Source organism: Plecotus auritus (assembly GCF_963455305.1).
Source record: "Plecotus auritus genome assembly, chromosome: 6".
Classification (NCBI taxonomy): Eukaryota; Metazoa; Chordata; class Mammalia; order Chiroptera; family Vespertilionidae; genus Plecotus; species Plecotus auritus.
In genome coordinates, this window is record NC_137773.1 from 100,556,764 (window position 1) to 100,794,770 (window position 238,007).

The 238,007-nt window shown below is 45.2% G+C and overlaps 4 protein-coding genes and 1 pseudogene across 20 annotated transcripts; 4 read left to right on the plus strand and 1 right to left on the minus strand.

The window, feature by feature from the left end:
* The first annotated feature begins 11,696 nt into the window (after positions 1-11,696).
* Positions 11,697-65,974, plus strand: SLC39A14 (solute carrier family 39 member 14). Of its 8 annotated transcripts, none has more exons than XM_080676560.1 (11): positions 11,699-11,855; positions 12,308-12,355; positions 50,514-50,782; positions 52,864-53,050; positions 53,826-53,995; positions 55,928-56,017; positions 57,963-58,085; positions 58,816-59,004; positions 59,130-59,337; positions 60,202-60,386; positions 62,953-65,974. In XM_080676560.1, the coding sequence occupies exons 3-11, from the start codon at positions 50,528-50,530 to the stop codon at positions 63,097-63,099; spliced, it is 1,554 nt and encodes a 517-aa protein (XP_080532686.1). In that variant the 5' UTR covers positions 11,699-11,855; positions 12,308-12,355; positions 50,514-50,527; the 3' UTR covers positions 63,100-65,974. The 8 variants fall into 8 exon arrangements, with proteins under 8 accessions (XP_080532689.1, XP_080532686.1, XP_080532688.1 ...); XM_080676562.1 differs by having other exon boundaries at positions 55,931-56,017; XM_080676566.1 differs by lacking the exon at positions 55,928-56,017.
* A 9,593-nt stretch (positions 65,975-75,567) lies between these two features.
* Positions 75,568-182,598, plus strand: PPP3CC (protein phosphatase 3 catalytic subunit gamma). 6 transcript variants are annotated; one of them, XM_080675930.1, is made up of 15 exons: positions 76,317-76,685; positions 122,283-122,480; positions 123,037-123,161; positions 130,606-130,717; positions 142,208-142,353; positions 145,398-145,537; positions 149,190-149,267; positions 149,354-149,448; positions 154,619-154,744; positions 155,497-155,568; positions 165,821-165,847; positions 166,744-166,825; positions 167,423-167,520; positions 178,145-178,174; positions 179,610-182,598. In XM_080675930.1, exons 1-15 carry the CDS (start codon positions 76,637-76,639, stop codon positions 179,819-179,821), a joined length of 1,590 nt encoding a protein of 529 aa, XP_080532056.1. In that variant the 5' UTR covers positions 76,317-76,636; the 3' UTR covers positions 179,822-182,598. The 6 variants fall into 6 exon arrangements, with proteins under 6 accessions (XP_080532059.1, XP_080532056.1, XP_080532061.1 ...); XM_080675933.1 differs by lacking the exons at positions 76,317-76,685; positions 165,821-165,847 and adding an exon at positions 75,568-75,658; XM_080675935.1 differs by lacking the exon at positions 165,821-165,847 and having other exon boundaries at positions 76,344-76,600.
* Positions 182,599-184,548: 1,950 nt separating this feature from the next.
* LOC308252037 (calmodulin-alpha-like) lies at positions 184,549-197,523 on the minus strand (annotated as a pseudogene). The gene is made up of 2 exons (XR_013961678.1): positions 197,438-197,523; positions 184,549-186,482 (listed from the first exon to the last, which is right to left on the minus strand). The product of XR_013961678.1 is annotated as a calmodulin-alpha-like (transcript).
* SORBS3 (sorbin and SH3 domain containing 3) lies at positions 193,638-218,163 on the plus strand. Of its 2 annotated transcripts, none has more exons than XM_080675928.1 (21): positions 193,638-193,788; positions 198,512-198,668; positions 198,938-199,055; positions 200,324-200,517; positions 201,486-201,549; positions 203,707-203,745; positions 204,198-204,291; positions 205,975-206,065; positions 206,285-206,371; positions 206,470-206,523; positions 207,205-207,291; positions 207,819-207,865; positions 208,293-208,432; positions 208,623-208,675; positions 208,765-208,811; positions 208,981-209,095; positions 211,655-211,780; positions 213,725-214,036; positions 215,088-215,191; positions 215,740-215,846; positions 217,837-218,163. In XM_080675928.1, the coding sequence occupies exons 1-21, from the start codon at positions 193,682-193,684 to the stop codon at positions 217,896-217,898; spliced, it is 2,205 nt and encodes a 734-aa protein (XP_080532054.1). In that variant the 5' UTR covers positions 193,638-193,681; the 3' UTR covers positions 217,899-218,163. The 2 variants fall into 2 exon arrangements, with proteins under 2 accessions (XP_080532054.1, XP_080532055.1); XM_080675929.1 differs by lacking the exon at positions 193,638-193,788 and adding an exon at positions 195,755-196,181.
* Positions 218,164-221,924: 3,761 nt separating this feature from the next.
* Positions 221,925-235,289, plus strand: PDLIM2 (PDZ and LIM domain 2). Of its 3 annotated transcripts, none has more exons than XM_080672776.1 (10): positions 221,980-222,067; positions 223,504-223,598; positions 224,272-224,423; positions 226,500-226,569; positions 226,781-226,830; positions 226,985-227,063; positions 230,768-230,850; positions 231,067-231,212; positions 232,708-232,825; positions 233,803-234,352. In XM_080672776.1, exons 2-10 carry the CDS (start codon positions 223,506-223,508, stop codon positions 233,978-233,980), a joined length of 969 nt encoding a protein of 322 aa, XP_080528902.1. In that variant the 5' UTR covers positions 221,980-222,067; positions 223,504-223,505; the 3' UTR covers positions 233,981-234,352. The 3 variants fall into 3 exon arrangements, with proteins under 3 accessions (XP_080528903.1, XP_080528902.1, XP_080528904.1); XM_080672778.1 differs by having other exon boundaries at positions 222,052-222,067; positions 226,679-226,830; positions 233,803-234,350; XM_080672777.1 differs by lacking the exon at positions 232,708-232,825 and having other exon boundaries at positions 221,925-222,067; positions 226,679-226,830; positions 233,803-235,289.
* Positions 235,290-238,007: the final 2,718 nt, after the last annotated feature.

The following is a 238,007-nucleotide window of genomic DNA, read 5'->3' on the forward strand; positions in this document are numbered from 1 at the left end:
CATGGAGTGCGGCTCGTAAGGTCAGGGGAAGACCTGGAACTTTGCAACCACTGAATCAAACAAATTGGAGCACTAGCTCTGTCAGTTTTCTGATTCTCTTTAAAAGCATTTTGAGTTTCTCTTCGTAAGTTAGATTTCTTAATACTTATTTTCCCTTATATAATAAAAAAAAACTAGAATATAATACAAAATTTTTTCACTTTTTATTCCTGGTCTTCTTGCTTTATTTTTCGGTCTTAATATGAAATGATTGGATCACCAGGTGGGAAAAGAAAACAAATTTGTGTAAATGTATACAGGCAGTCCTCAGGCTACTTCGGACTTGACGTATGTCGTTTCGTGGTTACGTCGCCATCTCCCATTTATTCATTAAAAAAAAAAAGTTCCATCATTTCGATGCATGTACATATGTGCTTTATGTTTTTTATTATTTATTTACTACAAATAAAGGTCAGGAATTGTTATCTTTCTTTTAAATTTTTTTTACTGTTTTACTTCATTACTGCTGTGTATGTGCTCCATGTGAGTGACGTAGGTGCTTATGTAGGTGGGTTCCCACTCACAACGAAAATCGTGTAATGTCGCGCTGTAGGAACGGATCTCCGAAGTAACCCGAGGACCTACTGTAGTTGTGTTTGAAGTAATGTCAGTATATTCGTATTGTTTTTTTCCTTCAGAGAACCACAACACTTGTTAGAATTGTTAACTTATTACTCGCCATTCAAGGTACAGCTGTAATATTAGTAGCCAGGTAATTTCACTAAGACCTGGGTAGTAAGATTTCTTGGAAGAGACACTAACAGTCTTACTTCTGGGACAAATGAAGCACTTTTGTGTAGGTGTGTGTTTTGTCTTGTCTTGTTGTTAATCCCCACCCAAGGATATTTTTCCACTGATTTTTAGAGAGTGGGAAGGAGGGGGAGAGACAGAGAAAAATCTATGTTAGAGAGACACATCAATTGGCTGCCTCCCTCACAGCCCCTGATTAGTCCAGGGATCAATCCTGCAACCAATGTGCCTGCACTTGACCATAATCGAACATGGGCCAAACTGGCTAGAGTTTGTCTTGTTTTTTGAATCTCTTTTCCCCTCAGACAATTTTTATTAGTCTATGTGAGAGCCAGCTCCCCTCCCCTTTTTCTTTTTTCTTTCTTTTTAACATATTTTTATTGATTTCAGAGAGGAAAGGAGATGGAGAGAGATATAGAAACATCAATGATGAGAGAGAATCATCGATCAGCTGCCTCCTGCACGCCCCACACTCGGGACTGAACCCGCAACCTGGGCATGTGCCCTGACCGGGAATCAAATGGTGACTTCCTGGTCATAGCTAAACACTCAACCACTTAGCCACACTGGCCCAGCCCCTCCCCTTTTTCTAATGCTTGCCCTTTTCTGCATGGTCTTCGCAGTGTTTATAATCCTTAAAAATACCTTCCCAAGCATCCTGGTTGCTTGCTGCATCACTATATCCCTTTCTATTTATTTAGAAATTATGTTTTTAAATGATGCAGTGCTTTTTAAACTAATTCTAGAAAGAACCTAATTTCTATACAGTGCTACAGGCCCTACTTACTTGGGCAGCATTTTGTTGAATGGTGTAAAAAGGAAGACATTTTCTTTTCTTTTTTTATTAATTTAAGAGAGAGTGAGAAACATTGAGTTGTTGTTCCACTTATTCATGCATTCATTAGATGACTCCTGTATGTGCCCTGACCTGGGATTGAACTGACAACCTTGGTGTATCAGGACGATACTCTAACCAACTGAGCTACCTAGCCAGGCAGGGAAGATGTTTTCCAAATGACTAGCTCTTTATATTGAAAACATTAAAATTTGTGCCTGAAAATTTCTTAGTGATTGAGGAAGATGCTACTTTCTCTCTCTCTTTGTGGCTGCATATCTGAGTTTCTTGGTGACTTCCTGTCTGTGCTTAATTCTTTCTTTAAATAATTAGGAAAATCAAGAGAATGAAAAGATAAGCCACAGACTGGGTGAAAATATTTGCAAAAAATATATCTGATAACACTCTTATCCAAAATATAAAAAGAGCTCTTAAAACTCAATAATTCCTGCCTGGAGTTGCTTGTTGGGTGTTGTCCCATGCACTAGGACATTGCTGATTGGGTTTCCAGTCAGGGCACATGCTCAGGTTTTGTGCTTGACTCCAGTGCAGGGCATACAGGGGGTGACAGATTGATGTTTCACTATTATGCTATCACACTGGTGTTTCTCTCTTTCCCTCTCTCTCTAAAAATCAATTTTTAAAAATTAAAAAAAAAACAACCCACAGCCCTAACCGGTTTGGCTCAGTGGATAGAGCATCAGCCTGTGGACTGAAGGGTCCCAGGTTCGATTCCAGTCAAGGGCATGTACCTTAGTTATGGGCACATCCCCAGTAGGAGGTGTGCAGGAGGCAGCTGATCGGTGTTTTTCTCTTATCGATGTTTCTAACTATCCTCCTCCCTTCCTCTCTGTAAAAAATCAATAAAATATATTAAAAAAAAAACCAACCCCACAATAATAAGAGCCCTGGCCAGGGTGGTTCATTTGATTGGAATGTTGTCCTATATACCAAAAGGTTGCGGGTTCAATTCCCAGTCAGGACACATGCCTTGGTTGTGGATTTGATTCCTGGTTGGGGGTGTGTGGTGGAGGCAGCCAATGTTTCATTCTTCCTTCCTCTCTAAAATCAATAGACATTCTCGGATAAGGATTAAAAAACAACTCAGTAATAAGGAAATCTTCTTAAAAACTGGGCAGAGATCAACCAAAGGACTTGTACACATGCATGTAAGCCTAATCAATGGACACAGACAACGGGGATGAGGGCATGAGTGGGAGGGATGGGGGCGGTAATGGGGGAATAAGGACACATATGTAACACCTTAATCAATAAAGAAATTAAAAAATAATAATTAAAAAAAAACTGGGCAAACTACCTCAACAGACAGGTGTTTTTGCCAACTGCCTCTCAGACCAAAGAAGATACACAGTTAGCAAATAAACATATGAAAAGATGGTTGACATCAAATGTCATTAGAGAATTACAAATTAAAACGAGATACCACTACACACATATTAGAATGGCCAAAATCCCAAATACAACATCAAATACTAGTGAGGATGTGGAGCAACAGGAACTCCCTGTTCATTGTTGGTGGGAATGCAAAATGGTACAGCCACTTTGAAAGTTTGGCAGTTTCTAACAAGACTAAACATACTCTTGCCATATAATTCAATAATCACACCCCTTAGAATTTTGCTCAAATGAGTTGAAATTTATGTCCACGCTAAAACCTGCATACAGATGTTTATAGCAGCTTTATAATTGCCAAAACTTGGAAGCAACTAATATGTCCTTGAGTAGGTGAAAGGAAAAATAAACTGTGGTACATCCAAAGAAATATTCAGTGCTAAAAAGAAATGAGCTATCAAGCCATGAAAATACCTGGAGGAAACTTAATCACACATTACTAAATTAGGGAAGCCAACTTGGAAAGACTACTGTATTATTTCAACAATATAACATTCTGGAAAAGGCAAAAACTATGTTGATGGTAAAAAGATGGAGGGGCGGTTAGGAAGAGGGAGAGATGAATAGGCAGGTCACAGGATTTTTAGGGCAAGGAAACTATCCTGTATGACATTATGATGGTGGATACATGCCATACATTTGTCCAAACCCTTAGAATGTGAAACACTAAGCATGAGCCCTTTTGTAAACTATGGACTTTGGGTGGTTATGATCTGTCAATAGAGGTTCATCAGTTGTAACAAATGTACCACTCTGGTGGTTTTGATGTGGGGGGAGGCTGGTTGTATATGAGAAATCTTTACTTTCTGCACAGTTTTGCTGTGAACTCAAAACTGCTTTAAAAAATAAAAAGCATATGTGTATATTTTAAGGTTTTTAAAAATTGATTTTTAGAGAGAGAGAAATATCAATGCAAGAGTGAAACATGGATCATCCACCTCCAGCATGCCCCCCACTGGGACCTAGCCGGAAACCCAGGCCCAGACCAGGAATTGAACTAGCATCCCCTGGATGTATGGGATGATGCCCAACCAACTGAGCCACACTGACGGGGGCAAAAAATATATTTTTTAAATGAGTAAACTAGGGACACTTCTGGCAAGATGGCACACTGAGCTGACCATACTGACAAATGTTGGTCAAAATAGGAAAAAAGTTGGTTTTTGTTAAGTAGCTGAATTGTGGAGAAATGAGACAAGGAAAAGATGGGAGGGAAGGAAAGAGAAAGGAAGGAAAATATCAAAGGATTAAAAAGGACAGCCAGAATGGTAATAGATGATGACAACACGATCTCATGGTTATAGATAAAATGCAGGAGTACTGAGGTGTTTTATTCCAGGTAAGGATAGATGTGGCCTCAGTCCCTATGAGGTGCATGATTGCTGGAGAGAAATCTGGGTAAAGAGAGTGGAGTTGGAAAGGGAGTAGAGTCCCTGGGGCAGCAGCAAGGAAACTCAAAGGTAAAAAGGCATTCACAAAAAATTCCCAAGCCTGGGCCACATACAGGTGTGCGTAGTATTAATTTATATTACTAGCATGTGGAAGAACATCAAGCTGAAAAATTACCATGGCCTGGCCAGTGTTGCTCAATGGTTGAGCTTCAAATTATGAACTAGGAGTTCAGGGTTCGATTCTAGTTAGGGCACATGCCTGTATTGGGGGCTCTATCACCAGTAGGAGACAGCTGATCAATGATTCTCTCATCGATGTTTCTCTCCCTCTTGCTTCCTCCCTGAAGTCAATAAAAATTAAAAAAATTAAAAAATAAAAAAAAAACTACCGTGAAGATTGGTCCAGCCTGACGGGTCTGGCTCAGTTGGTTGAGCATCGTCCAATGCACCAGGAGGTTGTGGTTTAATTCTTAGGGCACATGCTCAGATTTCGGGCTCTATCCCTAGTAGAGGGCATGCAGAAGGCAGCAGATCGATGATGTTTCTATCTCACCCTCTCCCTTCCTCTCTTTGAAATCAATAAAAACATTAATATAAAATAAAAAAAGATTAGCCCAGATTGGTGAGCACCCAGAGCCCTATAGAAACAAATGCTAAGTCAATTGGATTGTAGTACAGAGAGGTATAAATGGGAACAATGGAAGAGGAGAGAATGAGAAGGGCCAACATTTGTCTAATAGGAGTTCCTGCAAGTTAAAATAGAAAGGATGAGCTACACAATATGGAAGACATAAAAACAAAGTTTTCCAGAATTAGAGACAATATGAATCTTCTATCTGAAGAAACTTATTGAGGATAAAGAAAAGCACATTCACTTCTTGGTCTGCTGGAAGGAAACTCTTGAACACCAAAGACAAAGAATCTTAAAAACTAGTTGTTGCCCTAACCGGTTTAGCTCAGTGGATAGAGCGTCAGCCTGTGGACTGAGAGGTCCCAGGTTCGATTCCGGTCAAGGGCACGTGCCTGGGTTGCGGGCACATCCCCAGTAGGAGGTGTGCAGGAGGCAGCTGATCGATGTTTCTCTCTCATTGATGTTTCTAGCTCTCTCTCCCTCTCCCTTCCTCTCTGTAAAAAACCAATAAAATATATTTTAAAAAAACCAAAAAAACTAGTTGTTATCCCTGGCCGGGTGACTCAGTTGGTTGGAGTATCATCCCATACAACAAAAGGTTTTGGGTTTGATTCCTGGTCAGGGTCAGAGCACATACCTAGGTTTCAGGATGGATCCCAGGTTCTGGGGTGTACAGGAAGCAACGAGGCAACTAATAGATGTTTCTCCCTTCCTCTCTCTAAAAATCAATAACATCCATCCTCAGGTGAGGATTTTAAAAATGTAAAAAAGATTGCTTGCAAAGACGTTTTCCAGCACAGACTGTCATCAACCACAAGTTACTTAAGACAAAAAAAATGACTTAATGCAACTGCAACGTCAAGTTGGAATTCTTTTCCCAGCTATTTTGAAGGTGAGAAGAAAAGTATATTTTCTAATGAAGATCAGAGCAGAAATTAATGAAATGGAGAATAGAAATACAATAGAGAAAATCATCAAAAGTTGGTTCTCTGGAAACACTGACAAAATGGGCAAACTTTTAGCTAGATTGGCCAAGAAAAAACAAAAGACTCAAATTACTAAAATCAGGAATGAAAGGGGACTACTGACCTTATGAAAATGAAGAGGATTATAAGGAAACTAGAGGCCCGATGCACAAAATTCGTGCAAGAGTAGGCCTTCCTTTTCCCAGCTGCTGTTAATGGCTTCCCTCCAGCCACTGGCAGGCACCCGGGACCCAGGCTTCCTTCACAGCCCCGGCTTTGTCTGGAAGGTCGTCAGGAAGGACATCCAGTCTAATTAGAATATTATGCTTTTATTATTATAGATACTATGAAAAATTAAATACCAACAATTTAGGTATCTTAGATGAAATGAACGAATTTGTAGAGATAACTTGCTACTGACCAAGTATTACTCTTTCCAATTATCTTTTTCATCTGTTTTAACCATCAGATGATAACAGAAATGACCAAGGCTTCTAAAGTGTTCTAACTCTTTTGAAAGATAGAGTGTTGGCTGTTGGTCCTCTCACATGATTTGGGGTAAACTAGAACCTTCACATTCCTTCTGATCCTCTTAAATTAGTTAAGTCATGTCAAAACTCATTTTTCTCCTTGAAAGTATCATAAAAACCTGGTTGGTCATTGGATTCTCTCTTCAGTCCCTCTCAAACTGTCCTAATAGCTGGGGAGTGGATCTGCCCCATCCTGGTGAAACCAAAATGTAGGTTTTTGAGTCCAAGTTCGTTGTCTTGCAAAATTGAAGAATAAAGTCATAGACAAAAATGGTTAGTGGGACCAAAGTTTATTGAGAGAAGCCAGTTCTGGAAAAGCCAGCTGGGATCCAGGAGCAGGTCAGTGTCCGGAGCTTCCTTTCCATGTTACAGTTGAATGTTAAAGTCTATTAGTCCATGTGCAGAGTCCCACATGGCCATAAGCCACGTGGGCGAGGGGCAATGCATCTCCTGTCATCAATCCAAGAACCTAACATGCAGGGGAGAGAGAAGAGGAAGCACACTTGCTTTTTTGTATATATGCTTGTTAGTTCTGATTGGTCCTTTCAAAGAATTTAGCAACATCCTTACTATCTTATGATTGCTTATCTGCAAGCTGTCTGCCTTAGCAACATTCATGCATTTTAAAGTTCATGCCTCTCGCGCACACCCTTCCTTCCCAGCCTAGTTGAGGTCCCTTAGTATCTCTGCCTAGTTGAGTTTTTGGTTTCATTTCTCTTCCAGTGGTCCTAATTCCTGACTATCTAGCTTCCCTCTGTCTCCTCACTGGGAATCAAGTTGCCTACCTTGTTGACACAGACCACAGAGGTGCTTTAATATTCTTAGTCTCCAGTCCCACCCTATACACACTCAAGGCTGGGGGACTCATTTCTCTGGTTTCTTTCCCAAGGCTGGTTCACTCTCTTCAGCTACAGGAAATCTGTCTGCTTATCCTTTGTCAGGTAGGTGTGGTATCTTGCCAGAGGGAAATAGCAGTCCTGAAAATGTCAGATTTTTGTGCTTAGTTCTTTTAAATATTGTCCAACATTAAACGTAGTGAGCTAGCCTATTCTTTCATCCAACAAATATTTATTGAGAATCTGTTATGTGCAAGATGTTATGTTTAGGGAATGCATGTATATACAGAAATATTTCGTAATCAAGACAGATTAGGCCTAGCTGGTGTGGCTCAGTGGTTGAGTGTTGACCTTTGGGCCAGGAGGTCATGGTTCGGTTCTGGGTCTGGGCACATGCCCGGGTTGCGGGCTTGATCCCCAGTGTGGGGCATGCGTGAGGCAGCCAATCAATGATTCTCTCTCATCATCAATGTTTCTCTCTCTCTTCCCTCTCCCTTCTTCTCTGAAATCAATAAAAAATATATTTTTTTAAAAAGATGACAAATTAAGTTAGGAATAGAAGTTAAAAAATCGAAGGGGAAAATACAAGTACCAAAAGCCATATAAAATGTTTTAATTCTGTGGATCATGACCCAAAATGAGTCATGAAATATATTTAGAGGATTTGTTACCACTGTTTGTTTATTTTTATTTATTTAATTGTCACCAGATTATATGTTTTCTATTGATTTTAAAGAGAGGGGGAGGGAGGAAGGGAGAGAGAGAAAGATTAATGTGAGAAAAATTGAGTGGTTATCTCTTGTACACGCCCCCATGGGAATCAAACCTGAAACCTAGGTATGTGCCCACACTGGAAATCAAATCTGCAACCTTTCTGGTGTACAGGATGACACTCCAACCAACGGAGCCACCCGGACAGGGCTGTTACCACTTAAAAAAATTTTTTTATTCATTTTAGAGAGAGAGGAAGGGAGAGGGAGAGAAACATTGATGTGCAAAACATAAACTGGCTTCTCCCACATGCCCCCTACTGGGGATTGAGCCTGCAACCCAGGCATGTGCCCTGACCAGAAATTGAACTGGTGACCTTTCAGTTCATGGGCTGAAGCTCAACCAACTGAGCCACTCCAGCAGGTTTAAAAAATTGAAATAGAATATAAAATATCAGTACAGTGCTTATACTAAAGAAATTTTAAAAAATATTTGTTTGCTATATTGTTATTTATACTGGAGTTGCCATATAAGTTATTTTTTAATGTGGGTTACACTAAAAAATATTTGAAAGGGCAGATCAAATAATACTTCAGAAAAATCTAGCAGCTTTCTGAAGGGAGGTGGCTTTGAAGAATTAGAATTTTGACAAGTGGAAGTGAGGTAATGAGAGGAAAAAGGGGCATAGCTAATATAGGTAGAGAAAAAGGTAGAATTGGATCCCTAAACCTGGTACTAGGTGTGTAAGACTGAGTACTAATTATTCAGCGACAAGGATGGCCTTATGGTATACTTACAGAAAGTTGTGTGGGGGTGGATATGGAGAGTAAGACCTTTTGATTTCAAGCTATGTTAATAATTAATTGTATTCCCCTAATGGAATACAGATAGCTTATCAGCTTTGGTGGACTTTGGCAGCTCTACCTTTCCTCTGGTTGCAAATAAGTGAGAATGCTGTGATAGGCCCTGTGGTGGGTGTCTTGTCATGCCTCCCCACCCATCTCTCTGACAAGTGCCTTATTCCCCTGTGTGTAGTATTGACACCTGACCGGGAAAAGTGATGGGATTGCTTTTGGACATCATTTTCAGAAGAGATTCACACCCTTTGTAATATATATTTATGGCCTTCATACTTTTCAGGCTCTATGTGTTAGAAACATGCTTGTTTTACTTAATCTTTGGTGAGTTTCTCATTACTCCATCCCTCCCAGAATTGCAAGGACAGGAAGGAGTGGTAAAGAATGGACCATTTCTGACAGCCCCTTTGGAGATGAGATTAAGAATCCCAAATGGGCCCTAACTGGTTTGGCTCAGTGGATAGAGCGTGGGCCTGCGGACTCAAGGGTCCCAGGTTCGATTCCGGTCAAGGGCATGTACCTTGGTTGCGAGCACATACCCAGTAGGGGGTGTGCAGGAGGCAGCTGATCGATGTTTCTCTCTCATCGATGTTTCTAACTCTTCATCCCTCTCCCTTCCTCTCTGTAAAAAAATCAATAAAATATATTAAAAAAAAAAAAAAGAATCCCAAATGGCCCTGGCCAGTGTGGCTCAGTTGGTTGGGCATTGTCCTGTACAGATTGCTGGTTCAATTACCGGGTCTGGGCATATGCCTGGGTTTTGGGCTGGATCCCGGGTAGGGATGTGCAGGAGGCATTCATGGATGTTTCATTCTCACATTGATGTTTCTCTCTCTCCCTCTCCCTTCCTCTCTCTCTAAAAATCACTAAACTGTTCTTTTAAAAAAAATCCCAAATGGATTCCCCTAGCTGGGTAGCTCAGTTGGTTAGAGTGTCATCTGGATATGCTAAAGTTGCAGGTTCAATCCCTAGTCAGGGCACATATGAGAATCAACCAATGAGTGCATAAATAAGTGGAACAACTAATCAATGTTCTCCTCTCAATCAATAAATTTAAAAAAATCCTAAAAATTAAAAAACAGCCCTAACCGGTTTGGCTCAGTGGATAGAGCGTCGGCCTGAGAACTCAAGGGTCCCAGGTTCGATTCCGGTCAAGGGCATGTACCTTGGTTGCGGGCACATACCCAGTAGGGAATGTGCAAGAGGCAGCTGAATCGATGTTTCTCTCTCATCAATGTTTCTAACTCTCTATCCGTCTCCTTCCCTCTCTGTAAAAAATCAATAAAATATATTAAAAACAAAAAACAAACAAAAACACAAATATGACATGTCTGAAAAATACTTCACATTTAACCAAGAAACACAAATATAAAGGGTTATTACAAAGATGACAGGGCTCTGAGGGAAATTCTGCAAGAGATAATATTATTTTGAAATCGCTTGGAAAATGAGAGTAACATTACTCCATCCCTTACCCACTGGAGCTCTGTAATTGCAGGGTGAGGGTAATTGAATTTTAGAAAAACCCAGGGCTTAGCTAGTCTCTTCAAGAGTGGCATAAACAATCTGCCTGTTCTGGCTTTGCTTCATGCATTCTTTCCCCCTCTCTACCCAGTCCTGAGGGACAAGCTGCCATCCAGCCTGATTCTTCCTGTCAGCTGCTCCAGAGATTGTCTGTTTTCCTTCCCATTCGTGCTGCTATCCTGAAGGTCCTCTCTCTAGGACCTGCACAGTGGGATGTGGTACCCGTTCCCTGTGCAAATGCAGACTGGCTGGCACCAGTCACTGAGCTAGAACAGGGATGTGGGTACTCAGTAGCCACAGTTCTGCCAAAAGGCCCCTCTTTTTGGTCGCCTAGACACAGGTGGCAGCTGGTTTAGCAGTAGAGGAAGTAATAGTGATGTCCAGAACAACAGGACAGTGATAGTTTAATGGGTGGCTTATTTTCTCAAGAAATTAGCATTTCCGAGGCCTGATATCCATCTCAATAGGACTATCGCACTACCAAGAGATTCCTAAAACAGTCCTCACACAAAAATCAACATTTTTCCCGGCTTTGGGTTAAGAAATCTGGCTCCTTAGAGAGCCTGATCATTTGGGGGAGTGGTGACACTGAGAAAAGTGAGTGCAATATAGTTTATTTGGCATGTGAACAGGAAATTTTTGTTCTTTTGGCTGGTGGGAAATTGACAGAAGAAACAGTCTGGGTGCGTCCCTTTCTGGGGTATATTTCAGAATTGAGTTGGGGAGGGGAGAGAGAAGCTTTTTATATTAATTAGATGTGTTAAAATACACATATACATGTCAGGTGAGGAGCAGCCTTACTCCTAGAGGATGGAGGGCCGGTTGTGAGAGCTTTCCACGTAAGGGGGTGGGGGTGGCGAGGAAGTCTTAATGGGAGGCTTCCAGAGGAAGGAGGAGCCCGTGCGGCCGCAGGGAAAAGCAGGGAATGAAGCATTAGAAGATGACCCCAATGGAGCTAAGATGTGAGGTAGGATCTGGGCGAGCTAAGGTCTCAGGTTAGGGCCTCGAGGCGCAGCAGGGCGCTGGCTCGCCCGGGGCAAGGCCGATGCGGGCCCCGGTCTAGCCCGCAGCTGGCTGGCAGCTCCAGCACGTAGCCCTCGGGCAGGCGCCGGCCCCACGTGGCAGGCCCCGGGGAGCGCGGGGCGGGGCGGGGCGGGGGCGGGGGCGGGGCCAGACTGACGCGCAGGCTATATAGCGGGCATGCGCGGCGTGGGGGGGACGGACGCAGGCAGGGGGGAGAGGACACGCGGTCTCCTTGCGGGGACTCCGGGGCAGAGCTGCTGTCGCCGCCGCCGCTTCCGCTGCCGCTTCAGGCCGCTGAGGACCCGGCTTGTGAATTTGCACGAACCCGGTGGCGTCCGCCCCAGCTTCAGGTGAGGGGCGGAGGGTGCGCGGGCGGGGCCGTGCGGGCCCGGCGGGATGCGGCAGCACCCCGAGGAGCAGCGCGCCTCTAGGCTTTGGTCACCCGGTGGGGGTGGGGGCCCGGCTGCAGTCCCTGAAGCCTCGGGCTGGACTGGAGAGTCGCTCCGGAGGATCCGCACACGGGCCCGGACGCTGGATGGAGGCGACACCTGGCCGAGGTGCCTCGTGAGGTTACTAGGAGAGGAAAGGGAGATGGCAGGTGCGGTCCGATGGGCTGGAGAGCGCAGGATGTGGGAGTCAGAGAAGGTGCCCAGAATGTGGAGAGCCGCGCTGGAGGCTCAGGAAGGCTTCCTGGAGCTCACCGACGCGAGGACAGAAAAAGTGGGGAGGAGATGGCCAAATCTGGTGGGCAGCTCTTGGGGCGGCCCGGAAGGGTCACTGGTGTCCGTACTTTGCTTTCCAGCAACGGTGGACCCCACCTCACCTCGGCCAGACCGTGTCCCAGCTGAAGGTAAATGACCCAAATCTTCGGGCTGGTCGGTAGCAGGAGATGGAGAATGGCAAAGGAGGGACTAAGCCAACTCCGACCTGGCTTGCCCAGAGGGCATGGCTTTTTAGCTATATTTGGTCGCTACCGACCAACTTAGGTGGTCTGGTTTAGGCTGCCCTCTCTTGGTGGTTTAGGGCAATAAGACAAAATAGCCATCCAAGCATTTTCATCTTGTGATCCTGAGGTCAGTTAAGCCAAGAAAATATCCTCAGCTCTGGACTGTGGTTACAGTTTTGAGGATTTAGTGTCTGCCAGGGCCTGGGTGTTCAAGAGGACTGTGTGCATGATTTGTGAGGGGCCTAAGGAAGTTGGAGGCGGGAGTGGCTTTGACCGGACCCTTCCTTCTGGAGCCACCCTGGGCTTGGGTTTGTCTATAGTCACTCTTCCTTAGGAAACCCAGGCTACGTGGGCAGGCTGCTGGACATGGTAATGATAGTGTGCAGTGGGGACTGGCCTTGCTGACCTGGCCTCTGTCCCAGCTCTGCTCCTAACTTGCCCTGTGTCCATGGGAAAAGGTCAGTGCTGAGGTCTGACTAGATCTGTGGTTTCTTATCCGTCAATCCTTACCTCTTAAAATAAGAACCATAAAAACAGAGGAGCTTGGTGAAGCAAGAGAATGTCCAGAATCATAACTTTTAGCAGTCTGTTGGAGACTCAGAGGTGAGTTTTAATAAATTTGTGGAGACCAGGAGATAGACTGGTGCTGCCCTTTCTGTCATTGGTTTGCAGGTTGACTAGAGGGCACCAAACACAGAATGATTGGCCTTATCATTTGGGCAAGAAGAAGCCCCATGATTCCGAGTGGTCATTCATCCCTCAGTCTGTAAAGAAGTCACAGGGCCTAGTCTGTGGTTGGCTCTGCACTGGCCACCACAGGATGCAAAGAGAGTTGAGGCCCAGCTCCTGCACACTCTTGTAGGGCAGAAAGAACATCCATACATGCATGAAGAATGAGGTAGCAAGACAAGAAGAGGTCCAAATGTTGGGTTCGATTAAGTTCACAGAGAACTTGAGCAATTTGCTAAAAGGTGGTGTCAGGTAGCAGAAGAATGCTGTCTTTTGAGCCAGATGAATCTGTTCAAATCCTGGCCCCCTCACTGTCCAGCAGGGAGAAATACGTAATCTCTGGGCCTGTTCTCATCACCATGCAGCATGTTGTGATTGTGTCTGGAACATAGTAGAGATATTCTCCTCTTTATCATCATCATCATTATTATTATTTCTGTGGGATGGACTTGATTATTTAGGGGTCCCAGAAGCTGTAAGAGTGGGGTGAGCCCAGATTTAAGGTTGGTTCATCTCCACTTTAGGAGTGTGTGCAGTTTCCTGACTCTCTGTGTAGTCCCCTTTTCTGTGGCCAGGGATTGCTCCATGGATTCACTGGGCAAAGGGAAAGAGTTTCTTTTCCCACCGTTAAGTTTTTGGAGCTTCTCTGATTTCTTCAGGTAATGGAAACACCTCTTTGGGACTGATAAAAAAAGGCAGGAAGGCCTGACTGTGCACGCATGCGTGCATGTGTGCAGTATATATCAGTCACTGGACTGGTTCTCTTTTCACACCCTTCCCACCTCCATCTTCCCTTACCTGCTCACACTCCACTCTATTCCAGGAGCAACCTCAATCCATGGCAAGTATTTACAGCATCTTGGAATCTAATGAGTAGTGCTGTGAATAGATTGTATATGTCTGGGAATGGGGACCTTCTCCCCATTCTGCCAAAATAATTCAGTCTGTTCCCATTTATGCCTGAAAAAAATCAAAATGCTCGGACATTTTGCAGAACCACAGACTATAGGATGTTGAACTGGAGGGGCTTTGGGAAGCTTCAAGTGTAGCCCCTTTGTTTTACTACGGAAGAAACTGGATCTGGAGAGGTTAATGGGTGTCCCAAGTCACATTGCTAGCAAGCAGCCAAGAGGCTTGATGGTGAAGACCAAAGAAAAGTTCAATTTTTGTTCCTAAATGTGATGATGAAATTGCTGATAATACTAGTGTTTTCCTTGAAAATGTGAAAAGGAAGGAGCCAGTTGTCTCTGCTCATTTTGGGGCGGGGGGGAGGCGTGAGGGACTTTGCTTGTGTGGCGAGAAGTTTGTCCTGGAGAAGTCCGCTACTTCTTTCTCTTTTTTGACTCCCTGGGGACATGGGCGGGTGGGAAGTGGGTGAGGAAGGGTCATGCTGTGGGGCCCCAGCCAGGACTCATTAGATATCTAGAGAGGACTTCTCTGACCTCCAGGCTGGTGGGCTGGCAGGATGCCAGCAGATAAGAAGTCCAGAGTCTGCTGCCAGCCAGGGGCCTCGTGCTGTCCCAGGGGACAAGCAGGGCAGCCTCACCACAAGGTCTCCAAGCCCGAGCTGCCCCATTCCCACTCTTACTGTAGCTATGGAGACTCCCAGAGGGGATCCTTTGTTGGGCCCCGATGAGATGCAGAGGCAGAGCCCCCACTGGGCCCTCTGGGACTCCCACAGAGGTGGGAGGAAGGGCAGCCACAGAATCAGCTTGAGAGAGCCTGGCATGACTAGCCATGGGAAACCAAATTCCTTGCTTTGGAAACTGGAGATCTGACTGCCTGCTCAGGCCTCCTAACCTTTCTCCATCATCAGGCCCAGGAGAGTCTGGGGTTTGGTGAATGAGATGACTGTCTTGAATTTATTAATAGTGGGTTCTTAAAGGCTCTTGGTCAGTGCACTCAGTATTAGTAGTTAATGAAGAACATCAGCCCTGGCCAGTGTGGCTCAGTTGGTTGGGTGTCATCCCATATACTGAAAGATTGCTGATTTGATTCCGTTAGGGCACATGCCAAGTTGCTGGCTTGATTCCGGGGGCGGGGAAAGGGGCAGGCAGGAAGCAGCAGATCAATGTTCTGTTCTCACATGGATGTTTCTCTTTCTCCCTCTCCCTTCCTCTCTCAAAACCAATTTAAAAATATACATTAAAAAAAAAAGAACAGCCAAAAGTTGGGAATTAAAAAAAAAGAATCCAGGTTTTAAACATTTTATTTTACCTTAAAAACATATGCATTTATTTTTATTTGCCAAAGCTTTGATTTGGGCCAGGGTCTTTTGTTTGGGTCTCTACATCCCCTAATGAGACTTGCAAATTGTTTGTATATCAAAATCACACCACATGTATTACCTGGGATTTCTCTCTCTCTCTCTCTCTTTTTTTTTTTTTTCATGTTTTTCACCAGGTCATATATTCACACTAGTGGCCCGGTGCACGAAATTCGTGCACATTAAAAGGGGATTAATTAGAGGAAATAATTAAATATTGCTATTTGCCCTTTCTCTATAATAGAAGTGTCAGAGATGAAAGAAAATTAGTAAAATGTATATGAAAACCTTCCTCCTGTCAGAGTCTGGGCGCACCACGGGACCCAGAGTCAAGTCCCTGCCCACCCACATGCACCTCAAAATCGCGTGAGACCCAGACCCGGCCAGCTCCCCACATTGGGCTAGATCAGCCATGGGCAAACTACAGCCCATGGGCTGGATCCGGCCCGTTCGGCTGTTCTATCCGGCCCGCGGAGCCAAAAGAGCGGAGGGTTCTCTTGCTCTCCCCTCCGCTCCTTTACTTTGAATTTATATTAGTTCACACAAACACTCCATCCATGCTTTTGTTCCGGCCCTCCGGTCCAGTTTAAGAACCCATTGTGGCCCTCAAGTCAAAAAGTTTGCCCGCCCCTGGGCTAGATCCAGACCCAGCCAGTCCCACCCTTGTCAAGCCCCACCGGGTAGGGGGCGTGGCCTGAGGTCCCCCAGACTGGGGCGGGGGGTGTGTCTTGAGGTCCCCCGTCAAGCCCCACTGGGTGGGGGCCATGGCCTGAGGTCCCCCATTAAGCCCTACCAGGCTGGGGGGCGCAGCCTCAGGTCCCCAAGCCCAGCACCAGGAGGGGGGTGCAGCCTCAGGTCCCCCGTCAAGCCCCGCTGGGCGGGGAGCATGGCCTGAGTTCCCCAGACCCAGCACTGGGGGTGCACCTTGAGGTCCCCTGTCAAGCCCCACTGGGTGAGAGGCACAGCCTGAGGTCCCCTGTCAAGCCCTGCTGGGGGGGGGGTGGCATGGCCTGAGGTCCCCTGTCAAGCCCAGCCGGGTGGGGAGCACGGCCTGAGGTCCCCTGGCCTGGCGCTGGGGCGGGGGAGCAGCCTGAGGTCCCCTAGCCCAGCACCAGGACAGGAAGTGCACCTTGAGGTCCCCTGTCAAGCCCCACTGGGGTTGGGGAGGGCGTAGCCTCAGGTCCCTGCTGATTGCTCGTTAAGGCTCCTTATGGGAACTTGGCCTCAGCTGTGGGTGCAGCATCTTTGTGACAGAGTGATGGTCAATTAGCATATTCCCTCTTTATTAGATAGGATAGCTCAAAAATCAAAAGGCTAGCCCTGGCCAGTTTTGGTTAGTGGTTAGAGCATCAGCCCTCATACTGACTGAGTTCTATTCCGGTCAAGGGCTTGATCCCCAGGGCTGGTCCAGGCACGTGCGGAAGGCATCCTATGTGAGACATCGATGTTTCTCTCTCTGCTAAAAATCAATGGGGGAAAAATATCCTCAGGTGAGGATTAACAACAATAAGAAAATTAAAAGGCTAAAACTAAAAAGACAGTTTTAAAAATCACACATGTGCCCTGGCTGGGTGGGTCCGTTGGTTTGATACCGGTCAGGGCATAAGGGAGGCAGCTGATTGATGTTTCTCTCTCACATTAATGTTTCTCTGTTTCTCGCTCCATTTCTCTCTAAAAATCAATAAACACATCCTCGGATGAGGAATAAAAAAAAAGCAACACAAATTTTAAAAAGTCACACGTGTTCAGTATTCAGTGAAACATCTTACAAATGCTATAAGTTTGCATTTTAGACACATTGTTTAGCATCTTGTTTTTTCATCTACCAACTATATTAGATCTTTCCATATCAGCACATAGAATACTTTTACCATTCTTTTATTGTGACTGCATATTATTCCAGAATATGGGAGTACAGTAAATTTTTAACCAGCGTATGTTCTCCCTCCCATCCCAACTTGGGTTGTTTTCTGTATTTTGTCATTATGTGCAATGCTGCAGTGAAAAATTGTACAAATGGCATTTCCTACATGGTGTAAATGTGACTATAGAACAAATTCTCAGAAGTAGAATTGCTGGGGAAAGGATTTACACATCTGTTAATTAGTTTTCATTTTTTTTTAAAAAGACATTTGCAAACCAGTCCACATACAGAATTCTACTTTTTTAATGCACACACCTAATTTAATTTTTTTTTTCATTTGTAACACATCTTTCTAGGTGAGCAGTTCTTAAACTTTTTGATCCTAGGATTCCTTAATACTGTCTTTTGCTTATTTGGCTATACCTATTGATATTTATCATGCTAAAAATTAAAACAAGTTTAAAAATAGTTATTCATTTAAAATAACAAAAATAGGTCATTACATGTTAACGTAGAAAGCATATTTTTATGAAAAATAACTTTCAAAATTAAGTTTTTATACTTTTACATATCTTTAGGATTTGAAAATAATTATTTGTTAGACTAGAGGCCCAAAGCACGAAATTCGTGCAAGAGTAGGCCTTCCTTCCCTCTCCCCTCCTACCTCCTCCTTTCCCTTCCCTCTCCCCCCTCCCCCCCGCCGACACCGGCTTCCCTCTGGCACCCAGGACCCAGGCTTCCCTCTGGCTGCCAGCAAGCACCCAGGACCTGGGCTTCCCTCGAAGCCCCGGCTTCATCCGGAAGGTCGTCCGGTCTAATTAGCATATTAGCTTTTATTAGTGTAGATAATTAGATAAATTATAAAGGTATGATGTAAGTTTGATGGTAAATACTCAGTTGAACAAAATGAGATAATCTCTAAAAATGTATATATTTATTGATTTTTTTTTAATTGAGAGAAAGAGAAACATCAACATCGATTGTTGTTCCACCTGTTTATGCATTTATTGGTTGCTACTTGTATGTGCTCTGACTGGAGATCGAACCCGCAACCCTGGTGCATTGGGACGACTCCAATCAACTGAGCCACCCAGCCAGGGCTGAAAGCCTATATATCTGTACTCTAAACTTGACCTTAGAAATTTCTAGAAAACTGAAAACTACCTGGCACACATTGATCACACTTTCTGTATCTTCTGAAAAATGAGAATGAGAAAGCTTTTAACGTCTTAATATTATAAGAAAAGTAGTTTTTACCTCACAGACCTCCTGAAATGGTCTCAGTGGCCCAGGTGTCCTCCAAGGCCACAATTTCAGAATTGCTGTTCTAGAACACTTCCTTCACTTCTGTAGAAATCAAAGCTGTTTCTCTCTGCATTTATAGTTCAGTTACTGTTTAACTTAATTACAGTCATAAAAACAAATAGAAGTGGCATAAAGAATTTTGGGAATAGGCACGACAGACTCCTGGTCAGTAAATCCTCAGCTTGTGACCAAGGGGCCTGTGTGCTGCAGGGATGTGCAGGAGGGCTGGAAGGCATTGTCCAAGCCCATGGTACTCAGCTACAAGAGCGCTTCCACTCCGTGAAGACAGACTAACATTGTTGCTCTTCTAAAGATGCTGGTAAGATATGTGTGGAGGTGAGCTGAGTACACATGGGAAGTTACATGCTATCTTGTGGCATTCCTTTTTTGTTTTTAATATATTTTATTGATTTTTTACAGAGAGGGAAGGAGAGGGATAGAGAGTTAGAAACATCGATGAGAGAGAAACATCGATCAGCCGCCTCCTGCACATCCCCCACTGGGGATGCGCCTGCAAGCAAGGCACATGCCCTTGACCGGAATCGAACCTGGGACCTTTCAGTCCGCAGGCTGACACTCTATCCACTGAGCCAAACCGGTTTCGGCTTGTGGCATTCCTTAAGCTCCTCTGAGTGAGGCAGTTAAGAGACACTTAAGGAGGCAGGGTGAGGGTGGCGGGGAGGGTGGGGGATGGGAGCGGTCAGGTGAGGCAATTGGGGCAGTGGTCTGGGAAGGCTTCCTGGAAGTGGAATTAAGGCAAGTTAGGGGAGAGACGGAGGAGAGGATTCCTGGCAAGGAGAGTTGTGTGAATAACGAATGAATGACAACGATGTTTGTTCCTGGAGCAGGGGTGGCCAATATAGGCCAGAGTGGCTGATGGAGGGACAAGTGATGTGGCTAGAAATTTAGTTTGGGTCCAGCAACTTTAAAGGGCTCTGGGGTCTAAGGTACCAATAGTTTCTGTTTCCCTATTAAAGACTGTTGCTCTGTTTTAGCAGCCCTCTGTCTTGGGGTCCATCCTCCTCTTGGCTAGAACAGTTCTTTGGCCTCAAACCAACATCGTTTGCACTAGTCCACTTATTCCAACCTCTGCCTCTGGTTATCAAAAGTAATGCATACTTGTTGTAAAGATGAGCATAAAGATGCATGCGAGAAAAGGTCTGTAATCCTGAGGCAACCTTTGTTAATTTACTTAACCATTTCCTTTTATTTCAACCTTTCTATTTGGGACTAATTTTAGACTTAAAGGAAAGTTGTAAAAAAAATATATGGGCCAAAACCGGTTTGGCTCAGTGGATAGAGCGTCAGCCTGCGGACTGAAAGGTCCCAGGTTCGATTCCGGTCAAGGGCATGTACCTTGGTTGCAGGCACGTCCCCAGTAGGGGGTGTGTAGGAGGCAGCTGATCGATGTTTCTCTCTCATCGATGTTTCTAACTCTCTATCCCTCTCCCTTCCTCTCTGTAAAAAATCAATAAAATATATTAAAAAATATATATATATATATGGCAGAGTGCCTTTTTATCCCTCACCCCATAGGATAGTTACCAAGAACAGGAAATCGACATTGGCACATTAGCCAAGCCACAGGCCTTATTTATTTATTTATTTATTTATTTATTTATTTATTTATTTATTTATTTCACAGGCCTTATTTAAATCTCACCAATATTTTCACGAATATCCTTTTTCTGTTCCAGGATCTGATCTGCAATCCTGCATTGCATTTAGTTATTATTTCCCTTTGGTCTCCTCCAGTCTGTGACAGTTCCTCTCTTTCTTTCTTAGAACGAGGTTGTGCATTGTTGGCAAGAATATCACAGTCATGACGTTGCATCCTTTTCAGAGCATCAGGTCAGGGTGTCAGTGTCATGTTACTGGTGGTGTTTTCCTGAGTCACGTGGTTAAATTGGTGTCTGCTGCACTTCCATACTGGAAGGTACTCTCTCTCACATGTTGAATCCTTCTCATCCTTCAAATCCCCTTTGCCAGGAAGGGCCTGTCCCTTTTAGGGTTCACCTGATCAGTTCTGGCCATTGCAGGATAATTTCCCTATCTTCAGGTCAGCTAAGTTGGTCAGCTAATCCCAGCGGAATCCCTTTTGCCTACATAATATAATACAATAACAGGAGTGATATCATATTTACAGGTCCTGCCCACACACAAGGGTGAGGGTCATTGAGGGTCATCTTGGAATTCTGCCGACCATAGCGAGGGAGCCTGAGATAAAAGGTCTTATAAATTCTGGTACAAGGTATTAGTTTCCTAGGCGTGCCCTAACAAATTGTCACAAACTTGATTTGTGAAATCAAGGTGTCAGCCAGGCCACGTTCCCCCCAAAGTTCTAGGGAGAATCCTTCCAGCTTCTGGTGGCCCCAGGTGTTTTTGTTTCTTGGCTTGTGACAACATCACTCACACATCTCTGCCGTCTTCACGTGGCCTTCTCTCAGTGTCTGTGTCCAAATCTCCTTTCTCATGTAAAGATACCAGTCATTGGTATCTTAATTATATCTGCAAAGACCCTATTTCCCAAAAGGTCACCTTCTGCACTTTTGGGTGGACATAGATTTGGGGGATGTTATTCAACCCACTGCCTTCAGGATGGGAGGAATGTCCTTTGTAAACTCTGGTTCACAGAGCTGCACAGGAAAGAAGATTTATTTTTAAACCTAAGGCAGAAAGCAGGCCTGGCTGATGTTGAGCCGAGGGCCCAGCCTCAGGCTGCCTGCTCCTCTCAGGTTGACACAGATCTGAGAAGCAAATGGGTATAAATTATAAAGCTGGCTTCAGAGGCCCTGCGTTCTTAGGACCCAGACACTCCACAATACCAACAACTTGCCTCTGTGGGAGGAGCTCTCATTGTCAGTTCCCCTGCAGGCTGGGCAGGCTGAGGTCTGGGAGAGGCGGAGTTGACTTTACAGTTCAGATAAATCACAGGATGTCGTAGGTGGTCCGTGTCTAGTCCAGCAGTCCTGAAATGTCAGACCAGTGCCCAAAGGAGCAAGGTTGATCTGTCAGAACTGGATTTGCAGACACTAGACCTCCCCCAGGTAGCTCTGATTCAGAACACTAACCAGCCAGGTTAGTGCTGGAATCCACCTCCAGACTCTAAAAGATCTTACAAAGGGGAGAAGCATGCCTTCCCACATGGTCATCTTTAAGCCTTTCCCCTTTCCTGAAAGTATTCCATAGAAAATAGAGATGGCCCAGCTGGCATGGCTCAGTGGTTGAGCGTCAACCTATGAACCAGGTTCGGTTCCTGGCCCAGGCACATGCCCAGGTTGCGGGCTCAATCCCCAGTGTGGGGCATGCAGCAGGCAGCTGATCAATGACTCTCTCTCATTATTGATGTTTCTACTGCGCTCTCCCTCTCCCTTCCTCTCTGAAATCAATAAAAACATATTTTAAAAAAGAGAGAGAAAATACAGATAAGTAAAAAGATAAGTTACCATTAAACCCACCAGTGGGTTTAACAGTTTGTTATATATATTCAGTCTTTTTCTATGAATGTATACATTTTAAGGAAAGATGTACATAGTTTTGTAAGCCCTCATTTTTCAGTTAATATATGAACGTCTTTCTCTGTCTTCTCCCAAATAACTAGCATTTGTTGAACAACTACTGTACATCAGGCCCTGCATTTATATTTGGTATCTCATTTAATTTTCTTAACTGTTGTGAGGAGGGACTATTGATAGCTTTATTTTTCTAAATTAGGAAAATAAGTCTTCTTGAAGTTGTTACTTGACCCACGCCTTGAAGCTGGTGAATTGGGGATTCAGGATTCACACTGGGGTCTCTCACTCAGAGCCCAAACTCTCAATCTCTGTATTCAAACAGCTTTGCCATATGAGTTACCTTATTTTAGCAACCCCATTCTATTGTACATGTCCCTAATAGGAGCACTGAGACTGCACGCTCCATGGGGTAGGGATTTTTGTCTGTTTTGTTCATTGCCTTTTCCCCTGGCACTCTATAGATATTTGTTATTGTGCCTACATTTCCATCAATTCCTTAAAGCCGAATTCCCCCACTCAGGATAATTCCCCTGGGATGAATTCCCAAAGTGAAGTATTGAGACTTGGTAAGATAATTTTAAAAGTTTTTTTTTTCCCCCCTGCAAGAATAAATGTACAAGGATAGCCAAAAACAATTTTAAAAAGAAAGTAGTGAAGTTGGACTTGCTTTACCAGAAAAAAATAATAATGAAGAAAAAAATTAGTGACATTGTCACAGGGTTAGGTAAATGGAACAGAATAGGAACATCTAAAAAAGACCTCAGTATGTGTAGGAATTCAGCAACCAATAATGGAATTATTTCTTACTAATTGTGTGGTTTTGAGCAAATCTATTTAGCCTTAGTGTCCTCATCTGTAAAATGCTTGCTGAATTTTAAGATGCTTTTTGTTGTTTTAATGTTTCTGAAATAGGGAGTTGTCTTATAGAGGTGCACAGGTAAGCCAGTGTCTTTCTCTGCTCAGAAAAGCTGTCATTGATACTTATCATTGGAGAAGTACTGTGAAATGTGTCTTGTTGAGAAGATTACATGAGATAATGAAAACAAATCGCTTAGCACCGTGGTCGGCAAACTGTGGCTCGCAAGCCACGTGCAGCTCTTTGGCCCCTTGAGTGTGGCTCTTCCACAAAATACCACGGCCTGGGCGAGTCTATTTTGAAGAAGTGGTGTTAGAAGAAGTTTAAGTTTAAAAAATTTGGCTCTCAAAAGAAAATTCAATCGTTGTACTGTTGATATTTGGCTCTGTTGACTAATGAGTTTGCCGACCACTGGCTTAGCACAATGCCTGGCAAGTAACAGTAAATCCTAGCAGTTCTTCTAAAATTAAGGGGGAAAAAAGGATTATGGATGTATTACAAGCGGGTGTTTAGATGCAAATAATATCATCGTTCAGCCAGTGCTGATTGGCAGATAGTAAAGCATCCTGGGAGACCGTGTTCCTGCTCAGTGATGCCTGTAGGAACCCAGGCTCTCTCCAGTTATCTGTCTGCTCTGCCATCCTCAGCACAGTGGACTTTTACCTCATGGTTGTTACTTGCCGGCCTGTGCACTTGAGCAGGAAGGAGGAAGTGAAAGAGAGGGCACCCGCACTGTGCTCTTACATGTCATTAGCTAGACCAGCCACCTGTGGCCTCTCTGTGCAGAGGATATATTGACTTTACCTCAATTTCTAACTTTCTATCGACTCCACGGTTGAGGTTTACAAGGAAAATGGATATTCATTAAACAATATTGAGATAATTGGCTAACTGTTATTTAAAAAGTTAGATTCTCTTTCTCACTCTATGCCAAAATTAAATTCTAGACAAATTAGAAATTTTAATTTTTTAAAGGCAAGAAAATATAGGTGTGTATTCCTATAATTTCAGGGTGGGAAAGGATGTTCCAGACATGCTACTAAAAGCAGAAACCTTAAACAAAAAGTGTGATATATTAACTTTAACCTTTTAAAAAGGTTATGTCCACATAAGAAACATTCAAACCTGTGCAGAATTTTTGTGAGTTTATTTGAGCCAAACTGTTGACAATTGCCGGGAAGCAACATCTTGACAGAATGAGAAAATGCTCCAGAGAATGGCAGTTTTGCACCTTATTTTATACATTACAATCAAAAGAGAAGACTTAAGTGGGTTATATGAAATTCATTGGTGGCAGGTTAGGGAGGTGAGAGAAAGCAAAGTAGGGACCTCTGGGATTGAATAAAAAGAAAAATGATAGACATAGACATCTTTTCCATAGGTGGGTACAGGATAATTAACAGTCAACAATTAACACAGTAAAAATAACTGTGAAGATTTGTAGTCTCCACTCTCGTGCATTGGTGGAGCCCTGAGAGGTCTGGAAAAAGGCAAGTTACCCTGACATTTCAAAGGTATGTGATCCTAGAATTAAAATACAATAGACAGGCTCAGTTAAGGTAAACATTGACATTTGTCAGGGAAGATTCTAGCTTAGGATATGACTGCTTTTTTAATTAAAAAGTTTTAATTTCAGGAGAAACCAAGATGGCGGCATAGGTAAACACCTAAACTGCTGCCTCGCACAACAATTTCAAAACTACAACTAAAAGACAAAACGGACATCATCCAGAACCACAGGAAGGCTGGCTGAGTGGAAATTCTACAACTAGAAGGAAAGAGAAAAAAGCACACTGAGACTCAGAGGAGCTGCAGGAGGCAGAGGTACTGAGACGTGCACGCGGAGAGGACTGGCAACTGAGTGCGCGGCTGGCTTTCTCAAGCAGGAGGGAGACAAAAGCTCCCAACTGCGCTGAACTCTAGTTCCGGGCGAGACTCTGGGGACCCAGACTCATACGGGGTGAAACTGGACTGTCAGGAAAGAGAAAAGCACACTGAGACTCAGAGGAGCTGCAAAAGGCAGCGGTACCGAGGCGCGCGCATGGAGAGGGTGGGCAACTGAGTGCACGGCTGGCTTTCTCAAGCGGGAGGGAGACAAAAGCTCCCGACTGCACTGAACTCCAGTTCCGGGTGAGACTCTGGGGACCCAGACTCATTCGGAAAGAAACTGGACTGTCTGGCAGTGGGCGGAACTCGAGGGCGGCTTTCTCTAAGAGGTGCTTGCAGCGATTACTGAGGGATACTGAGATACAGGGACCTATTAGGGCAGGACTGACGGGAAACCAATGCTGTCTGCTCCATCCAAGCTGAGCACAGAGGATTTTGTAGGTCTTGTCTCATAAGGGTGTCTCCAGCACCGAACTTCTCCTAGCGTAGACACAGCTGATCCTCACAGCCAGTTGGCCTGGAGGTCAATTCCTCCCAGTGATACTAACAACAATCAAGGCTTAACTACAACAAGACTGTGCATACAGCCCACAAAGGAGTGAACCATGAGTGTCCACCTCAGGTAACTGGGGAGGCTGAGCCACTGGGCCATATAGGACACCTAGCATGCAAAGCCACTTTATCAACTCAGGGAAGCCAAAATGCGGAGACAAAGAAACAGATCACAAACGAAAGAAATGGAGGAAAGCAAACGACTGGATATAGAGTTCAAAACCACAGTTATAAGGCTTTTCAAGAATTTTCTAGAAAAGGCCGATAAATTTAGCGAGACCCTCGAGGATATGAAAAAGGACCAACTAGAAATTAAGCATACACTAACTGAAATAAAAAATATTATACAGAGACCCAACAGCAGACTGGAGGAACGCAAGAATCAAGTCAAAGAGTTGAAATACAAAGAAGCAAAAAACACTCAACCAGAAAAGCAAAAAGAAAAAAAGAATCCAAAAATATGAAGATAGTGTAAGGAGCCTCTGGGACAACTTCAAGCTACCAACATCTGAATTATGGGGGTGCCAGAAGAAGAGAGAGAGCAAGATACTGAAAACCTATTTGAGGAAATAATGACTGAAAACTTCCCACACCTGATGAAAGAAATAGACTTACAAGTCCAGGAAGCACACAGAACCCCAAACAAAAGGAATCCAAAGAAGACCACACCAAGACACATCATAATTAAAATGCCAAGAGCAAAAGACAAGGAGAGAATATTAAAAGCAGCAAGAGAAAAACAGTTAGTTACCTACAAGGGAGCACCCATACGACTATCAGCTGATTTCTCAACAGAAACTATGCAGGCCAGACGGGAGTGGCAAGAAATATTCAAAGTGATGAATAGCAAGAACCTACAACCAAGATTACTTTACCTAGCAAAGCTATCATTCAGAATTGAAGGTCAGATAAAGAGCTTCACAGATAAGAAAAAGCTAAAGGAGTTCACCACCAAACCAGTATTATATGAAATGCTGAAAGGTATTCTTTAAGAAGAGGAAGAAGAAGAAAAAGGTAAAGATAAAAATTATGAACAACAAATATCTATCAACAAGTGAATCTAAAAATCAAGTGAATAAAAAATCTGAGGAACAGAATAAACTGGTGAATATAATAGAATCAGGGGCATAGAAAGGGAGTGGACTGACAATTCTCGGGGGGGAAAGGGGTGTGGAGGGTGTGGGAAGAGACTGGACAAAAATCGTACACCTATGGATGAGGACAGTGGGGGATGAGGGGGTAAGGGCAGAGGGTGGGGTGGGAACCGGGTGGAGGGGATCTATGGGGGAAAAAAGAGGAACAATTGTAATAATCTGAGCAATAAAGATTTATTAAATTAAAAAAAAGTTTTAATTTCAGTTTAAAAAAAAAGTTTTTTTTTTTTTTTAAAGTTTTAATTTTAAAATAACCCTTTGTGGTTATTTTAGGTCTCTGAGTTTGCAAAGTTGCCACATAGGCCTTCCCTGTGCTTGTCAGGTTAGCATGTGACCGCCTTTCAGTCCACAATATCAATTAACAAAATTAAAAGGCAGACAATTAGGAAGATATTTGTAATATGTGACAAAAGGTGAATATGTTATTAGTCCATAGAGTGAACTCTTACATACACCAATAAGAAAAAAGATGAATGTATGACAGCAAAAATGGGCAAACGATGGTAACAGGCAATGTGTGAAGAAGAAATATAAATGTTAGTAAACCTGAAAATGTGATGAGCCACACTGGTAATCAAAGAAGTGAAAATGAAGAGATCATAAGAATGATTTTGATCCAATTCGGCAAACATGGAATACTATTTTAATACTCAGCATGGGTGAAAATCTTATACAACAGGTGTCCTTAAGGTGTAGGCGGCGGGAACTGCACCAGGTGTTAGGCTGGTGGGGTCACACTGGACCTTGGGTTCTGGCTAGGAAAGAATTCAGAGCCAAGACCCAAACTATAAGAGAATATTTATTTACAAAATCACAGAGGTAGAAAAAGTAATTCCTACAAGAAATGGGCTTAGGAAACAAGTTATAGAAGTCAAGGAAGGCTCTCGGAGCTTGGGAGTGAGGGAAGTAATGGTCATGCCCTTGGGGGAAGGGGGAGGGGTTGGGAAGGCAGAGATGGGGGTGGGGTGGGGAGTGGTGTTTCTGGGAGGGAGCCAGTGGGTCCTCTGTCCTAAGGGTTTTAAGGGTGGAGATTTCAGCGGAGGTCCCAGGGGGAGATAGTAATTGAATATTCAGCAGCTTTCCAGGTGTGTCTTTTCTGAATCTGGGTCTCTCCTGATTGGTTGCTTGGTTCAGGGCAGGGAATCGTATCTAATAAAGAGGTGATATGCAAATTGACCCTCATGCCCTCGCACAAGATGGCCACCCCCATGTGGTCAAAGATGGCCGCCACGAGATGTGTGGCAGGGGAGGGTAGTTGTGGGCGATCAGGCCGGCAGGGGAAGGCAGTTGGGAGGAAAGGCCAGCAGGGGAGGGCAGTGGGGGGTGACCAGGCCGGCAGGGGAGCAGTTAGGCGTTGATCAGGCTGGCAGGAGAGTGGTTAGGGGGTGATCAGGCTGGCAGGCACGTGAGCAGTTGGGAGCCAGCAGTCTTGGATTGTGAGAGGGATGTCCGACTGCCTGTGGTTTCAGGCTTAAACTGGCAGTCGGACATCCTCTGAGGGGTCCCAGATTGGAGAGGGTGCAGGCTGGGTTGAGGGACAACCCCCTCCAATGCACTAATTTCGTGTATCAGGCCTCTAGTCATTATATAATGCAGGTCATCCATGCAGTCCACTTGTCTGGTTTTGTTGCTTTTCTGGGCTTGGAGCTGAAATACAACTGAGGCCTAGATGTTACCTCTAAGGAGGAAACATCAGGGGTCCAAACCAAATGACCAGCTGTGTGCTAGGGGAGGAAAAGTCACCCTGGGGGCAAGGTCCCACCCTACACCAGCCCTTTGCTAGGCACCGGGGGCTTTCCATCCTGGTGACTTTCTATATCTAGCCCATCGTCCTTGCTCTGCTCACGTCTGACTAACTGCCTACCACACTTATACACAGATAGTAGGATTATTAAATTATTGAATCTTCAGAAGGATAGTTTAGCAAATTGTATAGTAAGTTCTTAGTAAATGTATTTTTTTTAATTTAATAAATCTTTATTGTTCAGATTATTACAATTGTTTCTCCTTTTCCCCCCCATACCTCCCCTCCACCCGGTTCCCACCCCACCCTCTGCCCTTACCTCCCCCCCACTGTCCTCATCCATAGGTGTACGATTTTTGTCCAGTTTCTTCCTGCACCCCCCTGCATACCCCTTTCCCCCTGAGAATTATCAGTTCACTCCCTTTCTATGCCCTGATTCTATTATATTCACCAGTTTATTCTGTTCCTCAGATTTTTAATTCACTTGATTTTTAGATTCACTTGTTGATAGACATGTATTTGTTGTTCATTATTATTTTTTTTTAATATATTTTATTGATATTTTACAGAGAGGAAGGGAGAGGGATAGAGAGCTAGAAACATCGATGAGAGAGAAACATCGATCAGCTGCCTCCTGCACACCTCCCACTGGGGATGTGCCCGCAACCAAGGTACATGCCCTCGACCGGAATCGAACCCGGGACCCTTCAGTCTGCAGGCCGACGCTCTATCCACTGAGCCAAACCGGTTTTGGCATTGTTCATTATTTTTATCTTTACTTTTTTCTTCTTCCTCTTCTTAAAGAATACCTTTCAGCATTTCATATAATACTGATTTGGTGGTGATGAACTCCTTTAGCTTTTTCTTATCTGTGAAGCTCTTTATCTGACCTTCAATTCTGAATGATAACTTTGCTGGATAGAGTAATCTTGGTTGTAGGTTCTTGCTATTTATCACTTTGAATATTTCTTGCCACTCCCGTCTGGCCTGCATAGTTTCTGTTGAGAAATCAGCTGACAGTCGTATGGGTGCTCCCTTGTAGGTAACTAACTGTTTTTCTCTTGCTGCTTTTAATATTCTCCCCTTGTCTTTTGCTCTTGGCATTTTAATTATGATGTGTCTTGGTGTGGTCTTCTTTGGATTCCTTTTGTTTGGGGTTCTGTGTGCTTCCTGGACTTGTAAGTCTATTTCTTTTTTTTTTTTTTTTAAATATATTTTTTATTGATATTTCACAGAGAGGAAGGGAGAGGGATAGAGAGTTAGAAACATCGATGAGAGAGAAACATCGATCAGCTGCCTCCTGCACACCTCCTACTGGGGATGTGCCCGCAACCCAGGTACGTGCCCTTGACCGGAATCGAACCTGGGACCTTTCAGTCCGCAGGCCGACGCTCTATCCACTGAGCCAAACCGGTTTCGGCGTAAGTCTATTTCTTTCATCAGGTGTGGGAAGTTTTCAGCCATTATTTCCTCAAATAGGTTTTCAGTATCTTGCTCTCTCTCTTCTTCTGGCACCCCCATAATTCAGATGTTGGTAGCTTGAAGTTGTCCCAGAGGCTCCTTACACTATCTTCATATTTTTGGATTCTTTTTTTCTTTTTGCTTTTCTGGTTGAGTGTTTTTTGCTTCTTTGTATTTCAACTCTTTGACTTGATTCTTGCGTTCCTCCAGTCTGCTGTTGGGTCTCTGTATAATATTTTTTATTTCAGTTAGTGTATGTTTAATTTCTAGTTGGCCCTTTTTCATATCTTCAAGGGTCTAGCTAAATTTATCAGCCTTTTCTAGGATATTCTTGAAAAGCCTTATAACTGTGGTTTTAAATTCTATATCCATTCGTTTGTTTTCCTCCATTTCTTTCGTTTGTGATCTGTTTCTTTGTCTCCATATTTTCGTTGCTTCCCTGAGTTGGTAGGGTAGCTTTGTGTGCTAGGTTTTCTATATGGCCCAGTGGGTTGGCCTCCCCAGTTAACCTGAGGTGGACACTCTTGGTGCACCCCTTTGTGGACTGTGTGTACAGCCTTATTGTAGTTAAGTCTTGATTGTTGTTGGTATCACTGGGAGGAATTGACCTCCAGGCCAGTTGGCTGTGAGGATCAGCTGTGTCTACGCTAGGAGAAGTTCGGTGCTAGAGACAGCCTTATAGGATCAGACTTGCAAAATTGCAAAAGCTTCTGTGCTCAGCTTGGACGAGGCGGAGTCTCAGGGCGGAGCAGACAGTCTTGGCTTCCCGTCAGCCCTGCCCTTGCGCGTGCGCCTCCAGACCCCTGCCCGCCACGGCTCCCCTGAGTCTCCGAGTCTCTGTGTGCCTTTCTCTCTACCTGACAGTCGAGACTCCCCCTGTATGAGCCTGGGTCCACGGGGTTTCGCCCAGAACTGGGGTTCAGTGCAGTCGGAGCTGGGGTTCAGTGCAGTCAGAACTGGGTTTCAGTGCTTTCGGGGGCTTCCTTCCCACTCCCGCCAGAGAAAGACAGCCAGGCACTCAGCCACCCTTCCTCTCTGCGGGCGTGTCTCCGTACCTCAGCCCTTTGCTGCTCCTGTGATTTTCCATGAGCTTTTCTCTTTCCTTCTAGTTGTAGAATTTCCACTCAGCCAGCTTTCCTGTGGTTCTGGATGATGTCCGCTCTGTCTTTTAGTTGTAGTTTTGAAATTGTTGTGCGAGGCAGCAGTTTAGGTGCTTACCTATGCTGCCATCTTGGTTTCTCCCTTAGTAAATATTTTTGACTGCTGTCTTGGGGGCAGAGACTGTCCGCAGCTAACTTGTCCTGATCTCACTGATTCCTTTTCTTCTGGTAAGATCCCCTTTACCTCTTAGGGCCTTTCCCTGTGCCCTGCTGACTGTAGGGGTAGGAGCGTGGAGGCAGCCAGCTCACCTGAAGGCCTCCACCACCACCACTTCCCACCTAGCACCCCCAGGATTGCTGGGCTGTCCTCCCCAAGGAAGTGGGGGAGGACAGGCCCAAACCACAGTTTTTTCCCTTGTGTCTTTTACTGGAAGCCTGAAAGGTTGGCCTGTGTGGGAAAAGGAGGGTGGTATATGTGTGTGTCCTGTGAGTCAAGAGAGTCCTGTGAATCACAGGGAGCAGGCTGTACTGTCGGCACTCTTTCCTGGAAACCAGAGGGCTCCAGGCCAGCCCCCCGTGGACTCTCATTTTCTGCACACGGTGGAGCCATGTTGGCCTTCAGGAGGCTGGCCCTGCTCTTCCTCCCAGCACATGAGCCAGAGGTGGTCAGCCCTGGCGTCCCTTCCCGTCCCGGTCTTTTCCCCTGCTCACTGATGGTGGGTCCTGTGCTTTGTCATCCCAGGACCAGGTGACACTGATTGGCGTGTATGTATTTCAGTGCTGACCATTTCCCTGATGTTGGAGGCTTTCCATATGAGAGTCCCGGCAAGTTCCCAGGAGTCCAGGTCCCTGGGTAGTTTCCAGGGGCAGCAAGCCACAGGCGTTCTCATCAGCTTTCCCAGAAAGGTGCAACAAGTACAAAGTCACCCTTCCCCCAGGCTCCAGCCACTAGCCAAGTGCCCTCGGTGGTAACCTGACCAGCCCCAGGAACAGAGATTCTGTTCCGCTTCTTGCTCCTCTCTTGTCGGCCACCCCCTGACATCCAGCAGACACTATGCGGGGGTACCTCCCGCGACAGAGGCCTTGACCCTCGGTAAACCATGGCGTGTGCACAGCGCTGTTGCCCAGATTGTGCCTGTGACCTTGGCACTTCTCACACCACTCCCTCCTGGCAGCAGCTCACGAGCCCCTCCCCCAGCGTTTCAGGATGTGTGTAGTTGGCACGTTGAGAGAGGCTGTGTTCAACGGGACCAAGACTCAGAATTTCCATGAGCAGCTGAGAAATTCTAGAAACAGCCTGTACTTGTGGGGTTTCCTTTGCTTTTCTGCCCCTGTTGCAGGGAAGAGTTAATGTGTTATTTTTGGTAGGATTGTCAGATGGCTGCCTGTTCTCCACACACTGGTCTTCAGGGTTGTGGGGAAGGGAGGCTGCCTGCCTGTGCCTGCCTCTCCCACCACCTTCCTTCTGGATCCCCTTAAGTTTTTCTTTAATTTTTCTACCTTATGTTTTGTACTCCAACTTCAGTTCTATTGAAGCTGCGGGAGAAGGGGTGTCCTGCCCCCTAAGGATGCTTGTAGTTCAACTGCGGGTAGAGACCAAAGCACAAAAAAATTCTAAGCTGAGAGGTGGGCAGGGGAATTAACACACTCATTCAGCAGGTATCCTTTGGGCAGCCTCCCTACTAGGCACTCACTCCTTCAGGCTCTGCAGGAGGAAAAATAGGCCAAGTCTCTACCACTGTGGAGGCTAGTAGGAGGATATTAAATATGTAAACAAAAAAAAAAGAGACTATAATAGGTGGTGATAATAGCTAAGAAGATAATAAAACAGGGTGTTGGGGTTCTGAAGGACTGTGAGTGGGCTTCCCCCCACCTCCCCACCCCCTCTTTTTTTTTTTTGACCAGGTGGTCCTCCACTTTAAGGAGGTGACATTTGGATTAAGACATGATATGAAGATCTAAGGGAAGAGCATTTAAGTTAGAGGGAACAGCAAGTGCAAAGTCCCCGAGGTCAGAATGCATTTGATGTGTTAAAGGGAGAGAAAGAGGGCAGGATGGCTGGATCCCAGTGAGAAGAGGGCTTAGTAATAAAGGTCAGTGGAGTCAGCAAGGACTAGATGACACAGTGATTTATAGGCCAGAAATAGGGGTTTAGATTTTATTCCACTTATACTGGGAAGTCATTGGAGGGTTTAAAGCAAAGAAGGTGCTGTGATCAGATTTGTACTTTAAAAGGATGACTCTTGCCGAAACCGGTTTGGCTCAGTGGATAGAGCATCGGCCTGCGGACTGAAGGGTCCCGGGTTCGATTCCGGTCAAGGGCATGTACCTTGGTTGCGGGCACATCCCCAGTGGGAGGTGTGCAGGAGGCAGCTGATCGATGTTTCTCTCTCATCGATGTTTCTAGCTCTCTATCCCTCTCCCTTCCTCTCTGTAAAATATCAATAAAATACATTTAAAAAAAAAAAAAAAGGATGACTCTTTCATTGAGCCTTACACTTAAGATTTGGGTACTTTACATGTGTATCTGTTATACCCAGTGTGGCTCAAAGGTTGAGCATTGACCTATGAACCAGGAGGTCATGGTTCGATTCCCGGTCAGGGCACATGTCCGGGCTGCAGGCTCAATTCTCAGTGGGGCGTGCAGGAGGCAGCCAATCAAGAGAGAGAGAGAAAGAAAGAAAGAACTCTGACAGTATGGAGATAGGTGCCCAGTGGAAGCTCGAAGGCTGGTTAAGAGAGTTTATTTCAACTCAAATTTCAGCATTGCCTCCCTTCTCATGCCCTGTGGTGTGTCGGCTTTACAAGGAAAACTGGAATGGGCTCTTGTCCTCGGGGAGGGTACAGCAGTTCCTTCCAAATCTTCCTGGAGGAAAGGTCACGAAGGATGAGTAGCAATCTGTGACCTCTTCTTGGAGGGGAGAGGTCTCGAAGAATGAGTAGCACTCAGTGTTAACACGCACTCAGTGTTAACAGGCCGTAGTCCGTCCTCTTTGTTGCATATGCTTCTGTTGTGAGGATGGATTTGTTTATTCACCCACTCTCCTGCTTTTGGGCTTTTGGGTTACCTTCAAGGTTTTTGTTATTGTGAAAAGTACTGCCGTAAGAATTCTCATGTCCATCTCTCTCTCTCTCTTTTCTCTGTCTCTCTGTCTCTCTGTCTCTGTCTCTCTCTCTCTCTCTCTCTCTCTCTCTCTCTCTCTCTCTCTCTCTCTCTCTTTCTCTCTCTGAGGTTGAAAGTCACCCAAATAAGAGCATGTCTGAGTTGCAAACGAAAATCAGAAACCCTTCTCAGGTGGCAATACGATTGCCCTTGGGTTTGGGGTTAACCAGAGAGGTAGTAAGCCTTTAAGTCTGGCGAGAATGTTGATCCCTCTTTAATAGACAGCAGTTTGTAGGAGGTAAGGGAGTGGGATTGCCGATGGAAATATGGGCACAAGTTGTTGTGTTGTTCGGGAAGTTGCTTCTTTTGCACCATATTGTCTGAGACTGCCGCTGTGCCCACTCACAGCCCACATGGGGTAGTTTAGCCTGAGGCAGGGTGACTGCCTCTGTGTGTCTTCCTCTGGCCCCATTCTGTATCCAAATGTGACCGGAGCCAGAAACCCGCTGCCTTTGCTCTGCACTCCCTCTGTGAGTGCCCTGGACAGCCTCCGGAGCTGATGCCCTGGTGGCGACGGAAGGACCAGGGGGGCATAGGGTCGGGTCGTCATGCTCTCCTTTGCACCCTGGACAGGAGGAGCTTTGAGAAGCCCCCAGGGCCCTAAATACTGCATCTTCAGTGAAGTCTGTCCCCTCCATTCTGTCATCTGTAGAGAAGGTGAGGGTGTATCCGTTCTATTTATTTTTTATTGATTGATTTGAGAGAGAGAGGAAGGGGAGTAAGAAACATTTGTTATTCCACTTATTGATGTGCCCTAACTGCTTAGCTGGGGTATTAGGACGGCAAACTTGGAGTATTGGGACGAGGCTTTAACCAACTGAGCTGCTCTAACCAGTTGAGCTACTCTTTATGCCTTTGTATTTACATATTCATGTGGCAAGTACTTACTCAGATCCTACCAGCCTCCTAGGATTGTTAGTGAAACAACCAAGGGAGTTAACTGAAAGTTAGAACTGTCTTTCTAAGACAGCATACCATTGAGACAGAGGGGCAGGGTTCAGAGGAAGATGAGAATGTTTCTCAGGGGCTAGGACTTGTGGCAGGGAGGGAGGATTGGATGGTGCTTCTTCCTGTAGTTCATCCTTCCTGTAGTTCATCCTTCTTTTACATCTAGGCCCTTCACACTTGTGGAGGGAGTGCCTGGAAACTTCCACATACATTCAGCTTTCCGACAGATGTTTCTAACAGATGTTAATCAGACTTCTAGTCCTGTGGGTGGGCATGGAGAAGGGAGGGGCCCAGGGTTCCAGGCAGGAGAGTATGGAGGTGAGGGGGAAAGGCGGTAGGAGCCTAGTTGGAGGGACCCTTGGCTGCCTGCCAGGCAGAGGAAGTAATCTTTGTTGTTGGGTGAAGGGGAGTGATATATTTATTTTGTGATGTATGTATTTTACATACATCACAGAGGAGTGAAGGTGTGTATTGGAGCTGGCGAGTGCTTTGATCCAAGTGGGGTGGGATGGGGTGGGTTGGAGGGGATGTGACAAAGTGGGAATGAGTAGCACAAGGCAGCGGGCTCTAGTAGTTTCTCGGGAATCTTAGCTAGAGGGGCGCTGTGGTCACTTACAGAGACCCACAGTGGGAAGGCCTTTCTCCCAATAATCAGATGGTGACTGCCAGGGACCTTGGGGTAGAGAACGAGCCATTTGGGAAGTTTGGGCAGTAGGAGGGAAAATGGAGGAATTATGATTCAGGAATGCCATTGCTCAATTTCCCTCCCTTTCCTGCCCCCTTTCTCACTCCAGTTTGGAAATCGGGGGGGTTTCTTTCTTTTCCCGAGTAACCCTCTTTCTCATGGGAGGAGGGCTCACTCGTTGCTCTGCTGGTAATATTTATGGTCATTGAGAAATCTAAGGTACAGCCTCTGCTTTTCTACGGGAGGGAGAAGGGGGACCTGGCCATGTGCCTGTGAGCAGTAAGTGCACAGAGGCTGAGTGCTGGGTGGGAAGGGGCCACCCCTGGACATCAGTGGCTCTTGCCCTCTTTGGTGAAGAAATCTGGAGATCTAAGGAAAGCTCTAGATCTTCCTGAGAGTAGTGTATATCGTGATCACCTGGAGGGCTTTTTAAGACACAGTTTCTGATTCAACAGGTTTGGGTGGGGCTGAGAATTTGCACTTCCAAGTTCCCAGGTCGTGGTGATGCTGCTGGTCCAGGGACCACACTTTGAGAACCACTTTCCTTAGAGAAATGATTACACGGAATTCAGCATCTCTGCTGTAGAAGCTGGTGTGGTCGGAGTCTTTGAGGAGGAGTGGGGGCTTCAGGGTGGGAGGGTGTAAAGGTGGAGGCAGTGGAGCGCAGGGGCACTGAGGCAGGCAAGGAGGGAGGAACGGAGGGAGGCCGGGTGGGCCTGCCGGAGCAGGCAGAGTCTTTCTTTGCTGCAGGCAGATCAGTGGAACTGCCCTGGGGCCTGTCTCCTACTAGAGAGAGGCTCACTGTTCCAGGGAATCCAAGCATGCCTCTGCCTGCTGTGCTGTCTTATCAAGGCTCATGTCTAGGAAGGGCCTGCCTCACCTCCCAGAGGGAGCCTGGGGCTCGGCTCAGAGTATTCTTCTGACCCGTTTTGGGAAGAAGGGATCATAGAGAGACTTCTTGTGAGAAGCCTTGATGGCAAATTCTGCCCCCAGAGTGTTGCTTCCAAGGTGCTGGAGTTGGCATTTATAAATGACTCTCCTGCTACAGAAGAGACTTGAGCCAGATGAGCCTCAGGTTGATTTAGGAGATGATGGGGGTGGTTGGTCCTCTCACACCCTACCTAATACTTTGGGTGATGAGGACAGTGAAGGGGCTTGTTTCTCTACTCGTGGCCACCAAAGGAGCCTATTCAGTTCCTTAGTGGGAAACTGTGAGGCCAGCAGCCCCAAAGGCAGGGGAGGCCCCAGGCTGGATTGAAGCTGGAGAAAGAAGCCTGGCTCTTTAGACCACGTTGCATGCTGCGTTCTCCCATCTGGACACCAGAGAGCCTGCTACCTGGACTCCGGCTTCTGTTCTCACCCACCTTGAGGCCATTCTACACACTGCAGCCACATGGACATACCAAAACCTCAAATCTGACCATATCTCTACTGAAAATGATCCCACTGCCCTCCAGACGAAGTCCAGCACCTTGCCATGGCCTACAGGCCCTTCCCTGCCCTGGTTCCTTCCGCATCCTCTCGAGTCCACCTGCCACACTGGACTCTTAAGTTCTCAGATGCGTGTGTTCACGGAGTCTTTCCAAATGCAGCTGCGTCTTCCTGGGCCATTGGTTCCACCCTCTTCACCTTCACCGTCACCTGGCCCACTTTTACTACCCTTCAGGTCTCTGCTGAAATAATGTTTCTTTTTGGAGGCGTTCCCTGACCCCTGACACTAGGTTTGCCTGCCCCACTGTGTTCTCTGTAGCTTCCTGCACTCTGCCTCATCGTGATCTGTGGTGGGTGGTGTGGGTGGGCTTGCTCACAGGCACCCCTGTGAAGGAAACCATGTGGCTCACTCCTGTTGTCCTGGCATGTTTATTAACAGTGCCTCCTTTCACTACCAAGTACACTGCTTTGGATAATACATTTTAGTCAGCCTGCCAGAAGTAGAGAATCAAAAACTATGCTTTCCAGACATCCTTGCACTAAAATTCACGTGTGACTCTGCCAGTTGCCTGCACTTGACCCAGTCTTAAGTGTGTGGCCATCTCCTTCCTCCGGATGGGCTCTGGGACATCCATTTTGCTGGTGTGGGTCATGGCAGGGGTGGCATAATTCTGTGCGGGCTGCTTCTTTGTACCATACCTGATGGTGGCAGGGCCCCAGCTCCCTGGCAGCCCGGCTCTGCACTGATTTTTGGGAGTAGCTCCTGGAAGCTCAGTGTAGATTCTGTTTCTCCCGCTTTCCTGATGATTCTCTAAGCCATTTATTACCTCATACAAATTCCCTTCCTGCTCAGATTGCCTAACTGAACCCTGACCAAAACATAACCCATGTCATCATCGTTCTTGCAAGTTACTTGTTGAATTGTTTTTCCCTTATCTGCGAGGGCAGGTACTAGACATCACCAGCAACTAGCATGATTCCTGGTGGGGAACTGGTAGGCAATGAGTATTTGCTAAATGAATAGACTCTTGGACTGAGTTTGTAAAAGTCTGGTAGGTGTAGCTAGCTTTTAGTTCAATGAATATAGGTGAAATCGAAGGAATGGAGGTTATTTAGTCTAGAGCAGTGGTCGCTGGTGGTCCGTGAGGTCCAAAAGGTTGGCGACCGCTGGTCTAGAGAAGAAGAGTAATAAGAGTCATGACAACTGACTTCGGTGTTAAACTTGGTCTGTGGGCCCTGGAGAGTTAGAATCCCAGTGGGAGGAGGTGCTGAGCTGTTCATCAGCCGGGCTTCCCATCTTCCAGCAGAAATTCTCTGCTCTCCCCTCTGTGTCGTGGGGAAGAACAAGGGGAGGGGAGGGCCCTCCTTGCCTTTAAAGAACAGAAGTCTGTAGAGGGGCACTGTGGGAGAGTGGTCAGTAGGAGTCCACAGTAGTTGGAGAAGAGTGTTCAGAGAGGGGGCCAAGAAGGCTTCCTGGGAGAAAAGGTAGTTGAGCTGCCACTGAAATAGTCAGGTTTAGGTGAAGGGATAGGCTTGAGAACTTGGAGGACAGGGGAGAGGAACAGACCTAACGTGTACACTGTACCTTTAAGCTCTCTTTTATCAGAGTCCCCCTGTGAGGTTGGACGTGTAATTGTGCCAGGGTCACATGGTAAGTTAGTGGCAGGCCCCTCATTTGAAACCAGGGCTGCCCAACTTGTCATATGATTTAGCCACTAGACCATATGTTTTACTTATTTACTCAACCCTGAATAACAAGCCAGGGAGTTTGCTTCAAATGGGTGATGTAAGTGGTAGATGTGCATAGTACCATGATTCCTAAGCCACATGCTGGGCCCCGTGGCCTGACAAACAGGAGTGGACTTACAAGGACAATAGGTCAGGATTTTGCAATTGAGTGTCTGGGAAATGTTGATGGATGAATGATGAGAATCGGGGTGATTCTTGCCATGCCTCTGGCAGTGGGGAGGGCTCTGGGTGGGGTGTCTGGCTGGCTGCTGCTCACTGGGCTGCCTGACACAGGCAGTTAGTTTTGGAGGACTTCTTTGCTTTGTCAAGCCCAGGCTCCGGCTGGAACAGTGGAGCCAGGCAAATGCACTCCCTCTGTCCCCTACTGGTCCTCACTTGGGGCTCAGCATGTGGCTAAATCAGCCATCCCTGCTGTCTGTGCTGTCTGCCCTGGGCTGACACGTCTCTGCCCTCCCTCTCACAGGCACTGATACACGCAGTGGGGAGCTCAGTAAATATTGGTCAGTGAGCAGCAGGCTGCTGGTTCTAATTTTGTTCCCTGCTTCTGGGTCACCACTAATTTTTTTTTTTTAATGTTTTCCCATCCTATCCCTCCCAGCAACATGAGGTTTCATGCGGAGAGTAAGTGAGCTGCTGCCTCTAGGCACCCCTGCCCCCTCCCCCTGGCAGCCCTCTTGTGCTGCCCACTGAAATCTCCCAACCTGGGCGGCCATTGACTGGGTCAAAGCTTGAGGCTGAGGTTCTGAGGGTGGGACCTGGAAGAAGAGAACACATCCTTTTAGGGTATGCTCGAGAGCAGTTAGGTGGGAGGCCCAAGGAGACAGGAAAAGAAAGGGCCCATTGAATCCTGGGCTGCTTGGCCTGGCTTTTAAGCTGTAATATTTGCACTGTGCTTGGGAGGGGGTTGTAGCCTGTCTGAGAGGAGAGAGGCCTCTTGACCATGTTCATGAGGGGGCTGTGGAGGTCCACAGTTTTTTTCAAAGCCCTTTGGACTCCAGAGAGCCTGTAGGGCTATCATGATGAGCCCTGAGCTGGAGCTGTGAGACTACTGGATTTTCCTGGGTCAGCTGGGACTTGCACCGATGCCTATATCATTAGTTGACCAGCAATACTGGGAATATACTAATTATTTGTAGAACACTTGGCAATTTTTGTTTTTAACTGTATTAGTTATTGCTTTTCCCATATCTAGGTTTTGCACCATATTTAGAAAATTCTCCCCAACTCCTTGATAATAAAAATAATCAACCATGTTTTTTTATAATGCCGTACCCCCACCACCCATTGGGACACATCAGTGACTTGACATAAAAAAATAATAATAATAACCAAAACACTCCAAAATTTCACTACACAGAAATATCACTAATATTAGGTGGACATTACTGCAGATGATCTTCCAAGCATACTCACAGACAGATATAGAAAGGTCGATACAAAAACCATAGCAAAATTAAAGGAAGTATTAAGCTTTAAAGAAATGTGTTTTTCATAAAAGGTTATTTCCTCAAAGACCCCACTAACGTTAAGAAAGAAAAAAAAAGACCTTGTGCCATGGCCAGCGTGGCTTAGTTGGTTGAGTGTCGTCCTGTTCACTGAAGGGTCACTGGTTTGAATCCTGGTTGGGGTACATGCCCTGATTGCAGGCTCGGTTCCCAGTAGGGGGCATGAAGCAGCTTTTCTGTGTTTCTCTCCCTCTCCTTCCTCTCTCTCTAAAATGAATAAAAATATATTTAAGAAAAGTAAGACCTTGTGAGTCATCGCTATACTTACTTGTTTCCATTTTAAACACTATTGATTGACTCTGCCATGAAAAATGAATACATTCCCATTTTCACATTTTTTTCTCTTTTCCTTTCTTCCCATCTCTTGTTTTTATTATATTATTAAATTGTCCATTTTTATAACATTTAGGTTCTTTCCTATAACCATAGTTGTTTTAAAAAAATTGTTTAAAATACGTTTTTATTGATTCCAGAGAGAGAAGAAGGGAGAGGGAACATGGGTGTGAGAGAGAGTAACTTTCACACACCCTAACTGGGGAGTGAGCCCCCAACCTGGGCATGTTCCGTGGCGGGGAAGCGAACCATCGACCTTTTGGTCCATGGGACTACGCTCAACCAACTGAGCCACACCAGCCTGGGCCCCCATAGGTTTTTTTTTATTATTTCTTATTTAAAGGGTTTATTGCTTACCATCAGTCATCTTACCATGGTTTCTGCATTCCTGGGCTCCTTTTTAAAAATGTATTACTTAGCTGCATTTCATGTTGGTTGAGAATAATATTCGTGGTTCGTATTTCCTTTTCTCTTGAAATTGTGTGAACATTGTTGCATTTCCTTGTGATACCGAACGTTGCTATGAGGAAGACAAGGGCAGCCTACATTTTCTGCCACTTAAAATAAGTTTAGTATGTTTAACAATTTTTGTAATAAAATATTTTGGTGCAAAAAAATGTTTCCCTTGGATGCCTGAAAAGGTCTCTTACACTTCAGTAGGTTAACTGAAAACTGTCTGTCTGTCTGTGTTGAGCATTCTATCTGCATCACATTTTTGTGGAATACAGTGTGTTATTTAAATCTTCAGATTCTGGTGTTTTTTTTTTTTCTTTTCATTTCAGGGAAATCTTGTATTTATCTTGAAATGTACCCTCTATTCCATTCTCAGGTTCTCTATTTCAGGAACACCAATTAACTATTCCTTCGCTGATCATGTTACAGTCATATGCCCCATAACGACATTACGGTCAATGCATGACTGTGTATATGACAACGCTTCTCTAAGATTATAAGCTGAAAAATTCCTATTGTAGCCATCGTGACGTTGTAGTGCAATTGCGTACAGTGTTCAGTATAATAGCATGCTGTACAGTTTGCAGCCTAGGAGCTGTAGGGGAAGGGAATTTGTCACCCCAAAATATGTCTCTTTGGCACAAGGATTATTTTAGGCAGGTTAATTTTAAGGAACAGCACACATGTGAAAAGCTCTGAAAACCAAGTAGAAGTTACCTTTTGTAAAGGACAGTCACACTTGTAAGGGAACCCTTCGTTTGTAAGGGTGTCTCCCTCACTGTACCCAGAAGAGGGGGGTGACCTTATCTCCAGAGACTCTTTCAGCACATAAGGCAATGACCTGTGTCTGCTTAGCCACCTTAACAACCCTACCCTGGTTTACTCTGCTTTGCCTGGCAACTCCCATAACTGAGTCCCTCCACCCCCAACATCTTTTTTATTTTTTATCTATTAGAGAGAGGGAGAGGGAGAGAGAGAGAGAGAGAGAGAGAGAGAAACATCAATTGGTTGTTCCACTTAATTATGCATTCATTGGTTGTTTCTTGTATGTGCCCTGGCTGGGGAGCCAACCTGCAACCTTGGCGTATCGGGATGATGCTCTAACCAACTGAGCTACCCGGCCAGGGCTCCAGCATCTTCTTTTGTCTTCACCTGAAGATGGTATTTAAGGTGGTGGCTTCCGCTCTTTGGGTGAGTTATTCAGTTTTCCTGGTCTCTCCCGTGTATGTAGCAGGTACATGTGTTATTAAACTTGCATTTGTTTTCCTTCTGCTAATCTGTCTTTTATTATAGTTATGTCTCAGCCAAGAACTCAGAAGGCCAAGGAAAAATTATTTTTCCTCCCCTGCAGAGCAATAGCCTATACCAGTGGTCGGCAAACTGCGGCTCGCGAGCCACATGCGGCTCTTTGGCCCCTTGAATGTGGCTCTTCCACAAAATACCACGGCCTGGGCGAGTCTATTTTGAAGAAGTGGCGTTAGAAGAAGTTTAAGTTTAAAAAATTTGGTTCTCAAAAGAAATTTCAATCGTTGTACTGTTGATATTTGGCTCTGTTGACTAATGAGTTTGCCGACCACTGGCCTATACCATATAGGTTTGTGTAAGTACATTCTGTGATGTTCACAACGACGAAATTGCCCAATGACACGTTTCTCAGAATGTATGTCTGTCATTAAGCGGCGCATGAGAACCTTCCTCTGTCAGTATTTTTCTTTTAAATTACTGACAGAATTTTGTAATGTTCATTATAATTTATTTATTCTTCAGTGCTGTTGTTTTGTTTTTAGTAAGCCTGCACCTCCTTTTATCTCTTGTGTGAGTTGTTTATTGCATCACATTCTGATTAAGTTACTCTGCACTGAGGCAGTCATGGGGAGTTACGTCGTACTTTCAGTTGACACCTTTGTCTTTTACATGGTTGGCCTGCTGTTTCTTTTCATGTTCATGCTAGTGCTCTTTGGCTCTTTTGGCTCTAAAATAAGACATGGCTTTCTTCCCAGCACATTGAGGTAGATTTGACTCCATCCCCACCACAGCAGTGCTGAGAGCTGAGTGTTTGTGACCTGTTTTGTAGCCTGGATAAACAAGGACTGTGAGTATGAGGAGGGGAGATGGAGTGTCTTCCGTTCTGGGATTTTGGTAACAGCCCCTGGGGTGTGGCTCAGCTCACTTATTTAGGAGGCGTGTTCCATTTCTCTTGGAGGGGGAGGAATACTCACTTTTCCCTCAATTCATTCAGTATGTGCCTCAGAGCCCTACTTTTCCCTCAAAGAGAGTCAGCCCATTGTTCTTTGAATTTCACCTATTTTGGTGTTTTCCCCAGCAGCTTTCCCCAGTACTCCCTATATTGAGGGGAGGAAGTTGGCAATTTTCCATCTCTTCTCCTCCCTCTCCCCACCCCCAACCCACCCCCAATTTGGGAGAAGTTAGAATTCTCCTGGTCTGCTTTCATCACTGTGGCTTTCAGGCCTGGGCCTGGGCTAGGCGGCTAGGAGATGAGCCATGAGGGATGCCTCCACATTCCTTTCCTTGCCTATGGTTTTGAAATTATTATATCAGAGTTCGCCCATCTCCTTGTTTGGCTGCTCTTGGTGACTTTGTTTTACTTGCTTGCTTTTCATACATTTTTTTTTTTTACTCAAATGTTAATTATCAGGGGAAGGAAAATTTAAAAAAATATATATTTTATTGATTTTTACAGAGAGGAAGGGAGAGGGGATAGAGTTAGAAACATCGATTAAAGAGAAACATCGATCAGCTGCCTCCTGCACACTCCCTACTGGGGATGTGCCCGCAAGCAAGGTACATGTCCTTGACCGGAATTGAACCTGGGACCCTTGAGTCCGCAGGCTGACGCTCTATCCACTGAGCCAAACCTGTTAGGGCAGGGGAAGGAAATTTTTGATGCCATTTCAATTCTCCATCTTAACTAAGAAATCTTTATTTTTATACTAGAGGCCTGATGCACGAAGATTCGTGCAAGAATGGGCCTTCCTTCCCCTGGCTGCTGGCACCGCCTTCACTCTGGCCCAGAGCCGCCTTTCCGCCTTCCCACACTGCCCAGAGGCCCGGAGCGGCTGGGGCGGTGCAGAATGCCTGCGTCGTTGCCATGGCAACGACAAGCATCCTGCTTCTGGCTGCTGGGCACCTGTGTATGCAAATTAACCCGCCATATTTGTTGGGTTAATTTGCATTCTCACTCCTGATTGACTGGTGGGCATCTCGGAGGTAGGGTTACTTTGCATCTTTCTCTTTTATTAGTGTAGATAGTGTTTCAACATTCTTTAACTTCCTTACTACTCATAAAACTGAGTGTTTGTTTTCCTCTTTCCAAAATGTGGAAACAAACCTGATGAGGTCAGTGAGTTGCTTGGAGTTGCTGCAAATTGGACTTTTCACATCAAGTCCATGGTCCTTTGTTGCCAAAGTTGATGCTGCCCTAGTTAGTATCACCCACTGAACCCAGCGAGGTGAATGCAGGATTTTTGATCCCTCAGGACCTCCACCTCCACCCGAGGCCTGGCTGTGTCTGTTGCCTGCAGGTTTCAGGGATTTTTGATGTCTCCCCAGGGAGGCTCAGGAATGTTGCCCCTGGACTCACTCAGAGCCATCTGCCTTTGGGAATGTCCACTGGGGAGATAGTCCTTTTAGGTTGACAATTCCCAGTCTTCTAACGGGGTGGGGTGGGACTGTAGAAAGACCAGTCTACTTGAAGGTCTGCAGAGATGAGCTGTTGGTAGGCGAGAACCCCAGAGGGGTAGGAGCTGCCTTGTAGTAGTTGGTTGTGTCGTTGATGCTCCCAGCCCTGGAGGAATTTGCGGAGGCCACAGGTGTCTCAGAGACATCAGCTGATTGTCCTGAGAGGAAGTAAAAGAACTAGACACCTCTTTAAAAAAAAAATATATATATATATATATATATATGTATGTATGTTCTTATTGATTTCAGAGAGGAAAGGAGAGAGAGAAACATCAATGATGAGAGAATCATTGGTCGGCTGCCTCCTGCTTGCCCCCTACTGGGGATTGAGTCCACAACCCAGGCATGTGCCCTGACCAGGAATCATCCGTGACCTCCTGGTTCATAGGTTGACACTCAACCACTGAGCCACGCCAGCGGGGTAACTAGAGGATTTCAGGTAGGGATGAAGACAGTTAAGGGGAAGCTCAGGATGATTCACTGAGGCCAGTAAGAAGTGGGACCAGCACTCTGGGAACATCATTCATATCACTACAGCGTCCCCTTACTGCCACATGTTCACTACAACCCCTCACCCACCCCTCCAACCCCCTAGAGTCATTATTTGGTGTAGCAGCCAGCCTTTTCTCAATTTTATATAAAGGGCTATGAAAAGACCCAGTTCAGACTGCCCTTGCATGAATTGCCACCCCAGCCGCCTGAGACCGCAGCTGAAGAGCTCTAGCTTTGTAATTTATTGTGCTCCCACCATACTTTGAGGGAGCACCAACTCAACATAATTGGGTAGGATTTCAAACACATGTCTTACCCGTTCTCTCTGGTTTCCCAGTTGGCCTTGGACACAGTTATGCCTTAGCCAAGTTTGTCTCTGGAGCATTAAAAAAAATTTTTTTAAACACGTTTTTATTGATTTCAGAGAGGAAGGGATAGGGAGAGAGAGAAATATCAATGATGAAAGAGATCACCTGCTTCCTGCATGCCCCTTCTGGGGATCAAGCCCACAACCCTGGCATGTGCCCTGACAGGGAATGGAGTCATGACCTCCTGGTTCATAGGTCGATGTTCAACCATTGAACTACACCAGCCGGGCTGTCTCTGGAGCATTTGATCTTACCTTCCATATGTCATTTCTGGCCCTAGAGGAATCTGAGAGTGAGAATAGTGGACTAGCTAGTCAGCTGGTGGTCAGGGAAGGGAGTGGATGTTTTGAGGCCTAGCAGCTCCCCACAGGTCTTGCCTGTTCTACTCACATCAATGTCCACCCTCTGGACCAAGCATCATGGCATGTCACTACTTTGTCACCCCAAAGAGAAGTAAATGTTTGTTCCTCTCTGAGAGGGCAGGTGGGCATAGAAAGAATGCAGCATGGTGAATCCAGCAGTCAGGAATGTCCACAGGACAGAGTGCGGCTTCTAAGATGAGACATTTCTGGACCAAGTGAAGGTGACAGGCAGGTGCAGTTCTGATTTAGGAGCCCCCAAGATGGTAGGACACCTCTGAAGTTCCCCAGAGGGTCCAGCTTCCTCATAGGTCTTTCATTCCCCCCATCCCACCAAGGATTGGGTCTGGCGCCTTGGAGATAGAGCTAAGGCACTAAAATAATTGACTTCTTTGAACCCAAGCAAAGTGAACAAAGGAGTGGAGAGACTGCAGCTTCTCTTTAGTGGGAGAGCCTGGTCTTCTAAGCCAATGGCACCCTCAAGCCTTTGTCTCTCCAACTTCCTTTGATGCCCTGTCCCACATGCTCTTCTTCACTCCTGGAAGGTGTCCTTGAGGGCAGTGGGCTCAGCTCCTTGGGAGGACTGCAGCGGCCCACCTGCCCACCCATTTCCATGGCCTTAGTAGACCCGGCTTCCTCCTGCAGCTGAGGCCACCTGGCGAGGACTTGCCCAGCTGCACCATCCAGCTATACCAAGAGCTGTATGTGTGTTTGGCCTCTCTTCTTTCTTTTTAGAAACTTATTTTCCAAGAATAACTTGTAGGTAAAGGGAAGAAAACCCTGCATTGGAGCAGAAAGCTCCCCTTCTCATGTCTGCCAAATGTCCAGGGTCACTTGGATTTGAAGTGTCTTGAGCAAATCCCAGGTCCCTGGACCAGGACTTCTTACTACCGTCCCGTTGTTATTAGACTCCGGGGGGTGGGCTATGTCAGAGTGTTGGCCAGGCAGGAAGGCTCCACTTGCTGAATCTACCCACCCGCTCCAGGCTGCCATGGCCACTGAGTCAGTGAAGAACCAATACTTAATAAATGGTGACCTTGACATGAATACCAATCCAGGTACAGCTAAAATTCATACTTGAAGAGATTTTTATATTTGTTTTTTTCTGATGTTTTGAAGTTGCTACAGATAAATTTGAGAAATATAGCTGAAGTAGAACAGTTGTTTTTGTTGAAGTGGTTCTATAGAAGGAGCCCTAAAATATAGGCCAGCTGCTGAGGCATATCTGGGGGTTCCTCTACACTGGTGCTTGCTGGGCTGATAGGAACTGGGGCCCATCTGCCCAGAGGATGCAGGATTTTGTGGGTTCATGGGAACCAGGGTGTGTATTTTTGTGTCTCTACCCAGCAGGGACAGTGGTTAGAGTGCCCTGGCTTTAGTGTCATTCAGACCTGGCTTCCTTTCATGAAAAATTTAGTTTCTGGCTTCACTGCTCTATTTGCTGGCCATGGATCACGTTTCCAATCTCTGAACCCGTCTCCTCATTTAGTAGATGGGGTAAGTGTCCCGATTCTCTTACAGGAATCATGAATATCAGTGCAGAGCAAGGTGCACACGGGTGGCACTAGCTGCCTTTCTGCCTCTCCTTTCCTAAGTCCATGCAGCTCTTCATTTTGACAGTTCAACTCGACCCTTAGACAGATGGGTGTGGTCAGGCAGAGAACAGCTTTCTTTGTACAATGGGGTTTAGCCATTTTCGACTAAGAGCCATCCTGCACACCATAATTTAACTTTTGGTTCTTGGTGGAGATTTGAGAGTTGTTAGTCTCAAAGTAACATTTTTACAAAGCATCGTTTTTTGTGATACCTGATCCATTTGTTTGTGTGACTCGAAGTATATTCCATAAAGAGTGATGCTTTGTGCCGTCAAATTCTGTGTATGCCCCATACCGCCTGGAATGTCCCAGATGTGCTGCGGTCAGAGACTTGTGTGATGTGCACGCCACAGGCCTGGAATAAATAAAGTCAGCCAAAGGAATATTTCTGTTAGCAGCTCAGTATCTGGGCTGAGAAGGAGTCAAAGTAGAGGAACTCTGCTAATTATAAGTCTTAAAGTAATAGCCACACTTTATTGACTGCTTTCTAAAGCCCATGCACTCAGTAGACTTATCATAGCTCATTGCAGTAAATTTTCACAGTAATCCAATGAGTGCTACCAAATTTATAGATGAGAAAACCAAAGTGTGGAGAGAAGCCAAAGTCACTTGGCCAAGGTCACTTTGGGTAAGCAGTATTGCGGGAATTCAAGCTAGATCTTTCTCACTGGTCTAGGATGTTGACGCTGGTTAATACCTCACCGGAGATCACACAGCCGGTAAGGGGCAGATCCGGGATGCAAACAGGCCTTCTCTGAGCTGTAGTAGGCGGCCTGAACGGCACTAGGTGTCTGACCAGGGGGTCAGACCAAACTTTGGTTCTGCAACCTTGGTACTTGGGTTCTGGCTAGGAAAGAATTCAGACCCAAGACCCAAACTGTAAGAGAATATTTATTTATAAAATCACAGAGGTAGAAAAAGTAATTCCTAGAAGAAAAGGGCTTAGGAAACAAGTTATAGTGATAAAGGAAGGGCCCTTGGAGCCTGGGAGTGAGGAAGCTTAGGAGTGGGGCAGGGAGGGGGAAGAGGAAGGGAACGGGAGAGTGCGCTGGGTCCTCTGTTAAGGGTTTTTAAGGGTGGAGATTTTAGGGGCAGTCCCAGGGGACGATCTCAATAGCATATTCAGCAGTTTTCCAGGTGTGTCCTTTCAGGGTTGTTGTCTCCACTGATTGATTGGCCCGCACCAGGGCAGGGGGTCATTATCCAGTGCAGCTGGTCCTGAGGACAGCTGTGGCTGGTTCTGTTGCTTATCTGGGCCTGGAGCTGAAATATGACTGAGGTCTAGATGTTATCTCTAGGGAGGAAAGGTCAGGGGGTCCAAACCGCGTGACCAGTGATATGCTAGGGGAAGAAAGGTCACCCTACGGGGCAGGTCCCACCCTACAATTGGTTGTCCCTTGCTAAGCACTTGGGGGGTTTCCACCCTGGTGACCTTCTTTACCTGGCCCATCGTCCTTGCTCTGCTCATATCTAACTGCCCACCACAGCACCACTCTGTCGCAAGCAGAGGCTGGAGGTGGAGTGACCCACAGCGAGGCCTCCTGGTTAGGGAGGTGTGGAAACAACTGCAGTGACCGGGTCCTGGGTCTGGATTAAATCGGAGGCTCCTTTTCCCTGCCTGATATTTATTTCACTAATTAAATTATAACTGTACTAAGGGAAATGACTTAACAAATGAAAAGTCGTTTGTCCTACTGTCTTAAAGCTTTCATTTTTCTTTGTTCCTTCTCAGTTCTTAACTCTGTTACATAATTGTTCTTCTTAACGTTAAATTTCACCCTAACACAGGGGTGGGCAAACTTTTTGACTCGAGGGCCACAATGGGTTCTTAAACTGGACCGGAGGGCCGGAACAAAAGCATGGATGGAGTGTTTGTGTGAACTAATATAAATTCAAAGTAAAGGAGCGGAGGGGAGAGGGGAGAGCAAGAGAACCGGATAGAACAGCCAGATCCGGCCCTCGGGCCGTAGTTTGCCCAAGGCTGCCCTAACACATCTTTTTGCCTGTAGCCTTTTTTGTTTTTGAATTGCTTCTGTGACTGTAAATTCTAGAAGTAGAATTACAGATTCAGAGGATTTAAATACTTCTATTATGATAGCTTTTCAAGAGTCACATTATATATATAGCCACCAGCCACATCTTCTTTGGTTGTTCAGCCTCACTAACATTTGGTTTTATATATTTAAAAAAAAAATCTGTGTTACTATTTTAATAAGTAGCAGTAGCATTATCCATTTTTCCATTTGTACTCTTAACAAACCAGAGAGACTACATATTTTCCATGTTTGTACCCTAATTTAGGTAGGATAGAAATAAACCTTTGTCATGTTTGATGGTGTGTATTTTTCCCAGTCTGTTTTTTTTCCCTATTTTACTTGTAGTATTAATTTTTTAGGTTTTTGTTTTGGAGAATTTCAAACATATACAAAAGTAGACTGAATAGTATAATGAATTGCCATCTACACATCACTCAGGTTCAGCAGTGACCAACTCGTGTCCCATCTTGTCTCATCTGTACTCCCATGCCAGTACTCCTCCTTAATTATTTGGAAGCAAATCCCAGATATTATTTAATCCATGATTATTTCTGTATCTTTAAAGATAAGGACTTTAAAATTGTATTTATGTATTGACTCTAGAGGGGGGTAGGGGAGGGAAGAACAGAGAGAAACATCAGTTTGTTATTCCACTTATTTATGCATTCATTGATTGATTTTTATATGTGCCTTCAACGGGGATCCAACCCACAACCTTGGCATATCTGGATGATGCTCTACCTGAGCTACCTGGCTGGGGCTGCGAGGTAGGTTTTTTAAGCCTCACCCTCATCTGCCTTTTTGCTCTTGCAGGTTTACTTATCACCATGAAGCTGCTACACCCTAGCTGCTTCCTGCTGACCCTCCTCAGCTTATGGACAGCTGCTCCTGAAACTCACGCTGTGTCCACGGGGACGCCAGCCATCAGTGCAGCCTCTTTCCTGCAGGACCTTATGCATCGCTATGGGGAGGGTGACAGCCTCACCCTGCAGCAGCTAAAGGCCCTGCTCAACCACCTGGTGGTGGGAGTGGGCCAGGCCAATGTCACCCAGCCCCTTCAGGGACAGAGGAACCTGTCCACGGTAAGGCTCCCGGCTCTGCTCAGCACTCTGCTCTCGGGGCTCACAGTCCAGTCAGGCACAGGAGCTAAGCTGCTGGAGCAGGGGCTTGGGGTAGGCAAACCTTGATGACACAGCAGAAGCCAGCTCTTCCCAACCCCTTGGGTTAGCAAGTCTGAATCTCCAACTGCACTGCCTTCCCACCTGCATGGGTGTTTTGAAGCCATTACCAAAGAGTAGCGGGAAGTGGGGTTCTCAGCCCTCCAGACTCTGCACTGGGATCACCCGGAACTGCTGGAGCTCCCAAGACAGCCAGCATTTCCAACAGAGTTTGTAGATTACAAAGCCCTTCGTCCTCTCTCCTAGTTGAGCCTCAAGGCACCTCTAGGTGCGGATGGAAAATCTTTATTCTGTGGGACAGAACACTGAGGGTCCCATAGTGAAATCCTGGAGGGACCGGGACTAAGGCCCAGGTCTTTGGCTTCTGGCTCTCTGTTCTTTCTCCCATATAATCTTGGCTAATCTGAATCTAAGGCTGTTTGAGGCAGCCAGGTAGAAGTCAGCCAGCAGTTGCTTTCTATCTATTTTATTTCCTATGCTGAGTGTTGTGAGAAATAGAGAAAAATTGAAACCGGACAACGAATGGGTCCAGACTGCCTGTCACTACTTGAGCCAGTTAAGCAGCCAGCATGGGAGAGCAGTAGGTCATCCACAAAAATCTGCTCTACCCTCCTACCCCATAAGCCAGCTGCTTATTATGGGTAGAAGGACAAGATTACATGGGAAAGTAGGCAAAAGGAATAAGAATGGGTATAACAGTTACAGATCACAGGGAAAGCAGCTGGGGTGGGGGCGGGGGTTTGGGGCTTGCAAAGGGCAGGCACCTCCGGGACTCCATTGTTTCTCTTGGCAGCAGGGTTGTTAATCTTTCCATGATGATAGGCAAGGAGAATGAGTGCAAGGTTAACTCCCAGGTCCAGGGGCATAAAACCTCCAGCCAGGTCAGAATGTGCTTTCTTTAATGAGAACAAACCATGGTTAACAGAACATGATTAATATTTCTTACAACTATAGCTAGTCCCTACTATTCTATCTCTCCCTCCTGCCCCTAACAAAATGAGTCATGTTTAGGGGGTTTATTGTCAAGATGGGGAACTCAGCCAATGAGAACAAAGTTAGCTGATATTGACATGAAGCATTCAATGCTGTGGATTGGACAGTCCTTGTAGGATTAAAAAATGAGACTGGGAGGTGAGTGTTCACCAGAACAGTCCTGGTAGGTTTGAGGTGAGGTGTCCTGGACCTTCGCCTTGAAGGAGAGAACAGGGGCCCCTGTGGCCGGGACACAGAACCGCAGGGCCGTGGTGAGTGTCTGAGTTGGTGGGGAGGCTGCCATAGGGGCTGATGCAGCCTGACCCCAGAGGCTTCCCGGCACAACAGCAGTGTCTTGGGGTCAGTGGAATCCTCGGCTTTGAAGGCCCAGCAACTCCCTTGTCCACGTAAGGCTGATTCTAGAGATAGACCCACGTAAATCCAAACTCAGATAAAGACTGACATGTATGAAGTATAATTAGAAGGAAAACTGCCGTGTTTCATAGGAACAGTGTGTGAGAACAACTCCCCTGCTGCCTCCCAAGGGGTTGGAGAGGACGCTGACTACTGGCCGCCCGCGCCCCCCTCCCCCCTCAATAACTCTGGAGAAGTATCTGGAATCTGCATTGTAATAGGATAGTTCCCTGGGCTATTGTGATGTGCAGCCAGATTTGCTATCTGGTTGAATCTGTGTCTTAAGGTGTGCAAATAGGCTCATGTTTTCTAGAAAGCACATCCTGGTAAGAATGATTGGAATTCAGTTTCTTCCAGAACCTCTGGGCGGCCCTTACAGATGTTGTATGTGGGGCATGTACATGTATAAACCCGATGGCTGATCTCTAAGATAACTTACCTGTTTTTCTAGTTGAAGGACCACCTTGCTCCCACCCCTGTAGATTTAGTCTTACAGAATCAGTGATACTTGGACAGTTCTTTCTTGGAAGGCTGAGTTGGTCATTGCCTAGAGCAAGGTATGACTGTTTCTAAGGCTCTCTGCCCCTCGTCTGTTTCAGTGCTTCAGTTCTGGAGCCCTCTTTGCTGCCCACAACCTCAGCAGCCAGTCGCGGATCGGGCAGAATGAGTTCCAAGACTTCTGCCCCACCATCCTCCAGCAGTTGGACTCCGGGGCCTGCTCCTCGGAGAACCAGAAGAACGAGGAGAACGAGCAGACAGAGGAGGGGAGGCCGAGCACAGTGGAAGGTGAGCTGGGACAGGAAGGCCTGGGCCCATGCTTGTCTTCACGTGGACCTCTGCTAATCAGTAATGCTGCTTGCTCAGTGTGTAACTGGTGAGCAGCTTATCGACATCAGGAGGAGTGAATTAGAGTGATGGTTATACTGGTATCCTTGCATGCTGTCAGATGGGCCATTGTGGCCAGTGCAATGTTTAGTGTTGGGCTCTTTGGACCAGCCCAACTATGGATTGCTTTTTATGGCCACTTTGTCACTTTAGTTTTCATGAAACTACAAGGGGGCCAGCACCTTGGCTTTTCATTTGGCATTTCAGACCTTACAAGGTCTGTCGTCAGCCCATTCCATCCTTCTCCCACCCCTGCCCAGGACCCCTGCTCCGGCCTCAGGGGACTCACCATGGTCTGTGAGTGCACATGACTCCCGCAGGCCCAGATAGCCCTTCTGAAGTGCCGCCATGCTGGTGTGTGCTGCCCACACTGATACCCAGGACGGGCCCCCTGTGTCAGGCCTCATTGTTTCCCACTATCGTTCTTAAACACTTAGTCCTTCATGTTTTCACCTGCCTCCATCTAAAAGGTAAGCTGCTTTTGGACAGCAACTGTGCAGGGTTTGTTTAGGCTTCTCTGCAGCACCCGGCAAGAGACAGACTCGGCAAATCCCTACTGCTGGGTTGGTGCATTTCTGTGTGCCCTGACCACAGCTGGATCCAGGGGGGCCGCCCAGGCAGCAGGAGCACCCACTCTCAGTAATGGAGGCCCTCATCTGTTCTTGTTCCTCCACAGTGTGGGGCTTTGGTTTCCTCAGTGTTTCACTGATTAACCTGGCCTCTCTCCTGGGAGCCCTCGTCCTGCCCTGCATGGAGAAAGCGTTTTTCAGCCGTGTGCTCACTTACTTCATCGCCCTGTCCATTGGAACGCTGTTCTCTAACGCGCTCTTCCAGCTCATCCCAGAGGTGCAGTAGAACAGAACGTGCGCGTCCTCTTTCCCTGGGCATCCGCCGAGCCTGCCCCACCCCACATCCTGCCCCCGCCCTGTGCTCCAAGGCACCTGACAGCTGCCCCCTGACAAATTAACTTCTCCCTCATATCAAGGGACACAAATGAGTCTGACTTTGGATCTCAAGGGCCTTCTCTCATTCCTGGGGCACCCAGGTGTACTCTGACCCCCTCAGGTGATGTCAGGTGCAAGGCTCTTAGCATTTGCCCTCCTATCGGGGGTCTCGGCCTCCAGCCTCAGTGCCTTTCCTAAGCCCAGTTGCAGGGCTCAAAAGGAAAGCTGCAGCCGGTGGTTTCCATCCATGTCCTTGGTGCTCTGTTCTAAGTAGCCCTCACAGTGCTCAGGGGTGGCCACCAAGAGATTATCCATCTGGAATGAGGCAGAAGTAAGAGGTTACCAGCTAATAAGCAGAACTGGCCTAAAAGGTGAGCAATCCTTTTTTTTTTTAAGCAGGCCACAATTTATAGCAGAGAGCCAAACATAGAACAAAGGCTTTCCACCAAAACAAACGAAATGAAAATTACAAGATAAAGGAGAAGGGGCCCTCCATCCTTCCTGCCTTGCATCTTGACTTTCTCCTGATAGGACTGACTTCCTGGTGCCCTTATTTGACTGTTTGGAAATGTTTAATTTTGTTTTTTAATTGTGACCACTGAGGAGCTAAAAGAAATAAGACCCAGGTTGACAGTCTGCCCCCCTTATCAGCTCAGGCAGGGGAGGTGACTATGCGGGGACCTCCTTTGGGGATGGTCTTTCTTAAAGAACCTGTGTCAGGAGCCGCCCAGTCTTTCTCATTCAGAAGACTCTCAGCCAGAAGAGGTACCAAATGCGGTGCCCAGACCTTATCTGTTCCTTCTTAACAATGGGAGGAAAATCTGGTTTAAGTTAAACCATCTCAGTTTTGTCTCAAAATTCCCATGAAGCACTTCACAGGGGAGGCCTCATCGTGGGCTATTTTTTTCAGCTCCGGAAATCAAATTTATTAATTTTTTAATAATTATGTTCATGAAATGCCTGGTTACCTGCTGAATGGAAATAGAGTAATTGTACACACTCCAGCCCTGTGGCTCACAGGGGAGTGCCTCATCCTGGCCCATTTTGTCCACGCTGGAGTGTGTGACGCTGGGAAATGGTAGAGGAAATATTTGCTGTGCAGGGTGATCTTGGAACTCTGTTTTCCACACTGGAGCCCTTTCAAAGCAAAGGAAAACAAACAAACACATCTTGAGAAGTTAAGAATCTGGAATTCACAGGCATTGGGCCTTACTCGTCTCCATTGCTCAGCCCTGCACTGGGTTGTATCTTGTGCCTGGGTGTTGGTGCACGTGCCCATGCAGTATGCGTTGGGTACACAAAGCAATGTGGTGGTAGCACGGCCATCAGATGCTCTTGTTTCCTATTAAAGAGAGCCTTGGGTCCAGTGTCTGCTGTGGCAGCTTCTGGGTAGACCTGCACATACCATGGCTGTATGCTGAGGTGGCAACCCCCTATGCCAGTCACACCAGCTGGCAGGTGCGATGTGGGGACAGGGGCCACAGAGTTCCAAGGCCATCTTGAATTCCTCTTCTTCTGAATTAATTAAAGGAAATTTCATCAGACTTGAATCACTAACAAATTTTCTATTTTTCTCTCCCTCCCTACTTGTCTCTCTGATTTTTCTTTTTGTTGCCTTTGTTAATATCCACCAAAACCGTCCTTGTTGCTGCCCCACTCCCTCCACCTTTTCCCCCTATAAATGGTATTGTCATGCCATGGGGTGCTCGCCCTTCTCACTGTCCTGGGTGGGCCTGGCTCTCCCCCAATGGCAGTGTGGGGGTATGGTCTCCTCTGCGTGACCATCATCTCCCTCTGCTCCCTGCTGGGGGCCATTGTGGTGCCCGTCATGAAGAAGACCTTTTACAAGAGGCTGCTGCTCTACTTCATAGCTCTGGCGATTGGCACCCTCTACTCCAACGCCCTCTTCCAGCTCATCCCTGAGGTATGGCGAGCCAGGGCCCCTCACCCCGGAGCACACTGTCTCCTGGGGACAGTGGGCACCGTGGGGGGACCCTCCAGTTCGATGGAAGGCAGAGAAAGGAGGTGCTTTCCTTCAGGAAGGTGAAGCTAAGACTGGGGCAGAGCCAGGGGAGGCAATGGAGCACAGGTTTAAGAGCTGGGTTCCAATCCAGCTTCACTATTGACAAGTTGTGTGACTTCTGGCAAGTCACTTAACCTCTGTCTTATTCCCTCATTATGTGAAATGGGGGAAATAATGGGCCCGACTTGATGATGTCATGTGACAATATTTGTCAGATGCCTGATGCCTCGGAAGTGCTGTTGGTGAAAAGATGTAGTGTAGTTAGATCACTTACAGCTCCTAATTTATGGCTTTGACACACAACAAACAAATATTCAACAGAATCCATAGGTCACAATAAAAAGATCCGTCCTCCGTAGGGCATTTTGATGCAAAGGTAGTCCAAATAGAAAGTCTGGTGTCATGTGCCTTGAAGGCACCTTTGCCCCTGGGCCCAGGTTAGTGAGAAAACCCTCCACAGAGGAGCAGGGAGCTCAGGCTTGGTGGGTTTCGCAGCGGCCCCGGAGAAGCTTCATCTGGTTGGGAGTCATCGGCAGTAGACCCGCTGATGATGGCAGCACAGGCGTTTCACCCCAGGTGGTCTGACAGGCCTGGGCAGGGCGGGGGAGCACAGAGATGACGCCACATGCTTCTCCTAACGTTTTGTTTTCTGAATTGTGGTTCTGTGTTTTCTCAGTTGATCCTTAGATAAACTCTGGAATATCTAGAGAACAAGTAATGTCTTTCTCGTTTACCAGCTGAGGAATCTGACCCGGACCGAGCCCCTGTCCCAGAAGCCAGGCTCGTGGCTCCTGGAGCCGTGCTCTGTCCTCTGCCAGCGTCCTGGCTTCCGTGGGGAACGTTATCGCCTCTTTTTACTCCACTTTCCCTACGATGATTTAACTGTCCTGGAAAGCTGATCCAAATGTGTTCTTACCACTCTAGAACTTGACCTTTATGTCGCTTATAAAACTAATAACTGGGTAGAGATTGCATTTTGTCCCTTAAAAGCAGAAAGGAAAAACAGCTACCGTTTAGGCAGCCCAGAGTTCTTGGTACTTACGATCACTTTTATCTTGGACCCATTCATGAAAAGGCTGGAGTTTATTCTCCTCTTCATGAGAAGGAGGTAATTTATTCCCTTAAAGGGGCAGTTACCTGTCAGAAAACTGAGGAGCAGGTCACCCGACTCTTTCCCAAGGCCCCACTGTAGGCCAGGGGCATCCTTGAGAAAGGAATTCTCTTGATTTCTACTCCGGTCTACTCCCCAAAGGATTCCATCCCCCCAAATAAGTAGAGTTTCCAGAACTCAAAACAGAACCCCAAAAATTGACATGTGCAGCAACACAGTCTGCTTTCTCAGCCTTGTGGTCTCTGGGAGGTCTGTGGTCGGGAAGCTGCCGCAATCCTTGCTATTTAACTGGGGAGTGGATTTCCCATTTTAGAAACTGTAATTACACCACCTCCCTTTGTGTTTATGGGCAGATCATGCAGGGACATGAGATAGCGGTGAAAGTGAACACGAATGTCTTCTCTTTAAATATGGGATTTACAGGCAGAGTCTAGCAAATGGAGAAATGGGGGTAAGAGCCCTCATTAAAAGCAGAAAACTGTCTCCAGGATGTTCTGCCTGACAGTACTATTCTGAAGATGATCTGTCTTTTGCATCAGAACATAAGCTAGAGAGAACCTAGGAGGCCTGGTGACGGGACAGTCAGGAAACATCAGGAATTAGCTTCCGCTGGAGAGGGATGGATAGATGCCAGCTATCCCAGTGCGCTTGTCTCCCTTCACACAACCAGGGAAGTAGGTAAGAGATGAGCGGGGACCAGTGGAGAGTGCTTATTTTCTTCGTTTGGGTCCACAGGCCTTTGGTTTCGACCCCCTGAAGGATCATTACGTCTCCAAGTCTGCAGTGGTGTTTGGGGGTTTCTATCTTTTCTTTTTCACAGAGAAGATTTTGAAAATGCTTCTTAAGCAGAAAAATGAGGTGAGGCCCAGTTGTTGGTAAAAGAGGTGCTTCCGGGGCAAGCATCTGTCTCCGAAATGCTGTGTGTTGCAGTGGTGGGTCCTCGGCACCACTGCAGTGGCCTGGGGTGGGGAGGGAGGAGCAGAGCCCACAAGTTTCATGAGTGGACACCCCATTTTGCCTCATGAGGATAATAGCAGGTGGCACGGGCAGACCAGAAACCAGATCTGGCCTGTGTGCCTTTTACTAGGCAGTAGTTTATTCCCTCTGCTTTATTCTAAATGATTTCCTTCACATACTTTTATACCTTTAGGAGATGAAGGAGGGGCTGGAAATGGACATGCACTGTGTATGAAGTATGACCCCAAAGAAATAAGGCTGATTATTACAGTATAGATCCAGAAATATGCCTTTAGTGCCTGCTATGTAGTTATTCCCCAAATAGTTGCTGAATTGAATAAAATTAGCCGTTGCAAAGGAGAAGCTCTAAGATTTTGAGCAGTGCTGCCTCTCTGGAATGAGTGGGCCCTGTGGTCACTGCTTTGATATATGTCCTGTGCCAGGCCCTTGCATTCATTCACCTTGGTTCAGCTCTAACATGCTGGGTTTCTGTGGGTGTTGCCTGCTTGTGATTGTTCTGATGGTGGGAATGGGGTCTTCCCAGTGCTCGGAGCATTGACTCAGAGCAGGTCCCAGGAAGCTTTATGGTCTTGGCGAGTGTCGTCCTCACCACTCCTTGTGGTCCTTCCAGCATCATCACGGACATAGCCATTATGCCTCCGAGGCGCTTCCCTCTAAGAAGGACCAGGAGGAGGGGGTGACGGAAAAGCTGCAGAATGGGGACCTGGACCACATGATTCCTCAGCACTGCAGCAGCGAGCTGGACGGCAAGGTGCCCGTGATGGACGAGAAGGTCATTGTGGGCTCGCTATCTGTCCAGGTCAGTGGGTCAACTGTCGCTGGGTGGGGGCCTTTAAGGGATAATGGCCTTGATGACTCAGGCCTACCTTGAAGGTCCACCGTCTGCCCCTGACCTGGGGGCCGTGGGGCCCGGCTTTCTTGTAGGACCTGCAAGCTTCCCAGAGTGCCTGTTACTGGCTGAAAGGCATTCGCTACTCTGATATTGGCACTCTGGCCTGGATGATCACCCTGAGCGATGGCCTCCACAATTTCATCGATGGCCTGGCCATTGGAGCCTCCTTCACTGTGTCTGTTTTCCAAGGCATCAGCACCTCAGTGGCCATTCTCTGTGAGGAGTTCCCACACGAGCTAGGTGAGTGCATAGGCCCCCAACCCCATTCCACTTGGCTGCCTCGCGATTGGCACGAGCACCCTTCTTATGGCTGACTCCTCCCCAACTTCAAAACACTTGTTATAATTTGATTAACACATTCTTTATGCAAGGTGAAATCTAACCACTAATTCTTAACAGTTGAATTAATAGTTACTGTGGCTCAGTTTCCTCACCTATACATTGGGGTAGGTAACAGGCCTGCCTCATAGATTTATCATGAAGGTAACAGGGAAAGTAGTAAAATGGACTTTCTGCATGCCGTACCCTATTCTAAGTGCTTGGCATGTGTTATTTGTTACATCCTATTAATCTCCCAGAGACTGAGATGCACGTTAGAAGTCTGGTGGTTGGAAGAAGGTAGGTGAGCTGGGAGTTTTGTGGAGGCCCTTTGTTTTATCAGAGGGAGTGTAAAAAGTCTGGACTTTGGAGGCTCAGAGACTCAAGGTCAAGTTCTGGTTTTGCTTGTGACTGTGGGAAAATTACTCAACTTCCCTCAGTCTCAATTTTGTTTCCTAAAAATACTATTCATTGTGGTTTTGAGTAGGAAAGCTCCTCTGTTTCACCATCAATCAGGAGAGAAATGAGGCTGTTGCTTGTTGGTTGTCTATTTTGCATTATTTTCAGCCTCTTGTCTGGGATGTATATGGCCAGCTTTGCAAACAGAGATAATTCCTGGACATGAAGGTGAAGGTGCCTCCCTCTTGTCACTGTAATCTCATGTCTGGGGCTGTCTTGATTTCCGCGCAGACTTGATCCATACTTTAAGCAGTCTGTGTTCATCGTGCTCTCAGTCCCACTTCCTAGAGTGACTGCCGCACTCTCCCCTCTGTCCTCCCACCCTAGGAGACTTTGTCATCCTGCTCAATGCTGGCATGAGCCTCCAGCAAGCACTCTTCTTCAACTTCCTTTCTGCCTGCTGCTGTTACGTGGGTATGGCCTTTGGCATCCTGGCCGGCAGCCACTTCTCTGCCAACTGGATCTTCGCACTGGCTGGAGGAATGTTCTTGTATATTTCTCTGGCTGATATGGTAAGTCCTGCATAATTTATACCATGAGAAAATCACAAAAGCTGGACTGGGTTATTGAAGTCATTGGATGGGAGGACAGCTAAGGAGACATTAGTTAGGAGTTTCTTATGACAGCTTTATATAAGGAAGAATTATTCTCCTACCACACAGTTCACCTACTTAGGTGTACAATTCAATGCTTTTTAAAGGGACATTAGATTTTAAAGAACGAAGAGCTTGTTTCCATTAGCATATGTCCTTAAAGAAAATGATTACTGCTTTAATTGGTTTGGCTCAGTGGATAGAGCATTGGCCTGCAAACTGAAGGGTCTTGGGTTCGATTTCGGCCAAGGGCATGTACCTTGGCTGCAGGCTTTATCCCCAGTGGGGGGCTTGCAGGAGGCAGCTGATCTATGTTTCTCTCTCATCAATGTTTCTAACTATCACTTTCCCTTCCTCTCTGTAAAAAATCAATAAAAATATATTTAATTAAAAAAGAAAAGAAAATGATTACTAAACTCAGCTCCAGGATCCTTCCTTGAAAATGGGAATATTATAGGATAGATACATATAGGTCAATGGAAAGCATTTTCAGCAGTGTCTGGATGTATATACATTATACCGTTCCCATTAACATCTGGTGTGACAATTTAAGTAGTTTTGAGTTTGCTAGTGAAATACCTGGTTTGTCACGTTCTGTATAACTAACCTTGTTTGTGGGCGTGTCATTTTCTTTGACATATTTGCATGAATTGTTTTCTATAGCCTTTGAAAATAAATTGTTGTTGTTGTTGTTAATCCTCACCCCACGATATTTCTCCATGGATTTGAGACAGAGTGGAAGGAAGGAGAGAGGGGCCGAGAGAGAGAGAAACATCAATTGGTTGCCTCCTGCACATGCCTTGACAGATGTTATATGTTATAACAAATAACATATGCCAGGTATATGCCCTTGATGAGGAACTGAACTCATGACTCTTTGATGTGAGGGCCAATGCTCTAACCATTGAGTCACACTGGCCAGGGCTGAAAATAATATTTTTGAGAGATGATGAGAGTCGACCACCAAGATCCAGCCTCGCTATGGAAACATTTTAGATTCTCCTTTCTTATGGGGAGCCCTCCCCACAGTGGTTTTTTTTTTGCAGTACTTGAATTGGAAGGTCTAGTTGTTGCCTGCCTTGCTGGCCAGCAGCGAGAGGCCTTGAGTCATAGCTCCAATCTCTGGCCCCTTGCGTAGTCGCTCAGTTTCCCTACGAAGTGACAATAACATTTTGATAGCAAAATATATCTTTGCAAGTGTTTTTAAGGATCACAATAAAAGGTTTGTTTTTATCAAAGCAGTCATTTTTAGCCAGCACCTAAGCACATCCAGGACGACATGCATGTGTCATATTTTGTTTTACCTCAGTAGTTGTAAGTATGGTTGACCCTTGAAAAACAAGGATTTGAACTATGCAGGTCCATTCATACATGGATTTTTTTTTTCCCAGTAAAAACCAGTACTGCTTTCAGTCTGTGGTTGGGAATCCATGGATGTGGAGGGCCTACTATATGCTTTGTTCTAAGCCATTTTATATAGTGGCCTTGAGTGTCCATGGATCTTGGTATCCGTGTTGTGGTGGGGGTCCTGGAACCAATCCCCTATGATCCTGAGGGAGAGCTAAGTTTTGTGAGAGTCAAGTTACTCGTGAATTTTCAAATGCACGAGGGTCAGCACCTGTTACCCCCATTTTCAAGGGTCCGCTATTATATAATAGCCTTGGAGAAAGGCTATTACATTCAAGCTCTAAAGGCTATAGCTGTTAATTTTCGTGTGTGTGTGTGTGTGTGTGTGTGTGTATGTGTGTGTGTATTTTTATATCTTAATTAGAGGCCCAGTGCATGAAATTCATGCACGGGTGCGGTCCCTAGGCCTGGCTGGCGATCGAAGCGTCAGCGTCTGGTGTGGAAGGGCAGGTCCCAGCTGACCTCTGGGCCCTGGGCAGCACCTGGGCCCCTGGGGCCCCACGTGCCCCCCCTCCGCCTGAGTCATCAGCCCCCGCCCGGCTCCCACAGCACCTGGGAGTCAGGCAGCAGCCCTGTCCCCTGCTGCTGCTGCTGGTCACCGTCTGCGAGGTGATCAATCTGGGCCAGGCCCCCACTCACACCCGCCTTGTTCTGCAGCCGCCCACTTACCTGCTCCACCATCCCATTGCGGTCCGGCTCTCGTTGGGGCCCATCAGGGCCTGCAGCACCTCCACTGCAGCCTGCTACCAGCGCCACATTGCTGACACCCGCCATGTTCCACGCCGCCCCCTGGTGGTCAGCGCATGTCATAGCGAGCAGTCGACCTGCTGGTCGAGGGGACAATTTGCATATTAGGCTTTTATTATATAGGATTATATGTCATATAATTTTCACCCCATACTAATAATAGCTATTATAATAGTCATGTTATTACTAATTGTTACTATATTAACAATATTAATAGAGTAAGTATGATAACAGTTATTAGATATAATATTGACATTGCAATGAATGCTCCTGGATGTACAAAGTTAGGAACGGAACTGCAGCTCTCTTGTTTTTTTTTCTCCTTTCTCAGTTCCCTGAGATGAATGAAGTCGCCCTGGAGGATGAGAAGAAGGGCAGCATGCTGGTCCCCTTTGTCATCCAGAACCTGGGTCTCTTGACAGGCTTTGCCATCATGCTGCTCCTCACCATGTATTCGGGACAGATCCAGATCGGCTAGGGCCCTGCAGGAACCTGAGGAACTGACGGCTGGCCCCTCAGCCCTTGGACGCGGCATCCATGAAGCGCCTTGGGAGAGGCAGTTCTGTTAAAAACTGTGACACGGACTATATTTCTCCACGTAAATGTCAATTGTTTTCAAAATGCTCTGTATTAATAATAAGCTGCCTGGTAACAGTCTCCAGGTAGCACCTCTCTCCTTTCTTCTTCCTCCTTCTCAGAGTGACTCTGAGAACCTGAATGCAGCTTAGCAGACAAGCCTCATTTTTTCCTCTGGTTACCCTGGCCCCTTTCTCTTTGAACCAGTGCTGAGAGATTTGGGATCCTTTGCCCCAATGCAAAAATATAGGCAGCAGTTATAACCTGGTTAGAAATATCAGGAAGTGAATCTATGGTTTCGGGCCTATGAATCTGTGTATCCTGGACCTCAAGATCACCCGTTTTTAAGTGAATATAGTCCTATTTTTTTACAGAAGTACAGGAGACAGGAGTTCCTGTTTTTTAATCAGTTCAGTTGCCTCTTCTCTCAAAGAGAACAGAAAGTTGGGACAGGAGTAGGGTGGGAGGGAGGTGAGGTCATCCTGAGTGAGAGGGAAGGAGAACCCCCAGTGTGTGTCCTGTTCGGACAGCTGCTTGTGCCCACTGGAATGCTGATTTTGTGGCTGCACCTGGTGTTGCCTGGCCGTCCAGCAGAGCTAACGTGTGGGTTCAGGTACCTGGACCTCCCCTTCTTTCAGAGTAACACTAGTAAGAACAAAGGGCGGAGAAGGAAGGCCTGCAACAAATCCACTGGTTTGCTGTGATTTCCACCTCCTCTTCCCCACTCCCATCGTAGCTGCCTCCTTAGAAGCATATTCTGAGCACATTCACGATGCTGGTGTTAGAGGGGAGACTGCACAGTTTTCCTCCCCTGGCCCACATGTCTTATGGAATCAGAGTGCAACTTCAATCAGGGTACCAGAGAGGAATCAGTGCAGACACCGTTTAGGATTTGCTAATTGCACGAATAAGAGTACGAATCGTAGAACTGTGAGATTAAGGTCCACAACTTTGGTTGGGCTCTGCAGATGTGTGCAGAACAGAGGGCCCGCTGAGTACGCTGTGAATGGGTTTTAACCGGCACTGTCTAGGTCACCCTTCCACCCTCACCCCAAACAAGAAAGGGCAAGTCCTGTATTGATATTAATTGCTCTAGCTTTCTTCAGAAAATGGATTGATAGACTTGTCCGAGAGCCTTGGCACTGTGGAGCCCTCTTCTCAGAACTCTGGCTTCAGGGGGAGCTAATCTCCAGGTTCACTAGGTGAATTGATTTATTATTATCATATTGATAATGTGAGATTCTTTAGCCACTTTGGGGAGCCAGTCTCTCCAGAAGCCTTTCTTAGTGGTGCCCACAGTTGTAGCCCAGGGGTTGTGTTTGCAAACTGATTCGTGTGCATGACTGACAATTGCTGGTTCATTGCCAGCACCTGGGAGTTTTTCTCTAATACCCAGAAAAACTTTCCACTATACAGGAATTACAAGTAGCCTCTATTTTGTTTTGTGTTTTTTTTCTTCTTTGAAAACATCCCCCAAACCAGGAATATTATTGAAAAGAACATGAGCAGGGAAACTGCCGGTGATACTTTAGAAGTTTCTCCTCCTCCTCTAGCCTGTTGACTTGAGAATGGGCTAAAGAAGAAGGAAAACAGTTACCAAGGTTCTAGATTAAATATCAGGTCTGTCTCCTGATAGGTTTATGGTCCAGTTTTACCAAAGAACCAATTCCTTGAATGTTGGAATCTAACTTTATGTTATCATTGTTATTGTTACTGTTTCTTTGTCTTTTCTGTTTTATCTTTCTCAAATTGCTTTCAGGAGCTAGCAGAAAATAGCATTCAAACTTTAAGATTTTGCTTTCCTTAATTCACATTGATGTATTAAATTTATAATTTTAGCATTCCCTATAGATCATTCCTTACAAATACCATTCTTCTTGGAGTAAATTAGTTAGGGTTAATGGGTTCCTAGTTTTAGAAGAGCTCAAAAATATAGTGTTTAACAAATTTTAAAAAAAATTGAAGTAGTAAGGTGCTTACCCTTTCTGTGCACATGTGTATTAAGAACCTTCCTTTCATAGACAGCTGCCTCAAAGGGAAATTCTCTTTAAACTGTAACTAGTCCAGAGGCCAGTCCTGGCTGGAGCTTAGAAAGGGAGAAAACACTCAAATCGTGCAACTGATTGTATGTTGCTATTGGCAACAGACCTGCCTCATGAGTTGAAAATGTGGCGACTTCTTTTGGACTTTTGTTGAATTTGCTGTTTTGAAAGCATTTGTATATATTAGAAGTCTGAGGGGTAGTGAGTTTTGAGGACATTTGCACCCCTGGCATTCACATCATCTACTTCTATCCCTGGATGGACCAGCTCCTATTAACAATAGCAAGGAAAGTCTGCCTCGTGCAGGAGCAGTGAACTGGGACCAGGGGTCCTGCCGCTTCTCACCCTTGCCCTGCCATGCAGGTTGCCTCCCTTCTTTGCCTCCAAAGGCCTTTTGTGTCTAGTGTCAACTTGGGGCTTTCCTTCATTGATCCTTCACCCTGGATTTTAAAAAAGGCTTCTCTGTTTGGGTATCATATGACCTGTTTTTAGTAAGTCTTCTTCAAAACACATGGTAGTATGCTAGAAATCTGCTTAAAAACGAAAAGTCTGATTTTTCCAAGAGAGGTTAGGTTTTTATTGTTCCTATTTCCTTTTATAGTTCTGCAGTTCCATCACAGTATTTTAAAAAATAACTCAGGAGTTATGACAATAAATTAGAAAAGAAAATAACTTAAGTTATGGATTTTAAATGTTTTGTTTGTAAGATTCTATAAATAAAGCTATATTCTGTAATTGTTGAATCCCTACATGTGATTTTTTTGGCAATAATGTGTGTGCAATGAAGCCTGTTAAACACAAGGTGGCGATGGTGTCTCACGACTTCAAAGCTTTGTTTTATTGGTCCAGCTTACATTTGGAGAAGGGATTTTAGAAGGAATCTTAAATATCATAACATGCTCATTTTAAATGATAATTTATCTTTTATGGGCCTGTGACATCACTAATGTTGCATGATAGAACTGTGGTGTTTCCTAAAGAGCTTTTCATTTCACTTTCCTCTTGTTATAAATCCACGATTTAAAACTTGGGTAGTAATTTGGTTCATGTAAACCACATCTCCTGTATATCTTACAGGAATAAGTCCTGTTATAACACTTAAGTTATAAACCTTTTCTTATTTATCTTTAGTCATCGGACCAGGAATTTGTTTGACACTAACAATGAGCAGTAAGATAAAAGAATTGATGCGATCTTAATGCTATGGTACAGGTTCCCCAATGGTTATTGTTGCTGAGCCCTCTCACTTTTCAAAAAATATTTTTATTGTTTTTTCACTGAGAGAGGAAGGGAGAAAGAAACGTCAATGTGAGAGCAGAACATAGATTAACTGCCTCCTGCATGCCCCCTACCAGGGATCGAACCCAAGACCCTGGCATATGCCCTGATGAGGAATCAAACCAGCAACCCTTTGATGCATGGGATGATGCCCAACCAACAGAGCCACACTGGCCAGGGCAGTCCTTCCACTTTTCAAAACTCTGAGTAATAGATGAAGTGGTTCATATTGGTCTTTTAAATTTCACTAGTTACTATAGTAGACTACAATCTGCTGTTCAGAATGACAGTCACTCTGTACTTTGGCTTGTGCCCCCTCTAGAGAGCCTTCCCAGGCTAAGTTCACCTATTACTGGACTTACCCACCAAGTTCCTTTTGGGTGAAGCTATATCTGGTTTCTTTCTGTGATTTTGGCACCTGCCACCCAGAATGAATGAAAAGACCAAGTGAAGTGCCTGTAAGTTCCGTGTTTGTGAGCATGGGCTCCTTTCCCACTGGCAGCAGTTTCTGTTGTGTTTTCCGGTCGCTGGTGTTGGTTCTGCCTGTGCCTTGTTACCTGGTCCTCCTTTACTTAGAAACAGGTTTGAGAGGTGATTGTGGAGCAGAGCTAAGCAAAGTAAACAGGTCACTAAGAAGTTTAAGACTGATTGAAGCCATGTCCTTATAATACTCTTACCCAGCTAAGCAATTTAGGACATTTTTGGTGGAAGGTGAATATCTATTGTGTTGCTTCTGCATGCTCTACTATTCAGTGATGTTAGATCTGATTTGAGCAAAATCCATTTCAAGAAATAATGAAAAGCTCAGCCAGTGTGCTAAGTGGATGAGCAGCGGCCCATGAACCTGGAGGTCATGGTTGGATTCCAGTCAGGGCATGCCCCAGTTGTGGGCTCAATCCCTAGTAGGGGGCGTGCAGGAGGCAGCTGCTGGATGTTTCTATCTCTATCCCTCTCCCTTCCTCTCTCTAAAATCAATAAAATATTTTTTAAAAAGAAATAATAAAGACACCAAATGTGGATACAGGGCTTTTGATTTGTGGGAAAACAAATGCTCATCTATCTTAAAAGATTTTTGTACTCTCAGTGATTTAGTATGAAATACCTAGACTTCTGAAGGAGGGGAAGTCCGAATCCCAGCAGAAGTAAATTTCTTTCATCCTAGAACAAAATGAATTACATTCCATTTAAAGTAGAAAAAAATGGTGATTGGAAAAGATCATAGGTCCTTATCAGCCCTTAGCTAAATGTTTAGAGCTGCTAGCCAAAAAACATTCTTCTTTCCAATATCACAACCCTTACTTGCCAGAAGTCTACTCAGGGTTTATTTTAAATGAAGGGAGTTGGCAGACTACCCTTCCTGTATAACAGCAATCTTTGACCCTGGCAGTGGGTGGGATTCTGAGATGCTAGCGTCAATTATAGTTTAGGAATAACCCAAAGTGTTCTCACTCTGGCAATTATAAACCAGAAGTAGTTCTTCCACTAGGCTCTGGATTCCCCCTCCCCTCCTGTCTGTGGTTTGATTATAGATCTTTGGAACATGGAGGTTGCCTAAGAATAAACTTAGGCAATAATCCATATAGTTTTCTTTATAAACTAGAGGCCTGGTGCATGAAATTCATGCACTGGGGCGGGGAGGGGGGGTGTCCCTCAGCCTGGCCTGCACCCTCTCACAGTCCGGGAGCCCTTGGGGGATGTCTGGCAGTTGGACATCCTTAGTGCTGCCTCAGAGACAGGAGAGGCTCCCACCACTGCCGCTGAGCTCGCCAGCCGTGAGTCCAGCTTCTGGCTGAGTGGTGCTTCCCCTTTGGGAGTGCACTGACCACCAGGGGGCAGCTATGGTGTTAAGTGTCTGCCCCCTGGTGGTCAGTGCACGTCATAGCGACCGGTTGTTCTGCCATTCGGTTGATTTGCATATTAGCCTTTTATTATATAGGATACACATGTAATAGAAAGCCATCAGGAAATTCCTAGTGGAGGCACCTGACAACTTTTGATGAAGTAATTCTAAATGCGAAATGCACTCTTAAAATATATATTATCCTGCATTTGGTTCTTTTTTTGTGTGAGCACATTTATTTAACCTGGGAAACCAGAGGGGCTTTTGCCCTGGAGTAAGAGGCTGTCCTGGCTCCAGGCTTGGGTGTGGGGAGCAAACTGAGTGGACAGGAGATGTGTAATGGGGAGCTCTGTACACATCCTTGGGACCACAGTCCAGGACCACCCAGTCACCAAAACAAGAATAAAATAAGTTGCAACCTGGGTTTGGGAGATGCTGAAGAGGAAGGCACTGGTGCACCAATGTCCACAGCCCACATTTAGTGATACCAGGTCTGGCTCACCTTCTGGCCACACCCTCTTGTCCAGTCACCCTAGGTCTGTCCCTCTATGAGCGAGGCAGGGCCCCTGTGCAGCTACTGGAGATAGCATAGGTCTTAAAGAAGTTCCCAGCATTGGCCACCATCATGTGGCTATCCGAGGTCAGTGCCAGGCCCTATGGCTCTGCAGATGTGTTGATATAGGACAGGAAGGAGCCAGAGCTCCTGGATACCTAGATGTGACTGTTGCCCAGGTAAGCTACAGGTTCCCACTGGAGGCCACAACTGCCCATTGCCCTTGCCATGGAAACCAGACTTGAAGGGGAACTCTATTGGCACTGTACATCTTCAATGAGCGATTATGTAAATCTGTCACTACAATCTCATTCTTGTCATTCACAACCACAAAATGAGGCCCAGCCATCAGTGGCCCCAAATCCCCCAAGATGGCCAACCAGCCTGTCATTGGGCTGGAAGGTGAAGACACGTTGACTTGTCAACCACAATATGTCCATCCAGGTCTAGGTTCACTCCTTTGGGGCCCAGGAGACTTTACACTCCAATCTTGGTCTTGAACTTGCCCTCAGGGAAAAGGATGCTGACCCAATAGTATTGTCTGCCACAAAAATGTCTCCACTGGTGTCCACTGCCACACCTGTGAGCGCTGAAGCTGCCCAGGTGAGTGCCCTTGGACCCCGAAATAGAACTTGAATTGGCCCTCACTGGATAAAACTGGATACATTGGTTGTTGCTGTCTACTATCACTATTTGGCTACTGCTAGCTGAAGGCCCCTCTGGGAATTGGTGAATTCATCCATCTTCCTTCCACAACGGCCAAAGTCTTCAATAAGGTTGTCCTGTTTGCCGCCTACACTGTACTTGGAGCTGGGCCTACATATTGCCACCTGGTGCACGTGGCTGCCTGAGCAGTGGAGAGTGTACTCAAGGTAGTAGGACTCTGAATGCCTGCAAGCTTGCTGCTTAGCTGTTTTTAAATGCATTAAAATGTAAGAATGACACCCAAGTCTGGCAGATGAATTTTTTTTTTTTTTTTTACAAAACATGTTAACCTTGTGGATTTTAAGAGGAAGGAAAGCAACTAATTCAATAAAGGAGACCTTTTCCCCTTAAGATAAAGGATTAGGTCTTTAATTATATATCCTAGTAAGGAAGGGAAAAGTCTCTTTGATCTGTATCCTCCCAGGATGCAGATTATATTCTGTATAACTTCTTGATGTTTATAAAACAAGCTCATGTGAGGCCAGTGTTTGGTTGTAGTCTATCGAAAATAAATATCTCATGCTGCCAAATTCACACACTTTAAACATTTTGTAGTAGTTTTCAAAATAAAGTTCTCACCACCCCCTTCTTTTGAAAATCATATGAGCAGGGAGAGATTAAGTCTAGATTTTTCTTTCCTGGAAAAACTGATTTAAAAAAAATTAAATTGCTTTTTCAGTATAAATGTTTCAATTATGTATCCTAATTAAAAGGGTAGATAAAATATAAACATTAGAGATCTCAACATTGTTTTCCTTCGGATTTAGGGTGTGCTATATTTATTCGTGTAAATCTATTTTCCTAGTTATACTCTACTTAGCCTCATAGAAAACTTATTTTGCACTCCTTGGTTTATATATTAAAGTTTTGCATGCACTGGCTGGTGTGGCTCAGTTGGTTGTGTATCATCCCACAGTGAGGTCGCTGGTTCGATTCCCGGTTGCAGACTCTATCCCCAGTGGGGAGTGTGCAGGAGGCAGCCAATTGATGTTTCTAATGATGTCTGTCTGTCTGTCTCTGTCTCACACATATACATATACCCTCTTTCCCTCTCTGAAAAAATAAATCAAAAATATTTAAAAATGTTTTTGCTTGAAAACTGCCTTGATTTAGCTGATATTTTCCCCCACTGGAAATGTTAAGGCAGTCTTAGTAAGCAAGTTTAAATAAGGAAGTTCTTAGAAAAGTTTAAGTTTGGTGCCTTTGAAAGTAAGTGAGAATGAATGCAGCCCTGGTTAGTGTGGCTCAGTGGTAGAGCATTGGCCTTTGCACCAAAGGATTGTGGGTTCGAATCCCAGTCGAGGGCACATACCTGGGTTACAGATCGAGCCCAGGCCCAGGTTGGGGCAAGTGTAAGAGGCACCTGATCGATGTGTCCTTCTCACATTGATGTTTCTCTCTCTCTCTCTCTCCCCCTTCCTCCCGCTCTCTAAAAATCAATAGAAAAATTATCCTTGGTCAAGGATTAACAAAAAAGAAAAAAAAAAAAAACGAATGAAAGAATGCAAACTTACTAGCCCAGTGTTGTAGGTGAAAGAGCACGGACAGGATCTTGAGTCCAAAAGAATGCGTCTGTGGCAGTTCCACCATTGACTGCATTGACTGGCTGTGTGAAGTCTGATAATATGTTTAACCTCTCTGCACCTCAGTGTCCTTATTTATGAAGTAGAAATAATCACTTCTATACTACCTATCTCTATAAGTGTAATAAGAATTACATGTATGAATAAGTGCTTTATAAATTAAAATTCTATACCAGTGGTAATTAACATTTTTGTTTGGATTCCTTTGAGAATCTGGAAAATATATGCTTTCCCACACATTTCTCAGACACACCCCAAATCACTTCTAAATATTCTCAAAACCTTAATTTCATTTACAGCTGGGAGCAGGATGGGGAGGAAATTATTTGAAACCTTTGCACCATAGGTTAAGAACCTTGGGTCCAGACAAGAGTATGATGATATTCATTCATTCAATAAACTGAATTCCAACTTTGTGACAGGTACAGCAGGACACAGGTGAGTCAGACAGACAAAGGTGCGCCCCTTAAGGAGTGAGGATAGACAAAGAGAAAAAAGTGCTACAGACACATTACTTAGGGTAGTGGTTGGCAAACTGCGGCTCTGTTGACTAATGAGTTTGCCGACCACTGGGATAGGGGCTTAATCACAAGGAACAACAGCCTGTAATTATTGGAATCGAGAGTCTAGGTCAGTGGTCGGCAGAGTCTAGGTCATTATTAGTCAACAGAGCAGCAAACTCGCGAGCCGCAGTTTGCCGACCACTGAAGTCTTAGGGTAATGGAGTAGAGAGTGGTGGGAGTGCTGTCGGTGGACAGGGAAGGCCTCTCTCAGGAGAAGACACCTGAGCTGAGCTATAAGTAATGAGGGAGCTTTGGGAAGACCTAGGAGAAGAATGTTCCAAGCAAAAGTGACAGCAAGTGCAAGAGCTCTGGGCCAGAAATAAGCTTGGTCTGTTTGAGGCCAGTGTATGTAAGTTACAGTAGACAGGGTATAGACCAGGCACTATATCTGAGCTGTACCCGGCAGGGGAGGAGGTTTGAGCTGAGGTCAAAGAAATAGGCGTCTCTGGGAAAGAAGACATTCGAGGGTTTGCAGCTGAGGAATGACAAATCAGAAAGCTCCGTTGTATGGAAAATGGACTGTAGGGGGAGTCCGTTGACAGGATATGATATGTGAGGAAAAGAGCCTTCCCCCACGGCCCCCCACTACATTTTTGGCCCAAGTAACTTGATGAATGCTAGTGCCTTTACCTGTGGCATCTTGCCTGTGGAATGCTGGAATGAGAGAGCTATTAAATTCTATTCTCCTAGACTGTACTGTATTATGGAGCCAGGAATGACTGCCACCATTTTCTCCTGCTTTGTGATAATGTGAACAAAAGTAATAGGGAGCGGTGGCAGCTTTGGGGCTCCTCAATGTTTGTCACAGATCTTTTTTTTTTTTTAAAATATATTTTATTGATTTTTTACAGAGAGGAAGGGAGAGGGATAGAGAGTCAGAAACATCAATCAGTTGCCTCCTGCACACCTCCCACTGGGGTTGTGCCCACAACCAAGGTACGTGCCCTTGACCGGAATCGAACCCGGGACCCTTCAGTCCACAGGCTGACGCTCTATCCACTGAGCTAAACCGGTTTTGGCTGTCACAGTTCTTATAATAGTGGGTTTTCCCAGGAAGTTCAAGGAAGGGATAACACATGGTTATGAAGTTTATACACTATCCCCTAAATGGTCTGAATATCAACCTATAGATATACACTGAGTGGCCAGATTATTATGATCTCTGAACACATAATGATCTGGCCACTTAGTGTACTTCTCTTGAGTACCTCATTTATTTGATATCAAAGATACTATAAATCGTGCACCTGATCAGTTTTCCCCTTTGCACTGGCTGATAGAAAGCTCAGGGCAAATAGGTGGTTGATCTCCAGCAAAAGTCTAGAATACTTTTGTTACCCATTTGAGATACAAATACACTGAGTGGCCAGATTATTATGCATTCAGAGATCATAATAATCTGGCCACTCAGTGTATATTTATCAGTCAGCAGAACTGTTACTAGCATTTTTTCAAGTGTCTAAAGAGAGTATTAATTTGATATCAGGCTATTATTGGTAGAATGTTGCTTTGGGCCATGTTTTCCCAATTACAACAAATATATATTTTTAAATCTGGATTTGTTCATTTTTCTTTTAGACTTTAAGACTGTCGGGGGTACAGTGAGGTTCCCAGATTCTAAAAATCGGGGGTGTATGCTTCATGTAGCTATCTAAATATCCTTAAACAGCATATTTTTCTTGGCCCCTTCCATGCCCATCCTTAACTCTCCACCTACCCAATATATCCTAACATTCCATTTCATCATACAAGCCACTGGAATAGTGAATTAAGATGGTGAGTCAGGTGAGACCTTTCAATTCATACCTTTGTCTTCTATAAAGAATGGTGTTGACTGGCTACAACCACCTCCTCCCTCTCCCTTCTCTCCATTAAAGTCAATTATTTTGAAAAAGAAAAAAAAAAGACTACAGGGGGTGGGGTCCGTGCCAAGGTAATTTAATAAAAATTAAAGGCACTCATGGGAACATATGAGTAAAATATAGTATATTGTATGATGTCCATACAATGTGTGTTACTAATAAAAACATTTTATGTAGTGCTTTTCATATAAAATTAGAGATTATATACCACAAAATACCTTTTGTTCTGTGTAGCTACTTTAGAAATGCTCATTTTACTCTAGTTTAAAAAATATTCTGCGGTTCTCTTGCCTGCATTTGACACAGAAGTTCAGCATTTAATGGCTTCATACAAATAGAAGCTGAAGCCTAGTAGAAACTAGGATTCCTGTGCTTTTGTTAAATTAAAAGCATTCATAATTATTTCTCAGAAGAGCTGGTCATTAATTAAGGTTTCTGAAGTGATTAGGGAGTTTCATACGGAAATATATGAAGTCTCACAAGCCCTATTCGATGCTAGGTTTGAAGAAACCTAGATTTGAAGAAATTAGTAGAAATGCCAGTTAAACGCGAATTTAGGTAATTTCAAATATTTAGTCAATTCTGACCATTGCGGAAAGTAAAAGTAAAGAGAATCAGGTTCACCAATTTAACCAGAACACACTGGTTTGCAATGTTTTTTTAAAACTTTTTGTTTTTAGCTATCCTGTTTATGTTCTTCCAGATGAATTTTAGCATCTATTATGCTGCAGGGACCAATTTATTTTTATTTTTTATTTTTTTAAAATATATTTTATTGGTTTTTTACAGAGAGGAAGGGAGCGGGACAGAGAGTTAGAAACATTGATGAGAGAGAAACACCAATCAGCTGCCTCCTGCACACTCCCCACTGGGGATGTGCCGGCAACCAAGGTACATGCCCTTGACCGGAATCGAACCTGGGACCTTTCAGTCCGCAGGCCGACGCTCTATCCACTGAGCCAAACCGGTCAGGGCCAATTTATTTTTTATTTTTAGAAACGTGCTGTTTGATAAAGGTGTGGAGCTCTGATTGCTTCTTTTTTTTTTTTTTTAAACATATTTTATTGATATTTTACAGAGAGGAAGGGAGAGAGATAGAGAGTTAGAAACATCGATGAGAGAGAAACATCGATCAGCTGCCTCCTGCACACCCCCCACCGGGGACGTGCCCACAACCCAGGCACATGCCCTTGACCGGAATGGAACCCGGGACCCCTCAGTCCGCAGGCCGACGCTCTATCCACTGAGCCAAACCGGTTTTGGCTACTCTGATTGCTTCTTAAATGAAGAACTTCCTCAGGACATCTAAATAATTCTCTTGGTTGGAAACCTGAAGTCAAGACCCAAGAGAAGAGAACCAAATTCTATTCAGTTCCTGAAGTGCTCCTGCCTTGCTAGGGTGGTCATGAAGGGCCTTAGGTCAAAACTCCAAGGCATAATTCAGGGTCTGGTTCCAGGCTCTATCTCTCCAATACATAAGTCTATAGTAATGCAGATTTGGGCTAGGAGCCCAAATAATCTTTTGGCTAGGAGCTGTCCAAAAGAATTTTCTGCTATGATGGAAATGTCCTGTTTTACCATGTCACCAGCCACATGTAATTATTGGGCATATGGCTAGTGCACTTAAGGTACTGAATATTTACATTTTCATGTAATTTAAATGCCCATAGCCACATATGACTTCTAATTGGCCACCATAGGAACCGTTACGGCTGGCTTGCCTATAATTTGCATATACACCCTTGGATCTCAGTTTCAATATCTCATTATTACTGCTAAAATCAAAACACATTTGACTTTGCCAGGCACTATACCCGGGGAGGCAGGACAGTCCAAGTAAGACAGTTTATATTCTAGGCTTACAATGTAAGAAAAGGCCCGTTTTTAACCTAGAGAGGAGCCAGATTAAGACTCTCCGGAGAGACCTGCCCCTCGTGTTCCACAGTAAAACGAGCGGGGGAGGCAGACACAGCGCCAGCGCGACGGCGCGGGAGGAGAGCCGCTTCTCGCGGAGGTGCCCAGGGCTGGTGAGAAGGTGAGTCCTTTCTCAGGGGCCCTGGCCCGGCTCCCGGGCGGCCGCCCCCGCCCTACTCTCGAAAGCGGGAAGAGGCGGCCGCGGGCCTCGGCGAAGGTCGCCTCCACGCCAGAGGGAAGTCCTGCCCGCTCCCCACTGGAGCTGGGATGGACGCGGCGTCCTTCTTATTGTAGTAACTGCCCTCAACGACGTGAAAAGTTAAATCAGGGGTTTCAGCGGGCGTGGTGAAGGGGGAAGGATAAGCCGTGGGGGGGAGCGGGGACAAGTCCATAGCGACTCCAGCCGCAGTGGGCAGCGCACCCAGAGGAAAGGGCCCCCCGCGGCCTCGCGGGGCGGCGGGAACAGGGCTCTCCGCAAGGCGACTCCAGGGGGACGGGAATTCGCGGCTCCACGTTCGCTCCGGCCAGGTCACAAGGTGGCCGCTGCGTGGCCGGGCCTTTCCGAGCAGGACCTCGGGCAAGGGTGCGGTGCTGCCGGCAGCGGAGGAGTCAGCCAGGGGACGCGGGCTGAGGAGGAGGAAAACCGCGGTTGGAAGCCGGAGAGGAAGGAAACGCCCGTGCGCAGGGCGCAAGCCTCGGGGTACAGCGGGGGTCGCGGCAGCGGGGCCCGAGGTGAGGGGCAGCGCCCACCAGAGCTCGGTGCGGCGGCGCGCGCGCGCGCGCGGGCCGCCGGGAAGTTGGAGAGCGACAGCGGGAGCGCGCGTGCGCACACGCGGGCCGGGCAGCCTGTCTAAACCGCGGTCGCCTGTGCTCGCGACTCGGCTAGCTCCTCTAGAAGGAGCGGCCAGTGGGCCGGCGTCCTGTCGGCGGGGTGCGAGGCTGACTTGCAGAGCGGCCACTTCCTTCTGGTGCCTGGGCCGCCCAGAAGAACCTGCGCTGCGGCGCGGCGGGCTGACGGGCCCCTGGAGCCGAGACCCCGGGACGCAGGCGGAGGCGCACTCCGGTGGGCTCCCGGCGCCAGGCGGAGGCTGAGGGGACCATGTCCGGGGGGAACTTCCGCCTCTCTACCACCGAACGCGTCATCAAAGGTGCCTGGCGGGCTGGGCCTTCCTCAGAGACCCGCTGGGAAAGGGCCCTGGGCTGGGCGGCGGTTCGGGGTCGGAGGGAGGGAGCGGCGGAGGGGGAGCGGGAGGGCGGCGGCGGCGGCGGCCCTGGCTGCGCTGTCCGGGAGGAGGACTGGGAGGGGGTGTGGGAGCGGGAGGGCGGGATCCCCACGGGGCTGCCCGCTGGGGCCTCCGGCGTTTTCGGCTGCACCTAGACGCGGAGCTAGCAGGACTTCCAGGTGTGGTGGGGATTTCTTCTCCCATCAACCCAAAAGGGACTGGATCCCATCTTTTTAAAAAGAAACTATTCCTCCTTTTTAGCCTGTGATCCGGGGAAGCCATCTAGGGTGATGTAGGGAGGGGGTTCAGTAAATTCTTCCAGGTCAGGTCTTTCTCCGCCGCTCCCCTTCTTTAGGAGCAAGTCAGCTCTCCCCTTCCCCCCTTTTTAGGACGCAAACCTTGTACCTTTTGCCCTCTTTGTCCAGATCACCACAAGTCACTGCTGTTATGAAAAGAAACGGTATGGTGAAATAAAGACAAATAAAGCCATTTTATGATGTTTGAAGAGGTTTACAGATCTCTTGACATGATGTTGGTGTTTTATTTTGCTTTTGACCATAGGGATATGGAGAATGATGTTCTCTGATTCAGATCTCCAACATAAACTGAAGTGTTCCTTACTGATACTTGTAAGGTTGTACGTTGCAGTTGTTTCTGCCCTTAAACTAAGAATACTGTTTTAAACATACCAGTGTGTGCTTCCTTTGTTCAGCCTGGAGACTTAGGTGCAACTCTTCTCTCTGGGTTTTAACAATCCATTTGAGAACCCTATTTTGTTAGAAGGGAATATACCTAGACAAGCTGTGTTAGAGGCCTCTGGATGAAGGGGTTAGCTGTAAATGGGGAAAACTATTAAAATACTTTTATTTTTTTCATTTTGATAATTAGAAGGAGAAAGCAAACCAAGATTAAAGACAGTGCTTTTTTTTTTTAAAGTGGAAAAACCTATGGAATGGTCAATGAAGGGGGAGAATTTTAGTGTTGAACTAGGTATTTTCCCTCTAAAAACATTAAGCATCATAAATATTGTCTACACTATCTAAGTTTAGTGTGTAACTTAGTTTTCCCTCCTAAAAGGTCAGCATTGTAAGTGTTGATCACAGATGTTATTATCTACACTGTATAATATTTAGTAAATATAATGGTATTTTTGAGATTATTTACTCAGCATTTGTCTGGTATCATTGGGGATTTAAATGAATTGTTCATATAAACGACAGTCCTTTAGCTGCTAAATTATTTTGACTATTTTGATTTCAGTTTTTATAACATGTAACCCATAAAGAGTATATAACTGTCTCTTAAAATCAGAATATACTAAACAGCCCTTTTTGATAAATCAAGGTCATCATTATGTACATGAATTTCTGTCCTGTGCTGTTAATATGGCCGGTGCATTCTGCTGTATAAGGTTGTTGGCAGTTTCCTCCTGTACTAAAATGACTCCTCACTGCTATACCAGTTTAGTGCTTTTGTCTGTTTTCTGTTTATCTAGTCCAGTACTGTTCTGTCAAAATATGCCCTTCTAATCTGCCACTTCTAAATTGAAGTAGGTGGGAAACTAGGTAAATCAGAATTGTGTAGCAAGTCAGAATAAATGGGATGTGACATGACATAAGTCATAAAGGAAATTTTAAAATGAACCGTTCAAACCCTTAAATATAGAAGTAAAGTAAAATAAAATGCTGTTAAAATGCAGGTGCAACCTAGCTAGTTTGGCTCAGTGGATAGAGCGTTGGACTGTGTACCATTCCAGTCAAGGGCACATGCTCGGGTTGCTGGCTCGATCCCCAGTAGGGGGCGTGCAGGAGGCAGCCGATCAATGATCCTCTCTCATTGTTGATGTTTCTATCTCTCTCTCTCCCTCTCCCTTCCTACCTGAAATCAGTAAAAATATATATATTTTTTAAAATGCAGGTGCCGGTTAGGCAGGCTCACAGTTAAGTGAAAACCCTTATAGTCTGTATGATTAAAATTTTTTTTTTGGTGAAATTATAAATTACTACATGTTGTGTACTTTACAAGATTACTCTTAAATAAATGAAACAAATTATTTCAGGCCCTTACAATGTGTGGATTTAACTTGTTTATAAAAACATCAGCATAAGAACTTAATCACAGAACTTTGGCTTCTTGGGGACTTATGTTGCCTTTTTTCCCCTGTTTTCCAGAGTTTGAAATACTCTTGTTCTAAGACAGTAAGGAGTTCATATATTAGGTCCATTGTGTTATACAGGGTACTAAATCCTGATCTAACCTTTATCTTGTCTGGCTAGGGTTGTCTGCATTTATTCACAGCTAGAAATATTTTTCGGAGGTGAGACCACACCCCAGTTGTTTTTGGTTCTGTCATTTCCTGTTAACTTTAAAGTCTACTTGTTTTGTTTGAGCAAATTTTAGAGGAGAGTGGGTGGGAGGGAGTGATTTGTACGTGTCCTTTAAAATAACAACTACAATGAAGGACTAGACTGGTGGTCAGAAAACCTAGGTTTTACTGTTGTCTCCGGAGCTTACTTGTGACCTTGTTTTTTGTTTGTTTTTAAAAATATATACTTTTATTGATTTCAGAGAGAAAAGGAGGGGGAGAGAAGATAGAAATATCAATGATGAAAGAGAATCATTGATTGGCTGCCTCCTACATGCCCCCTTCTGGGGATGGAGCCCACAACCCAGACATGTGCCATGACAGGGAATTGAATCAACCTCCTGGTTCATAGGTGGAAGCTCAACCACTGAGCTAAGCCACCTGGGCTGTTTTGTTTATTAACCTTACCTTTTTACTTAAACTCCCTTTTGCTTCAGTAATGTCTTCTGCAAAAGAGGGTTAATAATACTTTCTTTGTCAGGCATCTGAGCCATGTGGAAAGCTTAAGACAAGTTAGTATTATGAAACATGATACATAGTTTGATAATAGATCACTTACATAAGTGGTTAGAGAGAAATTACTAACATTTGAAAAATACTAGAACTAGAACATATATAAATTAGAAAACTGTTCCCAGTCCTGGAAATACCTGTTCTATAATATAAAGGATATCTGGGTGGAATCCAACGGGGTAACGATGTAAATTGGCCAATACAGTTCTGTCTGGTACTGCCTTGGCAGCTGGTTTCTTCTCTAGCACTTGAAGATGTATATTTTATGTTTAAAAATTTAACAGTTCTTACTGGGCCAATGTGACTTAGTGATTGAGTGTCGACCTTATGAACCTGGAGGTCATGCTTCTATTCTGGTTAGGGCACTTGCCTGGGTTGTGGGCTCAATCCCCAGTGCGGAGTGTGGAGGGGGGGGGGGGAAGGGGGAGAGCCAATAGGTGATTCTCTCTCATCACTGATGTTTCTCTCCCTCTTTCTCGCTCTCTCCCCCCCTTCCTCTCTGAAATCAATAAAAATATATTTAAAAAATATATGTAGCAATTCCTATTATTTCACTAATTCATTAAAAGTTTATAGAGAGTAATTTGCAATGTATGCCAATAGGTAAGTACTCATTTGTTCTTTGTTTTAAAAGTAACATTTATGTGAGCATCTAGAACAGTCCATATGTACTGGGGCATCACTATTGATATCTGCAGCAGAAAACTAGAATCTCAAATAATTGAACTGTGGCCCTGGCTGGTTTGGCTCAGCGGATAGAGCGTTGGACTGTGAACTGAAGGGTCCCAAGTTTTATTCCGGTCAAGGGCACATGCCCAGGTTGCAGGCTCGATCCTCAGTTGGGGCGTGCAGGAGGCAGCCGATCAATGATTCTCTCTCTCCCTCTCCCTTCCTCTCTGAAACCAATAAAAATATATTTTAAAAACATAAAAAAAAAATAATTGAACTGTGAAAATCTTTCAGCTTAATCATTTTTTCCGGTTTCCAAGTTTATTTTCCTGTGTAAAGGAATTTATTTTCTTTGACAGTGATTTTTAAAAATAAAAACAGTTTATTCCTCTTGGCTGAATCTTTTTGGAAACAAAATTTAGGAGTTACATGACAGATAGGGAGAATCCATTGTTTAAGTTGTTATTTGGTGGTCAAAGGGGGTTTAACAGAAAAGTCAGACTTCTTTTCAGTAAGATGCTGATACAGTTCTTTCATTCTCTTGGAATTCAAATTCACAGAATGTAATCATTTGTAGCACACATAGGAGGCTACTAGTTTTTTTTAATATCCTGGCACTAGGAATAGTGTGACTAAGGTTTTTTTAAAGATTTTAAGCCCTGGCCAGTGTGGCTTGGTTGGGTGTCCTCCCATGCACTGAGAGGTTGCTGATTTGATTCCCAGTCAGGGCACATGCCTGGGTTGTGGGCTCGATCCCAGATCGAGGCATGCAGGAGACAGCCGATTGATATTTCTCTCTCATCAGTGTTTCCTTTTCTCCCTCTCTCCCTTCCTATCTCTTTAAAATCAATTTTAAAAAATTTTAAAAATTTTAAGAGTAATGTGGATAAAAATTGCTATTACCACAAGTATACCTTGAACCCCATTTCAGTCTCTGGTATCTATACCTCATTTATTTCCACAGTTCTTATCCCCTCTCCTTCTCTTTCATGTCATGAGAATGGATTTACCAAGTTTTAAAAAAAAGTCTTTCTTTTCAATATAAGCTTAGCCCTGCTAATTATAAAATTGGAAAGGTAGAATGGGAAGAAAACAAAGATACCATATTCCTTCCCTCCAGAAACAATTGCTCTCTCTTTTTTAAAAAATATATTTTTATTGATTTCAGAGAGGAAGGAAGAGGGAGAGAGAGAAACATCAGTGATGAGAGAGAATCACCGATTGGCTGCCTCCTGCACATCCCCCACTGGGGATCGAGCCTGCATCCTGGGCATGTGCCCTTGACCGTAACCGAACCTGGGACCCTTCAGTCCACAGGCTGATGCTCTATCCACTGAGCCAAACAGGCTAGGGTCAGAAACAATTGCTCTTAATACTTTTGTTGTATTTCTATGTACTGGTGTATTTTGAATTCAAAGGGAAATGGGCCCTGGCTGGTTTGGCTCAATGGATAGAGCGTCGGCCTGCGGACTGAAAGGTCCCAGGTTCAATTCCAGTCAACGGCATGTACCTTGGTTGCAGGCACATCCCCAGTAGGATGTGTGCAGGAGGCAGCTGATCGATGTTTCTAACTCTCTATCCCTCTCCCTTCCTCTCTGTAAAAAATCAATAAAATATATTTAAAAAAAATCTTTATTAAAAAAAAAACGGGAAATGGATCACATATATGAAAGTTTTTATTATGCAAATATTTTCATATAATTTTAACATAAAGACTGTAATTTTACCTAAATTCTTTCATGATGATTTCAGTCAGCATGAAAATGGTTTGAAAATGCTTATATTCATATTTTTGTCTTCTATATTTTCATGCATTTGATATAATACCAAACCAGAAGAAACATTTTCAGGGATAAATGTTCAATGTGAACAAGTTGTACAGGGCATATCTGTTGAATTGCAACAGTACTTGTTTAAGTTATGCTTAGTTTACCATTGTAATTAACAAGCTGCCAAGCTCTAACGTAATAAATCAGTGCTATTTGAATTCATACCTCTAAATGGAGTCTTAAACCTTGGAAAGAACGTCTTAACTTAAACACTTAATTCTTTTTTGAGTGGGAATAAGGTGTTTTTTTCCTACTTGTATGTTAATGGTTGTGATTGAAACCTTATTTATATCAGACATTTGGTAATAAAGCTTTATTACCAAAAGTAACATATTATCACATTTTATTGTAAAGTTCAAAAAATTTTATTAGATCACTTGAGAGAAAAATGCTAAGGACTTTATTACTTACAGTGAATTAAGGAATTAGTTAGAAACCTTTCCTAAGCTGTATTTGGTACTAGAAATGGAATATCTTTCCATTAAAGTGACATTTTGGGGAAAAGCTAATTTTTAAACATGTCTATGAGAGACAAACTTCGCTAATTCTGTTATTTATAGTCATTTTGGGGCTTTGCTGCTACTTAATTGCTAAAGGACTAATGGAAATAAAGGGTATTTCTTAGTAATTATCATCCTTTGGTGGGGTCATTAATAGGATATAACACTTGTTTAAAGTTTTCATGTTAAATTTTAGCTGCATTCCAAATTGCAAAAGTAAGATCTAAAAATCTCAACCCATTGTAAATGATATCTGACAGTTATCTTTATAATCTACTTAATTATTCAGATATATGCAAAGAAATTTTAGTTTGCTACATTGTTTTATTTTGTTGGCAAACTAGATTTTTATCATGAAATCTTTTAGTTTCTTGAGTTTTTGTTTATTATTTTAAGTTCTGACTTGGTAACTAGGATCTGTAGATTGGGTGACAGAAAGGTATGCTGTAAGCTGGCCAACGCATTGTGTATCTTTGATGATCATTATTAGAGTTATTGAATGCTAACAATTCATGATGATTTTGTGCAGTGTCTGGACAATGTCAGCCCAAAAGACTGAACCTTGGGAGATCATCTAAGACTTCATTCAAGAATTGCCTATGTCAGTGGTCGGCAAACTCATTAGTCAACAGAGCCAAATATCAACAGTACAACGATTGAAATTTCTTTTGAGAGCCAAATTTTTTAAACTTAAACTTCTTCTAATGCCACTTTTTCGAAATAGACTCGCCCAGGCCGTGGTATTTTGTGGAAGAGCCACACTCAAGGGGCCAAAGAGCCGCATGTGGCTCGCGAGCTGCAGTTTGCTGACCACGGGCCTATGTAATCTTTGCTAAAAGTGTTTAACTTAATGTAGTTATAGTAAACAATCAGACAAATCCAATTGCAGATAAATCCAATTTGTGGGACTTTTTATAAGATGACTGGTCCAGACTCTTCAAAAAATTTCAAAGTGATGAAAGCAGGGGAGGGTATGGGGGTGGGTAGAAGATCAACAAAGGACTTGTATGTATGCATATAAGCATAACCAATGGACACAGACAGTAAGGGGTGAAGGCATGTGCTGTGGGGGGGGCGGCTGGGGAGAGGTCAATGGGGGAAAAAGGACAAATATGTAATACTTTCAACAATAAAGAATTTAAATTAAAAAAAGTCAAAGTGATTAAAAAAAAACAAACAAACAGGGAGACTATTCTAGAGGAAAGAGAAATGAAATCAGATATAGTGCCAAGCCTTGATTGGGAAAACAAAAAGCTGTGGAGGACATGTTGGGGACAACCGAGAAAATTCAAATATGGAGTGTATGTTAGGTATATCAATGTTAAAAGTCTTGGATGTGATAATAAGGTATTGCAGTTATAAAGGAGAATGTTCTTATTCTTAAGCAATACCTGATGAAGTATTTAGGTTGAAATGTCATGAAGTCTGCAATCTGTTCTCAGATGGTTCAGAAAAAAGTTTATGTATTTGTCGAGAGAAAAAGCAAAAGTAGCAAAATGTTCATGGTGAATATAGATAAAGAGCAAATTGGTGTTCATTTTACTTTTCTGTAGGATTTCAGTTTTTCAACTACAAAGTTGGGGAGAGAGAGAAAAAAAAGGTACAGTAAGAAATGCCTCGCCCTAGCTCAGTTGGTTGGAGTGTCGTCCTGTACACCAGAAGGTAGCACGTTTGATTCCTGGTCAGGGCATATACCCAGGTTGCTGGTTTGGTCCTGGGTTGGAGTGCTTGTGGGAGGCAACTGATTGATGTTTTTCTCTCTCCCTTCCTCTCTCTAAAATCAATTAAAGAAAGAAGTGACTCAAACAGCTAGGCCTGGGAAAGGCAGCCATCAGTAGTGTCTTAGTGAGGGGAAGATAAAAAGAAGAAAATGAGTTTTAAAGTATGTTATAGCTCTGATTGCTTTGTCTCAGTGGTTAGAGTGCTGGCCCACAGACCGAAGGGTCATGGGTCCAATTCCCAGTGAAGGGCATGTACCTCAGTTGTAGGTTCCCCAGCTCCTAAATAGGGGTGTGTGCTGGAGGCAAACAATTGATGTGTCTCTCATGTTGATGTTTCTCTGTTTCTCTTCCCCATCTTCCTCCCTTTAACTCTCTCTAGGAATCAATGGAAAAAAATATCCTTGGGTGAGGATTTAAAAAAAAAAAGTATATTATAGCTGATATGAAGTGAAAGCACCTTGTTTGGCAGAAAAAGAGGTTGTTTCAGCTACATGGTGGGGCTTGGAAAAAGAGGGAAAAGTAAGGATGGAGAAGCAAAGAATACTTATCTAAGGATTAGAGAGAATGGGTAAACTGGAAGTGTCAGGAATTGAGAAAGGTAAAATGAAGAAAATGAAGAAAAAGAGGGATAGTTGAAAACTGCTAGAGCAGTTGACCATGATCCCATTAAGGAATTTGGATTATTTGGATTGGCTGTGTGTTAAACACACACACACACATACACACACGCACACGCACAACTAAAGCTGAATTGGCTTATACATGTAACCCAAAATCATAGAAAATTCAAACATTACACAAATAAATATTGTGGAAAGTAAGACAGATTTGTTTTTATTTTATTGAAGAGATTGAAGTAAAAAAAAGGTGGTAGAGGGATAAAAATAAATATTAAAAAGCACTAATAAGTAGAGATAGAAAGGATTTTCTAAGTGTACGTCCCATCACTGTTAATCACACCACTTGCCCATTTAGTTACTGGCTCAGATGACAAGCCTGGGAGTCAGGCCAGACTCTTTCCTATCCCTTTCACTTCATATCCAGTTCCTGGACACAGTTCTGTGGACTTTTGGTTTCTACATAACCTTCTACTTCATCTCCTTGTATTACTTCATGCTTATAATATTGCAGCAGCCGTTTGCTAAGGCTACTTAGTCTCTCTGCTGCCATCATGATCTGTGGGTAATGTAAAGGATTATTCTTACGTTTGAAATCCTTCATGAGCACTTCCTGCCTATAAGATATACTCTAACTTTGTTCATGTGTAGTTCCCTTCATGCTAAACCTCTAACCTTGTACAGTAGTCTCTCCTTACCTCCGCAGGGGATACGTTCCAAGACCCCCAGTAGATGCTTGAAACCATGGATAGTACCAAACCCTATATGTACTATGTTTTTACCTATACGTACATAACTATGATAAAGTCAAATTTCTAAATTAGGCACAGTTAAGAGATTAACAATAATTAATAATAAAATAGAACAATTATAATATCCTCCTATATAATAAATAGGTAATATGCAAATTGACTGTCATGCCCTCACAAATGGCTGCCTATGACGAGGCCTGCAGGGGGGTTAGTGAGGGACGACCAAATGACTGAACAGCAGGCTGCGTGGGGCGACCAGGTCGGCAGGGGGTTTAGTGAGGGACGACCAAACGACTGAACAGCAGGCTGCGTGGGGTGACCAGGCCGGCGGGGGGGCCGTGAGGGGTGACCAGGCCGGTGGGGGGGGCAGTTGGGGGCGACAAGGCTGGTGGGGGGCAGTTGGGGGTCACCAGGCCGGCAGGGGGGCAGTTGGGGGCAATTAGGCTGGCAGGAGGGGCAGTGAGGGGTGACTAGGCCAGCAGGAAGGGGGCAGTTGGGGGTGACCTGGCTGGCAGGGGGGGCAGTTAGGGGTGATCAGGACGGCACAGAGGCAGTGAGGGGCAATCAGGCCCGCAGTGGGAGGAGCAATTAGGGCAACCAGACAGGCAGGCAGGTGAGCGATTAGGAACCAGTGGTCCAGGATTGTGAGAGGGATGTCCGATTGTTCGTTTAGGCCCAATCCCCGGGATCGGGCCTAAACTAGCAGTCGGACATCCCCCGAGGGGTCCCTGATTGGAGAGGGTGCAGGCTGGGCTGAGGGGACGCATCCCCATGCACAAATTTTATGCACTGGGCCTCTAGTTCTATAATAAAAGTTTTGTGAATATGGTCTCTCTTTCTCTTGCCAGTGATTTTAATATTTTTTTCAGTCCAAACCTATTCTTGAATCTGTGTAACCATCCCTTGCAGTAAATGACTTTGTGTCACTTGTTTCAGGGGATGTTTTGCTGAAGCCTATGTATAGGCACTATACTTTCTGGTGCAACACGATGCTGTTATTTGAAACACATTTTCTGTTCAAGTCTTCCACTACAAATTTCATGCCTTTTCCACCTAAACTAAGCACTTACCATGCACTGTGGCCATAATTTTATAGTTTGAGGTGCTTCAGTAAAACTAGCATGAACTTTTTTTTCGTTCACAGTTTTATGGATAAGAGATTTGTTCTTATTATAGATCTTAGCAACCTCAACATATGATTTTTTCCTTATTAGGTGGAGAATTTCACCTTTTCACTTACAGGAAGCACTTATGGCTTCTCTTTAGCATATCTGAATTGCCAGTCTTGCACTTTGGAGTCATTATTAAGTAAAGTAAGGGTTAGTTGAACACAGTGGCTTTGATAACCAAGATGGCTACTAAGTGACAAATGGATGGGGAGTGCCTGCTGTGTGGAGATGCTGAACAAAGGGCAGATTAACATCCCCGGTGGGACTGAGTGGAATAGCGCAAGATTTCATCATGCTGCTCAGAATGGCGCACAATTTAAAACTTATGAATTATTATTTTCCGGAATTTTTCATTTAATGTTTTTGAACCATGGTTAACCACAGGTAACTGAAACGAAGGACAGTGAAACCGTGGATGAAGGGGGACTGCTATATTACTTTCTCTTCTTCATTTTCGTACCCCCATTCCCAAACCTACTTTTATTAATACTTGTATTTTCCTAGAATGCCATGTTGTTTTATGTATGTGAATGGGCTGTATGCATTACTTCTGTGTAGAATCTTGCCCCCAGCTTGATTAGTCTCTACAGGGTATCCCCCAAAATGTATACATACTTTGAATAATTATTAGTTCCAATGGATTAAATCTGAAAAGAAAGAAACCTCAATTGAGCTGTAGCTGTTAAGTGTGTATACATTTTTGGGGGGACACCCTCTGTTTCTTTATCTTTAGATTTAGCCACTTTAAAGATTTAGTCTTGAGAAGCCTTTCTCTTTTACTAGGAGGCTATATAGAGTAATGGTTTTAGAACATGGGCTTTGAAGTTAGACATATATCTGGATTCAAATTCTGCCTCAGTAGCTGCATGACCTTGAACGACTCACTTAAATCTTTTTTAAACCTCAGTTTTCCTACCTGAGGAAGAGGGATAATAAAGCCTAACTTACAGGATAGTTGTAAGGATTAAATAAACTCCACAAAGTATAGTGGTAGTACATAGTAAGTGCTCATGTTAGCCACTATCATCATCATAATCATCATCTTCATCAGAACGATTAGATATTGCCTGATATATGCTCCCATGAGCAATCTGATTGCTTTACTTTAAATATTTTTATGTTCTTTTTTTAACACTAGACTGTTCTCTTCAAGGATACAAACTGTGTGTTCTTAATGTTCAATTCAGTGCCTAGCATATAGGTGCTTAGTAACTGTTTAAGTAAAAGCATAAAAGCTGTCCTAACCAGTTTGGCTCAGTGGATGGAGCGTCAGCTTGCGGACTGAAGGGTCCCAGGTTCGATCCGGTCAAGGGCATGTACCTTGGTTGCAGGCACATCCCCAGTAGGGCGTGTGCAGGAGGCAGCTGATCGTTGTTTCTCTCTCATTGATGTTTCTAACTCTCTATTCCTCGCCCTTCCTCTCTGTAAAAATCAATAAAATATATTTAAAAAAGCATAAAAGCTTATTTTATGGAAGACAATGTAGGAAAGAGCACAAGCTCTTATTACTAGCTGTGACTTATTTATTTTCCTTGCTTCAAGTTTAAATGGGAGATAACAGTACCTACTTTAGAATTTAAAGATTGTATTTCATAATACATGTAAAGTGCTTAGCATAGTGCCCACTGGATGCTTAATAAATATTAGCTATTCTTTATTAAATGAGTTAATCTTCAGTCTTGGTGAGATTCGATGACAGATCTGTTTGATTTTAAGTGGCATGTGTGAAAGAAGGTTTAAGAGTTTATATTTTCCAACCCTAGTCTCCTTAGCTTTTGAAAGGATTTAAACCTAAAATGCTTAATTAAAAATGGTGAAAATTTCCTTTTCTGTAGTATAGATAGAATTTTGAAAATCAGTTATCATAAACAAATATTTGTTGAGTTCCTATTACAGGCAACATGTTTCTGGTTATACTTATAAGTTTAAATACTGTCCTGAAAAGTACTCAGTATAGCATATAAAAATGTAACAGAAATTTAGAACTATGGAATTGCTCTAATACCACTAGGAAGAGCAAATGCCTAAACTGTAGACCATATCTGGTGTGAAATGTTTGTTCCCTCACTCTACACTGATAATCCTTTCAAGTTTAAGCTTTGACTGTTGATCTGTGGCCTAAAGAGGTGTGTGCTTTTGTGTGTATGCCTAGGGACATTTTATTCTTGTTATCTAAGGCTTTTTAAATAAAAGAGGATGGTTTTAATGAATGGCCAGAGTAAAAGAGGGAGTTTTGCCTATGAAAACAAATTGGTTATTTTTTTTACCGTTTTATTGAAAACTTGATGTCACTGTAAAGTTATTGATTCTGTCAGACTATCACTGATAGTGGTTATTACTTAGTTGGTTCTAGGAGAACAGAAGAATGATCTCAAAGAGCTAGGGCAGATGATTGAAATAAAATTACTTATTTAATAGGTTATGAAAGAATATGAAAGGTACATGTGACTTTCAGTAATACTATATAATGTAACCTCTTCAGTGGTGTTTAACTGGTTCATGATTGGAAAAGCAGGTGAGTAGATTAGGAAATAAGTCTGCAAAAGTAGGGCAGGCTTGCTGGCTTAAAATAGGAATGAAAGCAGCATTATTTGCAGTGAACAGAGATAACTATTTAGGTAAATCCTAGTGTCCCGTAAAGGCAAGACCACACAAATAATCTAATATAATAGTTTTAAGGGTTTTTTTCATACTTACTGCAGGATTAACGTGGTCATCACCAATGTGGCCTTTTTCTTTTATGTAGATCTGCATCAGATGTTAGGTATATTTACCTGAAAATATGTGTCATTTATGTAGGAGCTGTATATTGTAGCAGTATACGTAATTGAATATGATGTGAAAAGACTGCAGAATTTCTTCCTTGTACTTTAGAAACTTAGTTAAAAATTTTGTCAGATTTTTATTTTCATAATTATAGATTCACAGGATATTGCAAAGAAATGTACAGGGAAGTCTTATTTACCCTCCCCTAGGTCTCTGTCCTCCACAGTGTCAACATCCCACTTCATCACCATACTATACCAAAACCAAGAAATTGGCATAAATCATATAGCTTATTCAAGTTTCACTAGTTAAACATGAACTCAGGTATATATGTATGTGTTTGTGTAGCTCTGCAGTTTCACGTTTAGTCTTATGTACTAGTAACTACCACCACAATCAAGATAATCAACTGTACCGTCACCACAAGACTCTTGTGTTACTACTCCTTTGTTGCCACACCCATTTCTTTTCCCCACCAGTTTTATAATTTGATTATTGTTTTGAATCATGTGCAAACCTGGTTTGATTAGGGTTTTTGCTTCTAAGTTGGAAGCATTATAAAATAACTTTTATTGAAATACAGGTAATCAAATAGCAACTAACGGTAAAAAGCTAGGTTAAAATATCTTAGCAATTTGTGAGCACTGAAAGCTTTCTTAGATAAAGATATATAGGTGTAGATTAACAAGCATATCAAACTCGTGGCCAGCATGTGGCCCACTGGCTGCAAGTTTGATATGTTTGGGTAGAATGATGATTCTCAGTTCTGGTTTCCAACAAGAATCACTTGTGGAGCTTAAACATGAAGTTAGAAAAGGGGATATGTTGGGTTTCAGGATCTGAGGTTAGTGAGTGAGTGGTTTTGGGGTGGAGATTAGTAGTTTGGACAGGATTGGATAGAATATGTCATTTAGGTGAGTTACTGGAACAGTCAATGATTTTATCTTCAGTACACGTGAATCCCTGAGGAGTTACTGTCAGTTCAGTGTGTCTATGATTTTGGAACATAATAAGCTGATATTAAAGGTTTGAGCTTAGGTAGTCTGTAATGCACATTGTGGTTTGGTTGCTTCAGTTTATCTGTTTTACAAGTCATAGTGTTTTTCTGAGCATTTGTGAGCAATCTTTGGTTTCTGTTTCAATTCTCAGTCTCTGCTTCTGATCATTTGTTAACTAAGCTGGAGGAGTTACCATTTAGGGGGAAATGATCAGTCAAGATCTAAACTATTATTAGATAGATTGTGAATGTTTATCAAGTCTTTGGTAGCAGTAGTTTGGACTTCCATAAGCACCAGTCCATTTTGTTCTTTTTCTTAGATAATCGTTTATTGAATCATCTGGCATGATAATGGCTGACTTACACACACACACACACACACACACACACACACACACACACGTGGCATCTGCAACAAACAAAACCTTGAACAAGAATTATTATTAAAGTTTGAAATAATGTCCATAAATCCCATATCTATTTAGATTTTCCTTTGGTATCCAAGTAGTTTTCCCCCTTTAATATGGATTATTCACCTTTGTCAATGTCTGAAAAATTAGGGTGTTTATAGTCTAGAATCTTGAGCCAGCAGATAGAAAGAAGAAAATAGAGAATAAAGGGAAAAATCATGCAATGTGCATGGTAGTCAATGGCTTCTGGCATTTAGGAGGATGTGTTTTGATAATCTTGGATGTAAACAGTCTATTTACATTACCTTCTCGTTTTAGACCAAAACAGTTCTGGAAATCCTGGCTCAACCAAAATCTCTGTCCATAGTAATGATGTTAGCAACATACATAATTAATTCTTTGTAGTATCAATAGTTATGAGTGTATGATATATACCTGTATAGAAGTTCTTCTGATATGTCCCCACAAGGCTCAATTTCTGACCTTTAGATAATAGCTGGGAATTTTAGGTGAATGTAAGGAAGAAACAGAAACTACTTGTGCAAGTTGTTCTATAGGCTTTAGTTAACTTGTTTTATTAACTATCATTCTAAGAATGGAAGAGAGTGGAATCCTCTATTAAAGTATATAATCAGCCCGGCCAGTGTGGCTCAGTGGTTGAGCATCAACCCATGAACCAGGAGGTCACAGTTCCATTCCCAGTCAGGGCACATGCCCGGGTTGTAAGCTCGATCCCCAGTAGGGGGCTTGCATGAGGCAGCTGATCAATAATTCTCTCTCATCGATGTTTTTGTCTCCCTATCTCTTTCCCTGCCTCTCTGAAACATATATATATATATATATATATATATATATATATATATATACACACACACACACACACACACACACACACACACACTAATAAAAGAGAAACATGCAAAATGACTGTATCTTCGTGACGCCCACCAGCCAATCAGGAGTGAGTATGCAAATTAACCAAACAAAGATGATGGGTTAATTTGCATATGCAGGCACTGAGCGGCCGGGGGCAGGGGCGGTCTGCATCACCCCAGCAGCTCTGGGCCTCTGGGCAGCGTGGGAAGTCAGAAAGGTGGCTCCGGGCCAGAGCAAAGGCGGTGCCGGCAGCCAGGGGAAGGAAGGCCCATTCTTGCACGGATCTTCATGCATTGGGTCTCTAGTATATATATATTTAAAGTCAGCTTAAACAATGTAAAATATATAATAGGTTTTGTAAGGAGTTAGTCACTGATTATCCTAAAATTTAGAATGTTATGAACAGAGGACCATTGACAGACAAATCTCCAGTCCTTTGATTTATCCTATGAATTTCATACAATACAAGCTTATTTAAGTGTAGAGATAAAATCTTTTTGTAGACAGCTATTGTGTCATCTTTGTATATGAATGTATGTTTCTTTTAACCTGGAAAATACATAAACATAGGAGCATATTTATTTTTAAACACATTTTACTTACACATGATTAACTTAAGAAGGCAGAACTTCCCATTTTAGGCATTAAGTTTTTTTTCTTTTAACTCAATTTTAATAAGGCAAAGATTTCTCATAATATTTTTGAGTTAATTGAAAGTTGGAGAATGCCAAACAAAACTAATAGTTTCTATAATCCTTTAAAAATATTTTTAATAAGGTAAAGGATTTAAGTTAAAATAAGGTAAAATTTTTGTTACCTAATGGTCATTTAGTATAAACCCAAAGATATTGTAGGTGTGAGAAACATCTTAACAGTTTCATCATTCTGAATTTGGAGAAAGACAAAATCAAGACAATGTCAAATGATATGTTATGATTATCCAAAGGTAAGAAATAGCTACAGGCAATATCAGTATCTTTAAAAGCACAGCAATAAGTGGCAGTGATTATTAGGAATGTTAACATTTTTCCAAAAGTAAGGAACTTAAAAAAATATTTTTTTTAGTATGTTAAAAAGCACAAAGAATTAACAGAATAATTTTACAATTTAGGAAATGTTTTATCTGGGCACAGAATAACTTTGCTCTTTTAATGGAAAATAAAATTCTGGTTTTACTCAATTTGCTTATTATTCATGAAAGAATTTGCATTAAAAGGATCTGTAAAAGCCTTTGTTATGATAAACCTCACATTTGACCAATTTTGTAAAAAATTTTACTTCTCCCTTGAAATTTATTTTTTTGTAACTTAACAAACCCAACAAATAAAGTGTACTTATTCTCAGACCTTCTACCGTATGGTATACTATTGAATTCATCTTTCACTATATTCTTTCACATCTTGGCACAAACAGAAATTTCTCCCCCACTCCTAGCTTTATTGAGATATATCTCATATATAACATTATGTAAGTTTAAGGTATACAATGTGATTTTTTGAAAATGATTACTACCATAGCATTAGCTAACAGCATATTAATACAGACATTTGTTTTTTAAAACAAAATTATTCTCTATATTCCTACATAAGCAAAGACATAGCTGATACTATGCATTCACATTCCCCTGTCTTTCCAGATATTTGAAAGGGTGTAAATCTTTCAAAGTCAGTATAACTGAAAGACATTGTTACAGTTAAAGGTTGAATAAGAGATACATTCTGGGGTTTTAGAAATTCCTGCCACCTGGGTAATCTTCTAACTTCCAGAGAGTTATCAATTATTAGAGGCCTGGTGCATGAAATTCTTGCACTGGGGGGGGCGGGGGGCGCTCTCTCAGCCCAGCCTGCGCCCTCTTGCAGTCCGGGAGCCCTTGGGGGATGTCCGACTGCCATGGAGTCGGGAGAAGCTCTCGCCACCACTGCTGCACACACCAGTAGAGAGCCCAACTTCTGGCTGAGCGGTGCTCCCCTTATGGGAGCACACTGACCACCAGGAGATAGCTCCTGCATTGAGCGTCTTCCCCCTGGTGGTCAGTGCACGTCATAGCGACCGGTCGTTCAGCTGTTCGGTTGATTTGCGTATTAGCCTTTTATTATATAGGATAAGGGCTTTTCATTGTTTCTTAAGGGTTAATTAATCTCTAAGTTCTTTTAAGGGTGCTAATGATTAGCCTTTTCCAGGTTTTGCATCTATTAGACTAGTTCATAGAGATCGGGGAGGCCTACACAAGCCTGAGTTTGAGAAATAGTTCTTTTTATCCTGGGGTTTGGATATTCAGAATTGTTTCCTTTTTTGTTCAAGATGCCTTTCAAATAAACAATTTTGTTCATGTTAAAGGTTCCCCAGAAGGCCTGGCTGGTGTGTTTCAGTGGTTGAGCATTGACCCACGTTTCGATGCCCAGTCAGGGCACATGCCCGGGTGTGGGCTTGATCCCCAGAAGGGAGCTTGCAAGAGGCAGCCAATCAATGATTCTCTCTCATCACTGATGTTTCTATCTCTCGCTTCTTCTCTGAAATCAATAAATATATATATATATATTTTAAAAGATACTGATCTGACGAGACCTTTTGAACTTGTCAGCCTTTAGGGCTGGCTATAAGAGACATTCTTATTAGGCCCATCTATGTCCTCTGCCTATGGACTTCCTTATGTAGATGAATGACCCTCAAGATACTGAATAAGCAGGTAGATGATAGGAATACTGAAAATTAGGTAGAAGCCAAATTTCACTCATGAGCAGTATAATCTGATAAAACTTAAGGTAAGAGGACCCAAATATCACTTTGACCCTGGAGCTCAGAAACCTCACTGTCAGGCAGAGTGCCCTTGAGCAGGTGGAAATCAAGTGGTCTCATATATACACATTTACCAAGTCATGGGTCTCCCCAGAAACAATGAGGTCAGCTGAGTCGTAGTGGAAGTACCAGTTGTTAAATTGTAGGACACCCCAAAACCACCTACCCAAGACCATCAAGGGTTTATTTGTAGTTAAAGAAAAACAGTTAAGTTTAATTTGCTACAAGCAGAGAAAACCAGAGGAATTAGGGATCTTCTCAAAAAGGGTATGCAGTTCAGAAAGGTTACTGATTGGATATTGTTGCTAGAATAGGGACTGTTAGATATTATGGTAGAAGTTTATAATCTGGTCGAGGATTAGTTAGAATTTATAAACTAGATGAGTTGCTAGACCTTGAAATTTTAGTGTTTGATCAGATCTAGTATCTGTGCAGTTACTATTAGTTTGCCTGAAGTCTTATCTTGGAACATATGAATATGAAGGATCTGGTAGTAGAGTTTGAATTTAGGTAGTCTGTGATGCATGTTGTGGTTTGGTTTGGTTCAGTTTATCTGTTTTATGAGTCAGTACAGAAGGTTGTGGCTTTTATTTAGATTCTAAGAGGCAGCTGGTGTTAATTTCTTGTGTATATAAAAGTGTATTTGCAATTATTGAAAGGCCTTAGAAAAATAACTTTGACTTTAAGAATTCTGTATTATTTTTCTACTAGAGGCCTGGTGCACAGATTTCATCCAGGGCGTGTCTGGTCCATCTCACCCAGTCCCAATCAGCCGGACCCCAGCAGCGAAGTTGGAGCATCTTTCCCCTGGTGGTCAGTGGGTGTCATAGTGACTGGTCGAACGAACGGTTGGACACTTAGCATATTAGACTTTTATTATATAAGATTGCTGTGTAAAAAATTACCACAAACAGTATCTTAAAACACCACTGTTTTTCAGCTCACAGTTTCAGTGGCACAAAGTCCAGTACTGGCGTGGACTTTTCTGCTCAAGGCCTCAAAGGTGAAAATCGAAGCGCCACCAAACACTTTTAAAAAAAATGTATTGATTTCAGAAGGAAAGGGAGAGAGAGATAGAAACATCAATGATGAGAGAGAATCATCGATCGGCTGCCTCCTGCACACCCCACACTGGGGATGGAGATTGCAACCCAGGCATGTGCCCTGACCTGGAATTGAACTGTGACCTCCTGGTCCATAGGTCAACGCTCAACCGCTGAGCCATTCTGGCCAGGCCCACCAATCACTTTTCCATCTGGGGGAAGAATCTGCTCATAAGCTCATTCAGGTTGTTGGCAGTTTCTTGTGGTGGTAGGATTGAAGTTCCTATTTTTCTTTTTCTTTTTCTTTTCTGGCTCTCAACCAGGGACACTCCTAGCTTCTAGAGCAGGGGTGGGCAAACTTTTTTACTCGAGGGCCACAATGGGTTCTTAAACTGGACCGGAGGGCCGGAACAAAAGCATGGATGGAGTGTTTGTGTGAACTAATATAAATTCAAAGTAAAGGAGCGGAGGGGAGAGCAAGAGAACCGGATAGAACAGCCAGATCCAGCCCGCGGGCCGTAGTTTGCCCAAGGCTGTTCTAGAGGCTGCTTACACCAGTGGTCAGCAAACTCATTAGTCAACAGAGCCAAATATCAACAGTACAACGATTGAAATTCCTTTTGAGAGCCGAAAACCGACTTCTGCGCATGGGCCACAAAGTTTCAATCGCACTGTACGTGCGCGCCCGCGCGTGGTATTTTGTGGAAGAGCCACACTCAAGGGGCCAAAGAGCCGCATGTGGCTCATGAGCCGCAGTTTGCCAACCACTGGCCTACACCTTTGCTTTGTGGCCCCTTCTGTCTTCAAGCCAACAATGGAGAACTTGCACTTGTGACCCCTCTCATGTTTCAGATCTCTGAACTCTTGCATATCTAACTTCTAGATCTAGATTTAAAGGTCTCCTGTAAGGCCCACCTGGATAATCTCCCTATTTTAAGATCAACTGATTGGGGACCTTAGTTGTGTTTGCAGACTTCCTTCACAGCAATACCTACTTATTGTTTGATGGAATAACTGGGAGAAGGTTTGTGTGGGTCGGGGCATCTACTTCCTGTCTACATAACGTCTTTTTAATGTTTTGAAGCTAAGTCACAGAATTTCCGCTTGTGTTGTCTTAATAACTCTTGGTTATTTTTAAGTGTGACTTAAATTTGAGGTTGAATTTTTTAATATTACTGTCAGTCTTGGATACAGCTCTGCTGATCTGAGAAAAGTCTTATTTATGTATAAAATTGATTAACATAGGGAAAGTTATTGCCATGGAAATCCTTTTTTTTTTTTTTTTTGGCATTGCTTTTTTAAAAATAAAGTTTGTGAAACTTGAAAAAAATTGGAATATAAGGCAAAGCAGAGAGAAACAAAACCAAACCATCTCTGTAGTTCAAATACTCTTGCTTATGCTTTTATCATTTTCTTCTAATTTTTATTGTTTTTTTTCTTTTTTTTTAAGTTTCTTTATTGATTAAGGTGTTACATATGTGTCCTTCTTCCCCCATTAACCCCCTATCCTCCCCACTCATGCCCTCTCCCCCTGTTGTCTGTGTCCATTGGTTAGGCCCATATGCATGCATACAAGTCCTTTGGTTGATCTCTCCCCCTTACTCCCACCCTCCCCTACCTTCCTTCCGAGGATTCATGGTCTGATCAATGTTTCTCTGTCTCTGGAACTGTTTTTGTTCATCAGTTTATGTTGTTCATTATATTCCACAAATGAGTGAGATCATGTGATACTTATCTTTCTCTGACTGGCTTATTTCACTTAGCATAATGCTCTCCAGTTCCATCCATGTTGTTGCAAATGGTAGGAATTCCTTCTTTTTTAGCACAGCGTAGTATTCCATTGTGTAGATGTACCACAGTTTTCTAATCCACTCATCTGCTGATGGGCACTTAGGCTGTTTCCAAATCTTAGCTATGGTAAATTGTGCTGCTATGAACATAGGGGTGCATATATCCTTTCTGATTGATGTTTCTAGCTTCTTGGGATATATTCCTAGAAGTGGTATTACTGGGTCAAATGGGAGTTCCATTTTAGTTTTTTGAGGAAACTCCATACTGTTCTCCACAGTGGCTGCAACAATCTGCATTCCCACCAGCCGTGCACCAGGGTTCCTTTTTCTCCACATCCTCGCCAACATTTGTCATTTATTGATTTGTTGATGATAGCCATTCTGACAGGTGTGAGATGGTACCTCATTGTCGTTTTGATTTGCATCTCTCAGATAATTAGTGACTTTGAGCATGTTTTCATATGTCTCTTGGCCTTCCTTCTGTCTTCTTTTGAAAAGTTTCTATTTAGGTCCGTTGCCCATTTCTTTTTTTTTTTTAAATGCCTTTTTTTTTTTTTTAAATACATTTTATTGATATTTTACAGAGAGGAAGGGAGAGGGATAGAGAGCTAGAAACTTCGATCAGTTGCCTCCTGCACACCTCCCACTGGGGATGTGCCCGCAACCAAGGTACATGCCCTTGACCGGAATCGAACCCGGGACCCTTCAGTCAGCAGGCCGATGCTCTATCCACTGAGCCAAACCGGTTTCAGCAACGGTTGCCCATTTCTTGATTGGGTTGTTTATCTTCCTTTTGTTGAGTTGTATGAGTTCCCTGTAAATGTTGGAGATTAAACCCTTATCAGTGATAACATTGGCAAATATGTTCTCCCATGTAGTGGTCTTTCTTGTTGTTTTGTTGATGGTTTCTTTTGCTGTGCAAAAGCTTTTTATTTTGTTGTAGTCCCATTTGTTTATTTTCTCTTTAGCTTCCATTGCCCTAGGAGCAGTATCAGTGAAGAAGTTCCTCTGGCATATGTCTGAGATTTTGCTGCCTGTGGATTCCTCTAGTATTTTTATGGTTTCCCGTCTTATGTTTAAGTCCTTTATCCATTTTGAGTTTATTTTTGTGTATGGTGTAAGTTGGTGGTCTAGTTGCATTTTTTTTGCATGTATCTGTCCAATTTTCCCAACACCATTTATTGAAGAAACTGTCTTTTTTTAAAAAATATATATATTTTATTGATTTTTTTACAGAGAGGAAGAGAGAGGGATTAAGAGTTAGAAACATCAATGAGAGAGAAACATCGATCAGCTGCCTCCTGCACACCTCCTACTAGGGATGTGCCCGCAACCAAGGTACATGCCCTTGACCGGAATCGAACCTGGGACCTTTCAGTCCGCAGGCCGACGCTCTATCCACTGAGCCAAACCGGTCAGGGCTGAAGAGACTGTCTTGACTCCATTGTATGTTCATGCCTCCTTTGTTGAATATTAATTGGGCATAGTGGTTTGGGTCGATTTCTGGGTTCTCTATTCTATTCCATTGATCTATATGTCTGTTCTGTGCAGTTTTGAGAACAGTGGCTTTGTAATACAGCTTGATATCTGGTATTGAGATCCCACCTACTTTGTTCTTCTTTCTCAGGATTGCTGTGGCTATTCAGGGTCTTTTTTTATTCCAGATGAATTTTTGGAGAGTTCGTTCTAGGTCTGTGAAATATGCCGTTGGTATTTTAATGGGGATTGCATTGAATCTATAGATTGCTTTGGGTAGAATGGACATTTTGATGATGTTGATTCTACCAATCCATAAACACGGTGTGTTCTTCCATCTGTTTATATCTTCCTCTATCTCTTTTTTCAGTGTCCTGTAGTTTTTTGCATATAGGTCTTTTACCTCTTTAGTTAAGTTTATTCCTAGGTATCTTAACTTTTTTGGTACAATGGTAAATGGGATTGCTTTTTTAGTCTCTCTTTCTGTAAGTTCACTATTGGTGTATAGAAATGCCATAGATTTCTTGGCATTAATTTTGTATCCTGCTACATTGCCGAATTCATTTATTAAGTCTAATAATTTTTTAAAAATATATTTTATTGATTTTTCACAGAGAGGAAGGGAGAGGGATAGAGAGTTAGAAACATCGATGAGAGAGAGACATCGATCAGCTGCCTCCTGCACACCCTCCACTGGGGATGTGCCCGCAACCCAGGTACATGCCCTTGACCGGAATCGAACCTGGGACCCTTCAGTCCGCAGGCCGACGCTCTATCCACTGAGCCAAACTGGTTAGGGCAAGTCTAATAATTTTTGATGGAGTCTTTAGCGTTTTCTATGTACAGTATCATGTAATCTGCGAATAAGGACAGTTTTACTTCTTCTTTTCCAATTTGGATACCTTTTATTCCTCCTTCTTGTCTGATAGCAATGGCTAGTACTTCCAGTACTATGTCGAACAGGAGTGATGAGAGAGGGCATCCCTGTCTTGTTCCTGTTCTGAGGGGAAATGGTTTTAGTTTTTGTCCATTGAGTGTGATGCTGGCTGTGGGTTTATCATATATAGCTTTTATTATGTTGAGGTATGATCCTTCTATTCCCACCTTGCTGAGAGTTTTTATCAAGAAAGGGTGTTGGATTGTGTCAAATGCTTTTTCTGCATCAATTGATATGACTGTGATTTTCCCCCCTCAATTTGTTTATGTGATGTATCACGTTTATTGATTTGCAGATATTGTACCATCCTTGCATCCCTGGTATAAATCCTGCTTGGTCATGGTGTATGATCTTTCTGATGTAGTGCTGGATCCGATTTGCTAGGATTTTGTTGAGGATTTTGGCATCTATGTTCATGAGGGATATTGGCCTGTAATTCTCTTTCATTGTGTTGTCTTTATCTGATTTTGGTATTAGGGTGATGCTGGCTTCAATGAATGAGTTTGGAATTGTTCCTTCCTCTTGAATTTTTTGGAATAGTCTGAGGAGGATAGGTTTTAGTTCTTCCTTGAATGTTTGGTATAACTCTCCTGTGAAGCCGTCTGTGCCCGGGCTTTTGTTTGTTGGAAGCTTTTTGATGACTGCTTCAATTTCTTCCATAGTTATTGGCTTATTGATATTTTTAGAATCTTCCTGATTGAGTTTTGGAAGGTTGTATTTTTCTAGGAATATGTCCATTTCCTCCAGGTTGTCTAGTTTGTTGGAATAGTGTTGTTCATAATATTTTTTAACAATCCTTTGTATTTCTGTGGGGTCTGTTGTTCCAATTTTTATTGTTCATTTAAAAGAACATCATTATGATTATGTAGTATGTGAAATAATTACTTCTTAAATGTATTTTTAAATATATTCTTAAATATATATAAAATATGGCTTCTGAAATATATTTTTTGTATCATAAAAGTAATATATGGTCATTGGAGAAAGTTGAAAACAGAAAATTAGGAGGAATAAAATAATTTGGAATCTTGTTACCTGGAACTAATACTTAATTTTATTTCCTTACTGTCTTTTCTAATACATTACTTAGATACAGTTTAGACCATATTGTATGGATTTATTTTTAACTAGAGTTAACACTGAAACACTTGTAGATTTAAAATAAGAATTAGGCTTCTGCACAGCAAAAGAAACCATCAACAGAACAACAAGAAAGCCCACTGCATGGGAGAACATATTTGCCAATGCTATTTCAGATAAGGGTTTAAGCTCCAAAATTTACAGAGAACTCATACAACTTAACAAAAGGAAGATAAACAATCCAGTCAAAAAATGAGCAAAGGAACTAAATAGACACTTTTCAAAAGAGGACATACAGGAGGCTGAGACATATGAAAACATGCTCAAAGTCACTAATCATCCGAGAGATGCAAATCAAAACAACAATGAGATACCATCTCACACCTGTCAGAATGGCTATCATCAACAAATCAACAAACGACAAAAGCTGGCGAGGATGTGTAGAAAAAGGAACCCTTGTGCATTGCTGGTGGGAATGCAGACTGTGGTGCAGCCACTGTGGAGAACAGTATGGAGTTTCCTCAAAAAACTAAAAATGGAACTCCCATTTGACCCAGTATATCCCAAGAAACTAGAAACACCAATTAGAGAGGATATATGCACCCCTATGTTCATAGAAGCACAATTTACAATAGCTAAGATTTGGAAATAGCCCAAGTGTCCATCAGCAGATGAGTGGATTAGAAAACTGTGGTACATCTACACAATGGAATACTACACTGCTATTAAAAAAAGGAACTTTTACTATTTGCAACAGCATGGATGGAACTGGAGAGAATTATGCTAAGTGAAATAAGCCAGTCAGAGAAAGATAACTATCACATGATTGCACTCATATGTGGGATATACTAATCAACATAAACTGATGAACAAAAAAAGATCCAGAGACAAATGGCAGGGGTGGGGGGTTAGAGATCAACCAAAGGACTTGTGTGCATCCATATTAGTGTAACCAATGGACACAGACACTGAGGTGGTGGGGGTGGAGGTGGGAGTGGTGTGTGTGGGGGGTCAATCAGGGAAAAAGGAGATGTATATAAAACTTCAGACAATTAAAAAATAATCCTATATAATAAAAGCCTAATATCTTAAGTGTCTGGTCAGCCATTCAACAAATCAAAGCGTAATATGCTAATGATATGCTAAGGCTGCTCAACCACTAGCTATGAAATGCACTGACCACCAGGGGGCAGGTAGTTGACCAGTAGGTTAGCTTGCTGCTGGGGTCCAGCCAGTTGTGACTGAGTGAGATGGGCCAGACACGCCTTGAAGCCCTCCGTGGTCTCTCCCCGGCTGGCCAACCTCCCACGTCTCTCCCCAGCCCCAATCGTGTACCGGTGGGGTCTCTTGGCCTGGCCTGCACCCTCTCACAATCCAGGACCCCTCGGGGGATGTCAGCCAATTTCGGCCTGATCCCGCAGGCCAAGCCGAGGGACTCCACTGGTGCACGAATTTGTGCACTGGGCCTCTAGTAATAATAAAAATAAATTAAAAAAATAAGAGTTAGCCCTGGCTTGTGTGGCTCAGTTGGTTGGGCGTCATCCTGTGCACTGAAAGGTTGCTGGTTCCATTCCAGGTCAGGGCACCTGCTGGAGTTACAAGCTAGATCTCTGAATGGGGGGCATGCAGGAGGCATTTGATCAGTGTTTTACTCTCACATCAATGTTTCTATCTCCCTCTCCTTCCCTCTCTCTCTAAAAATCAATATAAAATTTTTTTATTGTCTAAAGTTTTACATATAATAAAAAATATTTTAAAAATAAATAAAAATAAGTTATTTTGACATATTATCACCTAGTAGTTTTTTGTATCTTAACCTTTAAAAATGATTTCATTGATTCTATGTGAATTTGTTTTAGATTATAAATGTGCCTTTTATTTTTAAATTTTTACATATGTATGTATGTGTGTATGTATATATATGTATGTATGACATATATGTAGGTTATAATCAATACTGAATGAAATAGTAAAAAAAAGAAAAAGAAAAAGAGAAAGAACTCCATTGTCTGTCTAAATTGATTAATTCCCTGACAGCTGAATTTTTACTGTACCTTGTATATTATTATCATTGATGGACTAAGGACATCAGTGTTTCCATTGGCTCCCTTTACCTTTTGCTCCTGGAGACAAGACACCCATGGTTCTGGCATCCCTATGGGAAACAGCAGCTCAGGAGAAGAAAATGCTTTGAAGAGAAGTCTTAAAAGAACTTGAAAAGTAAAACAGAGCCATGTGCCCCCCCCTCACCTCTTCTGGCTTCTTATCCTATATAATAAAAGCCTAATATGCAAATCGACTGAACGACGGAATTACGGGTCAGTGGGGGCTGGGGCCAGCGAGTGGGCAGTGGTAGGCCAGTCAAGGCAGGTGCCAGCAGGCAGAGGGAAGGGACAGTGATCGGGGAGGAGTGGGCGACTGTGACTGGCAGTGGCGGAGGGGCGATTGGGGGGCGGGGCTGTCTGCTCACCGGCTGGAGCCATCCCCCAATGGCCCTGCCAGTCACCTTCCACAGAGGGAGGCCACCAGCAGTGGCGGCCCTGCAATGGGGGGCAGGGCTGGCCGCTTGCAGCTGGTGCTGGCTCCTGATTGGCCTGCGGGTCACCTCTTGGAGGGAGGCCAGACTGTGGCTGTCAGTGGGACATCTCCCGAGGGCTCCTGGTCTGTGAGAGGGTGCAGGCCAGGCTGAGGGGCCCGCCTACCCCCGAGTGCATGAATTTTAATGAACTGGGCCTCTAGTACTAACTATAATGCCAAAATATCTCAATTGAAGACTGATATTGGACCTCATTGCAGTAGTATTTTCCTGCTGAAACATTGATAGACTGGACTCTCTCACTCTGAATTTTTAAAGAATACAGAAAATTACTATTGGAGTTACTTGTTAATGAAACTTGTTTTATTATTTACTGTACTTCTGCTTTTCAGGAAAGAAGGAAGGTAAGGAAAAGTTTCATATTTTTCCTTGAAAAATGTCTAAAATGTGATTTGGATGTGCTCATCAACCATCTCAAAAGAGATTGTTTTAACAGTGGGATGAAAAACATTCTAGAAACACATTTCCTAGGATTGGGAAGAAACTGAAATAGAAGATGTGCACCTGAGTGTAAGTTTGATCTCTGAGCTACATAATCTTTCTGAAATTACCGTGGACTTCTGAGTCTAGGGTTTAAAGTGAATAAAGGTAGACTTGAAAATCTTTGATACCATGACTTCTGTAGTTTTTTCTTAATATTACTTCAACTCTGGCTGTGTTCAGCTAGACTTAAAGGTTTTTGCATTAAAATGTGTGTTTTTTAAATTGAAGTATAGTATACAAAAGTGCACAAATTCTAAATGTATAGCTTGGTGAATTTTCACAAAGGGAACATACTTGTATAACCAGCATCCAAATCAAGGAATAGAACATTAAAGTATTGAGGTATTTTTGTTCAAAAAAACTATGTTGGTGATATATTTTGTAGTCCCTTTGATTCTGTCAATATCTTTCTATGACCTTCACACATAATATAGATTATTTGCCTGTACAAAATTTACAAGTCACAACCTTTTCTCCTTAGAGATCTATACATATTAAAATTTTAATATCTAATCTAATAAAAGGGTAATATCCAAATTAACTGTCACTCCAGCACACTAGATGGCCGCCCCCATGTGGTCAAAGATGGCCAGCAGGGGAGGGCAGTTGCGGGCGATCAGGCCTGCAAGGGAGGGCAGTTGGGGGAGACCAGGCCAGCAGGGGATGGCAGTTAGGGATAAGCTGGCCTGCAGGGGAGGGCAGCTGGTGGGGGGGGACCAGGCCTGCAGGAGAGGACAGTTGGGAGGGACCAGACCTGCAGGGGAGGGCAGTTGGGGGCAACCAGGCCTGTAGGGGAGGACAGTTGGGTGCGACCAGGTGGACAGAGGAGGGCAATTAGGGGCAACCTGGCCTGCAGGGGAGGGCAGTTGGGGGCAACCAGGCCTGCAGGGGAGGACAGTTGGGGGCGACCAGGTGGGCAGGGGAGGGCAGGTAGGGGTGACTAAACTGGCAGGGGAGGGCAGTTAGGGGCAATCGGGCCGGCAGGGGAGCAGTTAGGCATCCATCAGGCTGGCAAGGAGTGGTTAGGGGGTGATCAGGCTGGCAGGCAGGAGCAGTTAGGGGCAACCAGGCAGGCAGGCAGGCAAGTGGTTGGGAGCCAGCAGTCCTGGATTGTGAGAGGGATGTCCCAGATTGGAGAGGGTGCAGGCTGGGCTGAGGGACACCGCCCCATGCATGAATTTCATGCATCAGGCCTCTAGTTTCAGAATAAAAGCTGTAGAGCATTGTGATTTAAATTTCTTTTTTATCCTTGTAATTCAGGATTTTTTTCCCCAAGAATGTGCCATTTGATTAGCTTTCCTTGGAATGCAGCAATCCAATTTAATTACTTTAAGCAAACCTTTCTAGCTCAGAAAAATTTCCTAATTTATATTGAGTATTTTTCTTGTCATATTGGTTCTAGTTTATTTCTTCAGGATTTGATTCTTATTTTGGCTTTCCATCCTCTATTCTCTGTATGTCACTCATTGTCTCTTATTACTTTCATATTTGTCCTTTTCTTTTGCATTCTAAAAGTTTCTCTAGTTTGTCTTCCATATTACATAGTTCATTTTTTAGCAGTTTATTTTCTGCTCTTTGCTCTCTCCCAGCAATTCTTTATTTTCTAAATCATTCCTCTTTTCATTTTATCATTGCCTCTGTTCCCATTACATAGAGCTATGTTGTCTTGTTTTTGTTAGATTCATAAACATGTCTTCTGGATCTTTCATTTTTAGTGCTTTGCTCTTTCATTGAATCTTTGGGATGGTATTCTTTTCTCCTTGCCATGCAGAATTTTTGTCTTTTTTTTTTTTTTTAAACCGATGACCCCAAGAGCCTATTTAGTGGTTGGCACATAGTAAGTGCTCTATAAATATTGAATGAAGTGAGTTATGCCTGGCCTGAGATCACTCAACGCCTGGCTCAGCTGGAATTATTGACTAGAGCACCTTCTGTCCTGGAGAACAAGCATTTCAGGAGACCAAGGCAGAAGCTGAAAGTCACTTCTGCTGAAATTTATTGGTTAAAGCAAGTCACTAAGGCTAGCTTGGATTCTAGGGGAGAGGAATTAGACACCACTTCTTGATAGGGGAGGGGCACATTGCAGAAGAGTACATGGAGTGGAAAATATTGTTGCAGCCAATTTTCAAAAATAAAATCTGCTACAGACATTGTAATAGTAAAATAGGGGTTTTCCAAAAATTGGAGATTGGTTAAATAAATTATGATATAAGTAATCTACCTATGAGGAAGTAGTTTATGATTTTTACAGGTATCTATCTATTCATACATTGATATTTATCTTGATCAAAACTCTATTACTAGCACATAGAACAGTGCCTAACACATAGTTACAGTTTTCAGTAAAATTACTTGAATGAATTTCTTGAAGATACTACTTGATGAGATATTATCAATCATTTACAGTTTTTATGGTGAGAACTTTCATTTTGTTCCCTTATTTTCATACTAGAGGCCCAGTGCATGAAATTTGTGCACTGGGTGGGAGGGTTGGTCCCTCAGCCCGACCTGTGTCCTCTCTCAGTCCGGGAGCCCTTGGGGGATGTAAGCTGGCAGTCAGACATCTTTAGCACTGCCGCAGAGGCGGGAGAGGCTCCAACCACCGCTGCTGTGCTCACCAGCCGTGAGCCTGGCTTCTGCCTGAGCAGAGCTCCCCCTGTGGGAGCACACTGACCACTAGAGGGCAGCTTCTGCGTTGAGCATCTGCCCTGGTGTTCAGTGCATGTCATAGCGACCAGTTGTTCTACAGTTCGATCTATTTGCATATTAGCCTTTTATTATATAGGATATATTTTAGTTAGAAGTTAAGAGCTATAATAATCAGTAGTTACTATTAATTTTCCAATGGAAACTACACTTTATTTTGAATCAAATATTTCTAAAATATATGCTTTAGATTAATAGTTTATTTTTGCATTCTTATCCCTTCTTTTTATTTAGTAGGAGAAATCATGAGTTCTTGTTTTGTTTTGACAACTGGCAAAACAGAAAATACTTAATATATACAGCTTCTATTGTGGCATCCTAAATTATTTTGAAACGTTGGAGAATAATCTACTTTAACGTTTTTCCTGTAGTAAGTTAGTAGATATTATTTTATAATAGCTTGGAAAATATAGAATGGCCCATTTAAAATGGGCTCTGATTTAAAGGTATTCTTAGAGGCATTGATGAATTGGCTTTTGTTCCTTCTAAATAAAGAAAACATTGACAGATTCTATTTTCAAGAAATGGCCACAGCATTATTTCTAGTCTCATATGCTCTCACAGAATTTTGCCAGTCTGCATCAATAGGTGGAATCTATTTCCTCTTCCCTTGAACGGGGGCAGGTTTGTGATTGCTCCAACCAATAGAGTGTGGTGGAAATGATGCAGTGTGACTTCTGAGGCTACAATATAAATAGGATACAGGTTTCTCTGGCTTTCTCTTAAGATACATGTCCTTGGAACTCAGTCACTATGGTGGGAGGAAGCTCAGTCACATGAGGAGGCCACACATAGATGTTCTCATCTGAAACCTGAGCTAAGACTCAGCCTACAGCCGCATTAACCCCTAGACAAGTGAGTGAGTGGGCTTTCAGATAATCCCAGGCACTGGCTGTCGTGTGTCCAGGGGAGACCCAAGACATCATGGAGCAGAGAAAAGCCAGCCCCACCATTTCTACTATCTGAATTTATGGTCCAAAGAACCTGTGAGAGATAATTGTTATTGTTTTAAGCCATTGAGTTTTGGGTTAATTTGTTATATAGCAATATATAACTAATAAATAAAAGGTCTCGAAATCTATCATAGAGAAATAATCAGATTTGGACAAAGACATAAGAATGTTCACTGTAGTATAATTTATAGTAGTAAATAAAAATTTTAAAAATAGTCTAACCAACCCAGCCAGTGTGGCTCAGTTGGAGCATTGTCTCATATACCAAAAGGGTTGTGAGTTCTATTCCCAGTGGGGGCACATACCTAGTTTGCAGGTTCTGTCCCCAGTTGGGGTGTGTGCAGGAGGCAAACAATTGATGTTTCTCTCACATCAATATTTCTCTCTCCCTTTCCTCCTTTCCCTCTCTCTCTAAAAATCAATAAAAATTAAAAACGAATCTAACCATTCAATTGTAAGAAAACAAATTATGGTGGTTCCATCATTTCCCTAAAGAAATTAGTTTCTCTATTTTCAAAAAGAAAGTAAACAATTGCTATACAGTCAGTTCTGTTCTAATGATTGTAAAAAACTCATTGAATTGTATGTTTATGTAAATAAAGATGATTACGGAAAAAAAAGTATCTGGTAAAGGACAGATACCCAGAATATATAAGAACTTTACTGGTCATCAGTCAATGAAAAAAATATATGAAATAAATTTTTATTTAAGAAAATTTTTATTGGAGAGAAAGAGAGAGAAAAACATTGATGTGAAAGAGACACATTGATTGGTTGCCTCCTGCACATGCCCCAACTGGGGCCAGCGATTAGACCTGCCACGCAGATATACTCCCTTGACCAGGAATCGAACCTGAGACCCTTTAGTACACAGGCCTACACTCTTACCATACTGGATAGGGCAACAGACCAATATTCTTGATGCATATAGATGCAAAAATTCTCAACAAAGTATTAGCAAGCCTAATTCAACAGTACATTAAAAGGATCATTCACCATGTTTATCCCTGGAATGTAAGGATGGTTCAGCATACAAATACCTATATATATAAAAGCCCAGCAACCAGAACGATGTAACGACCAGAATGACCAGAATGACTGGTGGCTATGATGTGCACTGCGGCAGCCAACCAGCCTGATCAGGGCATTGATCAGCCCAGCCCTCGATCTCCCACCCCACCCCGATTGGGGGCGGGGCCTGCCAGCCAACTGCCCACAGCCCCTTTCCCCTACCAGCCCGGCCTGATGGGTCCTCATTGGGGCTGGCTGGCTGGACCCCATCCATGCACGAATTTGTGCACCGGGCCTCTAGTCAATAAATATGATGCACCACATTAATATACTGTAAGATAAAAATCATATAATCATCTCAATAGATGCAGAAAAAGCATTTAACAACATCCTTTCATGATAAAGTCAGTCAACAGACTAGGTATAGAAGCAATGTAACTCAACAAACAAATGGCCATATATAACAGGCCCACGTACTCAACAATGAAAAACTGGAAGCTTGCCCTAGCTGGTTTGGCTCAGTGGATAGATCATCAACCTGTGGACTGAAGGGTCCCAGGTTTGATTCCAATCAAGGTCATATGCCCGTGACACATTGGTTGGTTGCCTCCTACATTCACCCCAACCAGTAGATGGAAGTCACAACCTGGATATGTGCCTTAACTGGGAATCAAACCCGCCACCTTTTAGCCATGCTAGTCAGGCCAGATGATATCTATATATATATATAAAAGACTAAGCAACTTTTCAGTCGTTTGACCGGTAGGTATGATGTGCAGTGACCACCAGGGGGCAGACACTCAATGCACAGGCATGGAAACATGGAACAGACTGATGAATCTCAGAGGGAAGGGGGAGGGCGGGAAGAGATTAACCAAAGATCTTATATGCAAACTAGAGGCCTGGTGCACAGATTTGTGCACTGGTGGGGTCCCTCAGCCTGGCCTGCAGGGATTGGGCCAAAACCAGCAATCTGACATCTCCCGAGGAGTCCCGGATGCCCCACCGTGCACCAGGCCTCTAGTATTTTTACATACAGAAAATCCTAAAGACTTCACTGAACAACTGCTAGAACTAATCAATGAATTCAGTATAATTTCAGGATACAAAATCAACATTCAGAAATCAGTTTGTACACTAACAAAAAATATTTGAAAAATAAAACAGTCCATTTACAATAGCATCAAAAACAATAAAATACTTAGCAATAAATATAACTCTAAGGAGGTGAAATATCTGTATACTGAAAACTAAAAGATTTTTTTTCCTTTTTAAAAAAATTATCTTTATTGTTGAAAGTATCACAGATGTCCCCTTTTCCCCCTCCACCAATCCCTGCCCCAAAACTATAAGATTTGATTAAAGAAATTGAAGAAGACACAAATAGAAAGATACCCTGTGTTCAGAAGAGTTAATGTTACTAAAATGATCATACTACCCAAAGCCATCTATAGATTCAGTGCAATCCCTATCAAAACTTCAATGGTGTTTTTCAAGGAAATAGAAATAAACAATTGTAAAATTTGTATGGAATCACAAAAGACTCTGAAAAGCCAAAGCAGTCCTGAGAAAGAAGAACAAAGCTGGAGGCATCACACTTCCTGATTTTAAACTGTACTATAAACCTATGGTAATCAAAATGTAATGGTACAGCCCTAACCGGTTTGGCTCAGTGGATAGCATGTCGGTCTGCGGACTGAAGGGTCCCAGGTTCGATTCTGGTCAAGGGCATGTACCTTGGTTGCGGGCACATCCCCAGTAGGGGGTGTGCAGGAGGCAGCTGATCGATGTTTCTCTCTCATTGATGTTTCTAACTCTCTATCCCTCTCCCTTCCTCTCTGTAAAAAATCAATAAAATATATTTTTTAAAAATGTAATGGTACTGGCATAAAAATGGGCATACAGACCAATGGAACAATCAAACATCTAGAAATTAACCTTCTATATACAGTCAACTAATATTTGACAAGGGAGCCAAGAATATTCAGTGGGGAAAGGATAGTCTCTCGGATAAATGGTGCTGAGAAAACAGGATAACCACATGCAGAAGAATGAAATTAGACTCCTATCTTAAACCACTCAAAAATAAACTCAAAATGGGTTAAAGTCTTAAACATAAGGCCTGAAACCCTGAAATTCATAAAGGAAACAGGAAAAGCTCCTTGATGTTGGTCTTGGCAATCATTCATATATATATATATATCCAAAAGCATAAGAAACAAAGGCAAAAATAAGTGGGACTATATCATACTCAAGCCCGGCTGGCATGGGTCAGTGGTTGAGCATCGACTTATGAATCTGGAGGTCATGGCTCGATTCCCCGTCAGGGCACATACCCTGATTGTGGGCTTGATCCTCAGTGGGGGGCCTGCAGGAGGTAGCCGATCAATGATTTTCTCTCATCATTGATGTTTCTATCTCTCTCTCCCACTCCCTTCCTCTCTGAGATCAATTAATAAAATATATTTTTAAAACGTTTTTAAAAAGTGATTAAAACAATAAAAATAAAGTTTAAGAAAAGAAATAAAGGCCCTGGACATTGTGGCTTGGTTGGAGCATTGTCCTGTGTACTGAGGGGTTGCAGGTTTGATTCCGGTTAGGGCAAATATTCAGGTTGCCTGTTTGATCCCTAGTTGGGGCAAGTGCAGGAGGCATACAATATTTCTCATCAATCTTTCTCTCTCCCTCTCCCTTCCTCTCTCTCTCTAAAATCAATAAAAACATAACCTCAGGCAACAATTAAGAAATTATAAAAGAATTTTTAAAGACCATAAAAAAAGAAAAGGTAACTTTGCTATAAACCAAAAAAAACCACCCCAAAACCAAAAAATTTTTGCACAGCAAAAGAAAGTCAACAAAATTAAAAGGCAACCTACAAAATGGGAGACTATTTACAAATTATATATCTGATAAGGGTTAATACAAAAAATGTATAATAGTACTAAACTCATGCAACTCCACAGCAAGAAAAACCTCCAACAATTCAATTATAGGCACACGAATTGAATAGAGATTTTCCCAAAGAAGATATACGAATAACCAACAGGGACTGGAAAAGGTGCTCTACATCACTAATCAGGGAACTGCAAATTAAAACCACAGCAATATATCTTCTCACACCTGTTAGAATGTCATAAAAAAGCAAGAGAATGTATTGGCAAGAGTGTGGAGAAAAGGGAACCCTCCTTGATGCAGACACTATGGAAAACGGTATGGAGGTTCTGCAAAAAATTAAAAATAGAACTGCCATATGATGGTTCAACAATTCCACTTCTGAGTATAAATACAACTTTACAAATGGAATACTTAAAGCAGCAACATACAACCACAGAAGTGAAGAAGGGGAAACTTAGTGTGTGTGATGGTGAGTGGTTTATTTGTAATTCGAAAGGATGCAAGAAACAACCTTTATGTTACAGTTCAGATACTTCATAGTTTAAAGCATGAAGATATTAGAAGTTAAACTTCAGTTTGTTCATCTGCCTGCAGAATCTAAGTGTTTAGGTTGTATTTTTTATTCGTGAAATCTTGTGTGACGTTAAAGGTAGTTAGAAATGAACTTGTCAGAGATTTGGGTTCTTAGAACAAGGTTATCATTTATTGTGAGGTGAGTAGTGAAGTCAGTTGAACATCATCTTTTGTGTCCATTAGATTTATTAAAATCTCCAAACTTGGGCTTGAAGATGTGTATCTAAGTTTTGACTTTGGTCTTTTACTTGAAGTCCATATTTATCCAAACCAGTGTTGCTAAAGTGTGGTCTGTGCACTAGTGTCAAGTCCATCCATCAATTGTTATTAACTGCAATAAGTACAGAACTTGAGCATTTTTATTTATTTATTTATTTATTTGATTTAATCTTTATTCAGATTATTACAATTGCTCCTCTTTTCCCCCCCCATAGCTCCCCTCCACCAGGTTCCCACCCCACCCTCTGCCCTTACCTCCCTTCCACTGTCCTCATCCATAGGAGTACGATTTTTGTCCAGTCTCTTCCCGCACCCCCCACACCACTTTCCCCCCCCCGAGAATTGTCAGTCCACTCCCTTTCTATGCCCCTGATTCTATTATATTCACCAGTTTATTCTGTTCATCAGATTTTTTATTCACTTGATTTTTAGATTCACTTGTTGATAGACATGTATTTGTTGTTCATAATTTTTATCTTTACCTTTTTCTTCTTCTTCCTCTTCTTAAATAATACCTTTCAGCATTTCATATAATACTGGTTTGGTGGTGATGAACTCCTTTAGCTTTTTCTTTCTTTTTTTTTTTTATATATTTTATTGATTTCTTACAGAGAGGAAAGGGAGAGGATAGATAGTTAGAAACATCGATGAGAGAGAAACATCGATCAGCTGCCTCCTGCACACCTCCCACTGGGGATGTGCCTGCAACCCAGGTACATGCCCTTGACCGGAATCGAACCCGGGACCCTTCAGTCCACAGGCCGACGCTCTATCCATTGAGCCAAACCGGTCAGGGCTCCTTTAGCTTTTTCTTATCTGTGAAGCTCTTTATCTGACCTTCCATTCTGGATGATAGCTTTGCTGGGTAGAGTAAGCTTGGTTGTAGGTTCTTGCTATTCATCACTTTGAATATTTCTTGCCACTCCCGCCTGGCCTGCATAGTTTCTGTTGAGAAATCAGCTGACAGTCGTATGGGTGCTCCCTTGTAGGTAATTAACTGTTTTTCTCTTGCTGCTTTTAATATTCTCTCCTTGTCTTTTGCTCTTGGCATTTTCATTATGATGTGTCTTGGTGTGATCCTCTTTGGATTCCTTTTGCTTGGGGTTCTGTGGGCTTCCTGGACTTGTAAGTCTATTTCTTTCATCAGGTGGGGGAAGTTTTCGGTCATTATTTCTTCAAATAGGTTTTCAGTATCTTGCTGTCTCTCTTTTTCTGGCACCCCATAATGCGGATGTTGGTACGCTTGAGGTTGTCCCAGAGGCTCCTTACACTATCTTCAAGTTTTTGGATTCTTTTTTCTTTTTGCTTTTCCAGTTGAGTGTTTTTTGCTTCTTTGTATTTCAAATCTTTGACTTGATTCTTGCGGTCCTCTAGTCTGCTGTTAGGTCTCTGTATAATATTTTTTATTTCAGCCAGTGTATGTTTAATTTCTAGTTGGTCCTTTTTCATATCCTTGAGGGTCTCGCTAAATTTATCGGCCTTTTCTAGGAAATTCTTGAAAAACCTTATAACTGTGGTTTTGAACTCTATATCCAGTCGTTTGCTTTCCTCCATTTCTTTCTTTTGTGATCTGTTTCTTTGTCTCCGCATTTTCGCTGCTTCCCTGAGTTGGTAGAGTAGCTTTGTGTGGTAGGTATCCTATAGGGCACAGTGGCTCAGCCTCACCCAGTTACCTGAGGTGGACACTTTTGGTGCACCCCTTTGTGGACTGTGTGCTTAGCCTTGTTGTAGTTAAGTCTTGATTATTGTTGATATCACTGGGAGGAATTGACCTCCAAGCCAACTGGCTGTGAGGATCAGCTGTGTCTATGCTGGGAGAACTTCTGTGCTGGAGACACCCTTATGAGACAAGACTTGCAAAATTGCAAAAGCCTCTGTGCTCAGCTTGGATGGGGCGGAGTCTCAGGGCAGACCAGACAGCGTTGGCTTCCCTATGAGGCCCCTGGGTCTCAGTGTCCCTTGGTAATCGCTGCAAGCACCTCTGAGAGAAAGCCGCCCTTGATTTTTGCCTGCTGCCAGACAGTCCAGTTTCTCCCTGAATGAGTCTGGGTTCCCAGAAACTCTCCCAGAACTGGAGTTCAGCGCAGTCGGGAGCTTCCATCTCCCTCCCACTTTAGAAAGCCAGCCACACACTCAGCTGCCTGTGCACTCAGCCACCCGTCCTCTCCGTGGGCGTGTGTCTCTGTACCTCAGCCTTTTGCAGCTCCTCTGAGTCTCAGTGTGCTTTCCTCTTTCCCTCTAGTTGTAGAATTTCCATTCAGCCAGCTTTCCTGTGGTTCTGGATGTTGTCCGTTTTGTCTTTTAGTTGTAGTTTTGATATTGTTGTGTGAGGCAGCAGTTTAGGTGTTTACCTATGCCCGCCATCTTGGTTTCTCCTCAGAACTTGAGCATTTAAAAGCTTTATAGGAATTTGACATTGGCAAATCTATGCATGTGATCATTTTTCTATTAATTTATTCTTATTGCATATTACAAAGCTTTTAATAGATTGGGAGTGGGGAAGAATTTCTATAGATAGTTTACAAAGCACTTCTCTAGATCCTGTACTGGATCCCCAGAAGTTCTCATTACACAAGTCTGAGAATCTACGTTTTAAACAAATACCCCTGTTGATTCTAATAAATGTTGATCCTGGATAGGTCATTAAAAACTGGATACTTGAGCCCTACCTGGTTTTCCTCAGTTGTTAGAGCATCGCCTGCGGACTGAAGGGTTGAGGGTTTGAATCCAATCAAGGGCACATACAATGGTTGCAGGCTCGATTCCCCCAGAGCCATGTGCAGGAGACGACCAGTGATGTGTCTCTCTCACGTTGATTTTCTCTCTCTCTCTCTCTCTCTCTCTCTCTCTCTCTCTCTCCCCCCCCCCCCTTCCCTTCCATACTCTAAAAAAAATCCTTGGTGAGGATTATTAACAAAACAAAAACAAAAACAGGATACTTGAGAGTAAAGGGGGGGGGGCAAAATAAATAAACTGGGAATCTCACAAAAGGCATACATGGACATATGGTCACTCTGTATCTGGGGGTTTATTTATTTACTTATTCATTTATTTTAAAATATTTTTTATTGGTTTCAGAGAGGAAGGGAGAGGGAGACACAGAAACATCAATGATGAGAGAAAATTTTGGACCAGCTGCCTCCTGCATGCTCCCCACTGGGGAGAGCCCGCAACCTGGATATGTGCCCTGACTGGTAATAGAACCGTTCATAGGTCAACACTCAACCACTGAGCTGTGCCGGCAAGGCTGGGGCTTTTTTTTATTTTTTAATTGAGATTTAAAGTTTTATTGGAAAGTTTCTGCTATTTCCTTTCATGACCAAATTTCCTTTAGTCTTTTCAGGACTGTGGCTGTTTCCACTCTTCTATGAATCAGCCTCAACTATAGTGCTCATAGAACTATCTAATAAAAGAAGGGAGATAGAATTTAGAGACATAAGCAGATGGAAGAACATACCATGTTCATGGATTGGTAGAATCAACATCATTAAAATGTCCATTCTACTAAAAATCTATAGATTTAATGCACTCCCCATTAAAATACCACCGGCATATTTCACAGACCTATAACAAACTCTTCAAAAATTCATCTGGAATAAAAAAAGATCCCAAATAGCTGCAGCAATCCTGAGAAAGAAGAACAAAGTAGAAGGGATCTCAATACCAGATATCTAGCCATATTACAAAGCCACTATTCTCAAAACTGCCTGGTACTGACACAAGAACAGACATACAGATCAATGGAATAGAATAGAGAACCCAGAAATCAACTCTACCACTATCCTCAATATTTGACAAAGGAGGCAAGAATATACAATGGAGTCAAGACAGTCTCTTCAATAAATGGTGTTGGGAAAATTGGACAGATACATGCAAAAAAATGGAACTAGACCACCAACTTACACCATACACAAAAATAAGCTCAAAATGGATAAAGGACTTAAACATAAGACGGGAAACCATAAAAATATTAGAGGAATCCACAGGCAGCAAAATCTCAGACATATGCCGAAGCAATATCTTCACTGATACAGCTCCTAGGGCAATGGAAACTAACGAAAAAATAAACCAATGGGACTATCTATAATAATAAAAGTGTAATATGCTAATTAGACCAGATGTCCTTCCTTCTGGACAAAGCCACAGCAGGCAGGAGCCGAGGCAGAGGCCACAGAAGCCCCGGTGGCTGTGGCAGGTGGGTGTCGGGGCCAAGGCCCTTGTACGAATTTAGTGCATCAGGCCTCTTAAGTATCAAAATAAAAAGCTTCTGCACAGCAAAAGATACCATCAACAAAAGAGCAAGAAAGCCCACTACATGAGAGAACATATTTGCCAATGTTATCTCTAATAAGGGTTTAATCTCCAACATTTACAGGAAATTATACAACTTACAAAAGGAAGATAAACAACCCAATCAAAAAATGGGCAACTGACCTAAATAGATGCTTTTCAAAAGAGGGCACAAGGAACGCCAAGAGACATATGAAAACATGCTCAAAGTCACTAATTATCCGAGAGATGCAAATCAAAATGACAATGCGGTACCATTTCACACCTGTCAAAATGTCTCTCATCAACAAATCAACAAATGACAAGTGCTGGTGAGGATGTGGAGAAAAAGGAACCCTCGTGCACTGCTGGTGGGAATGCAGACTGGTGCAGCCACTGTGGAGAACAGTATGGAGTTTCCTCAGAAAACTAAAAATAGAACTCCCATTTGACCCAGTGATCCCACTTCTAGGAATATATCGCAAGAAACTAGAAACGCCAATCAGAAAGGATATATGCACCTCTATGTTCATAGCAGCACAATTTACAATAGCTAAGATTTAGAAACAGCCTAAGTGCCCATCAGCAGATGAGTGGATTGAAAAACTGGGACATCTACACAATAGAATACTACGCTGAAGTAAAAAGAAGGAATTCTTACTATTTGCAACAGCATGGATGGAACTGGAGAGCATTATGTTAAGCGAAATAAGCCAGTCAGAGAAAGATAAGTATCACATGATCTCATTCATTTGTGGAATATAATCCTATCTAATAAAGACAGAATATGCAAGTTGACCATAACTCTGCATCAAAGATGGCGGCACCCACAGCCAATAAGGAGGGAATATGCAAATTAATGCGACAAGGTGAGAGGCAGAAGGCAGCTCCGGGCCAGAGCGAAGGTGGAAAGGCGACGCCAGCCGGAGCGAAGGCAGTGCCGGCAGCTAGAGGGAGTAAGGCCTATTCTTGCACGAATCTTTGTGCATCGGGTCTCTAGTGAACAACATAAACGAATGAACAAAAACAGATCCAGAGCAGAGAAGCATCTATCAGACTGTCAATCCTCAGAGGGAAGGTAGGGGAGGGTGAGGGTAAGGGGAAGAGATCAATCAGAGGACTTGTATGCATGATATAAGCCTAACCAATGGACACAGACACCAGAGGGGTGAGGGCATGAGTGGGGGTGTGGGGGGCAATGGGGAGATAAGGACACATATGTAATACCTTAATCAATAAAGAAATTAAAAAAAAGAATTTAGCCTTCTGAATATAGCTAGGAGTAATGTGAGGTGAGGTTAAAGTGGAAGATTCTTTTTTCCTGATTTGACAGATACTGATTTTATTTGCTCTAATCTAAAAACCACGGACTCTTGTACTTTCTGTTATGCATGTCCCAAGCCAATCTTAATTCCTCTTAAGGTTCCTGGCTCAGCTGTGTCCCATTTCACTTTGCTGGGCATAATCCCTTAATTCATTTCAACCTTGCTTTTGCTTTCATTTAACTAAGTGACTTGTTTACTTCTTTTATTTAAAATAAGTTTAAACTGAAGAATTTGAGAGGAACAAAAAATATCTTTCTGAATTCCTCCCTCAGGAGCTCTTTAGGTTATCACCTCTAATTACATAACTTTTATAATATATACTAGTAAGGAACATGGATTTCCTATTTTGTAAACTTTTCTCTGATTACAACTGGAGGAAACTGATTTTTTTTAGTAATAATACTATTGGTAGAAGTTAAATAATATCTGTCTGTAGTACTACCTCTGCTATGATACTTTTTTTATGATTCCAGCATATTTGATTTTATCTTATTTCATATTGTTTTTAGTTTGTTAACCACTTTCTTTGATTTACAAAGTGGTTTATTTAAAAGCAGACTTTCTGTGGGGTTCATTTCAAAACTTGGAAAGGGCTGAGAACACGAGTTTAAAGAGGTAAATTAAATATAAAAAGAAGAATGATTAACTGTGTAACCTTTCATTTTTCTGTTTTTTGTATCAAAATTTCAGAGTATGGTAATTCTCTGAAGTCATCTCTAATAAGTTAGATTAAGTGTAGCTCTTGATTAAGCCTCATGTAAATTTCTCTAAACAAAGGTTCTCTAAAGCTTATACCCTTTTTCCGTAATTATTTCTATTTTTTTATTATAAGGATTTCAAACATATTTTAGTGGTAGAGAGAACTCGTATTATGAACTTCCAAGTAAACATCACTCATTTATTCCATTGCTTATTCCCTGCCCCCCTCGTCTTCATATAATTACATCAAATAGCATATAATTCATCTGAAAATGTTTCAGTAAGACTCCCTAAACTATACAAGATTTTGTTGTTGTTATTGTAGTTAAGCACAACTGTAGTACCATTACATTTTAGTAAAAATTTAAGGAATCCTGTTTAGGACTAACCTTTCACTCTGTCTTGGAGACTCACCAGATGAATAAATAAAAGATTCATCATACTATTTTATTTTTGTTTTATTTTAGAAGTAGGTTATTCTATTAAAAATAGTATATTTATAACCCATCTGATTAACCAAGACTCATTTATCCCTCAAATTGGGATACTTTGAGAGTGAAAGGGGCACTATTAACAATTATGCTAGGAGAAAAGTTGAAATCTAGATGGTCCTGGGTAAACTGGGCTATGTATGGTCCCCTATCTCAAGGTAATATTTACTTGTTGAATAGCTACTATCATTTTTTTCATTGAGCTTTGAATACGCAAAATGAGTCAAGTGGTAGCGAAGAGCATGATTAAGTTTACTATAGGACTTTCTTTACTTGTAAATAATACAAAGTGGTATAGCTAGATCAAGTTTAAAAATTTTTAAGTGCCTGTAGATTTCAACTTTGTTCTTCTTTAAAATTTTTAAGTTATTTTATATTGTAATTACATTTGACATGCAATATTATTTTATATTATTTTTAGGTGTACAGCATAGTAATCAGTGACTCCCCCAATAATTCTACTACCCACCTGACACCATGCATAGTTATTACAATACTAGAGGCCCGGTGCACGAAATTCTTGCACGGGGGTGTGTGTCCCTCAGCCCAGCCTGCACCCTCTCCAATCTAGGACCCCTCGAGGGATGTCCGACTGCCCGTTTAGGCCCGATCCTACTGGGATTGGGCCTAAACGGGCAGTCGGACATCCCTATCACAATTCAGGACTGCTGGCTCCCAACTGCTCACCTGCCTGCCTTCCTGATTGTCCCTAACCACTTCTGCCCCCTAACCACTCCCATGCCAGCCTGATTGATGCCTAACTGCTCTCCTGCCAGCCTGTTTTCCCCTAACTGCCCTCCCCTGCAGGCCTGGTCACCCCTAACTGCCCTCCCCTGCAGGCCTTGTCCCCCCCCAGCTCCCCTCCCCTGCAGGCCTTGTCCCCCCCAACTGCTCTCCCCTGCAGGCCTGGGTCCCCCCCAACTGCCCTTCCCTGCAGGCCTGGTCACCCCTAACTGCCCTCCCCTGCAGGCCTGGTCCCACCCAACTGCTATACCCTGCAGGCCTGGGTCCCTCCCAACTGCCTTTCCCTGCAGGCCTGGTTGCCCCCAACTTCCCTCCTCTGCTGGCTTGGTCACCCCTAACTGCCTTCCCCTGTAGGCTTGATCACCCCCAACTGCCCTCCCTTGCAGGCCTGGTCCCTCCCAACTGTCCTCCCCTGCTGGCCTGATTGCCCACAACTGCCCTCCCTTCTGCCCTAACTGCTTCTGCCTGCCAGCCTGATCACCCCCTAATCACTCCCCTGCCAGCCTGATTGATGTCCAACTGCTCCCCTGCCAGGCTGTTTGCCCCCAACTTCCCTCCTCTGCTGGCCTGGTCACCCATAACTGCCCTCCCCTGCAGGCTTGATCGCCCCCAACTGCCCTCCCTTGCAGGCCTGGTCCCTCCCAACTGCCCTCCCCTGCTGGCCATCTTGTGGTGGCCATCTTGTGTCCACATGGGGGCAGGATCTTTGACCACATAGAGGCAGCCATCTTGTGTGTTGGAGTGATGGTCAATCTGCATATTACTCTTTTATTAGATAGGATAGAGGCCTGGTGCACAGGTGGGGGCCAGCTGGTTTGCCCTGAAGGGTGTCCGGATCAGGGTGGGGGGTCCCTTGGGGTGTGGAGCGGCCTGGGTGAGGGGCCTGTGGTGGTTTGCAGGCCTGCCATGCCCCACAGCGACCAAAGCGGAGGCCCTGGTATCTGGGATTTATTTATCTTCTACAATTGAAACTTTGTAGCCTGGAGCAGAGCCAAGCCTTCTGCTTGCTCCGTGGTGGCAGCCATTTCTGTTGGGATTTATTTATCTTCTATCATTGAAACTTTGTCGCCTTAAGCAAAGGCCAAAGCAGGCCAGGGCTGCAGAAGCTTGGCTTCCTCCATTGCCGGGGGCAACCCTAGCCTCCTGCTCTCTCCAGCTCCGTGGCTGCTGCCATTTTTGTTGGGATTTATTTATCTTCTATAATTGAAACTTTGTAGCCTGGAGTGGAGGCCTGGGCCGGCCAGGGGGTGCAGAAATCTTGGCTTCCTCCATCGCCGGGGAAACCCAAGTCTCCCTCCTGCTCTCTCTGTGGCTGCAGCCATCTTGGTTTGGTTAATTTGCATACTCGCTCCTGATTGGCTGGTGGGCGTGGCTTGTGGATGTAGCAGAGTGATGGTTAATTTGCATATTACTCTTTTATTACATAGGATATCTTTTTCATAGATAAAAGATATTCACATCATGTAGTCCCTTATCTCACTTTTAGCTTATTTATGGAATCAAATTAAAGTCTTGAATGTTTATATGAAAAAATTGTACTTTATATACACATATATCTTAAATGACTGTCTTTAATTATTGATTTTAGAGAGAAACATCAGTCTGTTGTTCCACTTATTTATGCATTCATTGGTTGCTTCTTGTATGTACCTTGGCTGGGGTTGAACCCATAACCTTAGTGTATCAGGACAATGCTCTATCCAACTGAGCCAGGGCTCCTTAAATGACTGACTTTAACTGTGGCCTTTTAAAAAAATTAGATCCAATCATTTATAGTATATGGTGTTTTGGATTTTTTTCCCTATAAAGTTTTGGTGGTATGGATGTGAAATAATCTATATAAAAGCCTAAGTGACCAGCTGACCGGCCAGTACCTATGACGTGCAATGACTACCAGGAGGTAGATGCTCCAACCAGTAGCTATGATTTGCACTGATCACCAAGGGGCAGCCACTTAATGCAGGAACTGCTGAGCTGTGGTGACGCACCCAGAACCAGAGAGGAGGCAGCACGATTCTGGGGTGCGTCACCTGAGATCCACCCTCTCGCAATCCAGGACCCCTCGGGATGTCAGAGAGCTGGTTTGGGCCCGATCCCCACAGGCCAGGCTGAGGGACCCCACCGGTGCACGAATACATGCACCAGGCCTGTAGTGATGATATATTATGCTTAATTTGTTACATTAAAGAAACGTGTTCATAGTTTTGCTCTATACATTTAAGTATTTTAAATTACTTTTTCTCTTTCTCTAGCTGTCCCCTTCCCTCCAACCCAAAGGCTTACTTTGAAGGAAGTCTTTGTGAATGGGAAACCTAATAGTGACGTCTTGAAAAACCATTTGGTGAAGGAAGGGCGACTGGAAGAGGAAGTAGCCTTAAAGATAATCAATGATGGGGCTGCCATCCTGAGACAAGAGAAGACTATGATAGAAGTAGAAGCTCCAATCACGGGTATGAGAAGAATTTGCATGGTTACACTTAGGTTTGAGCTAATTTAAGAAATGATCACAAATAATCAACTAAAATGTGTTGTAATTTTTCTAGGAATTATGAGACCATTTTAGGATTGTTTAGTATGTTTTCTGTTCACTGAAGAAATACAATTTAAAATGTCTGTTATTTCCAGTAGGACTGTTCAGTGTTGATAGATTGACTACAGTTTTAGAGCAGTCCAGTCCAAAGCAAAAGTGATTTGAAAGTTAAACTGTGATCCCTATTGGTGTAATGCCCTTTCTTTTCTTTTTTAAATATGTTTTTATTGATTCCAGAGAGGAAGGGAGAGGGAGTAAGAGAGAGAAATATCAGTAATGAGAGAATCATCAGTTGGCTGTCTCCTGCATGGCCCCACTGAGGAACGAGCCCGAAACCCAGGCATGTGCTCTGATTAGGAATCAAACCATGACCTCCTGGTTCATAGGTCTACACTCAACCACTGAGCAATGCCAGCTGGGCACCCTCTCTTTTCTAAGACATAGTTTTTTACCTCACCCATTTTTTTTTTTTCTAGTGTGTGGTGACATTCATGGACAATTCTTTGACCTGATGAAGTTGTTTGAAGTTGGAGGATCACCTACTAACACACGCTACCTCTTTCTGGGTGACTATGTGGACAGAGGCTATTTCAGTATAGAGGTAAAAATTAAACTGGATGTGTTGGAGCTATCATATTGCGTTTTTTAAAAATTTTGCTTTCCATTCTTTAGTAAAAAAAATTCAAATGAGAACATCGGCAGAATTTATAAACTTTGTTACTCTCAGTCATTAAAGTGAGAGAGAAATATTTTGATATAAAAGTTCTTTTTTTTAGCTAGTAGAAAGTCTAACAAACAGAAGGCTATATTAACCCAGCTTTGCAAATAAGTTAAATGATTACTAACCTTTCCTCTTTGAAGTTAGTGTATGGGCTGTATATAGATGACATAAATTGCTATTCACCTTAAATGGGGTTTGAATTAGCTGACCTTAATTACAAAATCATGAGTTGCTGGGCTACAGTTAAATCTTAGATTAACTACCAATGGTAAATAAGCAGGTGCTTAGCTTATTAAAGGAATTATTTCTGATGCTATTACATATAGTAAGCAATAAATGTTCATTGAAGGAAAATGATTAATTAATGAAATTAACTTAAAACCTTACAATTTACTTTTATATATTTTGAAAATTGAATGGTGAGAGGAAAAAGGTTACAATTAAAACAAACTATAAGTTTTTATGTATAAAAGAGAAAATTGTTTTAGAACCTAATGCAAGGGCTTGAGTACAATGGAACCACAGCATATTCATATTTAATGGCCATTGATTAAGCTGTACATACTTGGCAAATAAAAGAAGTAATTTTGAAATAGTCTGGATGATTGAATTTATAATGTTCCCGGAATAAGCACGAGATGAGGAAATTGAGTCTGCTTGCTATTCTTGTAGTATTTAGTTTTGCCTCTCCCTCAGACTGTGAGAATCTCACTGTACTAAGTATGTTTCTGGTGGTTAAAGGTTTATTGTTCTTGCAGCATCACTCCTAAATACAACTCAGCTACCTCACCTGGTGCTCAACCAGAGAAGCAGCAAATTGTTCTAAAACTGCCAGAGAAATAAATGACCAGAGAAACAGACCTTACTCTTTAGTTAGATAGGCAGTCTAAACTCATGAATCAGAAAAGTTCATTGTTATCTGCCAGTGCCTCATATTCATTTACTGTCATCTATGAGGACAAACGTTAATGATAGAAACTAAGAAGATACGCACATTTTTCCTACTGCCCAATAAATTCATAGTCTTTAAATAGGTACCTGGGATGGGAAGAGATCATACTTGTAAACTATATTATTGAACAGCTTTCCTATTCTTACTTCCTATTCACGTTGTATAGACAGTGAGCCAAAAGTATGGATGTTTGAAAGGCACATTGAATATTTACTTCTTTGTGTGTTTGCTAGCATTAGGAGGTGTTAGAGACTGAAGAGAAGAATACAGAACTTAATGAAGTTTTAATTAGTCATTTAATGAAACAACTTTTTAAAAACCTTATCCAAGGTTATGTTTATTGATTTTAGAGAGAGAAAAAGAGAAGGAAACACCAGTGTGAGAGAGAAACATCAATTGGTCCCATAGGTGCCCCAACCAGGGATCGAACCTGCAAACTTTTTGGTGTATGGGATGACGCTCTAACCAACTGAGCCACCTGGCTGGGCCGAAACAACTTTTTAAAAATATTGTGTCAAATTATCTTCCAAATTAACTCACATACTTAAAAAAGTTTTAGTCCATCGGTGTATTCAAGAAAGTATATATGAAAATCCACAATGATTTTTATACAATACTAGAGGCCCCATGCACAAAATTCATGCCCCCCAACCCAGCCTGTACCCTCTCACAGTCCCGGAGCCCCGTGAGTGATCGAGCGCCCCAAAGAGGTAGCCCCTGCTCACCCGGCTGGGGCTCTGCGATGGATCGCCCCTACAGAGGGAGGCCCCGCCACCCACCGCAGCTAGTTTTTGGGTAGCCTGGGCCTCCCTCTTTGGGGCAATGGATCACAGGGCTCTGCCATCAATCACCCCAAAGAAGCAGGCCCTGCCCACCCAGCCGGGGCTCTGTGATGGATCACCCCCGCAGAGCGCCGCCGCGCGGGGTAGCCTGGGAGCAGTATTGACTAATTCAGTTTTTGCAGCAACTTTACAGAACATAGGCAAGAAGAATAAAAGAATCACTGTACTTGCAAATGTGTAAAATGCCTGTAATAAGGTTATTCATTGCTCATTTTTTATGATAAAAGATTTAAAACAACCTGAATGTTCAGTAGGAAACTAGTTAAATAAATTGTAGTACATCCAGACAATGGAATATACCAGACAATACAGTGAGGCTGTTTTTAAAAATGAAAAAAGAGCCCTGGCCGGTTTGGCTCAGTGGATGGAGCATTGGCCTGTGGACTGAGGGAGTCCCGGGTTTGATTTCGGTCAAGGGGTTATGTCTGGATTGCAGGCTCAGTCTCCAGTGGGGTCATGCAGGAGGCAGCCGATCAGTGATCAGTAATTCTCTCTCATTGTTGTTTCTTTTTGTTCATCGTTGATGTTTCTATCTCTCCCTCTCCCTTCCTCTCTGAAATCAATAAAAATAAATTTAAAAAAATGAAAAAAGAAAACAACCCTTCGTAAACTGGTATGGAATAATCACTAAAGTGAAAAAAAGATACATGCAGAGCTCTGCTTACCATCTGATAGTATTTCTAGAAGTTGGGGTGATGTGCATATTCATGTGTGTGTGGGTAATTGCTTGAAGTAGTATAGAGTGTGAAAGTGCACCCAAGGAAGCCAGGGACATGGGTTGCTTCTCTCTTCCAGGGCAGCTGAAAAGGAAGTAGGGAGTAGAGAGGATTTTTTTGGAGTTGGTATTTTGTTATGATTCTAATTAATGTAATTTGATTAGAGAACAAGATATGAATAATATGCATTCTTTGGAATTTATTGAGACTCCCTTTGTGATGGAGAACATGGTAGATTTTTATGGCTATCCCATATGTTCTTGAAAAAAATGCATTCTCTATTTGTTGAACTACTCTTTATAACTTTGATTTTTTTTGTCTGCTTAAGACTATGAGTTACTTTTGGGTTTCTGTCAAAATCTCCAACTACAGTTATTGTTTTATCTGTTTCTCACCATAGTCCTATCAATTGTTGCTTATGTTTTGTTTTGTTTTTTCTTTTTTTCTTTTATTGATTTTTTACAGAGAGGAAGGGAGAGAGTTAGAAACATCCATGAGAGAGAAACATCAATCAGCTGCCTCCTGCACACCCCCTACTGGGGATGTGCTCTCAACCAAGGTACATGCCCTTGACTGGAATCGAACCTGGGACCCTTGAGTCTGCAGGCCGACGCTCTATCCATTTAGCCAAAACGGCTAGGGCTGTTGCTTGTGTTTTGAGGCTGTATGTGAAATATGTATATTTCATGGTTAGCATATACTTTAAATCTTCATTATTCATGAATTCTATATTTGTGTATATACCTTCTTGCTAAAATTTACTTGTAATCCCCAAATCAATACATATAATACTTTTTGAGGTCCTAGGCCCTCTCAGCAGAAGGAGCTAGGAAATATATACACATACATTGATATTTTTATTTATTTCATTACCTATCCGTGTTTTCTTAAAAAGCATGAGTTCATATGATACCGCTGATTCCAATCCATCACAAGGTTCATTTTAGCCTTCCCTCTTTCCTGGCTCTCAATGTAGTCACTTATCTGCTTGATCCCAGTATACGCATAAAATGGGTACATAACAGTCAACTCATTCTGTGAAAAACTAAAGTTACAGTATTTGTATATATTTCTTTGTGTCTTTAGCCTTGTAGTATGCAGTCAGCATGCTGTTTTCCAAAGTTACTTCGGTTAGTTCCCTCCTCCTCCTCCTCTTCTTTGTTGCTTTGTTATCCACTAATAATACAGTTAAGTTCATTTGTTACTGTTTATACTCCATTTTGGTTGATTCAGTTACTTATTTTGGGAGGCATATGTAAATCATTACAGTACTGAGGTTCTGGAGTTTAAAGCTGTCCAGATAGGTATGCTTTGAGAAGTGTCACTTCCTCCTGATCCTTCCTAACCTATTCCCAGTTTCCCCTCCTTCCCACCCTTTTCCTCTATGCTCCCTGTAAGTAACGCATCTTGTTAGTTAATGTTGTTTTTAATTTATTTCAGAGAGGAAGGGAGGAGAGAGAGATAGAAACATCAGTGATGAAAGAGAATCATTGATTGGCTGCCTCCTGTATGCCCCCTGCAGGGGATCAAGCCCTCAACCCGGGAATGTGCCCTTGACCAGAGTCGAACCCGGGACTCTTCAATCCACAGGTCGACACTCTCCACTGAACCGAACCAACTAGGGCCGATCTCTTTAGTTTTTGATTTATGCTTCCTGTATTTCTTATGCACATGTGTATTTCTTATATCCCCTTCTTTATTACATTAACAGTAGCATAGTATGCTCTTTTGTGCTTTTTTCACTCAACATTATATCTTGGAAATCACTCCAAATCAGTTTAAAGAGATCTTCCTCACTTTTTAAAATTTTATTTATTTATTGTCTAAAGTTTTACATATGTCTCCTTTTCCCCCAATTACACCCCCCAAGCCATTCCCACCCTGGCCAGCCCCCCACTGCCCCAGTGACTCTTTTTTTTTTTTTTTTTAAAAAAAAAGCTTCGCCGAAACCGGTTTGGCTCAGTGGATAGAGCGTCAGCCTGCGGACTGAAAGGTCCCGGGTTCGATTCCGGTCAAGGCCATGTACCTTGGCTGGGGGCACATCCCCAGTAGGAGGTGTGCAGGAGGCAGCTGATCGATGTTTCTCATCAATGTTTCTAACTCTCTCTCCCTCTCCCTTCCTCTCTGTAAAAATATCAATAAAATATGTTTAAAAAAAAAAAAAAAAGCTTCATAGTACTTCATTGTGTGAATGTATCATAATTTGCTCAACTTCTCTCTTATGTATGATTATTTATATTACTTCCAGTATTTTGCTATTACAAACCATGCTGCAACCTTGTGCATATGTATTTTCTTATTGTTGGAGGTGTATTTTCAGAGTAGACTCATAGAAGTTATCAAAAGTTAAGTTTTGTCAGTTTTTGCCGAATTGTTTTTTACCATGCAGTTTTTCCCCTTTATTGATTAAGGTATTACAGATGTGTCCTTATCACCCCATTTCTCCCCCAACTCCCCAATTCTGCCCTCACCCTTACCCCCTGTTGTCTGCGTCCATTGGTTATGCTTATATGCATGCATACAAGTCCTTTGGTTTATCTCTCCCTACCATGCAATTTTTAAAAAGTGATCAAATTTACCCATCTTTCCCCCCCCCTTCAGATTTTTAGTAATTAGTTACAAAATTTTCCCTCACACTAAAGCTAAAGAAGAACTCACCCACAAATTTCTTCTAGAATTTGTATGGTTTCATTTTGATACATTTAGATCCCATTTCCATTAGTTATTTATTATATAAGATAGGGATCTAATGCTTTTTTTTGAAATGTGACCAGTTGTCCCAGAGACATTAAGTACATCATTATTTTAGTAATTTAGGATGCAACCCTTATTATACAGCAAATTTATATGTACTCAGATTAATTTCTGGACTATTTTATCCCACTGGTATATTTATATATGTGCTAGTACCATTGCTTTAATTATAGAAACTTTATAGTCTGTTTTAACATTCAGTAAGGCTAGTCCCCCTCATAATTTCTCTTCCAGTGTTTTTTTTTGTTTCTAGGTGTTTCCTGATGGTTGTATGTTTTTTTCTTCATGTAAATTTTAGTATCAGCTAAAATTAGAACTTCATAGAATAGCTTATTGATATTTTTATTGGAATTGCAATGATATTATAAGTTAAATGAGGAAGAACTATAATCTTTTTTAAAATATATTTTATTGATTTTTTACAGAGAGGAAGAGAGAGGGGTAGAGAGTTAGAAACATCTATGAGAGAGAAACATTGATCAGCTGCCTCCTGCACACCTCCTACTGGGGATGTGCCCGCAACCAAGGTACATGCCCTTGACTGGAATCGAACCTGGGACCTTTCAGTCTGCAGGCCGATGCTCTATCCACTAAGCCAAATCGGTTAGGGCAGAACTATAATCTTTTAATGTTGAATCATCCCATCCAAGAATAGGAATGTCTCTTTGTTTATATCTACTTTTTGTCTCTTGGGAAGGTTTTAAATTTTTCCTGGTATGAGATTTGCAAAGTTTTCTTGGTATGAGATTTGTACATAAATTTATTCCTATGCAGTGGTCGGCAAACTCATTAGTCAACAGAGCGACAAACCTCGGCTCTGGCTCGTGAGCCGCTATTTGCCTACCACTGTTCCTATGTGTTTGATCTTCCTTACTGCTATTGTAAATGGAGTTTTCTCTACCATTGTGTTCTACTTATTTTGTGTATATGATGGTTATTGATTTTATGTATTAATTTTATATTCTGCCCTGTTACTGGTTTTTATTATTTGAGTTTTATCATTGATTTTTCTGGAGTTTTCAGGTATACTATCATACTATGTTATCTGCAAATAGAGGTAGCTTTTTTTTTCTTTACCTATTTTTAAGCCCCTAATGGATTGCTTTTATCTAATTCCATTGGCTAATACCTCTAAGAATAGTGTTGAATAATAGCAGAGATGGTTATCTTTGCCTTGTTCCTGATTTTATTTATTTATTTTATTGTACCAGTGGTTGTTTATTTTATTATTATTATTTGTTAATCCTCACCTGAGGATATTTTTCCATTGATATTTAGAGAAAGTGGGAGGGAAGGGGAGAGACACAGAGAGAGAAATATTGATGTGAGAGAAACACATTGATTGGTTGCTTCCAGCACATGCCCAGAACCAGGGTGGGGGAATTGAGCCTGCAACCAAAGCACGTGCTCTTGATGGGAATCAAATTCTTCAGTCCTCAGGATGAGGCTCTGTCCACGGAGACAAACCAGCTAGGTCACCTTGTTCCTCATTTTAATGGAAATGTCTCTAGTATTTCTCCATTAAATAAAATACAGGTTTTAGGCCGAAACCGGTTTGGCTCAGTGGATAGAGCGTTGGCCTGCGGACTGAAAGGTCCCAGGTTCGATTCCGGTCAAGGGCACATACCTTGGTTGCGGGCACATCCCCAGTAGGAGGTGTGCAGGAGGCAGCTGATCGATGTTTCTCTCTCATCGATGTTTCTAACTCTCTATCCCTCTCCCTTCCTCTCTGTAAAATATCAATAAAAAAAATATAAAATACAGGTTTTAGGAGTAAGTTATATTTTATATATGTGTGGTTGCTTTGTCATCTAGTTCTAGATACTTGTAAAGAACATGGGAACAGAAATTGAGAGATTTCTATGAAGGCTATTCTCTATGCTCTGTCACATTCTAGGGCAATGGCATATTACATTCAGAAGCTGAAGGTTTCATGTTTCAACTTGGGAATAGTAATAAGATATGCCATTACAAGTCATTTGAATTTATGTAAGTTACTGGTATCTTTGTGCATTGTCATGGTCACAAATAAAAATTTTATGCTTGTATTTGTCTTATAGTGTGTACTATATTTATGGAGTTTAAAGATTAATCATCCCAAAACATTGTTTCTGCTTCGGGGAAATCATGAATGCAGGCATCTTACCGAATATTTCACCTTCAAACAGGAATGTAAGTATAATCGCTTCTCCAGAACTTTTGTAGTTACCCTTTAGCCAGTCCTAAAATGAATCAAACATAAAGAAAAAAGAAACTAATGGAGCTCAGGTGTTTCCTATTTTGTTTTGTTTTCTGGTAAAAACCAAAATTCCACCTTTTAACACATTTATTTTGAAAATAACTTTTAGGTTTATCCCTATTTTTATAAAATATTACATTTGGTATATTTGGAAAACAGAAAAGTCCAAAAAAGATAAGAATTATCTACAGTCATACCAATAAAAGGTCATCACTACTCTCTCAATATTTGGGATGTAGTCTTCTATTCTTTTTTATATACATAAAAACCTATCAAGAAATAGTTGAAAATATTTTAAAAATAAAATTTGGCTCATATAGACTGTTTAATAAATTTCTCTTTTCACTTTATGTAATAGCATTTTTCCATATCATCAAATATTTTCATGTGACTTTAAAATGTTATTTTATTGTTTTTAAAGTATTTCATTTTATAAATGTATTATCATGTATTTAGCCAATTTAATCTCATCATTTTACTCTCATACCCTGCTTATTTTCCATCTACCAACAGCTGAAATTTTTATGTATTTTATATATAAATTTTATGTTTTTCACATACTTACTTGTTTATTGTCTTTATCTCTCACCAGAATTTAAGTTTCATGATGGCAGTGACATGCTGTGTTCACTGTTGTTTACTGAGAAACAATAATAACTCATAGGAGATGCTTACTAAATATTGGTTGAATTAATTTGTTGAACCGAATGATCATTTATGATTTGTACCTTTAGGACAAACTCTCAGAAGAGAATTACTAAGTCAGAGGGCATGGACATTTTATTTTATTTATTTATTTATATTTTATTTTGTTAAGTTATGTTTGTTATTGATTGTTAATCCTTACCCGGGGATATTTTTCCATTGATTTTTAGGGAGAGTGGAAGAGAGAGGGAAAGAGAGGAACATTGATGTGAGAGAAACACATTGATTGGTTGCCTCCTGCACGAGCTCTGACCAGGGCCCAGGCCCGGGAGGAGCCTACATCAAGGTATGTGCCTTTGACCAGAATGGAACCCAGGACACTTTGGTCTGCAGGCTGATGCTCTATCCACTGAGCAAAACCGGCTAGGGCTTTATTTTTATATTTTAAATCCTCACCCAATAATATGTTAGTTTCTATTTATTTTAGAGAGAGAGAGAAAAAAATACATCAATGTGAGAAAGAAACATCAATGGTTGCTTCCTGCATCAACTGGGGATTGAACTCACAACTTTTTTGGTGCACGGTACAACATTCTAACTAACTGAGAGCCACCTGGCCAGGGCAGAGGGCATGAGCGTTTTATTTTTTTTATTTATTTTTATTTATTTTTATTTTTTTTTAAACTAATTTAATTCCAGATTCATTACAGAGCTGCTTTTTTTTTTTTAAATATATTTTATTGATTTTTTACAGAGAGGAAGGAAGAGGGATAGAGAGTTAGAAACATCGATCAGCTGCCTCTTGCACACCTCCCACTGGGGATGTGCCCGCAACCAAGTTACGTGCCTTGACCGGAATCGAACCTGGGACCTTTCAGTCCGCAGGCTGATGCTCTATCCACTGAGCCAAACCGGTTTTGGCGGGCATGAGCATTTTATACAGTGAAACAAAAATATTGAAAATTTAAAAAACAAAACAATATTATACCTTTTTTATTTCTAAAATATTAGCATGTTTTCTATAAAAACAAGGAGGGTAAATTAAATCTCTTGGGCCCTGTCTGGCTCTAAAATCTATCTCTCCCTAAATATTCCTGAACATATAATATTACTTTGGTGTTCATATAATTAATAATCTGATTATGGATTTCACTTTGTGTCCTGTTCATATTTTTCTTGAGATTACTATTTTGGGGGAACATGTTATAAAATATTTAAAGCTTTATTCCCAGAAGAATAGTCAACACTGAAAGACTTTTAAATTTGTTTTCTGAGGCAAGAGTTTATTCACCTTTCCACCCCAGATAAAAATATCTTTACTTACAGATGAATTACATTTTGGTAGTGTCCCATATGCTCATCTTAACTTTGGTTGCCAACAGCTTCCTATATTGGAGTTACTGCTAGTTGTAATGGCAGTTCTTCCTCCTAGTAGAACCGAAAAGGAAAGAGAGTTCTTATAAGAAACATTAGAGTACGAACACTTAAAAAAAATCCCTCTGACACAAAAGTTAGCTACAGATGGGTGAGATACAGTACAGATCACTCCATCCTTTTGGACTTAGTGGAATAAACCTATAAATCAGTAGATAATCAGAGAGTTAAAAACATTGGATCTATGGTGAGTTTTGTTTAAATTATTGTATTTGAAGAGCAATTTTGGAATATCTGTAAAGATTTTGACCCAGCAGTTTGACTTCTACGAATTTATCATGCAGATTATATTGTGTTTTTTTAATGCTGCATAACAGCATTAAAATTTGCATAACAAATTACCCCAAATGTAGCTGTTTAAGACAGCACACTTATTACCTCAGAGTTACTGTAGGTGAGGAGTCCAGGCACAGTATGGTGGAATTCTCTCCTCAGGGTCTCAGTGAGCCAAAATCAAGATGTTGCCAGGGCTGCAGTTTTCATCTGGAGCTTGGGGTCTTTTTCCAAGCTCACTAGTCACAATTGCTGTGACTGTAGGATTAAGGTTCCCATTTTCCTACTAGCTTTTGGCCAGGGACTGCCCTCAGCTTCCAGAGACTGTTTACAGTTCCTGGCATGTGGCTCCACAATGCAATGTGCTTTCTTCCAGGCTGCCTGAGTGCGTCTCTCTGCCTTGCTCTTCTGTGATTAGCCAGCTGAAGAAAACCCTCTGCTTTTCAAACGCCGGCCTGATTAGGCCAGGCCTATGTAAGAAAATGTCATCATGGGAGTTTCAACATATCACAGGGTCCACCCACTCACAGGGGCACAGATTATACAAAGGTGTAGGTCATTGCAGACCATTTTAGAATTATATCTACCACACTGTCTACTCAAAAAGACAGTAAGATATGGATTTATATGGATGTTCATTGTAATAACAACAAAAAAGAGATAATGTCAATAAGGGCCTGCTTAAGTAAGTGATAATACATCTAAAAAATGGAATATGAGGCAGCTGTTGAAAGATCAAGGTGGCTCTAGATATGGAGAGATGTTCAGGTATATTGTTAAGCGACAGAAACCATTTGCAGAACATGTATAGTGTGATCTCCTTTGTCAATTAAATATATAATGTGCAGAGGAAATTGGTAATAGTGATTACCTGTGGGGAGGTAAGTTAGGAGGACTTGCACTGCTTAAATTATCTTTCATCACCAACATGCACTACTATAATACATGTTTTTAACTGGTCAAGGCACATGCCCGGGTTACGAGCTCGAACCCCCATGGGGGGTGTACAGGAGGCAGCCGATCGGTGATTCTCTCTCATCATTGATGTTTCTCTCTCTCTCCCTTTCCCTTCCTCTCTGAAATCAATAAAAATATTTTTTTAAAAATATATATTTTATTGATATTTTACAGAGAGGCAGGGAGAGGGATAGAGAGCTAGAAACATCGATGAGAGAGAGACATCGATCAGCTGCCTCCTGCACACTCCCCACTGGGGATGTGCCCACAACCAAGGTACATGCCCTTGACCAGAATCGAACCCGGGACCCCTCAGTCCGCAGGCCGACGCTCTATCCACTGAGCCAAACCGGTTTCAGCAATAAAAATATTTTTTTATATATATATTTTATTGATATTTCACAGAAAGGAAGGGAGAGGGATAGAAAGCTAGAAACATCGATGAGAGAGAAACATCGATCAGCTGCCTCCTGCACACCTCCCACTGAGGATGTGCCCGCAACCAAGGTACATGCCCTTGACCGGAATCGAACCCGGGACCTTTCAGTCCGCAGGCCGACGCTCTATCCACTGAGCCAAACCGGTTTCGACAATAAAAATATTTTTAAAAAATATTTATCATACTATCTAATAAAGAGAGAATATGCTAATTGACCTTCATGCCATCACAAAGATGGTGGCACCCACAGCCAATAAGGAGGGAATATGCTAATTGGCCGCCCCGCCCTCAAAGATGGCGGCGCCCAAAGCCACAAGATGGCAGTGCCCAGTCCCCTCAGCCCCGCCAGGGTGGCAGGCGCGCAGCAAGGCGTGCCCAGCCACTCTGTGCACCTGCCTCCAGAGTCCCCCAGTCCCCTCAGCACCCCCCCCCCCCAGTCTCCCAGCTGCCCAGGGCCGCCCGAGGCTCAGGTAACCAGGGCCGGCCGAGGCTTGTGCTACTAGCAGTGGCAGCAGCAGAGGTGTGATGGGGCGTCGCCTTCCCCTGACCACCAGGTCGCCTCCCGCCCCTGAGGGCTCCCAGACTGTGAGAGGGGGCAGGCCAGGCTGAGGGATCTCCCCTCCAGTGCATGAATTTTCATGCACCAGGACTCTAGTTGTTCATAACAGCATTACTTATGGTAGCAAGAGATTGGTGTTGTTAGGTTGTGGTATATTCATAAAGTGAAATACTATGTACACATTTAAAAAAATAATTATAAAGCTCTTCATGCAAAGATGTGACATGATCTCCGAAATATGTCAAGTACAAAAAGCAAGTGCAAAACAGTGTGTATATGCTGCCATTTATGTAAAAGACAAAAGGATAATGTAGGAGGAGAATAAATGTACATATCTGCATATGTATACATAAACTAGTTTTGTAAAGACACCAGGAAACTAGTTATACTGGTTGCCTGAAGAGAAGAGATAAGAGGCACTGTGTATCCTTTTGTAGCTTTTAAATTTTAAGCCATGTAAATGTATTACCTTTTTAAAAATAGTAGAAACAAATAAAATTAAAACAAATATATAACCAATGGCTAAGCCAGGTTGTAATTTTTTGCAAATAGTGGTAACCTTCAAAATTATTTTTAAAGAATGTTGTTGAAAATTTTGTTTTGTTAATGTTGTATTACTGATACTAGTTAGAACTTGTATCAGTGTGATCTTATGAGTGATGTGCATTTTTCCTTCATTATAGAAATAACTAGAGTCCTGGCGCACGGATTCATGCACTGGTGGGGTCCCTCAGCCTGGCCTGCGAGGCAGTCTGACATCCCCCGAGAGGTCCTGGATTGCGAGAGGGCGCAGGCTAGGCCGAGGGACCCCACCGGTGCATGAATCTGTGCACCAGGCCTCTAGTATGCATATAAGATCTTTGGTTAATCTCTTCCTGCCCTCCCCTTTTCCCCTTTCCCTCTGAGATTCATCAGTCTGTTCCATGTTTCCATGCCTGTGGTTTCTGCTCCTGTGTTGAGCGTCTGCCCCCTGGTGGTCAGTGCAAGTCATAACTACTGGCCGGTCAGCCAGTCGCTTAGGCTTTTATATATATAGATAGATTGTTTTATGGGATGGATCTTAACATTTGTCATGAAAATGAAGTCCTTGAGTAAGCTAATTTAACCTTTGGGAATTATATATTTGACCACTTAGAGCAGGGGTCCTCAAACTACGGCCCGCGGGCCACATGTGGCCCACTGAGGACATTTATCCGGCCTGCCGGGTGCCGCTGCCTGTCCTGCTTAGCAGCCGACTTGTCCTGGGCCCGCACTGCGCATAGGAATTTGTTCATAGTTTTTCTTTTAACTATAGTCCGGCCCTCCAACGGTCTGAGGGACAGTGAACTGGCCCCCTGTTTAAAAAGTTTGAGGACCCCTGACTTAGAGTTTCCCATTAAATATTTCATTTAAAATAATGTTAAGAGCATGAAATGTTCGTATTTCAGTTCTGCCACTTAGTAGCTTGCAACTTTGGGCAAGTAAGCCAACTTCTTCAGCTTTTTAATGAAGATAATACTTGTACCTACTTCATAGGCTTTCTGTGAGGATTAAGTAAGGTAATTTTATTGGTTAACTTCCGTAGTACCTACTGTGTACTAATCATTATTCAAAGCATTTTACATATATGAATTCTTTTAATCTTCATAGCAACCTTATAATGTAGGTAGGTATTATAATTATGCCCATTTTAGGCTTGAGGAAATCAAGGCTAGTAGGTGTGCAGAGGCAAGGTTCAAATCCAGACACTTAGGTTCCAGACTCCATTCTTTGACCATGATGCTGTGTTGAACACTTAGCTCTCTGTGGCATATTCACATTGTGAAACTTCAACAAATTTCAATAATAAATGTAATATAATAATCAGTGTTACCATACAGAGATTACATATCCTTCCAGAAAATACACCCAAACTAAGTCAAAGAAAAATATAGATATCTTCAACTTAACCCATGAGAAAATAAAAATGTTGGTATTTATATACATACTAGAGGCCTGGAGCATGAAATTCGTGCATGGGGGGGGGGTATGTCCCTCAGCCCAGCCTGCACCCTCTCCAATCTGGGATCCCTCTCACAATCCAGGACTGCTGGCTCCCAACTGCTTGCCTGCCTGCCTTCCTGATTGCCCTAACCACTTCTGCCTGCCAGCCTGATCACCCCCTAACCACTCCCCTGCCAGCCTGATTGATGCCTAACTGCTCCCCTGCCAGACTGTTTGCCTCTGACTGCCCTCCCCTGCAGGCCTGATTGCCCACAACTGCCCTCCCTTGCAGGCCTGGTCCCTCCCAACTGCCCTCCCTTGCTGGCCATCTTGTGGTGGCCATCTTGTGTCCACATGGGGGCAGGATCTTTGACCACATGGGGGCAGCCATCTTGTATGTTGGAGTGATGGTCAATCTGCATATGACTCTTTTATTAGATAGGATAGAGGCCTGGTGCACGGGTGGGGGCCAGCTGGTTTGCCCTGAAGGGTGTCCCGGATCAGGGTGGGGGGTCCCTTGGGGTGTGGGGGGCCTGGGTGAGGGGCCTGTGGTGGTTTGCAGGCCGGCCATGCCCCCTGGCGACCCAAGCGGAGGCCCTGGTATCTGGGGTTTATTTATCTTCTACAATTGAAACTTTGTAGCCTGGAGCGGAGCCAAGCCTTCTGCTCGCTCTGTGGTGGCAGCCATTTCTGTTGAAATTTATGTATCTTCTATCATTGAAACTTTGTAGCCTTAAGCAGAGGCCAAAGCAGGCCAGGGCTGCAGAAGCTTGGCTTCCTCCATTGCCGGGGGCAACCCTAGCCTCCTGCTCTCTCCAGCTCCGTGGCTGCTGCCATTTTTGTTGGGATTTATTTATCTTCTATAATTGAAACTTTGTAGCCTGGAGTGGAGGCCTGGGCCGGCCAGGGTGTGCGGAAAGCTTGGCTTCCTCCATCGCCGGGGAAACCCAAGTCTCCCTCCTGCTCTCTCTGTGGCTGCAGCCATCTTGGTTTGGTTAATTTGCATACTCGCTCCTGATTGGCTGGTAGGCGTGGCCTGTGGGTGTAGCAGAGTGATGGTTAATTTGCATATTACTATTTTATTAGATAGGGCTAGAGGCCTGGTGCACGAAATTTGTGTACAGGTAGGGTCCCCAAGGCTGGCCGGCATCAGGGCTGATTGGGGCTTTCTGGCTGCTGGCCATGGCATGCCTTCGGTCCTCACCAACCCCTGGTGGTCAGCGCACGTCATAGCGATTGGTCTCCTGGTTGAACTCCCACGGAGACACTTTGCATATTAGCCTTTTATATATATAGATTAATATACTTCAAGAAAGTAAAAATGGTAACATTTTATAACCTATTTTGTTCATGTGTCAATATAACATCAACTTCTTATTGCTTAATTTGATTTGTTACCTCCTGTATTATCCTATCCTATCTAATAAAAGAGTAATATGCAAATTAACATCACTCTGCTACACCCACCAGCCACACCCACCAGCCAATCAGGAGCAAATATGCAAGTAAGCCCAACCAAGATGGCTACGGCCACAGAGAACAGGAGGGAGGCTTGGGTTTCCCTGGCAATGGAGGAAGCCAAGCTTTCCGCCTGCCCTTGCTGGCCTAGGCCTCCACTTAAGGCTACAAAGTTTCAATGATAGAAGATACATAAACCCAAAAAGAAATGGCAGCAGCCACAGAGCTGGAAAGAGCAGGAGGCTAGGGTTGCTCCCGGCGATGGAGGAAGCCAAGCTTTCCGCACACCCTGGCCGGCCCAGGCCTCTGCTTAAGGCTACAAAGTTTCAATTATAGAAGATACATAAATTTCAACAGAAATGGCTGCCGCCACGGAGCAAGCAGAAGGCTTGGCTCAGCTCCAAGCTATAAAGTTTCAATTGTAGAAGATAAATAAACCCCAGATACCAGGGCCTCTGCTTGGGTCGCCAGAGGGCGTGGCCAGCCTGCAAACCGCCACAGGCCCCTCGCCCAGGCCACCCCACACCCCAAGGGAACCCCCACCCTGATCTGGGACACCCTCCAGGGCAAACCAGCTGGTCCCCACCCATGCACCAGGCCTCTATTCTATCTAATAAAAGAGTACTATGCAAACTGAACATCACTCAAAAACACAAGGTGGCTGCCCCCATGTGGTCTAAGATCCTTCCCCCATGTGGACACAAGATGGCCAGCAGGGGAGAGCAGTTGGGAGGAACCAGGTCTGCAAGGGAGGGCAGTTGTGGGTGATTAAGCCTGCAGGGGAGGGCAGTTAGGGGTGACCAGGCCGGCAGAGGAGGGAAGTTGGGGGTGACTGGGTCTGCAGGGAAGGGCAGTTGCAGGGGACTCAGGCCTGCAGAGGAGAGCAGTTAGGGGTGACCAGGCCTGCAGGGGAGGGCAGTTAGGGGTGACCAGGCCTGCAGGGGAAGGCAGTTAGGGGCAAACAGGCTGGCAGGGGAGCAGTTAGGCATCAATCAGACTGGCAGGGGAGTGGTTAGGGGGTGATCAGGCTGGCAGGCAGAAGCTGTTAGGGGCAATCAGGAAGGCAGGCAGGCGAGCAGTTGGGAGCCAGCAGTCCTGGATTATGAGAGGGATGTCCGACTGCCTGTTTAAGCCAGATCCGGGATCGGGCTTAAACAGGCAGTCGGACATCCCTCGAGGGGTCCCAGATTGGAGAGGGTGCAGGCTGGGCTGAGGGACACACACCCCCGTGCACGAATTTCATGCACCGGGCCTCTAGTATAATAAGAGAGGAATATGCTAATTATTCATTATGACCATGAGGCATAACGACCGACCATGTAATGACCGGATCATGGATCTGCAGGAGAGTGGCTGAGAGCTGCAGGAGGCGGAGAGCTACAGGAAGGGGACAGGGCAGCAAGCAATGAGGGGTGTGGGAGGAGCTACAGGAGGCTGGCAGTGGGCGAGAGCTACAGGAGGGCGGCAGAGAGCTACTGGTGCATGGATTCGTGCACAGGGCTACTAGTACTGGTATAAAATGGCTTAAGACACTGTATTTCTTTTTTTTTTTTTTAATATATTTTATTGATATTTCGCAGAGAGGAAGGGAGAGGGATAGAAAGCTAGAAACATCGATGAGAGAGAAACATCGATCAGCTGCCTCCTGCACACCTCCCACTGGGGATGTGCCCGCAACCAAGGTACATGCCCTTGACCGGAATCGAACCCGGGAACCTTCAGTCCGCAGGCCAACGCTCCATCCACTGAGCCAAACCGGTTTCGGCGACACTGTATTTCTTACCTTCACTCTAGATATGGCATTCTTTTGGAAGTGGGCTAAGGAATTCTTTTGAATCATTCTTAGGGTCAAAGTCATTTTATTGATGTAAAAATGGTGTTGTGGAACATGAATTAATAAGTAATTTAAATCCCTGCCTATATGTAACCTTAGGACTCTTACAAAGGAATTCCTTATTGATGTTGGCAACAGAAAACTATGGCTACAGGGATTTTCAGGAGAAAAAGTCAATCACTCGCCACAGACAAATGGGGTGTGTGTGTTTCTTATTTGGTTGTTTTTTTTTCTAACAGACTTTATGGCCAATTCTGGGTATACTTTTTGAAATACCAAAATTTATAGTTTACAAATATAAAGCAGAATGTAAGGATGTAACTGTAAGGAGATACAAAGAAGCATAAGGCATGGCTCTTGTTAACTTGGATGCCATAATAGAATCAGCATATGTTGTGATATAGATGATCTTAACTGTTGTCATGGTAATACAGAATGCTATGAAAGTTTCTAAACTTATAGTCCTCACACCCTGATCACCCTGTATCAGCATTAAAAAATTTTTTTTTCATATTCACGGATGGAAAGCCTTATAACCCCAAAAGTGGCCCCCTAGTTTACACATTCTTTTTAGGGATCTCTCTCCAGTTATTCCTCCACCCATGTATAGCACTGGCCCAAATCTGGACCCATTACCCTTCACTTTTTTCCCCAAAGCCTTGCCAAAACTAGGCTCTGATTACTTAAACATGTCTTTTCTAAAAGCTTGGAGATTCCAAGAAGAAAATAAGCAGAAATAATTACCAATTAGGTAATCTGAATCTCTTGCTATAGATTTATTTTCTTGGCCCTGTAGGCTCTGTCTCATTTTCACAGAATCTTGGAAGAATATAAGGAGTTCACAGTTCTTGAGGGCTGCTGTTTACGACTTCTGGCCCTCTTTACCAATGCACACCTCCAATCACAGCTTGACCTTTTGAAATCCAAGGTTCCAGCTATCACTTCATGAGCTATTCTTTCTCTATGACTGTGGAGACCTTACTAGAGATATTTCCTTAACATGACAACCACATCAAAATATAAGTCATTAAGATGAACATTTTTACCTAAAATAGAATCAGGGCATGATTTGCTTAAAGGCCTTAAAAGTCATGAACAAAAAGATGATTGACATTTTAGTGATGACTTTGAAAACTCTAGTTTCCATTTATGTATGTTTAGCACTCCCAGGGGTTCTTTTTAGACCAGCAAAATATTCAGGTTCATAAAAATACCACAGACCTCACTTGCTCTCCATCTACTTAGAAGGAGACTGTCCAGGAAGGGCAGCACCAGGCAACCCTTTTCACTGGCATTGTCCTCATAGGAGTGCGTACACCAGAGGTTTGCTGCTTCACCTTCCTTTCATTCATCCCCTCCAAGTCCCAGTTTAGGTACAAGGAAACAATATCCACATAGGGCACATTAGGGAGCCACCCTGGCTTAGAATTCCCATGCATCACAAGCAACAATATCTCTTGTAAAACTTTCTTGGCATAGCTTCCAATGTCCCGCAAAGGACATACCTTATGAGTCACTGCACTCAGAGGAGCCCTAAACTACAGCTTCCTGCCAGGTAATTGTGCAACTTTTACCATAAGCGACGTTGCCTAATAACACAGTTGTTATTCACCTGAGTTTTCCAGGGCAGCAGAGCTAGAAAGTTAATCCAAGGCCGCCCTTGTCTTTAGAGAAGGAGAAAGAGTTTGTTTACTCTTTATCCACAACTTTTCAAACATATCTTTACAAAGATGATTGTATTTTCAAATTTGCCTGAGATAAATGGCTTTGAAGTAACTTCATAAATCTTCTGACCTATATCCTTTTTGATATATGATAAATTTTAGCTTTTCTTCCTCTGACTGTTTTTCCTTTTTTGATAGGTCTAATCAAATATTCTGAACAGGTGTATGATGCATGTATGGATACATTTGACTGTCTCCCTCTCGCGGCCCTCTTAAATCAGCAGTTTCTGTGTGTACATGGTGGGATGTCACCTGAAATTACTTGTTTAGATGACATTAGTAAAGTAAGTAATCTTTCATTATTCTCATGGGCTATATATATATATATATATATATATATATTTTTTTTTAATCTTGATTTTTATTGCAGTCAACTAATATGTTTTTATTGCTGAATATTTTAAAATACAAATAATCAGAAGTAACAAAATGGAAATCACCTGTGATTTAATTATTGAGCTATAACTCCAGTTGACATTTTGCTATATATCTTCCAGAAATTTTCTGTAATTTTAAATTAAATCTGTGCTTTTACCAACTAAAAACATAACATTTCTTAGTATATTCCTGAAACTTTAAAATTTGTAGCTGTGCATAAGGAAGGGAACCAGGTTTCTAATCCCTATCCTGCCATTTATCATGTAAGCTTGACCAAATTACTTACCCTTAGTCAGTTTCTTCTCTGAAATGAAGTCAGAATGGATGGTCTGAGGACTTTCAGCTCTGAAATTCATGGACTGACATTTTTAGATGAAGAGTTTAAGTGTTACACTTCCTGACTTGTAATTATTTCCAGGATTCTGTATCTTCATAGTTGAAAAAAGATGACCAGTCTTTTTTCACTTATATTGTTCAACATTACCATCATCTCTCCTCTACCTTTTTATATTTCACATCTCTCAGATAAGTATTAAAATTAAAGATGTTTCTGTTCATAAAACTGGTTACCTTCCTCAGGGTAAGAGACATGTCTGCATGCACTGCCTTTTTTGCTAATTTATTGTCTTTTAAATAACCAGCATTTTATAATTCTGAATTGATTGTATTAATCAATTTCACTTAGTAAAAATTCTGTTCTTGGCACTCAGCTATTCTAGTTATTTCTTTTGAGGTTCTTTGTTTGTTTTTGTTCTTATGCTTTTAACAACAGCAGCAATGACTAAAGGCATAAGTTAAATAATCTACATTGAAATGCCTCCATTTCATAGGATGAAAATCCTTTGCAAAATAAAACTAGCATGTTTTGAAATAAAGAAATCTCCATTGGAATGAGATAAACAATGAATAGAATCATTGTAAAACGCTTCCTGCTCTCATGGTAACATTGGCTCATCTAGGCAGTTGAAATGAACTTCTCACAGTCTTTCTAAATAATAGTATATCTCTATCGTGGTTTGATTTTCCTTTCCAATTAAATAAGTGCATACTACTTGTAAGATTAGCATGTAAGTGGTTTTTTTGTACAGAATGGTTAGATAACAGATATATTTATTTAAAAAATAAAGGGTGGGCCCTAGCCGGTTGGGCTTAGTGGATAGACTATCAGCCTGCAGACTGAAGGGTCCTGGGTTTAATTCCAGTCAAGGGCACGTACCTGGGTTGTGGGCTAGGTCCCTAGTAGGAGGCACGCAGGAGGCAGCCAATCAATGATTCTCATCATTGATGTTTCTGTCTCTCTCTCCCTCTCCCTCCCTCTCTGAAATCAATAAAAATCTATCTAAAAAAACAATACAGGGTGGGCAAAAGTAGGTTTATAGGGGATAGGTAAGTACCTTACTCACCTCCTTCCACACCACATTAAATTACAGCTAAATGTCTATCAATAGATGAATGGATAAAGAAGTGATATATATATATATATATGTATATATATACATATATATATATACACACACATACATACATACACACAATGTGAAATATTACTCAGCCACAAAGAATGAAATCTTGTGCCCACCAGCTGGTATGGCTTAGTGGTTGAGCATTGACCCATGAACCCAAGAGGTCACCAGTTTGATTTCTGGTTGGGGCACATGCCTGGGTTGTGGGTTTAAACCCCAGTGGGAGGTAGGTGTGCAGGAGGCAGCCCATCGATGACATTTCTCTTTCATCGATATTTCTATCTCTCTATCCCTTTCTCTTCCTCTCTCTCTAAAAAAAAAAGAAAATCAATAAAAACATTTTTTAGAAAAAAGAATGAAATCTTGCCATCTGCAACAACATAGCTGTACCTACAGAGTATTATGCTAAGTGAAATAAGTCTCACAGAGAAAGGGCAAATATCATTTCACTTATATGTGGAATCTGAAAAAACAAAACAGAAACAAACTCATAGATACAGAGAAATGTTGATGATCACTAAATGAAGGGAAAGATTTGGGACATGTTTGAAAAAGGGGAAGGGATTAAGAGGTACAAATTGGTTGTTGCAAAATAGTCATAGGGATGTAAAGTACAGTATAAGTCAATAATATTGTGATAACTAAATATCGTGTCAGATAGATATTAGATTTATTGGAATGATTACTTTGTAAATTATATAAATGTCTAACTACTATGTTACATACCTGAAACTAATATAAATTGTATGACAACTATAATTGAATAATAAATTATTTTTAAAATGAAGCAATGAATAAAATTAAAAAGTAGGTTTACAGTTGTGAGTACATGAAATAACTTATTCTTGTATTATTATTTATTAATTACTAGAGGCCCGGTGCACGAAATTCGTGCACTGGGGGGGGGGGGGGTCCCTCAACCCAGATTGCGAGAGGGTGCAGGCCAGGTTAAGGGACCCCCACCGGTGCACAATCTGGGCTGGGGAGGTACGCGGGAGGTTGGCCAGCTGGGGAGGGACCAAGGGAGGACTCCAGGGCGTGTCAGGCCTATCTCGCTCAGTCCTGATCAGCGGACCCCAGCAGCAAGCTAACCTACTGGTCGGGGTGTCTGCCCCCTGGTGGTCAGCGCACATCATAGCGAATGGTTGAGTGGCCTTAGCATATCATTAGCATATTACGCTTTGGTTGGTTGAATGGATGACCGGACACTTAGCATATTAGGCTTTTATTACATAGGATTGTATCATTTTTCATACAAACCTACTTTTGCCTGATCCTGTATTATAAAAAATGATAGAAATTGTGTATCTAAATTTGTTAAATGTTCGTTTTCTTGCAGGAAAATCCTTTAGGGGCTTGTTGCCTTCTCTCCTAATACATTCTTATGAATGGAAGGATTTTTGTGTGTTTTTTTTTACCCATACCAATTTTCAAAAGCTCTTTTGCTTTCATGATTTTTCTTCTTTTGGCTTTTGCTTGTCTTCCAGTTAGACAGGTTTAAAGAACCTCCAGCCTTTGGGCCAGTGTGTGACCTGCTTTGGTCTGATCCCTTAGAGGACTATGGCAATGAAAAGACCTTGGAGCACTATACCCACAACACTGTCCGGGGGTGCTCTTATTTTTACAGGTAAGCTGATCCTCAGAGTTACCAAGTTGGGAAAGGAAATGGCAGTATGTTTAATCAAATTATTTTAAGTATTTTATATATTGAATTCAAGTAGCATAGGGACTTCTGTTTAATTTTTTGATTAATAGAAGGCAGAAGATTCTTATTTGTTTCTTTTTTTGGTTACAGTTAGTAGGTTTTATGCCCTGATAAGTGTAATATGCCAAATCTGATTGAACAGTGCTTTAATGATCTAGATAATTTGTTGCCAAACATCATCTATATACTTTTTTAAAAATGAAGAGTCCTTGGCTCTTCCCCCAGACATTTTGATTTGGGAGTCCTCTTATTATTTTAAAAAGCTCTCCAGCTTTTGGAACTACTGGTATAGGCAAAGATATAAAAAGAACAGAACATTGTGAACTCAGGACATTCCTGGAAGTTGGCTGTTGTCTTAAATCTCATATGTAAGCTTTCATTTTGCTTTGCCACTCAAAAATAGGGAGATATAGTCCTAGCTGGTTTCGCTCAGTGGATAGAGTGTCGGCCTGCTGAATGAAGGGTTGTGGGTTCAATTCGATTCCGGTCAAGGGCATGTACCTCGGTTGCAGGCTCAATCATGGGTTGGGGTGCAACCAATCGATGTGTCTCTCTCACATTGATGTCTCTCTCTCTCCTCCCCTCCATTCCACTCTCTCTATAAAAAATCAATGGAAAAATATTCTCAGGTGAGGATTAACCAAAAATAAAAATAAACAAATAAAATAAAATAATAGGGAAATATAGGAAAATTTGAAATCTAAATTTAAAATACATATATATTTTTATTGATTTCAGAGAGGAAAGGAGAGGGAGAGAAAGATAGAAACATCAATGATGAGAGAAAATCATTGATCAGCTGCCTCCTGCACCAACCCCACCAGGGATCAAGCCCACAACCCAGGCATGTGCCCTGAATGGGAATGGAAAAAGACCCCCTAATTCATAGGTCAGTGCTCAACCACTGAGCCACAACAGCTGGGCTGAAGTCTAAAATTTTTTATCCCAATATTTTATTGTGACAAATAATACATGTATATAGTCCCCTAAAAATCTGTTAATTGCCTAAGATGATACACTAATTAAATGGAATCTACACACAAAAAGTAAGAAGCCATGCCCTAGCTGGTTTGGCTCAGTGGATAGAGCGTCGGCCTGCAGACTAAAGGATCCCAGGTTCCATTCTGGTCAAGGGCACATGCCCGGGTTGCGGGCTTGATCCCCAATAGGGGGAATGCAGGAGGCAGCTGATCAGTGATTCCCTCTCATCATTGATGTTTCTCTCTCTCTCTCCCTCTCCCTTCCTCTCTGAAATCAATAAAAATATTTTTTTAAAAAGTAAGCCTCAGTTTTACCATAGTTTTAACATTCTTTAAGCAACTTTTTTTCATTCTTTCCTGCCAACTCTACCAGTGACTAATATGAAATCATTTAAATTTTACTTTTCTTTACATTGCTTAAAATACTTCTTTATTATTAGCACAATAGAAATCACTAAAATTTCTGTGGCGGTCAACTTGGCAATATCTCTCAATTATAAATGCCCATGACCTTTGATCTGGAAGTTCTACTTCTAAATCATAATCCTGTGGCTGTACTAGTATCATTGATCTTTATTATTCACAAATTCTAATTTGCAAATTTTTCTACTTGCTAAGATTTACTTGTAACCCCAAAATCAATACTCATAGCACTTTCACAGTCATTCACAGACATGGGTGCGTGCAGAGTGACGAGAAATCTGTCACCCTACGTGTGCTCCCAGCTGAGGTTAGAATTATTAGGAGTTGCTCTGCCTTCTGTTTCAGTTCTCGTAGCTGTAAGCAGGTATTCTGTTTGTGGACTGTTTAACATTTTTTACGGTTTTGGTTGGTTAATTTGCTGTTTAAAAACAGCTCCAAGCACAGTGCCAAAATGCTGTCTAGTGTTGCTAAGTGCCAGAAGTCTGTGATGTGCCTTACAGAGAAAAGACCTGTGTATGCTAAGCCTGGTTCAGGCATGAATTATGGTGTTGGCTCTAAGTTTCATGTTTATGAATCAACAGTATATATTAAATAAGGCATCTTTACTCAGAAACACACATAAAACAAAGTTATTGATCAGTTGATGAAAATGTTGGGAGCAGAGGCTCACAGGACCCTGATTCTATATTTCCCCTGGGAGCAGTATTGACTAATTCAGTTTTTGCAGCAACTTTACAGAACATAGGCAAGAAGAATAAGAAGAATCACTGTACTTGTAAATGTGTAAAATGCCTGTAATAAGGTTATTCATTGCTCATTTTTTATGATAAAAGATTTAAAACAACCTGAATGTTCAGTAGGAAACTAGTTAAATAAATTGTAGTACATCCAGACAATGGAATATACCAGACAATACAGTGAGGCTGTTTTTAAAAATGAAAAAAGAGCCCTGGCCGGTTTGGCTCAGTGGATGGAGCATTGGCCTATGGGCTGAGGGAGTCCCGGGTTTGATTTCAGTCAAGGGCATATGTCTGGATTGCAGGCTCAAGCCCCAGTTGGGTCATGCAGGAGGCAGCCGATCAGTGATCAGTAATTCTCTTTCATCGTTGATGTTTGTTTTTTTTTCTTTTTGTTCATCGTTGATGTTTCTATCTCTCCCTCTCCCTTCCTCTCTGAAATCAATAAAAATAAATTTAAAAAAATGAAAAAAGAAAACAACCCTTCGTAAACTGGTATGGAATAATCACTAAAGTGAAAAAAAGATACATGCAGAGCTCTGCTTACCATCTGATAGTATTTCTAGAAGTTGGGGTGATGTGCATATTCATGTGTGTTTGTGTAATTGCTTGAAGTAGTATAGAGTGTGAAAGTGCACCCAAGGAAGCCAGGGACATGGGTTGCTTCTCTCTTCCAGGGCAGCTGAAAAGGAAGTAGGGAGTAGAGAGGAGATCACCATCCCCTTTTGTATCTTTCAATTTCATGCCGTGTGAATGTACAACTTCTTTTAAAAGTTAATTTTTTCTAATGTTCATAATAAGAAAACAAAGATTTAAACATAAACTAAGTAATAGTTGGATTATTCCAGGATAGTTTTGAATTCTCTAGTTCTTCTTGTCAGGTATTTGTCATTGAGAATGACAAATATTCTTTAATTAGAATAAGGTTGAACATAATATTTGCATTTATGTCTAAAATATGACTGCATTATATTATCTTAGTGTTGATATTACCTGTGAAGCTATAAGTAGGTTCTTTAACTTTTCTAACAGTTTGACAATTTGAAAATTGTGTGTTCAGTTTTTAGCCCCTAAAAATACACACACACACACACATATACACACACACAAAACCATGCTACTTTTTAACATATCAACATAGCAAGAAAAGTTTTGGTGTGTTATTGTCATGGGGTAAGACAAAAATTAACAGAGGGGAGCTGTTTCTGACCTAGGGTTGTCTATTACTGTATCTGCGTATTTGATCTAGAATGAGGTATATTAGTGAAATGGAAAAACAGAATTGTGATTGCTAAGCTATTAATAAAAGTTCAGTGGTGTGTAAGAGCTTAATTTCAAAATAACATCAACTCGTATCATTCTAAGTTATTCCCTTCCTATTAAAAAATCAGTTGTTTTAATTCTGGATTTATGTTTTCTAATTTTCTTTTTCAGTTACCCTGCAGTTTGTGACTTCTTGCGGAATAATAATTTGTTATCAATAATCAGAGCCCATGAAGCCCAAGATGCTGGGTAGGTTATATTAAAACTGTACCAAATATCACTTCAGAGTTTTTGCCTTTAATATCAGGACAGATGGGCTGTCATCTCTCTTCCAGGTATCGAATGTACAGGAAGAGCCAAACAACAGGCTTTCCATCACTCATTACAATTTTCTCTGCCCCCAATTACCTAGATGTCTATAACAATAAAGGTAAAGGAGTCCACCGATATTTGAGTTTGAATTTGTGAGTAAATGTGAGCTCTATTTTAACATATATATGTGTATGTGTATTTTTAATATATATAAATTTTAAATAAGGAAAAAGGTTTTAATTGAAATAAAGGCAAGAAACTTAGAATTTAGGCTCTTGCTTGGTTTCCATCTCCTAAACCAAGCAAGAGCCTAATTTCTGATTTTTGGCCTTTATTGAGGTGTTTGTGAGTATAAATAATGATCATAACAGATGTGATTTGTACTACTGAATCAAAATATAAGAAGGATAAATTATTCCAGGTTCAGGTTAGAACTGTCAGCATTAATTATTGGTTTCAGTGAATTTAATTTATTTATAACATTATCTCAATAAAATACCACCATTTGGTTTTAATGTTTGTGTATTTGCTCTGGTTGAAGAATGGTATAGGTAGAATGAATACTATACCAAAGTGAAAAAAATCTTAACTTTAGTCCAAGCCCTTCCAGAAACTAATATAATAGTGCCACTTTAGGTAAGTCACATAATCTCTCTAAACTTCAGTTTCCCATATAGAAAAAGAGGATTAGCTATCCAGATGCCTTTCAGCACAAAAATTCTACTTCTGAAACTTTATCCTTTTAAAGTCTTTTTTATTTTATTTAACTTTTATGAGTCATAGTTCCTAAGTTTTGTATGAGGGCTGTGGTTCACCTAAAAACTTCATGCCTCTGTAACTATTTTGTTGTTTATAAAGTATGACTCTAAAATAATAGAACTTTTAAATAAACATACCAGAATGTATATATTCAAGTGAGTATTGTCCCTTGAAAGTAGTTGCCTCAGAAGGCTATACACTTATTCCAACAATGCTGCCATTGTTCAAACATTTTTGGAACTCCTCTTTTGGCATTACCTTCAGCGTCTGCGACACATTCTTTTGATAATATCCACAATGATGGGAAATCTTCGTCCTTTGAGGGTGGATTTGATTTTTGGAACAGCCAAAAGTCATTCGGAGTGCAGACTGATGAGTAAGGTGAGTGTTCAAGATAGTCGATACCATTTGGGCTCAGAAACAAGGTATGATTATAAGGTAATGAGACTGGTTTTCTTTGTGTTGCTTATAAAATGGCTCTGGAGGCAATTCCAAAAGAGGAGTTCCAAAAACGTTTTGAGTAATGGCAGCATCTTTGAATTAAAAATACCATAAGGCAGCAAGGTGCATTGAAAGAGGCACTAAGCTAGGAGTCAGAAGTTCTAGGCTAGTCCTGCTTAATTTTAAATTCACAGTTAACAAGATAACTTCACTCTGCATTTAAGTTTACTTCACACTGAACAGCACTTACCTGAGCCTCAGTTTATCTTTAAAATACCTGTCATTTAGGGTTGTTGAAGATAGGTTGGAATAATAAAAATGAAATTAAAATCATCAGTCAAACTGTAAATTGCTATAATACTGTAGCATTTTACTGTTATTGTGCCTGGTGTGATTACATCAAAGGACCACACTCATCTGATATATAAGGTCTGTGTGTTTGTAGTCAGTGGTTTCTTAAGTCTCATTACTTTATAGTCATACCTTGTATATGCAGTTGGGGAGAGAACTTTAAAAGAGGTCCACAATATATTTACCATTTACTCTATTTAAAAATAAACTATGAAATGGCACATCTCATTGAAATTGGATTTGGATCAATCATCTCAGTATATCCTTCAATGACTTCTGTCCATTTTTAAAAAGCAATTTTTTAGACTTTAGCTGTCCTACTGTGTCCTGTTTCTCCCTAATTCCATTTTTAATTCTTCCTCCCCCGCTAATAATTCTAACATGTTGTAGTTTGGTTTTGTTCTTGTCTCTTCCCTTATGAATGGTATGCACTACTTGTGTTGTTAAACTTCCTCAAGGACACTTAGTGGTTCTAGTCTTCATATTTCTGAAGACTTTACCGTTTCACTTTTTTTTTTTTTTACCTTACTATTAACATTGATTGCCCAGTGGATTTATCATGTGCTAAGCTGAGACATGCCACCTAAAGCAGCAATCACTACTAACTGCCAGCTCACTTTTTGCCCCATTCTAATCTTGTTTTGTTCTTGGTTATTACTTTAGTAAACTTTTAAAGTCACAGTTCATTCTACCTGAGTTTTCTGTCCACTTTGATATAATCGATAATTTTATCTTGAAACAATCTTATTTCCCTTGGTTGTTTCTTAAGCATTTTTTTAGGGAAAAGGCAGAAAATGTGGCACCTGAAATAATCTGTGGTGACACTCAGTTACTCCCCATACAAATACCTCTTTTCTTGAAAAAGGCAACTTCTCTTTCTTCTACTGTAGCATTTCTTTCTTGAATATTCTTTAGACTTATTGGTATCCACAGGTATTTCTTAGCTCCACTGGTTATATGAAAGACCCTTAAGTCATTATTTTTAAAAATTTCTATTCCTATTTTTGTGTCCACTGGAAACATACCCTAAATCAGTTTTTAAGGTCTAATTTTAATCATCCACTGTTGAGACCCACCTCCCACCCCTTTTCCTGTGTAGATTGAGGCAATTGTTGAGTAATTGTATATTCATCTAATCTAAATAAAATACATATACATGAAAATAATGGAACATGTATATTGTAGTCAGTGTTAGGTTTTTAAGAGCTAGAGATTCTATGTTCATGTATTTTTCTTTATAATCTATGTTGTACATTTTAGACATTCAATAACTTAAATTTGAGAACACTTGGCTATCCTATATAATAAAGAGGTAATATGCAAATTGACCATCATGCCCTCGCACAAGATGGCCATCTCCATGTGGTGATTAGATGGCCACGCCCATGTTGTCACAAGATGGCCGGCAGGGGAGGGCAGTTGTGGGCAATCAGGCCAGCAGGGGAGGGCAGTTCGGGGTGACCAGGTCGGCAGGGGAGGGCAATTAAGGGTGACCAGGCCAGCAGGGGAGGGCAGTTGGGGGCAACCCGGCCTGCAGGGGAGGGCAGTTGAAGGGGACCAGGCTGGCAGAGGAGGGCAGTTGGGGGCGATCAGGCCGGCAGGGGAGCAGTTAGGCATTGATCAGGCCAGCAGGGGAGTGGTTAGGGGGGTAATCATGCTGGCAGGCAGAAGCGGTTACAGGCAACCAGGCAGGCAGGCAGGCAAGCGGTTAGGAGCTAGCAGCCTGGATTGTGAGAGGGATGTCCCAACTACCGGTTTAGGCCTGATCCCTGTGGGCCTAAACCGGCAGTAGGACATCCCCTGAGGGGTCCCATATTGGAGAGGGTGCAGGCTGCGCTGAGGGGACCCCCCCCCCCAGTGCACGAATTTCGTGCACCGGTCCTCTAGTTCTATAATAAGCAAAGAAACAGAAACCAGGAGATGACGTATATCTGTCATTTCTGGAGAGCTGTTATACCCTATTCTGTTTATGATCACAGTAAGAATAATACAAACAACATTGCATTGCTGATGATAAAGATGAAGGAATTGGATATTAAAACTTTTCAAATATAAAAAAATTAGTTTTATACCAAAGTATATGTACAAATTTATGAGCTGGTTAATATTAAACACTTACAGATATACTGACTGTATATAGGAAAGATGGGCATTTTTTATCCACTATATTGTATGTAGAGAATGTTGAATCTACTTTTGAACCTTGTAAATTATTTCAAGTTTATGATCTGTAGATAACTGCTATGTTTATAAACTCCCAGAGAATTTATAAAATCTTTGGCTCTGGCTAATGGCAAGCAAAATAGGCTGTGTCCATTTAGTGAGAACTGTTTGACCTCAAAGGAGAGTTGCAGTTGTAACTACTTTGCATATCTATATCTATACTAATAAAAGGGTAATATGCTAATTAGACCAGATAGACCAGACGTCTTCCAGATGTCCTTCTGGATAAAGCCACAGTGGTGGGGGCCGAGGCAGAGGCAGTTAGGGGCGATCAGGCAGGCAGGGGAGAGCGGTTAGGGGTGATCAGGCTGACAGGGGAGAGTGGTTAGGGGTGATCAGGCAGGCAGGCAGGTGAGCAGTTAGGAGCCAGTGGTCCTGGATTGCGAGAGGGATGCAAGAGGTCCTGGATTGGAGAGGGTGCAGGCCAGGCTGAGAGGACGCCCCCCTCCCATGCATGAATTCCGTGCACCGGGCCTCTAGTCCTATATAATTAAAGGTTAATATGCAAATTGACCCTAATGGCGGAATGATCAATTGCTATGACGCACACTGACCACCAGGGGGCAGACGCTCAATGCAGGACCTGCCCCCTGGTGGTCAGTGCACTCCCACAGGGGGAGTTCCGCTCAGCCACAAGCTGGACTGACGAGGCTGCGAGCGCAGTGGTGATGGCGGGAGCCTCTCTGCCTCCTCGGCAATGCTAAGGATGTCCAACTGCGGCTTAGGGGAGCAGGCCTAAGCCGCAGTCGGACATCCCCCGAGGGCTCCTGGGCTGCCAGAGTGATGTCTGATTGCCAGCTGGCAGGTGGACATCCCCCGAGGGGTCCCAGACTGCAAGAGGGCACAGGCTGGGCTGATGGATCCCCCCGACCCCTGAGTGCATGAATTTTCATGCACTGGGCCTCTAGTCTAGTAAAGGGATATTATGAAATTATGGCAAATTTTTCTCAGGTGGAACCTGAGGTTTCTATAGGTAGTTACTGTGCAGTGACTCTGAAGTTTCAGAGCTTAGTTTCCTTTGTACTTGTAAAATATGAGCTCTTTATGTAACTTTGTTCCTTGGGATTATTAAGAGAGAATGAACTATATAGCCCTAGCCAGTTTGATTCAGTGGTTAGTGTTGGCCTGTGGACTGAAGAGTCCCGTCAAGGGCATGTACCAGGCTCTATCCCTGGCTTTGGTCAATCCCCGGCCTTGGTCTTGGTGTTTCTCTCTCTCTCTCTTTCTCTCTCTCTCTCCCCCTCCCTTACACTTTTTCTAAAGATCAAAGGAAAAATATCCTTAGGTATTTACAAAAAATAAAAATAAAAATAAGCATAGTCATTAAAAAAAAAGAATGAACTATATATAAAATGCTTTAAAATTTCCCATCTGCCCTTAAATACTAAGTCCTGAATTTACAAATGGAAATTAAGGTATTGAATTCTGTGTAGTAAATACACAACTGTACAATGCATACTAGTTGCCATGTCATGTTCCTCTGTGCCAGATTTTCTTGCTTTTTACCTTTTTAGCTGCTGTGTTAAAATATGAAAACAATGTCATGAATATCAGGCAGTTTAACTGTTCTCCACACCCCTACTGGCTTCCAAACTTTATGGATGTTTTCACGTGGTCTTTGCCTTTTGTTGGGGAAAAAGGTAAGAGAACTAAAGCATCTGGACCATCAGTTATCTTAGCATACTTTTATATTTGCATGAGCCCCCTGATGGTTCAGAAATGTTTTTTAAAAGTTATCAAAATGTTTTCTAATTTTCTTTGTTTTTTAATAAAGATTTTAAAATGACATGTGATTGGTTTTTAAATTACAATTCTAGTTGATTTATGCTTTTCTTGTTATACATATCCACTTAATGTAGCTGTCCTACTGTGATCAAGATGTTAAAATAACATGTCATTTACCATTCCTTCAGTGATTTCTTCAGTGATAAAAGAGATTTAAATAGGAAATATTGCCCTTAGAACTTTATTTGTGCACCTATACAAAAAAGCTATGCAAATATAAAATAAGCCTGATGGATATAGGCCTGGCCTGGTGGCTTAACTTCTTTGTAAAATGGGAGGAAGTCTTTTCGTGTGCTTATCAGTGAAGGAAATGGCTCTGGATAGTAGTCTAATGAAATCTTGTCATTATGCAATAGAATCATCAAAGACTCCAGACTTTTACTGGAACAAGTAATCTCCCTAAATTGTATATAAACCAGGAGTATAATGCTACTCTGTAGCTACTCTTAATAGCCTAATGACAAGTCATTTTTATTTATGTTTAACAAGTATGTTTATTTAGATATCCACATCATTTTGGAAGAGTACCTTATTAATTACTTAGATTTGGGTTTTTTAAATGAATTTATTGTTCTTAAAATCAGGGCTATTTTGCTTTATCTTATAGTCACAGAGATGCTGGTTAACATTCTCAACATATGCTCTGATGATGAGTTGAATTCCGATGATGAAATTGAAGGTAATCTTGCCTTTTCTTCATTTGAACTAGAAATAAAATATTGGTTTTGGTTTGAATTTGTTTTGAATAATTTTTTTCTTATTAAAAAAGATTTGTATTCAATATAAGAAATTGAAGAATATAGGAAGCCACAAATAAGGAAAAAGAAAGTCACCTGTAATCTTATCATCTCATATCCACTGATAACATCTTGGTTGTATATGCTGTGTTAGCTTTTATCTGTGCATATATTTTTGTCGACTTTTTCTTTCCTTTTTAACAGAAATGAGGTCATGTGATAATGTCATGACATTTACTTTTTTTATAGATCAATTTTTAATGGTTACATAGTTGTCAATGTCAATTCTTTGTTTTAACCATTCCCCTGCTGTTGGATATTGGATATTTTTTAAGTCCATAATTTTGAACTCTTACAGATAGATCTTACAGAATGTTGCACATTCTGTCAACAACCAACATTTGTTACATGCTTGGTATGTGTCAAGTACTGTTTAGGTCCTTGCTTTCAATAAGCTTATATTCTAGTGGAAGGAAGACAAACAATAAATATGTCAGATGTTGATCTGTGGTATGAAAGGAAATAAAGCAATATTAGGATATGAACGATAACATTTTCTTAATTATTTCCATAGGATAAATTTCTAGAAATTTAATATCTGTGTCAATTAGTACTTAAAATTTTAAATCGGGTACAGATAACCTCTAGAGAGGATGTACCAGTTTACATTTCCTGTGTGACGCATAGTTCACAGGGCTTTCCTCAATACTGTTCATTATACTTTTTAGAGTCTGGTGTTTTTTAAATTGTAATTTGTATTTTTATGATGAGTAATGAACTTTTTTTTTCTTGTGTTTATTGACCATGTTTATCTCTCTTTTGTGAATTGTCAGTTCATACCTTTTCCCCATTTTTCTACTGGGTTATGTGAATCTTTGCTTGTTTTTCTTCTTGGCCTGTGAGGGATCTTAATATAGTAATGTTTTGTTGCATGTGTAGCCAAGTATTTTTTTCCTAGTGTGTTGTGGGAGGTTTGATTTTATTTTTTGTTTGTTTGTTTGTTTGTTTATATTGATCTTAGAAATAGAGAAACATCGATGTGAAAGAGACATATCGATTGGTTGCCTCCAGTAGACGCCCCAACAGAGGATCAAACCTGAAACTTACATATGTGCCTTGACTAGGAATCAAACCCACAACCTTTTGGTGTATGGGATGATGCTCCAACTGAGCCACACTGGCCAGGGCACAGGGAGATTTGATTTTAAAGGTAAGGTCCTAACTTATCTGAGAATGCAGAAGATTCAGGAAGGATGGTGGCACCTGAGCACAAACCTCCTACTGTCTCATTCTCTCCAAGCTCTGTGCTAAGGTGATTCAATTATTAGGATAAAGCTCTGTAGAGTGGAGAAAGCCTAGCTTACTCAGAGCATACAGAGGAGAGTCCTGCACATACTTATGCTTCAGATTCCACATGGAAGGTGCAGAGCAGATAGCGCAGAGCTTGTGAGTACTTGTACATATGGGATAGAAGATGACTATAAGGAAACCAGTTCTTTAGCAAAAAGTGCAGCCAAGTAAAAATTAAAACAAAGCAAAATGAATATAAAGAAAACAACACATAGGCTGCACATCATAGTAAAAGTGCTTTAGATGAAAGAAAAAAATCTTTAGGCAGCCAGCAAAAAGATTACTTTCAAAAGAGAACAATTAAGCTGACAATAGAAGCAGGAAACAATGTAATAACATATTCAAAGCACTGAAATAGACTAACTGGGAATTTAGGATACTACATCAAGTAGAAATACCCTTTAAGAATGAAGAGGAGCCCTAGCTGGTTTGGCTCAGTGGATAGAGCATCAGCCTGTGGACTGAAGGGTCCTGGGTTCGGTTACAGTCAAGGGCACATGCCCAAGGTTGCAGGCTCAGTCCCCAGTAGGGTGTGAGCAGGAGGCAGCCGATCAATGATTCTCTCTCATCATTGATGTTTTTATCTCTCTCTCCCTCTCCCTTCCTCTTTGAAATCAATAAAAATATATTTTAAAAAATAACCCAGAAGAAGGCAAGAAAGAAGGGAAGGTACATATAGCAGTAGGACAAATAGAACAAATATGATAAATATATCCATTTCATTAAATATAAATGGATAAAAGATTGTCCGGTATGATTTAAATTTTTAAAAATTTTTTATTTATTGATTTTAAAGAGAGAGAGAAACAGCAGTTTGTTGTTCCACTTATTTATGCATTCATTGGTTGATTCTTGTATGTGACCTGAGGGGGATTGAACCCACAATCTTATAGTATCTGGATGATGCTCTAACCAACTGAGCTACCCAGCCTGCGTTTTAAAAGAAAAAACTTTATGATGTTTAATAAGAGACAGATTTAAAGCATAATGATACAGAAAGTTGGCAAGTAAAAGAAGAATAAATGTATAAATCAAACACTAACCAAAGAAAAGCTGTTGTAGTTAGATTAGTATTACATAAAATAGACTCTAAAACAAAAATAAGATGTAACAATTCTAAGTTTGTATGAAACTAATAACAAGGCTTCATAATATATAGAGCAAAAATTAAAAGAAATGCAGTTTGCCAAGCCAGCATGGCTCAGTGGTTGAGTGTCAACCTGTGAACCAGGAGGTCCTTGATTCCTGATCAGGGCCCATGCCCAGGTTGTGGACTCAATCCCCTGGAGTGGGTTTGCAGGAGGCAGTTGACCAATGATTCTCTCTCATCATTGATGTTTCTGTCTCTCCCTCTCCCTTCCTCTCTGAAATCAATAAAAATATATTTTTAAAAAATACTATTAGAGATATACAAATGATAGTGGGAGAATTTAACAGTAATTGATGTAATAAGAAGACAACAAAATTAGGAAGGTTGTAGAAATTAGAACAATACAATTAATGGAGTTGACCTAATAGACATATAAAAAACACCACATCTAACAAATGCTGAATATACTCTTTTTTCAAACCACATGAACAGCTTTGTAAACTGACCATGTAATGGGCTAAAAGCAAATTACAGGTGTCAAAAGATTAAAATCATAATGATATTAATCAATAACAAAAAGATACGTAGGCCCTAGCTGATTTTGCTCAGTGGTTAGAGTGTCAGCTTGCAGACTGAAGGGTCCCTGGTTTGATTTCGGTCAAGGGCACATGTTCAGTAGTCACCCAATCAATGATTCTCATATTGATGTTTCTATCTCTCTCTCCCTCTCCCTTCCTCTCTGAAATCAATAAAAATATATTTTTAAAAAATAAAAATTACTAGAAAACCCCCATGTTAGGAGATTTAAATATATATATATATATATATATATACATATATATATATATATATACACACACACACACACACACACATATATATATATATATATATATATATATATATGTGTGTGTGTATATATATGTATATATATATATATCCATCCATCCCATGGTTCAAATAACAAATCACAAAGAAAATTTGAAACAATTTTGAACTGAATGAAAATAAAAATGAGTACATATTAGAACTCGAGGGCAGGCAGTGCTCGTGAAGCAGCCCTGTGCTGACTGGAACTTTAACCATGTCCGTAGATGCTCACTGGTTGACAGCATAGGAGAGTGACCATGTTATACTTGATCGTAAAGCAGCAGGATGCTTGGAATTAAGTGAGAGAGATGCCATCTACAAAGAATTCTCCTTCAAAAATTTTAATCGGACATTTGGCTTCATGTCCCAAGTTGCCCTAAAAGCAGAGAAGATGAACATCACCCAGAATGGTTCAATGTGCAAACAATACTAGCCCAGCGGTGTGGCTTAGTGGTTGAGTGTCAACCTATGAACCAGGAGGTCATGGTTTGATTCCCAGTCAGGGTATAGCCCAGGTTTTGGGCTCAATCCACAGTGTGGGGCCTACAGGAGGCACCTGGTCAGTGATTGTTGCTCATTACTGATATTTCTATCTCTCCCCCTCTCCCTTCCTCTCTGAAATCAATAAAAACGTATTTTAAAAAATTTTTAAACAATATCCAGATAATTCTTACCTCACATGACTATGGTGGACTGACCAAAAGAGATATGACCAAGTTTATTGAAAAAGCAAATGCTTCTGTGTGTTTTCTTCTAAAAGCATGTAAAATCTAATACACATCTTAGCTGTGATGTATTTTGAAAGCAATTTACATGAACAAATTAAGTTGTAATTTAGCTTATCTTTATACCATAATTTGTAAAATCAGTGCTTAAAAACAAAGTGATTTAAACTTGAATAAAAACTTGAGGGATCCATCGAAAGCCATGCTTCGAGGAAAATTTATAACCTTATAGGCATATACTGGAAGAGAAGAAATGTGGAAAATCAGCATTCATCTCAAGAAGTTAACACAAGGAAGGATAGCATTGAATCTAAAGAACATAAATGGAATGAAATAAAAAGTTCAGAGAAATATTAATAAAACAGAAAACAAAATACTGTATAGAAGTGTAGTAAAATAAAATGTGCTCTTTTCAAGAGACTAGTAAAATTGATAAATCCTTGATAAGACTTATCAAGTAAAAAAGATATGACATAATTACTCAGTGCCAGTACTGATCCTATGCACATTAAGAAAATAAGAATAAGTTTATACCAATAAATTTTAAAATTTACATGAAATGGATAAATTCCTAGAAAAATAAACTTACCCAAATGAAAACAATATAGGAAATCATAATAATCACATGCCTACCAAGAAATAAAGTTTGTAATGATAAATTTTTCTATGAAGAAAATGCCAGGTGCAGAAAACTTCAACACATTTACCAAATATTTAAGAAAGAAACAACATAAATCTTAACACGAAATTATCCCAAGAATAAAAAAGATATGCTTACTTAATGAGGCCGGTATGATTATGATACTAAAACATGACAAGGACATTAATATAGATCTAATAATCCTAAACAAAATTTAAGCAAATTGAAATTAACAATATACATAAAAGATTTATGCTGCCCAACCTAATTGATTTATTCTACGAGTAGAAATCTTAGAAGATTTAACATTCAAAATTCAATCAGTATATACTGGAATATATAGAGTGAAAATAGTTAATAATAATAGATACTGAGTGTGGGGTATAAGGAAACTCTATATTATCTTCACATCTTTTATGTACAACAAAAACTATTCTAAAATAAAATTGTTACTTAAAAAAATCAACCACAATAATTCCCTGCATTAACAGAAAAAAAGAGAAAATATATTTTCTCAGTAGATGTAAAAACAGCATTAGATAAGTTTCATCTTTCATTTACAATGGATTTCTTTTAAAATATATATATATTTTATTAATTTTTTACAGAGAGGAAGGGAGAGGGAGAGAGAGTTAGAAACATAAATGAGAGAGAAGCATCGATCAGCTGCCTCCTGCACACCCCCCATTGGGGATGTGCCTGCAACCAAGGTACATGCCCTTGACCAGAATTGAACCTGGGACCCTTCAGTCCCCAGGCCAATGCTCTATCCAGTGAGCCAAACCGGCTAGGGCTACAATGGATTTCTTTAACGAGGTTTAGTGAAGAAGTCATATTTTTTTAGAGAGAGAGAAAAATGATTTAATCTGACAAATCTCTCTCTATAAAAGCCTAATATGCTAAGTGTCCATTTGACCATTCGACCAGTTGCTATGATGCACACTGACCACCAGGGGGCAGATGCTCCAACGGGTAGGTTAGCTTGCTGCTGGGGTCCAGCTGATTGGGACTGGGTGAGATGGGCCGGACACGCCTGGAGCCCTCCTGCAGTCCCTCCCTGGCCCCGATCGTACACAGGTGGGGTCCCTTAGCCTGGCCTGCGCCCTCTTGCAATCCAGGACCCTTCAGGAGATGTCGGAAAGCTGGTTTTGGCCCAATCCATGCAGGCTAGGCCTAGGGACCCCACTGGTGCACGAATCCATGCACTGGGTCTCTAGTAGATTAATAAAAACCTCTAACAGCCTGGTCAGCATGGCTCAGTGGTTGAGCATCAACCTATGAACTAGGAGGTCATGGTTCGATTCCTGGTCAGAGCACATTCCCAGGTTATGGGCTCAATCCCTAGTGAGGGGTCTGCAGGATACAACCGTTCAATGATTCTCTCTCATCATTGATGTTTCTCTCTCTCTCCCCCCGCCCCACCTCTTCCTTCCTCTCTGAAATCAATAAAAATATATTAAAACAAAAAACAAAACAAAAAAACTATAACAAACATCATATGGTGAAGTGTTGAAAGCTTTCCTTAGTGTTTGGAATCAGACAAAGGTTCCAGCTGTCAGTACCTCTATGCCATATCATATTAGAAGTTGTATCCAATACAGTAAGACAAGAAAAAGAAATACAAGATATAAAGATTGGAAAGGAAGAAATAAAACTCATTATTGCTATGAAGGTGTACAGGGAATTAAGAGAGTCTATAGATTATTAGAATCAATAAATGCAGGTAGTAAAGCTGCTGGACAAAAAATCAGTAAAATCATTTGTATTCCTATTTACCAGCAACGAACAAAATGAAAAAAATTTAGTATGCTGTTTACAATAAATTTAACAAATGCTGTGTGATACCTAAGCAACAAATATAAGATATTGTTAGAGAAATTGAAAGAGATTTAAATAAGAAATACTATATTCATAGATTATTGGAAGATTCAGTATTGGAAAGGTATAAATTATTCCCAAATTGATAAGTGGATTCATAGTCAAATATCAACAATTTTATTCTAAATTTTATATGGAAATGCTAAGGTTAGATTCTAAAGTTCATATGGAAATAGCTTAAATCTTGAAGAATAAGGTAAGAGGATTTGTTCTATACGATATGAAGGTTTACTATAAAGCTAGAGTAATTAGAATTATTAGTGCAAGGACAGACAAGTACTAAAACAGACTTGAGAATCCAGAAATAGATCCACACATATATGGACACTTGATTTACATCAGACGTGGCACTGCAGAGTAGTAGGGAAATGATAGTATTTTTCATAGATTGAGGATATTTATTTGAGTAAAAATTAAACCTGACCCTATAATATTATAGGCACAAAAGTAAATTCCAGATGGATCAATACATTCAATATGAAAGGCAATAAATCTTCTAGTATTTATATTGTAGAATATCTTCATGATCTTGGGTTAGAGGAAAATTTCTTAAACAGGATGCAAAAAGCACTAACCATACAGGAACTATTAATAACTTGAACTATGTTAAAAGTAAAGACTTGTGTTTATCAAAAAATACTGTTAAGAGTGGGAGAGGAGCCCAGGCGGGGTAGCTCAGTGGTTGAGCACCTACCTATGAATCAGGAGGTCATGGTTCGATTCCCGGTCAGGGCACATGCCCAGGTTTCGGTTTTGATCCCTGGGGTGAGGGTGGGGGAGGGTGCAGGAGTCAGCCGATCAGTGATTCTCTCTCATCATTGATGTTTTCATCTCTCTCTCCCTCTCACTTCCTGTCTCTGAAATCAATAAAAGTATTTTTGAAAAAAGATTGGGAGAGGCTATTTGCAGTGCAACCAAGAAAGGACTTGCCGAAATATATAATGAACTACATAGAAATCAGTAAGATGAGATTTGAACAAGCGCTTCACAAAAGAGGATATCCAAATGTCCAGAAAAATATGAAAAGAGATTCAACCACATTGGTAATTGTGAAAATGCAAATTAAAACAATGGATGATTTTAGATACCCACCAGATTGTCTCTAAAATTAAAGATGAATAACACCAAATGTTGGCCAGGTTGTGAAGTAGCAGGAATGTCAGACCCTGAAGTTTAAATTGGTAACATCCACTTTAGTAGATAATGCCAAACTGTTATCCAAAGTTGAACATACATGTACTCTATAACTAAACATTTTCATTCTAGAAATATACTTACCAGAAATACATGCAGTGAAGAGAAATGCACAGGAATATTCACAGTAGCCTAATTCAAAATAGCCAAAGATTAGAATACGCCCAAATGACCACTGATAGTAAAAGGGAGAAATAAGCCCTAACCGGTTTGGCTCAGTGGATAGAGCATTGGCCTGCGGACTGAAGGGTCCCAGGTTTGATTCCGGTCAAGGGCATGTACCTTGGTTGCGGGCACATTACCAGTAAGGGGTGTTGCAGGAGGCAGCTGATCCATGTTTCTAACTCTCTATCCCTCTCCCTTCCTCTCTGTAAAAAATCAATAAAATATATTTTTTTTTTTAAAAAAAAAAAGGAGAAATAAGTTGGGCCATATTTATTTATTTATTTAATATATTTTTATTGACTTCTTACAGAGAGGAAGGGAGAGGGATAGAGAGTTAGAAACATCGATGAGAGAGAAACATTGATCAGCTGCCTCCTGCACACCTCCTACTGGGGATGTGCCCGCAACCAAGGTACATGCCCTTGACTGGAATCGAACCTGGGACTTTTCAGTCCACAGGCTGACGCTCTATCCACTGAGCCAAACTGGTTAGGGCTGGGCCACATTTAAATAGTGGAATTGTATACAATAATGACATTGAACTACAGCAACAGGAAAAGCACGGGTGAATCTTACTATGTTGAACAAAAGAAGCTGGACAGAATTGCATATTTGATTGTTCTAATTTCCTAAAGTTAATGAAAACGAGTGCTTGTGGATGCATGCTTACATGGTAAAACTATAAATAACAGTAAGAAGATGATTTCAGTGAAATTCAAGAGAATGATTTTTGGGGAGAAGACAGAAACTATAATTATTAGGAGCGGCCCAAGGGGGACATCTGAGGTGCTGGCAAGGTTCTATTTATTGACCTGAGTGGTGATTATATGGGTATTTGCTTTTTAATAAATCACTGGGTTATATGTTTGTTTACTTTTCTGTATGTTTATCATACTTCACAATAACAAAAGTTAAGAAAATACCTGGTCAGAGTGGTTCAGTTGCTCAGTTGCTTGAGCATCGTCCTGTACACTGAAAGGTTGCTGCTGGTTCAATTCCCAGTCAGGGCATATATAGAAGGCAGCCAATGGATCTCTCTCTCTCTCTCTCTCTCTCTCTCTCTCTCTCTCTCTCTCTCTCTCTCTCCTCTCTCTCTCTCTCTCTCTCTCTCTCTCTCTCTGTCTCTCTCTCTCTTCAGGTCTTTGGTTGAGGACTTTTTTTAAAAGTTAAGAAACTTATAAACCTACAAACCCAGAGATTTTTGTAGCACTTTCTGAAGCTAGAAAATGAATTATTATTAACTGACTTTGTTGATTCATGAAAGCTCAAGTTGAACTTACTAATGGGGAATGCTGAGCTCCAGCACAGAATCCTCAAAAAGCAAAGGAATTGGTAGCACCAGTTGAGAGAATTGGGGCCTGTGGGTTGGGTGGGAGAAGGGAGATGGGCACTGAGCCTAAATAAGGAGACTGGATGAAAGCTTTTGGAAAGGCAGTTCAAGTCCTGGTTGCTAGTGAGCAACTGCCTCTTCTCCAAGTCTGGAGGCTAATCTCTAAAAGATAAACCAAACAATTTCTGGAGGGGGGATACCGTGCAATTGAGGCATCAGTACCTTACCAAAAGAATTGAAATAAGTGACTATATGCATGCATACTCAATACTGGTAGAGAGGAGAATTCTCTAAAATAGGCCCAATCTGATCACTCTATCTAAAGCTCCAAGTCAACAGTCCATCCACCAACTCTGAAAGCTTTTGAGTCCCTCACTCTTAATCATGAGCAAACATGAAGGATTGCCAGACGCTCAGGAAGGTCTCTAAGAGACAACAGCAAAAAGGAACTTGAATAAACTTGAGATTCTGAAGAAAATATAAAACTTAAAAAAGGAAAAACTGTAATATCTCTAGAAAGATATGGGAATATATTGAATCCATTAAAAAATGTAATGCTCTTATTAAGAGGTTTGTAAGCTGTTTGTTCTGTCCTTTGTTTTTGTTTCTTGTTTTCAATGTCATTTGGTCTACAAAAAAAATCTTTTTTTGGGGGGGGGGGTCCTAATTTTATTTTCATGATCTCTGGGGATGAAACATGTTGGATAATAATAGATGTGAATTAATGTAAAACCATAAATTTTAAGAAGTGGAAAATGACTGACAAGAAATCCATAACTGAACATTCTGTCAGGATGCCAGGGGTTTCTTTTCTGAGCTGATAAAGATAACAGCCTACTTCTCCCATTGCATTTCACTTTGATTTTTTTTTCTCTCTTCCATGTAAACTTAAATGTTCTTCCCATATTCCTATCTTCATCTCCTTGTTTCTTGGTGTCTCTTCTCCCTGAAGATCACTACATTTCAAGCTATCAGAAAGGTATCATACTAAAATGTGTTAAGAGCTTAATATTCACTGTCTGTCCCACAAAAAAGTCTGTTAGACTTTTTTAGTTGTAGTTGAACACCTTCAGACAGGGTCTTTATCCTCCCTTTCTGTTTTGATGTGTATGTTTTCTGTGGACCTGCTGTATGATCCTGCAGGATATTGAGAGTTGGGGAATATGTGGGGCGGGGGAGAGGGGAGGGCCTGTGAAGAGGGGGAGGCCACATTTCTTTTTCTGGCTGTTGAGTGTTGTCACATGGTGCATGCTGGACCTTGTTTTCTGAATCTTAGACGAGAAAAGGCCATTAAATCATGCATTAACTTTTGTGATGTTGTTTATGAAAAGCCTCAACCCGTCATCATGATTTTACTGCGCAGTTGTCAATGGTAGGAAATTCTCGCCAGTTGTAAGTGACAATTATAGAGTGAAATTAGCCCTCACTAAGTTCTGGAGAGCGCCTGAGTGCTGTGTTTACGTGCAGAAGACAACTGCTCAAATCATCACTTGCCATTCGCAGGCCAAACCCTGCATCCTAAGGTGGCCACAACATTCTCAAAAGAGATCTTTGCTGTAGCAACTGTCTTTGTTTATATGTGTGTGTTACACTCTTCTCTGTGTTCTACATTTCAGAACCTCAAATAAGTTCCTACCTCTCACAGATGTGCCCATGTGGCCCCTCCATTTTTTACTTCATCTTTTTCTCTTGTGGTTATTTTTTTCTCTTGCTCCTCAGAACTTCCTGGGATTTTTATTTAAACAAACTTGAGCCTTGATTTCTTTTTTTTTTTAATGACAGTTTCTTTAACTTAGAAAGATGCTTCGTCCTGTATTTTTTAAACTTAATATGTTAACACATTCCTTTAATTTACGAATCTTTGTATTTTCAAAGGCATCACTGCAGTTCGAAAGGAGATCATCAGGAATAAAATCAGAGCCATTGGGAAGATGGCACGAGTCTTTTCAATTCTTCGGTAAGGATGTCTGTCGTCGAAGTGTGGGAATAAAAGCGTTTTGAGAGTACATTAGAAGCTGGTTTCGGAACAGCAGTTTTAGAATTAGAATTTGGTATTAGAACTGTAAGTCAGGTGCAGATTAGAATCAGATCTATATGTTAAAATGACTAGCAATGTTCTGGTAAACATTCACTTGGTATGAACTCAAATGTAGTGGTTTAGTGTGGACTCTGGAGCCAGGTTACCTATGCATACATCCTGGCTCTACCTCTTCTTAGCTGTGTGATCTTATGCCTCATTTTTCTTGTCTATAAAAGAGTGATTAAAAACAAAACCTGCTTTATATGGTTATTAAGAGGATTAAATGAGATAATATATGGGAAGCATTAGAATAGCACCTGGTTACTGAGTGTCCTTAATTGAAAAGCAAGACCTGGCAGATACTTTAAAATTGGAATATTTGGAGAAAACATCCCTTTCTTTGGTTCAGGGAAGGGGTAGGGAGAAGGAAAACCTGTTCTCCATCCCTATGCATCATATCTTCCTTTAAGTACCTTTGAATTGCTGAGTGGTGGACACCTGGCATTAACCCAGGGCTTTGCTCTTCCTTGGCAGGGAAGAAAGTGAGAGTGTGCTGACTCTCAAGGGCCTGACTCCTACAGGGACACTTCCTCTGGGTGTCCTGTCAGGGGGAAAGCAGACTATTGAGACAGGTGAGTATGAGGAATGTTCCTTTCAAGGAAGGGGTGCTCCTGTTACCTAGCAGTCACTTAAAATGAAAAATTGGGGCTCGCTCAGTAAATATATGAAATCTTGCCATTTGTGACAACATGAGTGAAGCTGGAGGGTATTATGCTAAGTGAAATAAGTCAGACTGAGAAAGACAAACACCATAAAATTTCACTTATGTGTGGAATATTTAAAAAAATTAACAAACTAAACAAACAGACTCATAGATACAGAGAACAAACTGATAGTTACCAGAGGGAAGGGGGAGGAGAGGGGCACAAAGGTGAAGGGGGAGAAAGGTACAAATTTCTAATTATAAAATAAATAAGTCACAGGGATGCAATGTACAACACACGGAATATAACCAATAATATTGTAATAACTATGTATGGTGACAGGTGGTTACTAGACTTATCATGGTGATCACTTCATAAGATATATAAATGTAGAATCACTATGTTGTACACCTGAAACTAATATACGATTAAATGTCAACTATACTTTAGTTAAAAAATAAAATAATTTTTAAATTGGGACTTCTTTTAACAAATGTTACTGGAGCAACTGGATGTTCTACTGGGGGGAAATTAATCTTATTTCACTTATATATTTCTCTTCATATACAAAAAATCAATTCAAAATGAATTACAACTTAGATGTAAAAGGTAAAAGCAGTAAAATTCCTCTAAGAGAAAGAATGGAGAATAGGCATTGAGGCAGATAAAGAGCCCTTAAATAGAACACAAAAAGTACTAACCTTAAAAGAAAAAATAATTAAATTTTATTAAAATTAAGAATTTCTATTCACAAAAATACATGATTAAGAAAGGGAAAAGGCAAACCATACATTGGGAGATTTTTGCAATACATAGTCTGACAAAGGACTTGTATTCAGAATATAATACATAACTATAACTCAATAAGAAAAATGCAACCAATGTTTTGAAAATGGTCCAAAGAGTTTAACTGGCACGTCACAGAAGAGAGTATCACAATGAAAAACTAATAAGTACTCGCTTTGGCATTACATAAACTAAAATTGAAACAGAGAAGATTAGCATGGCCCCTGCACAAGAATGACACGCAAATTTGTGAAACATAAAAAACAACAACTGATGATACCAAGTGTTGGTGAGTTTGTGGAGAACTAGAAACTAGATACATTACTGGCCAACTTGTTCAACCACTTTGGAAAACTGTTTACTGGGCAGTAAAGCAAAACATGTCTACCCCATAACCTAGCAGTTCCACACCTGGTATTTATCAAAGAGAAATTAGTGCATATATCCACCAAAGGTTGTGCATTAGAATGCTCACCTTAGCTTTATTGTAATAGCCCCAAATGGGAAACAACCCACATGTCCATCAATAAATAGTAGAATAGATAAATGTGTCATATGTATACAATGGGCTATTATTCAACAATAAAAAATAGCATTACAAATACATGCCAAACATGGTTAAATCTCACAGACATTATGGTGAACTAAAAAAAACTAGACCCAAAAAGACACCGACTGTCTGATTTATATGATGTTCAGGACCAGGTATACTAATCAGTGATAATAGAAGTCAGAACTTCCTTTAGAGGGAGAATATTGGCCCAGAAGGGACACAGGGGACTTCTGGAGTAGTAGGAATGTTCTGTATCACTATCTGTGTGGTAGTTGTCTACAAGCTATATCCTACTCCAGTGCCACTGTCACCTCTTCAACCAGAGTGTCCCTTCTAAAAAGTATATGGGTATTGACTTCTAAGGAGAGGGCTTTATGGAACCCTGGAGTGAAAAGTTTCATGTTTGGCAGATTAATATAGATCTGGTCAAGCAATGGAAAGAAACATGAGATCATGTTATTGGATGACTAATTCTGGGCATGAAAAGTGGAGCTGAAGCATTAACAAATCAAACTAGAGTTTCATAGCCTTTTTGTCTCTCCCCCCCTCCCCGCCCCGTTGTATTGAATTGTTTCTACTTAAGTTTATCTCCTTTCTTTGTCATCTACCACTTAGATGAAGTCTCAGTTCCACAGGGTTCATTGGCAAACTCTGGAGCATTAGCTAAATAAGACCTTTTATTTTTCATATAAGTTTACTTGGAGAGCTTTCAATCAACAATAGCCCATATGACCTTATAGCATATACACATTTAGGCCCCACCTTGTTCCAAGAGGACTGGAGTAAATTACAGTATACATACAGCAAGTGAAATAAAATAAATATACTTGGAAATTGGAGCACAAAACAAACAAAAAAACCACTAGGCATCCACAGATGTGGTCTAAGCTTTTTAGTAACCAAAATAAAGAGGAAAGCCAGTAAATGAATAAGATTCACAAAGACAATAAGATAAAAAAAACAGATCATTTATAAAGTGACGACATCAGAATTAAAAACTTTTATGCTGCAAATGGAACCATGAATAAGTGAAAAGGGTCCTAACCGGTTTGGATCAGTGGATAGAGCGTCAGCCTGTGGACTGAAGGGTCCCGGGTTCGATTCCAGTCAAGGGCACATGCCCGGATTGCGGGCTCAATCCCCAGGAGGGGGTGTGTAGAAGGTAGCTGATCAATGATACTCATCATTGATGTTTTTATCTCTCTCTCCCTCTCCCTTCCTCTCTGAAATAAATATATATTTTTTAAAAGAAAGAAAGTACGCCCTAGCCAGCTTGGCTCAGTAGATAGTGTCAGCCTGCAGTCTGAAGGCTCCCAGGTTCGATTCTAGACAAGGGCACATGCCTGGGTTGTGGGCTCAATCCCTAGTAGGGGCTGTGCCAGAGGCAGCCGATCAATGATTCTCTCTCATCATTGATGTTTCTATCTCTCCTTCTCCCTTCCTCTCTGAAATCAATTAATAAATATATTTTTTTTAAAAAAGAAAGAAAGTGAAGCCCTGGCCGGTTTGGCTCAGCGGATGGAACGTCATCCTGCAGACCTAGAGGTCCCGGGTTCGATTCTGGTCAAGGGCACATGCCTGGGTTGTGGGTTTGATCCCCGGTGGGGGGCGTGCGGGAGGCGGCCAATCCATGATTCTCTCTCATCATGGATGTTTCTATCTCTCTCTCCCTCTCCCTATCTGAAATCAATAAAAATATATATTAAAAAAAAAAAAGAAAGTGAAAAGGCAACACACAGAATGGTTGAAAAGAAAGGCCAAATAACTCAAATTTTAAAATTGGTAAAAAAAATTTAATAGACATTTCCCCAAAAAATAGTCAGTAAGCACATGAAAAGATGTTCAACATCATTAGACATTAAAGAAATACAAATCAAAACTATAATGAGATATCACTTTACACCCATTAGGATAGCTGTAACCAAAAAGGTAATAAGTGTTGGTAAGAATGTGTAGAAATTAGGACCCTTGTACACTACTTGTGAGGATGTAAAATGGTGCAGCCCTTTCAAAGCCAATCTGACAGTTCCTTAGATGATTACATATATAGTTATCATGTGACCCAGTGGTTCCACTCCAAAGTTGTATATCCCAGAGAAATGAAAATATCCAAACAAAAAATTGTGTATAAATGTTCATAGCATTCATTGTGATAGCCAATAAATGGAAACAACCCAAATGTCCATCAACTAATGAATGAATAAACAAAATATGGTATAGCCATACAATGGAATACTACCTATATATATAAAAAGCTAAGTGACCGACTGTACATCTGTCCCACCGTCCGAACGACTGGCTGGTACATCTGATGCATACTGGCAATTTAAAAATAAACATTGACCCTCTGTGGATTAAGCTTTGTCTCAGGCACCAAGAGGTCACCGGTTTGATTCCCTGTCAGGGCACATGCATGGGTTGTGGGCTTGATCCCAAGTAGGGAGTGTGCAGGAGGCAGCTGATCAATGTTTCCTCTCTCATTCATGTTTCTATCTCTCCCCCTCCCTTCCTCTCTCTCTAAAAAAAATCAATAAAAATATCTAAAAATTAATTTAAACATATTTAAAAAAAAAATAAATAGCCCTAGCTGGTTTGGCTCAGTGGATAGAGTGTCGGCCTGTGAACTGAAAGGTCTCAGGTTTGATTCCGGCCAAGGGCACATGCCCGGTTGTGGGCTCGATCCCCAGTGGGGGGTTTGCAGGAGGCAGCCGATCCATGATTCTCTCTCATCATGAATGTTTCTATCTCTCTCTCCCTCTTCCTTCCTCTTTGAAATCAATAAAAATATACTTTTTAAAATAAAAAATAATAAAAATAAATGTTGACTCGCACATGTGTGATACATATAAAGCTCTCGCTGGCACCAATTGCACGTACCAGTATACAGGGAGGTATTAGAATAAGTTTAATCAATTTATCAGTTTTATATCATGTTTTTCTTTTTATATCATGTTTTTATTGTTATATCATGTTATTGTTTATTTATTAATCATTATTTTCATATACATTTTACTAATTTTCATCTCCCACACTTCTATTATAGAGAAAGGGCAAATAGCAATATTAAAATATTTCTTCTAATTAATTTCCTTTCAATGTGCATAAATCCATGCACCGGGCCACTAGTTCAGTCATAAAAAGGAATGAAGTAGTGATACATGCTTCAGTAGGAATAAGCTTTGAAAACATTATGCTAAGGTAGCAATTTTCAACTGGTATGCTACAAAAATTTTTAAAACATGCAATACCTGACTATTTAGATAAGACCACTGACCTCTTTTCCCTTAGATTGCCAAATAAAAAGTGACAACAGCCAACACAATAGCTGACCAGTGTGAATGAATCAAAATTATACCTATGTTTTTTGTTAGATCGGCAAAAAAAATACATTTTTGGTAAGCCACAGAATTTTATTTTATTTTATTTTATTTATTTTTTTTATTTAAATAAATCTTTATTCAGATTACAATTATTTCTCCTTTTTTCCCCCATAGCTCCCCTCCACCCATTTCCCACCCCACCTTCTGCCCTTACCTACCCCCCACTGTCCTCATCCATAGGTGTATGATTTTTGTCCAGTCTCTTTATGAACCCCCCCATACCCCTTTCCCCCTGAGAATTATCAGTCCACTCCCTTTCTATGCCCCTGATTCTATTATATTCACCAGATTATTCTGTTCCTCAGGTTTTTAATTCACTTGATTTTTAGGTTCACTTGTTGATAGATATGTATTTGTTGTTCATAATTTTTATCTTTCCTTTTTTCTTCTTCCTCTTTTTTAAGAATACCTTTCAGCATTTCATATAATACTGGTTTGGTGGTGATGAACTCCTTTAGCTTTTTCTTGTCTGTGAAACTCTTTATCTGCCCTTCAATTCTGAATGATAGCTTTGCTGGGTAGAGTAATCTTGGTTGTAGGTTCTTGCTATTCATCACATTGAAAATTTCTTGCCACTCCCGTCTGGCCTGCATAGTTTCTGTTGAAAAGTCAGCTGACAGTCGTATGGGTGCTCCCTTGTAGGTAACTATCTGTTTTTCTCTTGCTGCTTTTAATATTCTCTCTTTGTCTTTTGCTCTTGGCATTTTAATTATGATGTGTCTTGGTGTAGTCCTCTTTGGATTCCTTTTGTTTGGGGTTCTGTGGGCTTCCTGGACTTGTAAGTCTATTTCTTTCACCAGGTGGGGGAAGTTTTCGGTCATTATTTCTTCAAATAGGTTTTCAGTATCTTGCTCTCTCTCTTCTTCTGGCACCCCCATAATTCTGATGTTGGTACGCTTGAAGTTGTCCCAGAGTCTTCTTACATTATCTTCAACTTTTTGGATTTTTTTTTTTTGCTTTTTGCTTTTTCGGTTGAGTGTTTTTTGCTTCTTTGTAATTCAATTCTTTGACTTGATTTTTGTGTTCCTCTTGTCTGTTTTTGGGTCTCTGTATAATATTTTTTATTTCAGTCAGTGTATGTTTAATTTCTAGTTGGTCCTTTTTCATCTCTTCGAGGGTCTCATTATATTTATCGGCCTTTTCTAGGATATTCTTAAAAAGCCTTATAACCGTGGTTTTGAATTCTATATCCAGTCGTTTGTTTTCCTCCATTTCTTTTGTTTGTGATCTGATTCTTAGACGCCGCATTTTCACTGCTTCCCTGAGTTGGTAGATTTGTGTGCTAGGTTTCCAATTTGGCCCAGTGGGTCTGCCTCCCCAGTTAACCTGAGGTGGACACTCTTGGTGCACACCTTTGTGGACTGTGTGTACAGCCTTGTTGTAATTAAGTCTTTATTGTTGTTGGTATCACTGGGAAGAATTGACCTCCAGGCCTGTTGGCTGTAAAGATCAGCTGTGTCTATGCTGGGAGAAGTCCGGGGCTGGAGACAGCCTTATAGGATTAGGCTTGCCAAATTGCAATAGCCTCTGTGCTCAGCTTGGATGGGGTGGAGTCTCAGTCTTGGCTTCCCGTCAGCCTTGCCCTTGCGCGCACGTGTGTGCCTTCAGTCCTCTGCTTTCCCGGCTCCCGATTCTCCGCCCGAGAGTCCAGACTCCCCCCACAAGAGCGTGGGTCCCCAGGGGCTCGCCTGGAACTGGGGTTCACTGCAGTCAGAACTGGGGCTCACTTCAGTCAGAACTGGAGTTCAGTGCCGTCAGTAGCCTCTCACTCCCTTCCGCTAGGGAAAGCCTGTGGCAGCCTCCGCAGCCTTTGTGCGCACTGGCGCGAGTGGACTTTCAGTCCTCCGCCTTCCCCGGCTCCTGAGTCTCCGCCCGAGAGTCCAGACTCCCCCCACAAGAGCGTGGGTCCCCAGGGGCTCGCCTGGAACTGGGGTTCACTGCAGTCAGAACTGGGGCTCACTTCAGTCAGAACTGAGGTTCAGTGCCGTCAGGAGCCTCTCACTCCCTTCCGCTAGGGAAAGCCTGTGGCAGCCTCCGCAGCCTTTGTGCGCACTGGCGCGAGCAGACTTTCAGTCCTCCGCCTTCCCCGGCTCCTGAGTCTCCGCCCGAGAGTCCAGACTCCCCCCACAAGAGCGTGGGTCCCCAGGGGCTCGCCTGGAACTGGGGTTCACTGCAGTCAGAACTGGGGCTCACTTCAGTCAGAACTGGAGTTCAGTGCCGTCAGTAGCCTCTCACTCCCTTCCGCTAGGGAAAGCCTGTGGCAGCCTCCGCAGCCTTTGTGCGCACTGGCGCGAGCGGACTTTCAGTCCTCCGCCTTCCCCGGCTCCTGAGTCTCCGCCCGAGAGTCCAGACTCCCCCCACAAGAGCGTGGGTCCCCAGGGGCTCGCCTGGAACTGGGGTTCACTGCAGTCAGAACTGGGGCTCACTTCAGTCAGAACTGGAGTTCAGTGCCGTCAGTAGCCTCTCACTCCCTTCCGCTAGGGAAAGCCTGTAAGCCACAGAATTTTAGTAACTACTTTGTGTGCGCCATGAGATGAAAGAAATTGAAAACTGCTGTGCTGCCCTAGCTGGTTTGGCTCAGTGGCTAGTGTTAACCTATGGACTGAAGGGTCTCGCATCAATTCCCAGTCAAGGGCTTGCAGGTTCAATCTCTCCCCCCACCCCCTGGGGCACGTGCAGGAGGCAATCAATAGATGTGTCTCTGTCACATCGATGTTTCTCTCTTTATGTCTTTCCTGTCCCTTTCCACTCTCTCTAAAAATTAATGGAAAAATAGCCTCAGGTGATGATTAACGACAACAACAAATAATAAATAAACAAATAAATAAATAAAAAATAAATATTTATTTTAAAAGAACAGAAAGTTGCCCTATCCAGTTTGGCTCAGTGGCTAGAGCATCATCCTGTGGACTGAAGGGTCCCGGGTTCGATTCTGGTCAAGGGCACATACCTTGGTTGCAGGCTCCTTCCCAGCCTTGGCCCTGGTTGGGGCACGTGCAGGAAGCTACCAATTAATGTGTTTATCTTACATCGATATTTCTGTCTTTCTCTCTTCCACTCTAAAAATCAATGGAAAAATATCCTCGGGTGAGGATTAATAAAACATAAAAGAAAATCACTGTGCTAAGTGAGAGAAGCCAGTAACTAAAATCACATATTGTTTGATTCCATTTATATGAAATACACAGAGTAGGCAAATCTAGGATTAAGAGGCAGGTATGAGAGAGGGAAATGGGCTTATTTTCAAGGTGATGAAAATGTTCTAATCATAGGTTATAGTGATGATTGCACAACTCATTAAAATCATTGAACCGCACACTTTAAACAAGTCAATTTTATGGTATACTAGAGGCCCGGTGCATGAAATTTGTGCACTCGGAGGGGGGTCCTGGCCTGCGCCCTGTCGCAGTCTGGGAGCCCTCGGGGGATGTCCAAATGATGGCTTAGGCCCGCTTTCTGCGAGGAGAGCGGGCCTAAGCTGGCAGTCGGACATCCTTAGAGCTGCTGTGGAGGTGGGAGAGGCTCCTGCCGCTGCCGCTGTGCTCGCCAGCTGTGAGCCTGGCTTCTGGCACACTGACCACCAGGGGGCAGCTCCTGCGTTGAGCGTCTGCCCCCTGGTGGTCAGTGCACGTCATAGCAACCAGTTGTTCTATCGTTCGGTTGATTTGCATATTAGGGTTTTATTATATAGGATAAGTTGTATTTCAGTGAAGAAAAAGGTCTGTTTTTCAGTTTTATATGACTGCTTCTTAAAATGCCCTTCAATACAGGCTGATACCTTTTTAAAAAAATATTTTTATTGACTTCGGAGAGGAAGGGAGAGGGAGAGAGAGATAGAAACATCAATGATGAGAATCATTGATCAGCTGCCTCCTGCACGCTCCCTATTGGGGATCCAGCCTGAGACCTGAGCATGTGCCCTTGACCAAAATCAAACCTGGGACCATTTAGTCTGCAGGCCAATGCTCTATCCACTGAGCCAAACCAGCGACAGCCAGGCCGATATCTTAATACCCAATGCAAAAAGCAATTCTAGGAGGTCCCCAAACAATGTAATACTAGTACATATTTTACCACATAGCTTTTAAACTCTAATTAGGCCAACACGCGGTATACAATTTCAGGCATTGCTTTGTTCTCTCTCTTCCTCACACTTGGACTCGATATACTGTTTGAAGGCACTATGGTCTTCTTGAGAAAGTTTATTTGTTCTATTTGAGGAGATTAGGGTGTGACTTTGCCTTAGCACATGCCTACATATGGTTGACAAATGAAAGCACTTGATAAGTTGATTCCAAGTTTCCATTTTCACATTGCGTTAGGAAGTTAACTTTCCATTCTCCCATTTCTCCTGTCTTGTGGATATATAAAGCCTAAGGCAGGGCAAGCTGTTACTGTTCATTATTCTTCTCTGCCTTCTTTTAAAAGTTGGTATTGGTGGAACTGACAGGGTTCTCTTAATAGGATCGTTCTTGCTACTACAACCTATAACCTTTTCATATTTTAGGGCTTTTACTGTCTTAACAGAGGATGCAATGAAGTTTACCTATTGATACTAATGGTTTCCTTTTCTCTCACTGAGGGAGAAGAGGGTCTTCTTAGTAATTGAGCTGCTCTCTTACACAGTGAATGGAAGTCACATTGTTGGAAATATCAGCTTCTGTTGTATCTCCAATCCCAGATGGTACATGAATTGTATCCAGAATTGAATAGTTTTATGCCTTTGCCAGCTTAATACTCCACACCTGGACAAGAAATAACCCTTCATTTATAATCCATTTTTCTCTCCTTCCAAATGCCAGTATATTATTCAAAGGCCTTTTTATTTGTTGTTAAGTAATTTAAAATGACAATTGGACTCCACATAAGTTCCTTGAGAACAATAAGAAATAATTTTAAATACTTTTTTTTTAAATATATTTTATTGATATTTTTACAGAGAGGAAGGGAGAGGGATAGAAAGCTAGAAACATCGATGAGAGAGAGACATCGATCAGCTGCCTCCTGCACACCCCCCACCGGGGATGTGCCCGCAGCCAAGGTACATGCCCTTGACCGGAATCGAACCCGGGGCCCTTCAGTCCGCAGGCCGACGCTCTATCCACTGAGCCAAACCGGTTTCGGCTAAATACTTTTTTTAATAGGACCCAGCAGCAGTTCATTTAATGCCATCTGAGCTATTACAAACCCAAGAATGGTTGTAATGTTAAATTATTTGACTCTATGTGAATAGCATCTGGCTACTTAAAATCAGGAAAGCGCCCTAGCCAGTTTGGACTGAAGGGTCCTGGGTTCGATTCCAGTCAAGGGCACATACCTCAGTTGCAGGCTCAGTTCCATATCCTGGTCAGGGCAAGTGCAGGAGACAACCAATCCATGTGTCTCTCACATGGATGTTTCTCTGTCTCTCTCCCTCCCTTCCACTCTTTCTAAAAGTCAATGGCAAAGTATCCTCGTGTGAGGATTAACAACAAAAAAGTAAATAAATAAATAAAAAGTAAAAAGCAGAAAAAAAATAAAATCAGGAAAGCAGCATAACTCTTGGTTTCTGTAGTCAGCTTGACTGACCCAGTGGGCTTAGGTGTAGATGCCATTAGCTAAAAGGTTCTCATGCTACCTAAAATGTTAGAAACTCTCCTTACCTCACATTTCCCCTGCCCCCAATTTAGTTTTTCACAATAATCCTCTTGCTTCTCTAACTAGTTGACTTTTATTATGGATGGGAATATGCTAAAATGTGGGATCCTAGGATGTCTGCTGGCAGCATTGCTGTTGGTTTACTCACTCGTTTTCTGTCTTCATTTTTGCATGCCACTGCTCCTGCCTCTTACAGCCACAGTAGAAGCGGTAGAGGCCCAGGAAGGTATGGCCATATTCCTGTGATAGATGTGATCATGTGTCTGTCTATTTGTTTTAAAAAGCTTTGTCTACATTTGAAATCTTTTATTATTGCATCACCAGAACTGTAACCGTGAGAAAAGGAATAGGTATTTCTAGGCATGCTCACAAAGTATTACAAATGACCCTCTCCACAGCTAAAGTCCTTTCTGGACTGTTTTAATATAATGGCTGAAGCATAAGCAACTGGTCAAGAGGGATCAAGTGGGTTAATCCTCTAGCTCTTCCATATACAGTATAAGAGATTACTAGAGATTCAAACAGGTCAACCTCTTTATCCAATGATGTCAAGAGCAGAGGCAAGAGTAGACAGGAAGTTAATTTGGTTAATTTCTGAGGTTGCCCTAAGGCAGTCAAGCTAAATTATCTTTGTTTCTATGAAAGCAAATTTGAAGTAACTAATAATCTGCAAATCTGTAGATGAAAAACATTGTAATTCATACTGTTTTATAAATTTGTTTTATTAGGTAAGGTGATTCAAAATGGGAATGGTTTCCTTGACAGTACAAAAATTCAATCAAAGAAAATATCTAGAAGCTATTGTTTAGATGGCTTTTCAACTTATGTTCAGCTCCTGGTTGTGCAAGATAAAAAGCTATCCTTATAAACAAAAAGACTAGTTCTTTTGTTACTTTTTTCCTGTGGTCAATGTGATGTTTGTGCTAAAGTAACTACTCTGTTTAACCTGTTCTATTATTCTAGCATTTCCTTTTTTTCTCTCCCATTGAGCACGTTTCTGGTGCATAAGAAACTCTTTCCCAAATGTATTGGGACTAAGGAGGAACTTGTTTCCTTTTTTGTCAGGTATACTTCTTCTATGACTGATTGTGTTGAGCTCCTATGAAAATTACTTTCACAGTTTCAGCTGCCCTGGGGGCCTTAAGAATTGGTAGCTTTGCCCTAATTCAGTGGTCGGCAAACTCATTAGTCAACAGAGCTGCAAACCGCGGCTCGCGAGCCGCATGTGGCTTGCGAGCCGTGGTTTGCCGACCACTGCCCTAACCTGTTTGGCTCAGTGGATAGAGCATCAGCCTGCAGATTCAAGGATCCCAGGTTCAAGTCCGATCAAGGGCATGTACCTTGGTTGTGGGCACATACCCAGTGGGGAGTGTGCAGGAGGCAGCTGATCAATGTTTCTCTCTCTCATCGATGTTTCTAACTCTCTATCCCTCTCCCTTCCTCTCTGTAAAAAAAATCAATAAAATAAATTAAAAAAAAAAAGAATCGGTAGCTTCAAGTCAAAGCTAATTCAAATCAAATATTGCCTATTATCCTCACCAGCCATGTGCTCCCTGGCCACTCTTCTGTGTTTTTCTCTAGGAGGCTGCTGTGTGCTAAGAAACTTGAAGCTTGTCGCTTTGCTGTCTAATTGCGCTCCTCCCTTTCCTGTTTTTCTGTAGCCATCAGAGGGTTTTCGCGTCAGCACAGGATCCGGAGTTTTGAAGAAGCCCGAGGTCTGGACCTAATTAATGAGCGGATGCCACCCCGAAAAGATAGCCACGGGAAGTTGGTAACCCCCGTACAATCAAATGCTTCGCACAGGAGCGAGAAGGGAAAAAAAGCCAGCAATGACTCAGAGCCCTGCTGTGACAAAGGTGGACCCAAAACTTAAGAGCAAATTGTATTTATTTATTTATTATTGGAAAACAAAACAAAGCAACTTAACTAAAACCTGGAGGTGCATTCATAATATACACTCTGCATTTATTCTATAAGAAAGGTGACCATTTTATAAATTCTTCTAATTTATGTCTAACATAAATATAAGCAGTGCTTTTGTTTTCCCTTCTTAATTTTTAGGAAATGATCTGACTGACTGATACATGTGTGAGGTTTTGTACTATAAGGGGCACCTTCTCCTAATAAAAGGGCCTTGGAAACCTCCACCCTGGGTTTCTGACTTGAACCAGCCAGATTTTCTCTTGTTTTTAGAATGTAATGTCTTTCATTGCAGACTAGTAACTTTTCAAACACAAGAAGGTGTGTTTTTTTTTTTCTACATGGTACCACTGAAGATCTCTTAGATTTCAGTGGCTTAAACTTCTCTTCTTATGGAAAACTTGATTATAGTAGAATTTGTAAGTGAATAACCCAAACCTAGTGATTTTAAGAGCCAAGGGGGAATGTTTTCCATAACCCACTTTCTTCTGGACTCTCAATTCCTTTTACCATGATCTGGTAAGGCAGAATAAAAGGTAATGAGGGGTTTTCTTGGAATTACTTAAAATTTGTTCATCTAGCTCTGGGCATGGCTGGTTTAAACTTCCTTTAAAACGTTGAAGGTTTCTTAAATGTTGCCAGATTCTTTGGCTTTCGTTTTTGGACCCCAGGTGATTTACTCTGTCTACAAAGGGAGCTACATGTCTAAATATTTTATAAATAACCTCTGTACAACCTTCAGTATAAGCACTTATGCCCTTCTGTGTATTACATCAGCGATTATAGCATCTATTCTCCTATCGTCCTTTTTTCTGTGTCAGCATTTTTTTAATCAACTGGGATAATGAAAACAGACTAGGGTAGAATGATCCCTTATGAATCGGAAGTCTTGCTAAAGGGCATTGGATAAGTGAGGAATTTCATATCTTCTAAATCAATTACAGGGTGTTTATCTTTCAACACTCATCAACTGTTAGCATATTGTGGAATACGAAGACAAGTGTTCAGATATAATGTTTGAATAATCTTCCCTTGATTTTTCAAGTCACAACCAACTAGGGAAGAAAACCTCGGGGGTTCTTGGGCTCCTATTTTTGATTTTACCTGGTGACAGGTGCTATGTCATAATACTCATTGGCCAGCTTTGCAGTAAGTGTGCATATCTGGGCAACACTACACCGAAGTGCATATTCATGGACTTCCTTAATGTCATTTGGGCTATAGGCGTCCAGCACAAGAGCACGTATCTCAGGCAGTAATACCGTATGTTGGGAACTTCAAGGACAACAGAAACTTTATCCAAAAAAACAATTTCATTAGAAATATCTCTGTTTTCTATATCTTTTGCTAACAGATCCCAGTCTGTTTATGACAAAGATCAGAGCATTGAAGGGATTATAATTTGATGGCATGAATTAGTCTGCTTAAATAGATAGGAAGGATCCCCAGCTGGTGTGGCTCAGTTGGTTGGAGCATCATCCTGTACACTGAAAGGTCACAAGTTGTTTCCTGTCAGGACACACCTAGGTTTCAGGTTCTGTCCAGTGGGGGCAGAGGGGAACCAATTGATGTTTCTCTTTCTCCCTCTTCCTCTCTCTATGAAATCAATTAAAAGAAAGGCATGTCCTCCGGTGAGGATTAAAAAAATGTATTTAAAAAGAAAAGATAAGGATATTGGGGACGGAAATGAAAGATCTCATACTGGGTTGCAGTAAAAACTGTGCAAGAAAGGAGAAAAAGTCTTTACTGATTGCCATTTCCTTACAAATGGAATTCATCACTGGATGTCCTCAGACTCTTCTTCTCTCAGTCCCAGTACAGAAAAGACCACTGTTGTGGAAGTCTCACCTAAAGTGGAAGTCAGTCCACATGACACATTTGATAGATGGGGGTCCCTTATCCCTTTCTCCCTTTCACTGAGGTGGTGGTTTTACATACACAACCCACAGGTAGAAACCACTCTTATGGGCTTCAATCACAGGCAAGTAGTGGAATAGTTATTATACATCCATATAAGCAAGAAATAATATTGTGCTAGTAAAAAGGATCGTTATTTAGGACTGTCTTTATTATCTTCTCAAAAAGAAGCAGTACGATCAAGCACGTTTCCTTGACAGAGGCATGGCCAAAGGATGTACCTTACAGGTTCCCTTTGAGCTGTTGAAGGATCTGCCACAGCAGAAAAGTGAGAAGTTGTCATTCAAGAAAATTGGAGTTTAAAATACAGCAACAACAGCTCTTGAAGGAAGTTAGGTTTGAAAATCCTGTTGAATTCTAAAGGAAAAGGTATTTCTGATATTCTGTAGAAAGCTAGGGTATGTGTTTCAATAATTTAAAAAGCTGTGTGTGAAGTCTGTAAGGTACAGATAGCTTCTTAAAGTAACAGTCACTCGGTGTACCTACATAGGCTGGCACCTCTGACTGAAGACAGGTTAGAAGGCATGAACGTTAAGAATATATTGAAGCTCTGGGCAAGCGGGGGGGGGGGGGGGAGGGGGGCGGGCACTCAACTGGTTAGAGCATCGTCCCAATAGGCCAGGGTTGTGGATTCTATCCCCAGAAAAATTGTATAGCCCGGCCAGTGTGGCTCTATGGATTGAGCCTTGTCCCATGCACCAAGAGGTCACTAGTTCCATTCCTGGTCAGGGTACATACAAGAATCAACCAATGAATGCATAAATGGGTGGAACAATAATTTGATGTTTCTGTCTTTCTCAAATCAATAAATAATTTTTTAAAAAAGAATATATTGGTGTTTTTTTAATTTAATAAATCTTTATTGTTCAGATTATTACAATTGTTCCTCTTTTTTCCCCCCATAGCTCCCCTCCACCCAGTTCCCATCCCGCCCTCTGCCCTTACCTGCCCCCCACTGTCCTCATTCATAGGTGTATGCTTTTTGTCCAGTCTCTTCCCGCACCCCCCACACCCCTTTCCCCCCCTGAGAATTGTCAGTCCACTCCTTTTCTATGCCCCTGATTCTATTATATTCACCAGTTTATTCTGTTCATTAGATTTTTTATTCACTTGATTTTTAGATTCACTTGTTGATAGACATGTATTTGTTGTTCATAATTTTTATCTTTACCTTTTTCTTCTTCTTCTTCCTCTTCTTAAATAATACCTTTCAGCATTTCATATAATACTGGTTTGGTGGTGATGAACTCCTTTAGCTTTTTCTTATCTGTGAAGCTCTTTATCTGACCCTCCATTCTGAATGATAGCTTTGCTGGGTAGAGTAATCTTGGTTGTAGGTTCTTGCTATTCATCACTTTGAATATTTCTTGCTACTCCCATCTGGCCTGCATAGTTTCTGTTGAGAAATTAGCTGACAATCGTATGGGTGCTCCCTTGTAGGTAATTAACTGTTTTTCTCTTGCTGCTTTTAATATTCTCTCTTTGCCTTTTGCTCTTGGCATTTTCATTATGATGTGTGTTGGTGTGGTCTTCTTTGGATTCCTTTTGTTTGGGGTTCTGTGCACTTCCTGGACTTGTAAGTCTATTTCTTTCACCAGGTGGGGGAAGTTTTCGGTCATTATTTCTTCAAATAGGTTTTCAGTATCTTTCTCTCTCTCTTCTTCTGGCACCCCCATAATTCTGATGTTGGTCCGCTTGAGGTTGTCCCAGAGGCTCCTTACACTATCTTCAAATTTTTGGATTCTTTTTTCTTTTTGCTTTTCCAGTTGAGTGTTTTTTGCTTCTTTGTATTTCAAATCTTTGACTTGATTCTTGCAGTCCTCTAGTCTGCTGTTAGGTCTCTGTATAATATTTTTTATTTCAGTCAGTGTATGTTTAATTTCTAGTTAGTCCTTTTTCATATCCTCGAGGGTCTCACTAAATTTATCGGCCTTTTCTAGGAAATTCTTGAAAAACCTTATAACCGTGGTTTTGAACTCTATATCCAGTCGTTTGCTTTCCTCCATTTCTTTCATTTGTTTTTTGTTTTTTAAGTTAATGGTCTTTTTGGAATATAAAAATAAAAAGACTAGCATTTACACAACTTGAATGGACATTAAATTGTAATTTCTTGAACAGCAATGTTGATGGTTGTGCTGAAGTCCACAGCCATAGCCTACCTCTGCTGGCTCCAAGTCACGGTTCAGGAGGTTTTAAAAACAGAGAGTCCCAAGATGCTCCCTTGGTAAAAGTTTCTTTTTTAAAAATTTGTGTGAATGGTGACAGCCTGACACCCATTTCACTCTAGCACAATGCAGACAATGCTAAACCAACGCACGTGGGCATGCCACCAGGATGCCTCACCATCACCCCGGGTCGGGGCACATGGAAGTACAAGAGGGACCATCATCCTTCTAGTGGGGCAATCTAGACAGTTTATCCTTCACCCATTTTTCTACACAACATCCTGAGGTAAACCAATTTTAAATGTGTTTGCTTTCAGCAAACTAATTATGACAATTTCTACTAACAAACTGAACTAGAACCCATTTAAATAGGCTTTGAATTTGTTTTTTCGTTTTTCGTTTTTAATACAAATGCCTGACTGTGCTCAATTGTCAAGCTACATGCATGAAAAACTGGCCAGCCCAAACAGTGTATTAATCATTAGCAAATGGAACTGCAAGGAGTCCACTAAGTGCTTCCTTATCATTAAGGTAGTACGAGGATTTATACTGTAAAACTGATGTGTAGCTTGATCTTTAGGGGACAGGACCACCAACCAATACATGCAGATTTTTTTTGTGTGTGGACAGAAGGTACTTTTGACATTCAGTTTTATAGAAACAGAATGAGTAAATGATTTTTTTTTTGCAAGAGGTAAGTAAAAGATTCAATTTGATTCTTCTAGAGGAGGGGAAAAGTTGAAAGTAGGTCTTCATTTTGCAGTATCATCTGTACGAATTCTTCATAGTTGACTTGTCCATCTCCATCAATATCTGCTTCTCTGATCATTTCATCTACTTCTTCATCTGTTAGTTTTTCTCCTAAGTTTGTCATGACATGACGTAGTTCTGCTGCACTGATTACCCATTGCCATCCTTGTCAAAGACTTGGAATGCCTCACGGATTTCTTCTTCACTGTCTATATCTTTCATTTTTCTAGCCATCATAGTCAAAAATTCTGGGAAGTCAATGGTGCCATTGCCATCAGCATCCACTTCATTGATCATATCCTGCAATTTGGCTTCTGTTGGGTTCTGACCCAGTGACCTCATGATGGTGCCAAGTTCCTTTGTTGTGATCGTCCCATCGCCATGTTTGTCAAATAGGGAGAAAGCTTCCTTGAATTCAGCAATCTGTTCTTCAGTCAGTTGTTCAGCCATGGTGCGAACGGAGGGAGGAAACGCAGAAGGACCAAGGGAGCTTGCACCAGCGCGGGGCTGAGATGGCAGGAGCCTCTGCTGCTGCTGCTAAGGCGCGGTGTGCGCTGAGCGCTGTGCTGAGCCGCTGCCGCTGCCGCCTGCACCACTGCCCGACTGCTAGTAACAGCGCCGCGCTGCGAGACTCCCAGCATGAATGCCGAAGCGCGACCCTGCGCTTGCGGGATATATATGGCGCTCAGTATCCCTCGGCTGTGCCGTCTTGCTCAGCACTGCTGCGAAGGCCGGCCATTTCTGTCATTTGTAACCTGTTTCTTTGTCTCTGCATTTTCGCTGCTTCCCTGAGTTGGTAGAGTAGCTTTGTGTGGTAGGTGTCCTCTAGGGCACAGTGGCTCAGCCTCACCAGTTACCTGAGGTGGACACTCTTGGTGCACTTCTTTGTGGACTGTGTGCTTAGCCTTGTTGTAGTTAAGTCTTGATTGTTGTTGGTATCACTGGGAGGAAATGACCTCCAGGCCAATTGGCTGTGAGGATCAGCTGTGTCTACGCTGGGAGAACTTCTGTGCTGGAGACACCCTTATGAGACAAGAGTTGCAAAATTGCAAAAACCTCTGTGCTTAGCTTGGATGGGGCGGAGTCTCAGGGCGGAGCAGACAGCCTTGATTTCCCGTCAGCCCTGCCCTATGAGACCCCTGGGTCTCAGTGTCCCTCGGTAGTTGCTGCAAGCACCTCTGAGAGAAAGTTGCCCTCGATTTTCGCCCACTGCCAGACAGTCCAGTTTCTCCCCGAATGAGTCGAGGTTCCCAGAAACTTGCCCGGAACTGGAGTTCAGCGCAGTTGGGAGCTTCCGTCTCCCTCCCGCTTTAGAAGGCCAGCCACGCACTCAGCCGCCCATGCATTTAGCAGTCAGTCCTCTCTGCGCGCGCGCGCCTCTGGACCTCTGCCTTCCACAGCTCCTGAGTCTCAGTGTGCTTTCTCTTTTCCTGACAGTTCAGGTTCCCCCCGAATGAGTCTGGTTTCCCAGGGTCTCGCCCAGGATTGGAGTTCAGTGCAATCAGGAGCTTCTGTCTCCCTCCCGTTAGAAATCCAGCCGCGCACTCAGCCGCCCATGCACACAGCCGCCTGTCCTCTCCGCGTGCGAGTCTCCATACCTCAGCCTTTTACAGCTCCTCTGAGTCTCAATGTGCTTTTCTCTTTTCTTCTATTTGTAGAATTTCCACTCAGCCAGCTTTCCTGTGGTTCTGGATGGTGTCCGTTTTGTCTTTTAGTTGTAGTTGTGATATTATTGTGCGAGGCAGAAGTTTAGGTGTTTACCTATGCCGCCATCTTGGTTTTCTCAAAAAAAAAAAAAAGAATATATTGTAATCACAGTACTCGTTCTTCATTCCAGACTTCATTGGAGGGTATTAGCATATTTTTAGACATCCTATCTAATAAAAGGGTAATATGCAAATTAACTGTCATTCTGTCACAAAGATGGCAGCGCCCATAGCCACAAGATGGCAGCGCCCAGTCCTCTCAGCCCCACCAGAGTCCCCCAGTCCCGGGGGGGTGGCCGCTGAGAGCGGGCAGCATGAGCAGCCCGGTGGAACGCTTGCTTCCTCACCCTGGCGACAAGGCAGGTGTTCCGTGCCCGGCCGCAGATGGGCCTCTAGGCCGTGGAGAGCCTCTGGGCAATGGGCATGGAGCAGCCAGGCCCCGCAGAGAGCTACTGGCGCACGGATTCGTGTGCAGGGCTACTAGTTTTAATCTAAACAGCAACTCCCAAGATGGCTGGTTGTCTGCCCTGAATTTGCCTTAGGACCAACCACTATCTCCAACATGTCAACAAACATTCTAACTGCAGTCAGAGGTCTGAGATTGCTGTTTTCAAAGCCTCTTCTACTCAGTCTCCCCCCTGCATGCTCTAAAGATCCTAAAAAATACTTCATTCTTGTTCTCCTTCACTTTAAGGTCCACATGGACCTTATTTTCCTCAACTTCTCTTATTAGGGGGAAAAATGAGGGCTTCTTTGTAAACATCAGTGAAATTCCATTTTAGACATGACACTTCTTAAGGACCAGTTTTCCCAATTTTGTCTACATCCACATCATGTGAAATTTCAAATTGATCAAATGACGATTTTTTAAATAGATATTTAAAAACTCACCCTGGCTGCTGTGGTTAGTGGTTAGAAAGTCGGCCCAAGCACTGAAGAGTCATGGGTTTGATTCCTGATCAAAGACATGTCATGTACCTGTGTTACAGGTTCGATCCCCAGCCCCAACCCCAGGCGCATGTGGGAGGCAGCCAATCGATGTTTCTCTATCTCCTCTCTCTCCCCCCTCCCTCCCTTCTACTCTCTAAAAATTAATGGAGAAAATATCCTTGGGTGAGGATTAAAAAAAAACAACTCATCTAACATGAGTTCAAAACATACATCCTTTTTAAATCTCTGTGTTCTGAATATTTGAAGCAAAACAAACAAACAAAGGTATAAGCCGTGTGTGTGTGTGTGTGTGTGTGTGTGTGTGTGTGTGTGTGTGTAATAGAATGCTAAAACAAAAGCAGCCTCAGTTTTTCTTAAAATGGCAAGGTCACACTAGTTATGGGTACAGACACTATTGATTCCATGGCCTTTTGTGACTAGATATTAATCAGTGAAATAAAAATTGCTCATCACACTCTGGTGGGCTTGATGTGGCTCCTTGCCTAAGGACAGAGCATCAGACTCTCAGGAATATAAATATATTTCATGTCCTTTTATCTATATTTACACTGCCTTTTTGTTCCTACAGTTTCTTATCCTGATAACTTGGACATAAGTTCAAAATAAGGAAAATTCCTCATTATTCTGTCACAGAATATTATTTAATGACAAGGGTAGGATTTCTTCAAATTGGATAACTTTGGGACCTTTCAGCCTTGGTGTTGTCCCTTAGATCCTCTTCTGAGTAATTTTAAAACACAAAGTTTGAGGCAGCTGCTCTCTATAAGAAAAATTGTATAGCCCAGCCAGTGTGGCCCTATGGATTGAGCCTTGTCCCATGCACCAATAGGTCACCAGTTCCATTCCCGGTCAGGGCACATGCCCAGGTTGCTGGCTCAATCCCCAGTAGGAGATGTGCGGTAGGCAGGGAATCGATGTTTCTGTCTGGGAGGTACAGTGGCGCTTTCTGCTCTGACATCACGAGAGTCCCCAGCCTCGCAGAGTGACAATGGCTGAGAGTGGTTTCCTCTGCCCTCCTGTTTTATGCCAACATTGTAGACAATCGCCAGAATTTTTTTACTGTGCCTTTTCTATAAATAGAATTCTCGCGGTCTTGAGAATTAAGTTCATCCTGACCAATCTGGGTGACCAGTCAATTAAAATGGTTTTTAGGAAGAGCTTGCCCCCAGATTGACTGATTTAGAATTTTTCCATGTGTTAATTATCAGATATTTCCCCTTTGGTGTTGGTGCTGAAAGTTATTTCCAAACCCATAAAGACTTGTTGAGGATATTCTAGAATCCCCCATATTATTATAGTTGTTATAGTAACCATGGAACCCAGTTTTTTCAAAGCATTATTCGGTGTTCCCTACCCAGGCAGAAAAGATTTCAGAGGGAGGACGAATCCCCTAGTTGTGGGAATGAGGCTGCTGTTTTCTAAATTATTTGTGATTATAACCATGGATATCCCCTGTTCTAGCACTTGGTCCACATCTTTTCTGCAATCTGCTAAAAGAGGGAGTAAAGGGCAGCCTAGGGAGCCCCAACACTAGCTGGAGGAGGGTCTGGATTGCTCAGAGGACAGGTCCGAAGGCTGTATTGCATGGTCCCTCTTCAGCAATGCTGTGATCAAGTGCTTGTAGGAAAGCCATAGAAAGAGCAGATGTGTGTAGAGGAAGAACGTTGTGTAGTCAAAAAACAAGGTTGTTACTCTTATCTTGAGTCAAGCAGAGAACTGTATGAACAGTAGGGCTTTGTGCTTTTGACAGAGTGTGAAAGAGGGAGCCTGTATTACTCTGAGACTGGGCCTGACCTGCCTCTGTCTAGTCAGCCGAAGTGAATGGGGTCAGGGTTTGCTGCCTTCATCTATGCAGTCACAAAGGTGAAGATGATCCTGGAGAGTATATTCCCTCCCAGGAGGCCTTGGCCTCACGCCCCAGCAACCTTGCTAAATAACACCTTTGTCTGAGATAGGGTTATGCATCTTCTCTTCTACATCCTCATGACAAGTCTAGATGGCTTAAGATCAAGAAGTGAGGACATGGCCGTCGACTGTCCCTCCAGGCAGCTCTGAAGTAGGGCCATGCACACTGCCTTCCTGTAAGTTCGTGCCCAGACTCCCTTCACTCCCTTGACTAGCTGTTTCCAAATAACTTTTTTTTTTCATGTTAAAGTGCAGTGCATGTAATAGGGAGGAGGCCTACCATAGATCTCGATTTGGGGCAATGAAGATGCGTCTTTTGTCTGTCGGAGAACCTTTGGAAGACGCCACCATGAGCCCTCACTTTTCCTTTCTCCGTGCACTGTGACCAATAGCTGTTTTTCCTAATAGAAATGTCAGCAGGTATTTTCCAAGAAAAGATCAGGTTTTGCTTCCTAATGAAGTGGTCAGATGTATGCGGTTAACTGGTGGTGTACTTTTTTAAAAGACTTTCTGGATTATGGGTTATTTCCTTGTTTAGAGATGACTTGCTTTTCCTTGCTTTTCAGTTATGTTAAAGAAAATGGTGGAAATGTTATTTATTGGCAGAAATCATTTATTAACTGTTTTGTGAACAAGAAAATTTGTTAAAACTTTCTTACTGTAAATTGGAAGTCATCTTTTAAAAAAAAAAAACGCTCTTAAAATTAAATGATGGTTCTGTTGGCTCCCTGTGTCTTTATTTCCTGGTGGGGCACTTACATTTGGCTCTTACCATTCGGTAATTCCACAAGAGTAGAAAACCTGACTTTGATGTCTGGTCTGGTCTCTGATAATGCCAAGCAATTCCGCTCTTGAGGAAAGGAATCCCCTCGTGAAGAAAGATGGCTTCCTTTGCCTCTTGCACCCCTTCATTTTAGACCAGCTCGGTGGCTGCAGTGGTGTTTCTACTTCTCTCACTCAGGACCCACTCCCTTGCCCAACTTCCTTCCTGGCACTCTGCCCGCTACTAACTCACATTCAAGTCCCAGCTCTTCGTGTGGCTTCTCCAGGTCAGGCTGCTCCTTAAAGACAGAAGAAAAACATCCCAGAAAACCAAACCCTTGCAAAAGATATAAGTAATTATTATGGTGGTTTAGTAACTCTGCATGTGGTCCTAATAATAGACATGGATGAATTCTACCTTAGGAGAAGTTGCAGGAGCCAGAGAAGAGTTGAATGTGGAGGTGAGTTGGACTGCTAAGGAAAGGCAGTGTCAGGCCAGCCTCCTGATTCCTCTGACAATTAGAAATATGCAGATTCACAAGGAAAAGTAACCTCCACTGAGCAACGGGGGTAGGGACAGAAAAAGCGCCCAGGGCCCTTGGAGTAGACAGCGTGTCCAGGACGCATTCTATCGGTTGTGCAGTAAAGGTAGGAAGTCTGAATTCAGGCCTGCCAGGCCTGAGTGAGGCAAGTTCACTGTAAGTAAGTACAGTGACATCAGTGGCCACAGTGCAATTTATAGGCCAGAAAATGAGCCCAGATTTCTAATTTCAAAGAAGCCAAGTATGCATTTTGGGATCTTTCCCAATAAATAGCGTCCTGGCTTAGTAATGTCCTTATACCTCAACTAAACATTCAATCAAATGAGGCCATATTTACCTTTATTTCCAGCATTGTGAGAAAGAATTTTTTTTTAAGCCTGGAAATGAGGAACTAGTGTGCAAGTTCTCGTTTACCTCTCCCTGGACACTCAGTCCCCCTTTCTTGCCTGCTCTATGTAATTGCATGGCCTTGTTTTTGCATCATGACTCTTAGGTTTTAGGAAAAGTCTTTAATGTTGAGGCAGTGGATTAATAACTTAATGGTAAATGAGGCCGTCTTTATAATGTTGCTGCCGTTGGGGAGAAGGGTCATCATAGAACTCAAGGAGGCGGGAAGACAAGGCGATTCTTTGTTTGGAGGCCAGAGCACTACCTCACGATGTCCACTGGCCGACAACGCAGCCCTCTTATCCTCCTTATCTGAGTGTGCCCGCGCTAGGAGAGGCGGCTGATGCAGACCTAGTTTCCCAGCTCCTGGTCTGTGCGCCCTTTGTGGCTGAGTCAACTTGGCTGGGTTTCCCTCTGAGGTCATCGCTTATTATCCTTGCTTTTTAAACTCTGCTTTCTAAAGAGCTGTCAGCCACTTGCTCTTACTTTCGTGAGAACTGAAAGAGGTTCATTCCTCCAGCTCAGTTCTCCAAGGCACCCCGTCTGCGTCTCGTGCTGTGTGCTCCTCTATAAACGGAGGGGAGTGTGAGCGGCGGTTGATGTCAGTGCAGAGGCTTCCTTGGAGATAGACTAGATACTTGGACAAAAGGTCGAGTTCTTTCACAGCCTTGGGGATTAGATGTGATTGCCGCTGAGAAGCCTGAATCGGTCCCAGTTACATCATGTGTGCTACGGAAAGGAGGTCTGTGCGAGGCAGGCCTGGAAGCCTTATTCTCTATTCCCCTGGGGATATACTCACTCACCTGGCTGCCCACACTGCCCACACTTGATCTGGAGTGGGAATTTTTTCACTCAAGAGATCTCTTTCCTTACAGGGGCTATACCCCAAATCTTGGATTCCAGATGGCCCAGGTCATGCTGTTGCCAGCTTAGGAGGGTCCTTCAAGCCTCACAGTGGGTCTCTCGTGTTCCTCTTCAGTTGTTTCTGTTCCCAGGAAGGTTTGGCTTGGACGAGGGCCATCAGGAGAACTTGGTATTGGCAAGAGCTGGAATCAGGAGGGAAACCCAGGAGAAAGGGGTGGAGCCCAGAGGATGAAGCATGGTTGGGATTTGTATTGTCCTGTCTGAGTGACTTGGTTTCAATTCCTCACTACGTGGTTTTCCTCTCTAGAGAGGTCCAAACTCCTTGAAAGGAACCGTGCTTTCTTGCTAATCCATTCTGGTCTGCTTGTTCAGTTCTCCTGGCAGGAAGAGAGCACTTTTCTGAGAGCACAAATAAAAACCCGCTTAAAGCTTAACTGAAGAATGTCAGAGCCCTTCCCTGTGGAGGAGAAGAGAAGGAATAGCAATACCCCTCCGCTGTCTAATATGTGGGCTGGGGCACAGTGCCGGGGTGCCAGCTCAGGCTAGATATGAGCGTGACATTGGAATGCCAGGCTCCCTGTGCTAGATAAGGACACTCCTCAAGAAATGAGAGTTCAGGTTTATGTCTCCTGGGATCCCTTGCTTCCTTTTTCCCACTTGAGAAATAAAACTGAATTCTCTGCTCACCCTACTCACTTACAATAAAACCCTACTTCAGTGCTATTTCCATTCATCCTTCCTCCTGGTGACAGAGGTTGGTTTTCACAGTGACCCGCATTCCTGTACAGCTGTACAGCCACCCTCTTCCCCCGCCCCACTTGGGAAGAGCCACATCTATTGGTAGTCTCTTGGCCCTTAGGGTGATGGACATGGACAGACCTCTGTTGACTGGGTGTCTTGGGGGTAATCCTCAGAACAAAATGATGGGGGTGGGGCATACTGCTGACAGGATCAGATGGCTAGGAAAACAGAGCAGTTACATAACTGTGTTTACTATGGCTCAGGTGGCTCTGAGAAGGCAGAGGTGGCCCCCTGACAAAAGGTAGTGCCAGAGCGGGGGTGAGGGACGGGTGGGGGGAAGAGTCACCTGGAGGGAGGGCCTGTGAGCTGATAAGGGAGTCCGGAGATAAAGCATTAGGATGAAAGGAATCTGAGTCTGCTCTGTTGTTGACAACAGCCGCGTTACCTAGGACAGCCTTGTAGCCCCAGCCGCTTACTAAACCATGCCAGCTGTCTGCGGGTTGGGGCAGCAGCAAGTAGAGCTGAGGCTGGAGGGAGGAGTCGAGAAATCAGACACCTGGTTCTGGGCTCAATCTCTGGACTTTGCTACTTTTTCCCTTTAATCTCCCACTTTTCAAAGAGGAAGGATCCTTGTCTCTAAATACGGGCAGAAAAAGTGCTGGTCATGGTGCCTTATGCTTTCTGTTCCCACTGATCTCTTATCCTCTCTTCTATGAGGCCGGTGGGCATCAGGGAGCAGGGTGGAGGGACTTGCAAAGCTCCTGCTTCGGCCAAGCACATAGTCTAAGACTCTGGGAAGGAAAGTGACTAACATTGGTGCCAGAGCAAAGCAGGCTCCGAGCTGAGAGAGGTGTGAGCCGGGCAGAGCCTGGGTGACAGGAGACAGGCAGAGCTCAAAACGGCCCTGGAGAAAAGCTCGGGGCTCCAGCACAGCCTGTGCCGCTTCCTGCAAAGCTGTGTGCTGGCTCCCTATTCCCATAGAGATGACGCTGGTAGCCTTGTGAGAAGCAGGAAGTGGGGACCTTGGTCAGCTCAGTTGCACCCTCTACATTAAATATTTATCTTGGAGTCCAGGTTAGAGCCCTAGAGAATAAGAGAAGCTCGCTGCTGGTGAGAGGGGGGCATGACCAGGATTCCTGGAGCTGGAAGATCTTCGGCGCCACCATCTTTGGAGAACAAGGAAGAACATGAAAGAGATGTGGCCCCTCTTAGCCGTGAGGACCGTGACAGGTGGGGAACAAAACTGGCGACAAGGGAAATGGGCGCAGCTCTTGTCCCTGGGGGAGGGAAGAGGATGGTGACCAGGGGTGTCCAAGCTTCACAGGAGGGAACATGCACAGCCACCAGCCCTCCTTTTGGCAACTGTTTTCTCCAAGTGGGGCTACTGTCCCTTCCCCACCCTTCCAGTTTTCCAGGAGAACCACTGAGTCTTGGGCGGGTGCGGGGGTCGCTAAGAGGGGATCTCCTTCAGCTCCCTGCTCAGTGCAGTAAGTGCCTTTACAAAGGTACCTGCCCCACACCTGCAGACTGGGAACCCCTGTGATCCTTTAAAAGCCCTTCCTTGGAAACCTTGCATCTGCCTCCAAGTGTGCACCTAATGGCCCCCCTTGTGCCAGTGCAGCCCCCAAACACTGGGAGCTCGCAGCAGCCTCTCCCCTCAGCCGAAACAGCCCTCCTTTCGCTGTTGGTCTGTGATATTGTTTCATGCTGGTTCACCACAACCAGGATAGCCCATTAACTGAATTGAGAAAAGATAAACTTTTAATGGCATCAATGATTGTAGACATTTTTTAAAAATAGTTTCATCTTTTCTCCATTCCCTCCCTTCTCAACTTTTGAGTTGAATGATGCTCTTGGAAAACACTAGTGCAGCGATTTTCACCTCATGCAGCACATCAAAACATACATTTTCTGCCAATCAGATAAATAGGTATAATTTTGATTGATTTCAAAATAAAAATAATAGTAATTATCTATCCATTTTGCTCCAAAGTGATTTTTTAAAAAGTCAGGTGCCCATACTTGTACATAAGGATTTCTGGTACCAAGAATTAACCAATCAGATGCAACCTTATTATGTGACATGACCAATAAGATGCAACTCTATTATATGACCTATATACTTATGGTTCAAGACAGGGCAGTCACACCAGAGGGCTATTGTCATTTTTTAAATTTGACAATCTAAGGGAAAAGAGGTCAGTGCTCCTGACTAAATAGTCAGGTATTGCATGTTTTAAAAATTCTTGCAGCGCACCGGTGAAAATCGCTGCTCTAGTGCATGGTGGCCTCAGGACACCAATCTTACCCCTAGTAGGAATGCAATGAATGTATTCATATTTTCCTAATTTATATTTGATCACTCTCAAAATAGATCTGAAATAGCCCAATACCTCTTTGCTATTTGGTTTGGGGCTTGGGGTCCCTGAGCCAAGCCAGGGACTTTGCTGTTCGCTGTGAACATGCATGGAGTACCCTCACTTCCTATCACAGGCCCTGTGCACACACAGAGGCCTGGGGGAGAGGGGAGAAGGGATGGTCAGGGAAGTCGGCGGCAGCCAATGGGTGCGGGCTCCTGGGACCGGTGTCAGAGCAGCGGGAACAGCGGAAAAGCAGCGAGATCAAAACAAATGCGGTGTGTGGGAACACCAAGACCTGGTCACCCTGTCCTGGCCAAAGGGAGCCGCCCTCATCCTCTTCAGGGGCGTGGCTCTGGGGGGCGGGGTGCGCTCCCGTGGGCGGATTTCCTCCTGGGCTACCCTCCGCGGGGCTTGCCCGTGTGAGCATCGCCCGTTTGGCAGCGCACGCGCGTATGTGTGCATGTGTGTGTGTTTGCACACGCCCAGACGCATGCTTACACCAGCCCCAAATCTCTCCCTTGGTCCGCGAGGCCCCTGGGCCTGCGGGCCGCCCTATCTCGGCCCCCGCCCGGCTGCAGCGCGGTCCCGTCTCTGGGCTGCCGGCGCCGTATCAGCGCGGGCCGCACCCGCCTCTGTAATCACTCGTGCCCTTCTTCCGTCCTGGCTCCGCCGTGCAGCGGCTCCCTTCCCACCCGCTGGAAATGTCGCTGGAAACTCTGAGTGGCGCTCGCCCCCACCCCCCCTGCGCCCGCTCCGACGCCAACTTGCGGTGGGGGCCGGGAGGCAGCTGGGAAACCAGAGCGGGCTCCCCGGGGACCCTGGCGGCCCCTCCCGGCGCCTCCACGCGGCCAGCCCGCCCCGCTCCGCCAGGGCCATATCGTCTCCGCGGCGCGACCCGACGGAGGCCACTTGCAAGCCCGGACCCCCGTCCCCGCCCCGGCCCCGGCCCCGCAGGTCCCTCTGCCACCCCCCGTCCGGCTCACAGTCCAAATTGGAGGAAGGCAGAACGCCGCCCGCCCGCGCCTCTCCCGTCCTTCCTCCCGGCACGCGCTCGGCCCCGTCCATCCCTCTTCCTCCTCGGGCGCACAGCCTCGCGAGCCCGTCTTGACGCGGTCACGAGGGTGGACAGCACAGCCCGGACCGCTCCCCGCCCTCCCTCCCCGAGGGCCCGCTGCGGCCGCACCAGGCTGGAGTCCAGCTGCGATGCCCTGTCCTCCCCGGCGTCCTCAGTCCCCGCCACCTGCCACCTGCTCGCTGGGGAAGGTAGGTGTGGGGAGGGGATGGGGGGGGTGGCCAGGGCGTAGTCGGCGACCCTGAGCCCAGCCCTAAGAGCAGGCACAGAGCCCTTCCCCTGGGGATCTTGCCCCAAACTCTGGGATGGAAAGAGGTGAGAAGTATTCCCCTCAATCCACAGAAAGGGAGATTTGAGAAAACCTGTCCTGTCCACGTGGACTCGTAGCTAGAAACCCGCGAGGTGCCTAGGACAGAGCTCCAGGCCAGGGCAATGTCTCTGGTGGGAACAGTCCCCGACCACAGCAGAGCCCCTTCTCCTCCTCTAGCCCTTTGGAACTGGCTGGGGAGGTGAAGGGCTGTCTGAATTCTGGGGGGACCTCGAGGTTCCCTGGCACCCTCTGTCCTCTGCTGGATGTGAAACCAGTTTCCCCCATGCCTCCCTCTCCCTATGAAAAGTTCCCCTTAATGTCCCTTGACCAGGCTGCCAAGCAAAAACTCAGCCGGCCCTTCCACACCCTCCCCTGCATGTCCCTGGAGCTGTGCCACAGGGAGAGGTAGACACCCCCCCGCCCCCCCCCCCAAGGATCAGCAAGCCCAGAAAATGCTGTGGGGGACCTCCCTCGGTCAGGGAGCACAGCAGGGTGGGACAGAAGGAGGCTGGGAAGGGAGCAGGGTGGAAAGGAGGCAGGGTCAGCTGACAGTAGGGACTGCTGATGCTGATCTCAAAACTTGGCCACAAGCCGTCAGTTGGGCTGGGAGGGGGTGCTGCTAGGAACCAGCCTGCCCTGGATCCGATCTCCCACTCTCTCTGCCTCGATTTCCCCCATGGGGGGCGGGAGAGCTGCAGGAACTGGGGTGTGTCTGCATGTTTTGTTTTTGGTAGGAGTCCTAATTGGATCCAGCTGGTGAGCTGCCCCTCCTCTGGCCTCAGCTCTCCACTTCTCCCCACAGGCAGAGATGGGCACAGGAAAGCTATGTCCCCAGTAGGTCTTTCAAGGGTCAGAAGAAGTCCCCACTCAGACCAGAGACAGGGAGTTGCCTCAGCCTTGTTTGTACCCTCCAGCCCCCAATGGCCTGAGCAGGGACTGGGTACAGGAGCAAGCATAGCCCCTCTTGTACCTGCATCCCCTCTGTTCCCCATAACTCCTGTGCTGCTCATGACCCGCACCTCGGAACTGCACACTCCCACCTACAACTGACACCCTCTGTACTCACAACCCCATGCTGTTCACATGCCCCACACCCAGTGGTACCCCCACAAGTCACATGCACAGCACTGCACTTACCTTCCACCACATGCACACAGCACCTCGCAAGGCCCTCACAGCCCTCCCATGAGCCCCCAGACCCCTCAGCACACACAAGCCTGAATGAACAAAAACACCAGAGTCGGTCCAGCCCTAGAAGGTGGTGATGATTGGTTCAGCTTCTGGCCCAGTCCAACCCGCTCTGCACCACCACTCTCTGCTCTCTGGGTAGGAGAGCCTGTTGGACAGCCCCATCTCCATCTCCTGGATGCCTGAAGCCCCTTCCTCTGAGCTAACATTTGTGGCGGGGGGGGGGGGGGGGGGGGAGGGTTTAAAAGAACCCGGCTGGCCAGTCAAGCATGTTGCTCCCAAGAAGACCCTCTGTTGAAAAACAGCCTGAGGTGTAGGAGAAAGTGGTGGTCGTGGTGTGTGTGTGTGTGTATGTGTATGTGTATGTGTGTGTGTATGTGTGTGTGTGTGTGTGTGTGTATGTGTGTGTGTGTGTGTGAGAGAGAGAGAGAGAGAGAGAGCTGGGGAGTGGTTCCTGTTGCCTGGAAATGCCCCCACGCGCTCCCCCTTGGCCCTGCTGGGCAGTAGGCGGGTGGCCTTGCTGTGGCCCAACCCCAGGAAGCCCTGTGCCTGCTGGTGAGCAGATGCGCACACAGGGCCTAGGGGAGGCAGAGGGAACTGGAAGTCCTGCGTGCCTAGGCCTCCTCCGCCAGCTGCCCCCGTTCCCTCTGCCTCCCTCTGGGGGAATGCGCCGCCTGTGTAGTGAGAGCCCCAGAGGGGCTGGCCAGCAGGCCGGCCAGAGGCTTTGTCCCACAGGCCCGCTCCTGGCCAGCCTCCCCTCCTCCTCGCCCGGCCTCCCCTCCCCCACTCCCACCCAGAGCTCCTGCCCAGCCTAACAAGCAGCCCATTGTGCCTCTGGGAGCCGGCACTGGCAGCCTGCAGGCGGGTGCCCAGAGTGGCCTGTTTCCTGGGTCCTGGAGCTCCCACCCAGCTGGCCCTGACGCCCTCCCACAGCCATCCCCTCCTACCCCACCACGAGGTCGAGCCCAGAGGGCACAGCAGCTGGTCCAGCAGGGCTTCCCCTTCCTCCCTCCTTCCCCACAGAGGACGTGCAGAGGAGCTGCTGGCACACCCACAGCCCTCTGACCTTGACCCAAGTATGCAGGCCCCACCCTGCAGCCACCCAGCGGGGCTCAGCCTGGACGACTTCATCCCTGGCCACCTCCGGGCCCATGTAGGGTCATTCTCCAGGGGGACTCGGGTGAGTGAGACAGCAAGGGACAGGGTTACTGTGGGCCCATAGTTGGTGGGGACCTGGCAGGACAGATGGGGAGCAGGAGGATTAAAAGACTGGAAGCTGGGAGGGGGGTCAGAAGATAGCTCTAGGGAGCCTCCCTGATTTCCCACAAAAGGATCAAGCTGGCCCTGGAGCCCTCGCCATGGGGTATGGCTGTGCCCTGGCAGCCATCCCTCCCACCCTTCCATGGGACCTTCTGGGCCTGAGCTGCCGCTCCTGGCCCCTCCCCACAGGTGCCTGTGATCCGGAATGGTGGCTCCAACACCCTTAATTTCCAGTTCCATGATCCTGCGCCCAGGACTGTGTGCAATGGGTACTTCCCAACCCGGAGAGAGGCTTCCCGGCACCCAGGTGGGTCTGCTCAGGAAAATCTGGTCCAGGAGCCCAGTGGGGGGCAGGGGCCTCTGAGCTCATCTAACTGCCGCTCCCTGGGTGAGCATGCTGGCCCTTGAGAGTGAAAGCTGTGGGAGAGCAGGCTGACACTTCCTTCCCCTTCCTCCCCCCAGTGCCAGGGAAGGAAGTGTGCGGGGACACTGCCCTGGGGCTGGGGGACCTCCAGCAGGACAGGGAGTGGCTCACACTGGGGATGGAAGGGGCGAGGAATGTGAGCACATGTGGGCTGTAGAAGGGTGCAGGGGCTGAACCCCACAAGGGCCTAAGGCTGCTCCCCAACACAGGTGGGCAGGGAGCTCCAAGAGCCTGTCAGCTTCTGGGCTCCTACACGTCAGGGCAGCCTGGGCCACAGGGTCCTAGAGACCCTGGGACATCCTCCGTGCGGGGCCCACCCTGGGGCCCTTCTGAGGAGCTGGCATCCTTTGTTGCGCATTCCCGTGAGGCAGGCACTCTGTCAAGGAGCTTAATACTTTGACAAATAATTGCTGAGCACTTGACCGTGCTGAGCCCTGAAAGGATGCCTCACAAGCCTCATCTTATCCAATCCCTGGCAAAGTGTGGACACCTTCCCAGTGAAGAGCTGAGTCTCAGAGGGGTTCAGTCTCTTAGGCTGCTGCCCTGGGGCTGAAGGGTCCAGGGAAGTTGAGGCCATGACAGCCACGTCTGGCGAATAGTTTCTGTCCCTTATCGAGAGCCTCTCTACTGTGTGCCAGGCACTGTGCTGGGCACGGTCACACCCTCTAGATCTCCCTGAATCCTTGCCGTGATGACCCATGAAGTGAAAACTGAGGCACAGGGAGGCTAATTGTTGCGCCCAAGATCACACAGCCAGTAGGGGGCAGATCTGGAGTCTGAAGTCAGATCTGTCCCCTCCAAGCCCGACACCTTTTCTGCCCCACCCTGCTGCCTCCCAGCTGGGACAGCCCAGCATTCTCTGCAAGTAATGATTCTCAGCCCTCATTCCGGAAGCTCTTAGGACAGCCCCAGGAAAGCAGAGTGAGGTTGCACAGGTGTCTCAAATCCATTTTTATTCACTTCAATTAAAACATAAACAAACAGAGGCCCGTGGTCCTGCTGAGATGATAGAGTCTGCCTCCCCAACTCCAACAGGCAGGGAGATGTTGAAATGTTTAAACCCAAGGCGATCAGTATTCTGGAGAACCAAGGGACGGACAAGGTCAGGCGGGCCCCTGCCCGTTGCTAATGCTCTCATGCACACCCTGCAGACCCTGCTTGGTATCAGACCTGGCCAGGCCCTGGGAGCCGGCCTGCGGGGACCCAGAAGATCCCCGCCTCCCAGCATCCCCAGAACTGGTCAGCCACATGGACCAAGGACAGCAAACGCCGGGATAAGCGCTGGGTCAAGTACGAGGGAATCGGGCCCGTGGACGAGAGCGGCATGCCCATTGCCCCCCGATCTGTGAGTCTAGAGCTGGGGACCCACGCTGAGCACTTCTGTGAATTAAAGTTGGGGCAACCAAGGCTGTACCCCAAGCATTTCAGACTAAAGCAGGGGTTCAATCAGGATGGGTTTCAGGGGTCGTGAGCCCCACAAAATCACAGGCAGTCATGTGTCTGAGTTGCACAGTGGTTTGTGGGGTGAGAGAATGCTCTCACCACTGGAGGGCCACTGCTGGCAGGGGCCCCTCTCAGATTCTAGTCCCAGGGCCTGGCACAACGCTCATGACATGGCTGCTGAGTGGATGACTGGCTGAATGAGTGAGCACAGAGTCCTGAGTGGTGAGTGTGGATGGAGCCGGGCTCCAGACTCCCAGCGGCTCTGCACCCCCCACCCGGCTCATGCCTGTCTCAGCCAGCCACCTACCTTTAGTTCAGTTCACCATCTCCCCATTTGAACCTGAGGTCAGTAACATACCTTTCTGCTTTCTAGGGCTGTCTTGAGTCTCAGGTGCAGCAGGGGATATGAAATAACATTTCTACCTATATTACTGCATTAATTTTTCATCACATAGAAGCACATGTTCTTTGTAGAAACATCAGAAATATAGAAAAGTGAAAAAATGTGAACCACCCAAAATCTCACAGCGTCGGGATTATCACTGTTGGAGATCCTTTCCATATCTATAATAATAAAAGGGGAATATGCTAATTATACCGAATGTCCTTCCTGATGAAGCCGGCTGGAGGGTAGCAGCCCAGATCCTGGGTGCCAGAGGGAAGCGGGTGCCGGCAGCCGGGGAAGGAAGGCCTACTCTTGCACGAATTTTCATGCATCGGGCCTCTAGTTCCTATATAATACCCTACTCGAGGTCATTGCCAGTAAAGACACCCCTCCCCCTGGGGCTCACAGGAAAAGTGCCCAGTAAGGAAAAACTTCTGTGGCTTGGTATTAGGAGGGTGGCCTGACGTTGCCTTTTCTGATCCCAGAGTGTTGACAGCCCTAGAGACTGGTACCGGAGAATGTTCCATCAGATTCACCGGAAAATGCCAGGTGAGACACCCTTCCAGGGCCCCCTCTCTATCCCCACCCAGTGGGCTCCAGCTCCGGGGGCTTCGGAAGGGAGGGGCAGAAAAGGGAACTTGCCTGCTCGGGAGCTCTTCTGCACCCACCCCAGGCTCTGTGCTGAGTGGTTCCTAAAACAGGCAAAGGAACTATCCTCCAGTCTCCTCCCTGTTCTTGGGGGCAGAGGGAGGGAACAATGACCAGGCACTGTCCCCAGGGGTATTGAGAATCCATGAGGTCACTCATTCACTCAGTTAGTCCCGTGACCATGTATTGAGCACTTACTGTGTGCCAAGCACTATTCCAGGTGCTGAAGATAAAACAGGGACAAAAAAGAATGTCCCTGCCCCAGTGAAGCTTAAGAAAGAGGGAGACAGAATAAGCAGATAATAAATACGCAATACAGCAGCTGGTGGTCAGCACTAGGGAGCAAAGGGGTCCAGTACCGGGAAGGCCCCTGCTAAGTGGCATCGGAGCAGAGAGCTCTGGGAGTGAAGGAGTTAGCTCTACAGGGCAGGGGCGGGTGCTGCACCAAGGGGACCTCAGAGACCCAGGGGCAGAAGCAAGTCTGGTATGTTCTGGAATATCAAGGAGAGGCCAGGATGGAGTGAGGGGACTATGGTGGGAGATAGGATTGGGTCCCGGAGGGCCTTTATAAGAATTTTGGCTTTTATTCTGCAAGAGCTGAGCAGTTCCGAGCAGAAGAGTGACATGCTCTGACAAGTGATATCTGGAAAGGTTCATGCAGGCTGCCAGGTGGGAAAGATAGGGCAGAGTGGCAGCAGGGGATCAGTTAGGAGGCCTGGCTTTACCCCAGGCCAGAGGCCACAGTGCCTCAGACCAGGGCCGCAGCAGCAGGCCTGGTAGGATTCAGAGACAAGAGTCCTGGGAATTTGCTGATGGATTTGAAAGAGAGGAGTCACGGCTGACTAAGGTGCGCAGGTGGAAGGATGGAGCTGCCACTTATAAATGCAGGGAAGGACTGCAGGAGGTGCAGATGTAAGTGGTGCTGTTTTAGATGTGGGGCATCCAAGTGGAGATGTTGAGTAGGCAGTTAAGACACAAGTCTGTTGTTCAGGGGCCACGCCTGGGCTGCAGGCGGGAATACCTGGGGCTCATTCAGAGAGATTTTGATGCAAATCCGCCCAAGTATTCTAATGTGCAGCCAAGGTTGTAAATCCCTGGAATAGATGTTATTTTTTTACAGCAGAAGATTAGATAAGATGACCTGGGGAGAGGGAGAGACAGAAGCCCAAGGACTGAGTCTTGGGCACTGAGTGGCTCCTGAGGTGAGCAGGACTCAGCCACACAGACTGAGGAGGGGCAGCCGGAGGCAGGGGGAGAACCAGAGTGGTCTCCCTGAAGCCAAGTGGAAGAAACATTGCAGCCGGAGGAAGGGACCCACTGTGACAACTGCTGCTGATGGGCGCATGCCGTTGGCCATTTGATTTGGTCATGTGGAAGTCACAGGGTCCTTGAGAAGAGCAGGCGGGGCAAGAGTGGTAGGGCTGAGCCTGCTCCACAAGAAGGGAATTGGAGGCCGTGAGTGAGGGCCAGCTGCTGCTGCAAAGGACAGCAGAGAGCTCCAGAGCCAGAAGAAGGCCTGGGATCGGAGGGGGGTATTTTGGTTGGCGTTTGAGGAGCTGTTGGGGCACGTCCGCTTGCCTGGGAGATTGAGTGGGTTGGCTGATCAGTTGCTTCTCCTAGGAGGCCCTGGAAAGTCATGAGCACCGTGAGGAGTGGGTCTGGGCAAAGGGGGAAGAACACACATTTAGGAGAGGGTGCAGAAGGGGCAAGAGGGAGAAGAGGAAGTGGCCTTCCCCTACCCGAAGTGGTGAGGGCAGGTCTATGAAGGTCAGGAAGAGGATATGTATGGGAACCGGGGAGGGAGGAGCAGGAATTTGGGCAAGTCCACTGCCCCGGTTGGCTGGCTCAGGCCCTAAGTCTGCCAGAGGCATTTCAAGCCCTCCCCAGAACTGCCCTCCTAATTCCTTCCCTCCCTCGGGACATTCTTCAGGCCCTGACTCAGTCCCTTGGCCCCTGCTCTAGGCAGGAGGGAGGCTAGGAGCAGCTGAGGCAGCCTCACAGGGCACTCCGACCTCGCTTGCTGTCCCATCCCTGACCCGGTCCTTTCTGCTCCCGCAGACCTGCATCTGGACTGGACCTTCGAGGAAGCACCCAAAGGTGAGGGGGTGACCCGCCCAGCTTGGCCTTGAATTTGACCCTCCCTGCAGCCACACCTGGCTCTGGGGCTTCCCAGTTGGCTTAGTTCAGCTTGAGAAGTTTGTATGCCCATTTCCGGTAAGCTCCCAACCCCTGGCAGGTGGCATTCAAGAACCTCAGCTTCCCTGTCCAGTGAATGCCCAGCCCTGGGTGACTTCTCTGGGCCTGTCTTTCCTGATCCCTAAAATGGGGACACTACCTACCCCAGAGCTGTTTTGAACATTTCTTAAAGAGAGCAAAGCTCTTAGTGCAAAGCGCACATTAAGGGGTCTGGAATACCACCCCTTTTCCCAGGAGCTACCCAGGACTGTGGGTATGGGTGGATATGGGTGTCAAAACCTCCAAAGGTCAACCAGGTGACCTCAACCCCTGCTCTCACCTCCCCCACCCTACCTGTCTCCTCCCACTTCCAGTGGCTTCCTCCTGTGCCACCTCTGCAGACTCAAGGTGTCCAGGGCCCCAGCAAAGACCTGCATCCCGGCCAGGCCAGGCCTCCTCTCTGAGCGGGTAAGCCGCCATGGGGAAGGGGCCTGAGGGCTGCAGAGGGGCCCTGGCTTCCCTGTGGGAACTGGCAGCCCCTGGTGGCAGCAGCTGGCACAGCCTCAAAGTAGGCAAGCAGGGGATATGGCTCCCCTGACAGTTCAACCCCTTCTCAGGATCCCCACTACTCCAGACACTCCCTTCCCCGCCAGGGCCCAAGGGGAGTGGCAGGCAGGGGTGGACTTGGCACCCAATCCTGGTCAGGACCCCCGTGATGCAATGCAGGATTCATCACCCCAAAGATCCACAGGTACTGTGGGGTGGAGAGCCGTGTCTCACGAGTAGGTGTGGGTCTGTGGCCTTCTGCTCCGATGCCTGAGAGAAAACAAGGGGCGGAGGATCCTAGTTTCCTCCCAGGTGCCGCCGAGAGAGGAGCCCCTCCAGGGAGGTGAAGGATGCAGCTGCTTTTCTCTGTGCAAACCACACAGGCCCAGGCCCGGCTGCCTGGACCTGGAGGGGTTTGACCCCACCTTGGGAATGAGGAGCTTTGCCCTCAGTGAAATCCATGAGCTTCTTATTCTTTTCTGGGCGAGATTCACCTCATTAGCATAACCATAACGGGCCTGTGGCTCTCGGCATTATCAATAAGAGAGAGGCTACGAGCTCAAGAATTGGACTCAGGGTTCTGGATTCCTGCTGGTGTGCCTTGAGCAGCTTAACCAGCCCAAGCCTCAGTAACCCCATCTGTTACGTGGGGATCATTGAGTGGTCATGAGGATTAAGACTCATCGCAAGTCTCCACAAACATTATTAATATAGACTTCATTATGACAAGAGCTTCCTTAAATTAGGAACGACATATTCCATTCTCATTATCACCAATATTATTTTGAGAATAGAGAACAGAGTCATGATTACAGCCAACAAATCCTGACCCTGCGGTCAGACATTCCATCATTTGATAAGCTTGGTACAGTCATTCCATTTAGTAAAGACATCCAAATTCAACAGAGGCTGGAACCTTTAAGCCAGCCAAGAAGGGCGTCCTAGAGGAGACGAGGGCAAGTGTGACAGTGCAGTGCCTGGAGTGTGGCTGGAGTGGCCTCCCAGATGAAGTCATGAATTCAGCACCCTCAGAGCAGTGAGGCCCAGGGCTCTGAAATCACATGCCAGGACTCCAGGGTCAGGGCTGCAGGCTCTTTCCCTGCCCGGGGTTTTCCTTGGATTAGTACATAGTCCCACACCCTTGGGCACAGGTGCAACCAAAAAGACCAGCTTCACCGAATAAGCACTAACATACATCGCCACAGTCACAGTGCAGCCTGAACGCAATTGCAGGCTATCACCAAGGCCAGCAGGAAAGGGACTGGCCACGCATGGAGCAGGTGCATGTGTTAGGCCTTTGCTGGGCGTCTCAGATGTGTCCCCTCACATAAGCTTCACCACGCCCTTGCGTGGGCAGGAATCATTCTGACATTACCGGCATTGAATCTGACGCTCTGGCAGTTCAGTAACTTGCCAAAAGGTAACACAGCCAAGTGGTGGAGCTGAGATTTGAACTCAGAGCTCATAACTTTCCACGCATTAACACTGCTCCCGAGCCTGGAGCAGGAGAGGACAGGGTGCAGCTCCCTCTACCAGGGCTGTGTTCTCAGTTGTGTCTCAGTTTCCCTAAAAGGAAACTGAAGAAATGCCCCTCCCCTTCTCTAGAAGAAGCTGGGACCCCTCTGAAGAGTATCCTAGAAGCACCTTCAACTGTAACCCTGGAGCATTCTCCTCCCTGCCCAGGACCTCAAATCAGGTAGCCCTCCCAGCACCCTCCCCACAGGGTGCCCAGCGCCTTCTCGGCCAGGTCCCTCTGTGAAAAGAGCACCGATAATGCCCTTTCTGGTGGGGCCTGTGCAGCTTGGCGAATCCAAGTAGGGGACTGGTGGTCATAGGGGTGGGGCAGTGGCCTGAAAGCCTGCCCAGGGTCCTAGTGCCCCTCTACTCAAGCTGATGCCTACCCACCTCCATGCAGGTGCCCAGACGCAGAGAGAAAGCAGACAATGTCTGGACAGAAGAATCTTGGAACCAGTTTCTGCAAGAACTAGAGACTGGGCAGAAGGTGAGTGTGGGCCTGGTCCTCTGGGATTGGATGCACCCTCAGCCAGTGCATTTTGGCAAGCGAGTTTGCCCCCTCTGACCCACCCTTCCCATCTTCAGCCCAAGAAACCTCTGGTGGATGACCCTGCTGAGAAGCCCTCCCAACCCATTGAGGTGAGTGCTGCAGGGAAGGTGGGGGAAGGGGAGACAGCAATGTTGGGGGACAAAGGAGAATCTCTGGGTGATGTTGCCCCAGTGACCCTGGGCAAAGGACACAGATCCCACAGCTCCCATCCTCCCCAGTCCCGCACAGTTTATCTTTGTATCCCCAGCACCCACCACAGTGATGGCATTCAGTAGGCACTCAAACATGCATGGAATAAATGTGTGTTGAGCAAAGTGGGAGCAGAGAAGAGTGGTCAGTGTGGACTGGAATTTTCAGGAACTATTCTTAGAGGTGGAGCTGAGCTCTAAAGAGTTGGGAGGGTTGGGCTAGGCAGAGGGCGTTCAGGATGCGGAGGCGCGGAAGCAAAGTCTGGCCGGCAGGATAGGCAGTGGAGGGGAAGCAGGTGGGTACAGGGAAGCCAGGCTGTGGAAGGCCACGAATACTTGATGGGAGAGAAAATGGGGATCCCTGCAGGCTCTTGATTAAATAAGTGACCACAAAAAGTGGCACTGGGGCACAATCAGGAAGTCCTAAGGGACTATCTTGGGAGTACCGGATGGGTGAGACTGTCCTGGCCCGGCGGCCTGCGCCCTTCGGCCAGCGCCCCCGCCTCCCCCAACCGTGCACTGCTTTCCCTCCCCCTCCCCCGCGTTCCCACTGCCCAAGTCTCTCCCGATCACCCGCCGCAGGTCCTTCTGGAGAGAGAGCTGGCCAAGCTGAGCGCGGAGCTGGACAAGGACCTGCGGGCTATTGAGACCCGGCAGACATCTCCCAAGGTACCGACCTCCCAGTCCCCTCCCGGAGACTCTGCGCCCAGGAGTCCGCAGCAGCTGGACTTGGGGAGAGGGGCCACCAGAGGCGTCCCTCGGGCTGCACTCAGCGCGACCTCGGGCAGACTTTACCCCTGTCTGCGCCCTCCTCTCTCAAAGGCTGGGCGGGACTTTTCCGAGTGCCTCCTCCGAACCCTTCCAGGTCGGCTCCGCCTCAGCCTGACGTCCCAATGCCGGGCTCCGCGCTCAGCCCCACACCTCCCCCAGACCTCCCCGCCCCAGCCCCGGACCTCCCCCGGACCGCAGCTCGCAGGGATCTCCCTCACTACCGCCCACTACCGCCCGCTTTCCCGGGCCTCCCTCCCTCTTCCGCACCCCGCTCCCTGCGCTTCCTCCCCCGGCTCCTCGTCTCCTCCCAGTTCCCCGCCCCGCCCCGCCCACCCTCGCTCCTTCCAGGCCGCCAACTTTTCCGGAGGCGGTGGCCTGGCTGCGCTGTAGCGGATGGTCCTGGCCTGACGCCCTCTCCCCCACAGGGTTCCCAGGTGCCCCGACCGCCCCAGGAGCCACGGTCCTCCGCGCGGTGAGTGGCCGGGGTGCGCGGAGAACTGCGGAGACGGGGTCGGGGAGGGGACGTGGCAAGGGAGGGGTGTGGAGTTGGGGGAGACGTGGAGGGCGGCAAGTGGCCGGCCGGGACAGGGCACTGCGTGCCGCAGGGGGGCCAGAAGGGTGGCAGGTGGCTCTCTGGGACCGGGCACCGCTCGCCACTGGCGGCCGTCCTGGCCCTTGATGGTAACTGCCCTCAGCCGAAGAGTGGGTGGCCGCGCCCGCACTTCCCAGCGCACCCCCGCCTCCCCGCAGGGCCGCACCCTTGCCTGGCCCACTGCTTGGGAAGTAGGACGTCCTGTGGCGAGGCGGCTGGAGTTGCGGGGAGACCTTGGGCGGTCGGGGTGAGCCTGGTAGGGCTTGAGGCCAGACAGGTGGCTCACTCACTCACTGTGTCCCCGCAGCCCGGCCTCTGCCTGGAGCCTCAGCAACCCGAATGCACTTTACCGGGGCTCCTCCTGGCCCCTGAACCCCCACAGAATGGCGGATGGAGGAAGCCCCTTTCTAGGTCGTAGGGATTTTGTCTACCCTTCCTCAACCCGAGGTAAGGACCAGATCCTGCCCTTTTTCCCACCCAGAGGCCCACCACTTACCAGACGTGGTGCCTCTGGGGTGTGGCAGGAAGATCCTATAGCCCCTGCTTCCATTGGTGCCAGTGGGTGGGGACCCCGTCCCAGCACCCCCGCCACCCCCCAGGCATGGCCTTCCCACGCTGAGCTCATGCTTCTCCACAGACCCTAGTGCCTCTGAACGAGGGGTCAGCCCTGCCAGGAAGGAAGAAAAGAAGGTAAGGGGGTGGGAGAGTTAGGGTCAGGGTGCAAGGAGGACCTGGGGTGGGTCCTGGGGTCACCCCCTGTATCTTCTCCCCCTGCATAGAGGAAGGCTGCCAGGCTCAAGTTTGACTTCCAGGCACAGTCCCCCAAGTAAGTGCCCTTCTCTCCCATCCCCTGCCCCTTGGGGCTGGCTCTGCACTGGGGGAGAGGGGAAGGGAGCTGAGGTGGGCATCCCCAGGAGGTGGAGGGGACTCTGGGTGTGCTGCACAGGGTCATCAGGAGGGCCTCAGCTTGCCGATGTCCTTGCTCTGGCCCTCAGGGAGCTGACCCTGAAGAAGGGTGATATTGTCTACATCCACAAAGAGGTGGACAAGAACTGGCTGGAGGGGGAGCACCATGGCAGGCTGGGCATCTTCCCTGCTAACTACGTGGAGGTGAGCTGGAGCCAGCAGTAGCCTGAGGGGGGTGGGGAGCAGTTGGGTGTGCAGAGCCCTTATCCATCCATGGCTTCTCTCCTGAGCTGGCTGCCACAGCTCACAGGTTCCCTGAGATGTGAACTGTGAGCTCCAGGGCAGGGGCCATGTCTCAGCCTCATTTGTAGCCTTGGCCCCCACAGCCTGGCCCAATACTTTGCCTGTACTCAGGAAATGTTTGTTAAATGAGGGCTAAAGCTGGAACCCAGTCAACGGGGGAGAACCAGGCCTGCCAGCCCTGTCAGTGTCCCAGCCTTTCACCATGCAGAACCCATCTCTCTCAAGCTGTCTTTGGGATGAATCCTAATTACACCTGGCAAGAGTACAAAGTGTGTGATGTTTACAAATTGCGTATACATGCACTCATTTTCATGTGTACAGTTGACCCTTGAATAATGCAGGGGTTAGGGGCATTGATCCCCCACAAAGATGATCCCCATACAAAGAACCACGTGTAACTTTTGATTCCCCCCAAACTTAACTACTAATAGCCTGCTGTTGACAAGAAGTCTTACCGATAACGTAAGCCTTCCTGATTAATATCTATTTTGTATGTTATATGTATTATATACTGTATTCTTACAATAATGTAAGCTAAATCATAAGAGAAAATATATACATTTTATGCATTTATGACATAACCTTTTTTTAACTTTTTTTGGGGGGATATTTCTAGGCTACCTGGTTCATGTGTGAGTTTTTACAAATTGTTGGAAATCTCCAAAATTTTTCCAATATACTTACTTGAAAAAAATCTGCATATAAATGGACCCAAACAGTTTGAACCTTGTTGTTCCAGAGTCACCTGAATTACCTCCCTGTTTCCTCTCAGTAACCTGGGAACGTGCTAGATCTGCCCCATTTTACAGATGGGCTTGCTGAGGTTCAGAGACAAGTTGTTAAAAGATCCAGAATCTGAATGAAGTTATAGGTTCTGGATTTGATAGATAAAGGACTGTCTGTTATCGTTGGTATTTGTGTCTTTTAAGCTATCTAAATTATTAATTTAAAGTTGTTCATAATGTATCCTTATTATCATTTTAATGTCAGTAAGATCTGTAGTGATGTCCTTTCTTTCATTCCTGATATTAATAGTTTATGTGCTCTCTAACTCTGGCTAGAGATTTGTTAATTTTATTGATCTTTTCAAAGAACCAACTTTAGATTTTATTCATTTTTTTCTATTTTTGTTTTCCATATCATTGATTTCTGCCGCTTTAGTATTTCCTTCTGCTTGCATTAGGTCCAGTTTGCACTTTTTTTCCTAGTTTTTTAGGGTGGTAGTTAGATGATTGATTTGAAACATTTCCCCCTAATATATGCATTTAATGCTATAAATTTTCCTCTAATCACTGCTTTAAATGCATCCTACAGATTTTGATTTTTTTTTTTCATTCAACTCAAACTATTTTTCTATTTTCTTCGTGACTTCCTCTTTGAACTATGGGTTGGGTGGTTGTTTTCATTTAGGCCTTTGATTTGGCAGACATCAGTAGGCCTCTCCCACCCTCAGGACTCCCCGATCCTGAAATTTTGCAAAGTATATACAGTATTCTGTGTCATCAGTCATTTAGATCTTAGTATGAAATAGTTTATTAGCAGCCTGGCCAGTGGTGCTTAGTTATTTGAACATTGTCCCATGTACTGAAAGGTCACTGGTTGGATTCTTGGTCAGGGAACATACCCAGGTTTCAGGTTCAATCCTGGTCCGGTGTGTGCAGGAGACAGCTAATCAATGTTTCCCTCTCTCCCTCTCCCCCTCCCCCTCCTTCCTTGCCTCCTCCTTCCTTCCTCTCTCTCTCTAAACTCAATAAAAACAGCCCTGGTGGGTGGCTCAGTTGATTAGAGCATCATCCTGATACTCCAAGGTTTCAGGTTTTATCCCCCGTCAGGGCACATACAAGAAACAACCAATGAATGCATAAATAAGTAGAACAACAAGTTGATGTTTCTCTCTCTCTAAAAATCAATCAACAATAAAAATTTAAAATCAATAAAAACATTTAAAATATATATATTAAAAAAAGAAATAGTTGATTCGCTTTTTGATTTTTATGAGTAGGGTGAAGCAAAGAAAGTAAGGAGATTCTGGGCAACTGGTGGGGTAGAAGTGGGGGAGGAAGAGGGAAACTGGGTCCTCGGCAATGGTAACATGTTAGCCCTCACTTTTAGAACACGCCAGCAGGTGTGCCCGGCTCCTTGAAACTTGTTTCCTTCTGCCCTCCAAGTTCAGCTCCCTTCACTGAACTGCCCACTGCCCACTGCCCACTCCAATAAGGCCCACTCCACACACCCCCAGTGCAGAATCTTCCTCCAGGGCTCTTCTGGGACTCAGCAGCCCCTTGGCTGTGCTTACCCCTGGCCACCCTGGGCTTGTGTCTGGTGTCTGTCCCCTCTCTGGCATGGGGACAGATTTTACCATTACCACCTTCTCTTTGTTGCCTCACCCTCCCAGGAGCCCCAGGTCTGTGGCCAATTCATGTCTAGGCTGAGCCTTTCTCATTTTCTTCCTTACTGCAGGTGCTGCCTGCAGATGAAATCCCCAAGCCGCACAAGCCCCCGACCTACCAGGTGCTGGAGTATGGAGAAGCCGTGGCCCAGTACAATTTCAAGGGGGACCTGGAGGTGGAGCTGTCCTTCCGAAAGGTGCGGCCAGGCCAGGCAGGAAGTGGGGGTAGGCAGGGGCTGGTGAAGACGGAGGAAATAGGTACAGTAAAACATTTTTATTTCTTTAAAAAGTATATTTCTTCATTGATTTCAGAGAGGAAGGGAGAGGGAGAGAGAGATAGAAACATCAATGATGAGAGAATCATTGATCGGCTGCCTCATGCATGCCACCTACTGGGGATCGAGCCCGCAACCCAGGCATGTGCCCTTGACCGGAATCGAACCTTCAGTCCACAGGCTGATGCTCTATCCACTGAGCCAAACCGGCTAGTGCTACAGTAAAACGTTGTTAAAAAGAGGTGTATCCACCTTCATCTAGTATTTTCAATTTTTTTCTCAGTCTCTTTGGATTAATTTCCCTTAATGTAGCCCATATTTTAAAAGTCCAAAACTTCTAGAGTAGTGCTTTTTTTCATTCCAGGTTGGTAGGTTTTGAGGATCACAAACAGCATTTTTACTGTTTTCTTTTTTTTTTTTTTTTTGTAATCCTCACCTGAGGATATATTTTTCCCATTGATTTTTTTTAGAGAGAGTAGAAGGGTGGGGGACAGAGAAACATTGATGTGAGAGAGACTCATTGATTGGTTGCCTCCTGCACACACCCAGACCGGGGCCAAGGATCGAGCCTGCAACCAAGGTACTTGCCCTTGACCTGAGTCAAACCCACAACCCTTCAGTCTGCAGGCTGACACTCTAACCACTGAACAACCCAGCTAGGGCATTTTTAAAAGCGTAAAATGGAAATATTAGAAGGCCTTGCATGTAGCCTGGCTAGGTAGCTCAGCTGGTTAAGAGTTGTCCCAATATGCCAGGGTTGTGGGTTTGATTCCAGATCAGGGCACATACAAGAATCAACATAAATAAGTGGAACAACAGGTCGATGTTTCTCTTTCTCTCTCTCTAAAATAAATCAACTAAAAAAAAAGAATGCCTTGCATGTAGTAAGGGTATTCTATCACATTTTCAGGCATTTATGCCCTGGCCAGTGTGGCTCAGTTGGTTGCACGTCACACCATACACCAAAAGGTGGCAGTCCGATTCCCAGTCAGGGCACTTACCCAAGTTGTTGGTTCGATCAGCAGTCCAATCGGGGCATGTGCGGTAGGCAACTGATCAATCTCACATCAATGTTTCTCTCTCCCTCCCTTCCTCTCTCAAAAATTAAAAAAGGAATTTTTTAGGCATTTATGTCTGTGTCTTTGCCTGTGTGTGTGTGTTGGGTTGTTACTACAATACAATTTTTGTTATAGATCGTGTTCAAGAAAGCTTAAAAAATGTTGTCCTAGAAAGCAGGGTTTGGTCTCCCTTTGGCTGATTTTTGGGGCAGAAGCCATGAACGCCCCTAGTGAATGTCCCCCAGAAGAGCTGGCCTCAGGGACAGAGCCGGGAGGAGGTGGAGAGGTGGGGGCCAGAGAGGGCTGGAGACCGCTTCCCCTGGGCAGCCCACTTGGCCTCAGTCGTGAGGGCCTGAGGAGGCACTAGCTGTCATCAGGGAGTTGGTTTGTTGGCAGTGGTGACAGGATCACTCAGTGTGGAGGCAGGGACAGGCCAGTGGGGGTTAGTGCCTTGCCAAGCTGCCAATGATGTCTTTTGCTCCTCACAGCCATGGCATTGCTGTCCTCACTTTGCGAGTGAGGAAACCAAGGCTCAGAGAGGCAAAGTAAGCTGTTCAAGGCCACACAGCGTGAAACTGGCAGAGCCTGGTTTGGACCCGTGTTATTAGCCACCAGGCTCCCCTGTGGCTGCTCCGTGGCCAGGCAGCCTGGGTTTGGCTCCTGACTCTCCACTTCCTAGCTGTGCGACCTCTGCATACTAGTAGCCTGCCGACCCCTCGGAGCCCGATCCCTCTGGGTATCCGTGTAGGCAGCCGTGAGTGCGTGGTGCCCAGGAAGCCCTCCAGATCCTGACTCCTTTCTCCCGCAGGGGGAGCGCATCTGCCTGATCCGAAAGGTGAACGAGAACTGGTATGAGGGGCGCATCTCGGGCACAGGGCGCCAGGGCATCTTCCCGGTCAGCTACGTGCAGGTGTGCCGAGAGCCCCGGCTCCGCCTCTGCGACGAGGGCCCCCAGCTCCCTGCATCTCCCAGCATGACCGCCGCCCGGCTAGCTGCCCGTCACCCCAGCTCCCCAGTAACACCACGCAGTCCAGCTGACCCCACCGATTGGGGCGGCCGGACCTCCCCACGCCGCACCGGCTTCTCCTTCCCCGCCCAGGAGCCCAGATCGCAAACCCAGGTAAGATGACCTGTTTCAGGTGGAGAGCTGACCCCGCCCTCCCGCTCCCTACCCCGTACCCCCCATTCCTGTGACGGGTCACTTCAGAACCCTTCCCAGACCACCCCAGGACAGACTGGTGGGGTGACTGACTGGGCAGAACCTGGCATTGCAGCCCCACCCTGGCCCTATGGACCTCTGAGCCCTCCATTTGGTTCTGGCCCTTGAGCTACAGGGAGAACAGGATAGGCAGCCGGCCCTTGGTGGGCCCCAGAGCCAGTCCAAGCCTCCTGACCCTTCAGACTCCACTTTTATTTTATTTTTATTTTTTATTTTTAAATATATTTTATTGATTTTTTACAGAGAGGAAGGGAGAGGGTTAGAAAGTTAGAAACATCGATGAGAGAGAAACATCGATCAGCTGCCTCTTGCACACCTCCTACTGGGGATGTGCCCGCAACCAAGTTACATGCCCTTGACCGGAATCGAACCTGGGACCCTTGAGTCCGCAGGCTGACGCTCTATCCACTGAGCCAAACCGGTTAGGGCCAGACTCCACTTTTATGACTTGCGCCTCTCAGCCTCGGGCACAGGGTAGGGCCGGGAGCCTGGGGGGCGGGCTGCTGGCCCTGCTGTGACCTTGGGCATATCACTTACTGTCTCTGGATGCGGGTCTTCTCACCGGTAGAATATTCCTCACCTGCGGAGGATGGTAATTCCCACTACAGAGGGTAGTTGGGGGAATTTGAGCTACAAGTTTATTCTTAAGGAGAGTCACTGGTCCCCATCCTGAGGGCTCACAAACAAGCCCGTTTGCTCCCACAGTCATCGCTTCACTCGGCAAACCAGTATGAGCGGGCACAGGCGGTGCGCGGGCTCCTCCCACCGCTGTCCGCAGGGTTTGGAACCAGCCACCTGCCCCACCTGTGACGTGAAATGTCACAGACCCCTGTGCCATGGGGACAGAGGATTAGATGAGCAGAGGGGGCAGTGCTGCCTGGGGAAGAGGGGGCCATTTCACTTCTCCCCCCTCATGCTGCCTTTGCCCACTTTTCCTCCCATGGACCCCCAGAGTCTCAGCACCCCTGGGTCTTCTCTGTCGCATCCTGGAGGTTCCAGCCGTGCCGTAGACCTGGGGACCTCCTCCCACAACACCACTCAGATACACTGGACCCCGTGAGTACCATCTGGGGGAGCTCGGTCAGGGGTGGGGGCTGCCATCAGGCAGTGCTGAGCACACCGACCCGCATAGCCCCCAGGGCTCCCCAAGGTGGGTTTGGGAAGCTCCTGACTCCTTTAGGTAGCACTAGTTCTTGCTGTGCTTCCGGGTGACTTGGTGGTGAGGGGGGCTACTTGTCTGCAGTGCTCCTGACCTGTCCCTGTCAGCCCTGTGGCCCTCCTCCCTCAGCCCCCAGCCGCAGTCTCCTCAGTTCCCAGCCCTGAGGTCAGCGTGGAAGTGTGGGAACTGGGAGAGCAGACTTGAAGGCCCTGGAAGCGCCGAGGAGGCAGGGTTTGGGTGGTTAGGGCTTGGAGGGCAGGGAGCAGGCCTGGGGAAGAAGAGCTAGAGCTGGAGCCGCCATTCCAGGAGCTGGGCCAAGGCTGTCGGGAACATGGAAAAACCCTGGAATATTCATAGGACGAGGCAGCACTCGGGTTTAGACTCTGGGTCTGGTCTCAGGAAGGGGTGAGGGCTCTGGCGGTTGCCATGACAATGTCTCCTGCAGGTACCGGGCAGTATACCAGTACAGGCCCCAGAACGAGGACGAGCTGGAGCTGCGGGAGGGGGACCGGGTGGATGTCATGCAGCAGTGCGATGATGGCTGGTTTGTGGGTATGTGGGCCTGGGGGGCATGGGGGGGGGGTAGGCTAGAAGGATGTGTATCTCAGGGTCCTGGAGGGATGAGCTAGGGGCAGGCTGGAAGCAGGGGTATCGGGGTCCTGGAGGGATGGGCTAGGGGCAGGCTGGAAGCAGGGGTATCGGGGTCCTGGAGAGATGGACTAGGGGCAGGCTGGAAGCGGGTACCTCAGGGTCCCTCCGGGGAGGTGGAGGGGAGATATTAGTTCAGCACAGAGTCATGGCCTGACCCAGCACATACACCTTTTGGCCTGGCTGATTCCCCAGAGCCAGCACTTCTGTTGTTGCCTTCATACCTCAAAGAGGGATGAGGCCCAGGTCACTGATTAAGTCAGTTCAGACTTGGATCAAGTCTCACACCTGTGTGTCCCCCACTCCCCACCCAGCCCCCCCAGTTAGCAGCTAGCTCCCCCAACCCCTTTCCACCAAAAGGAGAGAGAGATCCCGGCCCTCAGAGCTGGTCCAAGGGCAGCTCAGGCAAAGGACTGAAGCAGGAAGCCTCAAGCTGGCCTTGGCCTGGTTCAAGGTGACCAGCCCAGCAGGTGTCACATGGCCTGCTTCCCCAGAGTGAGCAGCCCTGTCCAGGCCTCCGCTTCAGAGGCAGGGGCCATCCCCAGAGACTAGTGAGCAGCCAGGGTGTCCATGCAGCAGGCTGCGAGGCCTGAAGTGTTGGAGGGGTGCCTGGGCAGGGGTGGCCTCAGGGGCAGTCCCTTGACCTGGCAGCCCATCCTTTCTCACCCGAACTCCAGCACCTCACTGGTGACCAAGCTGCAGCCATGCCAGTGACTACGAAGTCCTAACTTGTTAGCGTCCTTACCTCGGAGGGGTGTGTTTGGGGCACATTCTCATTTTACTCTGTACACTTCTGCTTTCCAATTTCTTTGTAACTAGCAACGTTTTGCAAATTGATATAGACAAGAAGAAAAGCACCACCTTTGTGGTGTAAGCCTCATGTGCTTTTAGAGGAAAAGTTTAGAAAGTTCAATTTCTCGGTCACCTTAACACCGGTTAAATGTCCAGTAGCCACATGGGACTCACCATGGTGGGCATTGCAAGTCAGGGAAGGCTTCGTGGAGGAGGTGTGGGAGCTGGGCCTTGAAGGGTGGCAAAGCAGGAGAGAGAGGCCCTCCCGGCAGGGGAACAGTATCAGCAAGGCCTGGGTACAAGGTGGGCCTGGGCTACTCAGAAGGAAATCAGGATGCCAGCGGGCCAGGAAGGGAAGGCTCAGGACTTCCATTTCGTATTCCTAGCATTCCCCCTTCACCACCCCAGGACACAGGTGTTTTTTTGAGGGGTGGCGGACAAGAGGCCTGAATTTTAGGCCCACTTCTACCCCTAAACAGCTGAGTGCTTTGGGGGAATTCACTTGGCCTCTTAGGCCTCATTTGCCCCATCTCTAAAACGAGGGTGTCATACTGGACCAGTGGTCGGCAAACTGCAGCTCCGAGCCACATGCGGCTCTTTGGCCCCTGGAGTGTGGCTCCTCCACAAAATACCACGTACCCTAATTAAGTAAATAACAATGTACCTACCTATATAGTTTAAGTTCAAAAAATTTGGCTCTCAAAAGAAATTTCAATTGTTGTACTGTTGATATTTAGCTCTGTTGACTAATGAGTTTGCAGAACACTGTACTAGACCAATGAGATGCCCACGGATTTAGATTCCGTGATTCATCCTCCTGCTTCCTTGCTTTCCCGAGGAAGGGTGGAGTTATTCTGTGCTGTGTGCAAAGTTATCCACAGTTGTTGAGTGCTCAGATTGGTGGGTCACTATTGAATTTAGCAAGTGCAGCTTTGCTTATCTAGCTTCTGCCACTAGCAGGCAGGATTGGGGAAGACAATTCCTCCCTCCCTGGGACATGGACTCCACCTGCAGTTCTGGACACTGCCAGCAGGGGGCAGGGTCCTAATCTTTCCTATTTTAAAAGGAAGTGTGGGAATGATCTTTGTCTTTCCTCTTTCAGGTGTCTCCCGGAGGACCCAGAAATTTGGGACATTCCCTGGAAATTACGTAGCTCCGGTGTGAGAGGTCTCCATGGCAACTCAGTGCCCAGCCAGGATGGAGTGGAGAGCAGTAGCACTTCTCAGAGGGAGAGAGGACCCCCTTCCCACATCTTCCTCCCCAGGATCTGGCTGCTGGCATCTGCAGACAACCCAACAGCCTTCCCCTTGGAGCCCCCTCGAAGCCCCCTGGACTGACTCCCACCCACAGCTCACAAGCATTCCTTTCACAGTCCTTTTATTTCCTCCCCTACCCAGTTTCCAAATACAGAGGTCTGCTTTGAAGTGGAGACTGTTTCCAGGCCTTATTGAGACCAGACCCCTGAGTCCCCCACCCCCACCCTGCTATGGTGTTTCCTCTAACAGGGACTGGCTCCCAGCTTCACCCCCATGGGGTTCCTCTAACAAGGAGCAGCTTCCTAACCTCATAGAGACCAAAGGCCACCTGCAGGGGATTCCTCCCCTGTCACTCCAGCTGGCCTGCTGCCCCCTTTGCCTTCCTGCTTCCATCTGGGCCTGAGAGTGGGTTGGGGGGTGGGCACAGCACCTCTTTAGCATTTGGGGCCTGGCAAGAGGTCTTACCTGAAGGCCCCCTTTTTCCAAAAGCTGCCAAGCCCTGGGCCTGTCCTGCTACTGTAGTGCCCAGAAAGGTCGGGCCTCAGAGGTCGGGCCCTCCTGCCTCCCCAGCTCCCCCCAACCCTCAAGTCCCCTCTGGAAGAGAATGTAAATAAATGTGGATACGGGGACCTTGCCTTGCACTCCTTTTGGGTGGTGATGGTGAGAGAGGGCTCCTCCTGTTTAGGACTGTGGGAATTCATTCTTCAGTGAGCTGTGCTGAATCAGGTGGGATGTGAGTGTGTGTGGGGTGTAGGGGAGGCTGGAAAAGCAGCATGATTATCTCTAAGATCTCGGGCCCCAGGTCTCAGGCAGCACTGAGCAGCCCCCAGGACTAGGCAGCTGTCTGATAAGCAGGGCAGAGAGGGAGAGAGAACACCAACGTCACAGGGACCAGGGTGAGGCCTGATTGTGGGGAGAAACCGGAGATGGGAGCTGAATGTGGCCTTGTGTGCAGGCTGTTTTGATTCTGGAGCCAGCGTGGGGTTGCTGGACTGGATGACACGTCTAACTGCTCTGCTCCTAATGTTTTCCTTCTGTGCGCTCCATTCCACACCAAAGCCCTGCGTGTCTGTTTACTTTCCTCTTTAGGCTCGGCTTGGGGTTTTGAGCAATCGATGGTGGGAAGCTGGGAGTGGTGGGCCACAGCTAGCCAGTGACTTCTCACCCAAGGTTTCAGAGTATCAGGGCGTGGTGGTTCCTGTGGGGTGACAGTGGTGTCACCGTCTGGGCTCGGCTGCCCTGCCAGGGAAGGAAAGCGCCGTTCCTGGCCGTGCTGGGCGCTGAGCAGGGCATACGGTGCTACATACCCGCTATCTGGTGTGAGCGTCCCAGCAGGCACGTTTGACCCCAGGAGGAGAGAAATGCAGTTGTCTGGGTCACATCATTATAAAATGCTGAAGTCAGGTTCATGACTGTTGCCATCTGTCTGCACAAAGTCAACCGGGCATTCCTTGTCCAGAGGCCTATGAAGAAGGAAGGTCACACATGAGGTCAAGGACTTGTGCAGGGCGGTCCCGGGCCGGCCTCTTTTACATTCTTTCTGCAATCCTGTCGTCCAGGCCTGTCGATTAAGGTGCCCCCACCCTAGGTGGGTGGGAAGCGGTGATGGGGCCCGTTGAGTCAAGGCAGGTGGGTGAGGCCTGTGAATGACAGGGCTGTGGCCTGGTCCTGACTGGTTCCTTGAGCCTGGGTGGGGCTGGGCCCAGTGGCGGTTAAACAGCAGCTGGAAGAACAAGACCTATGTGTTTTCCTTTAGCCACTCTGGCCAGCCCAGTCCTCACCATGGTCTGTTTCTCAGTGGACAGGTCCACCCTGTCCCATAAACATGACCATTCTTTGGGATCCCACTAGCTTGTTCCTGATCCCTGTCCCAGCTCCTTTGCATTCCCTGATGCCCTCAAGTAAGGTATCAGGGTTGAGCCTGCCTTTACCTGGGGCAGAAACCAAATCCATACCCTCTCTTTGATGGGGACCTGAAACCTTGGCAGCAAACCAACCCCAGGCCCCTGGCTGCCTGCCACGAGATCCCTGATGGATCATGACCACTCAGGTGCCTTGATCTGGCCCGATGGGGGAGGGTGAGAGAGGGTCAGAGGCCTAAGTGGGGAGGGGGACCTGAGGGGCCAGAGCCAGAAAGGACCTTGGGCCCCTGGGGCCGCTGCTCCCATTAGAGAGGTGAGGTGCCCAGAGGCACAGAGCTGCTTAGAGCAGAGCCGTAGTCCCTTCTGTTCCAGGGGCCATACCCTGCCACTTTGTCTTTGTCTTGAGAGTTTTGTGAATGCAGAACCCTCAGAGCAGAGATCCTGCCGATGAACCTGTCCATGTGTCTAGAGACTGTCCAAGGCAAAGTCAGGAGCACAGTCAGGAGCACCCAAAGGTGTAAAACAGATTGGGGGGGGGGCGGGTGTTAATCCATTCAAGCATCAAAACAATATTCATTCAAATATTTATCCAATGCCCTACTGGGCGGGAATGACTGCTGGGCTAGGCTCTGGGACTGGAACAGGGAACCAAACAAAAACCCAGCCTGTATTCTGAGGAGACTGTGTGAAGGCAGCTTTATATGGGAGGGCAATCTGTACAACTATGCACTGTCCCATTTTACAGATGGGGAAACTGAGGCCTGGAGGAGCTGAGGAAATTGCCCAAGGTCACACAGGTAGTAGAGGCAGACCTGGCATTTGAGGTGAGGTCTGTGTGACCCCAAGGCTGTGTTGGCACTCCCTCTAGCTTTCTGCTCCCCAGGGCTTCTGGCCTAGGCGGGGGATTGGACAGGTGCATCAGGTCAAGCACGCACATCACTAGGCATGGGACCAGTTAGTGGGAGCGTGGCTTACCCACACGGGGGACAGAGGCTGTGGGAGGCTAAGGACAGGGGAGGTAGCAGGCTGGAGGCAGCTGGGCTGTGTGTGCAGAGGGCCAGAGACCCAGGGCATAGGTAGGTGAGAGGGGGTGAGGGCACTCCTTGCAAAGGGAACTGGGAGGGAATGACTACATGAGGCAGACAAGTTACAGCTGTGCCCACAGGTGTGCCCCCTCCCCCCCTGAAAACAGACCAGCCTGTCAGAGAAAGTGCAAAGTGGAGACCAAGGGGAGATGGAGTCAGCTCTGGTGGGCCCTGAGGTGCTCAGGGGGAGGCTGCCAGGTTTGACTCTGGGGAACCATTTGCCAGATGGTTCTGAGCTGGTGCCTGGGGGCTCTCATTGGCTGTCCTCTCCTGATCCCTGGAGCCTGGGTTCCAGGTGGTTGGCAGAGGGCTGGTGCGTGGGGGGCAAGGGCCAATGGGGTTGTTGGGGCTGGCCAGCGCCATGCAGGACAGCAAGAGAGTGAGGGCAGTAGGAATGGAAAAGGCATCAGCCCAGGAGACAGAGGGACATGCATAGCCCAGGAGGGTGCGGGTGCCCTCCATCCGGAGTCTCTTCATCTCCTCCTGGACCCGGGATGCCTCCCAGCTTGGTGCAGGCTTGCCAGGCATCTCCAGTGGGAAGCTTTGCGCCATTGCCCCTCGCGGGCTCTGGCCTCGGGAAGGGGGCGGGGCGGCCCTCGTTTGGGATCTGTGGGTGTCGGGTCGCATCTGCACGGGCGTGGGAGCTTGAAGCGGGCGGAAGGGCCGACGTACCGCAGACAGAGCTGGCCGGCCCTACCCCGCCCCGGCCCTCAGGCCCTTTGAAGGGGGCGGGGCAGCCGGCCCGGGAGGGCTCAGCCGTCGACGAAGTAGGGCTCGTCGCCGCCACCAGAACAACTCCCCTGCTGGGGGCGGGGTGGGGGAGGCAGCCGCACCTCGGGGAGGACAGCCGCAGCCTCTCTAGCGTACTCTAGGGAGAGTCACCCCCGACCCGACCCCCCCGCGGGGCGCGGACCAGACGGCAGCGCCGGGGCCGGGCTGCGTGGAGGAGGCGGCTTCCCCGGCCGGGGCGGCGGCAGGGGCGGCCCCGGGATCACATGGGCGGAGGCAGGTCCCGGAGCCCCGGGCTGCTCTCCCCAGAGCCGGGCAGGCGGCGGCGGCGGCAGCGGGAGCCGCGGTGTCTCCTCGCCCTCTCTCCCTCGCCTCCTGGACTCGGCCGCCCAGCCCGACAGGTGAGCGGGGGCCGGAGGAGCGCGCCCACCTGCGCACGGTCCGCGCGGCCCGCGGCCTCCTGACTCCCGGCTCTCTCGGGACTCTGCGCGCCCGCGCCTCGGCGCCCCTCCCCGCCCGGGCCTTTCCTGCGCCCCCAGCCCCTCTCCGTAGCCTCGCCTCGCGGAGGGTCTCCCCCACCCCCGCTGGCTGGGCTTCCTTGTCCCGGGCGCTGGTCCTCCAGCCCCCGGGCCGCGGGTACTTTGGTTTCAGAGCTCAGAGGGCGCCGGAACTGGGCGAGCCGGGCGGACGGGCTGGGTACCTCCCGGCTGCGCCTGGCGCGGAGTCCACTGGCAGGCTCAAAGGTCCGGGAATCAGGGCGTGCTAGCGGCCTGCGCCGGCCAGGGTCCTGGGGAGGGACAGAAGCTCAGCCTGGGCAATGAGGAAGCCACAGGGCCGGGAGGAGGGCAGGCTGCCTCAATGGCCAGGGCGTGCACTCCACGGGCCCCTTAACGCGGGGAGGTGGCCCCAGAGCCTTGGATAGATTTGGGCAGCACTTGCAGTCTCTGGGCCTCCCCAGGGGCAGCTCCAGGGTGGGTGCTGGGCAGGGTGGTGCCCCAGTCTGGCACTGCAGCTTTCTGCCTGGGTTGGCTCTTGACTCCAGACCTACAGGCTCCGGAAATCCTACAAGGGCCGGGTCTGCAAGGACACTCCCTTGCCCAGCGGAGGGGGCAGTGGATGGGAGGCCTTCGGCCCTAGCTCACAGGCAGCATCAGTCAGCTCACCTGCTGGCCAGCACCAGGGCGTGGGTGTGCCCAGCTTGGTGGATGAGTTTATCCTTCTTTGGGGCTGTTCAGAGGGCATCAGGACCCTGGGGGAGGTGGGAAGCCCAGGCTTGCCTAGCTGGACCACATTGCTAAGGGCCGGCAGGTAGCCCGAGGCTGCTCTGAAGACCCTGGCCTCACCTGGAACACGCTGGTGGTACCACCCGCTTCCTTGCTGTCACCCTGTTCCCACAGTGCTGCCCTCCCCCAAAGCAGGAGGAAGTACCTTGTGCTGTTGGTTTTGGGGACAGGAAACAAGCACTAGTGGGGCTTAGCCCGGGTGTGGAGGAGGGGAGAGGAGGAAATGCCGACATCCCCTACCACCTGCTGGCCCCTGCCCACCAGTTCCCCAGCAAACCCCTCTCTGGCACCCTGACGCCTGCCTTCAGGGAGCTGCTCTGCTGAGCACAGTGAAGGGGAACTGGAGTCATGGCTTCCCCGGGTGGGGAGAAGTGCAACTGGAGGGTGAGGGAGGGAGTTGGTCATTTCCTCCACCCCCACCCCCAGCCCCTGACTGGCTGCTCCTGGGCCTGTCATCTCCTCTCCTCCCTTTTGCCTCTTCCACCCCCCCTTCCCGCCCCATACTGTCCTTGGGGGGCTGGGGTCAGGCTCCACCTCTCCATCCTCTTCCTCAGGTATGGCACTGACTGTGGATGTCATGGGGCCAGCGCCCTGGGGCTTCCGTATCACTGGGGGCAGGGATTTCCACACGCCCATCATGGTGACCAAGGTAAGGGCTGGCTCCAGGAGATTAAGAGGAGCTCTGTTTAGGGTTGGCTCTGTTTACCTGGTCCCCACAGACACCTTTTTTTTTTTTTGTTCTGGAACCAGAGGTCTGCTTCTGGGAGTGCTGGTCCAGGGAGGGCTGGGACCCTGTTGCCATGGGGATGTGGTAGCCAGGTCAGGAACAGGCTTCTGGGTAGTGAAAGGGAGCTGGGCCAAGGGGCCTGCTGGTTGTCAACCCCAGACCTGCTGGTAGCCCTTTCAGGTGGTTATGAGAACAGGAGCCCCCAGTTCTTGGCAGTTTCACCGTGACCCAGGCCGGCCGGGCAGCATTCACACAGAGGCTGGTGTGCGGGCAGGCAGTCACCAGCACGTCGCGGTTTGCACTGACCGGGCTCTGTCTGGGAGTATCTCCAGGCACAGTTCCTGAAATTCTGTCATCACATACTCTTTGGAGAGAGGGGGCTGCCACTCCAGCTTCGGGGGGCATTAGCTGATGAGCTGGGCAGATACCAAAGGGCAGGGAGAGAGATAGTAAAGGGGGACACAGGTCAGCCTGGTTTGAACCAGCTTCTGTGTTTCTTGGGCAGGACAGAGGGACATGCCCTTCCCTCCCTGCCTGCCTGTCACCACTGTCTGAGCAGGGGTACCTCAGACTACCTGCACCTCATCCCCTACAGGTAACGGAGCGGGGCAAGGCCGAGGCTGCTGACCTCCGGCCTGGCGACATTATCCTGGCCATCAATGGGGAGGATGCACAGGGCATGCTCCACGCGGAGGCCCAGAGCAAGATCCGCCAGAGCCCCTCGCCCCTGCGGCTACAGCTGGACCGGTAGGCTCTCTGCATCTGCTGGGCCTGCCAGCATTCTTCTCCCCTCTGCCAGCACACTGCTTGGGCCGCCCTCCCCCACCCTGCCCTTTCAGCTCATCGGTGAGAAGGTCCTGGGCTCCTGGCCTGCAGGCTTGCAGCAGGGTGGGCCGAGGGGTGTCCCTGTGCTTGGCTGGGCATGTAGCCACAGGTAGGGCAGGCTGGCATCAGCCACCTGGATGCCCGGGTTTGACTGGTTCCCAAGTGTGTGGGCTACAGGGTGTGGGCATGAAGTGGGTTGAAGAGGGAAAGGTGTGCCTTAGGCTGAGTCTCCAGGGCCTTTGCCTCCAAGAGGGCATGACCTTTGTTCAGGTAGGGCTCGGGGGAGGGAGGTGAGGAGTTTGGTGGTTCACTCTCCCCTCCATCCCCCTCCACCAGAACCCCTCTGTACCCCCTCCATTGGTTCTCAAGGCCTTGCTGGTGAAGGCTGATTTCTGGCTAGTGGGGTTGCAGCCTGGAGCCCTGTATTGGGGGAGGGGGGGACAGGTGGTTCCCCAGGGTGGGGCATCTTGGTGAGTCACAGGAAAGGAATCCTGAGAGATTCCCCCAGCCAGGAGAGCCCTTGGGAGGGCCTTGAACCTGAGTCAGGTTCTTCCTCTCTGCCCTCCTAGGCTCTCCCTGGGCCCTGAACCTATGCCCTCTCCTGGCCCTCCCGCCCCACAGGCTGTAGAAACTGGCTCCCACAATGCCCTGGGCAGCCCCAGCCCCTTCAGTGACTCCTTCTTGCTCCTCTGGCCCAAGAGTGTTTCAGGAGTGGGACCTAGAGGAGGAGAGTGGGGAGTACCTCATGGCATCTGGGAAGGGGACCAAAATCTACAAGAGGCTGCAGAGTGAGGCGGGGGAGGGGCAGGGAGCTGCTGACACCATCACTTCCTCAGGGAGGTGGGCCTGGCTGAGTACCCCCAGGCCTCCAGCTCCATGTTGGGCGGGTCAAGGTTCCCTGGTTCTCCTTCCCCCTCCTCCCCTCAGTCCCCTCTTAATCCTCCTTAAACACCCCCCTCCCCACCCCCCATGATGTTTTAGGCACTCAGGGCTCTGTGGCAGGAAGCAGTGCTCTGGGCTAGAGCTTCAACCCAAGCTCCCCTCACTCTGACTTCACAGCCGCTCCCCCCCCGCCCCCCCCCCCACCTCCGCCCCGAGAGGCTGAGGCTGAGGCTGTGGCTGACGTGTGTGGTGACTGAGGTTCCTGCTGACCTCTCTAGAAGTGGCCAGACATCAGGAATGGTGCAGTGGAGATGGGTCCTGGCAGGCGCTTTTCCTCGGCCAGCTCTCAGCCCTCAATGGCGTCTTTCAGGCTCCAGATGGCTCTATAGGGGAGAGCTTTGGAGGACAGTCCTGGGGGCACTGAGGGGGAGCCCTCTGGCTGGCTGCCTTGGTGACTGGCCGGGGAGCTGGTCTCCAGGTCCTGCAGCTGCCTGCCTGGCGGGAAGGGGGACATCTCCACCCTTGCTTTATGGAGGAGGAGCCTGTGGAAGGGACCAGGACTGACTCCCTCAAAGGCATCCACAGTGGCGGAGCTGTGAGGGACAGGCCTCTGGTTGGGGACAGCGGGCAGCTGGCCCAGCCACTCCTGGGCTTTAGGACTTTGGGCAACTCTCCCTCTCTGGGTGTCAGGTTCTCCATGGGCAAAGATATAGGGTTATTTTATGAAATCAGCAATCTCTGCACAAATTGATCTGCAAACAGATGCTGATCAGAGACAAAGTTTGGATAAAACGCAAAATAAATAAATAAATAAACAAACAAATAAATAAATAAATAAATAAAAGACGGGGGCATAGTGTGAGGAGTTTTTTAACTGAAATGATTCCTTTCTACTTTTTGGTGCTAAACTGTCCTTTAAGAAATAACGGTGGCTGATGATAATAGTTATTGGTTTTGAATTTGGCCAAGTTGAAAGTTGACAAACCACTGTCTGAATGCTTTGGACATTTTACTCGTCTTGAGAACCTGGTGTGGGGCAGCTGAAATCTCCAGCCCCTACCAGCTAAGCAGGGTTCCAGGACCCCTGGGACACTTCCTTCTCTGTCCTCTCCTCAGGTCCCGGGCTGCCTCTCCTGGGCAGACCAACGGGGAAAGCTCCATGGAGGTGCTCGCCACACGTTTCCAGGTAGGATGGTGCCTTTAGCCTGGAGCCCCAGCACCCTGAAGTGAGGGGAGGCCTGAGGGACAGGGCCCGGGGGATGGGCAGACCACTCTTCACAGCCCTGTCTCCACAGGGCTCAGTGAGGACACACGCTGACAGCCAGTCCTCCCTCCGGTCCTCCTGTTCCAGCCCAGCCTCCCTTAGCCCCCAGCCATGCAGCCCTTTCTCCACCCAGGCCCCCACCAGCCCGCATGCCCTTGCTGGAGAGGCGGTGATGAGCCGAAGGTGAGTGCAGGGGGTGGGCATCCCTGCTGCCAGGCCAGGCCAGGCCTCTCAGTCTCAATAGCTGTGTTCAGGGGACACTGGGGCACCCTCTGTTTGCCGGGGGCAGTCTGGAGGGGAGAGGGCTTGACACACACACTGTGCATTTCCCCATCAGTTTCCAGAGCCTGGCACACAACCCAGGACTCACTGCTGCTGACCGCCTGTCCTATGGAGGCCACCCCAGAAGCCGCCAGGTGAGGGTACGGGGGATGAGGGTGGGGGGGGGGGCGGCGGGGAGAGCCTCCCAGGCCCACTGGTTGTCAGTGGAGCTGATGGGGCTGCAGGTGGTTGATCCCACCTGGGCAGTGGGCCTCTGTCTCCTAGCAGCAGACACACCCCTCTCTCAAGCCAGGAGGTCATCCTATCTGTGACGGGTCACATTGGCTGCTCCGGCCCTGCCCCTCTGGTCCAGGTGGCCTCCCACCACCTCACTCCCCCTGGCTGCCGCCTCCCTGCCTCCTGCGGCTTCCTCCCTTCTTGAGTGTTTCTCTTGGGCTGGGACTGACATAGTTTTGCTGCTGTTGTTGGGATGGTTCCCTTTGGCTCTGGCTGCATCCCTTGAACACATTCCTCCCTATTCCAGCCCCATGCCTGCCCCCACTCCACCATCCCATCCCCTTCTTTTTCCTTGGGCTCAGCCCAGGGAACCACCAGTGGGACTGTGGTTCTGCTTAAAGTTGCACTTGGCCCGTTGTCTGTCAACCCCACCCTGCCTTCCTTCCCGGAGGGCCCCCCACCCCAGGTCCCACTGTCCACTAGTGACAGCCCAGCCCCCCTTGGTGGTATTTCTCCTCTCTAAGGGCCGGGTGGAGAGGTGAGGGAGTGAGGCAGCCAACTGCTCTGGGCCACAGCTGCTGGGGGCAGAGTTGGGGGGGCACGTCCAGCCTTTGGGGTGAAGGGGATGAGGCCCAGCTGCTGGAATCCGAACTCCCGGTTGATCTGCATTCCAGAAAGCAGAGCCTTGGGGATGGCTGGGGAGAGGGGGTACTAGAGACTGGGGGCTCTGGAGAAGGAAGGGGGTCCTCTGGGGGCTGCATCGGGGTCCCTGGCCACCGGCTGTGGGCCTGCCTAGTGGCCCACCAGGCCTGTGGGCATAGCAACGTGTTCCGTGAGATCCCCTTCTTTAAACAGTTTTAAATTTTGCTGTGGAGATAAGACAAACATGCGAAACAGCTTTGGAACAATTAAGCACTAAACAGTATGGTCTTAATTAGAAAAGCAGGAGGCCTTCTTGGAGCAGGAGATGAGTGTGGACTGGGGTGGCCTCAGAAGGCTTTGTCAGGGGTTTTGCTGGAGGGTCGGGAGGTCGGACCAGTAGGGTTTAGGTTAGAAGCAGATGAGCAGTGGGACAAGCTTGTCCTAGGCCAGTGGTCTGCAAACTCATTAGTCAACAGAGCCAAATATCAACAGTACAATGATTAAAATTTCTTTTGAGAGCCGAAAACCGACTTCTGCACATGGGCCACGAAGTTTCAATCGCACTGTATGTGCACGCCCGCACGTGGTATTCTGTGGAAGAGTCACACTCAAGGGGCCAAAGAGCCGCATGTGGCTCGCGAGTCGCAGTTTGCCGACCACTGTCCTAGGCCATGGCTGGAGAGCGCTGGTCCATCCTGGCCTCCTTCCTGTGGTGCTCCCGACCCAGGCAAAGGGGGCATTTGGGTGGTACAAGAAGTGGCTCTCAAACCATCGGCAGTACCTTGGAACTTGTTAGAAGTGAAAATTCTCAGGCTCCAGCCTAGACCTACTGAGTCAGACACAGGCGGGGGGGTGGGGGGGGCATCAATCTGTTGGAAGGAGCCCTCGGGGTCTGATGCACGGGAAGATTTGGGGACCTCCCCAGTTGCCCCAGTCATGTAGGGAGGAGCCCTGAGCTGGGTGGGAGGGAGAGGTGGCAGGAAGGCTAGTCCCTCCTCCACCGTGTAACCTTGGATGAGCCCCTTCCTCTCTTTCTGACCCAAGGCCCCTGTCATTCCTTCAGCAAATACTTATCGAGCAGCTGCAGTGCGTCAGGCACGGTTTTGGGCTCTGGGGAAACAGTGGCGGAAAAACAGAAATTCCTAACCCAACTAAGTTTGCGTTCTGGTCTACCAGTGAAACAAATCAGATGGTGTGGGCCTTACAGAGTCCCTTAGCTCCCCCGTGGTGTCACTGTGCACGTTAGCACCTTAAAGCACTAAGGTCCTAGGAGAGAGAGGCACATTTAATTTCCTAAACTGATGGCCCTCCTTCCCCGCCACTCCCTTATTTACATCCTGTGTTACCCAGAACACATTTTGAGAGGTGTTGGCCACACACGGCTCCTGAGGGGCAGATGAGCAGGTTTTCTGAACTTGGAGGGGAAAGGTCGCCTCTGTGAAGACAGGTGGCCCGTCCTGAGCTGACAGGAAGAGGGAAGAGGAAGGGTTAGGGTTGCTCTGAGTGAGGGAGTTGGGTGCCTCTCCACCAGGTGTGCTGGTCTGGAGGGAGGAGGAGGTGGAGGTCACTGTCTGCTGTGGCTGCGGCTTTGCTGCTGGCTCCTGAGCAGGGCGCCACCAGCCCTTATGGTGACCTTCTGGAAACTGGAGGTTGCCCTTCCGCCCTTCCGGGAGGCAAAAGCCTTGGTGAGCAGATGTGAAGTGATAACAGCACCTCTCCCTTTGGCTGGCACGAGGACTTGGCTTTTGAAGGAACGGGGGCCAGATTTCAGCCCTCCCTCCCACTGGCCAGTGTCCCGTTCCCCCCCCTCCCCCCCCGCCCCGTGTAGGGCATGTGCTGGCCTGTCTGGGACAGCGAGATGGGACATCATTCTTGAGTAACTAGCTGGTGCTGGACGTCATTCCTGAGGACATTTTCTCACCATCCACTGTCGACCACCTGGCGCCAGCTGGGCACTCAGGGTCTGGGCTGTGGTGTGGACTCCCAGCCCTGCCTCCGATACCAGCTGCTGCCCTTCTGGGCTCAGTCTCCTCACCTGTGGGGCAGAGGCCTGCGAGCAGAGGAATGCGGGCTGGTGGGAGAGGCAGGGTGAGGGTCTAGGGCTGTCTTCTCAAGACTGATGTTTCCCCCTTTAGCTTAGGAACTCATGTAGGTTTTTCACTCAACCCCATAATTCATTCCTGAATTGGAATTTTAAAACAGAGGGGATTTGGCTTTCCAGGAAACTGTGCCCTCGCATGGCTGCCTGGTGGCCTCAGGCTGTCCTTCGCATGGGGATGGGGCGGAGAGGGAGCAGAACACGGAGGTGGAGGGGAGGTGCCCACGTGGAGAGCAGGTGTAAGAGCCTGAGCTGGACGGTGCACACTGGGGAGGGAGAGGGCACTGTTGCTGGGCGTGGGCCCGGAGCCACCCTGGCTCCCCAGACTGCCAGGGGCAGGACCAGACCTCCCAGGGCGGCCTGGAGAGGCTGCTGGGCCCAGACCCTGGCCCTCCGGAAGGGAACCAGCGCGGTGGGTGAGTCCTTTGTGCAGCTCCAGTCCTGACTCCCAGAGGGGTCTTGGCCTCGGCCCGCCTCCCCTTTATGTTGCCTTTTCCTTGGGGCAGAGGGCTGGCTCTTTGCTTGTTCCGTCAGCGCAGACAGGCCCCAACATGCAACATCTTTCCAAACACATGGCCCGAGATAACAGAGGAATTTGCGTTTTGTCTGAATTTAGCTGGTTGTCACCCCCTGTCTTTATTCTGCCCCTCCCGCCCAGTCCCCCATGCAGAGCCCTCACACCTCCATAGCTGGGTGCTGCCTCCCTCCCCTCCGGGACCACGCAGGAACAGTCCTGGTGACCTGGTCGGGCTCCGATGGAGGAGGACAGGGAGGGGAGCCCTCTGGTGTTGGGCCTGGGAACAGCGGGCCTTGGCGCCCGATGGGTGTACTGGCCGAAGGCTCCAACGCTGACTCCTCCCCTGGTGCCTCTCCTTCCCGCAGGCTGGCCTCGGCCTCGCTGGCGACTCGGCGGTGCTGGTGCTGCCGCCTTCCCCGGGCCCCCGGCCCTCCAGCCCCCGACTCAGGTACCAGCGAGCCTTGGAGGGAGGGTGGGATCTTGGAGGACTAGGAGGGACTGGCTTCCTAGAGAGGGAAGCCAGTCCCTCCTTACCTCTCTAAGTCCAGGCAGCTTTCTTTGGGCCCCCAGAATCCTTCCCCGCCTGGGACACCCATTCCCTGCCCCCATGCTCGTCCTGACACCCGGACCGGACCTCACTCCTGTCTGCCTCCCATCCCCACAGTATGGATTCAGAGAGGGGAAGCAACCTCCTGCGAGAGGACTCAGAGGTCTTCAAGATGCTGCAGGAGAATCGTGAGGGGCGGGCGGCCCCCCGGCAGTCCAGCTCCTTCAGACTCTTGCAGGAAGCCCTGGAGGCCGAGGAGAAAGGTGAGGCCTGGGGTGGGGGCGGCGGGGGCAGGGTGGGGGCGGTGGTTCGGGAGGGGAAGTAGCTTCCCCAGGACACCCCTGGGCCCTGGGTGGACATCTTACTGACCTAGTAATTAAGTGCTCACCAGGGGGCAGGCACCAAGGGGCACTGAGATCACAGGTCCTGCACTGAAGGATCTTACAGTCTGGGGCTGCCAGGGTGCCCTCAGAGGTCCAGCTGGGATCAGGAAACTGCCAAGGGAACAACAGAGGTGGGTGGCGGGATCTCCAGGGAGGGCTTCGTGGAGGAAGCGGGATGTGATGTGGTCCTTGAAGAAAGATGAAGCCTTTACGAAACAGCCTTCAGATGGTGGCAGGCCAGCTGTGGGATGTGAAGGCCGGCAGCTGAGAGCTCTTGGCTGTGGGAGCAGAGGACAGCGGCCTGGCAGCAGGGAGGTGGCCCTGGATGTGAAGTCCTGCTGTGAGGCCCCCAGTGTCAGGCTTAGGAGTGGCTTGACCCAGGAGGGCCCGTTAGATAATTAATGCAGGCAGTGCCTGAGATGCTGAAGGGAGCGGTTCAGACGATCCAGGCTCCTGCTGAACGTTTACTGTGCCCCCGGGGACCGGCCCTGTGCAGAGTGTGGAGAGGAAAGGTAGTTAGGGCCCATGTCTGTCCATGAGGAGCTCTGTTTATTGGGGTGCCACGCCCGCCTAGCTCCCAGGAACTGGGGCTGCTGCAGGCATTCCTGTGGAGGGACCACTGCCCTGCTTCAGGGGAGAGATGGGGAGGCCTGGCCTGAGCAGTGGCATCAGGGAGCGCGAGGATGAGCCGGTCAGGAGAAGTATGTGAGTGGCAGGATCACTGAAACCTGGTGGCTGTTTCCAACTCTGATGTCTGGTTCCTAGGGGTGTTCACAGAGGCAGGGGTTGGGGTGGGAAGGTTTGGAGCCAGTTTTGTCCATTGTGACCCTGAGGCCTCGGCGGGCCCCTGGTGGAGGGGGCCAAGGAGAGGCAGTGGGTGAGGCGAGTGCAGATGGGTGGTGACATCACACTGGAGTCTCCGTGGCATCAGCTGCAAATGGGGACCGTCCCTGCCTTGCAACATCTGTGCTTCATCTGAGCGTGGTCCAAAGCTAGGAGGCAATAATGCACATAAGAGCCCTTTGAAAACTACAAAGGTTATTACTGCCCATTAACATCATCACCACTGGGCCGCAGAAGGGAGCTGCCTGCTGGGCCTGCCGTGTCAGACACCGCGCAGACACTCCCAGCTTGCTCCCTAGCTTGGGCAGACAGCCTCCAGTGAGCTTCCTGCACTTGCCCAGCCTCAGCCCAGGATCTTGCAGGATGGCTTCCTTCCTCCACTCCCCACGCTCATGCCTGGTGCCACCCCGAGGCCCGCCTGTGAGTGTGAGTCCTGGCGGCGGCGTGTTGGAGCAGGCGGAGTGCGCGTAAACACAGCCTGCTGCTGCGGTGGGCCAGCTCTGATGTGTCTGTCTGCCCTCATCCCTCCCAGGTGGCACACCTGCCTTCCTGCCCAGCTCCCTGAGCCCCCAGTCCTCCCTGCCCACCCCCAGGGCCCCGGCCACCCCGCCCAAGCTCCACACGTGTGAGAAGTGCAGCACCAGCATTGCGTGAGTCTGGCCGCCTGGGAGGCAGGGTGGGGGGCAGGGCACAGGGTGCTTCCCAGAGGGGCTGCACAGAACCACCAGCCAGGGCCCCCGGAGGGCACAGTGACGAGTGGAGCCATCAGACATTTGATGGTTGTTGTCAGCCTTCGCGGGAGGCCCGGCTGGCTTTGTCCTGCTGTTCCCGCTCCTCCCCGATTTCTCTCCCCCTCGTGCTACTGCTTTTGGGTTATCTCCATGATCTCCCAGCCTCTGGAGATCTGCCTCTAGATGCGGAGCCTCCTCCTGGGAAATCTTGCTCTTACCCCTCCTGTACCTCCGTTGGAACAGGATGAATTTTCCAGAGGCAGGTTCATTTTTCTCAGTGGGTGGCATGACAGTGCAGCCACATTCTCTGGAAAATTGCTGAAAGGCTCCCCTGGAAAAAGTTGTTCCATGCACAGGGCGGAGGGGCAGATGACTCACTCGGGGCGAATGCCTTCCGCGCCCTGGGCCTCAGTGTTCCATCTGCAGAATGGGAGAGCCCACGCGCTGCACTGACAGAGGACTGTGCCCCACGTCAAAGGGCAGCCCAGGGCCCTGGGCTTGTGGCAACACTGCTGGGCCTGCACCTTAGTTTCCTCTTCAGCAGGGCCCTGGCCCCAGCGCCTGCCATGCCAGCTTGTCCCCAGAAGATGCGATGCTGTGGTCCTGGCACCGGGGACCACACATTGAGAACCACTGCTCCATTAACAACCCAGGAGATACAGGATGGAGTTTACCTGCCTTTTGTGCGGGAGGAGTGACTTTTTATTATTATTATTAGAGTTCTGAGGTTGGGGGCTGTTGAAGTGAGATTCCTGAGAGCAGGCGTGGGGGGTCAAGTGTCTGAGATTCGGGGATCTTCCCAGGTCCCGCCTCTGGGCTCTGGGGAGCATCACGCCTGGTGCTCCGGTTTTCCACCCCCCAGGCTAATGAATGGCTTTCCGACCTCCCTCCCACAGGAACCAGGCCGTGCGCATCCAGGAGGGGAGGTACCGCCACCCTGGCTGCTACACCTGCGCGGACTGCGGGCTGAACCTGAAGATGCGCGGGCACTTTTGGGTGGGGGATGAGCTGTACTGCGAGAAGCATGCCCGCCAGCGGTACTCAGCGCCTAAAGCCCTCACCTCCCAGGCCTGAGCACCGGCTGCGCTCCCCGCCTGCCCAGGACTCTGCGGGCCCCTCCGCGCCAGGACCATGCCAATAACAAGTTGGCATGGAAGGGCGACGGTGGGGGATGGGCCCCTTCCTCCTCACTGGGTGCGGCTGGAGGCTGGGGTCTGTCTCACCTTCCCAGGCTTTTGCTAGATACTCTCGCTCCCCCCTGCTGGGCAGCCTCTGCACCGATCTCTGAGGCGGACATTGCATCAGTCACCATTGAGCAGCAGGGGTTAGGCAGGCTGGGCCGTGGAGATTAGTATCTAGGAGAAGGAAGGGCCACAGGCTAGAGGTATTCACGGTGCAAAGTTCCTGACATGTGAGCTCAATAAATATATATACAGGGACAAATTAAGGAGCTGCCCCTCCTTCCTGGCTTCTCCCTACCGCTGGGAGAAGAGGCTTTATTCACATATTTCCCCTCCCTCCACCGCTTGTCCTACCAGCTGATGAAGCTGGGGGTCCTGCTCTTCCTGGACCCCTTTGTAAAGATGCCTGTTTTACTGATGGTCCCTGGTGGTTTACTGGAATGGGTTTATCCCTTGGAGCCTGGGGAGGGGAGAGGATGCTGGAGGGTGGGCAGCAGAGGCACAGGAGGCAGCTCCAGGCCCATTCTGCCAGGCCCGTCTCGTGCCGTCCGCTGCTCTGCCATCACTGGCTGGGCTGGTGCTCTCTGTGCCCTTTACTGTGGAGGCTGCCAGTCCTGCTGACTTACCCAGAGGGTGGGCAGAGAGGGGCACGATCCAAAGTACCTCCTGCATTCTCTAAGGCTGTCTGCAGCCATTGGAGAGATATAATCACCAGAACCACTTTGGGACAAGGCTGCAGGTTAGCCTTGCCTGGAGGGGACACCCCAGCAGAGCCCTCATCCTAAGGGACCACCACCCACCAAGGGCCTCACCTCCAAGCCAGGGTTGGTCTGCCACCCCTTTCCCTGGGAGTACATATAAAGTGCTTGGCCAGTGCCAGCATGTTTGAGGCAGGGGACAGTGGTGCTGCCAGATTTTTGGCTTGATTGACTGCCCTCCCTCTCCGCCTTGTTCTAATTCCAGAGGACATTTCAGAGAGGTGCATGGGTGCTGCTGGGTGCTTCAGACTCACCCTGCCCCCAAGTCAGCCGGAGGGATGGGCGCAGCCGCAGCTCTATTTTCACTGAAAAGATCAAAGCTGGGCTTCAGAGGGTGCTGGGTGCTATCTGGCTCTTTTTGGAAGGAATCTTGGCAGAGACTGTGTTGCCTCCTCAGGCACCTGTTGATATAATTTACACCTTGATATAATTGTCTCAACTTTTACCTGGATCGCTGCCTTTATATTCACAGGAAAGATCAAGGCTTTCTGTGGCTCAAGAGTAGGTCTGGTCTGAAATGGGATACCCACCTGGCGCCACCTAGTGTCAAGTGTAGCCTGTGGCAGGGAGAATACTCACAGAAGGGGAATTCACCTCTCTGGGAAATACTTGGGTTCTGGCAAAGTGGGAATATAGAAAGATCTAGCATTTTTCTTGCTTCAAGTGGCAGCAATTGAGCGGCATGAATGAAATAATGCTGCGTGATGACAAGTGCTTAAGAGCTAATATGGAACACACAGGCTCCCCTGTGAGTGCAGAGCAGGGGCCGTCCATGTGCAGGATGACCAGGACTTGGACAGGTGGAGGAGAGAAGTGCTGAGTGATGGGGGCGAGTGCAAGGGCAATGCTCAGTTTAGGGCAATGGCGGAAGGGAATACTGGGTAAGACTGCAAAGGGAGACGGGAACCTTGAATGCCAGGAGAAATGGTTTAAACTTCACCTGAGGCTCTTGGAACACTGAAAATCTTAAGCAGGGAAGTGACAAGTTGAAACAGGTGGGCTGCAATATTAATGTGGTGAGATCTTTGTCTATAACAGCCCTTGCTGGGCCAGTGGTGTTCTCAGGAGTGGAGACCCTCGCACGTGGGCATGCCTGTGAGTGGTTGAAAGCCTTTAAAGGCTGGATGGGTTCAAGCTAAAGTCTACCTCTTTAGCTGTGGCAGCCAGCCCTCCCTCCAGGGGCTGGAGGGTTGCAGTTCCAGAACTCTCTGCAGCCACACAGCCAGCCTGGGCTTGGGAGAAAACATCTTTGGAAGATGGAGTAACTAGCCAAACCCATGTGTCAGCAGAGGAGGCTGGGGTTGACCAGACATGGGCTGGGGGAGACCACCCGATTATGCAACTGCAGTTTGTCCAGTGCAGGGCCTGCCTTAGGTTTTTCTGCATTTGGGGGAGTAACTTCAGAAATGATGACGGATCGGAGTTAGAAGTGGCCTGGGAGAGTATCGAATACAGCCCCCTTCAGTGGGAGCTGAGAGCGTGAATTCCCAAAGTTCCACAGCTAGATGGTTCTCAGTGCTTGAACTCGAGCCCTCCCAGTTGGGTAGGTACTGTTATCATCCTCGGCTATAGATGAAGAAACTGGGACCGGGAGGATGAGTAACTGGTGGAAGGACTCCTAGCTGGTAAGGGGCGAGGGCCAGGGAAGGAACCTGGAGCCAGACTCCCGGTTTCTGGCTTGTCTAGGGGGTGGGGGTGCTCTTGCCCCTCTACCACCAGGGGCAGCCTTCCAGGCCACAGAGGAGGTCACCACGGCTCCCCGCCATCTCTCCCTGCCATCTCTCGTGTGGCAGGAGCTGCCTCCTGGCCGCTTAGCTTTGCCCGCGGTCCCTCAGGGCAAAGCTAAGCTTCCATGGAGGTGGAGGGGCAGTTACACCCCCCTGGCCTCAGCCTGAGGGGTGACTCTGCTCTGGCCACCACCTGTCTCAGCCACCAACTATCTCAGGAACTCGAGATAGCTGCTCACCCCTCAGGTGGGCTGTGCTGTCCGTCCCCTGCCTTTAAGCATCCCTCAGAGGGAGATGAGTCTCCTTCTACCATGGTCAGGGTGAAGGAGACACCGTGGAGGTGGTCATGTGGGGGCACGGGGCTGCCAGTCAGGGTGGCAGAAGGCAGATGGGAGGGACGTGTATATACCCCTCCCCCCCCCACCAAGGTATCCCGATCTTCATGAGCACCATGAGGGCATGGCATATCTGCATGGTCTGGAGCGGAGTGTACATTGCGGGGGGGGGGGGGGCAGTGTTCTTTTGAGGCCACACAAAGCCTTGTGCTGAGACCTTGCATTCCTGCTGGCTGGCTTCCTGTTCCAGACGCATTCCTGCCCTCGAGTCACCGAGGAGACTGCTGCTTGGAATTTGGCCTCACATTCTCCAAGTTCAGGGTGAGCTCTGGCAAAGTTTCCCTCCTTCCCTTCCACCCTCTCACGTTGGAGGGAGGAAGCCACCTGACTGAGGAGCCAGCCCTCTTAACCTCCTACGGGGAGGGCAGTCTGGGGGCTGGCAAGGCTGGGGTTTGGTACCACACATGCTGTTTGATTTGCATAAAGCAGTTCCTGCCGGGCCCAGTGGTCTGTTTCCCTCTCTGTATGAGAAAGAGGAATAGGGCGAGGATAGGGCCGGAGGGGCAACCCAGAGGACCCATGGCCAGTGGGGAAGGGCTTGCCTGGCCTGAAAGCCAGGTGTTAAGCAGAGTCGGTAATTCAAGCACTTGTCCATCATCCCTCCTTCCCTGGGCTTGGCTGGAGGCCTGTTTCATGACCTTATAAAGTTAGACGTTATAAGATGTAGTTGGTTCCCTGATGAAGGCTCCTGCATAGGGTGTTTGAGAAAGGGTAGGAAGGAACAAGGAGCAGAAGAGGTGGGCAGCCATCTCCGTCCCAGGTACCAGCCACCTCCTCCCAGGCGCCCTAGAGGCTCAAGTGCAGGTTTGCCATCTGCTGTCCGTCCACCGTGCACCGGCTTCCTCACCTTCAGGGGATTGGGTCCTGCTGGGATTTTCCCACCAGGTCACCTTCCTCAGGAGGACAGGTTTCCTCAGAGGCCACCAGCCCACCTGGTCACGGGCTGCCTCACTTCAGCAGCCGCCTGGGCTCCCAGCCCCCTTTCAGGCCCTGCGGTGAGGGTGGTGGGGTGACAGTGTTGAATCCCGTGGGCAAAAGAG

What these genes read in the sequence shown, in the direction of transcription:
- SLC39A14 (XM_080676560.1), top strand. Translation starts at nt 50,528, where the DNA reads ATGAAGCTGCTACACCCTAGCTGCTTCCTGCTGACCCTCCTCAGCTTA. An exon ending in GACAGAGGAACCTGTCCACG is followed by an intron (nt 50,783 to 52,863) that starts GTAAGGCTCCCG and finishes CGTCTGTTTCAG; the next exon opens with TGCTTCAGTTCTGGAGCCCT. An exon ending in TCTTCCAGCTCATCCCAGAG is followed by an intron (nt 53,996 to 55,927) that starts GTGCAGTAGAAC and finishes CCCGTCATGAAG; the next exon opens with AAGACCTTTTACAAGAGGCT.
- PPP3CC (XM_080675930.1), top strand. Translation starts at nt 76,637, where the DNA reads ATGTCCGGGGGGAACTTCCGCCTCTCTACCACCGAACGCGTCATCAAA. An exon ending in TTCCGATGATGAAATTGAAG is followed by an intron (nt 155,569 to 165,820) that starts GTAATCTTGCCT and finishes TTCTCCCTGAAG; the next exon opens with ATCACTACATTTCAAGCTAT. An exon ending in CGAGTCTTTTCAATTCTTCG is followed by an intron (nt 166,826 to 167,422) that starts GTAAGGATGTCT and finishes CTTCCTTGGCAG; the next exon opens with GGAAGAAAGTGAGAGTGTGC.
- SORBS3 (XM_080675928.1), top strand. Translation starts at nt 193,682, where the DNA reads ATGACCAGGATTCCTGGAGCTGGAAGATCTTCGGCGCCACCATCTTTG. An exon ending in TGCCCAGGACCTCAAATCAG is followed by an intron (nt 206,066 to 206,284) that starts GTAGCCCTCCCA and finishes ACCTCCATGCAG; the next exon opens with GTGCCCAGACGCAGAGAGAA. An exon ending in AGCCCAGATCGCAAACCCAG is followed by an intron (nt 214,037 to 215,087) that starts GTAAGATGACCT and finishes ATGGACCCCCAG; the next exon opens with AGTCTCAGCACCCCTGGGTC.
- PDLIM2 (XM_080672778.1), top strand. Translation starts at nt 223,506, where the DNA reads ATGGCACTGACTGTGGATGTCATGGGGCCAGCGCCCTGGGGCTTCCGT. An exon ending in CTGCGGCTACAGCTGGACCG is followed by an intron (nt 224,424 to 226,499) that starts GTAGGCTCTCTG and finishes TCCTCTCCTCAG; the next exon opens with GTCCCGGGCTGCCTCTCCTG. An exon ending in TGCTCGCCACACGTTTCCAG is followed by an intron (nt 226,570 to 226,678) that starts GTAGGATGGTGC and finishes CTGTCTCCACAG; the next exon opens with GGCTCAGTGAGGACACACGC.